This window comes from Colletotrichum fioriniae, assembly GCF_027942845.1.
Source record: "Colletotrichum fioriniae strain IMI 355084 chromosome Unknown scaffold_10, whole genome shotgun sequence".
Taxonomy (NCBI): Eukaryota; Fungi; Ascomycota; class Sordariomycetes; order Glomerellales; family Glomerellaceae; genus Colletotrichum; species Colletotrichum fioriniae.
The window spans coordinates 1,901,740-2,175,900 of record NW_027076846.1 but is presented as its reverse complement, the minus strand read 5'-3'; the positions used below and the strand labels follow the sequence as shown (position 1 = coordinate 2,175,900).

Below are 274,161 nucleotides of genomic sequence, written 5' to 3'. Positions count from 1 at the left end.
AACCTTTAGAGCGAAATAGCATTCGTTCATGCGGTAAGTTACAGAGCGAGAAGACATTACGTTCTCGTCCCAAAAAGGGCATCAACAGAATTACCTACCTACCTTAGCCGCCAGCCGTGGATTGATCCACAGCTCCACCACTTGACGCTATTGCGCTAAAACACCTCCCTTCAGGCTACCTTACCCAACCGCGTAGCTTCGCTGATGACGGCAGCGGCAGCAGCTTCCGAGGCCACCTCATCTCCAGGGCCAAGATACCGACCTGAATCTTCGAAGGTAGGCCCGCGGTTTCCTCACTTCGTCAAGAAATAATTGAATGGTTTCTGCGAAAGCCAATATTGTTTGGTGACCAAAGTCGCCAAAAGTTCATTGCGTTGCCAAGGTACCGAGTTTCTTCAATCGCTCTCAGGTACGCTTGGCAGCAAAACTGCAAAGTGAACGTCAATTGGCTGACGCATGGGTAGTCCTACCCCAAGCTTATGTACCTGCCCTGTGCTTTCCTCCTTCATCGACTCGAAATAACCTCGGATCCATCATCAGTCCACCCCACTATCACCATCAACGACCTGAACTTCATCCCTCTTCCCCATCCCGGTCCAAAGCTCCCGCCTTTCATCTCAATACCGCAACGCCGACATCGAACCCACCTTATTTGCCGCCGGCCTCGACTTCAAAATTCGGAAGGATAGGCCAGACCAAAATCACGCCCTGAAACGGGGATCCTCTCACAATGCTCTTCATCGGTCTTACAGGCTCCATTGCAACGGGCAAGTCAACCGTTTCCTCCATCCTCTCCAACCCCCCCTACTCCATTCCCCTCATCGACGCCGATGTTCTCGCGAGGAAAGTCGTCGAGCCCGGATCAAAGGGATATGCCGCCATCGTGAAGCACTTCCTCCCCACAACCCCGGACCTCCTCGTCCCAGTCTCAGAGACCATGCCCGAGGCCGGGCCCGACGGCAAAGGACGACCACTCAATCGACCAGCCCTCGGCAAGCGCGTCTTCGGCGATACGGAAGAGCTCAAAAAGGACCGTGCCGTACTCAACGGCATCGTTCACCCGGCCGTTCGCTCTGAGATGTACAAGGCCATCCTCCGCGCCTACGTCACCGGTCACTGGGCTGTTCTCCTCGATGTTCCCCTGTTATTCGAAAGCAGCCTCGACCGCCTCTGCGGCACCGTTTTTGTCGTTGCCGTCAAGGATCCCGAGGTGCAGATGCAGCGTCTGATGGCCCGCGATCCTCATCTCAGCCGCGAGGACGCCGAGAATCGCGTGCTCAGTCAGACGGATGTGAGGCTCAAGGCGCGGAGATGCGAGGCCAGAGGTGAGGGCAAGGGCGTCGTGCTATGGAATGATGGCTCCAAGGAAGACTTGAAGAGAGACATCGGCGAGGCCATCCGCCACGTTCAGGCCTCCAGCCCAGTATGGTGGAGTTGGCTGCTCCTGGCATGTCCACCAGCAGCGGCAGCCCTTGGGGCCTGGCGGTTTTGGCAAAATGTTCATATCAATAAGGCATGGGCAGAGCAGGAGAGAATTGAGAAGGCAAAGTTGTAGGCCGACTCTCGACAGCATAGTACGATCCTGATGACCTCATCACCAGGTTCACTGATGATCTTTTTGAATGAAGGCAAGTGTCTCATGGGGGGGGGTTTTTTTTTTTTTGGCTACAAGTGCGAGCTTCTTTGCCCCGATTCGTTGCTGCGATATCTCATGACCGGGTATCAGAAAGCGAGGCATCGGTCTGCCTCTTTCTGACGAACGTCATTTCTGCCAGAAGCAGTATTTGGACGATGGCTTCACGCAACGCTGCAAAAAGGGATCCTCAGAATGAGGGCCAGTACAAAGGTAATTAACAATTGCCATCCGGTTCGATGACCGCATTGCAAACTTCCGTCTTTTTGAGAGAGAGAAAGAGAGAGATATCCCGCAGATACATCCAATACATAATGAATACCCGATGAAGCGCATACTTGGTAACTGCTTCCTGGCCATCCTCGGATTTCCGCAGCTCAAGAATTTTGGCCAGAGACAGTACTAGGTGACAGCCCAGGCACCCAGTGACAGAATCCTCGGCGACGACGACATAATTCATATCGTCATCTTCGCCATGCAGGCATGCAGGAGGACTCCTACGCCGTGGTGTGATAATCAAACTCGATCTCACTTGTCCCCAAAGCACACAACTTCTTTGCTGATTAAGACGGGGGGAGATGGCACTCAGAGGCGTCCAATGGCAATGCTTTCAGGCGTTGGCAACGATACGTACTTTCCAAGAACTCTCCCCGTCAGCCGGCCTGCAGAACCGACGATGACGGGGGTAGAGACAAAAGTAGGTGCCACTAAACATTGACCCTTTAGTAGTAGAATAGAGCCGCGTTTATCATGGGGAACAGTTCCAATAGCGGAAAGTACGGACGGTTACTTGTTTTAACGTCAGCTTCATTCAACAACAGATGCCTCGTCTGTCTGGTCTTGCAGTCTTCTCTTCTGTAAGTTGTTTTCGCTTTCCATCAATTCAAGGTGGTTTCCCAAAAAAGAACTACCTGCACCTCCCACACACGTGCATAAATCCCCCCCCATCAACCAACCACATGTCGTCTCCACTTGCTCGCTCCTTGATCATCCAAGCCACACACACACACACCCTTCTTCTCTTAGGTTCGTCAAAATCTGGTGTCTGGTCGTAGGTATCTAATGGTGGCTCAAGTATCCGGGAGACCACCACGCGCGAGGAGAAAACTTGTGCCCAACATATTGTAGAAGAAAATAGATAAATAAAAAGTCATAAACTCATCATCCAACAGATTCGTCATGCTGAAGAGGTATCCATGATAGAACAAAGCAGCAAACTTTTTTTTTTGGCAACGAAACAGCATATCAAAAGTCTGCCCTCTGCCCTCCGACAGGTTGAGAGAGAGAGAGAGAGAGAGAGAGAAATGACTGCACAAGGAAAAGTTCGTGACTTGTGGGAATCACTAGGCCGTAGAAGATATGAAGAAGACTGAGAAAACGTCCCGGAAAATGCACACGATGTCCCCTTCGCATCCCCAGTGCTCACACAAGAGAAACCAACATATGCCCTTATCGCAGATGGTAGGAGAGATTGAGATAGAGAGAGACGCTTTGGCAAGAAATGATTTTTGGAAAACATGGGAGATGCGTTGGTCATGCCATTTTGCCATCAAAAAAAACAACATTGGGAAAGAAAGACACCACAAAAGCAACCCCTAAAACCTTGCAACGTTGTGGGCGCGACCGTTATCGATGCGCTCTGTTCGAGCAGAATGCAACGCTGCGCATTCCAGCTCACCAGCTGGGGCTACGTCGTGAACTGCATTTAGCCCTGGTACCCGGCGAAGCCGTTGTTGAAGTTCTGTCCCTGGGGTCCCTGAGGCCACTGTTGGTTGGGTGGCTGTTGCCCGCGACCATAGCCTCCGGCACTCTGCGGTCCGCCGTATCCCATGGGCTGCGCTCCGTAACCGGCCGGGGACTGAGCGGCTGGGCCACCGTAGTTGCCGTGCTGACCTTGGTATTGACCTAGAGAAAACCATGTAAGTTTGGGTCTCTTCCGCATCTCTAATCTGTGGCTGAATACTTACCGCCGTATTGAGGGAAATAGGCAGTCGGGGTGCCGGGGTAGCCTCCGGGCCCGGAAGCGGCGCTTTGCGGGCTGTACGCCTGCTGCGAGGGGTCGAAGCCGGCGGCGGCGCCGCCCTGAGGGTTCGGGGTCTTGTCCTTGCCCCACTTCGCACAGGAAAAGTCAGTGCGTATTCTCCAGCAATTGGCTTTGGGGTAAACTCACGCTACACTTCAAAGGGCGTCCATTAACATTATAGCCATTCATCTGGCAGATTGCCATGGCTGCGCTCTCGTGGCTGTCCATTTTGATGAATGCAAATCCTCGGTCCGCCTGGAATCGAGACTCAACCACAAAGCCAAAGTTCTGAAAAAGGGGGACCACGTCGTTTGGCGTGGTGTAAGGAGTCAGATTGCCAACGTAACACGTCGTTTGCCACGACGGCGTCTGGGCAAGGACAACCTCGTAGCTGGCAACGCCATGAGCTGGGAACTGGTGGTGGCCAAAAGGCGTCGTCGGCGTCAGGCCCATAGCCTGCATCGCCTGCTGCTGCGCACTAGACGGCTGACCCTTTTGGTTTGCCCAGTTGCAGCGGATGGCGCGCGAGCCAAGCCACTCTCCATCCATAGAGCTGAGTGCCTTCTCGGCGTCCGGGCGGTCTCTGAAAGCGACGAACCCGTATCCACGAGATCGGCCAGTCTTCATGTCCCACATGACGCGAGCTTCGGATACGGAGCCAAAGGCAGAGAAAGCCTGGGTCAGGACCTCGTCGTTGACTTCGTTGCTAAGGTCGCCAACAAAGATGTGGAAGTGGTTGGAGGTGTCCTCCTTGCTCGAGGTGTTGGACTGGTAAGCCCAGTTGACGCGGATTTCCTAACAATCTTGTCAATTTCGATTCGCAATATCAGGGTAAGGTTCTCGTACGGATTGGTGCACACGTCTTCCGTTCAAGGTCTGCATAGCGCGCTCGGCCGCACCGGGATCATCGTACTCAACGAATCCATAGTTGTAGCCCTTAGCCTGTCGATACACGGTCAGCTATATCGTGGATCACATAGACATGTAGATACCAATAGCATCCTCATGGAAAGTTTTACATGGCAACGGTATACGCACATTCTTGTCGGGGATGATCTTGACGTTCTGAACGTGACCAGTAGTCTCGAAGATCTGACGCAAGACATCCTCGGTAACACGTTGATCCAAGCCTCCCACGTACAGCGCCCGCTTGTTAGGCTCGGGGGCAGCACGGCGGCCGAATCCCCCAGCGCTACCGGGCGACATAACCTTATCGACCCCAGACATGGGCGAGGTAATGGCAGTCGGAATCGGGTTGTTGTTCTGCGGGATATGGAGGGGAGGCGGGGGCATGTGCGCCGGGTTCGACTGGCCATTCTGGCCGTTCTCGTAGCCTGGAGCTCCAGCGTTCGGCTGGGGAGGGGGGGGCAGCTGCGCCGCGTTCGAAGCAGGTCCGTTGTCCGCCATTGCGTCGGTTATTGGTACTAGAAGTCGATTGTGTGACGAGTAGATTTCGGAGCTTGAGAGTTCGTCGACTGCTAACGACGATATAAGAGACGGTATTGCAGATAGCTAGACCAATATAGCTCTAGACTTTGCTGGCAAGATGCGACGTTCGACTGAGAATGGCTTGGAACAGTAGCAAGCTTCGAGAAACAACCGACTGCTTGGAAATTGTTGGTTGTGGCGTAAGTAGAAGTGTGGGAGAGGAGGTGTATTGAAAAGTTGTCCCGAGACTGACGTGACCCTAGAAGCTCACAGCAAGCAAGCGAGCGAGCAACGAGGCTAAAAGAGCGGGAAGCGGGGAGAGTGCGCGCGCGAGAGAGAATAAGTATGAGAGAGGGAAAAAAGTGGCGGGCACAATTAGGATGTCTTAGCCGAGGGCGGCTAGGACGATGTCGAGTCTTTTTTTTCTTTTTCCTTGGATCTGTTCTTTGCGATCTATCGGTAGAGGCAGTCGAAGTCGAGAATGGAACGATGTGACTTGGCCTTGGAAGAGGAAGACAACGAACCGAAAGTCGACAGGAAAAATTGTGGACGTGGGGACGGTACTGGCAGGCAAAAAGGACGTCGACCCAACGTGACAAGAGAGACGCTTGAGCGGATAGAGAGACAAGGGGAAGGGCGAATGATAAGAGAGATGCCGAGAGAAGCTCCAAAGTAGTGTACTGTGCAGTGCTGTAGATGAGATGACAGGAGACTCGAAATGATAAGCGGAGGCGAGCACCAAGGAAACAGGCGTGAAAAGAGGACTGGAACCCCCTGAAAGGAATCACAACAAAACCCGGTCCGAGAGGAGAGAGAGAGAGAGAGAGAGAGGAGACGACAGGAGAGAGGAGAGAGAAACGTTTCCTGAAGACGTGGAGAGGAGAATCTGCGATGGAGAGGGGAGAGGGGAGCAGATGGAAGGAGGGAGAAGAAGGAGGGCGGATGAGGGGGACATTTGATCATGGCGAGACCAGAAATGAAATTCGCACAGCCTGTGGCACCCTGGCACTGTACATAAGGTAAGGTACCTAGTGCTGGGTAAGGTGGTAAGGTAGGGGAGGTGCGGGTTGTCGTCCAGTGAAGGGTGGTCTCGTCCTGTTCAGTGCAGCCCAGCAAAGGCAGACAGTGGCCGGTGCAGTACAGGTTCAGTTGGAGCTTTGCCCGCATTTACCTCTGCGCTGGGTGACAGTTTGGTACCTAGGTACCGTTCTATTTCGTACAGGGTATCAGGGTAGGAGGGCAATCCACATCCAAGGCATCTCCACTTGCCTTTTTTCTTTTTTACATTGTCCATGTACAACTTGGGATGCGAATTGCTGCGCGTTACTGCAAAGCTTCTACAGAAATGTACATGCGTCTTTCCCTGTTGCCTCACCAGGCTTACCTCGCCAGCAAAGCAACAAGGGCAGCCCATTCGGCGCCCACCGCTGGTACCAGACCCTGGGATTGGCCTGTTGAAGGTCTCCGTCGAACCCTGTGCCAGGCTGTTGCTTGTCCAGCTGTGCCTTTCTACTGGGTACGGTGTACGGAGTACAGTTGCGTACTATCCCCAGTCGGCCAAGGTTGGTGCTACTAAGATACGGGTGGCTGTAGCTGGTCCCCGGCGCGAGAGGGGCGGGCTACCTATTTGACGGATACCCTTCGTCTTTTTTTTTATTCTTTTAATTCGAGCACGTCCACGTTTTTCCGCTACCTACCTTACTTTCAGTTACGTGCTGTCGTCTGGTGTCGAGTACCTACGAGTCTCAGCTTAGCTGCACCCGACTCACACTCGGTAACCGCTCAACCTTCTTTACCTTAAACCAACGGGTGAGTCTTCCGCTTGGTCAGGGCTTGCAGCGTGAGGGGAATTGGGAGAGATGGGATGGCAGCAAGAAACAAAAAAGGGGTGTTGCTGCAACAGGTAGATGCTTAAGCGACTTGCGCTAAACTTGCTTGGGCAAGGAGCGAAGCCTGGGACGGCCGCTGACAACGTGGAAGTTTGAGCATTGCACCATCACAGACGCTGGATGGGCAATTCAACTTTCTGCGCCAGACGGGAGTCGCGGAAACGAGGCAGGCCCTGTCAGGGTTACGGAGTAGACAGAACAGGCAATTGGTTCTGGCATTTCGTGAACCAATGGATCGCTCATTGAACCTGAAAGTCGGTCATAGATAGATGCACATATAGGCTGCATTGATCACACTCTCGATTGGGCGTGGATAAACGTGGTTACAAATGCGTCGCAGTGAAATGAGAATTGCGGCTGCCAACAGGCCATGTAAGATGAGCTCTCATCAAGGTTAAAAGCCAGTGCAAACAAACAGAACTCGATTCAATGGAGGTCCTGGCCTCGGAATTCGATAAGGGCAGCAGACGCATCGCTATAGGAAGGGGTTCCAAGCCGTGAGTCTCAATGCAGAAATCGTGACTGATCACTGTGCCATATGATGTGCCTGGAGGAAAGGATATCCCAGCTATGCCTCGGCTCACTCCCTGTTTAAGCGTCTTTCGGACTCACCTGCCGTGTGCATTGTGAGTAAATTGCTGACCATTCTGGCACTTTTTCTTCAATTGACTACACTACTGAGCCTCCCAGAATTTCATCTTATGCCTCACGCCAAGTTGCGATTGGGGGCGGTACTAACAGCCTCAACCATGAGATATAAGCATTTAGCGTTGCCAGGCCACAACATCACTGCTCAACCTGTTGCAATTGAATAATCAAAAGCAGACGGCTGGGGGCTCACCCCGGTATATGAGGAAAAATAAGAGTGAATCCCGCTTTCAAAAGACCGACTGACCGACAACCAACTCCATGTCATCAGGCTCATCATCGCTGATTGTTTGGTGGCTCGGGATGTCTCACAGCTAGACATTCTCTGACCTACATTATGTAAAGTCACAGCAAGCTCCAGCATGCATAAAGACCCCCAAGACGCTAGAGTTCCGAGCATCAATGACCGGGCATGTGGGTTACGAAACTTGTTGTTGCAGGACGCAACCAATTTCCCGGGAGGAAGGCTCCCGGCACGATGGGACGAACGATGTCCTGGGTTAGCTCACCGGCGGCAGCAATAGGGTTACCCATACCTCCGACGGTGGGCTTGGCCCTTGTCTCCCGTATCCGCAACAACGTCCTCCGAGAGATCGAGGAACCTCTTCCGCATATGGCCTGGTTGCTGTTGAACGTGAAAGGGCATCCAAGTCACCGTCTGGAGACCCAATATCAGCAAGATGAGTGTTGACAGACTAAGATAGCTTGTGCCTGTTCAAACACGAAAAGGTATGCATTCGTAAGGTAGGCAGACCAGACTCTCGACGATTAGAGCTCGAGCTCCTAGCAGGAGCTCACGGCCCTCAACAAGTCTTCCGTCCGACGCAATCGGGTTTCAGCTGAAGAACACCCTTTTCAGTCGACTTCGTCCCAAGATTCCACGTTGGTCGTGATCTGATGCATGGAAGGAAAGGTGGAACCAGAGACAGAGACAGAGTGGAAAAAGAAGAGGAGAAAGTGCCTTACCGCCTGCTTGTCCTGCGCCCACCCCGTGCCGTATCACAGGTGCGGGGTCACTTCCCGGGCTCACAGTGCATTCAATGTTCCTTCCTCAGGTCGTTGGCGCTAGGAGCTGTGATTGCTGCGGACGTGGCGCGACTGCATGGCCACAGCAGCCCGCATCTGCGCTTCGGCTGTTCATTGGTTGAGCCTCACGATATGTTTGATTGGTCAAAATTGCGCGCTCGGGCTTCATGCTCGCCTTTCAGTCGACGACAGCGGGAAACTCTACACAGTACACTCACCGTAGGTACGTACCGACTCATCGGGAAGGAAGGCTGGGGGCCTGGCTGATTCAGACGTCAAACATTAGTGTTTTGTTGGTTGTCAAAGAATCGACTGCAACTTGAGCAACGATCCAACGATTCACATTCGCCAAATCAACTTCGATTATTCCACCGAATCGTTTTCATAAGGGGGTATTGACGGTTCTGGTCCCTCTCGCTCTTCCGACTGCCGAGGAATTCACATAACCTAGGATACGGATATACCTGGCCTCTCTCAGTCTCTTCGACCTCATAATACCAGTTTTAACACACACCCTTGAACGGCCGACTGGCATCATCATCATATCGCACCTATCAAACTTGGCATATCGATCTTAGGCATTTGAAAGCACGAGTGTCTCGAAGAAAATTTGGCCACTAAACGCACAGCCAGCGGCGTCACGTCGCTGCCATGACAAACTCGAAGGGGGCAATTTCTGATTCTGCGGAAGCCCTGCATGGACTTATAAACGATGTGGTTCGTAAATATTTCTTCATTTGATATATCCGAATGCAATTGCTAATCATATCCGCAGCTGATCCAAACAGGCAAGGCACTAAAGTCTCTTAGCAAAGATGGCAGGCATCAATTTCAGGCCCAAGCCTCTCTGCAAACAAAGATGCCAGAGATCATCGAGAGCTTCCACTGGAAACTGGATGATTTGGAGAGCGAGATAGTAAGTCGCTCAAGTAAGGCCCCTCTCTTACGTTTAGTAGTAACACCGACGGCAGATACGAGCCAAGGCTGCCCTACAGAGAGATCTGGATCGTTTTCAGCAGGCAAGACAGCCGGTGGAACAGCCTGCGCCAGTCGAGGCGCAGACCAAATCACCCATGGCCATCGATCTCGACTCGTCATCTCGGGAGCCAACGCCTCCTGAGAACGAACCCAAGCTCACGGAGGCTACAGGTCCGCATAGGGTTCCCGCAGAACCGAGCACAGCACCATCGATGGCTCCGTTCCCCGACATGGGCGTCAGCTTCCAGCCAGCGCCAGAACCCAGTCCCCAAGTGAAGCAGGAAATGACACCCGCGCCACCCGCTGCACCGCCGGCTATAATGGCCCCCATGGGCGAGATCAAGCAGGAGTTAAAGGCCGAGCCACCAATTTCACAGCCTCAGTCATCAGGTGCCCCGGAGGCGCCCATGGATGACTTGTTTGGTCTCGGTGGCGACTCTGGAGGCGGTACTGAGGGCAACAATCCAGAGTTCCATTTCACGGATATGACCTTCAGTTTGGCGCCACCCAGCAACGAGGCACCAGACCAAACCCAGGTACAGGAGGCGGCCATGGACATGTCATTCGGCTCTGGCGACATGGGCAGCGACCTCTTGTCACTCGATAACCTCCTTCCTCCAGACAACGCCACAAAACAAGAGACTGGCGCAGCCCCGCCAGCTTCGGCGGCAGCAGCAGCAGCAGCAGCAGCAGCGTCGGCAGCTAACCAAGAAAAGCCGATGGAAGCCAAGATGGAGAAGCAGGAGTCCACGAACCTCGACGATCTGTTCAACCTCGATGGAAACACAAGCATGGAGAACATGGACCTCGATATGAACATGGGCGGCGACGGGGGCGACGGCAACAGCTTCGATGACATGTTCTTTGGAGACATGACAGAGATGGAGCACGGCAAGTTTGACGATGCCTTTTTTGGGATTCAGTAAACTCAAGGTAATCTCGAATTGGGCTGGGCCAACTTGGTTTGGATTCGTTATTATTGCTATTTAAGAGGCGTCATGGATGCTTGAAGTCATCATGTTCGAAACTGAAGCATGGAAAAATGGGGTGCCCATCTTAGAAGATTGATTTGATCACACCAACGTACCACGAGTATTGCATGCCACCAGAAAGGCCCTTTGAGCTAGCCGCTGCTTAGAGAGACTTCCTAAACAAAAAATGTCCTCGCAAAACGGCGAGTCAGGCATTCTGCAAGTGGGTTTGAATGATGAATCTTACATTTCTAGTGCTCAGTGTGGTTTCTTGCATCCTCGGAACCATCTTGTTGACGGACTGTTTGTTCTTTCGATGAATGGCGGGGATATCTCAATAAACATAAGCTTATCAAGGGAGCTTGATCATGGTGACATGAACATTTCAGATACCTCGATTCAAACGCCCGAACCGTGAATAGATTAGTGGGTTGTGGACATAATCACTTTGGTCGCACTTGTCGGTTTCTATTGATGTAATCCACAAAGGCAATGGAACGTAACAAGGCGACACAGCAGCATTCAGACAGGGAACATAAGCCACAGCAGAGTACGAGAGCAAAACTGAATCTGAATGCTTGTTCTACGACACTGCTTCCTGGCTGAATTATCTATAATTGCAGTCTCGGACCATTTCGCCACTAACTAAGACACAAAAGCTGTCGTTGACGTCCGGTCTACGCTTTCCTCCTCCTGGCTGACTCTATCTCTGTACCCTTAAGTGCAGCTGCTAGGATGCCAATTTGCTCGTGTCCTGACTCTGTTGTTAAATCGCTCATCGTCGAATGTATGGTTGAAGCGGTGGGACACGTTGTTCCGAGGTGATAGTGATAGGTGGTAAACGACGGCGGGAAATCAGTTGCTTGGTCGATGACAACCTAAGTCGTGTTGTGGCAAAGGAGGATGGATGTGTGAAGACGGCAGTCTTCTCGAGTTGAGGAGCCTGGAGATCTGTTGGTTTTGCTATCTAAAATCATGTGGCCTGAAGTGACCGATGTCCAGACATCTCGAGGAAGCCAAGAGCGTAGGTCTATCTAGTACGAACCAGGGTAGAAGGTTCTTTGTGCCTCATCCAGCTTAGGGATGCCAGTGTCCGTCTAAAGCAGGTCTCTCTCGTGATGGAAGTCGCTGTCTCATTGTTTCACACGCATCTTGAAACTATATGGGGCAGGAGGCATATCTACGCATTCTTTATCGTGTTGGTGTCTAACGATGCGCGAGAATCGCCATCGTAGTTGTGATTTTCGAGGCTTACGTGGAACTGGGTAGCACTTAATTACCAATCCAATCTGAATCTAATGTCAGAATCTTGGCTTCATTCCGCGAATTTGCATTCTTCAACTTCTGTTTGACATGTTTCTCTAGTATACCTACATAGGCCAATTTGGTATCTGTATTGCGTCGTGATGTAATGCCGTGAAGGATTCCTAGTACATGCCCAATGCTGCCATGCAAATGCTAGAATTTATGACAATTGCCACCCCGACGTCCCAACATCCCAGCAAAGAGGGACTCTTATAGTCGTTAGGCCAGCCCTCGTGGATCAAAACCTCAATCGCCAACTTCAAATCATGTCTCTTGGGCGAGGCCTTCGGTGCCCGTAGCTGAGCTAGTCCCCAGCATCAGAAGATTCTGCAGTCTGAGAGGGACCTGAGCGGCCGTCAATAAGGGCCCTCCTGAGAGTTTCTGCACCTTAGCCCGTCTGTTTAATTGTCTAATAACAAGCAAACGGGGGCAACGATAACATCCGCACTGAATTTCTACAAAGGAATTCGCACAGAGCAACATCTGAACGGGTGCAAGAGAAAAATTCGAGTAAAAGGACGAAAAAGAAGGGAAATATCGGACAGGGATTACTCACCACCTGCTTGACTCCCATTCCAAGATCCAGCCACAGCAGATCTTGAGTCTCTCTCTGACGCTCCGTGTTTCCAAGAGTTTGTACTTCTCGTATTCCTTGGCGGGCAAGATGCTGGCAAACCACCAAGGAAAAAGTGCCGGGTCGTTGGGGCATTCCCCATAAATAGCCAGCATTCTTTGTGCCAGCCACGGCACGCTTTGTTGCCTCATTCTCTGCACAAAAGACACGCCCAGGGATAGAAGGTCGCTGGTTGGCATTGTTGAAAGATCCTCGGGAGTGGTCGTGATGGGTCTCGGCAAACTCGAGTCTTCGCTCTGATGTGTAGCTGCGCTTTCGTATCTTTCTAGGGCTTGTTGTGTCTCGGTTGCCTCTAGATCTTCTTCCTCTGCGATCGATATGTCGTCGATTCGTTCAATCTTTCCCACCAAATATCCATCCAGAATGCCATGTCTGGTAATTCTAAAGCGTGATATGCCAGATGTCTCGATCAGACTCCTGCCGTCTGCAAAATACTCGGCGTTCACAATCCGTAGCAGAGTTCCATATTGCACAAAATGTGTGTCGTTGGCTGTCCGGGGCCGTTGGGGTAGCACCATGCCGAAAGTCCGGTCACCCTCCAAAGCTCGTCGTATCATCAGACGATAACGGGGCTCAAAGACATGGAGAAAGGTAGGCATCATTGGAAATGACAATGTGCAGACAAAAATGGGAATGTCGAACTCCCGATGTCTATTCATTGCTTCCGCCGCCAAGGCATCTCCTCTCGTGAGAACCGCATCGGCCCAAAAAGTCTGAATGATGGTTTTCAGACTCTCGTTTGATGGACATGATTCCCGATATAACAGAGGACTGACCGACAACCCTCGTCGACAAATCGGACAGTAAGAGGAGTGATCCAAGACGCGGTGTAAGCACGATCGACAGAAAGTGTGACCGCAAACTGTCGTGAGGGGGTCGTAGAACAAGGCGTAGCAAACCTGGCAGTCCATTTCGGTGCGTACAGATTCCTTGACCTTGGAAAATGTCCTTGAGTCGATAGACGTAGCCTCATCTCCGAGTGATGAGACTTCTGCAAAGGTGACAGTAGAGTTGTAATCCAACTCGCCTGTATCCGCCAATGTGTAGACAGCGACCAGTGGACCTCCTTTCACAACTCTCGACACTTCCTCATTGTCATCGTCCGTATCTAGCTGTCCAGCACCAGGACCTTTGATAATGACATGCGTGGATATCTCAGCCTTAGTATTCGTCTCTTTCGCCTTCTCCATCTCGGCCTTGAAATTGTTGACTGCCTTGGTAAGAATGACATCGACGCCACAGTCGCCCACGGCATGATTCTTCCCACATTCCCCGTAAGGACATTCGAAGCCTTGTAATCTGTTTGGCGTGGCGGGATATGATATGTTTTCTCGAGTGTGTGTTTCTGGAACACACCGTCTACATAGGCTTCGACCGCAAGGAAGTGTAATTGGCTCCTGGAGAGGGTGGGAGCATTTTCGGCATTGTATGAGGCGAATGACTTCTCGGATTTGGTCGCCTTCTAGTGGCCGTTCGACAGTGCCATGATCCTTTTCGTCCTCGGCCTCGTGTACTGGGTTGGACGTCAGGGCCGATGGTCTGCTCTCGACGACCCGGGGTTGGTCGGAGGACATGAAGCCGTCTCCACCAGCTCGGTGCTGGCACAGCTTAGATAGATGTCTGTGTGGATTCGCGGCCGATTCGTTTTCGTAAACCACCTTTTCTTCCCAAGCACAATCCTGCTCTCGTGGTATATAATGGACGTGTCGTCGATGAGTCGAGATAGTCAGGTGAAGGAGGTACCGCGGAGGGCGAGTGGTAGAGGATGGCTATGTATTTCGTGTAGCCACCTGAACGTATGTAAGATCCAGCAAAAAAGGGACGGGGGGACAGTGACCAGGGGTCATATATGCGGGATCACCAGGGCTGCAGAGGTTCCAGAAACGAGCGGATCTCATGATGCGCCTGAACGAGATCAAAAGCGGACAGGTGAAGAGAGACCGGCAAAGCTAGTAGACCGAGGGCCGGAGCTAGAAGCTGGAGAACTGGCGGGATGCATGTACCGGGCCAGTGTCTGTCGCATAGAAAGAGTACGTTTGGGGGCGCGAAGGTAACGATGGTGGATAACGACTGGCAGGCGTCATACATTTAACGTCGAGTTACCAATTCGCTGGGCGGCTGGACGGTTTAGGAGGGGTGCGTTCGGGGATTGGTGTGGCCGTGCAATGAGGTCAATGAGATTAAAGAGAAAGGCAGAGGTGGGCTGCGATTGGGGAGCCATGGGAGCGATGGGAGCGACATCTCAGCAACAAACAGGAAGAACAATGAGAGGAAGCAGCAAGAGAGCCGCCCCCGGACAGCGCCAGACCCGGGCGGTCCATGTCGAGATTCCAAGGTCATGTCAAGTACCGGTACAAGTTGCGAAGTTCGCGGCAGGCGACGACGCATGGGCGGGCTGTTGTGGCTCTTTCCCAGATGCCCTAGAAGGGGCCCCTTGCGCCTAGACGGAAAAGGGTTTAGCGGGCTGTTGTCAGTAGCCAAATTTCTAGGCTAGTTGTGACGACACTTGGAGTCTTGGACACCACGGGGTCCAACAGACACGGACGAGGGAACCTGAAGCGTGAGTGCGAGAACGGGAGACCGATTGGGACAACATGGCTCAATCAGTTTTGTCCTCCGTGCCTAGTGCATTTTCTTTCTAGATTTTCCCTTCTCAACGGCTGCGCGGCGGGCTGATCGACTGCGGGCTTACCTTACCTTGGAGCCACAAGCTGCCTTAGGTTTTTACCGGCACTAACTGTTCTTCTGATCTGCAATTCCCAGTAGCTGGAAACTCTGCGGTATTTGTGGAGCACTTTTTACGCACATCTAAACTCGGTAGATGTCCTAGATCTTCAGCTCATCTCATGTGCTCAAAGACGCTTAATCGGGGGTTTTGCCTCTTGCCTCGAATTGATGGAGAGCTCAACTTTCTGATTTGTCTTGAGGAAGCCTTAGAACTTAGACGACCTGCCCTGTGTTATGTGACTTTTGCCTGCCCGACACTGTCAGTTGGTACTTGCAAGTTTACAGAGATACGGGCCAGTGGTATGACGCAATCCAGCATCTTGTTGCCCCTCTTTTGGGTTTCTGACTGCGAGCTTCCTGGAAGGTGCACACGCGCTGTCGGGACTGCTTACCTCAGCAAGACGTGAGACAAAGCATGCCACGTGATGTTCGGAGGATGGCCCGCCTCCACGAGTCCCTCTGCTCTTGTCTGTTCTGGTCCGAATCCCGGCCGGGACGTATTGCAGCGCAGGCGATCTATCGACTTTACGGCAAGACACAAGCAATATCTTGCATGTCGTGGGAAAAGATTCAGTAACTGTAAATCTGCAAGGGGCTCTCCATCTACCAGACCGTCCACCACCGAAAGGCCAAAATCCGAAATACCACAGTGGCCGACAACCTACAAGGACGACTACTTACTACACCGCAGAATACCACGTACGGTGTACCTAAGTATTCGTGGCGGCCGCAGCCAGATCTCGATGCGAACGAGACCCAGGACCCTGACATCAGCAAGCATGGCCATTCACCACGCTTCATCCATGCCGACAAGTACCTCGACTTTGCGAGTACCGCTGGGCGGACGCCTCTGTCTCTCACCAGGGAAACTGGAGGCAACAATGTGCCCGTGGCCCGTATTCCCACACAAAACTGCGTTTTTCCCTCCCACCTCGATGCTTGAGTCGGACGAAGATGAGCCTTCTGGAAAGTGATCGCAACTGCTTTTAACGATCCCGCTCGATTCTACTGTGGCCGGCAATCGGCGCTAGCGCCTGCACGTACCCAAGACAGCGCAAACATGCCCGGGCAAGCCAGGGTCCAGCGTTTTTTCCAGCGCCTTGTTCGCTGCCGCGCCCACTCAGATGCAGCTCAGCTTCTCAGATCCAGTGCGTCATGACACTTTGCTACTTTTCGCCCCTGCCATTCACGCCCGCTGCTTTCTGTACCTCTCGCTCAACATCGAAAGCTCTGGACTTGTTGTCTAATTTCTTCTCGGCAATCTAGGCAATAAGTCTGTCGCCCTTTTAGGTCTGAGAAGCGCAGAACTGACTTATCCTTCGGGCGACCGTGTCTCGGATATCTCCCTCTCAGTCTCATGAGCATCTGCAACATGACTTTTTGCCCAACTCGGTTTCAGCTCTGTCAAGTCCCCATTGGCCCTAGACCTAGTCCTCGACTCCCATAACTCCTAGCCCTGGTCCTGGGTACTAGTAGTCAGCCTCGGGTCTTGACTCTTGACTGATCACGGTCCTAACACTACTAGACAACGGGGCTGCTCGTCGCACACGAAGCCTAACACTGACCTCCCCGAGCAACTAGCCTCTTTGGTCGAAAAACGCGGACAACAGGATCTCGATTCAGCCTTGCTCAAGCAATGTAGTGGCGCAAAGTCATGAGGCTACTCGCATACCGCTCGCTTCCTGCGCACTAGCCAGCTGTTGAGCTTTTCTGTGGTTGCCACTCAGCCAGCCGGTTGTGCGCCTGTCCCTGGCCACAGACGCCTTGCGTGGCCATTGCCGCCGTCAGTCATCTTCACCTCACAGATGGTCAGAGTTGCCGGGACCGCGGAGCCTGCCTTGCCGGTACTAAGTGGTTGTTAGACGCGCTACTACCTTGCGAGGCAACAAGAGTCGTTTGATAGCTCAAGTCCGACTCTAGGGTAGCGCAATTCGCACTGCACCTATGCCCGGAACAGAAGTGCGAGGCGAGAATCTACCGAACATCAAAGCCTTCAACTGTTCCGCAGCCTTAGCTTCTTATTGGGAGTTGTCGACTAAATCCTCAGCCACAGGTGATAATATGTGATAAGTATTCACTGCGGGCGTAAGTTGCTGTAAGACTGTTGTTACACCACAACTTTCATCTCCATGGTGGGAAAATCTGCATAGCTCGGCCAGAAGAGAACAATGTCTCGGTACCACGAGAGAAAAGGAGATGAATCAAAGCATGCACGAACTAAGCTTCGAAGTTCTCTAAGAAATCGGGGACCAGTCGGCTTTGTGGCTAATATCCTGCTGCATACAGTAGATTGTATGATTTTAGTCTGTGTAACCATCCAACCTCCCTCTCTGTCTGTTACGAGATCGTCATATGGACTCTGCAACTGAGCTTCCAGTTTCAGAGCAGATCTTCGGTTCTGGACCAGCCATTTGACCCCATGTTTGCCCATCAACCCCTCGAACCCCTCCATTCTACCCATCTTAAGGGTAGATGCCGCCATTTGAACCCCACTCGCCCTTTTCCCCTCATCAGCTAAAAAAACGCAACCTAATTCAAGTTGAAGCTGTGGCTTTCTTCTGCCTTTGGTTGCCCAGCCGAGTCTGTGCGATTGGAAAACATGCCACAATAACGCGGCAACGCGTTCCAAACCCTTGCTTACCCTCACCGACAACTCACAGAAGAGGAAACTTTCCATGTGACAGTTTATTGACATTGAGGAAGCTTTCGGAGGGTTTCTTTCTTTTACTTTTTCACATTTTCTCTTTCTCTTTCTCTACCAATTGACCGACATTTGCGGACTCTGATATCTTTGCTATAGCTTTTTATCGAAAGCCAAGTCTGGAACTTCCTATCCAACAGCTTTACTTATCCTACACCGCAGCTCTCATCCTCCTCTTGCTTCACTCTCTCTATCAACGTTGAAACACACTTCCGCCCCCCCGTCTTTCCTATCCTTCAAAAAGATACTTCATACCGCAAATAACCACCATGTCTTCCCCTCAGCCTCCCCTCCCCCGAACACCGCGCCAAAATCATTGACAAGTTCACGGAGCTCATCGACGCTATCGAGGCCCACCCGGCTTGGAGCCCGCCGAACCCCCACAAGGGTCTCTTCCACGTCTGGGACTACGTCAACCGCTCCCGGTACATCATGACGGAGCTCGACCACATCCGCGACGGCGAGCCCGTGCGGTATCCGGAGCAGATCCCTCAGCAAGATATCGGTTAGGATCTTTTTTTTTGCTTTGTTTCTCGTTGAATAACCAAAAAAACCCCCACACACACTTGTCTGGGCTCCAAGGCACTACATTGTGTCGTCCTCTTTGAAGTTGGAAAGGCATGTACATAGTATCGGAGCCCGTACCCGAGTTCCCCCCCTCCCCGAGCCGCGCAAGTGCGCGCGCGGGCCAAGCCGGCGGCACGGAGAAGTTGGAGGGGGGAGGGGAATTCATACGGAGTACGGATACGGATAAGGAGGAGAGAGGAGGATCTAAAAAAAAAAAAAAAAAAAAAAAGAGGAGCCCACATTGCTGACATGGAGACTAACTCCCAGGCGTACCAGGTCGCAGCGGCCCCGACGCAGCCGCCGAGTCCTTTGTCGACGTCTGCGGCCGATCGGCGACGGTCAACGAGATGATTGCCAACCCGAAGCTGCTCACCATGATTGGTCTCCCGCAGGTGGATTACGGCAACGATATCGTTTCGAGATCGCAGGCGGTTGTGGACGTCTTGAAGCAGGCCATCTGAAAGGAAAACAAGTGGAGTGGACTTAGAAGGGGGTGGTCATTAGAAGGAAGGGGGTTACATCGTCGACACACACACTGGAAGGCAAAAAGAAAGCGAAATGGATTGATTTGAACATTGGCCAGATATGCCGTCAGGAGCTTGAAAGATTGGGGAAAATTGAATTTACCACGGATAGAGGCAAAGACGGGAAAAGTAGAAGGATACACCAAATAGTGAGAAGAAGAGCCCACTCTGGAGAAGTACTGCAACCAGACCTGACTGGTATGGCTTAGCTTCAAAAATTGATACCGAGGTTAGGAGGCTTAGGCACTCTTTTTCTCGAGCAATCGACAGACAATAGGATGGATAATGGCAGCTTCAGTATGATGATAATTGTTGGAATCATAGTGTCGCGGTCCCGAACACGAAAAGATACACCTGGGCAACGTATGGTTTGTTGCCAGCAACGGCTGCCGAGCAATGCAGCATGTCTCGACGCTGGGAATATCATTACGCTATTCAGACCAAATACAGTTCAGAATACACCCCTGGAATGGATATTCGTATCCATACGGATATGCCCGTTTTTAACCGATTCCAACCTTTCCAAGAATACAAAGCTTAGGGGACACCCATGACCCGAAATGATACAGTTCTCACCTTGACAGACGGTCTTGTCATCTGGTACCAGCCCATCGGCCACGCGCAGACGCCGACTTGTTCAACGCCAATCGTCTGCCAATGTTGCCAAAGCAGACGCAGCTGCAGAACAAAACACTGAGCATCCAGATGCCCGTCTCAATGGTTTCCTGGCTGGCGAGCCCACCAAGAGTGATGGGCTCCGAGTAGGCCCGCTCCGACTCGTTCCGGTAGGTCAAAGATGATGGTGTAGGCATCACATCGGGGTTGATGCCGAGGAGTACAGCCGACCCCGCCAAGCCCACGGCGGCCGAAAGCAGAAACCCAGGTTTCGAGCGGTCAATCAAGTACCACAGAAATGGGTTAACCAGTGCTAATGTGAGAGACACCTGGAGGGTAGATGCCCAGGGAAGTTTCCGCTGCCCATTGTTAGTTTTTTAGTCCGATATTCACTTGTACACGAATCCACTTACAATGGCGAATACAATGCCAACAAAAGCGCCTATACTGCGGACAACCACAGCCCAGTCCTTTACAGGACTGACATCTTCTGGTGATGGGCTGCCGTTCGTCTCCTCCAAAACTACCTCCTCCTTTCCAAACGTATCCTCCCATACGCCGTCAAACCAAGGGAGGAGGCCGCCTAGGCCAACACCAGACAAGCCCCATAATGTAAGATACTGCCAGTCATAGCCGGGCTTCATCATACTGTCGACTTGGAACGATGAGAATCTGTGCTCATTTTGCAGCCTCGTGACCATTAGTCCGTATCCCATGCCGATTACGAAGAGAAGTGCAATGCGGGACAGGTTGAACAGGGCCGTGGTTGCTGTTGAGGGCGGCGGAGTCTTCGCTCCGCTTCGGTACGAAGACCGGCGACGCAACAGATTGGAGCGATCCTTCATGAGCTCGAACGTGGTGTCGTCGACATTGGCCCTCTTGATAGGTGTTTGCGCCCCGGTACCCCAGGGAGTATCTGGCTCATCTCGTGAGTCTCTGCCGTATGTGGTTGGCGAGTAGATTCCAAATAGCGTCGATGCGGTCATGTTGAGTACCGACTGGGCGCGAGGTATGGAGCCGGACTCTGAGGACGTTGTCTGGGCATTGTGCAGCCTTGACAAATCGAATTCAGGGTTCGGACTGGGGGAGGACGAGTCGTCTTCTGGAGGAGTCGGAGCAATGTGGTTTAGTTCGAAGGGACGGCGAGGGATAGGCCTTATAAGACGGGGGCCGTCGTCGGACATGTTTGTAGTTCGTGGAGTAGCGGGGAAGAGAGGGAAGCGTTGGAGACTATAGGACACAATCAGTCAGAGAGCTAGTCGGCGAGAGGGTGTAGGGCTCAGTTATGTGCTCACAGTAGAAGCGAGGGTGCAGGCTCGGGCTCCGGATGGCAGCGAGGTTCAATGTCTACGTCTAAGAGTGCCCAGAGGGTCCCCGCATTCGACTGTGCGAAAGGTCTTGTTGTCGTCACAGGTTAAGTTCAGACGAGGAGTGAAGCGTCTCGCCTCACGTGGGTTATGGAGTTTGCCTTGAGCTAAGATGGTGAGAAATTCGGACGAACAGAGGCAGGTCGAGGAGGATTGGAAGAGTCGTGGTTGTGTAGTACTATAAACAGCCAGGGTCGTATATTTTGTTGGGAAATGCGACGGCTGAGCGTGGAGCGTGAGAGGTCGAGGTTGAGTTGGTTCGGAGGAGCTGATGCAAGACAACCCTGCCACAGGATGTCGTGGGAGTTGGTGGTGGGTGGAGTGGAAGGATGGCGAAGAGAGGAAAGAACCAATATGCGTGTACTGGGGAAAGAAAACAGTCGAGACGACCAGCTATAAACAGACGGGAGTGACGAAAATGGGCACAAGGCGTTGGGTTAGGGTGACGGGAGTGAAGGAGGCGGCGACGGCGGCATCATCTCTTAGAGGTCAGTTCGCTGTGGCTTGCTGGCGTCCGTGGCAGACGAGTAAGCAAGGCGTGAGGGTCTGTTCTCAGTGGCCGTGAGTCTCCTGCAGGCAGGAAACCAATACTGGCGTGTATCTTTATGCGCGTCTCTGGTCCGGAACGACGACGGCTACGACCAAAGGACGAGACACGAACGGTAAAACAGATGCGGGCAACAGACGAGAAGAGGGGAATCACAGCGTGATGGTGGTGTGGTCTCTGCGTTGTGTGGCTTGGGGAATAAACAGCAACGGGCGAGCAGGTTGGAAGAGGTTGCATGGGAGTTACGAGCAGGAGAGAAAAGTGAGAAGAGGGGAGTGGAGGTGACTGGGGAAATAGGAATATTCACATGTCTGAACTTTTGCACATTTGGCATTGAGTCGCCGTTTCGCAGGGACGAAGTACATTTTGTTTTGAGTGCGGATACTTGTTCTGGAGGTCTTCTATGTATATTCGTACCTTGCCTCCCACCTGGGGTACATTCAGACGGAGTAGCTATGGAGACCTACCCATGTTCTCGCGGCTTGCCTGCACCGCAACATACCTCTCTGTTCTGCATCCATACCTACCTACAGTATCTTAGTCGCCTCCAACGTGTGAGGCTTGCATTGCTTTCTCCTCTCCGGAATCTGTAGGTATGCATATGCACCGCATCTGCCGTTGACTGGACCGCCGTTGCATTCGTTGATATTGGTGCTGATGCTGATATGCTGCGTGACCACGGTGACCAAACGGGCTGTGGACCGGAAGGTAGCTTACCAAAATTTCTGCACCTTTCGCACACACTTTTTCGTACCTGCACACAATTAAACAGTCTTTTCCCCCGCTGTTGAGCATTGGCATCCCTCGGATTGGTGAGGAGCGAAAAGAAGCACGCCCGGGCATATGAGCCGGGAAGCTAGGGGACTCCAGGTCCGCCAAGCCCCAACTGCATGCAAAAGCTGTGTGTCCCAGTGGAGCCACATGACTGGGTGCAAGGAGCGTGGTGCAGCAGGCGTGGAAGGTCCCCTCGACACCAGAATTGGCTCCTGAAATGACATTCTTGACCTGCTGATTCGCCGCTACCCCACACTCTACTAGCCCGTCACCCCGTTTCGCAGGAGCACCAAGCTGCACCACCTCGCTGATCGCTCCCGGCCAGCCAGACCATAACACAAAGTGGAAGCGGCTGACCGCGTTTCTTTCCCCTCCAGTGCCTCCAAAACCCACCGGTGCGATCCCGTGACTGTACCAGCTACCTAGCTCTCCGCTCTTTCCTTCACCTGAGAACTGGGCCTCCTCTCCACGCTCTCCTGGCGTATTCTAAGAGCCGTGAAGATACCTTAGGTACCCTTGCCTCCCTGCCAGCTTAGCTAATGCTTGATACTCGGCGCAAAGAGGGGCTGGCCCATGATGTTGAACCGTTTCCGAGCAGTCCGCGTATTCAGACATGTTCCCTGATCAAATCCCAGGAGAACGAAGGAGGGATTGTGATGGAGATGAAAAGTCGCAAGTTTGAGTCATGACTAAGACGTAATTGCTAGACTTAAGACAATGCCGCCCAGGAGGACTCTCAATCAGGGTAAGATAGATACCGAAGGTCCCAAAGGGGGCCGGGGGGAAAGCGGGAAGACGGCGATAGCCTTGCTTCCCGTGGACCGTCGGGTTCTAATGTCTTGCCGGCTATTACCTCTCGTTCCCTTTCGAGGCACTATTTTCAAAGACAGAAACGAGAAATCCGAGTTATATCACCCATTACTCAGACATTGCACGCTTGAAGATACGCCCGCGAGGGAAAATTTCAACATAATCCTTGACACGTGAGATATTCCTTACTTTCTCGTGTCTCTAGGTTCGGCACACGTCTCGTCAATTCCTTCCATTCCCCATGTTACACTAATTAAAGTAGTCAGCCCGTTCTGCAAATATCTCGGACTTCTTGGCCTACTCCGCGTCCATCACCACCAAACTATGATCCGAAGCCGCAGCCAAGATCAAAACCTCGGACCTTCGACGCACCTCCACAGTGGTTGTGAACGCCCGTGCCAAAGAACAGAACTGGGGATTGGCATGCAATCTGCAGACTAATACGAGACGCGCCTGATGCCGATCAGCGGATTGCCGCACGGGCCAGTTTGAGAAATCAACGACCCGACGCCGGTAGCGGGAAGTCGGAGCCGTCTCTCCGACCGCCCGTTTGAAATCCACACTTCCATTCGGGCGGAATGGAATTCTACAATGCCCGACGAATATGAATTAACGCGATAATTGCCGTTACACGGATATCTTGGATTATTATTGCAATTGCACTGTCGTTGTAGTCTACTCTTCATCATCGTCATCCTCAGACTCATCAGAGTCATCATCCACCTCGTCCTCGCTCTCCTCCACTCCCTCTGGCCGAGGAATCATCGTGAATGCCGCTACGCACGTGATGCGGTTGTTTGTGCCGTAAGTTCCCAACAGTTTGCCAGCCTTCTCGCCCTTGCCGGCGGTGAGCTCCTTTGCGCCAATCTTCCATACCCGCAACTTGCCATCACTGCTGCCAGCAACCACCAGCAGTGCCGTGGATTCGTCCTCCTGGATTTGCAGAATAGCTGTGTCTTTGATGCGGCCAACAACACCGTCGTCCTTGCCCCCGATCTGAGCGACCAACTTGGCGCTCGAAAGGGTCTTGTCTTCCGATTCAGGCTTCTTCAAGTCGTCTGTCTTCGTAGAGAAGAACAAGACCCGCCCATCCTCGGTGCACACGGTCAACAGGCTCGACTCGGATTCACCGTCGATGGTGACGTAGGAGAGGTCGTGAATCTTTGTCCGCGTGTCGGGCATGACACGGCATTTGGGGACACTGTCCATGCCAAAGACGATAACGTCTCGGTCGAAACCAACTGCGAATTCGTCCTCATCTTCTGTCTTCCCCCAAACTACTCTCCGTCCCTCTCCCGTCGAGTGTCTTCCTTCTCCAACCTCCTGCAACATGCTGCGATTGAAGTTCAGGACACCGGCCTTCTTGCCAGTGACAAGATTCCACAGTCGCATACACCGCTCGCCCTTGCTGACGCTGATCATTAACTTCATGCTGGGGTGAATAGCGAAGTCGTTGACACCGGATGGCGCGCCGCCAAAGGGCGCAGTGTCTCCGCTGGGTCTGCCCGAGGCCTGGGCTATCGGTGCCTTGATGGTCGATAAGACGGACCAATCCCTCGTTCTCGCGACGGCAATTGTGGAATCCTCGCTCGAGGAAAGCAGCTTCGATCGGGTGGGGAATGATAGCTTGGTGATGCTCGACGAGTGGTGTAGTAACGTTCCCAGCTCTCGGTTCTTGGGGTTCTCGAGAATAGGGCGAGCGGAGACGGCGGAGAGGGCGTCTTGATTCTTGCGATTCGGGGGGATGCGCCGAAAGGTTGTAAAGGTTGATGCGCTCGTCGGTGCTGCCGGACGCCAGCAGGACCTTCTGGCCTTGGCCGGGGATGGGTGCTGAGAGAGGAGACAGGGCGATGCAGCGGATGGCCGAGGTATGCGCAGAGAACAGGAAAGTGTCGGCGAACTCGACCTTGCCCTCTGGCTTGATCGTCGCAGTGATGCCATGGAGAACTCGGTCGTAGGAGCCGGTGACAATCTGTATCGTCACCTCTTCGGCGGGGCCCGTCAGAGTTGTTGTTTCCTTCGCCTTCGCCGCCTTTGACGGCTTAGAGGCAGAGCCATTGGTATTTGCTTTGGTCTTCTTCGAGGGTGCTGCCTTGGACGCGGGAGTCGCATCCACGATCTCGACTCTCTTTCTCTTGGCTACCATTTTGATTGTCTTCGTCGTCGTTTCTTTAGGCCTGTGTAGGTTTTCTAGCGTGCGAGATCAGATCAAAAAAGTTGCAGCTCTGCAGCGCAAAGCGGCTCGAGACCCAGGCATAGACAAAAAAAATTATCGAATCGATAAATTCTTATCGTTATCTAATATCGATAAGGCGACGTGGGTAGGTACCTACCTTACCTACCTACCCCACCAACGAATCTGGATCTCTGCCTGACCGTCTACGGAATCAGACGAGCCTTACACTTGGTACCGTCTGGCAAGCCTCTCTGCCACAGCTGCCCAACCAATGACAGTATGTATGGCGCATTTACCCGACACTTCCCCGACTGCATTGCGAAACATGGAACGGGATATGCCAGGGTCTTGGTTACTTCCCAAGGCCTTTATGCCACCGCTCCACCACTAACAGCGGCCGAGGGACACTCCATACCTGCGAACTACGCACTACGCATGTCCAAGTTCAGGTCCAGCTGGATGGCAACCTAGAACCATCTCCTCCAAGACGCGAATATACACCATCAACACCATCGGCACCCAAGAATGGCTTGATTGTTCCTTGCTCGGGTCGCAAACGCTCGTCAATGTCACTTTCGCTCTCCTGTTACTCCCGTGCTTTCTCACCGTCTAGCATAACACCGGCCTCGACCTCAACCTCCTCCCGCTGACCCACGACATCCTCGGTCTGACTGAATCCTCCGGACGGCCACAATTACTACCGGCGACACTTTTTCGAAGCCATCTAGCCGACATGGCATCCTACGGCCATCATATGCCCGCTGCGGCTCCTCGAGCTGCTCACCCTGCCACCTATGGCGCCCCAATGCCTGCCCCTGTGGCCACGGCGCCTGCCGGCACATTCACGCCCGGAACGAAGATACAGGTCGGAGGTCACAGGGTAGTAATCCAGAAATACCTATCTGAGGGTGGCTTCGCACACGTCTACCTAGTAAAGCTTCCGAAAGCCGTCGATGGCACAGACATGGCTGTCTTGAAAAGAGTCGCTGTCCCCGATAAGGAGGCTCTACGCAGCATGCGAATCGAGGTCGAGACAATGAAGAGGCTCAAGGGCCATCGCCCTATCGTCACATACATCGATTCTCATGCATCGGAAATGCGAGGAGGAGGCTACGAGGTGTTTCTACTGATGGAATTCTGCAACGGAGGCGGACTCATCGACTTCATGAATACGCGTTTACAACACCGCTTGACCGAACCCGAGATCCTACACATTTTTACCGACATAACGGAAGGTGTCGCCTGTATGCACTACCTCAAGCCACCGCTGCTTCACCGCGATCTGAAAGTCGAAAACGTCTTGATCCTTAGCAATGGATCACAGAAGCGTTTCAAGCTTTGCGATTTTGGATCTGCTGCTCCGCCCAAACCTGCGCCCCAGACCGTCGTCGAATGCAGACTTCTAGATGAGGATGTCCAGAAGCATACCACCATGCAGTACAGAAGTCCAGAGATGGTTGACGTCTACCGAAAACAGCCCATCGACGAGAAGTCGGATATTTGGGCTTTGGGCGTTCTCTTGTACAAGTTGTGCTACTATACAACACCTTTCGAAGACCAGGGACAGCTGGCCATTCTCAACGCGAGCTTCAAGTACCCCAGCTACCCCGTATTCTCAGACCGGCTGAAGAAACTTATTGGTGAGTTACCAAAGATACTGGCCACGTCACGATAACTAACAGAAGTAGCATCCATGCTGCGCGAGAGTCCTCAGGCAAGACCAAACATCTACCAGGTCCTCCGCGAGGGATGTGCGATGCAAGGACGTGATGTTCCTATCCATGATGTAGGTCCCTCATTCCATAGGCATCATGACTGGCCATGTGACTGACACTTGCACAGATCTATGCCGGAAAGCAGCCCTCAACTCAACAGAGCAGACCTTCTGCTACGGAGAAGCCCCAACAAAAAGTCGGCGCCGTCTTCTCTCCGCCTGCTCAGCAGAAGGAGGCCATTCCCGATATTGTTCCTATGAGAAGAGGAAGGCTGCCGGCCGCTAGCCAGCAAACTCAGCCTGCCCAAGCAGCTAAACCAAGTCCGTCTCCCATGAGAGTGACAAACGGAGACCCTTTCGCCGCTCTAGATGCGCCGGCTACCGCCGCTGCGGCTGCGGCACCATCCACAGCTATGGCTGGAGATGTGGATGAATTTGCGTCTAGATTTCCGCCTGTCGATCAATTCTCTATCCTCCATGAGCATGGTACAAAGTTCAATTTCGACTCTCATACACCACCACCAACGCAACAGCAGAGAGTCCCGGTCCCAAGGTCCGCCGACAGGTCGGCGGATCAGTTCCCGACATCCCAATCCCCACCGAAGCACCAAGAACAGGCCAGACCGAGAACTGTCGCACCGGCAGTCACTGCTTCCTACCCGCCGCCAACGGTCAAGTCGCCTCCCCCAGGTACGGTGGGACTCACCAAGACAGCATCTGCTCCTCCAAAGCCAACGGAGATGAGCAGAGCGCACGCCATCATTAATAAGAACCCAGAGCTGCAGGCGATCTCTTCACAGACCAAGCCGCAGTATCAGCCTCAGCCACAGCCGTCGAGATATGTGTCGACTGGGACAATGACAGCTTCCCCCCTCCACCTGAACACAAGCCTCCGCAAGCGATGCCCGTGTGGAAGGTGCCTACGACAGATCATCACCGGTCTACAAGCCTCCCCCGTCAGCAAGACCAGGCTCTACCGTTGCGCCCAGAGAATGAAGAGGGGTCGCTTCCTCGCGCTCCCTCATATCAGCTGCGCCCAACGCACGTGCGACATCCATCATCTTCTCGACCGTCGCTTGAAGGAGGTCGGCCAAGTTTGGAGCTGCTCGATGCGAGTGCCCAGTCGAGAAGATCCATCGATGGACGCCCGCGCCCCGTAAGCACTCATTTGGAATCAAATCTAGATTTCCTGCGAGAGAAAGAAGGCTCCTCGAAGCCTCTCCCTTCTCCCGGTCTCATGTCCCCCAAGTTCCCCGAGAGGGTGCCATCTCCTGCAGTAGCAGAACCGGAAGAGGAAGCACCTATCGAGTCCAATGTGGACTTCTTGCGCAGTATGGAAGAGTCAGACTCGAAGAAGCGAGACTGGCACTCCAAGCATGGCAAACGCGGAAGTCTAAGCTCTTTGTCCGGGACGAAGAGTATGTTTGCTGGCAAATTTGGAGATGCGTTCAAACGTTTCGAGGGAAATCAAGCACCTCCCCCTGCTCGGACTCCGTCGCCGCTCAAGCAGCTCGAACGGGGTAGTGTATTGGACCCTATTGAGGGATCGGAAGCTACCGATGGCCGAACCGATGATGGTAAAGGCCTGGAGGAGACCGAGGATATGACCCCGGCAATGAGACGCGAGGTGGAGCGTTTGCGCCTTGAGGAGGAAGAACGTCGTGTTGAAGCGGCGGCAGCAGAGTATCGCCAAAGATTTACCAACCAAGGACCAGGTTCCGGCGGCCCCGGGTCGCTGCCAAAGAGCATTGGAGGCGTTTCTCGGGCTGTCAGTATCCAGAATAGGGTTCAAAATCTGCTGAGTGAGGGCCAGAAGTCTTCAGTCCAAGTTCCGCGCACTGCTCAGGGGTACGGCATCTACACAGACACATCCTCGCCCACCAGCAGGGACAAGCAGCTTCCTGATATCCCTAGAAAGCCAGTGGGCGGTGCCAAACCTCGCCCCATGACACCGTCAAACTCATCAGATGTGATGGTCAACAAAGTACGGCCCTCCGCAAATGAGCCTGTTCCAACAACGGGACGGTCTACACTGGGGCCGAGACCAGTCGCACCTCGGAAGCCAATGCATCTGAACAGTTTGCCGACCGGTGGCAGACCGGGCTCGCCGCCAAAGCAGCCCCACCCGTCGCATTCTATGTCTTCTGAGCATCTCGTAGGCGTGGGACTTCCCGGGCGACCGGTGTTGGAGATGTCAGTCAAGGAGAAGGACGACTACGTTCAGGATTTCTCGAAGCGTTTCCCTAGTCTGGGCTCGATCGAGATGGTGGAAAGAGATCTCGCAGCGGAGGCGGGCGAGCAGCGAACTAGCAGATAGAGAGGCTTGGTTTAGCTGGCTACAACATTTGCCAGGCCTTTATAGAGACGGAGATGGTTTGGCTTTCTAGAATTGAATGTACACACTGGACAAGCGAGCGCATGGATCGTCACGATTACTGCATTTTTCTTTCATTGTGCGAACAGCGCTATGCTGAGTCGAGGGCCCCTTCCCTTTCAATAGAACACTTTCTTGTACATATGATTGCTGGAGACGTCTCATAGTTGAAAAACAGTTGCATCGTGACCCTTGGTCCTAATCTTTGCTCGGTTATGCAACCGTTCCCTTCCGTGTGAACTCCACGGCAGCGTGTTGATTGTCAATATAATAAAATAACCCTTTGACATTTGTTGCATCTAAAGGATTGATGTTCAGCTTCACACTGTTTTTGTTCGAGTACTTTCGAAGTCACATAGGTAGGCCAACTGTACGCAGTGGTAACGAAAACGTTCTTTGGAAAGTGTGAAAATTCAACATTGGTATCTTTTAGGTATAATGACATCTCCCATCCCCGAGGCAGTACTTTTCTAGTGATTTGTACGCTCTATGCAAGTTTCGCCTCCTTTTCAAATGTTCCACAACCATGCTTTGTCTACAAGTCACCTCTCCAACAAAGAGAGGAGCAACCTGTCCCATCTCTTGGATGTACACCCATCTAGAACAAGGCACGAGCCACCCGCTTGGGGAGGTTGGCCCAAGTCTTGACTTCCGCGGGCTCGTCGGAGGGGTCGGCGAGGACGACGCCAGACTTGAGGTCGACCTCGCGGAGGGGCACGTAGAGGCGCCAGTCGCGGGAGATGAGCTTCCAGAGGAGGTAGAGGAAGAGGACGATCGGGGCGGCGAGGTAGGCCTGGAAGAAGGCCGTGGCATCGGGCTGCGCGTTGGGAGAGGGCTGCGATAGGAAAAGACGTTAGCAGTGTGACTTGACATTTTAAATTCCGAGGGGGAAAGAGAAGAAAAACTTACGTAGAGAGCGTTGTAGAAGGTGGCGATCAGGCAAATGATGTTGAGGAACAGGCCGACGGCGCTGCCCCAGATTCCCCAGGGGTTCTTGTAGGGGATCTGGTCGAGGGTGAAGCCCTGTACCTTCCAGGCCATGCGCATGCGGACGTGAGCCAGGCAGATGGAGCCCCAGACGAAGAAGTAGGAGAGACCGGAGAGGGCGAGGAGCCAGCCGAAGACAGTGCTGCTGTCGGCAGACTCTCCGATGAAGGCGAGGAGACCAAAGGCGATCTGGATCAGGACACACCAGATGGGACGGCCCTGCTTGTCTACGTAGGCGAGGAAGCGAGGAGCCATACCGCGCTCGGCCATGGCCTGCATCGTGCGGGTGGAACCGAAGGTGCAACTGTTGGCGACGGAGATGACGGCAATGGTGATGACGGCGTTGAAAATGGAGGGAAGAACCTTGATGCCGGCATCCTGGATGGCAAGGACGAAGGGGGAGGCCTTGGTGTTGGCGCCGGAGGAACCCAAGAGGCGGGGGTCGTTGGCCGGGACAATGAGGCCGAGAATGAAGAGGTTGACAATGTAGAAGAAAGCAATACGCCAGAAGACCTGCTTGCTAGCCATTGGGATGGCCTTGCGCGGGTTGTCGGACTCAGCGGCAGCAAGACCGACGAGCTCAGTACCACCAAAGGCGAAAGCGGCGACGACGAAGACACCAGCGAAACCGTTGAAGCCGTTCTGGAACGCACCCGGGTCGTGCCAGTACTTGGCGCCGAGGTAGCCCTTGTCGCCAACGCCACCGCAGTTGATTACGATACCGAGGATGATGAAGCCGATGCAGGCAGCAATCTTGATGAGACTGAGAACAAACTCAACCTCTCCGTATCCGCGGACGCCAAAGACTTGGATGATGGCGAGGACGACGAGGAAGACAGCAACCCAGATACCCATGTTGAGGTCATCGCGCCAGAACTTGATGGTGATACTGGCGGCAACGAGTTCGAAGGGCAAAACGGTCAACCAGGCGATGGCATAGTCCCAGCCCATGGCGAAACCCCTGGTGTCCGTGTTAGAGAAAGGGGCTTTCGGGTCGGATAACGAAGCTATGTGTGCATACTCACCAGGAAGGATCGACGAATCGGCAAACGTAGGTGTAGAAGGCACCGTTAACGGGGTACAAGACAGCCATCTCCGCGAGGGCCTGGGTGGTAAGCATCAACATGAATCCGACAATCATGTAGCCGATAATCTGTTGTTCCTGTCGTCAGTCTTGAAACTTCCAGTGCGTTGTCCTGGACTTCTTACCAAGGCGGCAGGGCCACCACTTCGAAGAGCACCACCAGAACCGACGAAAAGACCAGCACCAATGGCACCGCCTGAAGTACAAAGTCAGTAAACTGCGGCGGCCTGGCAAAAAACAATGGGTTATAGTGAAGCTTACCAATGGCGATCATCTGCATGTGTCTGTTCTTCAGGTTTCGCTGAAGGGGCTCGCCCTTTGTGACAACTCCAACCTCCTCATCGTGAGATCCCCCGTAGCTGCCATTGCTGTTCACAACAGGGTCCTTGGTGTAATGCTTGTCGTCATCGACAACGGTAGGTTGGTGCGACATATTGACGACTGATGCCAAGTGAATCTGGCTCCTCGAACTCGTTGTTGGGTTTGGAGAGGAAACGAGGTAACGAGGAATGCAACCTGTATCATGAGGGTTGGCGCCAAGAGGCCCCGGTATATATACACACAGAACAGCAAGACAAGGCAGGTAGGTATTCTTCAGTTTGATGGACAGGTAATCGGGTATCAGCGTTTGATGCCGCGCACTCTGTCTCCCCCCTTGGGGCCCAGCTATGGTGCAACAGAAGTGTACCAGTGCCATGGGGTCAGGACTCTGGCCTACCAGTCCCCGGCAACGCCGTCCTCCTAGTCCCGTTCTTCCGCATGGATGGCAGGCCGTATGTGAGGCCTAGACCCTAGACATCTCGGAGGAGGTGCACAGGACAAGCTTTCACCGATGATAAGACAGTTGCCCCCAACGGTACTAGAGCCAAAGTAGATTGGTTCAAGACCCTCAAGATGGGAGCGAGCCTGGGGGTGGTCCCATTGTCACCCGGCACGGCATGCGTATTGCTCGACAAGGGTAAGCCCATTCGTGTTAGCCTGGTTTTCGGGCGAAGCTTACACCAATTGGTAAGTGAGGTCGAATGGACAGAGGTCGTCGTGATTGGCTCAAGTGAGTTTGATATCTTGGCTTTCTCGGCGATACTCTAGGGTCAATCATTCCCCCGGCGGGCCTCCCCAGCTTCCTGAGACCAGCCATCCCTTGTCCCATACCCCTGCACCAATGATAAGCTGGGTGCGAGTTGTAGTGGTACAGATAAGGAAGGTAAGCAGAAGGTTGTCCTCGAGGTATATGAGAGCTTCAGGCCCAAGGCCTTAGGCCCAAGGGTCGCATGCTTCAGCAAGCTTTGCTTCTGTGTGTTTGGGTTTTCGTTCCTGGATCTTTTGTCGTGCCTAGCTGTCATCTCGTTGGCGCTCCTCTGGCGTTCCAAATAGTCGACGGCATTATTCAATTGACTTCGAGTACAGTGACTGCCGCCGTCGTGGCTTCAAAACGGCAGTGCTATTGGCTTCGGCCTCTAGGCAACAAGCAGTTAGACACTCCGAGTAAGCGCGAAGAGCATCTCTGTTAGACAGTGGTAAAGTCCTACGCACGCGATCTTCGTACGCCAACGGACGAACGACCGAGTAAAAGGTTGCATGGCGCCGCCACTATCTGGCAAATAATTGCCGCATTCCTTTCGTCAAGCTCATTTTGTTCTAGAAGACTGTCCCAATTAGACCCGGGCCAGATGACTGACCAAAAGCCCCGGTTCATTGGACAGCAGGTGAGGTGTAGTGTCCCCCCCGATGCGAACGGGTATGGCGCCATGATCTGACTCGGGACCAACGCGACTAGCAATCGTAATGCTCGTAACCCGTCGCAATCTCAAATAACAATTGACAGCATGCAATATGTGTTATCGCGATGGGATAGCACGGATAGGCAGCCCTCTCGGTGTCGAGAGGTGGCAACAAGTGATCCGACAGGACGGAAATCGAGGTGATCGTCGCCTGAGGTTCTTGGTCCCTTGGACGCCGAGACAAATCAAGCTTTGGCGGCAACTGAACTTGGAGATATCATTGGCCGGCTTAAGGCCAAGCATTTGAGGGCATCTCTTGGAGTCTTGGTAATTAATTAGTCCTAGCTTCTTGACCACCCGCACTTCCTCTCCATCGCCCCGCCCCCATTCTGCTGCAGCACTTTTGTTCGAAATCGCGTCCAGACGAGCCGGCGAAGCGTGCGGTTTCAAGCGTTGGTGCAGGTGACCGATACTGCATCTGGTAGGACCGTTTCTGCGAAGGATGATGCCTTCTTCCTGAAGAGGAATGTGTCATTTTGTCAGCCAACTGTCCATTGTCTTTCGGTTACTCTGCCCGTACTGCGTAGTGTAAATCGAGTGTCCGTGGGGATCTGGGGTAGTCGCCCTCATTTCGCTCTCTGCAGACACCTCCAGGCATCCCCCCAGAAGTTTGTGTTCACGTGCCTCCCTCCCTCGTCCCAAATTGAAACAAGGGCGGTGGAACACTTGATCTTTGCGCAAATTTGAAAGCTTTGGTGCGAAAGTGTCTAGGTATCGTAAAGGTGTGTTGTTTCGCTCGTCAATCGCGGTTGGCGGCACCTTAGTACTGTAATCATCAAGCAAAGCGCTCGTATCTTGCTTATCCGTTTCTACCACCTATCATGACGGATGACGGATGACGGATGACGGATCCATTCAGAGTGCTATCAGCTCTGCCCCCTGTTGTCGCAGTGGCCGGACTCGCCGAGAAGATGGAAATGGTGCGCAACCCCGCGTCAGACGACAATCTACTACGCGTTCTCTATGCAGCTATCGGGCGTCCTCGTCCTGAGGCGCCAAGGTCGCCAAGGTCGCCCGAACATGCTTCCCGTGGTGCCATGCAGCTCAGAGCTGTCACATCTTCAGCTCCAGCCCCGACTTGTGATCTTTCTCATGCAATAGAAGCGATCCCGGTGCCAATCTGGACTTTCTGGAGACCAAAATGATTCTAGCGCTCTTCTAGCTTCCACCAACCTGGCGGTTGTGTTCCTATTGGCGGTGATTGGATAATAGTTGCTACCATGTGATCTTGCAGCTCCCGTCAAACGATCCGCACACATGGAGGCTGGAGCTCTCTGCTCATCCGTAGCTACCCGTCGTGAGGGCTGAGATGCATACGAGGCGAGCATCAGTTCAGCGTCGTCAAGGGTGCAAAAGTCACACCACTTAGTTTCGGTAGGCTCGGGGCCTTGACCTGTCCCTGCTGGTACATGGCTAGCCAGACTGCATCACCATTGACAGCTTCCAAAGCACGACGTGCTTCAACTTTCTGGCTAAGTGCTTCGCTCAAAAGATCCAGCACTTCGTCGAATATCTCAGCGTCAAGACGGACATGTGAAACGATAGCTGTCAACATGCGAATCACTGAATCCCAGATCTGCGCAGATTGAGCGAATTTGCCCAAGCCGCCTGATACCGAGCTTTTTGTTATCTCTGCGGATTGATAGCTTAGCCGATCGCTTCCTGTCATGACGGGAATGACGATTCCCTGACTCGTAGTCGCGGCGGTCTGGCCTGGCCTAGTACTCTCTCGGTGCGTACTTCCCTTGCCTCGAGACTGGATAGCCTCTAGCTTTTTCTTTCGGCACCACTTTCCCAGCCCGTCCCACCACTCTGTCTTGATTCTCGAGGCTAGAAAGTCTCCAGCGGTGGCGGAGAGTGCACAGAGGGCATCGCAGGCTGAGATGGTCACAAACGCCTCCTCATCGTAGAGCCGGGTGATCACCACTGGCCATACAGCATTGATCAGCGGCAAAAAGGAGTCTTCATCGCCTGAAAGAGCTGGAGATACGGTGGCCAGTAGGTCGAGCAACGACTTTCGCAGCGTGGGACTGGGTGAAGTAAGATAGTGTTGTGTCAAGCCGGCGATTTTCTCCAGTAGGGTATACGTTGGTGTCTTGGGTGGTTTCTCCTTTTCGACTTCGTTGTTCACAGCGTCCTCGTCAGTTTCTTCTGCCCCGCCGTCTTCGGGTTTTTGGTCCTTCGCACCCCAAGGCTTTTGAGGATGATGATTGGTCGTGTCGTTTACATCGTCGATCGAGGCTTCCGTCTCTCTTTCCCGACGTCTCTTCAATAAATTGACAATGTCGTCAATTGTGACGTGACTACCAGCGGCCTTTTTGTGACTCTCTGGTCCATTTTGTCGGCCTTCCAGAAGAAGCTTATCAGATTTCACACCTTGCTCTACAACTTCCTTAAGCACTGCAAATAAACTTTCAACAAATGCTGGGTAACCATGGTAGTTGTCCAAGGCTGCGAAAATGGAGGCCACGACGTCGTCGAGGTACGGCAACAGTCGCGACCCGGTTAGGCGAGTGATCATCACCAACACCTTCGTGGATGCTGGGGATATATCGAACGTGTTGAGCCGCAGCGAAACAGAGTTGATCATATAGTCGACGTTCTCGATGATTAATTCGGAGACGCTCGTGTACCCGCACGATACAGCAAGAACGTTCAGGGTCGTGATTGCATGCTCTCTTAGTTGTGAGCTCGCAGAGCCAAGGAAGGCTGTTGTAGGATACAGCACGTCAATGAGTTCTGGCCTGAAGGCTTCACCTGATCGAGATGCTGCGAAGGCGGTTACTTCCAGTGCTGTGGCCTCGAGCCTCCAATCGATCTCAGAAAGTTCAGAGTGTGAATCGAGCAAAACAACGGCGAACGCATACAATTCCTGGAAGGTGGTTTCGGAATCCTCGCCCCCGGAGCCCAGTGAAGAGAAGTCTAGGAGATCATCGAGCTCGTTAGAACGGGAAAATGCGGCCTTGAGGAGTTCGAAGCTCAGCCAGAAAGAGGCTATCTGAGCATCGCCTGACAAGTCCCTGGCGTGATCTAGCATTTCGGCAGCAAGCCTGGTCTGCTGCGAGGCGGGTCCAACGTTGGAGAGCAAGTCAATCATGGCTGACCTCGTTTCAACCTGACTCTCCTCACCCAACAACACGTTTGAATATTGCTTTGGAGTATCTCCTACTCTCACGATATCTTGGTTGTACCATGAAGCATCCGGCGTTGTTTCATCCAGGATCTTGCTAGGCTTCGCTCCAGTTATGAGAGACGTGACACTGTCCTTTAGAGCCGCCGCTATTGACTCGTCCAATAGTGAAGAATCCAACTGAAGACTACTGACAAGAGCCATGCCCTTCATCAAGTTTCGGACGGCGGCCTGTTTCTTGCTTTCGTCGGCAGACTGCATGATCCTGGGCAAGCTGGTGATCCAATTGTAACAAGTGACCTTCACTGTCTCGCCGAGTTCAGGATAGATGATGGCTAAATCTTGAAGACTTGTACCGGTCAAAGACGTCGTTGAATGTGTTGGCGAGAGGACTATGGCTGTCTCCACCAATACGGAGGAGGAATTTTCTAGGGAGGTATGACATTCGTCGAGAAGTACAAGGCAGAATGCTAGCAGCGCCTCGCGTACGTCTGGATTATCGCTTGTTCGGAGTTTCAAGACTGTTGCCAAAGCCAGCTTGATTTGTGATTTTGTCGCGTTGAGCCATGATGGGCTCAGTACACCCCCTTGTTCGGCCTCTGTTGGAGTATCTGAGTTCAGTTTTGCGGTGATGCTCCGGGTTCTGACATCGCCAAGAACTTTGACTAGCACTAGTCCCAACGATTGGATAGAACCGACCAAGACTCGCGTCTTCTCTCTCTGGGGCTTGGCAAGAAGTTTTGTCAGGCTAGAGACGAGGCCAGGAAGAAACGATGCAAGGGCGGCATGGTCCTTGATGCTCGTGTAGAAGCAGCTAAGGGTACGCAGAGCCTCAAGCTGAATAGATGACGTTCTTCCATCCGCTGCGCACCCCAGGAGTACCGTGATGGTATGGCCCAGAGTTGGCACCAATTTCTCCTCGGTCAGAGCCGTTGCTGCTGTGCTGGACGTCCCAGCCACGGTAACAAGAGCAGTCAATGCTCTCAGCGATTCAAGCTCGGTTTCCTCGGGCACGTCGTGCTCTCTCTCTTGGCCAGGCACTCCTCCAACGATGAACGTGAGAAGTATGAGGAGCTGCTGCAAGATCTGGGGCGAGATGTTGGACTTCCAGCCATGAATAATGATAACGGTAAGACACTTGATGGCAAGCTCGATTAAGCGCTTGGGGTACTGATCGTGACTGCGGAAGATAGAAGAGAGCGGGAAAAAGACGTAATCAGCAAGCTTTGAATCCAGAACGGTGACATCTCTATTGACTTGATCGTTGAGAATGCGGTACAACTCGTCAGTCGACTCAGAGAGTCGTTTGAAGGTAGACGAATCTCCTTGTTGTCGAATTGCTAGCTGACTAATCGAGACACAGCATGGTTTGAGCTGGTTGAACAGGTCAGCATATGAGCCATACGTTCCAAGGTATACGGACCTGCTGGAAGAACTCATTCCGGGCCGGATTCGCATTCGCGGGATTGGTCGCCATTGCGAGGCAGAAGGCAGGTGTATCCACCAGCCTCCAGCGGCGCGTGACTTCACGGTGAAGATGTATCTGGTCTCGAACAGTCTATGGTCGCGGCTTGCGAAGATCTGTCTTGCGTAAGGTAAAGAGAAAGTAGTGAAGATTCGCGTATTTACTGGTAGTTGAAGAGGGAAGCTCTGTCGTTCACTTTTGCAACCCAACTGTGACTATGGAAACGCCTGCCTGAGATGACCATCCGAAGAAAGATTGACAGGACATACCTTCCTAAAGTAGGTCCAATCGGGTGGCTTCCTTTCAACGTCCCTCGGCGATAAGCCCCACTGACGGTCGACTGTCCAGGGCCTTTGGTGATTTTGGCTCGCTAAAAGGGAAGCTGGCAGCCCCGCAACAGCGCAACAGAGCTGCCCGCACCAGAGCGCTTCCCCTCCACCAGGTTACGTCAATTTTAATTCTTGTGAGGAAGCAACCTAAGTGCATCTCAAGACTCACATAATCTCTGATAAGCAGTCGTGAAAGTAGCTTTTCGCTAGAAAGTACGATCGAATTTCACGAACAGCCATTATCCTGTCAGGAAGGTCTTCAGTAATTCACCATGGCCCCAGCTCCTTTCTCTTGCACGGTGCATCCTTTCGATTCCCGAACTTCTCATTCTAGCGCTTATGAGATCGGCCCATCTGGAGCATCAAACGCCCTTCTCTTCATAGGAGGTCTCGCAGATGGGCCTCATACTGTTGGCTACACCAAAGCTATAGCCAATCATCTCGAGACGGCGGCACAAGATTGGTCTATATTTGAGATTCGGATGAGGAGCTCCTTTTCTGGCTATGGCTTTTCGAGCTTAAAAAACGATGTCGAGGATATCTCGGCTCTGGTGAGGTATCTCCGAGGTATCGGAAAGAAGAAGATTGTCATGATGGGCCACTCAACTGGATGCCAGGTATGCCGTTGTAATAGTCTTGAATGTTCACAGGACCCAACTAACCATGGTAGGACTGTATGGAGTATACCAAACACAAGGAGGACCCTGTGGATGGCTTCATCATGCAAGGCCCGGCATCTGACCGGGAGTCTATCGAGGACTTTGTCAAACCTGCCTGGTTGAAGGAGAGTTTGGAGCACGCAGAGAAGCTAATTTCCGCTGGGAAAGAGACCGAAGCGATGCCCAAAGATCTAGTGCCAAGCTTCTTCTCGACACCCATGACGGCCTACCGTTGGCATTCTCTGGCGGCTAAGGGGTAAGTGGCCATAAATGCTAGATCTACGGGATGAGGTGAACGGAATGCTGATCTTAATCGTAGAGGTGATGATGATTACTTTTCATCCGACCTCGAGGAATCGTTCGTCTCCGAGGTCTGGAATCGTTTCCAGCAGCCCGTCATGGTCCTACACTCTGCAGAAGACGAGTTCGTGCCAGCCAAGATCGACAAGCAAGCTCTGATAGATCTGTGGAAGAAGACAAACTCCAAGGTCAACGAGCTGTCTGGCTTGATTCCCGGAGCAAGCCACACTGTAAAGAACCCGGAGTCACAGCGGTGGCTGGCAGAGCGTGTGGCTCAGTTCATCCAGCAAGTATGAAGTCAGACTCGGGACGGACCGCATGAACCTCAGCATAGCTTATCTTAGTTAAGAGGGATAGTTGTCTTCACTCATGGCCAAATGCATTTTACAAGCGGCATTCCCGAGATGGCGATTGAATTGTGTTTCACGAGATTACTAAAGCAATACTGGTCTCAGCTTGGTCAGAAACTTCCAAAGTGTGTGAACAAGCCCGAGCTCCTTCCATAGCACCCCACTTCCCCGGAATAGGGAGCGAGGTCGGCGATACCCCTCCGAGACCCACTTCATCGGGGTCACTGCGCCCGTGACGATACTCAATGCAGGTCGCCGACCCCAAGTGGGTGGATTATGCTATCACGGACACCGCGAATACTTAATCCCAGGTGAGCTCGTAGCTAGACCAGCCCTTATCACATTGGTCAACGTCTAAAAAGACTATCTCAAACATAATCTTGACTTCAAGTTTCGTACCAACTCATACATAACACGCTGCCGACTCTTTGAACTCGATACCCGCACCGACATCCCCCTTTCACCAACACCTTTACTTTCATCCACAATGTGCTTCGGAGTCACCTGCTCTACTTGCTGTAAGACAACAAACCAAATCTCGTAACATACCTTGTAGAATCATGAAAACTAAAAGCATCCAATAGCAAAGGCAACCTGGCGCGGCTGCGGCCAACACATCCCGTCGGCGCTGAGCAGCGTCCCCGAGGACCAGTGGTGCACCTGCACGCCCAAGGTCACCGTCAACGGCAAGGAGTATCCCCCGGCAGGCACTTTGTCGATTCCTGGTATGTCTTGGTTGACCGGCTTGTTCGGGGGCAATTCGAATGACAAGTCGAAGCAGGGCACTAAGGGACGGGATGAGCTGTGAAAGATGAGGGGATAACCTGCACTTTTTTGAGTCTTGTTTTGAGGTTTGCTTGGTGGGCGGGTTTGAGCTGGGTGTATTAGTACGAGGTGACAATTGGCGAGGCGTTGAGGGTGGTGCGTCTCACGAGATGATGTTGGGCGGCGGCGGTGATGGCGTAGGAAAACATGAGTTGAAATCAAATATCTGATATCGTACCAAATTCCGGCTTCGCGAGAACAAGAAGTCTTCTCCAACCCATCCATATCGAGCCCTTCATCACCGGCCGTATACCTTAGTTATGGAGGGGCAATCTGTGTTGACGCCCTGCCCCTCACGGTCTCATTTGGGGGCTTTCAGTGGGCTATCCTTACCAGAGCGCCCCGTTCTCGGGCTAAAGCACCCTATCGGCGCCTGCGCTTGGCTGGTGATTTACGAATCGAAACCCTCTGATTGACCAACGCTATCGGGGCCCGGAACGGAGCTGATAAGACGAACGGACGTCGCTCATGATTCGAGAGACCTGCGTCCCGACGTTTACCTCACCCCGTCACTTTCTCAGAGCAACTGTCTTACGTGTTGTGGTGTAAAAGTGACGGGCCTACAAAATGTTACTTCTTTCTCCCGTCTTCTTGGGAGCAGTATTCTCTGTCCTCGCTTTAACGTATCTCACTCGCTGCGTCCTGTCTCCGTTGTGGAAAGTTCCCGGCCCGAGGATATCTGCCTTCACTTCCCTCCTTTTGAAATGGCATGAGCTACACGCAACCAGGACGAAGTACATTCATGCGCTCCACCAGCACTATGGCCCAGTTGTCCGGATCGCACCAAACGAGGTCTCGTTTACATCGTACGAAGCCGTCAAGGAGATTTATTGCTCTGGAGGAAGCGGCTATGACAAGACGGAGTTTTATGACTTGTTTAAAGTCTATGGACGAAGGTGTGAAAAGGGACCTTGGTTTTGAATAGGGACAACAAAAAGCTTACACTACTAGGACCATGTTCACAACGCTGAATAAGGAAGACGTAAGGGCCCCCCGGATGAGACTCAAGTTTGGGGTAGAATAGCAACTTACGATATATGTTCTAGCACGCGAAGCTCAAGAGAATCATTGCAGATCGTTACGCAAACAGCAATGTCCTGCGACCTGTACCCCTAGGCGGAATCCAGGAGAGGTCGCAAAAGTTTATCAACTTGTGCGAGAAGTCCGTGGGCAAGAGCCACGACATATTCGTACGTAGGCCATGTTCCAACTCTCCAGACGGTTGCCTGACTGCGTTTGCAGATGAGTCTTCACTCCTACGCCTGTGATTGCGTTACACATCACTTGTTCCATCCGTACGGCAGTAACTGCCTCGAGAACGAGGCGGACGAGGAAATGATGCACCAGGTTGCCGCTGATGACAGCCTGCAAAGTGAGTACACGGGTCAATATGCCTGCTGCATGCACCTCAAGTGGGCTCACCGTCGACGATGATACAGATCGCCTTGTTCAGCACTATAGTCCTGGGCTGCACAAGCTCCTCTCTCGATTCCTATACTTCTTCGCCAAGCCCCGCGAAACGCCCCTCGCCGACACCTTTGTCATCGAGTCCAGCAAAAAGTCCGACCCGGCCGCCTTCACGCTCCTCAGCCGGCTGCACGACAAGGCCGGCCAGGGACTGGACCAGCTCGACATGGCGGGCGAGTGCCTCGACCACATGGCGGCGGGGATCGACACGACGGGCGACGGGCTGTGCTTCCTCATGTGGGAGCTCTCGCAGCCGCGGTCCCTGCGTTTCCAGGAGACGCTGCGCCGCGAGCTGAGGGAGAACCCGGGAGTCGCGTTCGACAAGTTGCCGTTTCTCGATGCCATTGTGCAGGAAGGGTTGCGGTGCTTTCCAGCTATCCCAATGTCCCTGCCACGTTATGTGCCCCAGGGCGGGCGGGTTATTGACGGGTATGCCATCCCGGAGAAGACGACGGTCAGCTGCCAGGCGTATTCCATCCATCGCATCAACGAGGAAGTGTTCCCGGAGCCCGACTTGTTCAACCCTAATCGGTGGATGAAGCCAACGGGTGACGCCGAGAGGAAGCGGCTAATGTTTGCGTTTGCCAATGGAGGCCGAGGATGTGTTGGCAAGCAGTGAGTACCTCTCCCATGATCCCGAGTTGAGACCTCGCATGTTAACAAGGCACTGCCAGTCTGGCGCTCGCCGAGATGAAGACTTTATTGACGGACATTTACACCCGTTACACGACGCTTCCTGAGACGTCAATGTCGGAGGAGTCGATGGCCATGTCGGACCAGCTCATCTCCTCGCGACCCCTGGGACAGAAGTGCTTGCTGCAGTTTGTTCCCGTTGGCGAGAAGCAGGAATGATGAGGTTTTCGATGGGAGCAATAACGGTGAGATTTCAAAGTTGCATAATGTGTTGCATTTGGCGCAAAGTGTATGGAAGGCATATCGCGCCTGGGCGTTTCTGCAAGTGTTTGATCATTCCGGTACTGGAGCACGGGTAGGTAGCGTTTGTGGCATCTGGGCTCTGGGGCAGGAATGCTGAATCAGTAAAAAAAAGAAAAGAAAAGAAAAAAAAAACCAACGTGCCTCGACAAACGAGACAGCTTGGCAAATGTGGTTGAAATGGGCATGGTAGAGGCCTGAGGGCCAATACCAAGTCACATCGTGCCAGAAAGATTTCGTGGTGATTCATGAATGTACGTAGTTGTGCGGCGTCCCTGTGTGGGTAGGAGTTCCATGGGACCACACATGTTTACGTAGACAAGCCAGGCTTTCCGTTGCCAACTGCCCTGCTTTTTGAATACATCCATAACTTGGCCAACTTAAGGCAATCTGCAAGTCGAGTGACGACTTGCATGGCAATGACTGGCTCGGCTTTGTGAGCCGGCGTTAGGCGAGGCGAGCGAGCAAAAGGAATGGTGGACAGCATGCTGCATGCTGCAAAGACTGGATCCACCTGATGGCGAAACGGGAATTCCTATTCCCCATGTTAGGTGTCGCTAGGTATTCTTTTTTGTCGCTTATTTTTAGTATTACCTATGTTGCCCGTCCTCTGCTGCGTGGCTGCCCCGGATCCTTTGGAAAGCTTCCTTGACCTTTCCCGCACAATTGCGGTGCGAATTGCGCTTTCTCGAAGGCGGGAAAGGCCGTTGATTGGCCCGTGCCCGGCGCGGAGCTGTCGCGGGTTCCCCCCTTTCAAATGCCAATGGTACCAGGAAACGGCGCCAGGCTTTTAGGCCTCCCCCCCCCCCTTGCTGTCTCAAGTATTGCCTGATGAAGGCTGGAGGTGTTGGAATAATCATTCGAGAAACAAACGAGTGCGAAACACCCATGAGGGTTGCAAGAGCACACGGATAGAAAGAGAGAGGACAAAATGTTTGGGGTCGCTGTCGTCCCGATGCCTTGTGAAATCCAAACGTCTACTTCGGGTGTCATGATGGTGTGGGGGAAACGACACAAAGCACAGCAACAATGAAAATTGAGGCCAAAGAAACCTCGGGATACGTGCAAGGCAGCAAGTGGAACTGGCTGCCCAGCAGCTGCGTGTTGCTTCCTGGACACTGGACTGGTCCGGTGGCGCCGCGGGGGCAGGCGAACGAACAAACGAACAACGACCTCAAACTCGGATTTAAGGCTCGCTCCTGGTTGTTCTGACTGTCTGACAGAACGGCTCCAGGGTTTTTTTTGACTGGTGGCGGAACGCTGACAGGCACAAGGCAAGGGCCAGCCAGCGTGCCATGCTGCCAGCCCGCCAGACTTCCCGCCCCCAGCGCCCAAACCTTGAGTGCCTTTTTGGGGGGGCGTACCTTAAGGTAGTGAATGAGGTGCTGAGGCGGCAGTGAATTCGTAGGCAAGCGTTCCTTATTAGATGGGGGAGTTTTATTTTTATTTCTAGGCATTTCTTTCTGGGACTTTTCATGTGTTTCCGAACTTCCTGTCCTGCTGCCGCCGCCACCACTACTCCGTACTACCTACCACCACCACCACCACCCTCTGACTCCACCTCAGCCTTTTCCAAAACTCTGCGCTCACTGCCCAGTCATCTCCGTTTTCTCCTCTTCCCACCCACAAGAAAAAAAAACGCACAAAACCCTCCGCTCGGAGATCCATCGAGCACATCTCGCAATTATCTTAAACCCACCTTTTCGCAATCGCAGTTCACCGCCCTGCTTAGGCATCTCTGCATCCTCGCGTCCTCCGCGGTAAAATCTTCCAAGCGTACAAAACCTCTTCCCTCCTCCACCCCTCTCTCTCCTGAGAACGTTGCCACTTTCCACACCACCCAACACCCCGCCATAAACAACCACAGTATCGTCAACTATCGCCAGTAGCATCCTCTCTCGCCGCGTTTCCGACCACCGAGTCTTCTTCCGCGAGAGTTGAACATACAACACCACCCTCACGCGGTACAAGCCACATAGCAGTTTATGTATCAGCACGACAATACCACCGTCTTCAGACACTTCGTCCCCAAGCTGCAATCATTTCGCATAGCGAAACCTTGTAGCCCCAACATCAGTTCCGTTGGCTGAAATCCCCGAACCCAGAGGAGTTCATGAATTCTCGACAGCAAAGACGATCTAGTCTCGCTTTACCCTATGTTCATCAAAAGAACCCTTGAGCATTGAGTCCGCCTTCTTGCTCCCCTACCAGCTTCCTCGCCAATCCGTCGATCCTATACTATCACGACCTCCGGCTTCTTCATGCTACCCGCCCGTCCAAACGACAGCACTACCAGCTTCGCATCCCGAGCTTTTACCTTACAGATCCAAATAACCTCCTAAACCAAAAGATCCTCTTCCAAGACTCTTCTTCAGTCCACCTATAACCAACACCGCAATCATGGCTTCCCTCATCAACGTTCGTCGCGACGTCAAGGACGCTTTCTATCGCTACAAGATGGAAAAGATCGTCACCAAGATTGAGGGCAAGGGCAACGGTATTAAGACCGTTGTCGTCAACTTGAGCAGTGTCGCTCAGTCTCTCGCCCGTCCCGGTGCCTATGTCATCAAGTACTTCGGCTTCGAGCTCGGTGCCCAGACCAACGTTGACCCCGCCGACGACCGCTGGATTATCAACGGTTCCCACAACGCCGCTAAGCTGCAAGACCACCTCGATGGTTTCATCAACCGTTTCGTTCTCTGCAAGAAGTGCAAGAACCCCGAGACCGACGTCAACATCAAGGACGGTCGCATTCTCCTCGACTGCAAGGCCTGTGGCCAGCGTTCTGAGGTCGACCTCCGTCTGAAGCTTAGCGGTTACATTCTGAAGAACCAGCCGAAGAAGGGCAAGAAGGACAAGGCCGAGCGCAAGGCTGCCCGCCGCGCGAAGGCCAACGGTACCAAGGAGAACGGACAGGGAAGCGGAAGCGGCGGAGAAGGATCCGACAACGGTTCCAACGACGCCGACGACCAGGATGTTGGTAGTGATGACGAGTTGGAGAAGATGAAGAAGGAGGCTCCCGAGATTGACCAGTTTGAGACCCAGGAGCACGAGTGGGCCGTCGACATGAGCGAGGAGGCCGTCAAGGCCCGTCAGGCTCAGCTCCCTGGTGAATTCAAGCAGAAGCTCAACATGGGCGATGACGAGGACGAGGATGGCGAGGCCTCCGGCAGCACCGTCTACGACGAGTTTGGCACCTGGATCCAGGATGAGGCCACTGCTAAGGGCAGTGTGGACAAGGTCGACTCGATTGACATCTTTGTCAAGGCCAAGGAGCTTGGCATCGAGACCAAGCACCGTTCCGTCCTGGTTCTGGTGCAGACCATCTTCGACGAGAACATTCTCGCCCAGATCCCCAAGCGCGCCGGCATGATGAAGCAGGTATGTTTACATTGTTTGGACCAATGACTCATGTGACCCATTGACTAATTTCATCCTCTAGTTCGTCATCTCTGAGCGCCACGAGAAGGCCCTCCTCGGTGGTACCGAGCGCCTTATCGGCCAGCTCGCCAAGGAGCACTCCGACATCTTTGACAAGGTTGTCAAGATCCTCCAGTTGTACTACAACCACGATCTCCTCAGCGAGGAGGTCGCCGTCAAGTGGGGCACCAAGGCCAGCAAGAAGTACACCGACCTGTCTACCTCCAAGAAGGTCCGCAAGGCCGCTGAGCCCTTCATCAAGTGGCTTGAGGAGGCCTCGGAGGAGGAGTCGAGCGAGGAGGACGAGTAAATGCGTATCTGACGGAGAAATGGGGAGACGTTATCGGCATCTCGGTGTCAGTAACTTTCGTGCCCAGTGTTCACTTTGATTCGCCTACCTTTCTTGTCTGGGCAGCATTGCCAGAACAGTCCACTCGTTTTCTTTCCCCTCGATTCCCATCTCCGTGCGGCGAGTGAGCGTTTCCCTTAACCTGGAACATCTCTCGTCGGTGGATGGGATGCCAGAACTTAGGTAGCACATATCTTGTAGATTGCAGCCATTGGCAAATTATCCACTCTCACTCTTTGACCGGCACCTGTGTTTCAGTGTCTTTTTTCTGATCTATCTATGTCAAATTCCGGTGCCAAGTAGTTTGTCCTCCAGCTGATGTAGACCTCAGGTGAAAGCTGCAATGTCCCGTGCGCCTGCCGTGCGGGTAAAACAATCTGGGCTTGTAAAACTCAATGACTCTTCGACCTGCAACTCCCCCTCCCAAGCCATTCCAGATAATGCATTCGTCAAAGTCCGTAACCTCGTTACTTGGGAAAACGCACCAAAAGATGCAGAACGCCGAGATCCCTCGGGCCCAAAAAAATATACCGGCTGCTGTCAAATACTCCCGCCAGCCGACTGCCTTTTTTGCTTCTCTTGCTGCAGTATCATTCAAGAGCTCCCCCCGAACTCGGCTTCGCCAAAACCGCCTCTACCATTGGTCTGCCGCGCCGCCTGTCGATTGCGCCAATGTCGGGTCTCCCCAAGGAGGGATATTGGTATCCCAAGCGCCCGGCATACTCTTGCTGCTGCTCGAAGTCTTGCTCATCTCGGTCGCCGTCGGGCCAAAGTTGACCTCGCCGCTTGTGGTCTCGGGGCCCCATCCGGCGCCGCTGCCAGCCGAAACCCATTGATCAGTCTTTTCCCTCTTGCTTCCTGAGCTCTTCTTCGATGATTGGGAATTGTGGGGGCTATTTTTGGTCGTTGGGCCAGCATTGTTGTCTGTTGTCCAGGCCGAATTGCTAGTAGTCGCCCACGTATCGCCCTTGGACGTATTCTTTGAGTTCTTGTTTCCGTTGCTCTTGTTGGATGAGTTACCGACGGGACTGTTGGTCGAAGGTTCAGCGTTGTTGTCCCAGCCAGCATTCGTTGAGGGTGGCGGCGGTGAAGTCTTTTTCGACTTGCTAGACTTGTTCGAGCTGTTTGACACCTTACGTTCCGATCCTGAGTAGCCAACGTTGTTTCCCTGGCCATCCCAGTTCGTAGCAACCTTGGCTTGACCGCTGACACTTCGGTTGCTCCCATTACCATTTTGGCTATTATTCGACCTCTTCGAGTTAGAATGATTCGATCCAGTCCCCCAGTTGTTGCTGTAGTCGCCTCCAGAGTTGGGCCAGGGATCGGCTGCTTGGGTATTGGAGGTTCCCCATCCATCCTTGTTCATGTTGTCGGTATTGTCCCAAGCGGTACCATTTGTCGCTGTCCAACCGTCACCGCCCGAAGTTGTCTGAGCGTCGTTGCTCTGAGTGATGCCGGATGTCCCCCAAGGATCATTGGCCTGTCCAGTGTTCGTGGTGTTCCACCCACTGTTGCTTCCACTGCCCCCAGTCGCTCCCCAAGAATCATTGTTCGCATCTCCGATTTTCGTCCAGCCCGAATTGCTTCCCTTGTTACTCCCCTTGTTACTCCAATTGTTGCTTCCCTGGCTCTTTGTGGGAGTGTTGCCCCAAGCAAGATCAGGATGCTGGCCACTGCCCAAGGGCTGCCAGTCTGCGGTCTTCTTCGATCCCCAAGAGTTTTTGCTTCCGTTAGACCCACCACCGTTGATCTTGCTTCCATTCTGCGATCCATTCTTGTTCGGAGTAGACTTTTTGCTGAGGTCGCTAGCAAAGGCAGCCCACGGCGTATTTGGATTCACCGTCAAATTGATATTGATAGGAGAAGCAGGAGCCACGTTATTGGGACTCGCTACCTTTGTCAAAGGTGAAGCGGCCTTGGTCTGTTGAGGACCGACGTTGGTATCCCATCCTTGTTCCTTATTCTTGGCACCTGTTGTTGATGCCGCGTCTACTGGAATGGCCCCCGACATGACAGGCTTTGGAGACCCCTTTGGCGAAAGACCTTTAGGAGACATGGGAACCCACCACGGAGGCATCTGCATTCCCATCTGCATCGGGTCGACTGCTGCCATGACTGGCGGCCCTCCAGGCATACAAGTGACGGGCATAGAGCCCCATGGAGACTGGCCCTTGAAGTGGTTATCTCCGGGGTTTGAGGGATTGGCGAAGCCGTAGAAATAGGGGTTTTGCAGGGGATGGGGAACGCCCATCGGCAAAGGAGCCTTGTTTGGGTCGCGAGCAGGATAGAGCAAGCCGTACGGATTACCGTAGGCTGGTCCATGATAGACCCGGACAACCCCGTGTTGAGGGTCGTGGAAAGCGTTGGGTCGAGGATCTTCGACGCCCTCAATGGTATGCTCAACTTGGACGACCTCCGCGCGAATGGGCATAATGAGATTGGGTCGGCGTAGGTGAGGAGACAACGCCGCCTCGGGCATTACTTTCTGAGGCTTGTCGATATTTTTGGTCTCGTTCGTCTTTACTCCTGCATTCTTGTTTCGGACTTTCTTGACGGTAGGGCCGACATTGTTGGGCTCGGTATCGGCTGGAGTAGTAGCGCTGTCCTTGGTCTTGGATAACTTTTTGACACTGTCCTTCTTCGTCTTTTCTTGTGTCTTCTTCTTGAGAGGTGCCGGCGTCTCCTCCTCAGCCTCGTCTGTCTCACTTTCAGACGAAGAATCTACTACCTTCTTCTTGGCGGCCTTGACACCTCTCTTCTTCTTCGACTTAGCCTCCGACTCGGATTCGGATGTGTCATCTGTCTTCTCCGATTTCTTCTTGTCTGTTCCTTGGTTAGTTGGATCTTCTTCGTATAGAATGCCGGCACTCGTGGCCGTTCTGGAATCACCTTTGGACTCAGCTTCTGAGTCTACAGCCTTCAGCGCAGGCTTCGGCGAGGCCTTCTCAAAACGGACCTTCTTGGAGCTGGAGCCCAAAGATTCCTTGTTGCGATTGGCGCGCGGGTACGTGATCTTGACAGTATCCTCCTCGGATTCGTCGTCAGTGGAAATCTCGACGCAAATACGCTGTCTGCTGCTGGACTTCTTGCGTCTGCGCCGCTCAATAGAGTTGCAGTATTCCTCGACGCTAACGCCAAGTGCCCACTCGCAGAGGGTAGAGCTGCGTGTGTTACGCGTCATGGTGGAGGTTGACTACCGAGATGCTGTCGGCGAGAGATTCTGTACTGTGGATGCGGCTCGGTCGTAAACGAATATATTGCGGGATTCTCTTGATTGAATCCAGTAAGGAGCTTCCAGGAAGAGAAAGCACAGAGCTTGAATGAAGTTCCGGCACTGATGGACCAATTGGATGCCAGAGGGCGTGGAGGCTAAAAAGGTAGGTGAAGACAGGTTAAAGTGACTACCTTGCTCAGGTTGGGAAGGAACCGCCCGACTTTGTACCTGCCTAAGGTAAAGTAGCCAGTGCTAATCGACTCCGGAAATAAATCAAATTTCCAATCATTCAATAGGATTACCCCCAATAGTGGGCAAAGAAGAAAGGATCCAACTCTCTTGTGGCATCATGGCCTTGAATTCAGGGGGGAAGTGATTCCCTGGCGCCCTCGACCATACCTCATAGGCTGCAATAGCGCGCTCAGTCACATCGCTTTACTTTTGTCACGCATTCAAAATAATTAGGCAAACTCAGTGTCTCGGAAACATTCTTATGGGGTTCGCAATCTACCTAGGCTCGGAACGAGGCATCTGGCCACTTTCGAGCCATCGTTAAGTGACCCCAGGGATAGACATATTGGCCTACATCCAAACCGCGTATCGAAAGCTGCCTCCAATCCTGACCTTGACCGCAGCCTTGGCGGCCTGGACAAGAGCATTCTCTGGCCTGTTGACATAGGAAATCATTGACTTCATCCTCCTCTCCCATTCACTCGATTCACCCCTGTCTGGTATACATATCATCCTTGGGCGACAAATAACGTCTCAAAGCAGAGAGATAATTCGTTCTAATGAGCGGTCTAATATCTTGTTAGTGGTCATAGATTTTCTATAGATTGCGTGCCTTACCTGTCGACCTGTGGACCAATGACGGGCTAGAGGGGTGTGGAGGGCAAGTTGCCGGAAAGTTGAAATCATCTACTATGATCAGACATGGGGTTCTCCTCATTCCTTTCCGCGTACTCACGAGAACATCTCCTTCGTTTCACCATTTACCCCGAGGTCTTCCAAGCTATCTCACTGCTGGGTTGACTTTGCTTAGAACGTTAGCGATCCATCTCATCTCCTTCTGATGAGGTGAAATACCGATGATGAAGGAATACTTCAGTTGGGCAAACGGACGGCGTAGAAGTAGCCCTCATTGGTAACATACCAACGGCAATCGCCAAGGTTGTCAATAGTGAAACGATTGCGCTGAGTCCAGTTACCGTCAACCTCTCGAACGGGATAGTAGCGGGATGGGTCATCGTCCGCAGGCTTGAAGTCCTGGGGCTCGAAGAGGCCATTGGAATAGGCAAACTGGGCCTGCTCCATGGCGACCTCTCCAGCAGTCTTGCCATATCCAGTGACGTCCGGAGGAAGATTGGTATTACCTGGGAAGACGGGCATTCCACCTCCGCACATGTTGGGAGGCATGTTCATACCCATGTGGCCACTCTGGAACATGGGAGGGCCGCTGAAACCGGCGGGAGGAGCCTGAAGCATGATCGGAGGGTGCATGCTCATGCCAGCGTGCATAGCAGGATGCTGGGCCATGATGATGGGAGGCTGAGGGGGGCCTTGGCCAATATAGGTGACGTTGTTGGCGGGGGGCTGCTACAATCTCAAGTCAGCAAACTATTACTCGGAACTTCGGGTGAGCTCGGTGAGATGAAAGTGAGACAGCCAGGTGAAGCAAACAAACGAAGGTGCCCGATGAATCACATAAGCCGCTCGGCTCAGGAAGCAATCGCAGCGTGTGTGTGCTGGGGACTTGCATAATAATGAACAAAAATAAGAGGCGCGCCAAGCAGAACTGGAGCAGGCTTCGGGGCAACAAGAGAAGCCACTGGCAGAACTTGAGCATGAGGGAGACCGACTTGATAGACCGGAGGCATTCCGTTATCGAAGCGAGGCACGTAAACGTGCTGCATGGGGCCGTAGGTGGTGTCGGGAACCGGGGGCTGGAAGTGAAGACCACCAGCGGGAGGAGCGACATTCTGGTAATCGGTCATGTTGACGTAGGGAGGCGCGGAAAGTCCGTACGGATTGAATTTGCCGAAAGGCGCGAACGAGTTGGTCTCTGTGATGTAGGCGGGGTGCGACGTGAAGGGTATGAAAGGGTTGGAGTGTGGGTGAGCAGCCTGACCGAAGGGTGTGGGAGGAAAGTGAGGGCCAAGATTGACTGAGGCAGAGGGATTGGTCGAGGTGTGGACGAAAACACCGCTGTCTGCACCCGCGTCGCTTTCGTGGGTATTGAAGGCAGGAGCGGTTGAGGTGTCGGTTCCCTGGGTAACGGGGAAGGAGGCACCTGGGTTGCTGCCGTCCTCCGTGAAGCGCACCTGCTGCGGGCCGGTGGTGTTGGCAGCCGACTTGCTCTTGGGAGACTTCATGGCGGATTTGCTGGACTCGATTGAATATTAAACCCGAGGCCGAATCCTTGTTTCTCGAGTGTCGAGGTCGTTTTGTTTCGATTGGTGTATCAAACTCGAAAATCCAGGGGCAGGGACCAAATGCCAGGAGACCAGACTCCTTTGTCGATGGAGGGCTTTGATGAGCTGGGACTGCTCACCTCATCACAGTCTTGGGTGGATTGGGAAGAGATGAAGTTGATCAAAGAGATAAGAAGAATGATGTGAAGGAGAAGAGATATGAAGAGTGGCCCAAGGCGAGAACTCATTCTGATCTCTTCACTCAGCCGCATTGAGATCCGATGCGGCTTGAGATATCACTGCGGCTTGAAGCTTTGGAGATACCAATGACCCGCTCCAGTGAGGCCTTCGCCGGCTTTCTGTCTCTGAGACCGAGGAACAAGAAAAGGGGGCAGGCCATTGCAAGACCTTTCGTGTGCTTACTAGGCAAATGAAGGGAAACAACGGCCCTTGTTGGGATGCCAAGAAAGGGAACAGAAAGCAAGAAGCATCTAAGAGACAGTTTACTTACAACATCTACAGCGTATCTCTGGCCATCCCAGCCGAAGCGATAGACAAGGGGCGGGTCTTCGTTGTCGTAGTGTGCCTTCGAGAAAGGCCAACATCCGCACATTTTGGCGACACCTGGAAGAAAGTTGGGAGACGGAATGGAAATTCGAATGGATTGCAATGGTGTTGCTTGGAGATTCGGGTCCGAGTACGGTGGTGGTAAGAGTGAAAGATGAAGTCAGTCGGGAGTGGGGTCTGAGGCAATGTTTGATCATGGCAGGACCGCTCCAGAGGCCTTTTCTAGGCCCTTGGACTCCAGTGACGCTTGGGATGGGGAATTCTGGTTATGACTCGGGGCCTTTGCGTTCCTTGATACAGGAAGAAGATCGCATCATCTTTGGAATTGGTGCCGGGTACATAGGAGACGCGATGCGGCAGCGCAATTCGTTATCATTAACGCGGGCGTCGTAGCAATATTTAAAACGACCGGGAAGCAGATGCCAAACTGGCCAAGGCATGGGAACATCCAACTCCGAAGCACAATCGATACTCGTGATAATACGTAGCTAAGCTACCTCAGACGAGCGAACAAGACTAATGGGCAGATATCCATCAGCGGAAATCCTCAGACCAATCATCGTCCTCGAGATCTCTGTCAAAAGAAGCTTCCAAGAGTCTGTCAATGTCATGGGGAAAGAAGCTGTATGCAGTGAACGTTGTCACCAGAGGTGTAAGCAAACGTTGGCCGACCAGCTGCAGGAGTTCAGGTAGCTGTTTGAATACTTTGCGCTGCCACAGCTACTGAGGTGTTAATGCCAGGTCCTCAACCCACGCGATGTGCTTGACTTACCTTGGCCAAGCCAGCAGTCTTTTCCTTCTGCTTTTCTAACTTTTTTCATAGCAGCAAAGGCATAGGCATCTTTGCCACCAAGATCATGCGAGGCCTTCTAGTTCGCTGCAATGTCAACACTTGGCTGGCCGCCGACCGTCACGTAACCCCACGCATCATTCACCGCGTCAAGATTGTTGAACCAGGTCTGGTACGTCCTGACGATGACAATTTTGGGGGGTCGGGCTTAAATTGAACGAAGCCGTCGCTTTTCTGTGGGAAACTTTGCTTAATGTTCTCCACGCTACCCCTAACGGTCGTGACCTCGTAATGGTATACAGCCATTGTTTTGACGAAAGCTTCGAATTCGGTCCACCCCGGCTAGGACGACTTCTGGGAAATCGAGTCGCCATTCTTGTCAAGATATATCATAACCACGTGAAAGGACTTGCTGACGATCAGAGAGGATGTACTCAAGCGAGACATTTTCGCTCGGGAAACCTCGTGGATCTAACAAATGGAAGTCAGCGGGTTTGTTCACACCGAAAGTTCCGGATGTTTTTGGCTTTTTTACCTTAGGAAGAGATGAGATGCTCGCTTGTCGTTCCCAAGGGTATCAAGCTCGCTTAAAGGACTTAGACCTTCGGCACTATCTTCGCTGCGAGCTTGATTGTCGGTCTCGTTTGTCTTGTCTGCCTCGTCGGCCTCGTCGATCTCCTGCGACAGACCTTCGTACAACGCCACCAGCCCATCATGCGACAACGACCGAACCTTCCGTTGGAGATCGCGGTCTCGAGCGCTGAGAGATTCGGAAAAGTAGCTTGCTTCTCTGTGTAGTGGCGACGAGGTATCGTAGGGGAGAAAGTGTTGTCCACCGACGTCGTTGTATACGTGAACTCTTATTGAACCTGTGTCGCATATAGAGCAATCGAGATACTTCGCTCTAGCTCGTACATTGTCCAGCTCAAGATCGACCAAGTTCGCCGCGAGTTGCCGAATCGCTGTAGATGTCTCCATCCGCATCGGTCTTGGCCGAACTGATAGGGAAGATTAATTCCACGTCGAGGCTGTTACGCGAGTTAAAGTCAAGCGGACAAAATAGAAATGCTACGTAGCCTGCTGCCTCTCCACGCCCATGTTCTCCTACGGCATTGGGGTTGCGATGAAAGGCAATCGGCAACTTGATGAGCGCCCATCCTAGTCAGATGCTGCTCAGGACGTCCCATCCATTGCCATCATGCCGGCAGGCCAGTCCAAAATGGCAACAACCGTCTGGGATAATTGGACGTAGAAGAAACGTGTAATGTTGTTCTTTTTTTGACAGGTACCGAACGCCCACTTCCACCCAGTGATGCGGTCTTCTAATGCTCCTTCCTAAATACTGTACACGGGTCCACTTGAGGAGAGATCGTCCGTCACAATGCCCAAGACTCCTCTAAGGCGCTCTAAATTTCCTACTCAAACAACAGATAGAAGAAGCTCGCAATGGCGAGCATCATCGTCCACAGATCCAATGTGATCTATGGGCATAATGAATAATCATTATCGGCGGGGTTCAACGGAGACAATTCGTCAGGTTATGTCGTAAATTACAAGGTGGCATGCTCGGAAGTAATAGGCTCGGGGGCAGAGAAGAAAGTACTGCGGACAACCTGCGGAAATGATTAGATATGCGACGCCAATACACTTTTGAAGACGGTAACTTACAGCCCAAGCACCGGCCACGGAGGCCACAACACCACCAGAGATCAACATGGGCCGCACACCCCTTGTGCTCTTGAAAACCATTCCACTAAAAGCGCCAGCCAAAATTGTGTTGGCAGAGTCGTGCTTGCCCCTGAAGTAGCCGATACCCGCGTTGAAGAAGTTGTAGGTAATGGCAACGACACCGGCGGAGTTGCCCAGGAAGGGGCCACGGCGGGTGACAGCGTTGAGCACCGAGTTAAGTCGCAGCTTCGGCGGCTGGTTGGCGGATCTCCTCAGACCCTCTTGCAGTCCCCAGGCTCCTCCTATCGACAAGGCTGCCAAGTATGTGACTCCAGTTCCGTAGCAAAGGTCATCGGTGAAGCCTCGGGAGGGGAGGGCTGACTGGCCAGGGACATCCGCCAGAGCCGCATCTTCGAGGGAAAGGTATTCGAGTGTGTCCTTGTTCAGTCCAGAGAGGGGGTGTAGTTGCGCGGGGTCGGCAAAAGATGAGCTCTGAAGGAAAGACTCGACGCCAGATCCTGCTGAAGGGTCGAACTGTGCTGGGGTATTCTGGAAGGTGGTTGTAGGTTCGGGGGCCGGTGAAGACTGAGAAGTACCGACGTCCTTCTGAGAGGACTTACGACCAGAAAGAGTATCCCAAAGCGACGACATGGCGAAGGTTGTGGACGTGGCGGATGGATGAAGCCGGGGATCGGGGTTGGACAGTGGACAGGAGATGTGGGCTTGCAGGCCGATGATGGAAGCTGTCGAAAAAATTTGGGCAGACCAATCGCGACTTGGCCCGTGCGTCTACAATGTAGTGGAAAGTAACGGATGCAGTTGCAATGGCACTTTCAGATGGACCCCACTTATCCGGCCATCCTTCGGAAAGCTCAAGTTCAGATTCTCCGGCTTACCTCATCGCAGCAGTTCCTTTAAGCTTCGTCCGATGAGTCAGCACTCGCCAGAAACTCGACGACTGGAGCTGGCACCTTAGGTAATATATTAATATCCTTCATTTTCCTTGAAGCGGGAGCAGGCAGGAAAGCCGGTGCTCATACTGGCGTGAGGAGGGCCCACTCACGGTGAGGTAACGACTTGGGCAGGCGCCCGAGACAGTGTTTCCGGAATTAGACGGGCAAACAACGACATGTCATCCCAGCAAAGGCGAGATAGTATCTGCTGGTTCTTGAGAAGCTGTGGAACATCCCCTTGGCTACTTCTTCCCAACTCAACTCTTGCGAAACTACCTCCGTATAGTGGAATCTGGTTTGATGCTTTCGAGGGCAAGACTCTGCAAGATCAGTCTCGGAACCGACTCACTGCCCCTTCGGCTTTTTGCCCGCTGTGGCCTGTGAGGCCTAAGTCTGGGCCATACTGTAGGCCTCAAGATGAGAGGGAGGAATTCCTGTGGTACGGTGATTGGACAGTAGCACCGGGCAGAAGCTGGCAAAGCAGCCTGCCTGATATGCAAGCAGCCGACGAGGAGCTTTTTGTGACTCGTGCAGCGGCGCAAATACGCAGGAACTTCATCTATGTGTCACTTGTAAACGGGAGCAGAATAAGTAACGCCTTGCTGCGCCCTCTTGGGGTCGACTGAAGATCAGTGTTGGTCGTTGATTGTCTGCTACTTCGAGTGACACAGGTGCTCAAGGGCTGTCCTCGTCTTTGAATGAGCAAACTATATAAGCGAGCTATCTATCGCTTTCTACTTGGTTGTACTTCTTCGTTGCTGGTTTTCGTCGTCTGCCTCGCATTATTATCATACTTATATATATAAAAAAAGATTATCATTCGCACAGAAGCACGGCACTTACACCCTAGACGAAGTAGACTCTTAAGCTCCGAAGATGCTTAACCTAATCAGCATGGGCGTTTGGTCCCTTCAGGTTTGTGATAAGACACTCGTCTCCTTCAGTGAACTCTAGGTAATTAGGTTGAGCTAACACTGCGCGTTCCACAGGGCATTATGGCTATCGTTGTCCTCGGGCTCTCTGTCGACCTCGTCAAGGGACAGAAGATTGGCGACGCTCCCACGACTACCAAATACAGCACATTTACTGGCGGCTTTGGACTAGCCGTCGCCGTGCTGGGCCTGGTATCTGTTTTCATAGACACCATTCCGACTCTTGTAGTGATGGCCGCGGATACCCTTAGTGGGGTCTTACTCCTCGGTGGTGGTATCGTAAGTCTATCAATGATCGTACCACGTACTTGCTACTCACAGGATGGCAGGCTTTCGCAATTGGGTTACGCGGTGTTGCGTGTGACGAAAATCACTGGAAAGCCATTGGGGACAACGATATCATCAACGGTGGAAAATTCAAGCAAGATGGAAAGTGGTACTTCGCACCTGGCATAACCGATGATTTCTTGTTAGAGAGGTGCAAGAAGGCAACCGCAGACCAGGCTATGCAGTTTGTGACGTTCGGGTTTGCGCTGACGACTATTGCTCTCGTATTCCTGGTCTGGAAGAATGGTCGCGGAGGTCGAGGCACCAACTACGTTTGACAACTTGAGGGCGTGACCATAGGCAGTAGATGGAGCGTTTTGTCGAGGCTGCCATCAAGACAGACCCGCTCGCTCCCATGTCAAAATTTGCGGAGGAAGAATGTTCGTGTTGAGCAGGCTCCAAAGCCTCAATTGATACATGTTGAGAGGTAGCAACCTAGCGTCGCCTTTAGTCACACAGCAAACCTACGACAACATGATAGTGTCGTGAATGCAAATCTTCACACTTCGGGGTGAATCAATCCGCATGTCGGGCTCGCACCTCGCTATTGGGGTACCCGGCCGGCTTTTTAAACGTCGGATTTCATGACCCAAGCCACCCATACATAGCATATTGTGCTTTAATTGAGGGTTTGCTCGACTTTGGCAAGTGAACAACAGGCGGCTCTTTTGAACCATGTGGCTCATCTGCGCGCACAGATTCAGTTCGGTCGGAACACAGAAACGAGTCGTTTCGCGCCGGGAGGTCCCTTCTTAATAATTCAGGTTCCTTTACAAAAGGATGTTGAGACCACCCCACAGTCAAATACCAGGAAGAGTCGTCATACTCGGCTGATAAGGAAAGGTGTTCACATAGGATTTACTTTAGGAGGCCGGGAACGGAAGAAAGTCCAAGGAGAACAGGACAACCCTCAGCAAGCCGCATAGCGGAGCCGCCATACAGACCAAAAACATATGTCGATGTAAATTTGATCCGGATTGTAGTAAAGAGGAAAAGAGAAGACAAGAGAGGCCGCATCGTAAGAAGAGATTTTTATGGTTGGTGAGGTGTGGGGCTGGTCGCAGTCCTGCCCGCGCTAGCCCTGCCGCCGTTTCTGTTTCTCCGGCTCACGCTGGTCTGTGCTTGACATGCAGCTGCTGGAGCTCCACTTCCCGCCAGAGGGCCTGGGCCCCTGTCTACCTGGCAGCTTGGTACCGCTACCATGACGACACAGCACATCTTGCCCGAATGGAGGTAGTTGTACACCTCATACCGATGCTGTGATTGACGACGGTAGGCAGAGGCTGTCGAGTGAGCTTCCAAGGAACGCGCCCAAGTGTGTGCTATGATGACGCGCGCTGCACCTGCATCGTTTGACCCTTGAGGTCGACATCACTCACCTCGGGTTCAAGGTGGCTGATTATCCTGTAACAACACCACAATCAGCATCAGCCCTCTAGTCATTTCACCGAAACAAACATGGCGCCGGTGCCCTTGGAACCGGAAGTGAAGTGTGTTTGATCATCAAAATGAAAGCCAACAATTCTAACGTGATATTCAGGTACCTGCCTTTGAGCTTGGTGGCTGGCCATGCGCTTGCAGTGGCAATTCTCGGCACCACTGTCGCTCGAAGTCTTTACAGGTCATATCAGCACTTGCCGCCATCTCAAGGAACAAGAGCAAGACTTGTTCGCCGTTCGGCTCTTGCACCGTTGTTCGCAAGTTTGGCACTCATTAGCTTGTCTCTCGCAAGTTACTGGGCCTCAAGCTATGCAAAACTTTCATATCGCGTTTGGGCAGACCAGCGTGGAGTTGAAGCACCAGTTCGGTTTGTTTCGTCTTCTGCACTTTCTTTGTCTGGCTTACTCATGGAACCTTAGCTTCTATGGCGATCATGGAGTCATCCCCAACGAAACTGCGACCAAAGTCTTTATTGGCCGCTGGCTAAGTGACACCCCAATTCACTTGGACGCCCTCGAGATCATCGCCGAGAAAGCTCGTCGGTTCTGGTGGGGCCAGCAAATCGAACTCGCAACGGTCTCGTGGAGCTTGCTGTTGGCTGTCGAAGGCACACGAAGAAGAATCCCTTCTGTCTGGGCCTACCTCGGATTAGCACACCTCGTCAGCCTCTCGTTCGCCCAGAACCTCTTCTATCTCGCACTGCTTCTCACTCCTGCGCCGACCACTACAGCAGACGACAGACATTCCCCCTCTACACTAGGACGCCTGCGCGAGAAGTTGCTGCCCGCGAAGCCTATCAATTGGACGCCGCACCCGGCCTTGCTCTTGGCATCGTTCTGCTTTACTTACGTTCTGATATACTGGGCTCCGTCGACAACAGGCACGGCGACATTTGCCCGGATCGCAATCCTTGGGCGACTTCTGACCTTTGGCCCCATTGTCATTCCCGCCGTCGTTCCAGCTAGTTGGGGCACAGTGTACTCTGACCCTCACGGAGCATACGGCATATTCACTGAACTCTTTCGCTTTGTGTCCACAGCAAGTTTCGCCTTCCACGTTAAAGGCACCGCACTTGCTTTGCTTTACAATGCGCCAAATGCCCACTACCATCGTCATAGCCGGTTCCTGCCTTTTGACACAGAGAAACGCTCGACGTGGGAGCGTACAACAACGGCGCTGGGGAAAGTCTTGGGATCGGCATCCGACCATCCTGTTGTAGCGGCTGTGGCATGGGACGTTTTGCTCAGCGGAGTCAGCCAAGGTTTATGGGCGGCCACACGTGTGCTGAATGTAAATGACATTCTAGCTGCCTCTACTCCGTTCGCTCCGAACGATTTATCGAAGGCAAAGCCACCACCCAGACTACTGGGAGGAAGTGACAAAACAAAGCCGGAATCGGAATCGTCCAGCCACACCAACACAGTCTCCACGCGACGCAGGGGCAATCAACCTGCAGAAAAGAATAAGTTTGCAGAGATGACAATTTCAGAGACACCTTCGTCCAGAAGCACCCGTCAAGGCCGTACCCTGAAGCGTACGGTAAACCCCGAAGAGGCACCAGAAGACGCGTACGAGCCGAGCCCTGCGGAAAGCCGCACTGCTGTCGAAGGCGACGAACTGCCAGATGAGGATATGGACTGGGAATCTGCAGCGTTGGCATGGGGTCTCACAGCTCTGGGAGGCCTTGGATCTAGCAGCGCTGGTGTTTTTGGAGCCGAGTGCACATCTCGATGAGCCTCGTTGGATCAGCAGGGGTACTCGAATTACCGCGCACTCTTGGTAGCGCGCACACAAGGTTCTTCTTTGTCTAAGCTTGTATCCCCATCTGCACATCTAAATTGGCTCGATTAGGCACTGAACAGAATCGAAGACGGCTAGCATGGGTTCTGGCAGCAGCCCGGCGGTTGTCACTGTGTTGGCAGCGGCGTTCCGGAAATGGCTAGGTCTTTGGAGATAGAGCGCACCAATTGATGTCCTTTCAACACACACGCGCGGGCAGTTATTCGATCCTTGAGCCCGAGAGTTGCTGCTTACGATTCTATTGAGTTTAAAGTGCCTGGCACTAAGTGAGACATGGCGGGAATCCAGGCCTGCAGCGCTAACCGGCCTGGCCGGTACCATCGGGGACGGTTCAAATTTTCTCAAAGAACACATTTTGGGACGGCCAGAATGCAGAACAATGAGTTTAGAGACCGGGTCGAGACCGTCGAAGACCTTAACCCCGCCACGTTGAAGATCATCTGGATCAGAGTAGAGCAGGAAACATCGGGACCCGGTGGCATTACTATCGGCCACAAGCGAGGGAGCTTGTCTAAGAGCAATGGCCAGGCCACCAGACCAGGTGTTTTTGGAATGACGTCGCCCCGCATTCGAAGAAGACCCCCGCATACAGCCGGAGGCGGACGCTGCGCCATTCAAGAAGCCTTCCACCTTGAGCACACACGCACGTAAGGTAGCATCGGCCTGGAGAGTTGTTAGGTAGTCCACTTGGGAGCTGCCCTGCATATGGCCTCTCGGGTAGTGAAAGCAGCGGCTAGCGAGCAACCCCAACGATGCAGGGTCCTGGAAAGGTCCTTTGAGCGACACGGATCCCACCATCTTGGGTCTTTCCAACGGTGCTATTCTTTGGGATCGCCACATCCGTTCCCCTCCCATACTGCCAAGTCTTTTGGCTTTTGTCATACCTGGATAAATACCATTGGGCTCCCCTACCATCATTCTCCTCTTTTAATTCACTCAGACAAACCAAAAGCCTACAACGTCAACACAGATCTATACCACAAATCCTCAGTATCAGTCTTCATCTATCCAAACATATCAGACATCCTGTCAAGCAGTCTCTCAGAGCATCAGCCACCGATCTCATCTTCTGCTTTTCCATCAACACAATCTTTCAACAGCTCTTCATCTCATCAACGATTTCACAATGGCCATCCGCGATCACTTCCGCCGCCGCAAGTCCATCTCCGAGCCTAGCCAGGGAGAGCGCACCAGCTCAGACCCAAAGTCCCCAGCTCTCCGCCTCGCAAAGACATTTGGATGGCGCTCAGCAAAGGAAGAGAAGCCAAAGAAGAAGACCGCCATCAAGGAGAAGGAGGCCGACCCGCGCGAGAGGCCCTTCAATGAGACCAACCTCAGACACCAGGAGATCCTCAACGGCTTCACCATGACATTCGGGAAGGGTCAGCGTCAGATGAGCCGCGATGCGCGGTCAAGTTACTACAGCATCAACGTCAGCCCCGGCACATCACGCCACAACAGCGTAGATGTGGACGACAGCCCACTGCGGATGAACCCCCTGCCTCGCGAGAGCCAGTTCCGGTCCGTACCGGAGGAGGATGAGAGATCTTGAGGTTCTCGGCCCGAGGGGTTCTCATCCGTTCTCGTCTGAGACATTTTTACTCCCCATCCCGGGGATCGAGAGACATCCGATTTCGGCGTCTCGAAGCGTTCTTTTCCGGCATCGCTTTGGAGTTTTGGGTTGGGATTTGGGGGGAAAAGGTCTTCAAGACCATTATGTTTGAGCCTTAGTTTTGGATTTTTACTATCATATTGGAGAGCTTGAATGGGCAATGGCATTTGTAGTACTGTATGAATATGGCAATACTGCTTGACTTGAATATAGTAAGATGGCACTTAGGCAGGAACTACTCCACCTCGAAGTCGACGATACACACGAGAAATTCTACTCTGTTGACTACACCTTGTTTCAAGTGGCAATTCCCCTCACCTGTGACCCGAGAGATTTGAACAAAGGATGTCAAACATGAGGTCTGTACCATTTGGAATAAAAGCTTCGCATGTTGCCCACAAGTCAACAAAGAATTGCCCAATCTAGGCCATTCTCGGAATCGCTTTGTTTGCCAATCATTTTGCCATTGCTTTTGTTGTCAATTGACTGAATCTTCAAAAAAAAGTTGCCACTCAAATGGGTATCCTTAGAAAGCTGAGAATGAGATCATGGGTCTAGCCCTGAACCGCTGTAGTAAATGTTGCTACAGTCCTACCTTTGCTATATTTCGAAACTTGAGTACGAGGTCTCCATACTTTTGTAAACAGTGAGACGGATCCTAGCGATTTTAGCCTCTTGCTTGTTTCCAAAGTAATACACAAGATTTGTTGACTTTCCGAGCAAAGCTGTTGGCTTGGGAAAAGAAACACATGGCACTTCCACCCCTTGGGCTCCCCACATACGACACTGAGGATCACTCTTCATATAAAACCATAAGTACAGGCATCTTATAAAAGGCGAGCTTGTTCCACTTCGGTAGGCACATTGATTTGGTCTCATTATTTTCATCATACTGCCGAATTTCTCGATACATGTAACAGCTATCCAGCAACACTGTCAAGTTGAAACTTCGCAACGGAATTCAAGAACACCGCATCACACTCAGTGATGGAGCATTCTTCATCTCTTGAACTCAACCTAAACCTGAGGATATAAATCAAGCTGCTTACAACATATGTCAGGCATGAACCTAAACTCGCCACGACCTTAAATTTGCATCCTGATCTTGCATATACACTACTAGATGTCCAGCATCCTTGATAGTATGTCACTAGGCCCGTTATCATTGAAGCACTCCTCTCAATTATCATTTATCCATCCAAATGAACCTTTTGTTACATTCATACTGATTTCCTTGCCCCCGGGCGGCCTGTTGCCTTCCCTCAATCTGGCACCTCAAGCAACGTTGAGTAGTGTAGTCCGCTTAAGCCTCGCCTGAGAATGTAATAACCCTACGTAGCTGCCAGTCTACATAGCCTTCCCTTGTGCTTTAAAAAATAATAGAATATCTCACACAGCTAAGCTGCCCTCAATCGTCTGCACCTTCCTAGATCGATCCCACTTTAAGGTACCTGCCTTCCTGAAAGAGCGACCCCATCGTGCCTACCAAAAAAGCATCACATCCCATCTCAACCGGAAGACTACATCTTCATCCACTCACAGGCATTCCTCACTCCCATTTCTACACCTCAATCACAAAAGCACAAAAATAAGAATCGGCTTATCCTTCTTCTTCCACAACAAGGAAAAAGCATAAGTCCATCTACCTTCTACACCCCAGATCGAGCACTCCGCTTCCCACTTGTCCCATGTGCACATACGCATCGCACCTCACATTCACATCACATATACTCACCCAGGACCTCTGAGAAGTTACTTGCCCTTTGTATCTCACGGACTCCTGAGCGTTCAGCGCTACACTTGCTATTCTCTGCCCTCTGCTTGACCACCCTCATTCGCACCTGCCAGACCTACAGCAGGCACACCTCACTTCACGGTCACATTCATATATCCCTCGGGCCCTCTGAGGAGTCCATTGATTCTTCATACTCGAACAACAGCTGAGCACCCACGATACCCGAACCTCCACTTCCTCTCCACGGTCTCGTTCGTACTTTTCACATACACACATCTCACTCACGGGCTTGTAAAAATCAACTACACCTGGGATTTCAGAGAAATTTCTTCCCAATTCATACCTCGCCAATACCCGATTGCACAGGCTACACCTCTAATAGCCTCGTTCGTACCTTCCTCAGCCCTCCCCTGAACGACCTCGTTCGACCCTTCCGCTCACGCACCTCACATTACCTGACTCACGGGGCTTATATCCACCGCACCCGGGGGCTTTCAGCAATCCTTCCCCTTTTTATACCTCACAGACGTAGGCATCGACAACGGCCTTTTTCCACGTTATTTCCTTACCATACCGGGGCTCGCACCGCATTACAACATTTACCCCCGGGATCCTTGAGGAATTCTTTTCTTCTTCATACCTCACCCACCTCGGTCTCGGTTGTGCCCTCTTCTACTTCACACCTCACCTCACTGAGGTTCACACTACATCACATCTTCTCGTCCCTTGACCTTTGATATATCCTTCCTTTCTTCATATACATTCCACCGATCCGGCTATCAACACAAAATTATCGTCTTCCTCAACACCTTGGGCAGTCACAAGAGGTAAGTTTAGATCGAGTATTGGCGTTTACTTTCCCTTGGCTTTCAATTTTCTTCTACGTTCAACCGCACTTACTATATTATGACATCCTGATACCAAAGCCTTGCAGTTCATCTCTACCATACCCTAAAGACCCTCTGCTCTTTTACTGATAATGAAGTTGTAGGTCGATTTGATAAGCACCGCAAGTTGTGCGTCGTCTTTACGCAGGAGCGATCATCAATACAGCCTCCATTGACAACCAACCAAGTTCACGAGAGTCACAAAGTACGATTCATCAGTTCTGGACTATACTCGATCTGCGACATCTCCCGGAACTCTTCCAATCAAAGACACCTCTTCTAACCCTTTCAGAATCGTATATCGACCCCTCTACGATTCTCTTTCCCTTACAATTCAACCGGCCATTCGCCATAAGTTTAACGCAATTCACTCGGAAGCTCAACCACTTCATTTCAGAAGCAACAACAGCCAGCACCCCAATCAAACCCAAGACTCCTTCTTTCCGGCTATACCAGCGTCTCCACGCCCGGCTTACTGCACCGAGCGTATATTGTCAAAGTGTTCAGCAAGGGCATTTTGACTGTCAAATATCGTACACAAGGAAAGGAAGAGAATTACAAACATACCGACAAGATGGCCTTGGGCATGGACTCGTGGTTCGTCTTGAAGTGTCGCAACATCCACAAGCGCTTCGACCTGTGCCACAACACTCAGGTGATGCTGCAAGCTCTGGAAGACACCAAGACAGGCACCATTGACATGGCTGAGCTCGGCCGGATGCTTCGTCTGAGCTCCAAGAGACGTCAGGCCATGATCGACACTATCCGAAAGTGTACAGAGAGAATGACAAAGCAGAATAAGAACAAGCAAGACGAGACAAGAGAATGCGCCTTGCTCATTCACATGTGCACCGAAGTCTTGGAGATTGCCAGTAAGTGCTCCATGAACTCAACGACCTTTACGTTCTTTCCGAGATTGTTTCCTAGGACATCAGCATGGAAAAGTCAATAATATAGCTAACTCCTGTGTTGCAGATCGCCCTTCTCCCACCGTCTTCCCGTTCATGAAGTTGCCCCGTGAGATTCGAGCACGGGTCCTTCACATGGTCGTTGAAACCAGCTCCAAGGCCTGCAGATTGCCTGCCCTCAAGCGCATCCAAGACAAGTACCGCTGCAACTGTGCCAACCCTGAGGCAAAGTGGTGGGGTCACATGGCGAAGCAGCAGTTCAACATGTACAAGACTCTAGGAGCAGCCCTGAGAGACGAGTTCTATCAGGTTTACTACGGCGAACAGACTCAGTACTTTGCCTGCTGCTGCGAGCTTCTTGGCCAGCTGAACGCCAACAGCAACCTGTTTGACCACTTGCGCAAGGTTGAGATTCACTGGTGCGGTCCTCAATCTGACTGGGCGTTCCTCAAGCTGGCCAAGTGCCCCAACCTCAAGGAGGTGACAATCAAAATCTCCAAGTCCACGACTGCCATCTTCAACAAGCGTGAGGAGATGATGAGTAACCACTTCCTCTTGAACTACAAGACCAAGCGCATCACGGACAGTCTTGGCGCTGACGAGCTCCTTGCCATCCGAGGCATGTCGAATGTTGACGTTCAGCATATCCATACTGCGCAGAAGCTTCAGCTGACCGAGTTCGACCGTCAGGGTCTGTTGTCGGCTCTGGAGGCGAATGTCAAACAGCCGAAGCAGCCCACTCCCCGCCCTCTTGGCACCTGGGCATCGTACATTCAGTGAGGATTATGGATTGGTCTCACTTGTTTCAGGGTTTTACGGGATGTGAGCAGAGAGTCAAAACTCAAGCGAAGCGGCCTGCCATCAGGCTAGCAGCTTTCTTGAGACTAGGGAACAGGAACGAACGAAATCGAATGTTTTGCTTTTGAAATTGCTTTTACAAAAGTTTTCTTTTTGCCTCTTAGGTAGAGAGGTAGATACGCGCAAATAATGGAAACAGATATCTACAGGAAACGGAGTGCCGAGACTGAGAGGTGTGACAACAGGTAAATTACGCAAGCCTTCACATAGAATCAGAAGGTTACGTACTCAAAGAACATTGCCTGGGGTTCAATCTTGTCTCATACTACCGCGCGCGAGGCGTGGTGTATCCGGCTCAAGATCAGAAGACGAGGAGGCTGAACTGATCGAGCTATGGCAAAAGACGGCATCAAGTTTGCATGTATGCGAGGAAGCTTCCTTACGCTAACCTACCTCTGTTCTTGCAGCAGCCTGATATGCTCCGAGTGAAGTATACACATCATGGAGTGCTGGCAGTGTTCGAGCAGTCAACTTCCTCGAGCATCGAGAGTAAGAGTTGTGCCGCCGTTTGCAACGGCGTCTGTTTGGCAGACTGTAAACGATGTCCGACGGGAAGATGGACGAATGAAGAGAAGAAAAATTTCGAGCCGAAAGGAAAAAAAAATAGGCGGTGCGCCTTCTTGGCCGTCAGCGTGGCTGCACTGGCCAATACAAGTGGACCACACTGTGTTCCCTGGCCCACAAGACTCACAGACTGCCAAAAGCCCAGCAGGTTGGCCTGGTTGGGTGATTGATTTGATGTTGGCCATTGGCGGCAATAACGGGATTATGGGCATCCCACACGGTGCCAATGACGCGGGCAGAATGACGGTGCTCGGGTTCGTGCTTCTCTCTTGGAGTCTCCCCCACAATGTCGCGTGTTGGCTTGCCAAAAGAAGGTGCGTCGTCAACATCCAGCAGGGATCACGGAAGGGGGGTGCCTGGCCTGTTATCTCGCGGCTGCCCGTCCATCCCATCTTAGCAGTCACCAACAGCTCGCTTGCTGACGGTGATTCCCACCAAGTGCGACCCCCCATCCATCCTTTATCGATTTCCCCAGGGCCTAATGTGCCAATGCAGTGTGCTTTGCCGCTCTGGAGTCTGCGTAGATGCGGCGTACGTGTGACTGCCTTCCCCTTTCCGCGGTCTCCCTCCACTCCCTTCCTCCAGGCTGACAGGTCACAGGCTGAGGAATGACATCCCAAGACCATGAACGGGTCTCTTTCCGTAGCGGCACCTTGGCAGCGCCAGCCCTGTCATCCGTCCAGTTCTTGGCCTCGACCGTTGCTGGCATTATAAGGGAAATGGCAGCTGCGCTCGCATGCGCGTCTGACGGGGTTGACAATCAATCCGATTCCTTTCTTGGATCCTTCGCCGCTTGACTGTTGCTCTCCGAACCTCCCCTTCTACCTCAACTCGCGTCTCTACTCCTGTGGCTGTTCTCTCTCGGTTTTGTGACATCACGAGTCTTCTTCTGTAACGTTCTTCAACACGTCCCCGAACGGTCCGGAGAGCATCCCACTAGGCGGAAGAGAAATGCGGTTTCCCGCCAGCTGCAACCGCCACCACCAGTCGGAGCATTGAGATCGCGCGCCGTACCTTATCGAGTGTTCCTCTTCGTCCCTTTTAGCCCCCAATGATTCGCAGCATTCAAAGGCTAGCTGCCTCTGCCGGGAGCTCGCCCTTCTTTCTCCGGACCATACCGCGGGTTTCTCTCTTAATACTGCTTCTCTCAGTCGTCTACCAGTATTTCGTATTCGGTACGACTTAAGCAGTTCCATTCTCCAGCTGCCCCACCAATTTAGGGTCCTGGACAAGCTTAAGCTGAGTCAAGAAGCTGACAAGAGATGCAGGCCAACATGATCCCTACAAGTGCAACGCATTGCTCTCCAACGGCACCTGGCGCTCGCGCCCCGGCTCAAACTTGCCGAGAGATGTCTTTTCAAAATGGGAGCCCAACAATTGCAGAATGCGCGAGATGTCCCGCGAGGATGTCTCGGGCTGCTTCTCAGGTCGTCACCTGGTTATCATTGGAGACTCGACTATGCGCCAGCTCTACTTCGCTGCCATGACACGACTTGACCATCATGTCGCCGAGAAAGCCATTCTTGACTTCGCCGTGTCCGAAGACAAGCATCAAAACCTCACAATGGATGTCGAAGGCGTCAGACTGGAGTTTCTTTGGGACCCTTGGCTCAACTCCACGAGTCTCCACACCCAATTGGCTCGATTCCGGGACCGTCCCGGATCCGCCGACTATGAGAAACTTGTTCTACAAGAAGGAAGAGAGTCGCCTGCGCTCATCATTCTTGGCACTCCAGGTCTATGGGCGGCCCGTCAGGGCGGTGATCGGTACTTGGAGCTCTTCAGAGAAGGCATCAACGTCCTTATGCCGTACCTGCACAAGAGTATTGACGACTTAATGGTGTACCCCAAGAGCAACTCACAGTCGGCCTTTGCAGAGCTTTCCAATCACGTCCTTATGGCACCCGTGCCTGTCCCAGCCTACGATATGCTTACCACGTCTCGCGCGCGTGCCATCACTCCTAAGAGGATTGACGCCATGAACTGGAACCTGGAGCACCTGGAGCTGAATGAGCAATCGCATATCGCATGGGCCTACAATAGCATGACCGAGGGACACGACGACGCTATGCTTGAGGATGGTATCCACTCGGTTGACATTGTGGCAGAGAGAAAACTGGATGTCGTTCTCAATGCCCACTGCAATGCCGGTCTGGTTGGACGAGGATACGCCAACCAGGTCACCTGCTGTGTCCCATATCCTCCTCTTCGTCGGGTTCAGCTTTTGCTGCTTGGCCTTAATGTATTGACGATGCCATTTTTGTTTTTGAGTCGGCAGCAGGATGCTTTCCCGTCGGCCCGAACGTCCCGCTTCTTGGATACTCTTTGGGCGTTGGCCACCGTACTGGTCGTTGCGGTATATTGCCTTATCGCCGACCGGACTCACATCTTCGCGAAGCAGGACAAGCATTTTGACATACCCGACTTTATGTCACCTTTGGTTGGCCTAGCTATTTTCGCAGCTCTGTCAATTCGTTTCAAAGCACCTGTTTTGTCGTCAGCGAAAGGGCTCACTACGACGTCCTTTCTGTCACGGGATCAAACAGACGAGTGGAGAGGCTGGATGCTGGTCTTCGTTCTACTATACAAGTACCACATGGCATCCGAGTCCTTGGCGATGTATAAGGTACACAAGTTCCTCATGGCGACGTTCGTCTTTTTGTTCAGCTACGGTCACACGATGTACTTCCTCCGCACCGAAGACTTTTCGTTACGCAGGGTCGCGTATGTGTTAGGCCGGCTGAACCTGCTGACCTGCCTGATTGCATTCATGGTATCAAGCGAATGGATCATTTACACTGCGCCACTATTGACGTTTTGGTTTGCAGTCATCTATGCAACGCTGGCTTGCTTTAAGAAGTCCAACAGCAATCCTTTTGCACTCTTTGTAAAGGTTGTTGTATTTGCTGCCTGGACTTCGTACTTGGTACAAAGCACCCGTACACCTGAGCGTTTCCTGTTAATTCTCAAACGAGCTTGTGGTATTTACTGGGACGTAAATCTTCTGCGCGCCCACTTCGCCATGGACCGCTTCATCCCTTGCTTTGGAATACTTGCGGCGGCTGCAACGCATCGAGTCTCGGTCCTCAGGCGTCGTCAGCATGGCATCAACGCCGAGGCTTCCTTCAAAAGGATCAACAACGCACTCGACCGCGGGTTGCTGGAGATCACATATCCAGAGCAAGACGCAATTCCGGTGAAGCCGATAATGATCATTTTCGCCATTGCGTATCTCATAATTTTCATCATCCTTGCATTCATCGCCGAGGTATACCACAATAACCAGTCTTACGACACCTACCACCCGTACACGAGTCCCTGGTTTGTGCTGTCGGCCATCATTACGAGAAACTCTTTCCGAAAGTTGCGAGATCTTCAAATCCCACCTGCGGCAGCTCTTGGAAGAATGTCACTCGAAGTCTACATTTTGCACCATCACATATGGCTTGCGAGCGACGGAGCTGGGGTTTTGAGGATCGGAAGCGGAGGCCGCCTACCAAGAGCAGCTGAGGTAACCATAATTGCTACTGTCTTCCTTTGGGCCTGCAGCAGATGCCAGAGTGCCACTCTCCGTGTTGTCAAGGGTTTGACGGGAGTAGAGGAGAGAGAGCAGGCCGAAGAAGCCTCATTGGGTCGCACCCTACCGGTAAAGGACGGTAAGACAAGTCCTGTGCCATGGCGTTCAGCGGCAGCAATGGAGAAGGCGACAGAAAGAGGAAGAACGAAAGGCTCTTCTGTGTCAAACAGCGCCTTGCGACTGAAGTTTGTGGGCTTCCTGGCCCTGCTGTGGCTTGGTAATATGACTTATGGTGTATGATGGGCATTGTACGACAATCCCGGGTTGGAGCTGAAAGCCCCTTCTCTCCGGAGTGACGCAAGGCAGACTTTCTGTATTAATGACTACACGAGGCAACGCTACATAGTTGCAGATGATACACTTACTTGTTGTCTATCAGTGAGTCGCATTGAAGTGGTATGCTTTACTAAACAGCGACAGGGATGAGGGGCTTGAGTTGTGTGTTTCGAGTCTGCTCCATCTACCCACGCATGGATCAAACTCCAATGTGGTCTTTTGAAAACAAGCTTCGGCTCCCCGTTAGCCAAGCTGTCATCGGCCCAAAGGGAAAGCATTTATGCTTTGGCCTAGGACTTGGCATCTGCATCGGCTCGAGCCTAACTCAAAAAATCACTTAATTCTCCGATTTGGTGTTGCCGAATGAAATCTCCAAGAGCCGCGGACATTTTGGATGTTTTTCCAGTGCTCTCTCAACGCCCCTTCAAATCCTCTAGTTTTCGAACTTGTGGCTCGCTCCCTACCTGGATGCGATCTTTACTTGGCGGTTGATCATGGCGAGAAGGCTACAGAGATTTACAGATGGCCACCGGCATCACTCGCGACGAGTTGCCAAACTCTACGCATTGACATGACACTAATTCCCTGCTGACTCGTATATGGCAAGAGAAAATTCGCAATGAAGCACAACCCCTCCTCTCTTCCCGGTCTCCCCCCTGTCTCATGAGGCTCTTCTGTGATACCGTTTCGCGTGGGGTCGCAAAGCCGCCCAGGGTCGTAGAAGGCGGTGATGTGATTGGTGGCTGAAGGACCGAGCCCCGTCCCTTTCTTCGATGGGATGATGGCTGCTTTGACAGGTGCGGCATGGGACGGTTGAGACGGCAAACGGCCAGCGTACGGGTACGTCAAGTTGTTGTCAAGGTTGGATGGCAGGTGAGGCTCGTTTCCCTAGCATTATTCTGCTAGAGTCGTCCTGACTTTGGGTTCCATTACCCCCCTCTTTGGGACCAGGATACCCTTCTTCCCTTGCCTCGAGATCATTAAATGCCCCTGACTCTGAAGCCACCATCGTGCGTTCTTCCTTTCCAGACTGCGGCTTTACCTACTTGTAGAACCGGGGTCTAGGGTTCGGGAGTTTTACGACGAGACGAATGTCTACCAGATCTGTCATCCCGTCCATCTACGACTCGGAGACCCCTCTCTCTTCTTCGGTTCCGCCTTCAGGGCATCCCATACCATTCACGGGAAACGCAGCTCCCGGCACCAGGAGAGATTCATCGACGGAGTGCGGGTATGACCATGAAGCTGTTTCCGGATAGTCAGAATACAGGCAGGAATAAGGTTAATATACATATGCAGTCCGCCAGCATCCTGTTTCTACTGTCCTTTTTCTGCGTTGCAACCGATCAGAAGAGATCAACAGATTATGCTCCGTTAGAGTAGATCTCTTGGCCTCCTTCGCGTTTACTTTCCCTCGATCTGCCTTTCTTTTCTCTTCTCCGTGAGCCCCAGCGGCCACTCTTAATTCTCCTCTTATTTCGATTCTTTACAATCCTTTCACTATCCATAATTCTTACCTTTCGAGTCGGCTGTGCCTTTAACACTCGCTGCTACCCCCTTCATTTCGTTTGTAAATCCTAATAGTTTGCGTGGACTTTGGAACAAGCTATGCATCTCAAGCACGTTATTGCTGCCCTGGCGGCATTCAGTTCGTTGGCTGTGGCGGGTAGGTCTCAACTTCATCACGCCTGCCTTATATGAGGTAGTCATGCTGACTGTCATGTCTTCTCAGCGCCTGCTCAGGATGCAAAAGCCGCGGACAAGGGGCAAGGTCAAAATCAGAACCAGAATCAAAATCAGGACAAGAACAATGCCAAGGGCAACAACAATAACAACGGTAAGAACAACAACAACAATAATAATAACAATAAGAACAATGGCGACGTGAATATTATCCAAAACATCATCAAGCCCAACATCATCGTCGTCCAGGAGAACCTCGACAAGATCAACCAGCTGCAAAGGCAGAACGAGAGAGAGCTCGCTGCCTTGGTGCAGTCTCAGCTCGCACTTGCGACACAGCTGCAGACCGTCAAGGATAACATCCGGATTAACCATTTTAAGGCGCAATTCCCTCAGGCGGTGAGTCTATTCCTGTCCTTCACGCATACCGCCTGGGCATACCCGGCAACGGGTATACAACAAACTATGAGCGCAAGACTGACTTTGACCGAAGAACACCATCATCGTTACTGTTACCGGCTTAGTCGACAACAGAAATCAGGGGCAACAGAACAAGCGATACCTCGTTAACCAGCTCCTCGCAGACAACGGACAGGCAGGGAAACAGACGCTCGTCATGGTAACGGACCCGACCAACCTGGAAATCTCGACACCACAGGCGGCATCAGCCCAAGCAAATGCCTTTGGCGCCGCCCGCGTGCAACTTGAGGCCTCCTCTTCGTCCGCTGGATCCAACACATCCGACTTCAGCGCCGAAGCCGTCGGTTCCACCCCCGCCGACAACACCCTCAGCCTCGCAGCCTTCAACCAGGCAGCCCCCTTTGGCCAGGTAGGCCAAAGCATCATCCTCCCCGCAGGCACGCAGGCGCCGCAGCTGCTCTCGGTCCCGGACCCAGCCGCCATCATCCTGCCGCAGCAACAAGGCCTCTTTGTCCAGAATGCGGGGACCTTTTTGACGGATTGCGCGACGTCCGCCGCCAACGCCGCCAACGGGAACCCAGCGCTGACCGCGGCCGCGGCGCAGATCTTTTCGAGCTTTGAGCAGATTGCCGCCGCGCAGCTGGCGGGTTTGTCCGGGCTGGGCATCTTCAATGGAAATAGGGGCAACAACACGGCGCAAGCACCGCCACCTGCTCAAGGTCAGGCACAGGGCCAGAATCTGGGAAGCATTGCCGTCGGAGCGAACCAGGGAGGAATACAGCCACCCCCGGCAGCCGCAGCTCAACCTCCAGCGCAGGTCGCGACGCCGCCGCCGCCTCCGGCCCAGGCTCAAGGTCAGCAAGGCGGACAGAACTTGGGAAGTATAGCGGTCGGCGCGAATCAGGGACAACCTGCTCCTGCTGCCGCTCCAGCTGCTGCTCCAGCAGCACAGCCTCCCGCTCAAGTAGCAGCCCCACCGCCGGCATCGCAGAATGCTCCGGCAGCACAGCCGGGAGCAGCCATCGTCAACGGAGCCAACCAGGCCATCGCACCGGTGCAATTTGGAAAGAACGCCGGCACGCCCCCACAAGCGGCGCCGGCGGCAGCCCCGCCTGCTCAGGGAAACACTGGGTCCGGAGTGGTGATTGTGGGATCGAGTCCCGGGGGCCAGAGCGTTACACAGCCGGCCCCGGCTCCACCTGCGGCGGTTGCTGCTGGTGCGAACTAGGCGCAACCTGCTGCCTCGCCTGCGGCTCCAGTAGCGGCGGCGCCTGCGGCGTGATAGTGTGAGTGGACGGATGGATGGGACTTGGGAATGGGGTGTGTATTGGAGTTGAGGGCAGGGCTTTAGCAGGTTGGGTGGCTGGCCGGGTCTATCTGAATCATGACAGGTGTTGATGATAATGAAAGATTCATGAATCGAAAATATCTCGCTATTTAACCATACTGGAAGAGGCTCCATGACAGGATGTACTGTGTGCAATTCCGAGTAATCTCAAGCTTTGAATTGGAAAATAACTTCATCGAGAGCTCTTAATCACATACCTACTAGTCAAGAGTGCTCGAGAGACGAGGTCACGACATCTCTCAACTCAACTTGTTGGGTGCCAGAAGACCAGCAGCAAGACCAAAAACACCACATAATTATCTAGGTATCTTTATAAGGTGGTTGAACGCCAGCGACTTTCGTGTAAGGTGGAGGGTTTGATGGACGGTAGTGAAAGGAGCAACATTCGGGAGGGGCACGGCACGATGGGATACTTGTGTCGATTGCCAATTGCACTGGAATTGGTACACCATCACAAGCTCTAAAAGAGGCCCAGGGCACAGCATCTTCAGGCACAATTTTACCACTACCAATGAATGTCGTCGGTTGAGCCCGTCCAAACTTGTGGGCTCACAAAGTCGAGCGTTGGAGACATTGGATTTCTCCATAGAGACCCCGACCAATCGAAAACGACCCCTGCATGCTTTCTCGCATCAAATGGATGCTAGCGTCTCGAGAGCGAGGGGTCGCTGCCGGGTCTCAGCCAACCGCTGCCCACGAAAGTGGCTTAGTCACCGGTCTCCGCCAAAAATCTCCCAGCCGTGAGGCGAAGAGCGTGCGCTCCGAGTCCACGTGACCATAGGGTAAGCGAAGCCCACCGCCAAACTCGCAAATTTCCTTTCACCCACTCTCGAGAGTCTATCACACCTGACCGAATCTGTTCGTCAGCCATCAACCATCGACATCTAGGAGCAGCCTTCGTACGACAGTTGCCCAGCATGTCGCTCGTCTCCGGGGAGAAGTGTTCGTCTACCCCAGCCCCCCTCTTGCCTTTCGAGAAATAATTCGAATTGTTTCTCGAGAGAAACAGCAAGTTTACGGAATGTCGATGCTAACTGTTTTGGTGCAGCGAACTTCCAGTTCATTCTCCGTCTTCTGAGTATGTATACTCCCTCCGCGCCGACGACAGAAAGCCCTCCTACATACACCACACCGATCACCCCGATATGAAATTCGCGAGAAACCGGCACGATTTGGAAAGCGGAATTTAGGAGATGGCTAACGGATGCTCGCAGACACCAACGTTCGTGGTCAGGAAAAGGTCATGTACGCGCTCACCAAGATTGGTGGTGTCGGTCGTCGTTACTCCAACATTGTGTGCAAGAAGGCCGATGGTACGTCTACGAGAAAGCCCTGCTCTTTCCCCTGTTTCCTTCGCCAGCAGAATCCGCACACGAGGACTGCAATCTTGGCGCTTGGGATATAGAGGAAGTTCGAAACATCCAAGGAGGACACGAGAAGACTAACGAATCTCCAACCACAGTCGACCTGAATAAGCGCGCCGGTGAGCTCACCTCCGAAGAGCTCGAGCGTATCGTCACCATCATCCAGAACCCCACCCAGTACAAGATCCCCTCGTGGTTCCTCAACAGACAGCGTGACATCGTCGACGGCAAGGACAGCCAGATCCTCGCCAACGGCGTCGCCTCCAAGCTCCGCGACGATCTCGAGCGCCTCAAGAAGATCCGCGCCCACCGCGGTCTCCGTCACTACTGGGGTCTCCGCGTCCGCGGTCAGCACACCAAGACCACCGGCCGCCGCGGCCGTACGGTCGGTGTGTCCAAGAAGAAGGGTGGTTAAGCGTGTGGCTTCTGATGATGAAAATTTGGGTCGTGCGGTGGCAAGGAACAATAGGCGGCGTGATACGGCTGGTTTTCTCTCCATCTCATCACTCGTGATGATACTCTACTGCTGCATTACAACAAGGGGATTGCTATTCTGCGCAGGATGGTGGCGTCTCTAGATAACGAATCGGAAAGAGTTCCATCATACCAAAACAACAAAAAGCTAAAAAAGTACACGGCGTTTCTGGGTGATGACGTGACGTGATCTTTTACACACGATACACAAAATGACAATGCTTAAATTCATCAAAGAGTGACCGAAGCCGTAAATCCCAATGGTGAATTGCTTAGAGAGAGCCAGAACGTTGTAAACCATAGTGACATGCCATGCCAAATGCCACTTCAGGGCCATCATTTCAAAATCTGTGCGACTTCCAAGCGAAGCGGATCCCGCGTCCTGCTCCGTGTGGAGGCAGAATCATCGAGCCTCAACTCCACACGGCAGCCCGAACCCAAGCCGATTCGGCCCGGGTCTGACCTCATCTTCAAGATGGCTTCTTAGCCATTCAAGGCAGGTGTGCATTCGAAACGTCCACACATCCCCACTAAGGCGAAACAGATGTCACGATGTGCAGCTCAGTAGGAAATGGGGTGGCGAGAATGAACCGATGGGAATACCAGCCAGCCGTCTTTGCAAGAGAGCATACGGCCCAATTTAATCCAGCGCAGTAAAGTCAGTCGAGATCATCAATACCTGGGTGAGACCGGATGCTGGTGTACTGTGTATCCGTAGGCCCAAGCATGCCTAGGGGAGCAACAAGGAACAAGCAGCATGCAAAGAATGTTACAGGACGTGATGAAGTGCAAGCGGAAGGAAGGAAGGAACGAGGGAAGGAAAGGGGCGACGTTGAGACCCTCATAGGGGACCGAAAGTGCTCCCAGTCTCCAAGGAAGCATCGTCCGTTGTCGACGACGGCCGAACGGTATGATTGTGCCTTTACCACTCTATCCTTAGAGTGCCTAGATGGGCAGCCTTGAGTGGCGAGCAGGACCAACAGTGACGCCATAGCGGGCAGCTTCCCTTTTTTGTGTGCATTTTCGTTGCTAGTAGTTTTGGTGACGGGGCGATGCAGCTCCCAGGATGGATCCTGATGTCGTGCCTCCCTCGATGTACCTCCCGCCTAAGGTACCTGCCTGACTGCCTGCGTGGGTTTTGAGATCGAGAGGTCGCGGGTTCGAGCCGGCCTTCTTTTCGACCTTTTTTTCTGTTACCTTCATGCATGGACAGAGGGAATCCCAGTCAACCCAGCAAAGATGTTAGTGAATAACCTCACCTTACTATCAGGTACGCTCACGCAGGGCATGGCCGAAGATATCCAATCATGTCGTGAAATCTACTTTTCATCATGAATATACGAAAGAAAAACCCTTCCTCGGTCTAAAAAGGGGGTATATCGACAAGAACACCACATCAGCCCGTCCAGCCATTTTTTTAATCCTCGTGAATAACAGCCATATCCAAAACCTCAACCCTGCCCATCCCCTTCGTCTCGCCCGCAATGAAATCCCCCAACCCCTTGAACGCGCCAGGCTCCACGAACCCGACGACCTCCCACTCACTTCCCAGCACGTCCTGGCTCTCAACCTGCTCCACGAACCCCAGGATCCGATCCTTAACCGTGCCGGGCTTCTGCTTCGGCTCGTCTCCGTCGTCGTCGCCTCCCTTCTTGCCACCAGCAGCGGGCTTCTCCTTGACAGCCTGCTTCAGCACGCTCGTCGCGCACGTCACGCGCAGCCTCATCCGCGCCCTCTGCACGGGGATAGGCTGCGCCGCAATCAGCGCCTTCATCGCCTCGAGCGCCTGCGACTTGGCCGACTTGGTCGTCGTCACGCCCGTCCAGTGGAACCCCTTCTCGCGGGGCTTCGCCTCGCCCTCCTCCCCGCCCGCCGGCGTCCCCGTGCCGCTTGCCGTCTTCGATCCGCCAGCACCGGCACCGCCCTTCTTACCAGGCGCGTCATCTCCATCCCCGTGCGCCGCAGAGCTCAGCATATCGAGCGCCTTTTCAATCATGCCCGTCGTATACACCCTCTTCGTCCTCGGATCCACGAGTCGGCTCGCCACGATCCCAATCACCTCGTTATGCACCCGTTCCGTCTGTTCCGCCCTCTCCTTCCCGCCCACCTGCATCTCCCCCTTTTTCAATATCTCCAGCACGATGTCGTCCGTGCTCTTGCCCTTTCCAAACGCCTTTTCCAGGTCCTCCTTGGGCGCCGTCTGGCCCTTGGAGACGTTGAGGAACACATTGGGGATCTGCAGCACGTTGTCCAGGTCCGTCTCGATCCCGGACCGCCACTCCATGACCTTGTTCTTGTAGCACGCAATTTCGAAGCGCTTCTTGCCCTTCTTCAGGCGGACCATGGACACGTTGGTCAGCTTGATCTGGTTCGAGGGTTGGTTGATCATTCGCGACATTGTGGCGGTTGTGGGGTTGTCGCTTCTCGATTATTGTTTGAGGTACGTAGGTTCGTGTGTAGAATGGTGCTTCGCGACCGTGTGTGGTTGTTTGCGACGACACGAGAGAGATAGAGAGTCACTTGGGTTCGTCGTTGTTCGGTGACGTTGGAGGCAGTCGTCGACCAGAAAAGTTTTGGCGGGGTAAAGTACTGATGCGGTGCAGCTGCGAGGAGGGGCAGCAGGTGGTGAAATATGTTTATGGCAGGTGCTGGGCTGGTCTGACGTTGCTTTAGCGGATACCAAGCCAGGAATTCTGCAGCTAAGGCACTTCAGAAGGCACCGGTGACTAATCCTGTCATTTCGACTCATCTCCGTTACAGCGGCATGCCAGCAGGGTTGGTCCAGACGGACCCAGTCATACAGCACCATCGGAACAGAACCCTTGAGAGTTTACGGAAAAAAAGAGTCATATTCTAACAGCATAACCAGATTCTACTGCGCCGGGCTTAAACTGGCGCTATCGGTAAACCGGACGACTGGGTCCTCCCGTATTGACAAACTCCAATATGCCCAGTCTTGTACTACGAACCAATCCGAGCGTTCACTGTTACAACAGCATTCCATACGCTATCCAATCTTCGTTTCGTACATTGCTCATCATTGTGAGTGCATTTAAGCAACCCACTCACCGCCAAGCCAGCGGTTGAAGAAGTCAGATGAGGCCTCGGGTTGATCCATGGGGACCATGTGTCCGGCGCCGTACAACTGCATGAAGGTGAAGTTGCCGCTGGACTTGACCTTTCCGTACTCCTCACCCTTGCCAACAGTAAGACCCTTGACCTCGGCCTTGTTGAAGCTCTTCTGTCCAGGCCACTCCAGAGCCTCAGTCCAGGCACGGTTGCCGAGCCAGTTGCAGATGTAATCAGCATCACCGGCGTAGATGAGAACGGGGATCTTCTCAAGAAGGCCGGGAACGATGCGGTGGAAGGGCTGGAACCAGTCACCGGCGAAGAGGAAGTTGCGGTTGATGTCAAAGTTGCAGCTGTCGTAGCTGTCGACCTCAGCACCGAGGGCCTCCTTGACCTCATCCTGGTTGAGGTACTCGCTGATCCAGCCAAGGGCAGAGTAGCAGAGGTTGCTGCTGTCCTCGCACTTGCCACGGATGTCGTAGACGTTCTGGCCGGTGCGCTGGTAAGGGCCGATGAGGGCGTTGTTGCAGTAGATGCTGGCGGGAACGCAAGACCAGACGCTGCCAGAGTCGTAGCAGTTCTTGATCAGGCTCTGGCAACGGGGAAGAGCGTTGTCCATGGCCTGGCACTCGCCCTCATCGAGAACAGCCTTGTAGCCACCCTCACCGCAAGCCATGGGGCGGTAGTATCCGTACTGGGTCCAGCCGTCGGTAAGACCGTTGCCGATCAGGACACTCTTCAGGTTGATGTTGCGGTCCTCATGGGAGAGGATTTCAGATGCGAAGACGGGGATATAGTGGCCGGCGTACGACTCGCCAGCAATGTGGAAGTCCTGCTTGGCGTACTCGGGGAACTGGTGGAAGAAGAGGGACATAAGAGCGTAGACGTCCTTGCCGGCAGCGACCGTGTTGGAGACGGAGGAACCAGAGTAGGAGTAGCCGACGTTGACGGGCTGGTCAAGGAAGATGACGGAGGCGTTGTTGTTCCACGACCACTCGTTGTTGACAATCTTAAGCTTCTTGTCGATGGAAGCGGGGCCGAGCTCCATGAAGAGACCGGTCAGGGAAGAGCAGCCAGGGCCACCGTTGAGCCAAAGGACGACGGGGTCGTTCTTGGGGTCGTTGCGGGACTCGAAGAACCCTGAGATAAGGTTAGAGACGGCTTAAAATGGACAGAAAGAATGGTGGGATCAATCGGTGGCTTACAGTAGAAGAGATGCTTGTCGTTCTCCTCATCATCGAGGTATCCGCTGTACTGCTTGACCTTGTCGACGCCGAGAGCGGAGGGGTCGACCTTCTTGGCGCGGAGGTTGAAGTTCTTGAGGTCACCGCCAATCTTGCGGTGCTGCTCGCCATTCTTCTCAACCCACATGCCCTGGACATCGGCGCCCTTGACGACGTGGTCCCACTTCTTATCGGACTTGCGGTGGTGAGGTTTGGGCTTGGTGGCCTGGGTGGTCTTCTTGAAAGACTCGACGGCCTCGGGGGCGAGGAGAGTGATCTCGTCCCAGACGGCCTTGGCCTCGGAAGTCATCTTGCCGAACTTGTCCTCGAAAGCCGAGAGCCAGTTCTCGCCAGTGGTCTTGATGGTGTCAAAGGGGCTGTCCTGGCCGCCGAGGACTTGCTGGTCCAAGGCGAGGGCGGTGGAGGCCGCGCCGAGGACGAGGGCGGAGGTTGAGAACCTCATGATGGGCAATCAGCTCGTTTGATGGAGCACTGAAGATGAGATCGAAAAAAGATAAGATAAAGAGAGATGATTATGGGGAGGGGAAGAAAGTAAAGATGGCGGAGGGAGAGGAGGTTGTAGATGGGAGGATGAAGGAGACTGGGAGGAAGAGGGAGCTCGGAGGAAGTGTGACAGGCGACAGGCAGGAAGCTCGCGGACGTAATAAATGAAACATGACGGAGGCAGGCGGGTTGGCTGGGTGCTCTACACACATACTCTGGGTGCTAGGGGGGTGGGTGGGGGAGACCCATAGAGCAGAGATGCACAGCTTGTCACTGCTGCTGCCATCGGGGCTGGGGTGCGTTGGCCGAGCTGGGTCGCGCTACCGCTGTCGCAGGCTCCCATCGCAACAGCAATGGCAACGACACAACTCAAGCAACAGCTCTACGGATACGGATACCTACACAAACCGCGTGGACCACCCTCAATGCACAAGTTGCTGTGGGGAGCTCCAGCTCACAATGCAGAGAAACGATTGGCTCGTGAGCTCCCCAAGGGTTGGCCAAACGATAGTCGGGAAACACTGTCCACCTGATCCCCGCGCCTCGGACGCTAAAGAAGGGAACCTACCTGTTGCAGATCTGCTAACAGACGCTCGCTCATCGGCGCACAGCAATCTGATAAGTCGGTACGTCCCCTCACCGTTCCTCGCTCTTCGCCCGCCCTGCTTCGTCTGCGTCATGTCAGGTACCGCCGTACCGCTTGGCAATCACCTCAGGCACAACCTCACAATCCCACGGCCAGGAACCTGTGCCGCGCCGTGCCTGGACCTGGGACCTTGTGCTGCGGAGGTTCCATAATTCTTCCTTGCTGATAAGCTGATGCCGCCATCCCATTCGCCCGGCTTAGCCATTCCAAACCAAACGGGAGGGATCTCACGTCCAGCCGAACCCAACATCGATGCTCCAAACACATAATGCAAGGCCAGACGCCCCAGCAACAAGTTCATCTTCGTCCTGCCGGTGTATTATCGACCAACTTGTAGAGAGGGAGGGTGATGCTCATTATAGACCTTACGCAAGATTTGCCTCACACAGCCGCCGCTACCCACACGTGCCACGCTCCATTACTTTTCAGTCCATTGGAACTGTTCTCAACGACGCCGGCGGCGCGACTTCAATCAACCGCCAGCGAGCCGCAACTGGGATTGCGTTTGCCGAATGTCTTGTGTGCTACTCACGGGTGCTATACGCGCCCACTTTCGAATACTCACCTTTAGGTCATTCACCTTTCTCACTCAGAATACGTGCCTTCCTACGTTTGTAGTTAGTGTCAGTCCAGAGAGCCATCGTCCTTTGCGGCTAAGACATGAATTCATGGGGTGGGTCCTTCCCCGATTTGTGCGAGAACCTCTTCGGCCGTCCAGATAATATCCACCCATCCACCCATTCCATGCCGCTTCGCCCGATCGACCAAAATGGCATCAACGCAGATCTACTGCGTATCTTACCATCAGGATTCGACCTCACTGAGTTAGTTTGCCATTAATCTTCATACCCACCAGACTCTGTCTGGGAAACAACCCATAGCGGTCGCGGCGCCAGCAACGTTCCCTTTCCTGATATCATGACATGCACCACTAGAATCAATTCGCCATCACAGTGAACTTGTTAGGATTTGCTATCATCTACTACGGGCTGTCGGCCATGTCTGACCGTACGCCTTCACATACCTCCCCCCTATCATCCCATGGTCGATAGCACGCCCACTAGCCAGACCAAAATATGGAATCGCCGCCATTGTTGCCCAATATCAGACCGTCTGTTGACTGTCCCAAAGCTGAAATCGTCACAACCTGCCGACTTGCCCAGAACGCCGCCTCCCACCTAGCCTGCTCTTGAGCAGGCGGCCGAGGCCCCGGAAGAGCACTGTCGTAGGCCTTGCCATCCAGCTCATGACTTGCCCGGCCGTATTCCCCTCGTTATCATCGCCAATGTAGGCGAAGCACTCAAACACCCAATACGCATTAACTCCATCCCCAATACTATACATAAATCGCGAGTTCCGTATACTGTGCTTTACAATTCTTTTGTGCGACTGTGGCGCTGCTCCCATCATCTCGGATCGCGATTAGATTAACAACTCTGTGGTGGCTCGGGTATATCGATCGCTGGGGAATCTGCGTGAGCCACCAAAGTCGTGGCTTTCCTGTGCCTGTGCCGCACCATTCGAATGTAGATGCCAGAATCGGCTCGTCTCGCTCAAAGTCTCTGATTCATCAGGTAGCTGTGTCGGCCGCTGACATGGACGGGCTCGACGCTCTGTTCCGCCGAAAGAACTGGAAGGCATTCATGCGGAATCTACTAGATTTCTTCTTCACAACTTTGCCGCCTTCTGCTTTGCCCAAAGACCCGTTCGACAAGTGAGAGCCGTTGGCGTCGTAGTGAGGTCCATTGGCGTCGTGGTCCAGGAATGCGGATTCGGGCTTGACTTCGGCGAATGGCTTTGGCTCCGAAATCGTGGGCACGCCTGGAAGCTGCTCCGTCGACTCTCTGCTGACAATGCTAGTGCCTTGAGTGCTCGGCGACAGAGGCATCTTGCCGGTGGTGGCACTTGTTGCCTGTGAGGCCCAGTCCCCAGTGTACGGACCCGTAGTGCTGCCGTCCGTCGTTTCGCTACACCGCTGCTTACCGTTATGGCCGTGATGATTGTCCGGCGAGCTACTAGCCCTGTCCCTACAGTGGAAAGGATCGCTTGCCGCAAAGTCGGCCACGGAATCAAAAGACGTTACGATGCCGTTTACCTCCTTAGGGTCCTCCGGCTCCGGCATGCCAGTGATGAGCGCTGTTGTGTGCTCCGAGCCCGCTGGTTCGTGTGACAGCCTATCATCTTCCTGCTTCGATTCGTCAAGCAACGGAGGCGGCATGGTAAGCTCGGCCAGAGGCGTCGTCACCCGCGGGGTCATGGAGTCTCTGCTTCCTTCGGGCCCGCCAGCCAAACTCATAGTCCGTGGGGAGAAGGCGCCGTCGTTGCGCAGAAGTCTTTTGCGGATGGGATCCTCCTTCGCCTGCTCTTCCCTGATCCGCTGCTCGAAAAGACCTTTATTGATTTCGAGCTCGTCAACAGTGTATTTCATTGCTGGCAATATGTCTGCCACACCCTGGAAAAGAGGGATGGCGAACAGATTCATGAAGCTCAGCTGGGCCTTAGACAGTGAGATCAAGTCCTTCTTCGGAGGCGACAGGAGGGACGACGTGATTTCTAGTTCGCTCTCCATGGAAGCCTGTCGAGAAAACTCATCCGAAAGAATGTACATCCACTTCAGTGCGGTTTCGTGCTTCCTTGCCTATAAGCCGTTGGGTTAGTAGTCGAACTTGAACATAAGAAACTGTGAACTACTAACCACATTACTGATATCTGCACATTTGATGAGAAGGGAGCATACGAGAGCCTTTTGCTCCTCTTGCATGCGACCGTTCCAACCATCAGTTGTGTTGTCAACGTCCAGTTTGTCCTGGGTATCTCCGAGCCTCTTCATGTAATCAAAGTGTAGGCCCATGTCCGTGGCAAGGATGGAGCTGATCATGAGGTGCCGCATCTTGGTATCTTCGAAAGCGCTTGGCCAATACCGCCGAAGGATCTGTGAGTAGGCGGCGCAATGGAATGACTCGAGCACTGATCGGTCATTGTATAACTGTGCCAGCGGGGCATTGAGAGTGACCAAAAATCCGTTGTTGACACCGGGGTGGCCGACATCATGTCCTATTGCCGTAATCAAAAGTGTCAAGCCGTCAAACGGATGGAGCAGCTTTGCCATTGGGGAGCTCTGCGGTGGATCTTGATCCGCCGAGGGATCGGCGGGATATGGCGCAAGAATACCAACACGAACCAGGAAGTGGAAAGTAGCCTGTAGAACATCGACGACATGGCGAAAGTTGTGATAAGGGACGAAGTTGTTGTATGCAGCCCGACAAGCAACCAAGAAGCTTATGAGCTGGTCTAGTCAAATCGTCAGCAGCCGTCCGCACATGGCTTATGGAGGCGCAATGTACTCACCTGTCGGTATCCGCCAGCGATCCAACTCGGGCATTGTCAAGGCATGCTTGAACATCACCATGGCCGCAACAAGGAGCTCGTCATCTGTGAAACTGTGCGCGCAAAAGTGCCACTGGCCAACGGCGGCAGCGACAGCAGCTTGCCGATCGGTGGAAACGGCAATGCTAACGTTGGAGATCCGATCATCGTCAGAATCTGCGCCTGAACGACAAATGCCCCTCATAAGACCGGATACCATGGCTTCCCTAAGGTAGGAAAAGGGCTTCTCCTCGTTCACCCCAACCCATGACCGTTTTCTGCCGCGACGTACTTCGAGCATTTCCTGCTGTTCACGGGCCGCATCCTTATGTGCCCGATAAGCATGGATCTCTAGACTTGTGATGCATTTGAGGTGCAGAGGACTAATGATGACATCCACGGCTCCTAGGTCTAGGCACCGAATGATCAAGCGTCGGTCCACTGACGCCGAAGACTTGGGTTTCGCATCGTCGCTAGCCGGAATCGTTGCGCTACCATCCTCTGTAGGCGAGAAGCTCACGATAGGTATCGGCACGATCAGCTTTGATAAGCTACGCAGATGCGACTCGGTCATGATCCTTTGCAGTAATTTGAGGCCGTAGACATCCTCCTCAGGAGTGTGAATGTTGATGTCGGCAGTAGTCGGGCGAGAGTGCGGCGATGGTGATCTAGACCGGGATCGGATTCTAGGTAGCCGTTCATCGTGGGGCACATCAATGAGAACCAGAGTTGGCGTAAGGTCCATCATGGACTCGTCCGAAAGCCGGAAGAGGGTGGATATGCAGGCTGAGCCTGTGGAACAAAGATAAACTGGACATATAATTAGTACGATGCCAGAGTTTAAGATATTCAGTCCGAGCCTACCTTCTCCAAAGGTGTCGAGTAACAAGTCTGCATCCTTCTGAATATCGTCATCCTCCCGCACGACGGAGTCGGTAGCGTCTAGTGGCTGATCATTTTGCGTATTAGGTCGAATAAGCCTGTCCTGGCGAACCTGGCGGTTCACGTAGACGACGTGGCAAGTGGCATTGTCCATCATGGCTTTAGGGAGCAACCAGTCTCGCGACCGGAGCGCTCTGGCCACAAGGGCAAAGAAAATCTACGAGCGTAACGATGCGATTGATCAAAGTTGCAATTCTTGAGCTTTGGCAGCGGGACAAGTCGAGGACGGCGACCCAGTCCTGTCGAGAAGCAGCAAGGTGGCGCAGCGCCTTCAATATCCAGAGAGATGGGCAATGCGCAACGAAGGATTCAATGAAGCAGGCTTCGTGATAAAATCGTCGGAATTGAAAGGCAAGTAGTGGTCGGGTTGTCGACCAGGAGTCTCATGAATGGTATTTCACCAAGTGCGGGCGACGAAGCAGCGGTAGCGCGGTGGTTCCGTCGGTCACCAGGATTGGCATCGATGGTAGTCGCACGAAATCGGATTGGCCGAGATCATGGACGTGATGTTTGTTCCTAACTTCGAGGCGTGTACGGATTCTTTTGGATTTTTGTGTGAGTAGAGGGCGATCGGGAGGGGGGGGATTTGTCGTTTCGCAGTTGCGGGTACCGTCGCGCGGAAAGTTCGCATGTACTCGAGTCGAAGGGTGGAGGCTTCGGTACCTTATTCTGGCGCTGTTGATAGCGAACGAAGTCTTTTTGGTCAGTCTGGCATAGGAGGGGGATGAGAGGAGGAAAGAATTGCAGAATTGGGCGACAGAGAAGCGGAGCACAAGAGGGAAGCGACGACAAGTGGACGTGATATCATGAAGGGTAGGCTACGTACAACAAGGGCTGGGACGAACGGGCGTGAAGTGGGAAGAAAGGAAAGAGGGCGACTGAGCGGCCAGCTGGGACGGGGAGGATTGGAGTTTGGGTTCTTGGAGGACTGGGACGGGGACTGGGACTGGGAGGAGTACGAAAGTACAATAGACCGGGTCGAGTACATACGAAATTGTTAGGCAACGCAAGGGGGGGTGGGTGGATATACCGGGTGCGAAAGAAGGCCTCGAGTGAGTGGGAGGAGAGACAACGGGAGAGACGAGAGAGACAGCCCAGGCTCTGCGCTGAGTGGTGGTTGCAGTTGCAGTTGCGGGTGCGGGTGTGGTGCAGGTTGCAGCAAGCAGCCCCGGGCAAGGTAAGTACCTAGTAGTAGTACCTAGCAGCAGCAGGAGCACACAGCAGCAGGCTCCTAGGAGCAGGCACTGGGAATGTGTGGTGTGCATGTGAGGTGTGGAGGGTGTGTGGGCTGGGTGGGTAGGTGGGCAGAAAAGGACACCATACCCAGGCGTACGCAGTACCTAGGTAGGTACTACGTAATCCCAATGGAGGAGAGCGTGCCCCCAAATGGGCCCCAAATGCTGGTTGCAAAAGGGAAGGGGAAAAATGGACGGGAAAAGGAAGGCAGGCGAGCGAGCGAGCGAGCAAGAAATTGCCAAGTAAGATCAAGCAGTCCAGGTAAGGCAAGGTAGCGAATACAAGGCACCTTTTCCTTTGCCTTTCCCCTTCCACCTCACCTCAGGGGCACCTCACAGTTACCATTGCAATAACTGCCATCCCTTAGCAATGGCATGGTACCTGAGAGACCGACTCACGAGATCTGAGTTTGCCATGAGTTGGAAGGTCATTGTACCGACTACAGAGTGGTATAGGCTTTCAGTTCCCCCCAATGGGCCGTGCCTGCCCTCCCGTCACCCTACCTAAGATACCTTAGGTACCTAGGCTTTGGTGACAGAACATGATTGTAAGTATCACATACTTTGCCCAACAAAGCAAGGCGGGACAGAACAAGAAACAGAACTCGAAGCTCTCCAAACTGTTGAAAAGCTAGAGGAGTGTAACTTGACTCCGGGCTAGCATGGTAACATCCACCTACCACAGAGTCCTTTCTTCTTGTGCCCTGAAGTGGCGACGTAAAGTTCGAGCGAATGAGTAAGTGAGGTGGGGGAGGCGACTGAGTCCTCGGCACTAAGATTGTTTATGGTGTTGGCGCCTTTTTTATTTCTCTAGTCCAGTTTCTGGAGAATGGGGGCTTCTTCTTCGTCATCTTCCCTTTGCCGGCAGACTATCTACCAGGCCACGCAGGCGTACCTAGGAACATGAAGGATCAAGTTATGAGAAATGAAGCGCCCCGGTCCGGTGTCAGTACGGTTTTTTGGCAGAAGCAAATGGACTGGCCAAAAGAAAAGAGGCGAGAAACAGGCGAGGAAATTGCGAATGCGGTTCAGATTGACAGAGGAGCAGAAAGAGTACCTAGGTAGATTGTGGCGGTGGTGGTCAGCAATCCAGTGACAGACAGTCGGGACTCGGAGGTGTGTGATAGGTGTGAATCCGGTGAGGTGTATGGTGTCAAGATGTAAGGCACCTCAAGTTCGTCTGGATTGTGTGTGGAGTGCACCGTATGTATACCTGAAGTCATGAGGGAAAATATGCAAGCCATGGTGTCAGTCCCTTCCTTCCCACAAGGCACGAATAAGGTATCTTACACTGTATCCTACACTCACCTCAGAGAACGAGGTCACTTCGAATCAGGTCTGGCGTGGTCTTGTCTGCTTTGTTAGCGCAAGTTGCGCCTGTCTGCCAAAGCAAGGGTTGACCGGCGCTGCAAACTTGAGAGGAATGGATGGAAGCAAAGACAAGAGCCAAAAGGCGTACCGGGAACCCATATAACAATCCAGCCATGGCAAGGCGGAAATGTAAGTCATATCTTCTTCTTGCTCTTTCTCCCAGAATAGGTACAGAAAGAATGGAAAGAGAAAGGAAATATGTCCAGTCGAAACCCCATCAGGTGATTGACCCAGTAACGCTGGAGTGGGAGAGGTGAAGACTTGACTCTCTCCAGCCCAAATAGCTCAGCTCGGACCAGATATTCCACAACTCCGTGCTGTTTTTCAATTCCGATCCTAGTTTCGCGAGTGAGAAAAAAAGGAAAAAGCCTAGGTTCACTGCGGCCTCGAGACAGGAGTGTTGAATGTGACTGCAACGCCAGGTGAGCCAGAGCACGGCTGTGCTTCCAAGCGACATGCTTCAGACCACCAGTACCTTGGGTAGCTAGGAGTCAAGAACGGGGCGCTTTTTGGGAAGTCTCTCTGGTGACAGTTCTGTCTCTACCCTTTCCTTCTCGCTTGGGGATCTGGCGCAGATGCAACAGAAGCATTCCCTCCGGCCCAAGATTCGTCACAGACAACGGCATGCCAAGACGGGCAGCCCTAGATCCGACCCTTGTTCTTGTTGACTTGACTGTACGGGGTATTCTGCAAAGCATGTATCGCCGTGCCGAGCATGGAATTGTCTTGCGCAAGTGGTGGACACCAACGCAGTTCGACTCGGGCCAAAAAGTGACAAAAAAAAAACAGATCGAAAGCACGGAGCGCGAGTGAAAATACGATGAATGCGGGCCAAGAACAAAGCGGACAATTCAAGGCCTATTCGACCGAGTTATCTGATAGGCATCCCGTACTGAGACGCACAGAGCAAAGGTGACGGACGGCTGGCGCTCGTGCTGAACAGCCTGGTGGGCAGCTGGCCGGCCGGAAATCAAGTATGCTAGTAGTGTCCGTAGGCTGCAGAAGCGCAGGTAGGCTCAGGTCAGGGCCTGGGGTGCGAAGCAAGGCGGAAGGAATACTTTTGTCGGACTCAGAATGTCAGTGCCCGTCGGAATCAGAATGTCAGATCTGGATTCAGACAAGCCCAAGCCCCTGGCAGGCATGGGACGATGACGGAGGGGGAAAGGAAAGATGCCTGCAAAAGGGTACCTTGTCCTGCAGTGGCTGACCAACCTGTGCATCCATTCCTGTGGGTAGGTGCCGATGGTCGTCAAACTCTCGCCCTACCTTATACTCGCTGTAGGAAACTGTGAGCGCGTCAGCTTTTAAACATCGAAGGAGCGACTGGTGGTGATGGACTCATTTGTTTCATTGATGGAGGAATAACATAATATGGATGGGCGAATGAATTGGTCGTTGTAAGGTAAATGTCCCAGTTAGTGAGATTGTAGCGCGAGGCAATGCATCACTGATCGGCCGCTGCAGTTTTCGGGCTGGTGGTGCTTATCTCGTGTGTGTGAGGGGGGCAGCAGGGCAGCAGCGAGCAGGCAAGGGGCCAGCGGCGGGGGAAAGGGACAGGGTCCTGCATCCAGTCTTCTGGCCGCCTTCTCGAACATCGATCGAAAGTGTGGAAGCCCACGAAGCCTTCTTCGGAGCCACTTTGCCATGCAGTCGAGGGGCGCACCGGGGATGGCGACTGGAACCACTGGGAACAGGGTTTGCAGGGGAGAAGCACGTCAAAGGCAAGGGCAAGGGGAGGGGGGTCGGCGTCCGTGGAAGGTGGAAGGTGGAAGGTGGAAGGTAGTGCATCCGTACCCCAGTACCTTGACCAATCCCGTCGACCAAGTCTCTGCTCGTAGTTGTGCCTCAGGCAGGACATCTACCCATCCCCATTGAGGTATCCCGGTACCTTCTCCAGGTCGCAAGTGCCAGGCAAGCCAGGCAAGCCAGGCTCCCCCATTCCTCCCCCTAAAGTCAGGTAAGAAGCACTGGGCACCAGGCAAGAAGGGCACGAGGGGTAGAAAGAAGCACCTGGGCGTCTGCGCCGTGGCACACCGGCACCCACCTTCCCGCCCGCCGCCGTCTGTGACTGGCGCAACTATCTGCTGGATGACGCCTTGGTGGCTGCTTCCATTTTGAACCCGCCTGCGAGCTGCAAGGCGTGCCTGCCGTTCTGAGACGCGTTCCTCGACTCTCGAGACCCGACCTCAACAGCCACGACAGCATAGCAATTTTCATTTTGACGCACCTCGGGCAGGTGCACAGTCACGGAAGCCACCTACCTCGGTGACTAAGGTCGCTCATCGAAGGGTTCCCAAGGTGACGAACCCACAAGTCTCGCAGTCGGGTAGTGCTTTCCATTCCCACCTTGTACAACAGACCCGGTAGACGGGAAGAAAGATACTTACTGCACAGTAGATATCACTACCCTTAACCTCAACCCTCAACCCTCAACTCAGCAACCAGGCAGACGGGCGGGATGGCCCAGGTACGCACACACGTATACACGCACGCAGCCTGACTACCTTACTGGGAATGCACGGGAATGAGCAAGCATTGAGATGTCCTCCTTAGGTATTCCACCCCCGTGCGGTTGCCGTGCGGGCGTCACTATCAAACTTGAAAGCAATCAAGCACCAAACACGCAGATGAAATTTCTCAGAGGGAACCGAAAGATGTGGTCCAGAACTCCAGTCTCCAGATGCACGTCGGCTATTCGTAAGCGCTGTCTATTCTTTTAGATAACTTAAGGTAGCTAGCTGCGGATACGGAAATCAGTACTGCATGCGATATCCCACGACATCCGACCTCCAACACCCCCTGGTGGGACCCTGTATGAGTCTGCCACTGTGCCAAAGGCCCCAAAGAACCATCTTGAATATTCTTGGGGCTTTTCCGATGCGTCCCCCCAATCAACATGAATACACTAGAACACGGAACCTCTGGCCCAGAGGAGCGAAAGCAGGATTCGACTCCATACCACACTTCAGCTCGCCCACCAGCTCGGTAACTTGGGCTTGGATGCTCCACGCACATGGCATTTTGTGGTGCAAACTGAGAACTCAAACTGCCTGCTATACAGCACAGTAGGTACCTTGTCTTCCATAGCATTTCGTTCCTCACCACCGCATCCAACCACACTTTCTAACACAATTTGCACTCTACGCTAGCTGGCTTGCCCAGCTCCCCCGTCTTTTGGTCGATTGTCGCACTCTCTCATCCGTCGTACCCCTCCCAGGTACCTACCTACACATGCCTTCAAGGTAGACGCCCTCGTCTCACGTCGCCGTCATCACTTGCTCTGCATGCGCTGCGTTCTGTCCGCCACAACTACTTCGGTTCGCGCTTCAATTTTGCAACCATAGATCGCCATGACACCAGTACACACTCAAACACTCTCTATGTGCAGTTGCTCGGTGCGCATCGCTCAACCAGCTGTTCACTATCCTCATCACCGTTGTTGTGCCCCGGTCAACTCTCCTCACGAGATCTCACATTTGGTACCGGTGTGTATCAGTAGGAAGATACACATCCATCTCCCTGGCCAAAAGGGTCATCTTTGAAAAGCTCGCGACTCGCACTGCCGATCCTCTCCTCGTGCGAGCTGGGTCCAGCTGCCACGCAAGGAATCCACATGTTGCCCACTCCTCTCAGCACATACTTGTAGCTATCAAGGGCCAAGGCAAACAAGGCCCATAGCCCTGTGCCTGTTCTTGCCCTGATCGCAGATTATTACCCACATGTCGCAATATCGCCGATGATCCATGATCCATTCCTTCTTCGTGTCTTCCAGAAGTAATGGAGAGACTGAGAAAGAACAAAAAGAAGCCTCACTCTGTATCCGTATCCATAAGACTACCCATCGTTTCTGTTTCCCTGTTGACTCCGCATACCTGGCCAGTAGCCGTACGTCCCTGGCCTGTCATACGCCTGAGTTTACCCTGTCCTGCCCTGCCAGACTTCCTCGTGGCTGGCTGAGCGTTCGACCCATCCCACTTCCACACACACACCTCATACAATACACTTGCAAGATTCGACGAAGCCTACGCGCATTCTTAGATTCTTTCTTCGTGGTATGCGCCTTTGCCTGGCTCAACATCAGCAACATGTTGATTCAAGAAGAACGTTCAACATGATGCGAAATGGCTCGACGCGGTAATCAGACGGCAGGGAATATTCCGCTTATCTCGCACGTCCGCGGACGAGCACCAGGACCGCAAGGACATTCCGTGCAACTGCGGCTGCAAACCCGCAGCTATTTGCAGTAGTCAGTCGAGGCCCTCTTCCTCAGAGCCTGCACCGCCGAGATTTGATGTTCCCACAACTGGGGTATATGCCGTAGAGCGATGTTCTCTCGCTTTCCTTTCATGGTTGGGCCAGAAACACTTGGTCACATTTATCCCAACTTCCAATCAAGAGTGAAGGATTCTATCACCACTCGACCTCGCAATATGCTACTGCAATCATTCCCACAGAGATGGCCGTGATGGGGCTGCCGTCTCGCTGATACTTTCCGGGGGATGACCGAAGCTCCCCTTCTTACCTGCACGTCGGCGAAACACCGGTATCGAGGTCTGCTTTGCAGAGAGGGTTGATGAGAGACACTATACCTCGTTCGAAGCCAACGTGTCACATTTCGCTTCTGGGCCCGCCACCCACGACGCACAAAGCCAGATCGGCCCATTTGGCCTTACCCAACCCTTCTGATGATAGTAGAGTGCGAAAGTACTGTACCGTTTGCGACAAAACAGAGGTATCGAAAACGATATCGAATATGAAAACGATGGGCCGATGCATTTTGAGTTCTTCCCATCTTTGAGGGCAGAATCTTGACCGACACATCCGCTGCGCTCGGTAAGTCTTGGTCCTTGGCTTGCGCACGATGCCTGTGCATTTCGTCGACCTTCCTATAGAGTTATAGCCTCTCTCTCTTATCCGTCTCCCTGGCCTTGAGGTCAAGCCAGTGATATTTACGGATACTATGTAGCGGTTCCGTTGTCTATCTACACAGTATTTAAGGTCATTTTACCTACATTCTGCACCCATGACAAACATACTACTGGCTGCTTGAGTGTGCAACCAGCCAGTCGCCAAGTATTCCGGGGATTTATTCATTGTGTAGGATGGCATCAGCTCCTCGGTCAAAGCTCTTCGGCTCCTATGAGGGTTCGCCGTGAGAGGAACCTCGCTGTCTAGGGTGATTAGCCTCCTGATCGTCCGCGGGCAAGGCGGGCGGGTTCTTTTCACCTTTTTCCAGCCACCAGGTGCAACTTCATTCGTATCACCCCTGCAACCATGGTTCATCTCAGCTCTTGCCCACTTACCAATAGAAACTCAAACCGCCCCCAAAGATGGGATCTTCCAACCCCTCCGACTCATCGCTCGCCGATGTGGTTGGTACATGTATGTATGGAGGACAGAGCAGTCTACATACACCGTATACTCTAAAGAGAGAGGAGTCTGTTGCATTTATCCCCTTGTGACCCCCTCACTCTCTCTACCTGAGTAGGGATACAACGGTGTCAATCCGACCACCCCAACATGTTATCCCTTGACTACTTTACTTCGGCTTTGGGGGCACAAAGTAACCCATCACTGTTCCAACTCTGAATGCTTCTCAATAGTTTTCTTTTTGATTGTATCGTAGACACTGGGGGCATATGCTATACAGCACGCCGGTCCTATGGTTGTGCAGAGTCATGAGACCCCTAAATTAATGACTTACATGAGTTGCCAACAAGTTGACATGACACCAGTTCCCCCTCTGCTCAGATGCCCGGACGTAGATTTCACTTCCGCGACTGGGTCGGCCTCAATACCGCGCCCGCAGCTCTGCGCCTGCGCCCGCGCCCTCCGAAAGACATCTTCTGCCGGCCGAAATGCTGCCGTCCATCTCCCGCACCTCTCACGATCACCGTTCATGATATTGAGGGGAAAGAGGGCGTAACGAGCCAAGCATCCTAACTACCTTAGTCTTTTGCGATGGTGGCAAAAGACCTAAATAAGAGCCTCACTTGGACGACTCGTGATCACCATCCACGCCCGTCTTGCACTGGTCTTCCATGAATGGTCGCCTCTCCCGATGCTTGACAGTACCGTCCAATTTGACCAGATGAGTATTCATTACTATGAGCTTCGGGATTAGCTTCTCACCCAGCAAACACCGAATCCCTTCTACCCCCCTTACTGGACAGGACTCCGGCGCATCGCACCATCCTGAGAACGCGCGCGCCTTACCCTGCACGCTGATCACCGTTCGCTGCATACCACTGATAGGGCAGGCAGATATTGCCATCGCCCATGCTAATTTTGATAAAAATCGCCCATTCAGAATGCTTACCTTCTCCCAGACGAGCCGGTCTAATTGCCCGTTATCCCACCCTCGCGCACCTCGGTATTCACACTTGGTCGCGTGGCCCCTCAAAGGAAACTTCCTCGAATGGACAGGTACGAAAAGGTATGATTGACAACATACTTAAGGTAGTGTCAGGTCGTACGGTTGCGCTTATGCTTTTCAAACCTGACAAAGCGACATGAGCCTTGCAGGCTCAGCGAACAGATGCCGAGGTCAACTAAAGGATCCCCCAAAATGATTAGTATTCGAGGAAAATATCCCGTACTGACGGTTCATCACCCATAGTGTAGTCTCGTTTCAGCCCTGCCTTGTCCACACTTCCCGCAGGGATACACTTACAGCACCTGGGGCCACCCAGGATCCCTGGCACCCAAGCTTACATCTTAGCCACAAACATCCCGTGGTTTTGCACCCGGAGTCTTGTCCGAAGCCACTGCCGGCGACGCACCCAGCCCTGTCGCGTAAGAGAATTCTGTCGCACTTTATTGAGATGCATGTCTCCTCCGAGTCCTTTTACTCGAAAGAGCGGACTTTAAAGAAGGCCTGTTCGGTTGATTATGCTTGTAAAGTGGTCTATCGTCCGTGCTTCGGTCCAAGCAGAGAAAAATACTGCACAGTTGAACGAAGTCCCGTCCCTCAATTAGAAACCCGCCTCAATAAGATCGCCCTAACTATGGATGGCACATCCGATCAAACGTCTCATGCTCGCATGCTCCCTTTTCTTCCCTCTCCTTCACTTTTCTGCCCTCTGTTGCACTTACCTCTTGTCTTTACATTAGCTTGTTCGTCAAAGTTGTTGGGAAAAGGTCAAATGATGTCGAAACCCGGGTTCCTCGGATTCGGGTGGCCTAAAACTAGGTATACCAGTAGTACCCTAGCGCGTTGCACACAAGATGCGATGTACAGCCCAGCCTCACTGTGGCTCATCGCCGCCCGCCCAAGGACTCTACATCACGACGCGACGGATTACTTTTCCCCCCCAGGATTATAGGTAGATCTATACAAGATAAGACTCAAAAGGGTTTCCACGGCCCCTCCGAAAGAAGTTTCGAGACCTGTTCGTTTGAGAAGAAGTGGGGTTCACGGCGCGAATTCCGAGAAAAAAGAGAGGAAGGGGGCCTTGCTCTCAAACCCCTGATCTCTCTCCATCACTCTTTTCCCCCCATCTCACCCCACGCCCCTCCTTCTTAAGTTCTCCCGTCCTTCGGGGGATCGGTTAGTAGTTCAGATAAATCTGCTTTAGGCGAGAACGCGGTCTTGGATAGATCGACTGTGCTAGGATCCTTTTTTTTTCCCTTTTTCACATACGGACGGGAGGCCCGGGGGTTTTGGAAAGATGTCGTCGGTGCCGCGGGGTGGTTCGTGTTCGTCGCCCCAAGTTTGCTTGTTGGTTTGTTGGGTTGTTTTTTTCGGTGCAGTTTTCAACTTAGTCAACATGGTGTAAGCATGAACGGGTGTGATCAGTGCTCGAGATCTAGAAGCACTCGTGAGACGCTGGACCATGAGGAACCCAACGGGATAGATTTTCTTCCCTTTTCGCTTTGCAAGGGACTTTTTTTTTTTCTTCACCACCTCGCGTGTGTGATACTTCCCCCGCTACGTTGGTGGCCTAGTTTGCGTGGTATCACTCTCCCCTATATCCCGCAAAAATGTTGTCCGAGACGAGTGGCTCACCAGAGTATTCACACCGGAAAAGCGCATGAAGTGAGAGCTTTGCTTAACAGTGGGCTAGATCCGCTCGATGATCTGAGTGTCTTTCTTTTTTTTCTCTTTCTGTTTGAGTGCTCTCGTTACATCTTATCGTCTATCGTGCCGGTAGCCGGTAGACTGCGAGGGTTGAGGTTTGGTTAATAGTCGAAAAAGCCGGGCCGACTTTTGCGGTGGTTTGGGCTCTGTCGTACGAAAGTGTTGATGTAACGGCGAAGCCGTGTTTCGTCTTTTGACATTTTGTGGACGAATGATGAGTTGTCGAGGCGATTCAGGGGGAAATGTTCGGTATGGATGGATATGGATGGGTGATTGTGGCCGGTGACTTTTCGGATCAGTTGCAATGTGACTGAGATGAGGCTCTCGATGCTAGACAAGGTTACATCTGCCAGCATATGCTCCTTCGGAGACTACCGTGGACGCCGTACTTGAAGCTGCTTTCCGTTGGCAACAAGGATGAATGCGTGATCGGCTCATGGCCGGCCAGAGCCCTGCTAAGGTATACAGATATCGACCATCGGTCTTTGGGCAAGGTTTCATGAGGAGAGTGAATACTCGAAATCGAACCCAGACCATGACAGGAAGTTCCCACTGATTATGATGAGCAACACCGTTGTAGATTGGATGCAGAAAAAATGGATTATCCTTCTTCCCTCATTCGCCCTGTCGTTAGAGATTCCACGGAGAAGGCGGGCATACTCAGGAGGAAAGAACGTGGATTCTGAGTAGATTGCGATTGCACACGTGGCAACGGATCAGATCACGTATAAAAGGAATATTACTGTGGGATAAATGAACTTTTGCTCAAATCGTGATGTCTATTGTCTGTCACAAATGCAATGGCTGGCATTATCTTCGGACAAGCTCCACGGGTTCGTCTCAGATTCTCGAGTTTGCCATATTATATATAGGACAAATGATAGATACGCGGTACTATGGAAACCAAGGCATGAGGTTAAGCTCATGATTGGTCCTTGCTCACCGTATAAAATGGCTTGAATACGCTAAAGTTAACGGAGACAGTCTGGAAAGATAGTTCTAGGTAGCAAGATGTAGGAGGCTGGTCCTCTGAAAGTTGAACATCTAGGTCTAGAAGTCCCCTGGCTTCAGCAGATGGTAAGCGTGTCTGATGGCTTACAGTTGGGGATAATCTTCTATGCCCCCAGTCCATGTACGCAATAAAGAGACCGACGGGCTCAAGGCAATAAAGTGGCGGAAGTAGACTTGATTAATTTGATGTTAATGATCATGCTAGAACCGAGCGTGAATAGATAACATGCTGAAAGAACGAAAGCTCCTCCGTCCATAAATACTTTTCAACCAGTGGTAAAACTCTCAAGTTCAATTCACACAACAGAAAAACTAAAAGTATCACTACTTTGGGGACGGTCCGTAGCTTGTCTGGCAGGTGGGTTCGAAGAGGAAAGGTGCGATCGCGGCCTCGCCGGCCCCTGGACTGATATCTGTTAACACAACGAGCATTATGATAGCTCGACCGTCACCATTATCCCCGCATTCTAGCATACACCGTATTATTTCAGTAGTTGAATATGGGTTTCAAATAGTTTTCGCAACGCCCTAAGCCTCTAGAACAAATTAGGAGAAATCCTATTAGGCCTAGGATAGCTGTGGATGTCTGTAATAGCTCAAAGCATCATACTAGTAGTAATTTCTCAATGTATTTACCATTTCTCTTCCTTATTCTGTTAGCTGATGACTATGTCGGCATTCTCGAGGCAGATTCAGGTGTTGGCCCGCTCGATGCTAAACTATGGATAGTTTATAGCTGCTCGTTACCTCGACTACAAAGGACGGCTGTAGCATCAGAAGAAAGCCACGAGCTGATCTGCCCGCATTTTCAGTCAACAGAGTGACCTCAGGGCCTGAATAGAGACCCCGAAAGCCCTGGGGGGGCATACGCTCTATATTTTCTTTCTTGATTCCCCCCTGAGGACCAGAGATGGACACATCTTAAGTACCTTAACGCCGCATGACGACCATATTCAGAGGTAAAATCTAGTATCTCAGATTGCAGTCAGTCTCTGTGACGGAAGCATGGGTTCCCGCTGTGTCATAAAGTCGGAGAACCTGCGTGGTCATCCTGTAGCGTGAGAAGTGTACCTGGCAATCAATACCCCTCTACCGACACCTGCCTCGTATCTTCCCGCGTGTACGCTCCTCCTTCCGCGAGGCGATTGTCCAGGTGACGTGCCTACCTACTTGAGGGGTCTAATCACCATTCCTGCTACCAGCACAGCAGCGCCCGTCTAGGTTGGCGAGGTCAGGTCAAGCTGTGTGCGAGGTGATCGAGTGGTTAAGTAAACAAATACTCCAATGAAGTCAGAGTCTGGGTTGACTGAGGGGCGCGCCGTTCGAATCTGGGCAGGGGCATGAATTATAAGGTCAGTTATCACCATCCCTTCCCTTTTTTCCTTTTTGTCGGTCTGCAACGTGTTGCTTGGGTGTTGGTGTACTCTTAAGCATTGCTGTGTGACGATGTCGATGAACTTTTGCATACACCTTGAGGCGACTTTGACCGTTGAAAAAAATAGGCATCGTATAACTTGAGGTTCGTCTTGTTCTTCTCCCCGTGTAGTCCCCAACGATCGGCCGCAGGTTCGCGACTGGAAAACTGACGTTCAATCTTTGTTTATGGCAGCTATGTTTACAGGGAGCTTTCCACACCCATAGTTTCATCAATTCAGAACATCGCGCCTCAGGTACTGAGAACGCGCTTTGAGAAGATGACTGCCTTCGACCTTTCGCAAGTTGAGCTCTTTGAGAAATTAACACGAATGGCCATACTAGGCAAAAGGAAACAAGAGGGGATGTCCATAGTTGACCGATCTGACAGGGAATTATGTATACGATTGGGTTGAAGTACTGCAGGTGAAGTACCCCAGGACAGCCCAAGTAGAACAAGATGAGTTTAAGTTCATATTCTAAATAAATAAATAAATAGGAAATCCACCTTCTGTCTTTGATGATTTAAGTGGACACAGTAGGTAGTCTGGATTCGAGGCAGATCCAATGGGATGAGTGTGATAGCTTCCAACACTGGGGTCCAAAGGGGGAAAATCACGAGCATTAGTTGGGTAGTCATTCCGTGCTTCGAGTCTCCATATTACCGCCCGCGGCTGCCCGTGACAAGCTGTCGTACAAGCGCTGGCCCCGGAGGAAACGAGCTACATCGACTTTGATACCTTATGCGCAACGAGCTGGCCAGTCATTTCAGAAATGGGTGTGATTGATGAGTTGACTGCTGTGGAGAAGATCAAAGGCTTCAAATGTGCTAGAGTCTATCTCTAATATTCGATCACTCCATATACATTCGCGATTACAAGTATCAAAGTGCAGAAGTCAACATTCATCAAGACAACTAGGGGTACCAGTGTCTAGAGTATACCTGAGCCCGGGCAGTGACGCGAACTCAGACTTCCGGCACAATAGCAGCTGACTTCACTTTCCGGTCGACGGAATCGCGAGCAATCGAATCGGCTGCGTCCCTATCACCCGCCTCGGCGGCCTCAATTATAGTAGCTCTAAACTGCTCTCTCTTGGGCCTACATGAGTCGTTAGAAGCTGTCTTGGGTATCGAATAGGTGGGTGAACCTACTCGAGATGCTTTGCATCAATGTAACGAAGCACACACGTCATAATAATGACGAGGACTCCGATGGCAATAGCTGACTGCCATGCGTACTTGTCTGTTTATGGTCAGAGCTATACTCGTCGTGCATTTGGGCCTATAGACTTACAATACGGTGCCTGAGTGGCCGGCCATACTAGAACCTGCGACCAAGCGGAGATGGCATAGTATCCCGCAATAGCAACTCCGACGATGAGAGTCCGCGCCTCGGGGTCATGGGGTAGAATGTCGGCCAGCCATGCGAAAATGAGAGGCGCTGTTCCCATTGCCGTGAAGAGGATGAAGTTGGACGCGTAGGCTGTGGCGAGCGGTGTCGTAGTTGGGTGCGAGGACCAGACGCTCATCGCGATGCAGCATGCAATGCCAATTACAGCTGTGTAAGTCGTCAGATTAGGTGTGTCTTAGTAGGTGTTTGTGAGGTGATGCTTACCCTGAACAACAATGAGAGTCCATCGTGTCATGAACAAGTCTGACAAAATTGCCCAGATCCAGACTATAACTGATGTTAGTCTCGGGCCTTCCCACGAATCCCAAAGAATTTCACACATACCGAAAACCACATTAATGGCACTTCCACCAATGGGAATGGCATTTACCTCGGACGTCGACCATCTGGGGGTTCCATCCGGATTCTTCAAGGCCTTCAGGAACAGGCCGAAGTAGTTGTTGCCATACGATAAGAGGACAGTCGCAATGTACAGGACGGGTACGAAGTAGATTACCCAACTCTTGAATGCCCGCCTGGTCCCGGTTAGCTGTCTGTCACTGGGAGAAAATGAGCATCAGGGGATCATCGAACCTGGCAGCGGCCCATGTCATCTTCTTGGGCTCTGCTTTGCCATGGCGCTCCAACCGCTCCATTGCAAGCTCGGCGTGTCCCTTTTTGAACCAAAACGCGCGCGGGTTAGGGTTATTAGGTGTATCGGGAAGAAGAAAGAAGCCCGCAGCGCCGACACATACGGTCATGATGGCATTCACGACGAAAAGCCAGCGCCACCCGGCCATGCCGTGTAGGCCATGCATGGAGCTCCTAATGGCAACTTGCAGCGCGCCCGACATCATGGAGCCCACCGCCTGACACGAGTGATAGAATCCCATGCGCTTGGCTAACTCGGACGGGGTGTACCAGTGCATCAGCAGCGTCATCATGCCGGGCCAGGCGCTACTCTCGCAGAGACCGAGCAGGACGCGGAGCGCGTAGACTTGTTGCGCGTTCTTGGTGAGGGCGATCATGCCTGTGATTATGCCCCATAGGACCTCGAGGCCAGAGAGCCAGTAGCTCGGTCGCACATATGTCAGGATGACTTGGGAGGGAATAAGCATGATGCAGTAGGCGACATTGAAGTACGTTGTGAAGCTGAGATGAGAGGCTGGTTGGCGTTGGGAGTCCTGAAAAGGTTACGATCGGGAGTAGGACGTACTAGTTGAGCTCATTGCCGTAGAGGTTGAGGTCCTCTTTCATGCCAGAGACGTACGCGTTGCTGATGTTCGTCTGGTCGAGGTCTTGATACCAACATTAACCAGACCGCCCACTACTCTTGAACTCGGGTTGCTCTGTCACTTACATTTGATGACTAGAGAAATGGATTAGCTTGAGTCGCATACACGAAGGATCTTCATGACTATTCACCCTGGGAAATGCAACCGAAAGTCATCAAGAATATGTCCAATCTCCTAACGAGCTTCCTCTCCTCGGGCGTTCGCTCATGGCGTGCCGCGAAGGCAAGGCTGCCAAAAATCATGTTGTCGATTGGCTGTTCAAAGATTTCCAATGTCTTTGAATGGAGGGAATCACAAGGGAGAAAACCAGTGCATGATGGCAGGCGCAATTTTCTCCCGCCAGGTCTATATAAGGCGTGGATCGTCACATCTCTCTCTGCTCAGCCCAACGGAATGCGTTTTCCAGATAAAACAGGGAAGGTTTCCCGGTACGATATTACCCCATGTTTTTTGAAAGCCGTCTATCTCGCGGTCAAAACCCCGACCCCGGCTCAAATTGCAGAAGTTCCGTTATCACCTGATAGGCAGACGTTGCAGCGTTGCTGGGACCTGGAGATAGGTTCGGGAAAGAGGGGGAGGGATGCCGGTGCACAAACGCGGGCCGAAGTCTTATTGGAGCGGTCTTGGCCGCCCGATGAGCGGCGGGTCCTCCGACGACCGCAGATACTCCAGGGCTGGTAAGCTGATAAGCAGTCACCCAGTTTTGCCTCTTGTTACCTAAATTGCTTCTCTCAACTTCCTCCCTATTGGACTTTGCCAACTTGGGGCAGGCAAATGCTTTTGAGAGAGACAAATACCTAACGCAACGACTTATGTACTCATCATGTAATACGTCCTGTGATCGGTCTTCAAGGTTTCCAAGCTCTCGTCATAAGGTAGATCGGAATACCGTGATTGTATCACAGAAAACAAAACAAAACATGGTAACTGTGCGCATCTAGTTGCAGTAGCTGATGCATCCAGTTGCCGTATCCGGTTCGAGACATGAAGTGGGTTGAGAGGTTGTGGTCCCATCAGTGCGGGAGCGGAGCGATGTTCGCCGCCAGAGGATTGGAAGGGCCTCCGACTTCGTCCCCACCTGCATGTACCCGACAGATTACCATAGACAACACCTCTCAAGTTTGAGCAAAGATTGAATCATAGCTATCGCCAGGCTTATCTCGCCCAAGGTGGTCAACTCGCCGACATCTTTCACCGGTTTTACAAAGCCGAGGAGAGGTGTCTAACTACCAGCGGAGGCTGTCCGCTCATGATGAATTTATCTTGATAAGGAGAGCTGTTGCGTACGCGGGTATCGATATATGCTCGGCAAAGTCAACCAAGCTTGCTTGCTCTCGTGAGTCAACTCAGGATGACTGGTCTTCCTGTTACCGATCCCTGTATCTCGTTCTGGCAACAGACGACCAGATCATATCCCTACCTTAATCACAACGATGAAGCTCTCGTACCAAAAACCGCGAAATATGTCATTATCGGCTCAGGAATATCTGGCGCACTAGCAGCCTTTAAGTTGGTTGAGGGTGGTGTAGCAGGATCAGACATCGTCATACTCGAAGCAAGGGAAGCAGCCAGTGGTGCCAGCTCTCGCAATGCAGGACATATTCGACCAGACGCCTTTCGCGGTTTCACGGTCTACAAATCATTCCACGGCGAGGAGCAGGCCCTGAAAATCATCGCCAACGAGAGGACCGTGTTCCTCGCAGTCGACGACTTCGTGAGGAAGCACAACGTCCAGTTCGATTTTGTCCCGACAACCACCTTTGACGTTTGCCTAACTCAGGAATTTGCAGATCACAATGCAAAGAGCTTTAAGGCATACCAGAGCGCTGGCGGCGATGTCTCTCATATCAAGTTCTACCCTGCCGAGGAAGCTCGAGAAAGAACCGGCGTCCCGCAAGCCCTATGCGCCTACGAGTGGCCGGCGGGTTCTGGCCATCCTGCCAAACTGGCCCAATGGCTCCTGGCCGAATGTGTTTGCAAAGGCGTGCATTTCTTGACCCATTGTCCAGCAACTTCGGTGACACAATCATCATCCGGTGCAGAGCATATTCTCTGGGATGTCAAGACACCACGAGGTACCGTAACAACGCCAGTGGTCATTCACTGCACCAACGCCTTCGCACCGCACTTGCTGCCGCAGCTATCATCCCTCGTCACACCAGAGCGTGCGCAGGCACATGCTTTCGTACCACCTGCGGCTCTCACCGGCAGCAAGGTGCTGCAGAGTACCATCTCCCTGCGTAGGGGCCTGCGTTGGTTCTACTCGGTCAATCAGCGTCGTTCAGACGGCGTCATTATCCTTGGATCCGCTTCGGCAAGCCCCAAAGTCAGTCAAACGGCGTATGTAGAAAGACAGACGGCCGACGACAGCGATTTTAGCGCGGAGATCCGCGACGATGCCGTTGCTAACTTCCAAGACTGTCTACCAGAGTGTAGACCAGAGAATTTGCGCCATGGTGAGGGGCTGCAGCACACATGGACGGGTATCATTGGCATGACGCCCGACTTGGTACCCTTTATCGGGAGGGTTGATGGCTCACAGGGACAATGGGTGTGTGCCGGCTTCAATGGACATGGTGAGTGATCGATCGTTCCTGATAACCATCCCTAATCTGACTTAATGGTTCCATAGGGATGGCGAGAATCTTTACGTGTGCGGCGGGCCTTGCAAAGATGGTTCTAGGTGGAACATGGCAGGATACCGAATTACCAGAGTGTTTTGAGATGACCTCGGAGAGACTCGAAAGATTGAAAGAACAACAACGGAACCAAGCGTCGAAGATATGAGAATGGGAAGCTAAATAGAGAAGAACGAAGGTTACTAATGAGAATCAGAGCCTTGACGTCAAGGCAGCGTACAGTCTTCGAGGAAAATTAGTAGAATCTCAACTACCGTCGGTTTATGTGGTCGTACTTGGGGAAGTTCAAGCGGGCACGGCGGGGTCCCATTCAGAGATGTGCACGGACCAGACTAGTGATGTGGGCGGTGTGACCGCGCATTTGCATGTACCACGGCAAAATACCAGAATTTTGGCTCTTTCCAACTTTTGCGCACCACAGCCCAACCTGACTTCACCATACTTCTCTTGACTCCCGGCACAGCCCGAAAGCACGTTACTTGGACTCTAACATTCGTTCTACAGTTAGAATTGCCATACTGTGTCCATTTGTATTCCAACTAATCGTAGTAAACCTCGTCTCAGATTGCAACAGTCGCGATGCCGCCAAGCACCAACATGGTCCCCGAAACACCTCCGGGTAGAGGTATCTCCTCTCGTCTGTTGACGATGAAGTTCATGCAGAGAGCTGCTGCCTCGGACGCTGCGCCGGAACCTTCTCCCGAAGAGCCCTCATCTAAGCGGCGCAAGTTCCAAAACTCGCCCCTCTCCGGCGACTTTCATTCCTTCGATCAAACAGCCGTTCAGGCGGCTCTGAAGCAACAAGAAGCTAAGCGCTTGTCGGCCTTGGAGGCGTCTAGAGCAGAGCTTGCAGACACGCACTGGGTTCTTGATGGTGCTTGGGGCAAGTCTACCGAGACAGAAAATGCGCCGCCAAACATCGTCTATGTAGGATACGCGGATATCGATGTTGCCGACGGGGAGGAGGAAGCCACAGCTACCGCACAGGTTGGGAGGATGAAAATTGAAAGCAACAAAAAGAAGGCTACCAAGGTAATGCCGAAACCATGGATCTTGCTATAACCTAGCTAACTCATGCCAGAATGCCAAGAAGGAGACACCCAAAAAGACGAAGCCCGAGTCGAGCGACTCCGATGGCTTGAGCGACTCCGACGACTCCAGTTATGGATCTAGTGACGACGATGAAGCCTCCTCCTCAAGCGACGAAGAGCCTTCGATTGAAACACCCCCGAAAGCTGTCAAAGGCCTAGCGTCTGGCGGCCAAGGGCGCACAAGGGTCAATCTCCAAGCGAAGAAGTCAAGCGAGTCTATGAAGGCCAAGGAATTCCGAGAGAAGAGAATGAAGAAGGAAGTTAAGCTGAATAAGCTGGCATCTATCTCCGGGGGTGCTACAGGCGGCTTCTCCGGAGCAGGAAAACCGAACGCCCCCTTCAACTGCCACAACTGCAACAAGCCGGGGCACAGGGCCGCCGACTGCCCACAGCGACGAGGAGGCAAGCGGAAGTCGTTTGATAGATCACGATGAACACCTGTCTTATCAAGCGTCCCTTTTTATTTTCAAGATACCCCTCATGCCCGGATTTGGCTTGCTTACCGGTTCTTCTATTCCCGCTTTGCGAAATGGTAGCGAGACTCTTGTCGACCTTAAGACAGACTCTCGCCTCGCGAGAGATCACGGAAGGAATGGGTTGTGGGATTGAGAGAAGAATCCTGCCGAGCGAATATTCGATCAGATGCACCACGTAGATACGCACTGCCTACCGCGCCTGGCTACAAAAGCCCGACATGGACCGGCAACCTGAATGGAAAAGAAATGACCAACAACCCCATCTCCTGTCTTGCCGCGCATGCGATATGGCCGAACAACGGCCTGGATACCAACGAACTGACTTGGTCTGGTTAAGCCATGCGTTCAAAGCTCCAGAAGCAGATCAACTTGAAAGATTCACTGTGTGAGCTGTCTCCTGAGCCAGGTACCAGGCTACACACTGCTGCCTTACTGTCTGCACATGTACTGACAAGAAGTCAAGGTTCGCGGAACAAGCGCGTTTGCCCGGCTTGGGATATAATCTGTTCCCTTCCTCTATCATCTTTTGGGGATGGCAGCCGGGCGAAACATCCACAACTGCCGATGCGCAGACTAATAGAAACCCTGTCGACACGTTTTCCCTACATCTCGATGGGAATCTAATGCATCGGCCGACCTTTCGTTTCTTAGTCTTCTCGGACACGGGAAAGAGGCCCGCATGTGAAATGTCGATCTCCTGCGTAGGACAAGGCGGCTCGCTCAAGACGGCACCACGGAAACTCTGGGGGTTACGAGCCGGCGCCCCGGGAAACTCAAACTTTGGATGGTGGGGTGACATGCTTTCTCCTGCAAAACCTCTCCATCTTTTCTTCACCGAATCTCATGTACTGAGGGATCGTGGAATCATGTTGTTCTCGCATAAGCTAGCTTACCTCTGTTGTATAGAATACCGCAAGGATAGGCCGCTGGCGACCCAGTCATAGCTGCGACTCTCTTATTGTTCTTCGTCATTACCACGCTACGGACACGACGTTTGTCGCAAAAGTCAACGCTCGAGTCTCCGGGAGCCACTTGTGTAACATTGGTGTCGACTAGTAGTCCCCGTCGCAAAGTATGAAAAGCACCGTCGCAGCATATGGACGATCGCAGCTTGAAAACACACATCTACTTCATTTTAAGCCGACGCAAAAGATCTTGATCGGTAAATTGGCTCGATGGGCGAGTGCCACTGAACGGCGGGACGCCTTAGTACAGGTTGCAATCCAAGTTGCAGCTAACGACCGTTATCATAGCTAGGGCTAGAAACTCGGCCTCGATAGGGGTGCCACTTTGAGGGGGACCATGGCGAGAGGAGGGAGGTTCTTTCTGGCCCGACGTCGTTCAATTTTGACTTGATGCAGACTGCCTGGACGCAGTAGCTTGTCAACCAACCACTTTGCCTACAGCACCGGCCGCAGCTCTCCGTATTTTGAACTGTGATCCTAGAATCGGCTCTGCTCGAGGTTCCTCAAATTCGTTCATCAATTGTTGACCTTTGCGAAAGCAAACTCGGGGCGTGATCGTCATGACAGGCCGGGCTTAGAGGGCGAGGAGAGGATGGTCGTGTTAGTCCATCATCCCCGCAAGGTGACTACCTAGGTCCGAACGTGTGAGATATCGTCAGACCTGACAAGGGACGGCCATATCTTCCTATTGTGGATAGCGCAGCCGCATACTTGCTTGGGACCTAGGCGAGCGGGCCTCGTTCTTTTCGCAGTGAAGAGGGGTTGAGAAGAGGGACTCAACGTCAGACGTGAGGAGAGGAGTAAAAGGCAACATGGTTCAGCAGCGGTCAGTTATCGACGGGCGGCGGTCTGGGAGATGGATAAGCCACGTCGTGCTTGTTGCGGGTTCAACAAATACTCAAAGTGGGCGACCGGGAAGACGGAATGACTCGCCGATCCAGAACGATGGACCAGAAGATCTTCTCGCGCATTTGAGTATCTGTGCTCCGTACAAGTAAACCATACACGGCGGTCGAATCGACTGCCCTCGGAGTTTCGTCCGACGCCCGCCAGTTCGCTCAGCTCGCCTTTTCCTGTCACCCGGAAATATGCAATGAATCGGTTATGGAATCGGGGGATTTCGAAGTCATTGGCGCCTTTAAGGTTTGATGGTCAGCACAGCTGCGGAAGACTCACTCGTGGAAGCGAGGGCGGGGCCATGGTTACATGGTCTGTTTCTGTTAGCGGACACTGATCATGGATGGTATGCAGTTTCGACTTCTGTGGATATCTGAAGAGGCTTGCACCACTTGTTTGGATTTTGGCCACACGCGGGCGTCGCCATGCCACCCGCGGATCGCTTGCTCGAGGCACCAGCAAGATTATTGAATCTACACAGTACGGATTCTTACGACTTCTATTTGACGATCTCATTTATAAGCGCCGTTATGGACGCGGAATGTGGGTTAAGCGATCAGGATACCCGTAAGGTTCAGATCCCCTACAAAGATGCAGACGGGGAGGCTGTGGGATCGATATGAGATCAATAACCAAAGCCATGTCTGCTGTCTGTCAAAACCAACTAGAACGACTGTAGGAATGCCGAGAAATCCAGTCGGCCATGCATGAGAGCGGCATGGCATCCCGCCAGGCGGATCGAATCCGAATCGCCGCCCACAGTTTGGGGCTGCATGGCTAATGCTCACTAATCTGTCTAGGCTTACATGGCACACGTGTGCTGGTGTCTGTTGCTCCAGTCGAGATGTGAGTCACTGTGGGTTGACATGCCAATAGATCCAGGCGATCGCCTCTTATTCATTGTATGAAGCATGTGAGCAAGATAGTGTGCCAGGCTAGGTTCGTCCAATGCGAACAGCAGCACACCACCACCACGATGCACCACGATGGCCCCATCCATGCACCAAGTCCCACGGCGGGCCCTTGCTTGAAGTGGTCAATTGAAGTTGACGAGGGATATCCCGTTGGCCTAGACGGCGCTGACAACATTAATACACGATATTGGCTTGTGTGTCCCAGCAAACAGTCCTGGCGATCCAAGTTTGGAGCTTCATGGGTACGGGACATGGGATCTTGAACCATGATTGTAAGTAACTTGCCAACGACCCCTCATTCACTTGGGTTTTGTATCCGAGTTGCACCCCTGATGGAAGGACAAATCGACTAGCCGGACTGACCACTTTGCAAGTTGCCTACAGCCCGCACAATTTTGCTTACCTTAACGTTATTCAGGCCTCTGTTACTCCGTATTTTCAGATTGACATCACCGCGAGCCAACCAAGTCCGAGCTTTTCAAGAGGTTTAGCATTACTCCGTATCCGTACGGTGATGACGGCCCTGGGAACCCAAAAAACGCAACCAGATTGCCGGGAAAGACGCAAGACAAGGGGGGTTGTATGTTTTCTCCCCGAACGGCGAAACATTTGCATGTCTACCCCCCCTGTCCGCCTGTCTCGCCAGTTTTTCTTCTTCGGCGATTGGCACCCGAAAACTACAACATCCGACTACGGGCTCAAGGGCTCTGTCTCTCTCCCTTGTCACCGCCTTGCCCTTGATCTTTGCTCATCAGCCAACAAAGTCAACTGGGGCTGACGGGATCTGACAGGGGGGGGGATGGAGAACCTTAGAAACATGCGCCATGGTCCCTTTTGCGAGGCTTTCGAGGAGTAGCCCGGCCGGACAACCTGTACCCCCAACATCGCCACGTATTCTTGCATTCCAGCATCAACTTTCCCATCCCGCGCGACGGTCGACGTCCGAATGGCACCTTGGCTGAGGAGGGTGGGATCGAGAACAAGAAAGAACAAAATCGACCGCAGGGCGAGAACAGATTGTCAGGGGAAATTACCAGAGACAGCGGGCCAGCCCGAGTTTACCGTCCGCGCCCATTGCTTCTTCTGCAGACGAAGCCTTCGATGAACCATGGTAGAGCGAGAGCAAGATCAGCAAGTGACCCCCAACAAAAGACAACTTCAACGAGGCGGACAGCGGTACGCCCCGCCGGGATTCTGAATGTTAGTTCGGTGAAATGCCCCAAAAGTCCATATTTATCCATGAAATAGGTAGCTTCCTTACTAATTTTGCAAAGGAGTACTACCCAGAGATCCTGAGATTAACAAAGTACATCCAACGTCGAACATCGGCTCGATGTTCAAGTACTTAGATTTAGGTAGAAAATAGGAGAGAAATGTGTGCTAATTCATACCTCATAGGTACGTGGGGCTTGTCACGAACTAACATTTAGAATCCCGGCGGGGTGTATTCATAACAGCAACCTGTCAGTACCGAGAGCCATGCGTGGCATGTTGGAAAGAATAGCCCGAAAACAACCCCTGTGTCCGTACAGCATTGCTCAATAGTTACACCGGTGACCGCGGTGCCGCGGCAGCTCTAAGGCCCCCCTTGTTGTTGCCCGTCTCTTTTTTCCCCAGGCCGGTCCGCTCCCGCCGCTCCGCGTCCACAGGCCCAAGAAATACCCTCAAAGGAATGTCGATATCATTCGTTTTCGATATCAAATCATCCCACCACCGCCAAAGACTCACGGCCAAATTAGGATTGCCACGCTTGCCCTGCCATACTCGGGGTAGGTGAACGAGGGATAGGACGCGAAACCATTGGAAGCAAGCCACACGATGACCGACGCAAGACTTTCCCTCCCTGCACCCCAAAGAAGGCGGCGTTGCTTTTGCAGCCTGGGGGAACTAGGGGACTAGGGGACTACTGGGCCTTTGCGCAGTAGCTGCACTGGGCCTAGTATCCGTAGTTGCATCCTACATTCCGATTTACGGATATAGAGACCGATGTTTGCTTTCCGAACCCGCGAACCACGATTAATCATCGTCGTCACGGCATGGCCCCCAAGTTTGCATCTTTCACTATCCAACCTCTAACATTAAGATGCGGCTCATATAGCACCGGGTTGATGGCTCCTTGTGTACCATCAATAAGCTGCGCTGGCTTCTCTCGCCAAACCACCGTGTGTGCCTCGTTTCAAAGGGACCCGACAACCGCCTCTTTTCCCACGTGGAGCCATAGGCGGCTGGGGTAACCCAGCGACGAAGCCTTAGGACCCCCAAGAGGGAGGGTGTGATGGGATTGAGGCTTTCACGGCTTCCTACTCAGGAACAGTTCCAACTGGACACGTCCATGTTGATCTCTTGTCTGAAATGACTCTCGTATTTTCGCCTTTTTCCTGCCAAGAGGGCAGATGACGGGGATGTAAGTCAAAGGGCCGACAAGAGGTCTGACACATATATCAGATGTCATGCTTCACAACCAGCTGCTGGTACAGCTGAAGCTGAGCACATCCAGCGCCTGACTCCAGGAGGAATGCGATTAGTCCATGGGATCAAGCAGGGGCTTTGCGTCAGCTTTGCGAGCGGCAATGATTACGGATATGTTCCTACGGCAATGGGCTCAGAACATTCCAGCTTTCCAAAGATCCCGCCTTGCCCGCCCATCTTTGCACCTTGGATACCTTGACAGTGGTAGACGGAACGGGAACGGCAGCAGGCGGATGTTTCAGAGACGGCAGCCCACACCTTCGGGTCTTCCGCAGTCTCCATGAACAAGCCGTCATCAACATCATGTCATCAAGTCGTTCAGCTGTTGCAAAAACCGGGCCCAGCACGCTTGTTGCAACAACGCCAACCCATTAGCATCAGCAGCGGCAGTCCGGTTGTCGCACCTTGTGGCCCATGATCCCGCTGGAGCCGTCTCCTCCGGTTCTTCCATGATCTTCTCCAGCTAGAACCATGGTTCCGTCACGGTGAACCGAAGATCAGATCAAAGGCAAGGTGGAGGCGGATGCGGAGACGATGCTGAGTGAGTGTACAGTAACCACTGCCGCTGCCGCTGCCACTGCCGCCATGATACCTTACGCAAGCCTACCTGCCTGGCGAGGTAGGTCTGACTGACGAGTGCGACCTTCCCAGCAGAGCAGCGTAGTATAACCGTAGGCTGGTTTGCCGGGTTTGCCCAGACTTAAAGATCAGCAAGCAGAGTGACCGCTTCCGTTCATGGCTTCTAGAGTCCGTCTGGCCGGTACCTTGGGTCGTACAGCGGTAGCTTCGCGGCGTCGCCCTGCGTCCCCACAGGCAGGTGGGCACGGTCCCTTTCTTTGGTTCTGAATCTGAGATTGCCGGTGGCGGCGTTGATGGTGGTGTTGGTGGTGGTAGTGGTGGTGGTGGTGTGCTTGATGGTGAGCCTTGAGGTTGTAAGTTGCAACTGCTGTCGCTTGCTGCTGTGACCTGTCCAATTGAGCTGTCACCGCTGGCTGCCCAGTCAGCATAAGTCGTCGCTTCATTCGCGTCAGATGAGTGAGATGTGAGGTGTCGTCTGTAGCAGCAGGAGCAGTGGCAGCAGCTCGTCGAAAGAGAGAGATCTCTCCCCATCTCGCCTCGCTTTCCTCTCCATCCGGTGGTCCCTTCCCCTCCTTCCACCCCAGCTACCAGAGCGTGCTGAGGTACCTTAGACTGGACCCTCGAAAGTACTGGAACTCTTGCTGAGTGGTCACTGCCTCAGTGCCTGCACACCGGTCAGCGCTGTTCCATAGGTTGCAAGTTGCGGCAAGTGCTAACAGTGGATGCTCTGTGTCATTGGAAGGCGCAACTTGCGCCAAACGTTTCTAGGTTCCGCTCTTTCCTTCCGATTCCCTGCACCTTAGCTGCACATCCACTGCACCTGCTTCTCGCTGCTCCCCCCGCCTGCATCTGCGCTGCACGCACTGCACGCACAGCAAGCCAACCCGCCAGCATCTTCCCGGCCGCCCCCAGTCGTAACTCCCCTCCATCCTCTCCCATCTTCTGTCCTCTGCGATTGCGACTTGACTGCGATTGACTGCTACCTACTCCGTCCCCCGTCCCCAGTCCCACGCCTGAAGTACCTTACTGTGTTCCCTACCTGCGTACCTTAGGTAGTTACCCAAAGTAAGGTATTCTTACTTGTACCTCCAGGTTTGAGTCTTGACACTTTTCACTCACTCGCACTCGCACCAACAAACCAACCGACTTGTATCCATCCGTACCTTACCTTACCTTACCTTACCTACATACTGTGCATACCGCCTCCTATTCGCAGCTCCTTTTTTTCCTCCTTCTTTATTCTTTCTTCCCGGCTTGTTTGCATCTTTTACCCCTCTGCCCTAACTTACCTTACCTTGCTCCCTCTATTTCTCCAGTTCTCCCATCCTGGCTGCATCTGCTGCATGTTGCGTCCCGTAGCCTCCGACCTGAGCCCGCGCCAGAGCCTGCGACGAATCCACAACCGCCCGACATCATCCACGTTCACGTCCACGTCCGCGTTCAAGTCCCTGTCCCTCTTTCTCTTACTTCAAAAGTGGCGTTCCTCCCCCACTAAGCATACTCGCCCTGAGCTTTTGTCTCTTACAACGTGCCAGGCCATCAGCAGTCGTCTCCCGAACCGTCTTGCTGCAGCCCCGTGCCGTACTTACTGCTCTGAAAAGTCGCCTACCTACACCACCATCTCGTTCCCTTCTTATACTACATCCCGCTCCATCAGCAGCAAAGTCACCTTCTCATCTCACACAGACCACGGTAAACAGATCGCTGCCATGCCCAACACCGATACCGCTGCCGCCGGGCTTCCGGCCGGCTCATCTATACCTCACCGCGAGCAGAGGCCCCAATCCGTCGAACGGGTGACGGATCATCTCGAGACACCCTCCCTCGACGATCGTACCTACCGTGTTGTGAGGCTGTCCAACAAGCTCGAGGCCCTGCTGGTACACGACCCGGAGACGGACAAGGCCAGCGCCGCCCTAGATTGCAATGTTGGAAACTTCAGCGACGAGGAGGAGATGCCAGGAATGGCCCACGCCGTCGAACATGTACGGCCCCCCTCACCGAGACTATGCCTAGACTCAGAATCTCCCTGTCCCAACGCTCAGCCTCTTTCCCGCTCTCCGTCACGCTGACAATTGCATGCGCAGTTACTGTTCATGGGTACCAAGAAGTTTCCCATAGAAAACGAATACTCACAGTACCTCTCCAACAACTCGGGCAGCTCCAACGCTTACACCGGCGCAACCTCGACTAACTATTTTTTCGACGTCTCTGCAAAGCCTGCCAACGACCAGGAGCCAACAGCCGAGAACCCCTCGCCCTTCAAGGGAGCACTCGATCGCTTTGCGCAATTCTTCATTGAGCCCCTGTTCCTCGAGTCGACCCTCGATCGTGAGCTGCGCGCGGTGGATTCGGAAAACAAGAAGAACCTGCAGAATGACCAATGGCGACTCCACCAGCTGGAGAAGTCTCTTTCCAACCCGAAGCACCCGTTCTGCCACTTCTCGACCGGCAATCTCGAGGTTCTCAAGGAAGACCCAGAGTCCAAGGGTGTCAATGTCCGCGCAAAGTTTATGGAATTCCACGACAAGCACTACTCGGCAAACCGCATGAAGTTGGTGGTTCTAGGAAGAGAGCCTCTGGATGTTCTTGAGACATGGGTTGCCGAGTTTTTCTCCGGAGTTCCCAACAAGGATCTGGCGCCCAATAGGTGGGAGGCTGAGGTGCCCTTCCGCGAGAGTGAGCTGGGTATGCAAGTCTTTGCTAAGCCCGTCATGGATTCTCGCGAGCTGAACCTCTTCTTCCCATTCCTCGATGAGGAAAAAATGTACGAGTCGCAACCTAGTCGTTATGTAAGCCACCTGATCGGTCACGAGGGCCCTGGTAGCATCATGGCCTACGTCAAGGAAAAGGGCTGGGCCAATGGCTTGAGTGCCGGTGCTTATCCCGTTTGCCCGGGCTCTCCTGGTATTTTCGACTGTCAGATTCGCCTGACAGAGGAGGTAAGTCCTGCACTGAGATGACCATCGCTTTGACACTCCCCCACCTCGAATGCTGACGTACACCACAGGGTCTCAAAAACTACAAGGAGATTGTCAAGGTCTTTTTTCAATATGTCGCGCTTCTCCAGGAGGCGCCACCCCAGGAATGGATTTTTGACGAACAGAAGGGCATGGCCGACGTCGACTTCAAATTCAAGCAAAAGACCCCAGCAAGCCGATTCACGAGCAAGATCAGCTCTGTGATGCAGAAGCCTCTCCCGCGGGAATGGCTACTCAGCGGATACAGTCGGTTGAGGAAGTTCGATTCCGGGTTGATTGAAAAGGGCTTGGCGTGCTTGAGACCAGACAACTTCCGTATGACTATTGTGTCACAAAAGTTTCCCGGTGACTGGAATCAGAAGGAGAAGTGGTATGGTACCGAGTACCGCCACGAAAAGATCCCCGAGGACTTCATGGCTGAGATCAAGAAGGCCGTCTCAAGCCCTGCGTCGGAGAGACTTTCCGAGCTTCACCTTCCTCACAAGAACAATTTCATCCCCACCAAGCTTGAGGTCGAGAAGAAGGAGGTCAAGGAGCCGGCTCTGTCGCCGCGTGTCGTCCGAAGTGATGGCCTCGCTCGGACGTGGTTCAAGAAGGATGACACCTTTTGGGTGCCCAAGGCCAATTTGGTCATCAGCTGCCGGAACCCCAATATCTACTCCACCGCGGAGAACGCTGTCAAGGCAAGGTTCTTCACCGATCTGGTCCGCGATGCGTTGGAGGCGTACTCGTACGATGCCGAGCTTGCAGGCCTGCAGTACAGCGTCTCGCTCGACGCCAGAGGTCTGTTCCTTGACCTTAGCGGGTACAATGACAAGCTGGCGGTACTCCTGGAGCAGGTTTTGATCACGATCAGGGATCTGAAGATCAGAGACGAGAGATTCGACATTATCAAGGAGCGCCTGAATCGTGGCTACAACAATTGGGAACTACAACAGCCGTTCAGCCAGGTCTCTGATTATACGACGTGGTTGAACTCTGAGCGCGACTACGTTGTGGAGGAATACCTGGCCGAGCTGCCTAACATTACTGCTGAAGACGTCCGGCAGTTCAAGAAGCAGATGCTTTCGCAGGTCCACATTGAGTCTTATGTTCACGGAAACTTGTACAAGGAGGATGCTCTCAAGCTCACCGACATGATTGAAACCGTCTTGAAGCCCCGCGTTCTTCCGCGACCCCAGTGGCCAGTGATTCGGTCTTTGGTCATCCCCCCCGGATCAAACTACGTATACAAGAAGACGCTCAAGGATCCGGCCAATGTAAACCACTGCATCGAAGTTTGGCTCTATGTCGGCGACAAGGGGGATAGAATGGTACGAGCCAAGACGATGTTGCTAGACCAAATGGCACACGAGCCAGCCTTTGACCAGCTGCGAACCAAGGAGCAGCTTGGTTATGTCGTCTTTAGTGGAGTTAGAAGCTTCTCCACTACGTATGGCTTCAGGTTCATCATTCAGAGTGAACGGACACCCGAGTACCTTGAATCGAGAATTGAGGCTTTCCTCAACCTGTTCTCCAACACGTTGGACAACATGTCCGAGGCAGACTTTGAGGGTCACAAGCGCAGTCTGATTGTCCGGAGGCTTGAGAAGTTGAAGAACCTAGACCAGGAGAGCAGCAGACACTGGGCCCAGATCGCCAGTGAATATTACGACTTTGAGCTCCGTAAGTTGCCAAACATGAAGTTCGGAATAAATAAAGTGCTGACAACGTTATTTACAACAGCTCAAGAAGACGCCGCCCACATCAAGACGCTCACCAAGGCCGACATGTTGGAGTTCTTCCAGACGTACATTAAGCCCGGATCGGCAACACGGGCGAAGCTCTCGGTGCACTTACGTGCACAGGCTACAGCACCGGCCAAGGAGGGTACCGAGGCCAAGGTCAACGGCGTCAGCAAAGAAGAAGAGTCATTGCCATCAAGAAATTCTCCACCGGTGGTTATCGAAGACGTTCGCAGTTTCCGAGCCAGCCTTGTTGCGACTAGTGGCGCGCGACCTGCCAAGGATTTGACTGAGTACGAAGACACTGATGCCAAGCTATGAGGAGAGAAAGGCGGATGAGGGTTGTTCAAGATGTTCACGCATACATGGTCAGACATACAGACACACACACACACACACAGAGGCGGCGTTGAGACTTTTCGGTAGTGTTTTTTAAGACGCATTTGCTAGAGAGACAACGGACTCAGGTCACACTACCTATGTTGTCTTCAGTCAAACAAGAGCTTGGAGAGACATAGCCGTCGGATTCGGTCCCGGGGTGTACAGGCATTGATGGATGGAATATAGGGAGCATGATGGTATGAGGCTTCACGACATAGGATAGAACCCTAGTAACTCTTAAAGCCCCCGGTTCCGTCTGTCCACATAGACAGACGGAAAGGAAGACTGCCTCCTCCCATTGCTACCTGAGGTAGCTTTGGGGAAAGAGAAGTCGAATAGAAGAATTACAGCTTTGTATGCTATACCTATGGAAGTTCGACGAGATGTCCGAGTAACAACTACCGAATGACCCCTGCAGGAGCAGACTGCACGAGTCAGCCATGGATAGAAAGTGGCGAATGTTGGGTTTATCTCTGGCCGAGTCAATTGAAAGTGAGAATGTACATGCAGTAAAATATGGTGAACAATTTAAGATTTCAAGCATGGTAGAACCTGTTTACACAGCCCGAGGTATGGGTAACAATTTACTGTCAGTGAGGAACGCCATTTCCGAGACGATGAGAGTGCTGGCTGAGCTGACGTCAGGTGGGATGGAGAGATGCATAGTGGGGGCGTGAGGGCGCTTGGACTTGAGATTTGTTTGCAGTACTCCTCCGTAGGTATGGAACTGATTTTTCTCAAAACAGGTGCAGTCAATGGTCGTCAATTCCTTCCTTCATACGGGAAGTTGAGTGAAGTGTGGGGATGGATGGTGGGCTGAACTGCAGGAAGGAACACAAGATCGGGGGGATCTGAGAAAAAGACTTGGTTTTTTTTTTTGTTTTTTTTTTCCCTCCTCTTTCTGCCCCCCTCACCGTACCCGGTCCCCTCTTTCTCCAATGCTGAATACGTGCCTTCCCTGTAAATTTCTTGACCGTCTCTTTCCTTTTTTCCAAGTGTTGAAAGTCTCAGTGGGGGAGGGTCGAAAATTCTGTGAGGTTTCTTCGGTCCCATTTTGGACGAATTGGAGTTGGTGTGAGGGAGTCTGCTCCTTTGCCCTTTACCGAATATTCCCTACAAGTAGTTATACGGATAGACAGGACATCTCATTTGGCCTTGGTCAGGGCAAGCAGACCCAATATTGGGCTAGGTGCGGGGAAGAATCTATAGGGATGGTGCCTTTGATGCTAATCGTGATTGTGCCAACAGAGAGCATTTATTTAGACGAAGGGAAGGAACTGAAATATGTTTAATGACATCCATCACTTGCTCCTAGGACGAGCCTCCAAGCCGCAGTCGTACTCTGGATGCCTTGACAAGTCATTCATCCAATCGTCAGGTCAGCACGGGTCAGGCAAGGCCACCCCCCGATCCTAGACCAATATAGAAAGTAGAAAGAGAGAGGGGGGACTGAGATGTTTTGGGGGTGGGTGGTGGAAATGGTCTAAACTCGTGCGTCAAGTCTCTATCCCGCACTGACTAAAATCCAAAAGTCCGCATCCAGAATTTGCTGCCTTTGACGCCTTTGTAGCATTGAATTGGTAGGCTCCCCCAACAGCCCAGAGCAATGGATGATGCATTACTCAGGAAGTACCTTGCGAAATAACAGCAGCACCGTTGCTTGCTTTGAATTTATGTGTACGCAGTATGGCAGTAGGTAAAAGGTGCTGTGCAAAGTTGTGACAAGCAGATAGAATGTGACCTGACAGAGTGAGACCTTGGACCTTTCAACCCACACGCCTCTCCCTCTCGTTTCAATCCGTTTAGTCTCTCTCTCTTTCACCACTCTTCCTCGCTCTTTCCCATCCCTCTTGCCTAGGTCACAAATTAGAGACAGAAGGCACTGGACTGGGGCATCTCTAATCTGCCCCAACTCAAACACACCCACATCCGTTCACCCTCCCGTCACCAGCTCACGTCCCTCTTACACACCTCTCACCGGGACACCGACCTAGACTGGACGAGCACAGCGCATTTACAGTACGCCACAGCACAGCAAAACACAGCACAGCTCTTGCTGTCCAGTTGCAATTAGATCCAATTGCTACCCGCTGCCCTCACGAGTCACCTTACCCTCTTCCACTGTCTGCATCTTATTCCATCGGACCCTCCCACTTTCTTCTCTCCACCCCACAGCCCACCCCCAAAAGTACAGTCGTCTGTCTGTGTCTGGACGTCCTCAGCTGTAATTAATTCTCTTTCTCCCCGACAGCACCTGCCACTGCACTTGCACTTGCACCTGCACCTGCACACCCCCATCGGCTTTGCGGCTTGCCCTACCTTACCTCACAGCATTATAGTGCCCGAGGTACCGTCGATTCTTCCCCACGAGGTCCAGTACTGCTGGACAGACCTCGAATCGAACCGGATCCTCTTGTGAAACCGAATCTGGTCCTGGATCTGGCTGCACCACACATGCAATACGCCCTCTCCCGCCCTCTGTCACCGCACCCAATTTTCCCCCGCTGCCACTCCGGAGCTGCACAGGCAGCTCGCCTTCACCACGTCTTCCTCAAAGAAGAGAAAGATCTCTCGCAATCAGACGCGCACCGACGACACATCTAATCCATCTTCTCCCGACACCGTCCTGCCGTCGTGCGAGCCAAACGACGATCCAGCCTTCTCCTTCTCTGCCGCCCACTCCACCGACGGCCTGTCGACCCCTACATACCTTCGAGGCGACTCGTACCCAGCATCAAGCCTGCCTGCGCGCCTGCAGACTGGCTCCCTCGTCTCTGCCGAGTACGCATCAAGCACAGCTGCCTCATCACCTTGTGGTGTTGCCGACCTGTCCATTGACAGCGACCGAGGAGGCGATATTTCTGGCACAGAGACTGGCACTGCGCTGACGTCCCATTCAGCCAGAAGCCGGTCTCCCTTCAACGTTTCCCGCCGCGCCATCATGACCAGTGATGCCAACCCTCACCAGCGTTCCTCCTCTCCCTTGAAACGAAGAGCCTCCAGCATGGATCCCGACGCCGATGTCAGTATGAAGGAGGAGGATGTCGAGATGGCCTCAACCAACCACCAGCAGCAGCAGCAGCAGCAGCAAAAGTCTGCCGAGGATGCCGAGTCAGCCCCGACTTCCTCCAATACACACTTGCCTAGGGCCATGAGTGTCGACCTGCCCGATAATGTTGCGAAGGGAGCATCCAACAAATCCAATGACAAGGGTACGAGTATCTACGGTTGTGAGACTATATAGATGGCTATTCGCTGACCAAGGGTTTTCCGATAGATCTCCCCCCTCTCGAAGATCAAATCAAGACCATCCAGACCCTCCTGAAGGCCTTCAATGACGAACCCCCGAAAGTTGGCGATGTCGCATACGTTGTGTCAAGATCATGGGTGGAAAAGGCTTTGGCGCTTGGCGGAGACCCCAAGTTCGCCAAGAAAGAGACGACAAACGAGCCGTTAGGTCCTGTGGACAATTCCGATCTCATTCTCGAGGTCCTGTCCCAGCCCAGCGGTGACGACTTTGTCCGGATGAAGCCTGGTACTGGCATGGAGGAGTGCGAGCTCTTCCCAGAAGACGCCTGGACGCTCGTCTCAGAGTGGTATGGCGTCGGCGAGGGACAGAAGCCTATCGTGCGCAGTGCTATCAACGCGGCGCCGGACTCGACGACCGAAAAGAACGTCATGTTTGAACTGAATCCGCCCGTCTTCACAGTCCACAGACTCTGGTCCATCGCGAGTCCTTTCAAGATTAAAGACGAGCTTAAGAGCAAGGAGCCCCTCGTCCTGGCTCGGAGTGCCACCACACCCTACAACCCATTCTTTAAAGAGCTGAAGGAGCTCACCGGGGTCCCTCTGGATCGTAAGATGCGGGTATGGCAGCTTACTCAACAGCCCGAGGCGCAAGAGTCATCACCTCGGTCTGCCCTTACACCGCCCGATTCCCCAAACCCGGACAAGGACGGCGAGAGCTCGTCAGGCCCTTGGCAGCGCATGCTCGTGGAGGTGCCTAGCTTCACAAAGGTCAACGGCGGAGACCGACAGGTAGTGCCTGCCGTGGACAACACTGCCAACCCCAACTACAACGGCAACTCTCCGCTCTCGGTCTATGGACTTATGCAAGACATGACTCTGGTGATTGACGAAGAAATCGCGAAGAACGCTTGGGTCTCAACTTACTTCAAGAATGGCAAGAACGACAAGGTTCTGGCATCTAGAGGCTCTGCCGCGAGCCTGAAGGCCAACAGCAGTGGAAGAAGCAGCCCTGCTCCTCAAGGACCCGTTACTCGAGGCCGAACCCAGCAGAAGAAGAAACCTGGCCGGGGCTTAGGCGCCGTAGGTCTTCAGAACCTTGGAAACACCTGTTATATGAACTCGGCCCTACAGTGCGTCCGCAGCGTAGAGGAATTGACAAAGTACTTCTTGACGGACAAGTATAAAGAGGAGCTCAACAAGGGTAACCCTCTTGGTTACAAAGGACAGGTGGCGATGGCTTACGGTGGACTTCTCAAGGAGATTTACAACGAGTCGAGAGGTGCAGTCAGTCCTCGCGACTTCAAGAACACAGTCGGTCGTGCTCGCGCCACTTTCCAGGGCTGGGGTCAACAAGATACCCAAGAGTTCCTCGGTTTCCTCCTCGACGCGTTGCAAGAGGACCTCAGTCGTATTCATAAGAAACCTTACATTGAGAAGCCGGACTCAACAGACGACATGATAGGTGACGAGGAGGCCATTCGCAAGATGGCTGAGGAGGTCTGGGATATCACTCGGAAGCGCGACGACTCCGTGATTGCAGACCTCTTCACTGGTTTGTACAAGTCCACTCTCAAGTGCCCGACGTGCGACAAGATCAGCATTACTTTCGACCCTTTCAACAACCTAACTTTGCCGCTGCCCATGGAGGACATGTGGAGTCGGCCTGTCAAGTTCTATCCGCTCAACGACGTGCCTGTGAAGTTTGAGGTTGAGCTGCCGAAGCACAGCGCCATCGAGTTGTTGAAGAAGGCGCTCTCAGACAAGACGGGTGTGCCTGTGGAGTTGTTGATGGGAGCAGAGGAGTTCAAGGGCAAGTTTTTCAAGGTCTACTCCGACGCCACCTCGGTTTCAGAGGAGATCCAGTCCAACGATATTCCTGCTTTCCATGAGCTGGAATCGTCGCCGACCAACTACCCTCCCAAGCAGAAGAAGATGGGTACGCCCAGCTCGATGCTAGAGATTAGTGATGAGCCATGGATTGACCCACGCACTGAGCGTTTGCTGGTTCCTGTTCTTCACCGCAAGAAGACGGGCAATACTTACAGATTGAGGGGAGATGATATTGCAGCGCCCCCTCACTTCATCGTTGTCACGCCTGAGGAGGTAAGCTGAATACTAGTTCTTGTGACACTTTTGGGAAACTAACAGCATTGTAGTCCCGGAATGAGGATGCCATTCGTCGCAAGGTTTTGGAAAAGGTGGCAACGTTCTCTACCTGGTCAGAATTTGAGGAAACCGATGAGAGCACCGATGCGGATATGGTCATCACATCCCAGTCAGATGCTGACTCGTCAGGAGACAGTAAGGTTGTCTCTAACTCGGTCGAAGGCGAGGATGACTTGGTGAACGTTTCTGTCGGCGCAGGCGAGCAACAGCAGACCCGGCGACCTACCCTGAAGCAGTTCAACGTTCGCCGCCCGAAGTGGGCGAACTCCAAGGAATACCTCCCGCCTCACCTCCAGAACCTGTTCGAGCTCAGCTTCTTTGGCGAGAGTAACGACTATGGGTTGCCCGTGGGCTGGAATACGGTGGACGACAACAAGAGCTTTCGTCTCCTATCTTCTCGTGCCCCGGAACTCCCCAACGAGGACTCGAACAGCCCTGGCTCTACCAACGGTGCAGATAGTGAGCACGAGAGTGTCAGCGAAGAGACTACTCCGCAGTCTGTTGAGGAGCAGACCCGCATGGCGGAGGAGTCAGAAGAAGACGAGCCCGTTCGCGTCATCAAGGTATGTATGCACCGGGCGAGCGACAGCAAGAGAAGCGGCACAAGCTAACGTTACACAGCCGATGAACCGAGGAAGGGGCAACCACAAGGTCGGTGGAGCTCGCCGAAAGAATAACAAGGGCAACAAGACCTACGGAAAGAGGGGCGGCAAGCGCCGCAACAGAGACTCGCGGAACAGCAAAGAGCAGCCCTTCCATGTGGTCGACGTTGAGCCTCAGCCATCGCCTGAGGACGATATTCGCGGTGGCCCGCTTGTCCGTCTGGATGAGGGCATTGTTGTCGATTGGTCTGAGGAAACTTGGGACTTGGTCTTTGGCAAGGAGTCACTGCGCGACAGCGACGATAACCGCGGCTCAAAGACATTCACCGAGCCGGAGGAGCTCAAGGACCCCATCTTGGAACAGAAGCGTAAGTCGCGGATGGCTCGCAAGAAACAGGGCATTACCCTTGAGGAGTGCTTGGACGAGTTCGAGAAGGCCGAAGTCTTGTCTGAGCAGGACATGTGGTATTGTCCACGCTGCAAGGAGCATCGACGTGCTAGCAAAAAGTTCGATCTCTGGAAGACGCCAGACATCCTCGTGGTTCACCTGAAGCGGTTTAGCAGTGCTGGCTGGCGCCGCGACAAGCTTGACGTTTTGGTTGACTTTCCCATCGAGGGTCTCGACCTTCACAAGCGCGTCCTTTGCCAGGAGACGGGCAAGGAAGAGATCTACGACCTAATTGCTGTTGACGATCACTTTGGTGGTCTTGGCGGTGGCCACTACACTGCTTACGGGCGAAACTTTGTTGACGGCCAGTGGTACAACTACAATGGTAGGTAGACCCTTGCAGAGCATGACTTCTCGTACTCACCATTTTCCAGATACATCAGCCAGCAAGACTTCGCCCGAGAGCGTCGTTACTAGAGCGGCCTACCTGCTCTTCTACCGGCGTCGGTCCGAGGGCCCATTGGGCGGCCCTCGCTTCAAGGAGATCTTCGACAAGTTCGACAAGGATGGAGAAGACGATGATGAAGAGGACACCGATTCGGGGGAAGATCAACGTCTCGTCGGGGGCTCCTCCCTAACTGGATCGTCGAGACTTGGGATCGGAGCCGAAGCAACTCACCCGCGCGGAAATCGTGGTTTGGCTAGTAACACAATGTCTACGGCCAACCCGGGTGCAGAGGATGAATTGCCACCTTATGAGGGTAGCTCCAGCACCAATGTTGGTAGCGACAACATCCAAAATAGCATTGAGGATGAGGGCATCGGCATGACGGACTACAACGGAGACTTGACTGCTTTCTCAGCTACGCAGGGCTGGAACTGGAATTCCTTGGACTCCGCTGATGGAACCAATAACTCCCTTGGTCTGGATGGCTACGGTAGCGACGACGCACAACCAGACTCATCAGACGAGCGCGAAGTCGGCAACGACACTGATATGCAGTTTGATGAGACCATGGGAGATTACGAGACCGCCCATGATGAGGCGCCTCCGCCGCCCGACTTTGGCGCTCAGGTTGGTCTGTCAGAGATCCAGACCGCCGCATGGGCCCGTCAGAACAATGCAGAGGTCATCTCTGTGCCGGCTGCAGATGACGATGCCGCTTCCACCGAGGCAGCTGAGATCCACCTCGACGATGACGCGGAGACGCACGGACAGACTACTCGGTCACACTAGTTCTTGCCGATGGATCTACTAGACGATTGCAACGTATTGTGATTTTGAGAAAAAATCTGTTGTCCGCTTCGGCGTCCCACAGAGAAATGAAGAGACGCCTGGACGTATACCAAGACACGAGCACAGCAAATGTGTTCATGGGGCTGAGAACAAGTACCGGGGGGTTGGTTCATGGGAGGAGGGATGCATTACACAAAACAAAAGCAGAAAGGATACAATGAGGCGTAAATAGAGATAGAGTCCCCCTCATGCCCTGGCATATACGAGGCTAGTCTTCCATGGCCTCGCTGGTTTTTATTGGAGTATCGGTTGCATGACGGCACGTGTGTATGACTTTTGATTATCACCTTATGCTATAAGAGGATATGACAAATCCTTAAAAAAAAACTGGCTGTGTATCCTGCCTGTGAAATATGTGTTTTTGGAATGCCGTTTTGTAGTGGTTGTTGACTGACAGACTTGGTGAACCACCTCAGATTAAAGCTCCGTATTCTAGGGTACCTGGTGCGAGTGAAGTTCAAAAACCTGCCTTGACTGCACAGAGGCACACTCCCACTGTCTGTCGGGTCCGTGCTCAATGGGTGGGTCGGCAACTCGGTCGACGGGGCATTAGTTCTTCCCGACGAATGACAGCAGGTGTAATCAATTGCTTCAGCGAACACCAAGCTATCCCCAGAAACCCGAGCGTAGGTTGAAAGCCAGGACCGGAATCGAATTGACGACCGCCCCCCCCTCGAATCCGAAGCCAATCCCCACCACTCAATTGAGCCAGCACAGCATGTTGTCGGCATCCAGACGAGCAGCGACGAGCGCCCTGTCGCGGCAGCTCCGCGTCGCCTCGAGACCCTTTACCGTGTCGACGACGGTCCGCACGACCGAGAGACCCGCCGTCGTCGAGAAGAACGAGGCCGCGACGCCCCAGGTCGCCGACAACACCGTCCCCGAGACGGTTGGGCAGGCGCCCAACCGGTCGCTCGTGTGGTCGCGCAGCCAGAAGCCCCGCGCCGAGGCCATGACTGGTCCGCGGTTCGAGCAGACTGATTTCTCCCTCCAGGTGAGCGAAGCGACGCCGACGACCCCCCCGGAATTGAGTAGAGAGAGAGGGATGCGAGAATCGATGGGAGAAGAGGAGTCAATTGTTTGGAGATTCAATTGTTTGGAGATGCAATTGCTGCAGAGGGTTAGAAAGTCTATGGGAATCGGAGACTGACGTGTGTCGACGATATTATAGCCACAACCTCACTCCGCGATGGAGCTCGTCCGCAAGGAGCCCGTCCGGTGGACTCACGCCCGCGTCGTGGCGTGCGATGGCGGCGGCGGACCATCTGGTCACCCTATAATCTTTATCAACACTGACAAGCCGGAAATTTCGAGCTGCAACTACTGCGGTCTTCCTTTTGTAAGTTGTATCCCACATGTCCTGTTATCTGTACATCGCAATGAGTCGAGCAATGGGGGAGCTAATTGGTGAAATGACTAGGCCAACGAGCACCACCGCAAGCACCTCGAATCCCTCCCCGAAACCTCGTACCCCCTCGCATAGAGACGGTCAGTTCCAGCTGTGGGACGGTAGAACGGGAGTGTTTAGCTACGGCAACGGCAAGAGCAATAGCGGCAAGGGGTCGCCAGCTTTGGGACGAAAAGAGAGAGCGTTTAGACACCGTGTGCTGTGCGACGGGCTAGGCCGTGGGCTGTGTAGATATAGCAGGATCAGAGTTGCTTCGGGTTAAACCAATTTCACAATTTCTATTCAAAATGGGCAGACGTGTGAGTTTTCGAGATTTGAGACTTCAGTGGCGCGCAGCATTGCTGCTATCTTCTGCAAATAGCTTGACTTTGTCGAGATTCGCTATTTGGTATGTCGGCATTGTGAGAAGGACGTTGATGGGATGGCAAATGTGGGTTGAAATGAAGACTCATGACCGCCAAACCGCCCTATAGATTAGTTTCGTTTTTCGAGAGATGCATGGGAAAGGTTGCCGGACAGTCGTTGCACAAATTTGACATTCGTCATGGTGCACTGCAGAATGTGACTTGGATTCCACCATGAAATACACCACCAGCTTCAATGGGTATTGAATCACTACGATAAGGAGACATGACACAGGATCCAATACAAAAGACAGAAGGCATTGTCAATGATTTTCAAATATGCTACTTTACTCAATCCACGGGGTCCGAGGTCATATTAGTACTACTACTGCCTGCGTCTTTTGCGTGCAGTACCGTACCTCTCTCACTAGAATCGTCCAATCTGCTGCTTCCCCAAGGTAATCTGACCTCACTTTATCCATCAAACCTGCCCCACCAGATTGGAGACCAGCGCGCGCCCGCATCATTTTCCACACTCCAAGCACGAACGCAATGTCTCCGACGACACCACAAAACAACCGTAACCAGACCTCACAGACGACGACCTTACTCATCCTCTGCTTCATCATCATCTGCCTCTTTCCCAACTTATTTCACTTTCTCTGGAACCTGCCTCTCACAGCCCTGGGCTACGCACTGTCGATAGGTAGCAGCAGCTCAAAGTCATCTACCACAACCCCACGTCATACCCCACCACCACCCTCATCCGCAACAATCATGACGGGCTCCTGGTTCCAAAAGCAGTTCTCCCTGCCCGCCCGCTCGCGCGGCTCCTACCTCATCACGGACGAGATCGTCGGCGCCCTCCCGGAGCTCAAGAATTATAAAGTCGGCATCCTTCACCTGTTTGTCCAGCACACGAGCTGCGCCCTCAGCCTCAACGAGAACTGGGACGACGACGTCCGCGCCGACATGAGCGATGCGCTGGACCGCATCGCGCCCGAGGCCGGGCCCAAGGGCCAGGAGCTGTACCGCCACAGTGCTGAGGGTCCCGACGACATGCCGGCGAGTTTTTCTTTTCTGTCTCTCTCTCGAGATGTCGAGATGCTACCTACAGCATAGTGTTCTAATATCATGTGTCACAGGCTCACATCAAGAGCGCTCTCGTTGGCGCGAGTGTTACTATCCCGATCAAGGATGGCAAGTTGGTGAGTCCCATTGCAAAAAAGGTCGAAATGCTGGATTTTCGGCTCACTTACATCGTCTAGGCCACCGGAACTTGGCAAGGAATCTGGTACCTGGAGTTCAGGGCTAGCAAGCACCAGCGCCGCCTCGTGGCCACCATCCAGGGAGAGCCCAAGGCGTGAGTTTCTGGGGTGTTATGCAGATAGACTGAGAACATGGAATGAGAACAAAATCACCAATCCCACTTTCAAACGACGAATACCATTCTATGTGGTGTCGATCGATGCAAATATCGCGTCAAACCTATTGTACAGTCCCACCGGTCTACCTATGGCACTTTTGTGACCTACGCCAAAACGCCTCGCCCCTGATCCCTTTTCGTGAGAAGCCCTTCCCCCTTTCTGCGTCCGCGCTTCACGCGACTCGCAACTCTTACTGCTGCTGCTGTTGCTGCTCGCCGTTCTCCTCTTCGTCCCCCTTGGCCTCCTGCATGTCCGTATCGTCGCCGCTCGCCAGCACCTTTGTTCTAGGGACGTATCCTTCCGGTGCGCTCGCGCCGGGCGTAGCAGCGACGATGTTGCCGTTCTCATCGACGAACTCAAAGTTGTATCTGCTGAGGAGGTGAGGAATCGCGGAGAGCTGGGGACCGTATCTCGCCGTGTTGTCGTAGAGCTCGAACAGGGGGACTGCGAGGAGTTTCATGTTCTTGGGGACGCTGAGCACCTCTGTAGGGGGACACGGGTTAGCAAAAAAGTTTTGATGTTATCGTCGTTAAGGGTCTCCGTAAACGTACTGCTCTTGGGCAACTGGATAAAGTAAAGCTTCTTGCATTCCTTTGGCCGAGTCACATGCGCCGGGACAAAGGGGTACATGAAGGTCTCAAAGTTGGGCCGCCACCACTGGGCCAGGCAATCGCCGACCTGCCAGTCGGCGGGCTCCTCGCCCTCGCCGATGCGGCCGACGGGGGCGAGGCGCTCGTCGAGGCGGGCCTTGAACCCTTCGACCTCGTCGTCCTCGGGGCGGAGGTAGTCTCCGGGGAGCTTGAAGAAGGCGTTTGCGATTTGCAGCATGAGGATGTGCGGGTGGTTGTGCTCGTGGCAGACGAGGATGCCCTCGCAGGTGCGGCGCATGCCGTGCTGGGTGTAGTGCTCCTCGAGGCGCTTGAGGCGGGCGATGACGGAGGGGTCCTCCTCGGGCTGGGTCTCCTTGACGCCGAAGGTGTAGTTGGAGAGCGGGTAGAGCCGGATCGTGTCTGGTTGGTTTGAGTTGAAGGAGAGGGGGATGATGGGCGCGTGGCCCGATTGCAGGGCCGTGGTTGTGATTGTCGACATTGTGGCTGTCGTCCCTATTTGTGTCTTCTCGGGTGTTTCTCGTGGGATGCGCGCGGTGGGCGGGAAATGCTTATAGGAAAGTTTGCAGCTGATGACCAGGTTCGGCTTTGGAAAGAAGGCGCGTTGGACAGGGCTGGGGAAGCTGAGCTAAAGCACGGAGGTGTTGGAGCTTCCACGATTCGACTAGGAGACACGGGTTGGCGAATGGGGAAGGCGGTGGGGGCTGAACCCCTGATACCCCGGCCCCACCATCCGGACCTGCTTCCCCGAGGTGAGCGGCCCAAGTCCAACGACACACCTTGCCGTACCTTACATCGCGAAGCATGATTGCTGCGTACACTGATCCCACCACTATTGCTTCTTTGAATTTACATCTCATAGATTTATTTTGTTCAACTAGCGTATCTTGCTCTCTTGTGCTAAACAAAATCTAGAAAACTTCCCTGCGAAAATGAAAAGCAAAGCCGCTGCACATACTTAGAACACATTGTGTTGTCTTGCCATCGCCATCGCCATTGCCAAAACTGGTGCTGAGCTTGTTGAACCTTGAAAGCTAATTAGGAAGCCGTGTATTCCTTTCAGGGTGCGCAGGTTTATAGCCGTGGCTGTTGTTCTCCTCGTGGATCGGGACGGCCATACGAAGTCCCCATGACAACATAACAACTGCAGTCCACTGGGATAGCCAATGTGGTAGACATTTTACTGTACCACTAAGGTGTTTCATACTGTTTGTTATCCGATTACCAGCATTTAACAATTCATTGTTCATACTCGAGTCTTGGTGAGAGAGATCACATTGCCTATCAGATCTGTGTGCAACTCGTTGAAACGTCTACCGGTAGCATTGTGATCACTATCATATCTTGTAATAGAACTACAAATTCGGAATCGGTACAGTATCAAGACTTAATCATATCGTTTCTATCAATTGCTCCTCGCTCGCAAGATCGCTAGCACTCACCAGCATGCTACATGTACTCGACCCACGTATACCAGCCGGACAAAAGGCACCTAACTCAGGATAGGTTCCCTCTCTCACAGGCGGAGGCAGAAGCACCCGCTCTTTGCTCCCAAAATTTAAAGGAAGGCACCTACTTTAGAACAGAGCACCTTCACTTATTTTCTCGTCTGCCTATGCTCTCTTTCCTCCATCCTTTTTGTTGTTAACTTCGCCCACTCACCGACTTACCCGCCCCAAAACTTGCATCTTCCACACCTCCCACACCCTACTCTGCATCGCACAACAGGCTTGAGAAAATCGATTCTCCGCGTTTTGAGGGCCAGGTTGGTCTCCAGGCTTCATCACTGTACCTCTTCTTGCTCATACGAAAGCGGCTTCGCTATTCTCGGGAATTCTGACATCTCCCAATCGCGTGAGGAAGGCGATTCTGCTCACTTGTTCCCAGCTTGGTAAGTCATCAAATAATTTCTTCAAGCCATGGCGATCGAAAAGAAGAGCTTTCGTCCCTTATTTTCTCGAGAATTTTCTCGAAATTACTGATTTTCCTCGCTTTTGCCCCTACACTACCCTCGCCTCTCTCTCATACAAATCATCTGCCCTCAAATCCTTGCCAGTCACCCTTCTGTCGCTTATTTTCATTTGAACTAGCTCCTGTTTTTTTATTTAAAATCTAAGCCAAGAAGCACTCGCTGACATACCACACACCTCAGATACTCACTGCTGTCAAACCGGGGAGCAGCAATGGACGAAAACGATGGCCATGGCGGCTTGTCACTGAGCGATGTGGCTCATTCGAAGCTGGACCGTGCTAAGACGGGTACAGTGCCTCTCAAGCTCAGAGAGACGACTACCAAGACCACCGAGCTACTTGGTAACCTCAAGACATCCTTGGGCGGCATGTCCGATTTCAAGAGGACCAAATGGTGGTGTGAGATGATTGACCAACTCCAAAAGAAATCGGGCATGCCGCGCATCGTCATTGGCGTTCTGGGTGACACTGGATCCGGAAAGAGCTCTGCAATCAGTGCTGTTCTGGACGAGGAAAGAGTTGTCCCTACCAACTGTATGCGGGCCTGTACGGCTGTCATCACCGAAATCTCGTGGAACAACTCCGATGATCCGACACAGAAGTACCGTGCAGAGATCGACTTCATCACCCAAGGGGAATGGACGGAGGAGCTTTTCCAGCTCTACAGAGACCTCTTCGACGCTGAGGGCAGACTACTCTCGACAGACATTCGCAACCCTGATAGTGAGGCTGGTTCTGCATACGCCACTTTGCGCGCTGTTTATCCTCAACTTAATGATGAGGAGTTCGAACAGAGCCATCCCACTGCGCTTGCCAGCTACCCGAGTATCAAAGAAGTGATTGGTGCAAAGATGGTTGTTGTAGACAGCGATCCCGATAATTTCTACACGAAGATCCAATCATTTGTGGATTCGGAGGAGAACAGCGGCGGCTCCAATGGCAGGCCTCAGGAACGCAAGATGGCGTTCTGGCCTCTGATCAGGGTTGTTCGTGTTTTCTTGAAGTCAGAGATTCTATCCACCGGTGTTGTTCTAGTGGATTTGGTATGTTCTTGCAATTCATTCTGCTCCTGGCTACGCTGACATATAGAAGCCCGGAGGACGGGATTCGAACAGTACCCGAGCCGCCGTGGCGGCCAAGTACATCAAAGAGTGTACTAGACTGTGGGTAGTCGCGCCGATCAATCGTGCTGTTGACGACAAGACGGCAAAGACTCTCATGGGCACCAACTTCAAGCAGCAGCTCAAGTACGATGGTGCATACTCTAGTATCACCTTCATCTGCACGAAGGCGGACGATATCGCCCTTGATGAAGCGGCCGACACTCTTGGCATAAAGGATATCATTCGAAACCAGCAAGAGCGATATGAGACTATGCAGCCTGAGATCAACTCAAAGAAGAAGCAGTTGAAGATATTGGAGTCTCAGAAGACAGGCCACCATGCCCACTACAAGGCGATCGGCACTGATCTCGATACCTGGCAGGTAGTTCACCTACAGGCCAAGAATGGCCAGAGAGCTTTCACGCCCTACGAGTCACCTCGCAAGCGCAAACGCCGGACCAGAAACTCGTCGGCTGAGGCTACACAGCTCAAGGAGAACGTGGAGGCAAGCGACACAGAAGAAAGTGATGACGAAGATGAACTTGCGAAGGACCTGCATGATTCCTGCAATCAGCGTGAAGCTGTATCAGCCGAAGATGCACTTGCAAAAGTCAACGAGCTCAAGGAGATCAAGAAGGCTATGCGCGAACAGAAGCATCGGTTTATTGAGCAGATCAAACAGCTCAAAGAGACCATCGACGATCTGGTGGCCTCGCGAACTCAGCTCAAAGTCAACATGTATCGTGTGTGTATCCAGGGCCGGAATCTCTACTCTCGCGAAGAGATTCAGAAAGACTTCGGCATTGGCCTTCGCGAGTGAGTAACTTCAGTCATCCCAATGGCTAGAGGATAATTTCACTAATGGTGATCTTCAGACTGGATGATGAACTTATCGCGGAGCAGCAGAGTGGTGAGGCATCACCAAATATCCAGGAGTCTACCAACTACGAACAGATCGGCAGAGAGTTAGCCGTCTTCTGCATCAGTAGCCGTGGATATCAGCAGTTGAGGGGCCGGATGAAGAAGGACGCTCGTGTCTTGGGATTTAACTCCTTGGATGACACTGGGGTCCCGGGTCTTCGAAATCACACCCTTTCCCTGACTGCCGACATCCAAGCTTGCTACTTCAAGAGCCATCTGAACGACATCGGCCGTGTGCTTCAAGGACTAGATCTCTTTCTCGCCGGTGACGAGGCCAGTCTCAAGCTCTCAGAAGCAGAGAGAAAGGAGGAATGTCAATTTTTGAAGACGACCTTGAAGAACTTGCACAAGGTAAGTTGATATTTGGAGCATGTGACATTATGCCGAAATCTAACGTCTCTCTCAAAGGACCTGAAGAAGGACATGGCTGAATGCATGAGCGCTTGTCAGAAGGCTGTTCAAGGCACATTGGTGCGCGCGCCGCAAGGCGCCAGCAACGCGTCCGCAAAGGCGATTGCTACTGTCCACAGCTGGGGCGCGGATCCCAAGGCTGGAGGCCTTCGCTTCCACACCTATCGAGCCACTTGCCGTCGCCGGTAAGTCGCCCACAGCAGACGTCCTGTCAGTGCTCAAGTAACTAACACCGTAAAAGTGGCATATTCAAGGGTGCTGCCGGCCCTCGCGATTTCAATGAAGGTGAAATAGATCAGTGATGTATCATGCTAAGGCATCGGCTAATCATGGGCGTAGAACTTTTGAAGCCTCTCAAGAATCGCGTGGCTCACAGTTGGCACACAAGCTTTAACGTCAAGCTGCCTGCGATTCTGGATGATTTCGCTGTGGCTTTCAAGGCGCAGGTTGACGAGTTCCATAGAACGATGAAGAGTCGCCGTTTTCTTCTTGAGAACAGTGGCCTGGTCCAAGGCATTTTCGCCAAGCAGGTGACCAGGTTGGCCGATAAGCTTGACGGCGCGACGAAAAAGAAGAAGCTGTTCGTCGCCGACAGCCAGAAGGATGCCAATCGCTGCTTCGTTCCTGTGGTGCTTGATGCCATGCTCCACGCCTACGACTACTGCGCCCAGCAGAGAGATGAGAATTTTTCCGCATCACGATCGCGGAGAGTCAAAGCATAAAGCTAATGAGACTTATAGGCGCCGGCTGCTTCTTTGTCATCAAGGACTACATGGAGAATCACATTAAGACCCAGCGAGTGACCATGTTCAAGAAGGCTGCCGACAAGACTTCTGACGCGGCGCAGCTGATCGTGAAGCGTCTGGACACGATGATCCGCGACGAAGCCAAAGGTCTTCTGGCTATCGTCGAGCAGGACTACACCACCCTCATCGGAACGGTGGCGACCGAGTCAGACAAGCGCGTTCAGAAGATGCTGAAGCCCGTTCTCAACAAGTTCTACCGGGAGCTCATCGATGCCCTGACTCTTATTGAGGAGGAGATCGTCATTCCCACTGCTGAAGTCGAGACTGAGCCGGGCGGTGACGGAAGTGATGATGAGTATCAACCCGATGAGGACATTGGTTATTGATGACTGGATTATGGGTCTTGCGAGAATTGTGATATTGGAATCTGTCTTTGGCCCCTGTGGAATTTGGGATATGGATACTCGGACTTGTTGCTTGATGAAACTTACTCTTCCATCATAGCACGCTAGGTCTGGGTATGAAGATTTCCAATGGCTATGGGGTAACCGCCTGGTTAGGCACTGAGATAGGATTCTGATAGGAAATGAATGTACGAACAAGGAAACACTGCGCTGAGTTGAGGAGGCACATTGATTAAGCGGCAGTGACAACCTCTCTGAAGGTTGGCAGTTGCCTCTGAACGGCTACACTGTGATGATGAGTAGCGGTCACTTACACGCAAGCTACTCTGAACCTGGTCTCAATTTCGTTTTCCAGTGAATAAATGGCTGTCATCAACAACGGTAGTGATCGAGGTATCATCAAGATATAATCTCCTGTCCGAACGTACCTAGTTGCAGCTGGCGAAGTGTGCGTAGCTAGTCACCTTGCTGTCTTCAAATAACTGCAAGGTGGCCATATACCACCAGCCTCGGCAGCCGGAGCAAACCTCATGGGGAAGGCTTTCGATTCATTCAACCGCTTCATGCCTCCTCACTTTTTGAGTACACCATTAACAAAAGCAAATAAATGGAAACAAATCATTATGACAGAGCACCAAAGATACCCAACTCGGTCGGCTCCGAGCGCCCGGCGGCCGAAGAGGCCGTGTCCCCGGATAACCCTTGCAGGCAAGCCGTTTAGACACACGGCGGCGGCTGCGGGTACGTAACACGGCAGCTCGCGGAAAGGCTCGTAAAGGTCCAAGTCAGGTCAGGTATGACCGCACCGTGCAGCGGTTGACAGCGGGAGAGCGGCGTGCCCGCCTAGGAAACTCTCCGTTCTAGAACACCCCTCCCCGACGGGACCTTTTTATTCTGCAGTACCAAGGCGGGTAGGGAGGCGGCATACAGACGTTGATAAGGTGACGTGCGAGCAGAGCAGAGCAGAACGGGCCTGGCCAAGGGAGGAAACATGACTGCTCACACCCGGCAATTGGAGGGTTTTGTCTCGTTGTGTGGCGCGGGCTCTCTCCCATTGGTGTTTCAACTCTTTCTCTCTTATAGATACACCGCCATAAGCACCCGCCACTGAGACGTTGCACTCGCATATCAACTGGGCATTTCTCGGTGTGATCAAGGCCATGGTCTTTTCCCCCCATCCCCTGCGCCCCCTACCTTGAGGTACTGCGTAAATGCGCAATGCGAGCAGCGAAAGCGCATACAATGATACAACGCCGTGTAAGCGAGAAAGCATTGCATCACCACCTGCGTAAAATAAATTGGGAACGAGGTCCAGGCAGGGGTGGGAATGAAGTGGGACCGCTGTTGAGAAATGCGAGTCATCAATAAGTCCGAAAAGCAAGGCAAGGGAAAAAACCTCAAAGTCTGTTTTTTCAGCTTTGGGGATCCCGTGACAGTCGTGGAGCCCGATGTCCCCGTGGAGGACGAGTCACGGGGTTCCGGGACCGGTGAGAGGGGCGGCCAGTCATGCGCCGCGGGGGTGACGGCCGCGTGACACCCCAAGAGCCGGACTCGGTCAGGGAAAGAAGGCCAACGTCCGGCGGGGTGGGGAGGAAGGGAGGGGGGCCACGGGGAGTATTCGAGTCTCGACGTGGGAGGTTCCCTTGCCCGAGGCAACCACTTGGCACCACTTGCTCGCCAACGAACCTGAGCAGGGCGGCACGACGCAACACCCCGTCGCCCAAGAATGCCACCTTATCTACCGGCGGAGGCGTCTAGGAAAGTATGTCGGAAAGTCAAATTCTATGCTTTCCAGTTTCCCACCCCCATCCATGCTGGCGACCTTGTCCCGTCGTGGGGCCCTTTCTTTGTCAATGACCTTTGACGTCGAGGTGCCCACTCGCTTTTCGAGTTGTACAACGGTAAAGCCTGCCAATGGACGTTGCTCGTCTTTGTGTTGGAGGGGTGTTGCGCGGCTTCTCGTCTGAAGAATAGGCAAGATAAGTCAAACATAACTTCATCCAAAACAGACCCCGCGTTATCAGCGAAAGCTAGAGCCAAATCAATGTCGTTCTCGGAGGTGCTGCATGATAGGTGGGCTGGAGCAGTTTGGTAAGTTGCGATTTGTGTTTGTGAGCGGCCGTCTCGAGAGGGTGACCTGTAAGCGCGTGTAAGTGTCATGGAACGACCCGCAGTTCGTAACCGCCCATCATGCCCACCCATGGCCTCAAACCAGGAAAGGCTTTGATTGATTGCGGATTCGTGAGTGTATAGTGGAATGGGCGTTGCCGGGTGCCGAGATCGTTTGTTAGCTCGAGGGTTGCAGCAATCGTTGCAACAGTGGCTGCCAGGCTGGGGGTTGAGTTGAGTTTTTGGCCCTCTTGATGGATTGTCGGGTCAGGGTGCCAATGTCATTCTCAGCGCAGTACCATTGTGGAGCAGGGAGCAGGGAGCAGTCCAAGTCTGATGTTGAATGGGGATCGGCGTTTTTTGGGAGGCTTGAACCACTAGGAACCTAATGCGATTTTCTCGTAGCCAGAACACAAGTCTGTCGGGTTAGTGAGGAGTGATAGTGAACGACGCGGTTCATGGCATGACTGAGCGATGGAAAAGCACATGCAGAGATTTCGATATGCAATATGCATGTGAGTGCTAGGGTCGAATGTAGCGAGAAGGGACGGGGTGGCCGACGATGGATGTAATTTGATGGAGTCGGTCCAGGCCAGACATTCGGCCGTTCAGATTTTCAGACTCTCAGGTCAGGTCAGGTCAGGTCAGTTACGGGCTACCACTTAAGTAAGCACGGTAAGGTACCTACCTACAAAGCGCCTGCAGCTGCCGGGTTCCGATTCCCAAGTTGTATGGTTCGAGAAGAGAAAAGAGAAAAAGCAATGAGCAAATTAGACATGTTCTGGGGGAGAGTGGCCACGTGCCTGTCTTCAAGAAGCAATTCGATGTGTGGTTCGGTGAGGAGAGCGCCGTTGATACCCGAATGACATGGGGCGTCCAACGTCCAACGTCCAACGTCGAGGGTCAAACGATGCGTGGGATAGTTAGTATTGCATAATATGGGAGCAGGCGCAGACCATCGGCACCTTGATTACCGGGCGTATGCCATGACTGAGGCGTGGTGGGCAAGGCGGTGGTATGTAAGGTAGTAGTAGTAGTAGTTGTTGCTGATGCTGATGCTTTTGTTCTCAATGTTGATGACGGCTGTCAGTGCTGTACATATGTACGGAGTACATAGATGGAGGATGCCCAAGTACCCTTGCCGGTGACCCCCATGCGACTCGTGAGATGGCATGTCGAAAAATGTGAGCCTGGCAATCACACCCTGTAATTGGAAGGCGGAATGGTCTAGGATTCGCGCCCACCTCACCGAAAGCACCGCGAAAGAAGCAACCCCCGGCGGACAGCCAGCCCTCTGAGGGGGTTTCTTCTGTTCTGTTTTAAGCCCTGGACTCCCAGAGTCTCAAGAGACAGAGACAAGAGCAACTGCAAGGCTTGACTCTTTCCAATTTAGACGGGAGTGACTTAGGTTGGAAGGGACGTGGTAGGCGTGGAAGGGCAAGGGGAAGGGGAAGGGGAAGGGGGCTACCTGCCTTAATCACCCCTGTCTGCTTGGCAATGCCGGTACGTACCTGCCGCCTACCCCCGAGATTCCAAGAATCGGAAGCCCGCGCGCTCCCACTCAAAAAAGATTCCATTTGGCTTTCCATTGCAGAGAGACGGGGGGACAGAGGGGCGGAACCTCCCAAAGGGCCAGTCCCACGTCTGTTTTTTCGATGGTGAACCACGCATCCGACCCGACCCAAAATCCAGACAGCGGGGATCGGGGACACCATCTTTAAGGGTGTTCTAGGCCTCTCAAGTACATATTCCCGCCACAACCACAGCAGAGATACTTGCAGATTGGCACTCCCGGGTCCTGCTCCTGCACCGCCCAAAAGAATTAACCCACATCCATCGCACATTGGATTTGCACATTTGCACATCGGCCACTTGGGACTCGACCACACACACACACACACACACACATACACAACGCACCCGCACCCACCACGCGCTTGACTCCCCACGCACAATTCATCTCTCGTGTCTTTCTGCACAAACTCCCGCAGACAAGGCACCTGTTTCTCCAGTCTGGTCTTACCTTGGGGTCTCGCTTGGATTGACCTGTCCAACTTGCCCAGTCCAGATTGTTGTCTCATCCGCTCCTGGCAGCTTTTTATCTAATCTTTTCTATTTACCTCAGATTCTGGCCTGATTCGAGACCACAATCCAATCCACACACCCCTCCCCGGGCCCCGACTTTCCCATTGATCATCTCTCTCCGCGGGGAAGAGAGACACACGCACACACACACACACACACACACACACACACACACACATTCGCACACACACACATTCGCACACAGAGAAACATTCCCCAAACGCGTTCATCTGCAACCTGAACCTCTTTCTCTCCTCCCGCCGCCGCCCACCCCAGTCTGTCTCTGTCAACACCCTTTGCGCCTGTGCGCCTGTGCCTCTATGCCTGTGGTCTGGACGCAACCGTAAATCGCCCATCCCGAACAAACATTGGACGCCGCCGACCATTTCGCCGCAACCTCGACCCAGACGCCTTGCGTCATGCCCACGCCCAGGAACCCATTGGCCCACCTCCACGCCCCGATTCCTGACCCTCGTCCGTCTAGGTATCGGTCTATCCCCTAGTTACCGCTACCGCTACCGCTGTCACTGGCACTCTCCGCCTTGCAGTCGCTGCCTCTGCCTCTGCCTCTGCCGGCCTTGAGCGACATGGTCGACATGGACGATGCGACGAGGCTCATCGGAGACCTGCATCAGAAGCTAGCCGACCTCGACCACAAGGTTGCAGCCTACCGCCAAGACATGGCCCTCGAGTTCCATAGATACTCCCACCAACTGCTCCAAAACATCCCACAACACACCAAAGCCGAGGTTTCTCGTCAAGTTGCCGCTTCCTTTGACAACTACTCAGTTCTGCGCCCTGCCCTCGGCCAGAGTCTCACAACTCCCCTGCAAGATACTGACCTGCCTGACTCACCGCCGCCGCCACCGTCTACCAAAGACACCGAAAGCCTCACCGAAGGCCACAGCAACCCCGGCAACCCCCGCGAACCTCCGCCGTCGTCCACCTCTACATCCACGTCCACGTCCAAGGCCACGCCCCCATCCGTCCTTCCCCATGCCGGCACTGCTGCTTTAACCTCTCCCGACAGCGTTTATGACCGGGAAAGGGATAGGGGTTTCCACGGTCTCTTCACCCCAAGCTATCTGCCCCTGCTGGATAGCTCACACGAGACTCCAGCTCCAGCAGTAAATCAGTCACCAACCCTCCCGCCAGCTTCAAACTCTGCTGCTACGACGCAAGACGACATGGGTCGTCGCAAGTCCAGTCAGACTCGGGAGCAGCCTGCGATCCAGGTGTCGGTTGCCGCGACCCAGACGCCCGAGAGGCCGAACCACGAACGCCGGGCGACTGATGACACGACGTCTTCTGGAGCTTCGGAGCAGAGCGAGTCCAAGGTGCGCCGTAGCGCCTTGCGAAGAAGCTCGAGTGGAATCAAGCCACCCGCCAGCCCTAGGCGAGTCCGCTTCGAGTTTGAAGGAGGAGAGGTGCTGCCTACAGCCTCGCCCCAGTCATCGGAGCCGTCCCTCGTACAGTCGCACACCCTTGCCAATGCGAGATCACCCCCTCCATCAGAAGATGAGTCAATGAGTGTCGAATCCTTGCTGGGCCCAGACGAGGACGACAGCGGCCCGCCGCCAAAGAAAGTCTCTTCTTCACAAGCACTTCGCGCTCTTTCTCGAGCTCCTTTGGATGCTAACACAGTTTGGACTGTTGTAAATGCCGAAGCCCAGGATAAGGAAAATGGTAGTATGGCAACATCGGATTCAGAAACGTCATTGCAACCGAGCGACAATATTGGAACTCTCCCGAAACCTCAATCACCACCAAAAACCACATTGGTGGAGCGCAAACGAGCCCCAGAACCATTGCGTCCTGCTTCACCAGAGAGAGTCAGCCGGAGGGACGATAATGATGACGAGGACAGTGACGGCAGCTCTTCGGATGACGGCTTCCTCGCCATGGCAAAGCCAAAATCCTTCGCCAACAAGAAAGCAATTCTTTCACCGTTATCACGCTCACCAACAAGAACGGCGACTGCGCCTTACAGCCCTACTCGAGACAATTCAGGGTCGCACAACGAGGATAAGTTGGTGACACAAAATAATGGGCCAGACGACGACGAGGACGATGATCTGTTCCATTTCGAAGGACTCAGTGCGCCGCCAAAGCCCCGAGCTCGACCAGCTCCGATACAGGAGGAGGAGGAGGAGGAGGAAGAAGAAGAGGAAGAGGAAGAAGCTGCATCGAATGGGCCAGTCACCCAGACCCTATATTCAACCTCGCCTGCTGTGTCTATCCCGAAGCCAGTCGAGCCAGCGATTCCGGCACATCTCATTTCAGGTTCGGTTGGATCTTTCAGAGGCCGCCCTGTTATCATGCCTGTCGTGAAAAACCCCGACGTATACCAACAGGCAGCCTCGCTCGGCGATGTCAGCAGCTTTATCGGAGGACTGGACGGACGCAGCGGTGTTGACGACGGGGATCTCAGCAGTTACCGTGCCAGTGTCGGGCAGGCATTGTTCTCAGGAACTCCTCGAAGCCTGACGGAACGAATGATGATGGAGGAAGCACAGAGCCAGAGACGGGCGGCAGCGCAGCGACCTCAATGAGCGTAACTCGTCACAGTGCCCTACCCCCCCTTTTCCTCTGTTTTATGTATATGTTACGGGTATGGGCCAATTGTAGAGTTCCGGAAGTCTGTACATAGACTATGCTTCGGCGTTCAGATGCATTATGGCTGGGCAACTAGGAGGATGTGGCATGCCGAGGCCTTTGACAGGATGGTTTGGAAGGTCTAGGCCGGTGGCACAGGCATCATTCGTACATGGCATACCCGCATCATGGTAGTTTATAAACAACAAAACCAATGCCCACGAGCTGTTGAAAAGAGACAGGAGAAATTATTCGCACTGCTTGGTTTGATGGATTGGTGAAGGTTGGATGTCGTCTCGACCCTCGTTCAGGTCACGGCGTTGATGTTCCTCTCGGGCTCTGTCAGATCGGCCTGTTTGGGACCCACACCAAAGCCCGGACGGGACCTGAGTATGTGGAAAAACCTGCGCCGAGCCTCCGGCTCTCCCGCCCAATCCCCGGGCGCGTCCAATCCCGCTGCAGATGATTCTCAGGTGTGCTGCAGCTGGGGCCAAATGGAAGAGCTCCCAACCATTGTCCCGCGAATCAACTTTGCCATCGTCATCGACTCCCAATTGCACAACCACCACAACCACGACCACCACGCAAAACAAATACAATGGGCGGCCTCAATCTCGAAGTTTTCAAGGTAAAATTTATTGAATTCTTAACCCCCATGAATTCTGTCCTGCACAACTCCTTTAGAGACCTCTTGACTGACAATGGCGCCACCACGACAGTTTGGCATGTATGTCATGTTTCCGATCGGCGTCATGTACTACTTTGGCACGAACCTCGACAACCGATTCGCGGTGCCCGAGTTCTGGCCCAAGGCCGAGCACTCCCACAAGATCCCCTTTGACCGCGACGAGATCAAGAGCGAGTACATTCGTCTGGCCAAGAGGCAGCGGGCGTTTGACGAGATCAAGAGGGAGAGGGAGGCTGCGCAGGCTGCGCAGAACCCCGCGCCTTCGAATGCGGAGCAGGCGTGAGGGCCTGGAGCCAGTAATTGGATGGAGGAGAAGCACATTCTGATTTCGATTCACGCCGGGACTCCTCAACATGTGAGAAGAGATCGAGAGGATCAAGAATTTGCGCTGTATCAATATGGGCGTTTTGGGCGGTTAAAAGAAGAACGTTCTTGGGCTTTGGGAAATTTGCCATGCGATTGACGCGGAGTTTTGGGCGGAACGGATATCATTCCTGGGGGTTGATTCGGATTCTCGGGTTACACCCCCGACAACGCCCCTCTGAGGATTCTATCACTGCTTGTATTATGTGTTTCTTCTACATGTTGTACACAACAAATATGGTATCCTACAACAAATGTACATCAACACCCAAGGGTCGGGTGTATCCAGTCTCAACATCTACGAATCGAGATTCTCTTCGATGCCGGACCACTGCTCCTCGGGGATGTCGCCCCGCGTGGGGTTGCCGTACACGGCCTGCACCTCGGGGAACTCCTGTAGGGCGGCCAAAAGCTCGCCCAGCGTCGTGGCCTCGAGCCCCTCGTCAATCTTTACCTTTGTATCCTCATTCGCGTTCCAAATAATCTCGGAGCTGAGCAGCTCGAGCTCAAACTTGGGGCCCACGCCGTTGACGACGGCGTTGGTCATGTTGGGCTGCGTCCAGACGACGAGGTTGCCCTCCTCATCGGCCTCGAGGTCCTCGGCGCCGCACTCGATGGCGTCGTCCATGATGTCGTCGATGCTTACGGGGGCACCGCCTTCCTTTGCGGCGAAGACGACGCGGCCCAGGCGGGTGAAGAAGAAAGTGGTGGCGTTGGCGGCGCCCCTGTGTTTCTTGACGAGGACTTTGAGGTCTTGGAGGGAGCGGGCCTTGCTCTCGGTCTCGACTTCGATGATGAGGGCGACGCCGGGCGGGAGTATGGCTTCGAGGGTGAGGGATTCGAGGGAAGCGCCTGAGGCGGAGCGGCCTTGGCCTCGTGCGATGGCGGAGTCGATTACGGCTTTGGGGACGCCGTCTTGGATACAGGTTAGCTATTTGTATGTTCCGTGGACGAATGCGGGTTGTTTTTTTGTGAAAGGAGTTACCTTTCTTCGCATTTGCGACTGCTGTGACGAGCTGGGGGTTGTTGTCGGTTCCGTGTACTACGTGGGAATCGTAAGCTTTTGCGATGCAAGGGCCGGTAGTGCGGCGTGGGACGCACGCCTAGAGTAGAGGGCAATCGTCTTGGAGTGCTGGCTGCGCATGTTATTCTTTTGCGCGTCGGCGGCGCCCTTCTTGTGCTTGATCTTGGACCACTTGTTGTGCCCGCTCAATACGGCGGGCGTCGTTGAGAGCGGACGCAGGCATTGGCAGCAGAAAGTTGTGGTGGGCGGAGCTAGAGGTCTTGGGATGGCGGTTTGAGAGACGGCGGCGACGATGCGCGATGCGATGGTCCGGACGGGGCCGGAGGCGAACGGGCGCATGGTTGATAACGGAAGGAGGTATTAATATGGCGATCTTGCCGGTGGGTTATCAGGTCTCCGGAGCCGATTCGAGGTCAAAGTCTGGAGCTTTAATGTCTCGTCTGGTTCATGTCATGTTTCTGGCCAGGACACACTTTCTGCCACACAGACGGGCGGGAGCGAGTGGGAGCTCGGAGCTTCCTCGAAATTTATATGGGCCCATCCGGTCCGTCTGATGTGTGGCTGCTTATTCGTCAGACCCTTGACTTCCATTCACAATTGACACTTTGGGGTGGTACGGCTGAGCCACAGCTGGCGCCTCAAAGTGATATGTCATGGCTCACGTTCCCCCCTATGGAGAGCTTGGGACAGACCCGCCGGGGGGTAGCCGCCCCTAATTCCATGGGGCTCACCTTAGACCATCTTGTACCTGACCGCATGCCTGTCCTGTCCCTCAACCTGTCCCCAATATCCCATCCCACCCTCCGACAACACATCCGACGAAAAGAGAATAACAGCATCCATTGAACAAAACACCAGAACCCCCCCAAAGTGTGTGCGCTCGACGGCGTAACCTCACACACAACCTCCCCGTCGTTCCCAATGTCGTCGACAGGAGCCCCCAATGGCTCCAACGGGGACCACGCGCAAGCAGCTGCCTCGCCCAGGCCATCGACAGCTGCATCGGGACCACCACCACCACAACCGCCCCCGGCCGCAACGACAGCTACTGCGGCCGACTCGTCAGCGACATCGACCCCCGAGCTCGACGTTCCGAAGCTGCAGTCCCTCCCCGCCGAACAACAGGAGCTCTTTCTCTTGACCTTTGTCTCGACCCTCTCCAAGCACGTCCTCAGCCTCCCCGCCGATGACTGCACGGCCCAGCAGTTCTACCTCAAGAAGGAGATCTTCCAGATCATCAACCTCCCCTCGCCGCAGCCGAGCCGAGTCGTCAGAAACAATCTGGGAAAGTGCCTCGCCCACATCTTTGGCCATGGCGACAGGAAGCTTCTCTTTGAGACAATTAACGATCTAATTGGTATCATCTCGGGCGCCAAGTCCAAGGCCGATGCCGGCCCGCGCACAAAGCACGCTGCTGTCGCGTGCCTGGGAGACGTCTATGTATCCGCCGGCGACAGCGCCATCGGCCTTCACCAGTTGGCCTGCGCCACGCTCATCAAGCTGCTCAAGTCATCGTCCAACAATGCTGGCCTCCGTGCTGCGGTCTTTGTGTCCCTGGCTAAGATTGTGAAAATGGTGGAGGGAAGCGTGGATGAGAATGTCGCCAGGGATATCTTTAAGCAGTCGCGCAGCTACGGCACTAGCGACAAGGGCTCGCTCGTCATCGTTTCGGCGTGCCGCTGCCTAAGAGCCCTGGTTCGGCATACTCCGTACTTTGAGAACTCTAGCGACTTTGAGAAACTGCAGGCTGCCATCTGGAAGGTCACTGATTCCTCGTCGTCGCAAGTGAGGCACGCCGCCGCGGAAGCGCTGGCCGAGGCCATGGTGCGCGGGTACTCAGAGACCGGAGTGGCGGAAGGCGCTCCCATGACATCAAAAGCCTCAAAGAGGTTTTCCAAGAAGCCTCTCAAGCGCACGGGTACGGCAGCCAGCATCGTTGCGGACGAGGACGATCTGCCGACGTCACGGCCTGGTAGTCCTGCCCCCGGTGGAAAGAGGACGCAGGACCTTGCGCTATCCCTGGCGGAGATGTCCAAGATATTGTCGACCCAGTATGCCAAGATGCCGACGTCCAACAGGACGAGAGCCGCGATTGGCGTCTGCTACGGCAAGGTGCTCAGAAAACTTGGTGAGAAGACAGTGGAGGCGAACTATCTCAGGATCCTCGAGAGCTTGACGATTGATATCTTGGGAGCGCCCAATATTCTCAACAACCGCTACCGTCTTCTCATTTCGAGGCGCATTGTGGATACAATCCTCCAGGACATCATTGGAAAGAAGATCCTGGGCGAGTCTGGTCAGACTGCGGCGGCCAAGTCGATTATCAATGACATTCTGAAGAACTACCCCCAAGCCCTGACGGAGCGGCCCGAGCCGTCAAAGCATACTCTCATCGCAGCCCTTGGCGCTGTGGCGGCGCTCATCAACAACTTGGGATCTGCTGCCAACAACTTTGCCGAGTCTTGCCGCGACGGTCTCTTACAGGTTCTCCAGCACCCCAGCTACTCAGTGCAGGTGCATGCTTCGGCGTGTATGAAGGCTTTTGTCCTGGCTTGCCCACAGCAGCTCCTGCCCTGCTTGTCGGTTTGCATGAATAGCTTGAGCAGAGAGCTAGCTCTGTTGACGAGTGGCCGAAACTCTCCTCGACGATGTGTAGGATTTGCCCACGGTTTGGCGGCAACACTGAGTGCCAGCCCCGCGCGACCTCTGCATGGTTCCGTTGACATCAACAGCCGTGTCCTGACCATGGCCACCAACTTGCTGAAGTCGAGCGGGCAGTCTGAGTTGAGGGTCTCGAGTACTCAAATCCAGGTCGCCTGGATTCTCATCGGTGGCTTGATGTCGCTCGGACCGAACTTTGTCAAGATTCACCTTTCTCAGTTACTTCTTCTGTGGAAGAATGCGCTTCCGAAACCCTTGTCAAAAGACAACACTGCGCACCGGAGTTTCTTAGAGGCCTCCTTCTTGACCCACGTCAGAGAGTGCGCTCTGGGATCTATCCTTTCGTTCCTGCAGTTCAACAATCGCTTGTTGACAGTCGATGTCTCCAAGCGCATAGCAACGATGCTCCAAAACACTTCCGCATTCTTGCGAACGCTGCCTGCGAGAAAGACCACCGACGACGTAGCGCAGAGGCTGACACCGGCATTGCAGCTTCACGACCTCGATATGATGGTGCAACGTCGAGTTCTGCAATGCTACATCAAGTTGGTCAACCTCAGCCCGGCCGGTGGCAGCGAGGCCCTCCTGCAATCCAACCTCCTCACAATCGCGATATCGCTCTTTGCGGACCCGGAAAACTACTCGGTCAACTCTCTTAGTGCATCAATTGCCAATGCCGCCGCCACGTTCGAGACTGTTTGGGACGTCGGCGACAACACTGGGTTCGGTATCACAGGTCTCATTTCCGGGTTTAAAATCAAGGGCCTGCCTGGCCAGCAGGACAACTCAATAGAGGGGACGCCCCTGGAACAGGATACTCCAGAAGAGGCCATCGACAGATTATTGTTGTCGCCAGTTTGCGGCACTTTAGAACATGACGCATCTCTTCTATACGTCGGCGACACCGCCTCGGAGGCGACAAATCCAGACCCACCAGCCACGGAGGTCATCAACATGGCTATTCAGCTATTCGCGTTCGTATTCCCGCTCACGCCCCCCAAAGTACAAGAGAGTGTTCTTGAGCAGGTTAGAACCTTCATGTCGGCCGGTCCCCTTCTGAGAGACCCCGGGAGGAAGGCGGCTATGAATGTCAATGTCTCTGTTGCCATCTTGTCGACGTTGCGTGTGGCTGTGAAGGAGACTCAATCGTCGCCTGGAAACGTCACCAATCTGGCCGTGGAGAGACTCCTCCAGGATATGCTGCGGGATTTTGTTATTGACGGAGACCAGTATGTCCGGAGCGTTGGGTATGCTGCGGTTGCTAGGCTTTGCAATGCCTGTGGTAATGCCTTCACCAACCACGAAATCAAGTACCTTGTCGACACCATCGTCAGTAACCGAGAGCCCAGTGCTCGAGCTGGCTGTGCCATGGCACTCGGATCCATTCAAACCAAGGTGGGTGGCATGGCGGCGGGCTACCATTTGAAGACTATTCTCGGTATTCTCATGTCTCTCTGCAACGATCCTCATCCCACCGTTCATTTCTGGGCTTTGGAGGCGCTCGCACTGGCATCAGATGCGGCTGGATTGAGCTTTGCTGGATACGTGCCTAGCACGCTCGGAATGCTGGCGCAACTCTACGTCTCTGATACGCACCACCCGGAAATTTCGTCTGCTATTACGATGAACCTCGAGATGGAACTCTCCACCCCTGCCGCCATCACACGATGCGTAGACTCTCTCATCAACGTCCTGGGTCCTGATCTGCAAGACTCGACCAAATCGAGAGAGCTCATTCTTAACCTGGTCAACCAACTTCAGGAGGAGGATGACTTGCTAGTGCAGCGTGCCACTCTGAGTTGTTTCGAGCATCTCTCACTATACGCGCCAGGCTACATGCACTTTGAGGACTATGTCAAGTTACTTCAGAAGTATCTCAGATCAGAGTACCCGATCTTGCGCGACGTTGCCGTCGATGGCCTGTACAACATCATGAAGAGAAACCCCAATGATGTGATTAACGCTGCCGAGAAAGGCTTTGAAGATCATCTATGGCTAGTTCTCGATACCGCACCGACACATGATGGTATCAGGAACATCCTGAGAAACTGGATGCGACAGACCTGTCTGACTGATACCGGCCTCTGGCTTCAAAGATTCCAGACGGTGCTCAAGATGACTAGGTCCAAGGCCAAGGAAGAGTCTGACGTCGGGACCAAGAAGACGGGCGGATTACCCGATCTACAAGACGAAGAAGTGGCTGGCTTTGCAGGCACCGCCAAGGATGACCAAGACAATAAGGCTGGTGCTGAAGTCGAACCTCTCCGATGGCAAGTTACGACGTTCGCCATCAGCTGCATCAACGACATGTTTGTCCTCATTGCGAAGGACGTGATGACGAACGGCGAGTCCGCTGCGCAGGTGGCGCTACAGAACAGGATTGGTGATGTCGTCCGCATGGCCTTCTCCGCGTCCACGTCTAGTGTCCTGGAGCTACGCGTATGGGGTCTCAAGATCATCGGAGCAGTCCTCAAGATGTTTGGAAGGACACCTGACCCTGACTTTGATGAGGCCATGCTTCTCGAGCAGTACCAGGCCCAAATCAGTTCCGCGCTCACGCCCGCCTTCGCCGTGGACTCGTCTCCTGAGCTAGCGTCTGAAGCCGTCAATGTTTGTGCCGGCTTCATCGCCACAGGTATCGTTACGGATGTTGACAGAATGGGTCGTATCCTCAAGACTCTAGTTTCTGCTTTGGAGAATTTCTCCAAGGAGAACGAGAATGCTGGTATTGGCGAGCTGAAGGGTCTCAGCTCCAATGCGCAGGTCATGGTCAAGATGTCCGTCTTCTCGGCCTGGGCAGAGCTACAGGTAGCCAGCTCGGAGCAGAAGTACTTGCTGGACGTGCTGAAGCCTCATATTGGAACATTGACGCCGCTGTGGCTGGAGTCGCTGCGAGAGTTTGCCCGTTTGCGCTTCGAGCCTGACATTTCAATGACGCTGGGGCCCCCTTCATTGTCGGGCAGTCTCGATACTATCTATGCGGCCCTGAACAGAGAGACGCTGCTCAAATTCTACCAAGAATCCTGGCTCAAGCTTGTCGACGCTATTGCGAGCTTGATCGAACAAGATAGCGAGTTTGTGTTTGATGCTCTCGATGGAAAAGAGTCTGAGGGGCTTAGCACGAATGGTCACACCAAGGGACCTGACATCAACTACCGCGACGAGCCTGTCGCGTTCTTCTTCGTCCTATTCGGAATCGCATTCGAGGCTCTAGCTACGCGCCCTGGTCAGAGTGACTCGTTGGCCACCCAAGAGCAGAACCTGGCTATTCTGCAGGCCCTCAAGAAGATCCTCCACCCGAGTGTATCCGGTCATGCGATTTACAGAGAGGCAATCTTCTCGGAGACTATGGATCTGCTTGATAGACTGGTCTTGACAGAAGGACTTGACGTGCAAGGCGTTATTGTAGAGATCGCGAGGGCACTCTGTGTCTCTCATCCTTCGGCACGCAAGAAGGACTCTGGCGATGACGGTGATCTATCAGACGATATTGACCAGCTTTTCGAGCTCACACGCATTATCGTTCTGGTCCTCGCCGGGTTGCTTCCCAACCTCACAGAGGCAAACCAGCCAGGCCGCCACCAGATGACTGAGGAAGCCGTGCTTCTCATTCGCTCATCCCTCAATGCGCTCGTTGACGCTGCCGAGGTCTTCCCCTCTATCATCAAGACCGATCTTCACGCCTGCATCATTCACATCCTGGCCACCATCCTTGCGACCCCCGGATGTCAGGAAGTCATCGTTCCGCAGTCCCTACCCACCCTCAAGCGCTTCGTTGCGAGCATGACGAAATCCCGCAGGGCGAGCAGCGGCGAAGATGGCAGCGGCCCATCACCTACGGATGTACAGCTGCAGGGTTGCCTACGCCGATTCCTTTCGATTTACCTTAACGCGCAGAAGCGAGAGGTGCCTACATCCCTCACCTGTGTCAAGAACTGTTTGCTCGCGAGCACCATCCTGTTTACGGGCGGCACGAACCACCTGGCGGCGAACGATGCTCTTGTGGCAAGATACCTCGATGAGGTGGTTGATTGCCTGACGGATCGCATGGTATGTAGTCACCTGGAGATCCCTTCGCTGCATCGAGATATGTGACTAACACGTAGATTAAAATACAGACGGCTAAGATCGCTGCCAACTGCATCAGGTCGCTGCTTTTGCAGGGCAACCCTACACCGGCAGACCATACCATTGCACGCTACCTCCTCCCGCGTCTCGTCGCATTCGTGACCAACACGGCGCCAGAGGACCCGGAGAACGCCCGCTCCATGATTGCGCACTCGCTGAGCCAGTATGTCGGCGTGGTACCCCGGGACCGCGTCCCCGTCGCCATGGCGCTTGTCCTGCCGACTTGTCTCGCGCGTGCCTCCTCGGAAGGCGAAGACTGCTACAGGGACACGTCGGCACGGCTGCTGGAGCTGGCAGCCATTGACCAGAACGCGTTCCGCACCGTGGTGGCGAGCATGAGCGATGGGCAAAAGGCCTTCCTGGAGGAGGTCATCCGGTGGGGACGGCAGCAGGGGCCTACGGAACAGGCCGCGAGCGGGGCGACGGGCCAGCCGAGCATCGCGTTGAAGATGGACTTTGGAGGGTGATGTGTGATCAAGTTTGTATGGTTGCTATTTCCCTTTTACCCCCATCCATGGGTTCGAGACGAAGAAAAGTGGAAGAGGTATACGTAGTAAGAGGAGGAACACTGGATGTAATGCGGCGTTGGAGGGGTGGTAGCATTGGGGTGGAAGATGGCATTAGACAGATGCGACTTGCTGCCGGGTACATTTCCCTGCAGGAAGCCCACAGGGTAAAAAAGAAGAAGCGAGTTTTCAAAAGTAGATGTTACAAAAGAGCAAGAATCCATGCCGGCAAAGCCCATGAGCTGAACTTTGTGTTTTCCGTCCCCTTCCCCTAAGGGATTGCTGATTTCTCATTCGTTGCGATGTGTCAGAACTACGGAGTATTGGATGGAAAGTGTCGCTTGCCGGAGAGGGCAGGGGGGCTAGGGATAAAAAAAATGTATTCCGTTAACTCGGATCTCGCATGGCCCATGGGTTTGGAAAAGAAAGTATGCTGTCGGTTGCCGTCCTTTTCGTCCGGCGTGGAAAGATGCCAAGGGGACTTGATAATTCTTATCCGGCCTGGGGTTTTCTCCAACGAGCTGGTTGGTATTGCGTTTTGCCTTTGAAGAAGAGGGTGGTGGTGGTGGTGGTGGTGGTGGTTTACGTGCAGGAAGGACAGACATCACGTCACATTACACGGCGTCTCCTATCTTACGGAGTGTGAAACCAGAGAAGGGGTCCAGAATCAAGGATCAAGAAAGTGTGGCTTTCTTGTTAAAAAAGCACCATGCTTCGGCCGAAACCTGCATTCTCTCTGGTAGCTGGCTTATGACAGAGCTGGCGGCTCATTCGCATATCTAATTCCTCGTCTTCGTTTTCTGGGAACCCCAAAGGAAAACCCGTTAATCATTGCTCTCCTTTTAGAGACAGGTCCCGTGAAAGCCACCGTTTTCGTGCAGAGTACCCTCACATGAGATACCTAGATAGACAGGAAGCAGGAGGTAGGCAGAAGGGGCAAGGTAATCCGTGTTACCGCACAGTAAAGGTGGGCTTTTGCACCAGTGTATATGCAGGTAGGTAACCGCGTTCCGCTCACCCACCCCCCTCCAAGCCGTTCCATGCCACCGATTCCATCGGTATGAGACCGGGAACTCATGAATTCTTTGCTACGTCTCCAAATGGGTGGGTGAGCGGTGAGGGAGAAGCAGGTGGACAGGAAGTTAGCAGCAGTGACTGAGAATCTGGAATTGAGGAACTTGTTTCGAAGGGTATGTTCGACGTAAATGATTCTGCTCCTCTGTATTCGCGCGCCTGAATCTGGGCCACCCCTCATCTGCCTGCCCATGGACTTCCCCAGTCTCCTGGAGTAAACGAAATGGGTATATGCTCTGGATGTTTGCTACAGCATCCCCAGGATTAGGCTTGGTTGAAACGAGGCCGGCGCCGAGGCCAACGAGCTGGCCAACTTACATAGGTAATTGCATGAACCCTCCCCCAAGCTTGATGTGTTGCTGTGGTGAGACCAATGCTGCCATCGTGGGGTTCTCATCCTATGGTCTGGCCAGCGGCCAGAAGCACCGGCTAGGCTTGTATCCGTACCGATGAAGCGGTATGGAGGAATACGCAGTATGTAGCCATGCGCAAGCGCGTGGCGGGTATTGGCGACGTGGCTGTCTTCCAGGGCCATCCAAGAGACAAGAGAGAAACCGGGGTAAAAGGAAAGCGAGGAGTGTCGGATCCTATGAGGCTTATCACATCTCATCGAATCAGCTACACCATTACCAGGACCAGGTTTTCATACGCCAACAAAAGACCACAGACGGTGTGCTGGGATCCCCTTCTTGCATTATTGTCGAGATGAACAGGTGGTCCGTAGCGCAGAAAAGCAAGTGCATGTTTGCTTGCTTGGACCAAGGATATCATCTTCCTGAGCTACTGGTGGCTCTGTTCTGCATCCCCCACCACCACCGCTTCTTTCCGGGAGCTGCCGTGAATCAAATGCGGGTTTGTGGAAAGTGGGCGGCTGCGGCACGGCCTCGGTCGGTATGGTGTTCGCTGGTGTGCCAAGGTGAGGAGAAGGAGGTGACGGATCCTAAGTCTCGTTGAATCAGATTTTGGCAGTTCGTCATTCTCTCATTGCTTTCCCAAATGTATCTCTTTTGTTACCCGAGGGGCCGAGGACTCGACGTCGTCGGGGAGGCGGGCTTTCTCGCCGGGTTCAAGCGTCCACAACTCCGTGACTGCGATCGCATATTACGGGCGTATGTACGTAGAGTCGGGCGGCATATGCGAAGCAATTCGCTCCCTCCACTTCCTGTCGCTTTACCTCCACAATAATCTTGCTCTCTTTTCTTTCTTTTTTCGCCCTCCCATTTGAGATCGCCTCACAGGACGAGCCAGGAGTAGTTATAGATCGTGCAGGTGAGACAAAAGTTTTCATCGGCCTAACGGCTGTAGAATACGTTAGCCCGCTTTTAAACCGGCCCCTCCACACTCTGACAGCGTACCCGATGGATGCGGACTTGACATGGCGGATAGCTGCATAAGACTTCTGTCCCGTGTTACTACCACTAGGCTGATGTCGGCTCAAATCCGAGGGGTTCTGTAGTCCGTTCACAGGCGAGGGGCGTATGAGTATGTCATCGAGCATTTCAGCCGCCTTGGGATGCATTGCCTGCCGCAACCCGGGCTTCGCAGCAATCAAAAAGCCGATAACGCATCATCTCTGCCCTCTCGTGTATCTTGACACAATGTCGAACAAGTTGACACTCGTGGCAGGTAGTTGATCCAGTGAACAAGATTAGTCGGTGGGAGACTTGACTGTTGGCAGTGAGCCCTCTTCCGCATCTGGACGCGTGCTTGTCACTCACTGCTCTGGGTCTCCAATCTCGGTATCCAACCAACCAGAGCCCCCAAACTTCACAAGTCGCTATGTCTAGCGCAGGATGCAGGATGCAACGACTGCGTTGGCTCCATTGATGTTGCTTGGCCCGAGGCTGCGTCTGAGCCGTACACGTTGTCCGTTCGTTCGAGATTCGTTTCGGTCATCACGGGATTTAATCAATATGCATCGAGTCGCCCGTGTTTGCCTTGTAGGTCCAACCGGAAGACTTGGAGTGGTCAAATCGACCAAATCGCCAAAATTGTCCGATTCCAGTCCAATTACATTATTGGTGATGGTGTCTAAGCTCCATCGGGCAATGAGCGGATGGTGATGAAATCCACAATGCCTGCTTCGTTAAACATCGTAACCCAAAGAAATTCCGGGGGTCCTAGCTAGCACCAGAAACTCTTGCAAGTTCAAGAGTAGAACAGGAAACTTCCATCTCAACAGAGGCGCCACGCATCAAGCGTCTGGGGATATGTCGTTTGATGAGCGTTTGCTCTGGAATCACCGGTAGAGTGCTTTCCTTTCATCAATCTTTCTCCTTGGATTTCGGCTTAGGACGGTTTGTGCTACCGTTGGCAATCACCGGGTTTGTCTTTGATGCTTGCGATTGATGAGAAGATGACGGATCGCCTGATGGCCGACTACTACTCGAGCTGGGCGTTGCCGAAGTTTTGGACTTCTCGGTCGATCTCTTCTTTTTTGCCGGGTCGCCGCTCTTCTTTGGACGAGACACTGGCTTTTGTGGTTGTCCCCCGATGATTCCTTCGCTGATAAAACATGAGTCGCTCTTGTAGTTATTCCAGTCCTTTACGCCGAGTGCTTCGGGAGCGCTTCGTGCAGTATCTGGGGCCTGGAAGGTAGTGTCGGTTTTGCCAGAGGAAGTAGAGTATGTGCCTGTACCAAAACCGTCGTCTGCATAACACATGGCTGGCTGTTGAGTGTTGTAGTCTCGACGAAAACCACAAATGTTCTGATCCCACTAAAGAATACCCAATGTCAGTACACTTTTCTTCAAGGGACACTGTCTTGCCGATGGTCTTACCTGAGAATACGATGCTTCTGGATAGGAATTATACGAATACGGGCCAGCCTGCTGATAGTTTGGGTCTACGTATTCAGGCCTCTGCGATCTCGTGCGCGTAGATGCTGAGTTCTCGTTCACCTCGACATCCTTGATCATGATGGGGTTTGACATGTTACGATCGTCAAACATGATCCGCCTGCCGTGGAACACGCCCTCCTTCAGGCGATCTCGAATGTGTGTTAGCGAATGGCTTGACGTCGCCAGCCGACCGGGTACACCTACCACAGGCACCGTAGAAATTGTGTTGGCCCAACACCCTAATCCAGCCAGACGTACTAGGTCCAAAGATTTGAACATGATCAACCACACAACCTTCGCGGAGCCAATCCTTGAATTGCCTCCAGTTTGTGTCGAAAGGCAGCTGTCTCGTCCGTCAGGGTAGGTTCATTTGCGGTGTAGTCGGTGTCACGAACATTTGCTATGGGTATGTAAAAGACTCCGGTTTCTAGACCGGGTCGAGCCAAGTACGGTTGCATGTTGACGCAGGATGACGGAAACCAACTCCTGGCATGGGCTCTGTCCAACGTTAGACGCCAACGTCTTGACTTTGACTGGTGGCTGTGTGACGGTGCGAAGAATCAACCAGTGCCAGGATCTCATGGGACGCAAGATCCAGTGATGAACCACAAAGCCTTGGCTGTCCTCGAATCGATTCAAGCAAACAAAGGAAGGAGATGATGGTCTGAGGTGGTGAGGAGAGAACAATGGAATTCTTCTTTTATATTGGGCTAGTTCTCTCCATCCTCCATGTTTCCTCTCAGAAACCACGGAGAACAACATGGCCAATGGAGAGATATACTTGTCTTTAGTTCGAGGAAAGGGAGATTTCTGCTAGTGCTGCCCCCGGGTTATCCCAGTCTGAACCGGTACTTGGCAGACAGACATTCCATCTTCGTTGGAAGCAGTCATCCTGGCCTGGGTACCCGAACCCTGTGCTGCGCTTTGGGGTTTCTTGTCTGTGCCAACCAACACATCCGCTGGTGAGTCGGCCGAATGGTCGACCGGACATGGTATGGGGTCAGCAACGATCTGGTACCGAATACCCGCAGTACATGCGGCGCCAAAGAACGTCGCAACGCAAGAGGTGTGATGCAGCTCATTTACTATTAGATCGTGCCATTGAGCTCTTCCCCCTTGTAGCATCGTAAAAATGACAGCCACCATGTGGGGTCCGGCTTGATGCAAGTTTGTTTTGGGCACAGTCACCTATCGCGCGCATAAGCTCTTTGGCTAATGTTGGGTCGATCAAGACAGCTGCTATCATTATCGAGTCATCCGAAAATATGTGCCGTGAACCTGGTCATTGGAGGCTGAGATGTAAGCTGCGGCCCGGTAACAGACAGGTTTCCTCCCTTAAGTTGCTTCGAAGCCAAAAGAATGAGCGAACAGGGCTCCAATTTTTTTTCGATGATAGCCAGAAAGGCTTCCCTTTTCGACTGGCTCGTCCCGATCCGGAGAGGGAGCTAGGGACACCATTGAGAACAACGACCAGGGACCAGTGGTTTCTCAGATGGTCCATGAACAGCTGAAAGTGCTGATCAAAATCCGAATGCATTCTGAGCCTTTGCCCTTGATCATTTACAGCCAATGGCAGGTTGAAGTGATAGAATCGAGGGGAGCAGGCTCGGACTGAGAAAGTTCCATAATAGACCCCTGCAGTAAGTTGGTACGATGCTGTGCCGCTGTACGCAGCATGCACCTCCAACACATTGTGAAGCCTGGGATTGCGGGTGGTCGATACAAATTGGCGTCAGTTGAGAGAAGCCGCGGAAGACAACATCCACTAAGCGCGGTGCTGGTAAGCCACGTCAACCTGTCAGAATGACAGAAAATTCCCCAGAGAAGCGCCAGTAAATACCACAGTTCGAGCGACGAGCAGATGAACAGTCGAATTTGGCCCAGTCTCGTTTCAAGCCCTGTCCTTGTAGATATGTTGCGGCTGTCCGTAATAGATGCGAACGCTTACCACTGGCAGTCCCTCCTCGTGAAGATAGTTTGCGCAATGTGGCTGCGGCAGTAGCATACTTAGAGCTTGGAAAGGACCACACCTTCCTGCATCAGGGCGGTGCGGATGCTATATCCATCATCGCGCTCGGCTGCAGCAGCGCGCAGCCGCGGGTAGTTAGGAAACCAATGAGACCCGCGTGACATCCGCAGGTTTGGGGCCTGTCTTCGGATGGTTGGTCGGGGAAGCTTCTGGTGCAGCCGTCTAGTACCAAAGTTGGTGGCGCTGCAATCGATCAAGTCCTTTTGAAAGAGAAGGTGTCGTCTACTTCGGACATGTCTAGACCGGACAGGTCATCGTCGAAATCGTCCAGTGCAGGTGCCTCCATCTGCGTCTCATCCTTGCCAGTGGTCATTGTCAAATCATTGCGGTGCGCGTCTTGCCATGGGGCTACGGACTCCTCTGCTTCCGCAAGTGATGCCATGAGATGATGCTTGCTATCTCCCAGCAGGAGAACGGCAGAATCGCCAGTCCAGTCGAGCCACGATGCTTGAGGCTTTCCCAACACCTTGGCATCGGGTAGCTGCCCTCTAAAGTGAACCGTCTTCGGGCCGTCGGACAAGGGGTCCCAGACGAACACCAAACCTGCGTAATTGTCTCCCTCGCATGTAACCATGAGCACTTCGCGCTGTTTTGGGTGCCAGGAGAAAGCCAAAATTTGACTGTGGAAGATGAGAACGGCGCGCAATTCAGATGACGCCAAATCCCAGACCCAAACAGTGCTTGGCCAGTCCTCCAAGGTAGTAGCCAAGAGACTGGATGATGCATCAAAGACGGATAAAGTGCGGGCTGGCTTGGTATCGACAGTGCCGTTGCTCGCTCGGCCCGGGGCAGATACAGACTGGGTCGCGCGCGAAAAGGAGTGCTGTGAACCTGATTGGGTCGTGGCGATCTCCTCTTGCCAGATCTGTCATCCTCGTGTTAGTCTACGCCAAAATTATTGCTCAAATATAGGTTGTGTTACCCACCTGTACGGTATCCCTTGGAGCGATGGTTGCAGGATGTTCGAGTCTCATCGACTCGGCAGCGGACTTGGTTTCTAGAACGCATACACTGCGAGTGTGGTCGCACACTGCAATACGAGCGCCGTCCGGGCTGACTTGACAGTGCTTTACCCCCGCGCCGAGTTCGTAATGCTTCTCCTCGATGGCCCAGGGTGAGGGTCCAGACCACGTCTTGAAGAGGTGGCCGTCGGGCGTGCAAAACAGGATTTTGTGTCCTTGAGCCGCAGACTCCCACATGAGGAGCCAGCGGCCGTCTGGGGTCCAGGCCAGTCCTTGAGCATCAACAGTATCGGGCTGCCAAGAGCGAAGGACTTGTCGCGTCTTGGGATGGTGAACACTGGCGATATCTTTACCGGCGACACGTGTGAGGATGGCAAAATGCCCTGAGCCGGGGCGAAGTGCAAAGCCACGAGAAGCTACACTAGCTTGGTGGAATTTTGGGTTACTGATCTCAATGGTTCTCGAAGTGGCCAGGTCGAAGATGGAGAACTTAAGGCCGTAGGATGAGCACATGAAGATCTCGGTATCGGAAGCGCCAAACTGAACAAAGGTGGGCTTCAGATTAGGGGTTGCGGGGTTTCGTATGACGCCCCGATAGCCTGGACCCGAAGCCGAGTAGATCAGAATCTGGTCAGAGAAGCAGGCGAGAATGCGCCTTGACGAAGGTGACCATCGCAAAGCGTATGCAGGACCGACATTGGACGGTAGTTTGACGCTATGAATCGTCTCGAGGGTTTCGACAGACCGTACACTGATGCTGGTGGGCGACAGGGTTGCAATCAGGTTACCATCAGGACTTGACGCGCAATGCGGCGATGCTGTCGATGGTAAGCCTCGGGGAAGAGAATGGATGAGAAAACGTTAAGAGCCTTACATTTGAAGATCCTTGAAAAGTGCATGATGCATGGAGTTGGGAAGTTGTGTGTTGGGAGACGTGAGTGTGATATGAAGCCCAGGTACGGTACTTTACTTTGGTCAGGTATGATGCGTATCCGTACGATACCTATCCAAAGGCGAGCCTGGCTTGTTTAGGAAAGTGAGACAAGGTAAGTGAGGTCTACCGAGTGTTATTTAGGGAAGTATCAAGGGACGGGTGGTTTTGCCGAAACGAAACGAAGCAGGGTTTCTTTTTGGTCTTTGGGTGAGGATGAATTGGGCAAGCGTTCCTGAGTCTCGGCAGCGGTGGAGTCTTGAAGAAAAGCCGTTGTTACAATGAAGGAAACAAGGTGCTCGTCTGCATCGTTGTTGTTTACATTGATTCCTGTTTGAGACTAGCGCGGGGCTCTCGCCTGTGTAGCACGAGGTAGGTAAGGTAGGTAGGTACCTTGCCTTGAAGGCTTAGTCAGGTGGTGCTTTCTCCAGTGTCCAGTGTCCGGGCTCTCTCCGGCTCCATAGAAGTTGCCGGCCGGACGATGATGGGAAAGAACGCCGGGAACCAATCACCACTGCCCTATTTCGCCAGCACCTCAAACGCCGCCGAACCCCGCCAGAGTCCAGACATCCTTCGCCCAACTCCGTCGGCCCCGGTGACCTGTGCTTGTGCTCGTGCATACGCCCTTCAGCGGCACTGAGCGGCTCTTTCCCCCCCTCACTTAGTCTCACTTTAGCTGTAGAGTAGTCGCTTTAGTGCTGTCCGATGTCTATCAACGGGCTTACCTCACTCACAAATAGGTAATCGCCACGCTTCTGCTGACTCACAGTGTCACATATCGCATCGTCGTGATAGCAATTTCACTCCTCACTCTTGATCGAATCTAAGTTTCATCCATCTCATAGCCTCCATTTTCATCTTCTCAACATTCATCATCACATGTCAGTGTTTGTGTCAACCATGGGAATGAACAGCGTGTGATTATTCCTCTTTTCTCTTTTCTCGGAGCGCGTCTCACTCATCGCCTCTCACATTTCCTCATACTGAAATAGAGCGTCATGAGACACAGCATATCATGGCCTCGCACTGCCTTGCGCAGCAGCGGCCAACTATCACAGCGATGCAGACCATCACAGTCGGCGTGCATCCCTCACACGCAGAAGCAGACGCAGAGGAGGTGTCTGAATGCGGCTGCCGCTGCAGCCCAAGTCACACCGAGCTCCCAGCACCAACCACTCACCACCCGCCACCGTCTCATCAAGGATGCGAAGCCTTTCTCCGACTTCCTCACCGATACCTTCCACCGCCAGCACGACTACCTCCGCATATCCGTCACAGAACGCTGTAATCTTCGCTGCCTCTACTGCATGCCCGAAGAAGGCGTGCCGCTCTCCCCGACAAAGGAACTCCTCACCACCCCGGAAATCGTCCTGCTCTCCTCCGTCTTCGTCTCCCAAGGGGTCACCAAGATCCGCCTGACGGGCGGCGAGCCCACGGTGCGCCGCGATATTGTCCCGCTCATGCACCAGATTGGCGCTCTCCGGCCCCACGGCCTCCGCGAGCTGTGCCTGACCACAAACGGCCTCTCCCTCCACCGCAAGCTCGACAGCATGGTCGAGGCAGGGCTCACCGGCATCAACCTAAGCCTCGACACCCTAGACCCGCACATGTTCCAGATCATGACCCGGCGCAACGGCTTCGACGCCGTCAAGAAGAGCATCGACCGCATCTTTGCCCTCAACAAGGCAGGCGCGGGCATCAAGTTCAAAATCAACTGCGTCGTCATGCGTGGCCGCAACGACGCCGAGATCGGTCCCTTTGTCGAGATGACGCGCGATAAGGACGTCGAGGTCCGCTTCATCGAGTACATGCCCTTTGACGGCAACAAGTGGAACAAGGGCAAGATGCTGGGCTACGCCGAGATGCTCGACGTCATCCGCGAGACGTACCCGACGCTTGCCAAGGTTGAGGACCACAAGAACGACACGAGCAAGACGTGGCACGTCCCTGGGTTCGCGGGCAGGATCGGCTTCATCACGAGCATGACGCACAACTTCTGCGGGACGTGCAACCGGCTGCGCATCACGAGCGACGGGAACCTCAAGGTGTGCTTGTTTGGCAACACCGAGGTCTCGTTGCGGGATATCCTGCGAAAGTCCAACGGCGGCGAGCCCATTGACGAGGCGGCGCTCGAGGCGATGAAGCAGATTGAGATGGACCGCCGGCAGGGGCTGGCGGACGCCGGGAAACCGCTGGGCGCGGCGCTCAACGAGGCGGAGCTCCTGGACGTCATTGGTATGGCTGTCAAGCGGAAGAAGGAGAAGCATGCGGGTATCGGGGAACTGGAGCACATGAAGAACAGGCCGATGATCTTGATAGGTGGGTAACCGCGGCCCCTTTTCTCTCCTACACTCTTGGTCCACTAGTTCTGAGGGAAGGATTTGCCTGTTTGGTTTATTTGCATTGGGACGGCGTTGGATACCAAGGGGATGATCGCGTGGCATGAACGCTCATAAGGAGGATTCTATACGGAACGTATATATAAGTATGTATGTGCACATGAATGGAAGGCTGAATCAATAGTTTATCTAGATTCTCAGTCGCCTCAAACTTCTCGTCTACCATCTCCCACCAGGATCTCCAAGCCAATGTCCATGAGTACGCCTCTCAGCCAGACACCTCCACGTCGTCCTCTAGGCGTGCCAGGGGTACCCATCCACCTCCTTTCCCCAACACCACATCATCACGCTCAACTCAGACCCTTCTCCTCAACCACCACCTGCCGCCGCAACGACAACTCCGACAAGAAGAGCAAGGCCAACACCGACAAAGAAAACAACACACAAACCCCCAAACCATCCCTGACGCACATCTCCCCCACAGGCTCAGCCCACATGGTCTCCATCGCCTCCAAAACCCCCACCGCCCGCATCGCAAAAGCAGCCTGCACAATAACCTTCTCCTCCCCGTCCCCCATCAACCTCATCCGCGCCTCCCAGATGAAGAAAGGCGACGTCCTTGGCACGGCGCGGATCGCAGGCATCATGGCCGCCAAGCGCACGCCCGACATCATCCCGCTGTGCCACCCGATCCTGCTCTCCCACATCGGTGTCGAGGTCGAGCCTGCCAGCGACTCGGAAGACGAGACGGTGATTTGCGTCGAGGCGACGGTCGAGTGTGAGGGGAAAACGGGAGTCGAGATGGAGGCTTTGACGGCTGCCGGGGCGGCGGCGATGACGGTGTATGATATGTGTAAGGCTGTGGATAAGGGGATGGTTATTGGGGGGTTAAGGGTCGTGTTGAAGGATGGGGGGAAGAGTGGGCGGTGGGAGATGCCTTAATGTTTGTTTTTTTCGTGAAAGATCTTCCTATAGTTCGTTATGGCTACTGGAAGGTGACAGGTTGGGAAGTCAATAACTCATCTGATGGACATGGGAGACGGTGCTTGGTGTGGCTAGCTTCATACTGGAGTAGACCAGATCCCAATCTGAATAAAACTCCAGTACCTTTAGATAGGAAAAGTAAAATATCAAGGCGCAGTCTCAAGTCGATTGCGAACAAATACCACAGATGGCATTCAGAAAGTAAGTTGAAGAAGAAAGAGAAAACCCTCCCTTTAATAATTTGATAACGCATCCCGAACCTAACTGTGTCACCCAACATCTCAAGCACCACGATAGAAAACAGACCTTACGCACCCAGACTAATTTGCATCTAAACACCTCAAACATTTCCCCCTCATTGAAAAGAATAAGACCGTGCGCAGTAACAGCAAGACCACACTCCCAAGGACTCATGGCGATCACGGTGGGACGACTCGCAAGGCAGAAGTGACGAACAAGTCAAGTCAACGGCGCATTGCCCCCCCTTTCTCCCTACATCAAAGGACACCCCGTTCAAGAAGCGACAAGATCTAAGACCCAGATTTCATGATAGACCATTCACTACCAAGCACCTCGCTCTCAAAATGCATTCGTTGTGCAATACGGCCAGGATCAGCACGACCTCTACGAGGTGGCTGAGAATAGGCAATCACCTTACAAGGTCTTTGCGTGCTGGATTTCATTCTATCGCTTTGTCTAGTCCGAGTGAGCGAATGGCTTCACCGGATTTTGTCGTGCTCTTGCTAAGGAGCAGTGTAGACCAACTTCAGTAAGTGTTTGTGACTCAGATATGAGTGATATACCTTTCAGTAAACACTAGAGCTAGGATTTTGCACTTAGAATCAGCACACCCTGTTATTTTGGATGTCTTTTGCTAGCTATGTTTGTATCTACATAGGCAAGTGGTAACATCTCAGCCGAGAATGGGTGCAGATGAACCGGCCAACGTCCATTGCTTTCTTGATTGAGTAAATGTGTACCAACGTTCAGTCGGGAGATGATAGGACAGCAAGCTTAAATCGTTATGAAGCCAAGGTCTTTCTCAACGACCTTACTTAGATCTTTTTCCTTTTGACCAATCATTCTGTAGGGCAGCGGATTTTAATGCTTGGATGCTGGAATGCTGGAATGCTGTAAACCATGACACCAAAATGTGACAATTTGCTATGGGAGTTGGGTATAGCTACAATAAAATGTACTCCACCAATCTCTCTCTCTCTCTCTCTTCTCTCTTCCATCTTTTATACAACCTTACTCCAGCCTTCCTCTCTCTCCCTCCCTCTCTCGTCATACATCCTTTCCATCCACAGTACTTCCCCCACGTCTACGAAAACTCAGCCTTAATCTCCTTACCAATGTTCATCGCAATCCAATCCGCAATCGCCATATTCGTAATCATGGGGTTCACCCCACTCGCGCTGGGGAACACACTCGCGTCCGCGACAAACAGGTTCTCCGTACCCCAGACATGGCCCTTGGGTCCCACCACGCCCTCGTCCTCGTTGGGCGCCATGCGGCACGTACCCATCTGGTGCGCAGACGAAAAGATGGCCACGGGCGGCGCGTTGCCTATCCGGCGCAACTTATCCAGCCACGCGACGAACTTGGGGTCGTTGACGCCGTCGAGGATTGCCTCGTCGCCGCTATCTGAGGCCGAAGATGACGCGGCCGCAGTCTCCTTCTCCTTTGAGGGAGGCTCGGCGTGGTCTTCCTTGACAAAAGGTTCGAGGCCGGGCAGACCGGCGTGGATCTCCGTTGCGCCCTCAACGTAGCATATCTTGCAGAGGGCGACGACGCCCTCAAGGGTGTTTGCGCGATCAAAGTCGGAGACGACGTAGTCAATGCGGGGGCGGCCGGAGATGGGGTCCGGGTACACGCGGCCCGGGTCGCGGTCGCGGGTGAGAGAGATGAAGGCGCCAAAGTGGCGGAAGCGGAGCTCGCTAAGCTTGGCCTGGAGACCAGAGTGCCATGGCATGCTGGACAGAATTGCATAAGGCTGTGAATGTGTTAGTGAACAAATTGGCTTGCAAAAGTTAGAGTAAGGACGTACAATCATGCAAGTAGGTTCCAGCTTCACACCGTGGCCAGCATTGTCGAGGTCCTCAAATGAGGAACAGTAACTCGTGATGATACCGCCTGTTCTCACTTCACGTCAGCAACCAGAACATGTGGATTCGCGATGTGGTTTGAGTAACTCACCCTCCCATGGCTTGCAGTCCTCCTTCCAGTAGCCTCCTACAAAGTTGCAGGGATGGACGTAGAGATTGCGGCCGAGGTGTCGATTCTAGACGTGACGTTAGCAGAGCGGACAAGTAAGCGCGCAATAGAGAGACGACATCGTCTACTCACCGTCAGGCCACTCCTCAACAGCACCAAGGGGCTCGAAACTGATCCAGCCGACATAATGACCTTCTTGGCCTTGATAACAACCTGCCGTGTGGTCCGCTGCTCCAAAGGCGCGCTGGTACTACCGTTGGCTCCCCTCGATACCCATTTTCCAACTACGCCTGTCGCTCGCTTGGACCCGCTGGACTCGTCAAAGGTGACCTTCTCAACCTCGAAGCCCTCGATAAACTTGGCTCCAGATCCCGCCGCCGCCGGCAACCAGCTCACGGTAGGGCCCTGCTTTTCGGTCGACCCACAGCCGAGATGACACTGCCCGCAGTAGTGCTCCATTCCGCCCGTGTTTTGCGGGGCCGTGGCGGCGTGCCATCCGAGCTTCCGAGACCCGTCCAGCAGTACTTGGTTACGGTGGTTGTGGCGGACCTTGTCGGCACTGACACCCATGAAATCGCAAACCTTGTCGAGGCAGTTTTGGAACTGGGGCGAGGTGAAGAAGGGCAGGCCGCGCTGCTCAGACCACTCCTTGCGGACAAAGCCTTGCGTTTGGAGACTGACACTCCAGTTGACGGTGCCGCCGCCGCCCCAGCAGCTGCCGGCGACCATGTTGAGCGAGTTGTCATCACTGGTGATGAAGCCTCCGTTCTCGTACAGGAACGAGCAGCCGGCATCCTGGGACATCGGAAGCTGACTCGGTGTGTAGTAGTACGACTTGTCGACAACGAGGACCTTGTGACCTGCTTCGGCTAGGACCTTGGCAGCGACTGCTCCTCCGCAGCCCGACCCGACGATGACAACGTCGGTCTCCACGACGGCTGGCTCACCAGCAGACTCGAACTGCATAAAGTTGAAGTCGAAGCCCTCGCCGTGCGTCTGGAAGTCCGGCATGTCGGTATAGTCCGTCAACTCTATGAACAAAGGATTGGTCTGCACGGCGGCCTTTTGCGCCAGGAGACATATTGACTTTGATAGGACCCTGATTGTGGGGAGCCTGGACGTCTGCCAAGCCTTCAAAATCTGCTCACGAACTTCTATGGGTTGAAGGTGAACTGGGGTCCAGTAGCCGGTGAGAAACAACGTGCCAGCACGAGTGCTGTCAATGTGGTCAGTTATGGTTCGTTCACGACGAACATTTAAGTGAAGCATCGTAGTGGCGTTCATGATCCATCACTCACCCAAGAGCGCCCATTGCGCCACCGAGTTGACGTTGTGCGCCGGACGGCAGGGCCGCAAGTGTCCTGGTGATGCTCTCGATGAATTTAGGTTCCTTTGCGGGGTTATGCGCCATGTACTCCTGGAACTTCTCCTCGGAAGGCGGCTTTTTCATTGTGTTCTGGGCGAGTTGGAGCGCGGCCGCATATTCGGCATCAGACACTTTGATCTGGCTTGTCGTGTCCGTGAGAGTCGCTGGTCGTGAGATGGGCGGGAGGACCGCCTCGAGCAAGGACATCAGAACGGTCCATTGAGTCTCGTTCCAAAAGTCGGTGGTCGGCAACGCCGGAAGCTGAAGCTCGACGGCGGTGCCGGGAATGGTCTTTGGCAAAGTAGCCATGATGAAGCGGATTGAAGCTTGATGGTAAGTAAATACAGAGAGATGAGAATAGTAATCAAAGAATCCAGGTCGGTGGTACAACGCGATACAACGTAGAAATAGCTCGGAGAAGGGGTAGAAGAATAGTGACAACAACAAGGTTACGCAAGGTCGGATGAGGGGCAGCTTTGAAGTTAGCTATAGTCCCAATTGACACATGAGCGATGAAAAGGCACCTCGGAAGCTCATGCCTCGACTGATGTCAGGATGTGTGGGAAGGCAACGGGAAAACGAGTCGTCGTTGGCAGCCCCCTGCTGCTCGCATGGTGGTGCTGCAGGGGTTCGTGTTTGCCATGGATGCGGGGTCTGTGCGACGAAGCATCTCAATGGATCTCTCCATAGTCATCTCCTCTCTCTCTCTCTCTCTCTCTCTCTCTCTCTCTCTCTCTCTCTCTCTCTCTCTCTCTCTCTCTCTCACACACACACTCTCTCTTTCTCTTTCGCTCTGGCTGTCTCCTCAGGCAGATGGGACCCTATTCCCGATCCGGTGTGCTATTGGGGTGGTCAAACATTCAGTCAACCGCCAGCTTCGCGGCTAAAGATTGGACGCTACGATTAGTTCTGAACCGTCTCTTTGTTTGTGGTTGCAGAATCCCTCAAAGAGGAGTCTCGGACCTATGATTCCCCCAACCGGACCTGGCCAGCAGAGCTGTCAATACCATAGATGTGCAGCTTACTCTTTGCATTGGCGGGGCACGGCGCTACTGAGCGGCACTTGGGCGCATGTAACCCTCTCAACCCGGGCGCGAGTGGCGTAGTGCGGGAACGGGGAATCGAGAGAAGCTGCTTGATGCGGGGAACGGGGACTTTGGCTCGATAATCACGGGGCCTCGTCGGAACCCGATAGTTTCTTCATCAGTCGTGACCAAACAAAAGGTCCTTCCGACACCATATTCACGGTATCCCACTGCATGAAGCAACACCAGAATGGGAGCAAAGAGACGCCCGATGCGGCATCCAATAGTCGAATGAAGAGAGACGCGGCTGCTGCACGTGTTGCCTCATGTCCAGACTTCCCAAGCGTCTGGGTCTTGAAACGACACAGCCGCGAGCTTATGTTTGTCGATATTTCAGCCACCATGGCCCCAGATGATGGTCAGATCATCGGATCCGCCCGTTCACCTTGAAAGTGCACAGCGACGCCAACAGGAATGATGCTGGGTTGACTGCTGCAGATCGTACGTTACCGTGGCTTGGGGTGAGATTCTTAGATTGTGGGGCAGATCGATGATGCGTCTCATCGATTCGGCCGGGAAGCATTGAGCCTCGGCTCGCATGGACTGAATGAAACGGGCAAGAAAACACACATGTCTCTCAGCTGGCCTTATTATGAACTTGTTTAGCGGGAGGCCATCGGATGATTCGTTGGCATGGCCACGATCTTGATTCAGAGAATCACAACTGGCATTGCCAGAATCAAGCGTCTGCAAAAGTTGTATGCCTCATAGGCGCCAGACTGATCGTCACGGACCCGATGTTGGGTGACCCGCCGGCTCTTCCGTCTCAAGCATATCCGCTCCAATCCATGGCTGGCAACTTGCAGACACCCGGCGCCGTGTGCTGTGCCGAAACATGAGCCAAGGCACCGGTTTCCGGTCCGGCGCTAGAGAGAACGGCGCAGCCCGGCCCCAAGGCATCCGGATCCGACTGCCGGTGGCGCATCGGACCTACCTCTTGGCAGCATCAACTGCTCCGGGGGTCTGCGAGCCCGGGCGAGCGGACATGTAAGCGGCGAATCGACCTGACACTGACAGCAGGCGGACGTGGCCCGGTGGGTATGGTGGCCAAAATGCAAGATTGGCTCCCCCTCAAACCTGCAGCCACAGGCCGCGGCTAGACCAGACGTGGACACTTTTCAGGGTCCAGCGGCGGGTCTATCCATCCGTGCAAGGGGGCCTGGGTGTCATCTGGCGATGGGCGGTCTGGCGGCCAAGAGGGTTCAAAGGGGAAGCTGGGGCCGGGGTTTGCCTTTGAAGCCGAATTTGTTGGGGAAAGGAAACGAGAACGACTTGAAAAATGCATGTGAGAGTCGATCTGCGAAGAATTGTTGACTGAGGGCGAACAAGGCGCGTAAGCCAGCAAGCTCTTCCTGGTCGGCTGATTTCCGTATTGTAACTGTGGTAGGCTACTGTGAGTACGAAGATGGATTACTGGAGTGCTTTGTAGTAAGTGCTAGTGTTGACTGTACTGTAAAGAGGCACGAGAGATACACAACAGACTGTCGTGCGAGTGTTACCACCAACGCATTATGTCATATTTGTGTAGGTTGAGACTCCAAGCTGAGGCTTCAACGTGTACCAGTGATTAGTGCAAGGAAGCCTTATTGTTGTAAAGCAACGCACTCTTGTCCATTCCGGCCGAGTAAGCTGTCTGCTCCGAGCTCGTGTGACAATCTCATCATCGACAGATGACGGAATCTTGGTCGCGTACCGCTTTGAGAAGCACGGGGGAACCGTGAACATCAAGGCCCTTGTCACTCACATGCCAAATGATGGTCATTCAGCGGCTTCGTGATGATTAGATAACCGGAGAAAGAGGGTCCTTACCAACAAGACCATCCGTAGTCGAGAAGTGGAAATCAGAAAGAGAGGGAAGGAAAAAAAAACTTCGATACGATGAAGAGAAGATTGACAGAATTGGGCTTAGCGTTCCCCCAACAAAAAGGACGAAGGTCGGGTAGCCATGCTCCACGGCGGATGGACACTCGATGATTCGTGACGTGGACTACTTCATGCGCGTTAGTGTCCAGCACCAAAAGCCCATTGTGGCGTTATCAGAAAGCGTGTCTAACAACGGAGAGTACCTGTCGCATCCCCCACTAACCACCTACAGCGGACCAGGGGTAACTTGCAAGGAGGGTCAGCCTGGGCTTCCAGAAGGACGGCGATGGCCACGGGCCCCTGACAACCTGGCTGCAAGTTTCTAGGATGAGGATTGCGCTGCGCAGACTTGACCAGACTTGTGATTATCAAGTTCAACCCGTCAGGATTTCAGGAGTCCGGAGCCCCCGATGGGAGTTCGTCAGAGTCGGTTGTCCTTGCGGGCCCTGCCTAACATTGATCTCATGGTGATCTCTCTTGTAGCCATCGCATAACGTCCAACGTAGCGTGACCCAAGGGCACTGACTGAGCGCAAGACGGCGGAGTGCCATTGCGAGCTCTGATAATGCCAACAGAAGTGTCGAGATTGGGCCGGCGAGAGGAAGCCGTGGCCATGTCCCGAAAATAGAGTTGGGAGCTGGTGTCCAAAGCTCCCAATGCGCCATTGCCGTTGTCGGAAAGACAAATGTCTGGGACTCTGGGCTGGGCAATGGGTTCCGGCAACGTGCTCAAGCAAGATCCATGTCGCAGCTTTTCAACCGTTTCAAAGCGCCTGACGAACTGCGCGAATCGGTGGGTGAGAGGCTGCGAAGTATCGTACAGACCAGACGTACGGATACAGGGCGGCGCGGCGCAAAGACTTTTTTCCTTCGATCAACCTGCGATGCTCAATCGGTTGAACCCTTCTGGGACATTTGCTCCGGGCGTGGGAACCCGTTCGCAGACGCATTTCGGCGTTGCCATATCACCGTCTAGTCAGTCGCAAATTTGCAAGAATGGTTGTCGACTCATCGTTTTCTTCAAGGCTCAAGCTGTTGGTTTTCCCCCACCCTTGTTCTTGGTAGCTTGTATCTTTGGCGTTGCTCGGGCCCATCCTGCAAATCCCCCCATGCCTGGGGGGGACCAGGATGGGCTTTAAGGGCGGAACAAGGATGATGTCGAAAGAGCGAAAGAAGCCGAGGCAAAGAGTGAGGATTTTGGTTATTTTGGAGCAAGTTGAGCTTGGATGAGAGGATGGAACCGAACTGAACCCACCCCCATCCATCCATCCATCCATCCAGTAGTGCCAATGTGGTCGAAGCCGTTTGCCTTAACATGAACCGGTGATGGTTTTGCGGTGCCTTTCGTCCGTTGTCAAGCTTGGAGCTTTATTCATGTGTCTCTCAACAATGTTCAAGGTTGGTGTACCCAGCAAGTATCCACAGTACTAGGAGTGGAGGTACAGACGGGATACTCACGTACGAATGGATACGTACTCTGTATGCCCCGGTCTTTTGTCTCCAGACAGCTGGTCACTGGTGAGGAAGAACGGAAAGAAGATGTGCCTCTTGGAGCTTGGCAGGACCTGCTGTGTCGAATCGATGGCTGCGGATGTCAGTGGTGGAATCCACATTGAGTAGTACCTCCCGCGGCCACCCGACAAGCCGGGCAAGCGCGCACGAGAGACTTGCGACTTCAGGAAGGCGGCGAGGGCCAGGTGCGCTTGCATTTTCACGGCATTTTTGGGTTTTGCTCCGTCCGTTGTTGTCAGGTACTCCAGTACCTTACCTCAGGTACCTTACATGATGTATTCCTACGCAGGAAGGAGGACGAAGGAAGACACCTTGGATCTCGAGCTTTCGAAATGCAACGGTACCTAGGTTTACCCAAGACTTGACCTTGATTCTTCTTCTGCGTTGCTTGGGAAGTCGTGAGAGTGCATAGCTATGTGTGTGAGGTACATGAGCAGTACCTACGTGCTTCAATGTCGCATAGCATTGAGAAGCTAGTGTGAGCATGACGAGACATGACAAGGAAAGCCGCAAGACAAGACACGACGACATCAGATTCCTCATCTTCCACCAAACTCACCAGACTCTGTAGTCTGGAGGCAGAGATAGCCGCCTTGCCGTTGCCGTTGGCCGTGCCGCACCTGACACCTCTCGTTGTGCTTTTCAACTATCCGTAAGCAGAAACTTGACGTGCGTGCGCTTTTTGTATGGTCTTGACTTGCATCACCTCGTCTCGCCTCGCATCTGATCCGTTTCCTTGCCGTTGCGCCTTGGCCCCAGCAGCATTGCTTATGACTAAAGCCCGAGCAAAAGAGACAAACTTCTTTCCCGCTTTCTCCCTGACTGCTGAGTGACTCCTGATCAAGACACTCCCCGCCAGGTCCATCACTTCACCCGAAGCTACGTATCCGTACATACATACAAATATATACTTGGTACTTGGTATACCAGGGTGGAGGGGTGTTGACGAAGGGGAAGGCAAGGCACGGTATCCGTAAGGTAAGGCAAGGGAAAAAGGTGGGAGGGGAGGAGCCGCTGGTCTTAGTCTCAGCACATTATCCACTCCTCTCTCTCTCTGGGTCACTGGCACTCTCTCTCATCCAGAATTTCAACCTTCCCCTTCCCCATATTAAGACCTCGAGGATCCCTTCGCATTGACCTTGTCGTTTCTGCTGTTCTTTCTTCTCTCCCTATTCTCTTCCTCTCTCCCAAGCTCCCCCGGTACTCTTGTCTCCTTCGACAACCCCTCGTTGGAAAGGAACGTTGTCTTGGACTCTGTCTCAAGCCTCCTCTTTCGCCAGACCTCTCTGTCCAATTCCATCCAGAGAAAAAAGAGCTCCTGTCTCTCTCTCTCTCTCTCATCCTTTCTTCTCTCCCACGTTCGTCCACCACCTCTTCCGGACTGAACCGCATACCAGTCGCTCGACGATCGATCCGACTACCGTCTTTTCCACCACCGAGCCAATACCTGAGTGTGTTAGCACTACAGCTGTCAGTCTTCGTGCCGAGACATTACTGTCAAGAACGACTTTCGAACGTGCGTGCATTGTGTGTCTAGCTTGCTTTTAGCTTGTCACTCCAATTGCCGCGACTCAGCAAATTCCCCAACGCCCGAGCAATTAGCATTGGCGGGACCGCAACTTTTTCCAAAAAACCAAGCCACGACTCAATTGGTCAATTAAACTCCCCCACCATGGCCGGCGTCACCGTGCTCGGCGAGCTCCCGTCCGCCTCCCTCTTCACCTTCCCGCCCAACGGCGCGCATATGGCCATTCCCCCACCTTTCCCCGGGTCCATCGCCGCAGCGCCCCCCGTCGAAATTCCCGACAACATCTTCACCGCCGCTCTTGACCCCAGAGTGCCCATCACTATTGCCACTCTCTACGCCGTTACCGTCAAGCTCCTGAACAAGTACAATAACTCGACCAACCGCAAGCCTTGGGGAATCAGCAAGACCAAGCCCTTCTTCGCCTTTGTCGTCTTGCACAATGTTTTCCTCGCCGTCTACTCGGCTTGGACCTTTTGGGGTATGCTCGGTGGCATGCGTAGGAGCGTTGTGAGCCCCTTTGGCCCCAATGGTCTGGCTGCCACTGCAGACAGCTTCTGCCAGCTCAACGGCAACGGAGGTTTCGGTGCCGCCACCGTCTACAATGAGACTGTCGGTTACTGGTCCAGTTTGACCGGCAACAACGCTCTTGGCTTTGATGGACGCCCCAGCCGTGAGGCCACTGGCAGAATCTGGAACGAGGGACTCGCCTTCTACGGCTGGATCTTCTACCTGAGCAAGTTCTACGAGGTTCTCGACACCTTCATCATTCTCGCCAAGGGCAAGCTCAGCTCCACCCTCCAGACCTACCACCACGCCGGTGCCATGATGTGCATGTGGGCTGGTATGCGCTACATGTCCGCCCCCATCTGGATGTTCGTCCTGGTTAACTCCTTCATCCACGCCATGATGGTAAGTTTTGCGCCTATCTTGCTCAGCTGAAGTGTTGCTAATAGTCGTCTAGTACACCTACTACACCATCACCGCCTTCAACATCCGCGTCCCCATGGCCATCAAGCGAACCCTCACCACTCTCCAGATCACCCAGTTCCTTGTCGGAGCTACCTACGCAATGGCCCACTCCTTTGTTTCTTACACCGTCCCCGTGACTGTCTATACTGCCAAGAAGGGTGCCGATGCCATCACTCAGTCTTCCACCAGCACTGCCGCCGAGACCGTTGCCACTGCCGCAACAGGCGCCTTTGAGGCTCTTAAGGATATGGTCTTTGGCGCTTCTGCCAAGGTCGCCGAGGAGGCTGCCGCTGTCTCCGCCGCCGCCGCCGCTGCTGCCCCCCCTCAGCCCGGTTTCGTTGCTGAGACCATCTTCGTCACCCAGCCCTGCGTCACCACCAGCGGCGAGACCTTTGCCATCTGGCTCAACGTCCTGTACCTGGCGCCGCTCACCTACCTGTTCGTCATGTTCTTCATCCGCAGCTACATCCGCCGCAGCACCGCCGCACCCAAGGGCAAGGGCAAGGCCCGCCGTGAGAGCAACGTTACTCTTGCGGAGAAGGCTGGTTGGGACGCTGCCCGCGAGGTCAACCGCGAAATCTACAATGGTTCTGCCTCGTACAATGTCGAGGGCAGCCCCAAGCGCGCTGGTAACGGCAAGGCCAAGCACTAGAGAAAGCTGTCACGCATGGATCGGTCCTGAGTATAGGACGTAATGGGGGGGAAAAGGGACAAGGGGAATACGGCTGGAAGAGAAGCCTGAAAGAGGTCTTCTCGTGGAGGCGGCATGGGGTTTGATTCAACGGCGTTTTGAGCTGGGAAAACATGATTGGGGTAAAGCATTTGCATCACCCGGAGCGCTCTTTATCTAGTCTCGACGGTCTAGTGTCTTGCATTTCGCGCGCAGGGTAAATAGGGCGAGCCGGGTATCATCCATCCGGTGCAAGTATGTATGGTCATCATCAATATGAAATTTTACATGTTAAAGATTTTCGCGCATATCGATTTTTGTTCGAAGGGGTGTGTCAAGGTTGAATCATCGGCTGAGGAAATGTACTTGTCAGTCTTTCCGCATCCACGTCTGGGGTGTAAAGGCAACAGCATCCCCAAAATGAGGAAAAGGGGAAAAAGCCACCTCGTGTGACGACGCGGCGGCGGCGAATTATGGGGTACAGACCCGAGCTCTCGGGTCCGATCGGCCGGACCATCTTCTCCGCATTTTCGTCGTCTTCCGGATGCGGGTGGGGTTTAAACCGGAGCTCACTCCGACGCGGTCAGTAGAGGGGGTGGATATACGGATATTGAATTAGCCATGCCGTTTTCAGCTCTCCCTCTCTCTCTCTCTCTCTCTCTCCCACTAATTCAGTTGCATATCCACCTTGTTGATCTCTTGGCTATTTGTCTCTGTTTTTTCTGGGGAAAATTGTCTCTGGATGGGTGGGTGACTCACTTGTAATGTTTTCGAGTGAAACCGTACGCCGGCGTCACGCGACCTAGGAGCTGCTTGAGTCGCCGAGTCAATATGTTTGATAGATCCTCGACAGTATTTATGAATGCATGAGAACTGGAATAGTCACTGTCTGTTATCAATTAGACTAGTGCCACACACAATCTTCCTCTTTGGGGCGTGTACGCAAGGTAGTCGTCGTCGATTTTCGAGAATCGGTTTCGGCCACGATACGAGAGAGCCCTTTACGCCACTGGATATTGAAGCGAGATTCTCGCTGGATAGATCACCGGGGCATTGAGGTAATACGAAACTCCTTTCTCTTACACGCCATGTATTTCTTGTCTACTCTCTCCTTGAGTCGCCCCGAATGGTGGTACAGATTTTGAGAAGGAAAAGTCTCCCGATACGATGAGGCTCAGGAAGTTCAAAAAGCATGTGGCTGGATGTATCGAACGCCCTGCATTTCTACGGAGAGTTTGTCCATAGGGTACGCCGTTTCGTTTTCCAACTCGCGCATAACGCCCGTCCGGAATAGGCTGCTTTGGATGAATCAGGCAGAGGAACTGGGAGGAGAAGAACCAAGCGAGTCTATCTTGTGTAACCCATGGGATTGTGGATTCGCGGGGGGTGGGGGTTTCGTTAGCCCTTTGCTGATCTTTGCACGACGTCCGCTGCTTTCGTCCAACCTTGTGTGATTTCACCTACCTCATGTTCTGTATCCCATTGTGTACGCATCCACTTTCTTAGTTTAGGTAGTGCTGATCAAGGTAGATAGTAATGTTCCTTGACTCATATCCGCGTCCTACACACACGGAAATACAGCTGCCTACCTGGACCGACTCACGGCTTTCACTTAACCTCGTCATATTCGCCTGTAGGGAGCAGTCACATGGACAGTGGCCGTCTTGAAATGACCGTGGCGCGGGAGGCTCTCAAGGTACCAGCAAAACCAAAATTCCCACACCCTACTTGAAATCATTTCCTTGCCGCCACAGGCCAGACTAACAACGCTCTTGCAGAGTCATCTAGTACAGAAAGAAAAGGCGGCGAGAACCCAAGTAGGTAGACGAATCACAGTGACGCTTACGGCGATGATTCATACAAACAGGCACATACCTATATGAACTAGGCACACGTACTACCCATGCATACACCCCCCTTCATCTCGTCGTTGTCCAAGCTCCTACGTAGGAGCTAGTCTCTTAGTTCTTGTGTCCGCAAGCTCTTCGCGAGCTAAATCGAGCCGTAACAGGCGCGGGGACTACCTTACTATGGGTGTGTTTGGCCTCACCTCCTGCCCTCTCGCTCACCGTGACCGTCTCGAACTACTTCGGCTTGCTCACCTACTATCGAGGCTCCTTGGGAGTATTAGGCTCTTTTGACGCGACACCTCTTCACTCCAAGGTTAGATCGTTATAGCGCCTTCTCTCTCTTACTCCAATCCCGTGCGAAAAGTAAACAAAAAAAAAACCCCAAATCCAGGTTCCCTTGAGGGAGAGAAACGCCAAGAAAACAGCACACTACAAGTAATTATGAAAAAACAACAGATGAAGAAGTGTATGAAATGTGACCAGTCATACGGGCGGCAAGAAAAGAGACAACAAGATCATCATAGGAAACGAAAAGCGCATGCCCGTCGAGGTCCGACGTTCGATTCGATGTAGAACGCTAGGCTACCTTCGGCTCAAGAATGATGACCACCACCACCACCACCAGCATCAACCGACTGCTCACTGCTCACTACCACCACCAACGACCGACGACCTGCCTTACACCGCACACGACCTATGCTGACCGATTCTACTCCGCACAGGCCAACGACATCTGACCGTTGAGCGGTGAGTTAAAATAACGAGAGAGGTATCAAGAATGTTCCCGACGCCCAAAGAGAAAGAGATCATGACCGCCCGATGTGGGCGTGCAGGCAACAGCTGCTATAAGTTGAAAACTCCGTCGCTGAGGCCAGGTGCCTCCCCTCTACAACCTTCATTTCGGCACTTTCGTGGTACAGTGAAGCGCGCTGTTAGCTGGAAGATGTTAGTCTATCGAAGGAAGTCCTTGAACTCAACCTATACCTACCTATCTTACTTTTGGGTAGCAGAGCAAGATTGTCCAAAGCCACCAGTCGACATTGGTGGTGGTGTATTTATTCAGCAGAGTATCCTCAGAAGACCATGCATACTTCTGACGGCGAGGTGGGGACACTATGTATGAAAAATAATATCCATCAACACACGAAGATCGGTAGAAATCAACGTTCGCGATTATCGGCATATAGCGATTGCCTTAACCAAGAGATTCACTAGTCTGGAGTCCACATGTAACACTCTAACCGACGAGGTCATATTAGCCACTTACAAGGAGGACGCAGTATAGCAACGACACATATGAGGAAAGCGTCGAAGGCAAGTAAGATACGTTCCGATAATTGGTCTTTCCCCGGTAGACACGGCAAACACGCGGAATGATCGAGTGCGAACCTGTAAGCCACCAAGACAACATGGACAAGCATATCACGCCCTCAGATATACATCACAAACCATCACTCAAATCACAAGTCACCGATAAGCCAAGGTTTGCAGTCAATGAGAGTTTGCTTGCAATTGTTTGTATTGTTTCTTTCGAGACCTCAAAAGGGGTGAGAGAGGCAGAGACCGGCTGGACTCGGCCGCGCAAGCAAGGTTGGCTGCGCGCCCGCACCGTCCGGGTTGTTTTCCCCCTTCTCTCTTGCCCCCCCTCTCTCTGGATCTCCAACCCGTCAACCAATACGGTGACGGCAACTCTAAATACACGCAACGCCGATCCATGAAGGCGTTCGGCTGACTTGCTCCGCCCTCTCGTCTCTTTTCCCCTCATCTCAAGTGTAAGATAGTCATACCCCCGGATAGAGATCCGAGTACGCGGGGCGAAGAGTATGTAGCCGTCACATCAGGGTATCGGCCTTCAGAGGGGTATGCCGCTAAACTCCGTAGAAACCGGAGTGATGAAAAAATTCAGAGCCCGGTTGTATCGCTTTCCCATGAAATAACCCTTTTCCATATGCGATTGATATGGGAGGAGTTTGGCAAAGCCAAATCCGAGTCTGTGAGTATCCGTCCAACGCCACGCTGTAAATGCAAAACAGAGTCCAAGCCAATTCGGCTGGGCTCGAAAACCGAGTAGGCGTTCTATTGCGGATGAAAAGTGATAATGGGTGACGCGCAGTGCAGTCCATTAGTGGGTATTGATGTGTGTCGAAGGTGTGTTGGAGTGTTTGGTGATTTTCCATGTCTGGTGTCGTCGGGGCGGTTGGTGAGAATCGCCACCGTCGTGTGAGTAAGTCTATGATTCTATTGTTTCGCTCTTCATTAAAGGCCGTGAGTCGTAATCCGCTGGGTGTGAGGATACCCTTGTACTTTCTTTGTCGTCTCCGATGTACAGTGTACATTTAGAATGTGCTCCAGTTCCAGTCGCGAGGGACACTGGCGGCTACCTCAGGGCCCTTGGTAGGGGGAAGCATGCCGGGCATCATCGGGGCGATAGGGCTCGCGACAATGGGGCTCGACGGGGTGCCAGAAGAGTCGGAGCTCTGGTCGCTACCGCTGCGGCTGCCGTTACGGCTCTTCCATACCTTAAATTCGGTAAAGCAGTGGAAGCAGGCGCGAGCAAGGGCTCCTCGGGGGTTGTAGTTGCAGTCCTCGTCGAGAGGGATGACTTCGCCAGAGTGGGCGCCGCAGAAGATGTTGCCACAGCGGCGGCAGTGATGGCGGCGGTTGAGGGCATTGAACTTGCGCTTGCAAGTCGGGTCGTCGCACATGATGGACTCGGAGTCGGGCTATTGGGTTTTTGTTAGTTTATTATCTCAAGATGGATGGGCAAGGTGGCTAAAAGAGTGAACATACCTTCCAGTGCTTGCGGGTGGGCTCGCCAGCAACGTCGGGGAAGAGCTCAGGGTCCAGCTCGAGGTCAATAACCTTGCCACTGTCGCCAGTAGAGCGGCGCGACAGCTTGGCTCCGAGAACGCTGAAGCCGGGGAGGCTAATGAAGCTGCTGTTAGCGCGGCGCAAGCAGAGAAGATCCTCGCCGTCGAGGTCCTCGACCTTGGGCGCGCGCGGCTTCTTGGAGTGGTGCTGGTTCGGGCGGAGGACGGCGGGCACGTAGACAGGGCGAACCGACTCGGTGAGGCACGACTTGGGCGAGGTGGGAGAGCCCTCGTGAGGGGTGCTCAAGGGTGATGTGCGGTTGCGGAAGGGCTGCGGTTGCGGTACGGTTTGGAAAGACTGGGATCGAGTATGTGTGAAGTGAGGGCGGTCCTGGGGGTAGAAGGAGGGGCCGCGCTGCTCGGCGAGGGTAGGCATTATGAGGTCGGTTGCCATTGTGTCGAATTCAAGGTGAAATCAATCTGTAGGTATTGTTGGTGTGTAAGTGAAGCTTGGCGGTGAAGGATGCAGGGCGTCCTAGGTGTCCAAGGCGCTCGATTGCTGGAATTCGAAAGGGCGTGCGTGGTTGATTTCTCGTGAGAATCGATGATAGGAAGCAACGAGTTATTTGTTGCGACGGAGTGTTTGGTGAATAAAAGAAATAAACGAGACGTTGTTGTGGCGTCGCGTTTATTCGGGAACGCGTCGTATTAAACTTGGTGTAAACCGTGGATGGAAGCGGTGCCCAAGAGGATCGTAGAGGTATTGGGTATAGTTGTGGTTGTATTGGTCGGTGGTTGTCGGTGTAGAGATAAGGATGCGCTGTGCCACCAAACGAGGTCGTACTTTTTGGATTTGCTTGTGAATGTGAGGTGTAAGTGAGGTGAAGATGACCTGATCGGGAGTGGTGAGTGAGTAGGCAATCGCAGCAAGATAAAGATGCGTGCGTTGCGATGGAGGGGAGCGGATTGGTGAAGTAGTTTGGGCGGGATGCTTGGGGTCTAAATGGATGGGACGAGACTCGGTGGTGCGGTATGGGGGCGTGAGGATGAGGGCCAGCAGCCTTGAGGGCGATTCAGTCGGATGGAGGGGTGCGCTGTAGAGGGAGTACGTACACTACCTACCTACCTTATGGGCGGTGGGTGGAAAGGGAAGGGGGGCAGGATGCGGGAGCGGGTTCCCTATTAGATTTATTCCTGCGGCAATTGGCGGAGGGAGTTGCCCGCCCTCTTCCTCACTTCCATTGCCAGATCATAGGTACGGTACGCAGTAGGTAGGAGACGACGGTATCCGTACCGACAGGAAAGAGAGTGAGGAATGGGAGGGGGGCGTGTCTCTCATTCACCCTCTCTCTCTATCTTCTTTCGCTCTCTCTCTCTCTCATTCTCGTCGTCTCTCTCGCCTCTATCCGTACCCATCTGCTCCAAGAGCCGTATGGTGGGTGTGAGACTTGAAAGCCGTACCTAGTAAACAAGACACACACCCTCTGCCTCTCTCTCTCTCTGTCTTCTCTCGGCATGGCCTTCCTTTCCTCTGTGCATACCGCGGGTACCATACTCCGTACTCTCTCCTCCAAAGGTGGTCCATCGTCACTTTCTTCTGCCCACAACGCTTTGCCTCGCCGTTTCTCTGGTTTCGCTAGGTACCAACTTACACCCACCCGTTGCCAAGTTTAAAGTTTTCTTCAACTCCTACACATACATACAACCTTCAAGCCAAAACAATATCGCGACCAAAACAGCATACTGTAAACCTGTATGCTCACTGTCCTCCTCGTAGGAAACTTCAAAAAAGCTACGGCCAGAGCAGCTCAGGCCACACACCACCACTTGATTAGTAGTCAGTCAAGGGAGCGCGGTACGGTAACCCTGGGACCGCGGAAACGTGAGGCGCAAAGGCGGCGGCCACGATCATCGCAGCGGCGGCGGCGACGGCGGCGACCGCCCTTTCGCGCTGCAAGGAATCCCCGTCCTCACTTCACCCTCTCTCTTTCACTCTTCAGACTCTCCCCCTCCCATTTCCGCGCCGTGGTCCACCTCCCCCGGAAGGCCCTTCCCAAGAAAAGACCGCTACGAGAGCCAGAGCCACAGCCAAAAAGAGGCCCAGAGCCAAAGTAGGCCAAGCGTCTCCTAGCCTAGAAGCGGCTTAGCCACCGTCCTGGTCCTGTCGCCGGGTGGGCAGCGGTCTTCTACCCGGGTCGTGGTTGGCTGTAGAGAGGTCCGAACCCTTGTCTAACTCAGGACGATACCCCGGGGACCACCAAGTCCTTGTCTCGTCCCAACTGCCACCACAGAACGGATAACCTCCCTTGCCTCTGGCTCTCTGGGCTCTGGCTCTGGCTCTGGCTCTGGTCCTGGAAGAATGTGTTTCCACAGTGGCCCGAAACTCCCTCCTCCGAAAGTGCCCTCCAAGCCTCCCGCGGGTTCCTCTCCTTTCCTCCCCTAGCCTCCTCCAATCCTCCTCCTCCTCCTCGAGGCTCGCCCTCTTTCTTCGCCCCATTCTCAGCACGGCCCCCGGCAGTGTCTCTGCTGCTCGCTTCAGCTTCCGTGCGCTGCTCCGGCTCATTGTTTCCTTCGTCTCGTCTCGTCCGTGACCATCAACACCCCATGCCCAGTCGAGAAGCAAGGTCCGACGCTGCTTCAGCTTTGCTTACAATCTTCCAGAAGCCAAAAGGACCCTGAAATTGAAGCGGCTATTCTGTACGTAAGGCGAATGCCCTGGCCCACGCCGCTAGCCCGCGCTGCCCACGTCGTTGAATGAAGATCGCTGGGAACCTCCTTGACCTACGGGGCTGCTCGCGTGTCTTCAGCTCAGTCTCCTTCTTCTTGCCGCAGTCAAGCCGCCGCTAACACCCCCAGGACACCGAACCTATCCTTACAAACGGCCTCTGTACCTTCCTCTAAGGTTTAGTTCATGGGAACTCGTGGCTCTTTTGCAGAGCTTCTAGACGGCCAAGCTCGTGTCATTCAAGATCACGGGCTTTCAAGTGCCCCAGCAACAAAAGTAAGTGACTAGGTTACCTAGTCCCAAGGGTCTCGAAGACGAGCAGGCGAGCAGAAAAAAACAAAAGAAAAAATACGGAATATTGAAAAAAGCAATAATGCTTCTGTAGCGCCTGTAGCCCGTAAATTAGCGGTGGGCGAGAAAGCTGTCGGGGTGAACCTTTGAGACACGATGGCCCTCCAAAAACCCACTTGACGTCGCGCTCCCGCCTCGTCACTTTATTGCCTGGCTGGTACGAACTTACAAACTGCTCCAGTTCTCCAGCCATTTTTGACACTCCGGAGAAAGACCGCAATATCGCCTTGGCTCTGTCTCTTTTTCTCGCTGGACGATGGCCGTTTTTGGCGTCCGCTTGTAAGTGCCGACGGCTAGAGCTTAGGTGACGACCGCGACAACCTATACGAAGGGTGGGCAAGTTAAATTTTCTCAACGTAATAGCTGCTCTTGGGTTGGTCCAAGAAGGTTCATGTTTTATTGCCGCTTCACGATGCGGCTCCTCTTCCACACTGCGGTTGCTGCATCGTCACCACCTTGACCCGAAATACACATTGCCAGGGGTCGTCGGACAGAGACCGATCTGGACTCACTGATGAGTGCCTTTGTTTTTTTTTTTTGCCGGCTGCCGCTCGTATCGCTCCAGGCTCGTCAACGCATATCGGGATTCGGGGATCCTTCATCCACTTCTTCCATGTATGGAGCCGCTCGCCGCTCGCCCAGCGTGAAGCAGGGGGGGGATGAACCGAGAATTCACAAGGACATGGAACTCACGATCTTGTGATTGCTAGTACGTACACAAAATATCGAACCGCCATTTCTGTTTCTGAGCATAGTGCTGTTCGGAGATGTCCTTGCGGGTGCGTTCATTTAGCAATTTGCTTGTGTCTGGTAGCTTTGGTGTGATATACAGGTTGATGCTGGTTGTGTTGTTGAGCATATTTTTATCCTGTGATGCTGTGTTCCCAACAGGAGTCCTTCTTTGGCGGCGATCCGTCTCCTCCCCTCCCCTCCCCTCCCCTCTCCTCTCGATGCGTGGATGCGTGCGCGCATCCATCCATCCGTCCAGGACTCCAGACGTACATCCTGCAGGATACCTTATGCGTGTGCACCGCGATAGGCGGGACCCAATCGTCCTGTGCGACGTCGGAACGCCTGGTCTGAGTGCCCCTCTTGGTGATGACAGACAGGTCAGATTTGCTGCATGTTAGTCGGCCGTGACCCAGAAACCAAACCCAGGCCCAGCAACAGGAGTTGCATTTCGACTACTCTCGACTCTTGGGATTGTCTCGAACCCGAACCTGATGCGGCATGCAAACGCTATCCCTGCTGCTTGAGTTGCTTGGTTGTCCAATGAATCAGCTCACGAGGCGTAAACTCGGCCTGGGCCACAGGTGCGAGTATTGCTAGACCGCTGCGAAGCGTACCGCCTGGAGTTGCTCTTGTTCTTCTTCTAGCAGATGTCGGGGGGAAACTCTGAAGTCTGAACCACAGGAAGAGGCGCCAAAAACCCACCGCTCATCTGCTCAATTGCTGCATTCGGCCATCTGGCCGGGGTCTCTCTGTTTCTCTCGCCCTCTCCATATTGTGGAGATTCATCCTCCACTGGCACTGGCCAACTGGACCAGACGAACGCTGTTCATTTCCAATCGCCGTGACTCGCTGCCCCTTCTCCGATCTCCAGCCTCCCCAGTCGATGCTTGTTGCTTGTTGTTCGCCTGGTTGGCACGGTCGACAGTGTCCATCATCCATACAGTGGGTTATAGCTTGTGGGTGAGGGTGGCTTCGCTCCAGCCTCCAACACCATTTTCGAAATTACCATGCTTCAGCCTCCGTGGTGATTGATGCACCGTCCACATTGCCGGGGCTGAAGACGACGTGTCGTCTGGCTGTCTTGGAGCTGCAGCAACCACAGCAAGCGTCCTGTCAGTTGCCAACGGGCTTGCTGCGGGGTGTGTGGCACAACGTCGGTGTGCTATTTGCGGAGGTGATCAACCACATGGGAGAGTCTGACAGTCAGTCGCGTTTGCGGTGTCGCTGCAATCCGCCACCAGCTTTGTGGCTCCCGACCGCCGTCCAACGCTTGCAAGGTGACAGGACAGGATGCCATTGAGACTTGAGTGGCATGCCAAACTTGTCCGTCAGTCGCAAAGTCGCAAGCGGCTGCATCCTGATGACGAACCCTGGAATTCCCTGCTCTAGCCTCTGCTCAGTTGATGATCTCGACAGGCTCTGCCATCGAGCGCTGCTTCTTCCGGAGCTACAAATCAATCAATCTCCAACCCAATACGTCAGGTTCGCTATGGTTCGGATTTCCAGTGGCCCATCAGGCCGATCTGGTGTGTCGGCCGAGTGAGAGAGGGACGGGAGTTTGTCTCATTGGCCCCCCGTTGTTTCGTGGCCTGAACTCCCTCCTCCAACGTTCGCAAAGACTCCGAGATGTACTTCGTACTCCGTACTCTATAATAACTCGCAGTGCTGTAAGGGTCCGTGGAGAAGTTGTCTCCAAATCCGAGTCATTTCAACCACTGAATATGACGCAGGCAGTGCAACCTCCGATTCTCGTTGATTTCGGCCAATGTCCATCAATTCCTGGATGAGTAAAACCCAATCCAGCCACAGATGAAAGATCTGCTCCGAAAACTTGACAACTGAGAGAAATCGACAGAGGTCGACGTCGACACCCCACCGCGCCTCATGTCTGCGAGGAAGCCCCGGAGCTTCAGCAGCGAGATGCCACACTCCAATGGAGATTGAGGGGTCAATGGGCCCAGTATCTGTATCTGGACCCGTGCAGCGTACGGATACCCAAAGCAACGCGAAGCGAAGCTTTCTTTGAAGCAGAGGCCAGATGGGCAACTGGGCCGAATTGAGAACATTGTGCAGGAAGAGGACCCAGAAACTTCAGCAAGAGAACTGGTCAAGTGGAGCTCTTCCACTCTCAATCCCACGATGCTCTGCTCCAGAACACATCCAGAAGCCTGAGGACTGTGGCCGTTACGGAACCGCTCTGGCTTGGCATTTGCAAATAGGTTGCTCAAAGGGCCCGCCCAAGACGGCGCTTCAACGTTTGCGGTCGAGTTTCTGTGGTGCTGAGAGATATTACCATCAAGACGACAGGCTGAAGGGCCTGCCGCCTCGCCCGAGCTGTGGATAGGGCCGCAGTATTCTGTGCAAGTGTGGCGGGGATCCCAGCAGGCAAAACCGCTACGCAGCATTGACAATGGGGGAAGCCAATGCAGCTCCAGCTCCAGCCCCAGCTCCCGCTGGCCACGCCTCTTCCCCCTTCTTCTTTGCCACAGCCTCGCGACGCCAGTCTGTTCGTTCGCTGTCGCCGAGCGCTAGGACGTAGGAGACGTGAAGAGTCCCCGGAATCTGGCCGACTCCACAGCCTCTGCCTCTCCCGTCCGTCCACTGCACTTCGGCGGTTTTTTGGCTATTGGCTTCGGGCGTGTTCCTCTTCTGACAGCAACGTCCGGCCGAGGCTCAATGCCGGCACCGACAAACCGACCATGCCTTTGACGGAGAGGCGAAACGCTCCAAGACGAGACCGCGGTTGCATTGCTGACGGAGCGGAGGATATGAGACGCGAGCGACAAAGACCAGAATGCGCTCTCTGTCAAACCTGCGCCACTTGTTTCCGTGGCACCACAAGGGCGACGACGACGATGGCCTTGACGACGACGACGCCGCCGCCGCCGCCCAACAGCAGAAAAGAGAGACACCGACATTTCAGTTGCTGAGTACTTGTTCATCCCTGTAAGATGATAGGGTGACTGAGTCGGTTTACTGCCAACTCTGTCCTGTTCGCGGCCGGCAACCTCAAGATTCGATAGGCTTTTTGCAGGTAATGGTGGATACCCCAGCTGCAAAGCAAGCGATAGGCTTGGAATGTTGGGGTACCTATTCGTGTGTAGATACCGATTCAAGAAGGGATTCTCTATGAGACTTGTCGTTACCCGGTGGCTGTCCGTCACCCCTTTGCCCAATGGCACGGTCGGTGGCCGGGACGAGATAGTCCAGGATCCCAGGGCAGCCGTTTCGCCGCCATCAGAGATGATCCCTACAGGTTAATGGCTCGCGTGTGAGCGACGTGGTCTTCCCCGGATTGAGGTTCAAATGAGACATGTCGTCGTTAAACGAGCCTCATCTCTCTCCAGAGGGTCCTTTTGAAAAAGCAGGGGGCTTGATCAACCGGAGATATGTCAAGCAGGAAGCTCCAAGGGCATCGTTGGTTTCATCGATAACAGAATCAGGTGAGGCTATCCGAGGGGACGGGACCGGTTATGGGCGTTGTGGATTGTCGGTGAGTTTTGGATTGGGGTCACATCGGCAGTGATCCTCACGCCCAGGAGGGCGGGCGGCCAAGCAGTCGACAGCAATCGTAAGATGTGAAATGTGAGGCCTTTTCTCCCGTCTAGGGGGACCGTTTCGTAGAGGCAGAGCGAAAGAAAGGCCATGCAAATCTACGAGAGGTCGTTCGAGTCGGGCCACAAAGAGACAAAGTGACAAAAGTTGACACGCAGAGAGAGTTGAACCGTACCGTTTCGCTGGGAGGCTGACTGAGCCTGTGATGGTTAGACTGCAGTACGTACCGGGTCTTGCAAGGAGGAGGGCAGGAGCGAATCGAGATAACGGACCACTTTTCTTGCAAGAGAGAGCACAGACGCGCTTTCCCCAAAGTGGTACCCTTGCTGCATGCCATGCTTCAATATCCCTGCCCTTAATCAATCGATGCAGGGTCCTCATTGCTCATTGGCTGTTGTGTTTGCGCCGTTATCGCCAGTCTCTGATTGGCCGCTTACGCAATTCATGGTGACGCACTCTTGCCTCAGGCTTCCAGCGCAGGGCGTGCAAGGCCACCAAAAGACCTCGGGGCGTGCAGGGAACAAGCTCCGATTCCGGGTCCATCACCTCCTTCACGTCCTTTACGTTCGCTGTCGAAGCGCGTTCGCGGGCTGGCAAACGCCTGGCGAGCGAATGGGCAGCTGGCGCATGCAGGGCGTTCGACATGTGACGTCGACTCTGCCGGCATCCCTCGTCGGCGCAGTCGGTGATGGCTCGCTCACCGCCTAGTGACATTCCAGCACTTTACAGCGAATCGCACAGAGAGACGCAGCAACAGCTGGCGCATTTCGCTGCTATCACCGTACTGCTTTGCTTTTTTTCATGCCACCTTATCCCAGCCGGGGGTTCGATGCCGCCCAAAAGAGCGTTTGAGCGTTGCTATCTATTGCTTTCCGGCATGGCGGAGGTTCATCCGTCAATTATCTGAACCTCCAACCCGGTTCCCCGAATAGGGCAATTGAGAGACAGGAGAGAGCGAGATTGCTGACCTACGAACGGGACGACAGTAACCTGAAGTTCTGATCCGGATAACGCCCCCCTCTCAATCCCACACCTCAATCCGACGCCGATGCCATCGACCACCAACACCACCATGGCCAAGAGCAAGTCAACAACCGTTCCATGTCAAGATGCGTCGTGATGGTGTTGCCGCCGCCCGCCGGCGTCGATCCGTGCAACAACCCTTTCCTTCGCGTAAACTGCGCCGCCCGGGCGATCTGCTGCCCCAACCATTCTTCCCCCAGACTCTGATGTAAGGGCGAGAGGTCTTGCGTTCCCAAACGCTTCCCAACTTTCCGCGACGTTCAAGGGGGATTTTCATGATCGTCCGCGCGGGAAGGGAAGGAATGTGCGTGAGACGGAGGCGCCAGCTCCATGCTAGGCTAGCAGACTGTTTCCCCGCGGAGACACACCCAGGGGCCAGTCACCACCCCCCGAATTCCCAATGTGAACTGAGACTCAACCCTCCAAAAAGCTGTCCAACATGAACCCTGCCACCGGCATGATGCCCGGCTGGCCCGCGTTATCGTACCCGACGCCGGTCGCACCGGCCGAGAAGTTAGAGAGAGCCTCGCCCCCTTTTCCATCTTGAACATCTCTTCTGCTTCCATCAGACCCTACCTTCCTTTCTTCCGGGCCCCGGGCCCCGGGAGAGGGAGGGTGCGCAAATCCTCGAGAAGAAAACGCCAAATGACGTACCGGAGGGTTGCTCTTCTTCCGCTCTAGGAAGGCTGACACGGGATCGCTTTGGGGTAAATCGAGATTCCGACACAATGGCCCAGTGTGGTTCCCACGCCCTCCCCATCATTTCTTTGACTCCAAAGACACTCCAACTCTTTCCAGGCTTTTCGGCCTGTCTCACTGACTCAACATGCTGGACAATTGACGACAAGAAAGAAATAAGGGGAACAAGGAAGCAAAATCCCGCCGATTGTCGGTTCCTGTGGTGGTGTTTGGCCCTCGCAAACATGACGTCGGTGCTAAACACCAAACCCCAGGCGCGGTCCTCGACGATCAGGATAACCCTCGTACGGAAAACATTGCCAAGGATCTCTCAACCTTTGATATCGATTGCCCCCGAGGGAAAATCGTATCTACGTATGCCAGAAATCTTGGAAATAACTGACGCACAGAAGGTGTTTTGGCCCTTTTTGATCGTCACTCTCAAGCTTTGTCCAGGCCGTTATCAGAAAGTGTGAGAGTAGAGAGCCCTGACACATTGTTTTTGTTCTGCATCCTCAAAGCATTGTTTCCCGATTGCCTGAGCGCGAAAAAGTGACAGGTAGGATTCTCTCATGGGAATTGCCCAAACCTTGATAACGGAAGTTCCGTCCGGTGCTGTGCTGCATAGGATTAAGGTTCATCTAATGGCCTCGTGTTTCTCCATGTGTGGTGTGCACGGCCGGAATTAGTCTAGAATGTCTGACCCTGAAATGAGCAAGTCCGCCCAAAATGCTAATTGACTTGACTGCCATGTAAAATCATACCCATGGAAACTGCGAGTTTATCTTGTTGCACCCACAGGTTTGATTTCCTGCACCAAGGTGGCAAATCAGCTCAAGTGAAATCCCCTTGAACTCTAGACGTTGCGAGTAATCCTGCTTGTTGATCAAGACAAACCTTCGTCTGCCAGGGCCCTGAACGGCGTACGGTTAGCCCCCCAAAATTGCCAGGGCTGACCTCACAAAAGTAAGTAGAGCCGCATACTGCCTTCTGGGAATCTCGGGCATGTCATACACGAAGTCGTACGGGTCGGCTTGTGCAATAGTGCGAGGGGGGTTGACATGTCTCATGACAATAAGCTCGGGATTGGGCTCCGCGGTAAGCATTTCAAGTGCACGCCTTACAATATTAGAAACTACTTTCCAATATAGGCCCATTGTCTCTAGACGGTGGTTACTACTTACTTATTCTGTTGTGATTACTCGTGAGAAGGAGACCGATGAGGTCTTGTGATTGAACACGGCGATGTTGATATACGAGTCCGCAATGAATCTCGAAAAGACAATGTTCAGAGTGAGGCTGTTCTGATTGATGCTTGCAATCAGATCAAACGCAGATGCTGTTGCATTACTGCTGGTTAGGAGGTACCGATGCCGTGCCGCCGAGCACGATATCTTTATATACCTCCATTGAAGTCTCGGCACGCGAGCGCGCAATGCCTCTGCTTGTCCACTTTGCGAAGACGACTGTTTCGTTTGCTTCCTAGATTATCGGAGGTCTTCAGCCAGCTTCGAGGAGCGTTGGGAGATAGGGAAGTCGGCATCGTTAGCATAGAGGCGGAGAAACGAGTGGATATATTGATAAATAAAGAGATTAGATCGATCATATCTTGTCCGGCATTGTGAAGACTTGGTACTCCTGAGGGATGTGTTGATGGGAGGGGAGTCATCGTCATTGCACCATCTATAAGGGAATCGTATCATGCAATGCTGTGTGTCGAAAGCTCAGCTGTCGTGACACAACGCTTCGGTCTGCTGAAGCGTTGAAATACATTGGCCAAGGGAGAGTGAGGTCGGTATCAACTTCAGTCGGTTTCTCTAGGCATGGAAGAAGGAAAGCAAAGAGCCATCCCAGTCTTAGTAGAATTTGTCTTGAGGATCGGCGAACGTTTTGCTAACTTACACTGATACGAAAGTCTGTTACTTGCCTTAAGGGAAAGGGCATAAGTTTCGGTTGAATGAATTCGTCAAGTTACTCTTGAATGATGTATTGGTAAGGAGTTGATCAAGTCTAAGGTGGACTGCTACTGTCAGATACTGCTGTTCGGCATTTTTCCAGGACATCGATTGTCACTGCAAGAAACTTGATCAATCTGAATTTGTCTTGATTTCTCCTCATCAACCCCTCATCATCACCCTTCTCTGCATCAAGCTGAATATTTTAACTAAGAAAAGCTACTACTCCTCCGTTGTCCTGCTACTATTCCACAACTCCCTAAACATACCCCCTTTCTGATCCTTCAACACCCGCGGTGTCCCTTTCTCAACAACACTGCCTTTGTCCATGACCACAACCGTATGACAGTCCAATACCATGTCCAGGCGATGAGACACCATGATAATCGTGTACCCCTCAAATTCCCTTCGAATAATATCCTGCATAACAAGATCCGTAGCCCGATCAACACTCGAAGAAACCTCATCAAGTAAGAGAATTCCCCCATTGGTACCACCACGGCTCTTCACCCGCTTCCTCAAGACCGCCCGAGCCAGACAAAATAGCTGCTTCTGTCCCTGGCTGAAAGACTCGGCGGCGAGCCCGGCACCCATACCGCCTCGCTCTTGTATTCCCGCGAGTAATCCCACTTGCTCCAAGACCTCGAGACACTCCCCCTCAGTCGCCGCGTCAAACGGGTCGAGGTTGTCTCTCACTGTCGAGCCGTCGGGGAGAAAGATTGCGTCCTGTGATACGGCTATGATGCGGCGCCGCAGAGTATCTCGATCGACCTTGTCGAGAGGCACGGAGTCCACTACGCTACCGCTCGCACTCCCGGGCAAGGCCTCGATGAGACGAAGCAGCAAGAGGATGAGCGATGATTTGCCGCTGCCTGTTCTTCCGCATATAGCTACCCTTTCGCCGGGTCTGATTGAGAGATGCAGATCTCGAATGGCTAGATCCGCAGGCGGCTTCTCCTCGCTAGCTGAACTCGACTGATCTCTCGAGACTCCATAAGACGCTGAGACTGCTTTGATCTCGATTGCGCCCTTCTCAGGCCAGCTTTCCTTGGGAATGACATCTTCGTCAGGCCCAGTCTCTGGTGTGACCGTGTCACTAAACGTCTTCAGGCGCGCCACTGCTCCTATACTTGTTTCTAGCATGGTATACGACTGAACGATTGTAGTCAGGGTATCACCAAAAGACATGAGAGTTACTAGCGATGCTCCGGTAAATCCAGAGCTAGCCCGCAGTTGCGTTGCCAGCGTCACTACGATGGTCGCAAGGGCAGCCACGAGTAACTTGAGTGCCAGCTGTAACCAACGCTGAATGATTGCGAGCTGGTATGCTGGCCTCTGGCTGGTGTCGAGGAGGTTATTGCTGACTGTGATATCCGCAGAGATGAAACCCAGAGCTCTCAGTGTCGCTAAACCTTTGAGAGTATCTATGAAATGGGAACTGAGAAAGACGTCAGTCATCTTAGCCCTAAGGTTGAAGATCTCGGAAAGACTCACTAGAGAGGACTCTTTGCTTCAAGCTCCAGAATACGTAACTGCCTCGAAGTCCGAAGGTAAAACATTTGCACAAAGTATAGAATCGCCACGAGAAAGGGGTAACTAATCGCCAACCACGGTGAAGAGACGGCAATAACGACAGCCATACCCACAGCAGCAAACAGCAACACGGAGAAGTTGATCAGTGCCATCGGCAGCTCGCTATCAATCAGAGCGAGATCCTGAGCAAACAGATTCGTCACTGTCCCCGTGTCAGTCGTCGCGAAGAACCTCAACGGCGCGCCAACGAGCGTCCGCAGAGCCCGCTGGTGTAAACTCGATCCAGACTGCGAAATCATGGTCTGCGTGTTAATAAAGACGACCACCATCAGGGCCCCGAGACACATTATTTGAAGAAGGGCGTAGATGCCCATATAGAACGCGCCGGAACGCTTTGGGTTCTCGGCGGTGATGTCCTCGGACCAGAATTTCAGCCAGACGGTGGGAAAGTTCATGCAAAAGGCGTAGGCGCAACACCAGAAGATGAAGACGGCAATGACCCATTTCGCCATGCTGCCAAAGTAGTGCCTATACACTGCCACATCGCCCAGCTGGCGTGCCTTATCCGGTTCGTCAGCCACGTCGGAGACTTCAGTGACTGTTTGCGCCAGGGGTATCTTCCCAGGCTGGCTTGATGCCTCCTTCTTTTCTTGTGGTGTACTATCGGCCTCTTGGATCTTCAGGCTTTGGACATATTTCCCGTTGGTTTGCAAGTCTACGAAGGATCCCTGTTCAACGACGGTACAGTCGGCACCGAGTGCGATGATATGGTCTGCCAGTGGTAAATGACGCACAGAGTGCGTGCATAATACGGTCGTGATGCGCCTCTGACGAACAATGCCTTGGTTGCCAAAGACCCGGTTGAAGACGTGCTCTTCGGTGGTCGCGTCGAGGCCGCTCATGATGTCGTCCAGAATAAGCAGGTCACATTCGAGGTACAGGGCGCGAGCTAGAGCGACTCGTTGTCTCTGCCCACCACTCAGGGTAAGCCCGTTGCTGCCGATCTTGGTGCGATCGCCTTTGGGTAGGGTTGCAAAATCGGCAGACAACATTGTGGCATCGATGACCTGACGATACCGTTCAGGATCCAGTCCAGAGTGCCCAATGATATTGGCCTTGATTGTGCTATTGTAAAGGAATGGAGATTGGTCGCAGTAGCCTACCCTGCGATGGTTGACGCTGAAAACCACTTCCCCCAAATGATGTGGGATCTCGCCGAGAAGGCCTTTCAGAAGTGTCGACTTGCCGGAAGCCACAGGCCCCACGATGATAGTCAAGGAGTTGGCAGGGACGAATATGTCAACGTTGTCCAAGACGTACTTTCCCTCAGCCCATCCGAAAGAAGCTTGCTTTACTGCGATTGATAAAGCATGCAGTTGTTTCGCATCACTTTCCAAACTTGACGAACGTGGGGCTTCGGGTGTTTTGCGGTAGTCTACACGACTGTCTTTATCTAGGTACGCCTGGATACGACCCAAGCAGGCAAACGCTGAAACCAGTTGCGGAATGGTCTGGAACAGGCTGCCTAACGGGCCAGCCAAAAGCATTAGGTACGCCATGGAGGTGAAGATACGCGTGACGTTGAGAGTCTGAGAAGTCACAGCAAAAGCCATGACGGGGCCGAGCTGAGAGGGCGTATATGCAATCGTCACGGCCGCGAGGAGCATCAGTCGCCATTTCCCACCTACGCTGAGTTCTTCCAGGCGTAAGCTGTGTATCAGGCTTTCAATCGGTCCCGACATGGCTGAAATCTTGAGTGCCTTCATGCTCGAGATAGCTTTGGCGGTGACACCGACTCGCTGCTGGATAGACTCCATCCACAACGTCTGGCGTTTTCCTGTGAATTTGGCGGTTACCGTAGAGGCTGCCGTACAAACGATGACCACAACGACGGGTGCGACAAAGGCGGCGCTGATTTGCCGTTGCAGCAACCAACACGCCAACGCAACCTCGATTGTGTTGGCCCAGTACTCGTGGATCGGCTGGAAACCATTCTTGACGCGCTCCACGTCGGCGTTCATGAGCGTCAGAGCTGCGGAATCGTCTGTAGCGGACAGACTGATGACGGTCGTTTTACGGTAGACGGCCGAGGCCAAGATACCTCTTGCCATATGAACGAAGCGCTCTTGAAAATACCAGTAGATAGAACTAGATGTAGCCATGCCAATGTAGGTGAGAAAGGCAGCACCAATGTACCCGTACCCCTTGTTCGGCGACGAAGCGCCCACGGGCTCCTGGAGGTAGTTCAACAAGCTCTCAATCATGAGAGGCTGGCAGAATTTGAAGCCCATCTGACAAAGCCTTGGGATGATGGGCAGTATGAATGGTCCTACGAGCGTCTGTGCAATGCCCCAGAATAGAGCATGCTCGTGACTCTGCGTTCTGTTGTTCTGTAGAAGAGGTCCAAACTTGGTGTACAAGACCTCGGCTGACATTGCGTCGTCGAGCGCATACAAATCGTCGAGGACGAGAAGCTTGCGGAATCCCCTGAGGAAGAGGTCATTTACCCAAAAGTAAGTCGAAAGACTAATGATACCGCTCGTTGCCTCCGGACTTTGCTGCTTGTCGGAAGCTGATGCTCGCGTCTTCGTCCAAGATTCGATGGCGAGTACAACGACTTTCAGAATGACACTCGCGATCGACAAGCGAGCTTGGTGGAATTCGTTCGTAGAGGCTGCCGATAGCCATTGGGTTCTCGTACGAGAAATGTCAAACAAGGCGGTGATCAGGAGGTATAGACCGAGCAGCATCGACGGTCGCGGTGAGCGAGCATGCTCCAAAAATGAGAGAGGAATCATGAATAAGGATGCAACAAAATTAATCGCATCGGATGCGAGCCCCAGCTGGGACGACCAGTACGTGCCACGACTTGTCAGAATGAGATGGCCAAGTTGCAGGCCACTGTAGGCCACGAGGGCTGACTATCAGAGTGTTAGATGTCGTAAGATTACCGGTTAGTCATTGCTTACGATCTTGAGGCATAATAAAATAGCTTCATCAATTATCTTTTGTTTTTGAGGTAATTGGAACAGTCGTGGCAATGAACACAGGACCAATAAGGATGCCGGAGCAATTGCCAAGACGGCTTGCTCGAATCCGACAGTGAAGTCAAAGTCATCACGGCATCCGTGGACGACTGGACCCAGGGACCTGTCGTTGACACATGATGAACTCATCGAGAGGCTGAAATTGCTGGTATTGGGAAAAGATCGCCGGAAGCGCAATGGCGCACAGTTGAGACGCGTCATATGAATCGAAAAGAAGCGACTAAATTTTTAAAGAAATGTACCTTAGTTTTTAACAAAGTCCCTTTATCAACAAGTTGCCCCTTGTGCGGCGTAGCATCACCCCGAGCAAGTAAGCATCATCTGTTTGGCTGAATTTCCGACTCTATCGCTCGACATTTCGGTTCTCCACATGGAACTGTGCCCCTTGGGCCAAAGTGAAAAGGGAAAAAAAAGCCGAACTTCTTATAACAGCAAAACACGAGCAAGAAAATTGTTTCACTCCTCGCCTTAGCAAGGGCAAGGGAAAATACAGAAATTGCAAGGAATAGGGCAAGGAATGATAAAGCAGAAGCGTCCGGGACAAGGCCCACGGCCATCATCACCGCCGCGAAGGCCCATCTCCATCTGCTCTGTCTGGGGCTGTGGGCGCTGAGGATCTTTTGCGCGGCGAGGGTGATTAGTGAGAGGTTCGAATGTTTATGGCTATAAGATGGAGGATTCTGTGCTCACCCATGGGTTGGTAAGGGGCTGGCTGTTGGGCGTCGCTCAATGTGGAAGGAGAATCTGCACGCCCAGATGGGGCAACTTGGCTAGATTGGTCCATTGTGTTGTTGGAGGTTGGTGGAGCTTTTGTTGGCAATTGCACAAGATGGATACAGTCTTTTGGTTGCGAAAGAGAGAGATGTCAATGTCTCCCGAGGATTGGAAATATGGTCTGGAGTCGAAAAAGTTGCTGGGATGAGAAAGGTAAATGGCCATGACGCAGCCGCCTCTGGAAGAGATGGGATGACAGCAATCCAATGGGTGGCTGTGCAGGCGTCACGTGCAGAACTGATCAGGTGATCCTTACCAAACTACGAAGGCAGTCAAAAGCTCTAATCACGCGCCTGCTCTCAAGAAACTTGATCATAAGCGAGCTATCTCGTTCTACAAACGTGAGGGAACAGACAATGTTCATGATGGTTGCGTTCTCATGCCGCTTGGTGGCGCACATTGCTTCTGGAGTAAATTCCACATCGGACGAATGAGGCACCAGCCGCCTCGGAGGTCCGACCCGCCGGTCGGATCCCAGTTCCGGAGCCGAGACCCACTATCTTGCTCCGTGCCCGGTCCGGCTATCTGCTTGTCACCGCATTATCTGCGCTCAATCGGTTTGTTTTTCCTCATCCTCAGGTACCTTACCTTGACGGAAATGTTTCGGAAAATCAAAAAGACATCAGTACAACTTGATGTGTTTGCTTCAACTCATTGCGAACAACGTAGCGTGCATCGTAGTATCCACGGCTCAGTAAGGTATCTATAGTAAGTGAAGATAGGCCACCCCAACTCTACGTCGACATAGTTAGATCGCACATGTAAACGTCGGGTGAGAGATGATACATCAAGAACGAAGTGGAGGCGGGATCGACAGATATACTGTACGTAGGTGCTCATTTGCGCATACGGTACTCAACCCCGGACCCGTTTCATTCCAATCCCGTCGGACAGTTTCAGAAACAAGCCTCTGGTTGCATTGGCTCTCGGGGCGATCACTGACTCGCCAGGCAACTGTACAGAAATACCTACAACTGCGGAGCGACCGACACAACAACCAGGCAAGGATACAACCCCCTTTTTACTATTTTGACAACTCCCAAGAGTTGCTGAACCATTCAATCCATTCGCATGTGGGGGCCACCCGCGCGAACAACTCACCATCGTCAAACCACTAACCATCGTGGGGGGGTTGGCGACTTTATTTTAGTAAGGCGCTTTCGTCCTTCTAAATAAAGGCAATGTATGAGACGCGGACAGCATCCCGCACCACGGTCGAGAGAGAGCCAAGAGAAGGACAAGAAAAAATTGAAACGTTCATCGCCAAGACCAGCGCGAGACGGCAGCCACAAGCTTTTCTTGCCTTCTTACTCTTTTACCGCTCATAGCAGATTCCCATCGCCTGCTAACTAAGCCTGCCTCACTGCGATTGTCGCTGGCATCCTTTCTGCCGCCCTTGGAAACCGATAATACTCCAAACCTGCCAAGGTGCAGCCAAGGTTTTCGGGCCACCAGCCGATTGCATCGCCAGACGTCTGTGGCCGAGCCTCAATTAGTAGACCTCCAAAATAGACATGATACTCCTGGCTATTGTCAAAAGTGTAAAGAATAGGACGTAAAAAGAGGAGACGAAGGCAAACGGGCTCGTTGTGAATGAAGTATATAATCGAGACGAACGAACGCGTAGTCTCAGTCTCATCTCTTCACTAGCTCATCATCATCACACAACAGTCTCCAGCTTCGACTTCATCCGATTCAAACGCCTCGAACTCATCTAATCTCCCCCGCAATTGCCAAACGCCAGACTACCAAATCCCCATTTAAATCAGCAACCATGCGTGGCATCTTCTTCACCGTTTTCACCCTCGTGGCCGCCGTCGCCGCGCAGGCACCATACACCGGACCTTGCTCTGATACCGCCTGTGGCGTGGAGAGCGAGAACTGCGATGCCCAAGGCCGCCAGTGCTTCCCATTCCCCAACATCGCTCCAGCGCTCCGTGAGGGCTGCGTCTGCGGCTCTGGTTAAATCGGCATACGTAAGAATTGGAATTTCATAGGCGTGAGTACGGACCACTCCCCCATGATGTGCCTACCACCATCTCATACTTACTCGATGCAGGTTTGGGGATCAGACTCGGCAAAGATCAAAGGGGCAAGGCGCGCATAAAAGGGCTACCGGAACCTTGGTTAGAGAGGTTCTGTAGAACATGGCATAGTGATATGGCACACAAGCGACTACTTTGGCGCCAAGGACATCGAGTACACCAGCATTGTTACATCCATAGCTAGATTTTGGCTCTTGATTACAGCGAATTCATTGCATTTGAAATTCCAGATGCTCACTAAGCGTGAAAGACTACTGTGCTTCGCCCAGGTTTGAGACTTGATCCAATTCTGCAGACAGTATCTTTTCGAACCCAGTCCTAATCTTCCGAGGAGAAGAGTTTGCAGCCGTCATCAATCTCATAGCGTATGACTGCCTCAGGTGCAGGACTATTGTGAACAGAGACGAAAGACGAGAAAGATGCGATTCGTTCGCTGGCTGATTCCGTTAGCTGTTTGAGTCAGTTTATGCCCGAGAGAAGAGCTTGGCGTTGCTTGACGGACATTGTACCGAGCGAAACCGCCCAGCCCGGGGCCGCGCGAAGCCATACTCTTAAGAAGCTTGTGTCGCGGGGTTCTCAGAAGGATGAACCTGGCTGAAGTCTTGACTTCAAATGCGGAGAAGACCGTTAGAGAATTCAGGAGACGACGACACAGCCAAGTTAACTTTGCCATTTCCATGGCTCATACTTTGGTGGATATTTAAGTACGCCGTCGTCCAAGGATTACTTATTCTTTACAGTCTTTATTGGAGATTTCTACTTACTAGGTCGTAAGGCATTATTCTACGCATCCGACTGACAGCAGTATCCGTCATTTCCGAGCGTTTGGATACGGCTGGCTCCATATTCAAGATGGATGGACTAAACGAAATGAACATATACGTTGGGAAGCCAAGGCCCTAAGGTCTTGTTCGTCCTGTCCCTGTCTCTTCAAAGACGGGACCTTTCAAGTCTCAACGTCTGACCGAGATTTCGTGACCTTGCTCGAGTCTGTCTGAGCGGTATCCCACTCTCTTCGGACTACGTGCTTCACACATGGTCCCCGAGGCTTAGAGCCGAACTTGAAATCAGTGGGTTCCGTCATGAAGCCGGTTGTGTCCATGGCCATATTGTCGACCTCCTCCAACGGTACTCTCTTAAAGGTCCCTGATAGGCCATCGAATATCATAAAGGTTTTGTCAAAGGACACTCGCTTGCCTAGACAGCTCCGTCTACCTTGGCCAAAGACAGGTAGGGGCACGTCAGCACGTAAGCTACCGTCCAAGTCCAGCCATTTCTCGGCGATCAAAGATCCCATATCTCCAACCTCTTCACCAAATACATCTTTATCCATCCCAATAGCCCAAGAAATCGCAAACAGTGACGCTACCTTAAAAATTCGCTTGCCACAGATCTCATCATCCTCCCTCTCGGCTCTCGCGGGATACTTTCCGGTGAGACCGGTCACCTGCGCAGGACTTCCGACACCACAGCGTTGATGTGAGCCAACTTTGCCAGGTCCGCAAAGCACGGCAGCCGCTTTCTGCCAACGAATTCACCCAGTACGGCCTGCAATTGTGCCACGAAATACAGGTTTGCGTGCGCAGCGACCAAAAGCCAGGGCAACTGCCGCGGGCCAGTCTCCGTACCGCCTTGGACACTCGTGGCAAGAGTGAAGACCAGACCTATTTCCGACAACGGGGCCGATCTCGGCGACCTTGGCGGCCACTGCTCGTGCTTGCACTCGCACCCGATATAGAACAATTTCCACCTAGGAGTGAGTACATACGACCACACCCATCGGAGAATTCGGGATCCCGTCCGCTCTCCCATAGACAAGCCGATGAGGGCCAGATTAGTAGTTGAGTCGGTGACGATCAGCGAATACCTGGTGTTGTATGTTTTTTGACGTTCTTTTTGTTTAGTGGTGGGTCACGATGTTGCTTGGATAACAACCTCCTAAGTAGTAAAGCAGGTTGGTCAACTGGCTCAAATTTTGGCGCAGTATCGCATCCAAGACTCGGGGTTAGAATTCGATAACGGAGTTTCGGATGGGCATCATGCTCGTGCATCAGAGTGAATCGTGAACTTTCGCTGCTATGCTTCGGTGATCATGTCCATGCTCACAAAGCTTGGCCTGTGGCTGTAGTACGCGCTGCGTTTCTCAAAGAGCTTATTTTCTGCTTTGGCGGTATTGAGGACCACCGTGGGAACGATCCCAAAGAGTCTCGTCATCGTGACTGGTCCATTGCGCTAAACCATTCATCCCAGTTCAGGGGCGGTCTCTCTTGAGGTGAGCGATGAAGGTCACCAATGATGGGGAGCTTGGGGGGGTTTGAGGCCGCCTCATTATTTATGGCTTTTCTTGATACCAGAAAGAAGACCGTCACCAGTTCGACTGGCCCCAGCATGGCTGATTGAGTTGCTAGCCATGTCGTCGTCCAGACGAATCACGGGAAAGAGTTGAGCCTGGGCATGTAGAGATAGCGACAGGACGAAACGCGGATGGTGCAGACAACTTGGTTATTAATAGTGATCGCACCATTCCCTACCCAGAAAATGCAATTGAGTGGGGTCGTCAAGAGAATTGTCCCGGGGCATCTTCGACCATCGGATCAAGGAAAAATGACCTTTGAAATCTCACCTGTCGTGCCCAGTCACTTCCATACGGCATGGTGACGCACGAACAATCTATATGTATCCGTACCTTACTGACCAAAAGACAGCCGACCGGAAGGATTCACACTAGCCGGGTCCGCTGCGTCACAGATTGTATGACTAGCTAGTTGATTCGGATGAACTGCCAGGATCTACCATAAGCTCCGCTCCGGAAGCAACACCAGGCGGGCCCGAATCGTCTGGACTAGCGGCCCGTTTTGACCGGCGGGTAGCGGAAGCGGGGCCTCTAAGAGCTAGCATGATAACCTCATAGGGCAAGATAGTGCCGACAGAGACTACGACGTCACCGGCAAGGCGAGAAGCCTGAAGCCAAATGGCGTATATGCATTTCTAGACAAAGTCTGAACAATCCCGTTGTCCAGCTAGGCCAGCCATAGGGCTCAACGTCTGAAATTCCATCAAACACCGTCTTGAGCAAGGATATTCATGCCTCCGCCTCCGGTTTCTGCGCATAGACAACGAAGCTGTTATCAGTGTTGTTAGCCAGATGTCTCGTGGCTCTTCAAGCTCAAGGGAAGTATAGAGTAAATGGCAGACTCACTACTCCATGTAGGGATGGAAGGTTCTAGACTTCAGCTCACGACGGACGTCTGCGAGAAGTACTATAACCTCCTCCTTGGTCCATCCAAGTACACTGGTAAAAAGTCTCAAAGTGAAGGCTTCCAGCCCGTCCAAGATCTGCATCAGGTTGATCATGCCTAGTTCCTTGTAGTAGGGGTCTTTCGGCCAGTCCCCAACGGGAATCTTGAACTTCTGGTGGGTGATATTGACGTAGTCGCCAGTCTCTCTGACCCAGTCCTCCAACTTAGGTCCCGGGTTAGCTTCGCGGTTGATGCGTTTGCACGCATCAAAGAACAACTCCGACCACTTGCTAGTCTGGTGCTGTTCAGTGTAACTACCGTCATCTGAAGTGTATCGCAAGTTGAAGTCCTGGAATTCAACCCAGCCGCCGGGGTTCACGTTTCTAGGTTGAGACCGTCAGTGAGAAGGGTAATAAGTGAGCCCCTTGGCCTTAAACACTCACTCATATATCCTCTTCATCAACTTCGGCCAGTCTGCAAGTGACGCAGCCATATCTCTGCAAAATATGAAGTCATACTTCTTAGAGTTGACCCAGGGACTCTCAACATCATCGATCTCGAACTTCACATTCGGCGGAACCCTACGTGACCCTGGTGAGCACTAACAATATTGTAACAATATTGCACAGATCTATCAGGGTGACACTTACCAAGTTGGCTGAATAGCGCTCAGATCATTTCCCACCACCTGTTGCGTTGCTTTAGTTTTAGATAATTTCCAAAAGGCAACTCGTGTCGAGGTCTGGTTATTCGATGCTTACTTCGGCGTTTGGAAACTCCTCGCCCATGAGCATTGCCCCTAGAAGCTGTTAATTACTGTCGGTTTAAACGACTAAGTCTCAACTTACAGATTCCAGTTCCGGTGCCAATGTCAAGAATCCTGTGGATCTTGTCTTCCTCAATCGGGGTTAGAAAAAGCTTCTCTCCGGTAGCTTTGACCATCATCATATGCAAGAAGTCCAGACGGTCGGCCTCACTCTTTAGGTTGGACGTATTAGCTAATGAATTTCTCGTTGACTGAGATTTTGATCCCATCATACCTCATCATTGGGACCCCAGTACGCTAGTTCTTATTAGTCAATTGTCTAGTATAGACAACACGCCAGTGATACTCACATCCAGATCTGAAAGCATGGTAGCGACGACCGTGCTCTGTAGGGTAATCAACCACGCTTGAAGTTATTGATGCCGTATACGAGGACCTGGTTCCCTAATTAATCTCAAGTTGAATGATCTCGAGCTCAGCTACTTACCAACGGTCATCAATAGTAGACGCGCCGTCAGATCCCTGGCGATTCGGTTAGGACGAATTTAATGCAGGCTTGGCGTTTGGAAAACATACAATGCCCTCATCGTCAGCCTCAATTTGACCTGTTGCATCCTCGTCTTCACTTTGTGGTGAGCCAGGTCCTGTAGGAGAAGCAGTCTTGGACCTCAAAGGCGACGCAGTCTTTGACCTGGCGGGAGAGCCATTTTTCGTGCGACCAGGGGAGCCGGATGCCGGTGGGCTGTTTGGTGCTCCAGTCATGTCGAACGGCGGCCAGGGTTTCTGGGGTTCTGTTCCAAAACTTGCGCCAAGAGGTTCAACCTTTGAATAAATAGAGAAGTTCAGGGAACATTAATGTAGGAGAGGGAGTGGTCAATGGGAAAGATGCGTCAGACAGCCAGTATGGAGAATTTGTACTCAGTTGGCTGCTCCTCTTTACGGGCTCCCACAGCTTGTGAACCCCGTTGTTGGTGCAGCGCACTCAGATGTGCATACAGAATGCATACAAACGTTCCATTTCGTCAAGTCAACGTAGCAAACTTCTATTCTCCCGGGGTGATAGACTAATCAGCAGCTTGCTAGCAATACGGTAGCGGGGCATGTCAAGTTGTCGCATCTCATATTCGCGGAATCGAGTCCAATAAGGAGTATTCGCTCCAGTCTCCCCGGTCGTGGTGTGGATATTACAAGGGAAAAGCGAACAAGCCACATCATGCACGAATCAGCTGAGAGAACATTTCTTTCGTCCCCTCGTTGCTAAGAACCCCAAATGGAAGGTGAAGAGACAACAATCCCGAGCCTCCGGGCAGGAACAGACATAATATACATGTTTCAATTTCTGGCGGGTTACTCGGACGGACAATTTATCCAGGATGGAAGCCTTTCCCATCACACCACCATGCTTTCTTTCTGGTCACTGCGGCTAAACTAAGCTTCCTCCTCTGGTTTCTGAGCATAAACAACGTGACTGTGAGGTTTCACTATTAGCTGAATCAAGAACGAGAAATGAGAGAAAGAAACTCACAATTCCATGCGAGCATGGAAGACGCCTGTCTTCAGCTCATTTCGACAAGCTGCTAGCATCACCATGACCTCTTCCTTCGTCCAGCCAAGTACGCCAGTAAGTAGTCTCAAATTGAAAGCCTCCAAACCATCCAGGATCTGGATGAGGTTGCAGAGACCGAGATCCTTATAATGGGGATCCTTGGGCCAAGTACCAATTGGCAGTTTATACGTCTCATGGGTAATGTTGGTAAAGCCGGTCTCCCTGACCCAGTCCTTGAACAGGGGACCCGGACAGGGCTCACGTCCAATTTGCCTGCAGGTGCTGATGAATGTCTTGTTCATCTTTAGACTTTCGTGCTCGTCGGTGATGGAGCCATCATCAGAGCGGTATAGGAGATCCCAGTCTTGAAATTCGACCCAGCCTCCGGCGTTAGTATTGCTATAGTGACTTGTTAGTAGTGCAATCTGATGATGCTATGTTCGAGCACTTACTCGTAAATATTCTTGACCAACTTGGGCCAGTCAGCGATAGCACCGGCCATAGACCGGCAGAAAATGTAGTCAAATTTGGTTGTATGCAGCCAAGGGCTTTCGACATCGTCGACCTCGAATTTGACGTTTGATGGTACCCTGATTCCCGTTAGAAATCATCACATAAGGTAGAATCAGTGTTTGGCTCGTACCAAGTTGGTTGATTTGCGCTCAGGTCGTTTCCGATTATCTTTCCAACCACTCAGTCAGCTCTCGGCCTGCCGTTAAAGTACAACTCATTTCTGGGAACGAATATGCACCTCGGCGTTGGGGAACAAGTCTCCCATCTCCATAGCCCCTGTGTGTTTGTCAGTTGGTTGGAGTGGTACGGATAGAAAGAACTTGATCTACTCACAGATTCCAGTCCCAGTGCCAATGTCCAAGATGCGATGAGTTTTCTTCTGCTCAATTGGAGCTAAGTACAACTTGCCAATGGCCTTGAAGATCAAGGTCGAGAGGAAGTCAAGACGGTCCATCTCATTCTATTCAAATGTGGTTGTCAATAGGTGTTCTGTTACTCAGGATGAATATGGCAGCACCTCATCGTTTGGAGCATAGTAAGCTGTTGCTTGTTAGCTCATGAGAGCGACACAAATTGGCGACAGTATACTGACCTCCACCTCGGAAAGCGTGATAACGCCGGCCATGCTCTACAGGATAGTCAATGACACTAGAGCCTAAGGAAGCTGTGTAGGATGATCTGGCTCAGGGTGTGAGTTTCACGCCTGGAAACATCGGATAAGGTGGAACTGTACATCTGATCATCAATAGTTGAGGCTCCATCGCTGACCTGAGCCCTATGTTAACGAGGTCGGTCTTCATTCAAGTATAAGAAAATAGACTACGAACACTGAGTCCTTCGTCAACCTCAATATCATCTGCAACTTCGTCTGCAATTTGGCCTGCGGATGAGTTCTGCGCTACTGGTGAAGCAGTTTTTGATCGCGATGGGCTCCTATTTTTCGGTGACGCGGTCTTTGACTTGGCGGGAGATGCAGCCGTTGCCGCCGAGGGAGAGGCGGGCACCGGCGATTGAGCGCTTGGTGATCCGGCCATCATGGATTTCGATGGCGTATTCGTTCCGAGAGTCCGGTTCAAGTAATGCAATTCTATGAAACTCGGGGTTGATGAAGAATGACTGAAACAGTGAACACCAGTTGGAAAGACTCAGTGAAAGGTAGATTAAGCCAGATAATCAGCCACCTTTGTACTTGTTGTTGGTTTCCCTGCATCCTGCGGGCTCTCGGCTATTTGGCACCTCGATGTTGGTGCGCGAAATGTGTTCAGCCATGCAGAATACGCAAATAAACGTGCCGTTCATCAGCTTTGCCTGCATACCTCTGGGATGTTTAGCAAATGAGAGCGTTGCCAACGGTTCCAGCAGCGGGGTGTTGGCCGTTGGTTGCAGTCGGGCTTTGTTCAGTCAAGACCAATTAAGACGGTTGATTCCGGTCTCCCCGGTCTTGCAGTGGATACTAAGTCCGTCTAATCCGGAGCGATGCATAAAACAACAAGCGTACCCCTCTCTATGAGTTATCGTTACTGGATTGAACCGGAAAGCTGATAGAGGGCTGCGCCAACCGAGGCAGGCCAAGCAAATCATGGCTCTGCCTCTCAATAATGCCTTGTGGCCGTGTGGCATCTCGATGTTGATTCCATGAAGATAAGTAAGTAGCCTAAGCCTTGATTCAGAACTAAGATATAGCCAGACTTCATAACAGAGCTGTTGGATTCATTGCCATACATCGGTGTTATTGGTCAAGTTCCCTTCTCTGCCACACATAGCATGAATTTATTATTCAAGACGGTATAATCGTGAACCTCACACGGGCAGAATATTTCTACATACAAAAATTCTTACTCTGGCTTCTGTCCATAGACTACATGACTATTAGTCTTGTCAGCTACATTTCATCGTACCTTATTCTTCCTAGAGCAGTACACACAATTCGCCAAAGGCGTGGAAGACTTGCGATCTCAGCTCTTGGCGAACTTCGGACAACAGTATCGAGACCTCTTCCTCTGTTTTGCCAAGAACTCCACAAAATAGCCTCAATGTGAACGCCTCGAGCCCGTCTAGAAGCTGTATCAAGTTGCCCAGGCCAATTTCTTGTTGGAACTCGTCTTTGGCCCACGGCCCGATAGGCACCCTGATTGTCTTGTGCCCGATGTTGATGAATCCTGCAGCCTGCACCCAGCCCTTCAGCTTAGATCCAGGGCATGGCTCAATACCACAGAGCCTGGCTGCTTCTAGGAAAGTATGATCCCACTGATGTGTCTTGTGGTCGGGCCTTAGGCTTCCGTTAAGTGACGAGAATTCAAAGTCGTAGTCCTGAAACTCAACCCATCCACCTGGCCGAAGATTCCTGTGCGAAAAGAAGGTCATCAGACATCCAGTATTTTGTCGTTCCCATCCAGTGTCACATACTCGTATGCTCTACTCACAAATTTTGGCCAGTCGGAGAGAGATCCAGCCATGTAGCGGCTGAAGATAAGGTCGAATTGTTCTTCATAAACCCAATCACTTTCAACATCATCAATCTCAAACCTGACATTGGATGGGACTCTTTTAATGATTAGCTATACATCAGAGACTAGAGAGGCAGTCGGGTTGCATGTCCTACAGTCTTGGTTGAACGGGACTCAAGTCGTTACCGATGATCTGCTGACTCTCAGCTTCCGACTGTATCATCAGATCCTAGTAGTACATACCAGCGCATTCGGGAAAGCGTCGCCCATCTCGATCGCCCCTAATAGTCATAAGCTTAAACACTCTGGCACGCATTGATTGGAGACTCACAGATACCTGTACCAGTGCCGATATCAAGTACTCGTTGCATCTTCTTCACGTCGATTGGGGCTAGAAAGAGGTTGTACTGGAGGAACTTCAGAACTAGCTCGTGATTGTAATCCAAACGACCTAGTTCATCCTTGCAGCAACACAACCACCTCGTCAGAACAAGTAGCTCTCTTCTAGTATTTTGATTGCTTACCTCGTCATTCGGAGCAAAGTACGCCGTATCAAGGTCAGCATGTTGCCGCAGTAGAAGACTCGATACACTCACCTCCCGCTCTAAACGCGTGGTATCGCCGCCCATGTTCTGTAGGGTAATCCACAACACTAGAGGTAACCGACTTGGTGTACGAAGACCTACGTCATTAGCTCTAACCTCGTGTGGTAACTCAAGGTCTTCATACATCCGGTCGTCAAGGGTCGAATCATTGTCCTTTTAAACATAAGCCAACTGTCTTACGTCTATAATAGGGCGAGTTATAGACAACTCACACTGTCGCCGACCTCGAGTTCAATACCTTCATCACTAGTGTCCGACGCAATGCTCATAGGGGAGGCGGCATCGGATCTATCCGAGGAACCTCCTCCGCGGGCGCTCATCTGCACTGCCGTCCCGATGTATTTATCAGCTGTTCCGAGCGACTGGATCGAGGCCAAAAAATTGGTCTACACAGTAGAAAAACTCCCGAGATAGTGGAGAGAAACACTTGCGAAGTGGCCGCGACCCGGCTTCCATGGTTTTGTATCCGACGATCAAGTCTATCTCTTACACACCGCAACCCAGGCAACATTAACTGAGCCTGTTGGTGATAGAATCATACAGCATGCAGACGGCCCAAGCTAGAATCCCTAAAACCCTACACCGGTCGTAAACCTGCAGAGTCCCGAATTTGGGAGCTAATCGGTGGCCTGCGATTTGGCGCTTCGCTTCCAACGGCTGGGCACTGTTGTCCTTGGCTGCGGTGAGACCAATCACGTCTCTGTGCGTTGATCGCCCCTGTCTCTGATCTGTACCGTGTTGGGCGCATGACACGGCCCAACATGCTTCGTGGACTGTTGGAAGAAGGAAAAGAAACTACGTGCATACTTCGGGGCTGACAGGAGGGGAAGCGAGTAGGCAGAAAAGGACCCGATGTCTTCCATCTGTGTGGACCATAGAAGTCCGCAATAGTCCTACCATATGAATGACTAGAAGATGTAAGTATTACGATCGATTGAGGGGGGAAACCGTCAGATACCTGTATCTTCTTCTTGCATCTCATATTTCGAGATGGCCAACGAATACCCCAAGATTTGAGGTACCTTCGGCGGGAACTCCGTCTCCGAAGGCGTGGAGACAAGGAACGACTTCAAACCCCGCTCCTTCTCAGCCGACTCAAGAATTGATGGGACTGCAGCTCGAGCATGTGTATGCCGAACAGTGCTGCATATACCGGAGCGAGGTCGTGTGGTCCGCAAGGCCTAGCGTCTCCGCTGGCCCTACGCTTATCCAAGAATCCATTCATGATTGTCTCGATAGCCTCTTCCACAGTCAGCCCGTCTACCCTGGCCCTGAGATCACTTTCCTCATTTTCGCGGACTTCGTGGTTGTCTCGGGTGGGTGCAGAGATATTGATCGGAAGTTCTACGTCCACAATGGCTTCCCTGACTTGCTTGGCTTGTTCTTGATTGAAGTAAGGGCCACTAATGTAGTTGGCCTCGGTCGTTGAGTCGATTCTTTGCTGCGCGTCAGGGTCTTTTGCTTCTTCCAGGAAATCGTGTATGAGAACCCTGATGTTGTGTCCGAGAATTGGGTCGGTGTTGATAAATGAGGTCGTCAGCTTGGGAGATGTCGAGAGTGACACTTGCGCCGTGGCCAGCTTCTTACTGTTTGCTTTAGGCATTTTGGACTTTGATGTCGGAAGTATCTTCATGTAGCGCAGAGCTAAGAGTCGATTTCCGGCATCTACTCACTACTTTATATAAGGTATGGCCAGAAGACGACAACAAGGTAGTTGTGGCAACGGAGATGTTGCGGAACTCTGTGTTTTTAAGCACCTCGAGTTCACCTCTATGTCTCGTTCAAAGTCTATTTGAGGGTTTGAACTGCGTTTTTACCCAAATATAGCAGGATTTGCCATATGTAGCACAATATCAGTCAATCGGTTATGATACAAGTCTGCCCATTTAATTTGCTTCATTATGGCGTCTGGATCTAAGCTTAACCAAAAGTCAAGACACTACCTACTTTGATCAATTACGTGAGCGCTCCTGACCACGGTTCTACAACGAGGGAGGTCTCATGTCAAAAGCCTGTGCGGCCCAAGCCCAAGCAACCTTGCCCTCCTCGTATCCGTACAAAGCATGCTCATAGACAGTAACCTTCCCATCCGGGCCGTTCTTCTGCAGATTCTTGTTCTGAGGCACGCCCGAGATGGACAGCCTGACGGCGATCTGCTGCTTCTTCTCATCAACCACAAACTTGTCAACCTCATACTTGAGTCCGGCAATGACAGGCAGCAGGATCTTGCCCAGGAACCCCACGGCCCCGACCGCCGGCACCAGATTCCCATGCATCGAGATCGTCTCCGCCCACAACGCCGGCAGCACCGTGGGCATGGTGCCGTCGTTGTAGCTGTAGATATACTTGCGGTACAGCGTCTCGATCTCGGCGGCCGAGATTGGATTCTGGGAGGCCTTGGCGGCGTACTCGGGCACGAACGGCGGGGCGGGCACGGGGCCTACTCCTCGGCTTTGTTGGTTCGCGACCTGGTAGAGACGGGCAATCTTGCCGTTTTCGAAGAAGACGAGGACGAGGTCCCAGACCTTGGATGGGGTCCCCTCGGAGGCATCGCTTGTGGTCGTGATGAAGCGGGCGCCGAGGGATTGAGCGGCCTCGTTGACGGTCAACTGGTCTGCGCTGAGGTGGCTGCCTTTCTCGGCGGTTGCGGTGAGGCGTTTGATGAATTGGTCTCTGCTTTCTGTGCTTTCGTTGTAGGTTGCTCTCACTACCGGCTGAAGGTGAGTGTGAACTTCATCCCACTTCTTGTTATTCACTGCGTCCACGAAGGCCTGGAAGATAAAAATGATATCTTGAGTTGCCATTTTGGAGTCGACGTGATGGTCGTATTTCTTGAGTCTCCGATGTTCTCCTTTCTCAAGATATGAGTGTGGAGGTCTGATATGATATGGTTGTCTGAGTAGCAGCTGAGATGACACTCGCCATTGTTATATATCCGTAGATGCATCAACTTCTCGTACCTCTGGCTCGTCATCGTTGCCAAGGGTAGCCAAGAGACTTCGGTCTCGCAAAGCTGACACTGAACGGGCGTTGTAGATGTGTAGGTCGGGCCGTCAGCAAGGACCGACGGGCCGCTTTTCTTTGGCCGCCATCTTAATTGGGCCAAACTTGCTCCTTGGACGGTAACAGAGCCTCATTGCAGTGTTTCTTGATTAGGAAAATGGGAGTAGTCTGTACCGGCGGGGGCGGAGGCGGGTCTCGGGATGACGCTGTCCTTTTCAGTAACTCTTTGCCGAATTTACGGGGAGGTGTTCTTCCTAAAGAAAATCTACTGCCACCTGTGATTGATTGAACTTTATTATACTTTCCCGAGATCCTAAAGTTAGCTTCAATACGCTCACTCGTAATTTCCTTTCGCCTTTATGCGTAATGTCATCCCTTTCTACTCGTAATGTAAGGTACTGGGTTTACCACTGCTTGCAGTAGACCTCGACTCGCATCCGAACTGCAGTTTGACATGAGCTGGTATCATCATCTGACAATCTTCAACACGCATCAGTTGTCATTTCACCAGGTCTTCCAAGCAGTCCCGGAGGGTATTCAGATGGAAATGTCGGCCGGCCGCCTGTATTATTCGGGAGGTGGGTCGCCCGAGAGCGGCCCGTCAGTGGTGGATACCGGCTTCGCACCGGCACCGCCTCCACGTCCTCCTCCAGCCAGTATCCCCGACGTATTTACGATGATCTCAGCCATTGCCATTTCAAGTTGATCGGTTTCTTTGGATCTCGCTGATACCATGAAAGAAAGCAAAAAGGAAGCTTGCCTAAGTTTTAAGCTCTTGAGTATTCCGTCCGACGGCTTCCTAGATGGCTGCCTGGATTGTGCATGAAGCATCTCAGAAGATCGCCCTACGACAACGCTTATCGATTTTCTAGCTGTTCAACTGGCACAATTGCGGGCTGGTAACAGAAAACGAAGTCTTTAATCACATTTGATGAACTGTAGCAGGAAAAAGGGCGGGAATACTGTTCCCTACACGGCTATAAGGGCTGTTGCCTCAAGAAACTCTCGCCATACTCGCCGTAGACGCCTAGTAGTTGAGAACATCGTGTTTGACGTTGCCCGGTTTACCAATAGTCTGGACCAATTTTGAACAGAATTTCGTTAGAATTGGTTATGAGGTTGTGATAAGTCTGTGACACGACCAATGAGAAACACAAAACCATTTCTGATCCCGGCAGGTCTCTCTCACCGTGCGGCAATTCATCAATGCTGTTGCCTAATTCAGGCACTGCTTCCCTTGGTGCCATCGCTTGGTTTCAATTCCTTGCACAGAATGTCGTTTTCAGTCTTTGAAGTGAAGACCGATGTTTCCTCGGTGCCTGTTCATGTAGATGGTTGATGCAATACGCGATTGCCTGGAACCAAAGAATAGTGCGTTCACGTGTCCAGCATAAAACCCCACGTTGCCTCTGCGGTTTGAGAAAGAAAAAAAAACCGTCTGTGTCCTCATCAGCAGTCGATCCATCTCAATCAACTGAAAATAATCCGTCGGAAGTTAAGATCCATACCGAATTTCATACCTGCAAACAATAGCTATGGCCGCCGCCGTCGAGTCTGCCCCCTATACGGGCCCCTCTCCTCGCGAGATGATCGAAAGCCATACTCTGGCACAGGAGATCATCAACCGCAACAATGACGCCTGCCCCATCCTCGACTCTGATGAGCTGTCTCTCCTCTTCGATTTCGTCAAAGACCCATCACAGGCCCGGGCCATCCTCGAGACTCGTGGACTGGCCGACGATCCGACCAAGTCTGGTAGTCTTGTGGCCTACGTCATCTCACTACACGGCACCGACAAGGCCGCTCTCACTGACGAGGAGATTCAGATTCTCAAGAGATGGTTTGAGAATGGCCAGAAGCTTTAAGTACATGGAAAATCACCCAGGGCGGGCCTGGCCTGTCCGCGTTTTCATGTGGTACCAGTGGCGAAAGGGCTTCATCTCGACAATGCAGCCGTCACTCTGTTGGCAGAAGAAGCGAGCTCGACTGAATACTTGCACGGTGGTTGATCTAGCTTGACATGTATTCATGAAGACTTATCCCCATAGATAGCAACAGAGCTTGGGCTCAAAGCTTAAACTTTAAAGCGCTTTTTGACTACAGTGCCAGCTACAGCTTTTCTAACGAGATTATGGGCTACGTGGTGCCAACTTCTAGACGCTCTTTTCATACCAAAATCCGTGAACCTGTTCATCATTTCAGACCTTGTCTAGCGGAAACGGCACCTAGAAGTGGCAATAGAGACTGATTCGATTTGCATTAGTAACTTGCAACCCTCTGACGACTGACGAGAATGGTTCACGAATGAGAACTTGTTCTTCCGTCCTTGTTCCCTCTACTACTTCAAGATGGCAATGCAGCAAGGGCTGTTACTTCCGACTTCAACAATACACCACGATGCAGCACCGCAGTGCGAAAGAGCTTCCTACGACGGGAATGGCCCTTTCTTGCCGTACCTCAGGTGCACCTCCTCCTTTCTACTCTCCTTTATCGCTTCAAAGAAGAAAGTACAACTGCGGTAAGTATACAAGTGCCACGGGCTATGGAGAGAGAGGGGGTGGATCGACAAAGAGTAATTTCAACAGAGCAAGTACGGTCAGCCCATGACCGTCATAATCTACCGAAATTTTCGGGATCTTCTTCTCTGACACCCAATTTCCATCTACACAATTCACACACATATCGATGGCTAAACCATCAAGCCGACTTAGGTATTTTACGACGCGTGTATTGTTTGCCCTCGGATGGTACCTTATCCGCTCTATGTTCTCCCTACCCACCAGTTTTTATCATTGGCCCTCAGATACCAAGCAAGTCGGAGGTTGGCGAGGCGTTTGGAAGAAGACCCGAGCAAAGGTAGACTGCAATACCCCCTCGATGAAAGCCGGATGACAATCATTATTTCAAGGAACTCGTTCGGTCTTTCAATCGTGGCCATATCTGCGATCTCGTCGCAACCCACCCGCGCATCGACGATAGGCAATCAACACAGTTAGCTTGGGGTAGCTGTCGTATCGTCGATCACTTAGCAATAGCGCCCGGCTTGGAAATCTGCAGCTTGACGAGTAGTTATGCTGCCGAAAACCACTCAGCGTCGATGATCATGGCGAGCAGAGATCTCAGTGCCAAATACACTTATGTCTTCGACAGGCGTCAAGGACGCCTCGATCCTACATGTGGGCGATCCCAGGATGGTCCTAGACCTGTCGATCCTCGCAAAAGAACGATATCTAATTTGTTGAAATGCGATATAGGATTCATCTAGATCCTACAAGTAAGATCAAGTCGATGTTAAGTGGCTGACCTCGAATGATAGCCTCGCGGGCGCACTTGTCCGCTCCTGAATGGTGTTCAACGTCTGACTGTGCCAGGCTCGAGCTTCAGAATTCGCAATGGCATTTACGCTCTTCCTATCGCGCGCAAGTTACGGGATCAACTTCGCCTACGATGTAGATGCTACGAGCAGCTGGCAAGACGAATCTCTCGACACGGATTGCACCTTGCAGAACGGCTGGTCCAAGTACCCTTCAAACCGTCGTTCCACGCCAGGGCATGGCTGCCAAAGCAACATATCTCAGATGGACCCCAAACTCGGCATCGCGGATCCCTTCCAACGGTATCCAATGCCTTTTCCCACACTCGTCCTTGACCAGACTACGCCAGATCGTGTCTCGTTGCCGCGGCCCAATAAGATGTCGCAAGGCATCTAGGCGGAATTGAGTCTCGGTCGCATCCGTTCGCCGCCCCCCTTTTTGGTCGATGGCGGAAGTGGCAAATATGCCAGACAAGGGCATGCTCTCCCCCGGAACCCCTCCGGAGCCCATTCCGTCCATGACCCCGGTTTCGTACGCCGACCAATGTGGGAGCGAGACGGTTGTCCGTACGAATACCTACAGGCTCCTCGCGTGTCCCCCACAGAATGTTTCGTTTCAAAGTGAGATGGGACTTGGAGCACTGCGGATCTGCACAGCCACCAACACACCAACACCACCACACCACCGCGGCCACCACGTTTGACTGTTCATCGAGAGGGAAAGTCTTGTCGGGAGGGCACGTATCTTTGCACGGACAGCAAGTAAGATGGCATGCTCGCCATAACACCCCACCATCCTCTTTGGGCGACTCAGCCGCAACTCAGGCTCGCATCCCTGCGAGCTGTAAGTGGCAAGCCACATCCTCCCTGTCTGTCTATGGCTCGTTGGTCTTCTGGGTTGATCCCATCAAGTCACTTCAGCATCACCTTGGCTTTCCTTCCCGTCCCCTCTCTTCCTTCCGTCTCCGAATGCCGACCAAGGGGTGTGACATGGAACGTTGCCATTGCGAAGAGACTAGACTTGGCCCGCCAAACTCAGCTTTCCAGAATTGCACTTCCGGACCAGTGTAAGTTCTCGTTGTCGGCATAGACATTCCGTACAAGACGAAAAGCAAAACGGCGAATCAACGAAAAATAAGAGCGATCTTGCTTCGTATCAAGCGCGGAGCAAAACGTCCCCTCTTTATGCGTTGGAGTTATCAGCCCCATGCAATGCTTCATGCACCGCGAGCCTAGAGTCGCCAAGTGCAACAGTCTTTTGTCGACATTTAGTTGACGAGCAAAGTCAAATGCCCAACTTCCACGATCTCTCAAGTAGGAGACTTTCAGCCTGAAATCCGCCCCCCCTAAACAACCTACCGACTGCGACCCTTTGTATCCAATATGCAACCTCTTTCGCTTTTCTCGCTCAGCGCAGTAGCCTAGCAGGGACGCGTAACTCTTCCTTCCGTGAAGCCTCAAACAACTCAGCAGCGGCGGATGGCACCATCCCTAGCACCCGTCAGCACCACCTGCGTCCCAAAACATGATAGATGCCAACCCGAATCTTATATATCAAATAGCTAGACAGAAACCCGATTTCAAACGCCCACCTTATTTCAGCTGAGTAGCCGAGCTTGCGACACTGCGAGATAAGCCTCTCCCCCTTTACCCCTTTTCCTTCTCTCGCGTGCTCGCTTCTAACGCCGTCTCAATAGCGAAACTCGTGCGTGTCGTAACCAGAGAGCCGAATGCCATGGTTGAAACCGTGCCAAAGTTCCCTTGCTTCTATTTCCCCGTTCCCCGGGACCGGCTGAACCCATCTGGCCGCCCGTTACACCTGTCTCGCCTGTCGACATCCGACAGAACAAGAATTCCCCCGACGTTCAGACGTTCCCCCGTCCGTGCGAGCGCCTACCTGCCAGCGCCTGCCTGCCAGCAAAGGGCCGACTTTGGAGCTGGACCGTGTTCCGAGAGGCATGGTGGTGGTGTGGTCCAGGTAGGGGGTGGACATGTGTAAGCTGGGCGTGCGACGACTGACCGACAGCGGCCAGACCAGGATGGTTGATCACTTTGTGCCCGCCGGCAAGCGCTCAGACGCAGTGATCAGTGATACCCGCTGATCGTCCCTAGAAACCCCCGTCTTCTAGAACTTCCCGCTCAGTGCTGTCCACACTTTTAGACAGGCTCGCTTTCTCGCAAGATTCTTGCTCTCGCCCTTGTCTCGAAAGAGTTGGCTGATCTCGGACGGGTGTGGGAGATATAGAAGTTGATTTTTATCGCGAGTCAAATCATGACGATTACATTACCTCGATGGGGTTGGTTATCATCTTACCTTGCCACAGGTTCTGCCCCCGAGACCGAAGAGGACGGACAGCACTCTGAGCAGGTCACTTACACCAAACGTCTCCAAGGATGGCTTTTTTTGTTGCTGCCTCTCGAACAATGCTTAAATCCGATACAGTTAGCTGTCAACTCTGAAGACGCTTTCAGCTGGGGGACCAGTCGCTTTCGCGAGCAACGATCTTGGAGACCATGAGAAACAGCTTTCCCCTTAAAGTGACGAACTCTCGACGGTATAAGTGTCTGCCGAGTCATGCGTTGGATGCACAGCGCTGACTTTGAGAAGAAGGAAAAAGGAAAAAAAAAACCTCAAAGACCATCACCAACCCGTCCGAACCTGGACCTGGACCCTTCAAAAACCTTTTGTATCTTTTTATTTTATTTTATGTTGGCTTTGGTTTTCGAGGCTGGCCAAACTGGCACTTTATCTGCCCGACTTCATGCGCCTTGAGTTACCTATCCATCCCTCCCCCTCGACTCCCTGCCGCAGCCGAGCTGTGCTTGTCAGATTTCACGGGTCTGGATAGTATTGCTTCCCCAAGACCGGGATGGATGGTCCTGTCGAAACTTGATGCCCAAAATAGAGAAACATGCAGAAACGTAGAAACGCGGGGGGCCTTTTTTTTTTTTTTTTTCCTTTTTTCCTTTTCAAAGGGGATAAGCACACCACCACTTGACACCACCCTTTCCCCCTCTCCTCACCTCTCTCCCCTTACTGAGGTGAAGCTGAAAAAAACAAAACTTTTGCAAGATGGAGGGGCAGATCTTTTTCCTGTTTCTTTCCCAAAAGTGCGTGAACATGCGAGCGTCCCAACTCTGTTCCCCCCATCGCGCCCATCAACCCAGCATCTCAGATCCCCCTCAACCCTCAACCCCAGGGTCTCGCCGGCTTTTGTACTTACTCCTAACGCTTACTGTAAAAATCCTCTCTCCCAACATCCCAGCTGACACAACCCACGTGCCTGCTCGTTGACCTTCCTCCGCACTTGGGGCAAAGAGTGAGGGACAAAATTGTGGAAAAAAAACAACGAAAAAAAGAGTCACTTATGCATGAGGGGCAAGACACGAGACACATATTGGTGAACAGAATTTTGTTCGAATTAACTAATAGCGTAAAATGCAAAATAACCAGTTGAGCTGCGTGTAAGCCAGACCCAGACCAGAAACCTCCAGGGTTTGTCAAAGGTCGCTCATGATATTCTCCCCCTTGCTAAAAAAAAAAAAAGGGTTTCCTGCACCCTCTGCCGCTTGAGAAACAGCCAAGTCAAGGTTATCTGTCCTGCACAGCAGATCCAGAAACCCGGCTCGTGTTCCCAGGCGACTTTTGGTCCCCCGCCCAAGCAATCCAATGCTTCTCCGAGTCTTCTTCGTCGACAGCGGGGTCTCTCATGCAGGAGGGCGAGCTACACGTCGCCTCTTGCTCCTTGCTCCTTGCTCACGCTTCCCCCTAACTCGAAGCTACCACGGGCGCGACCCCCCTTCCCCAGATTCCACGCAATGACCCCCAGCCCGGTAACAACGTTCCGTTCACATCCAGTCCCGACTCGCAGGTTTCCGTAGTGTCGTACTTGTGTCCAGGTGGGGTAATCAGCATGGCCTGATTTGGGTTCGTTCGCGTCCGCGTAAGTCAAGCGGGGATTATCGCGAGTGTGAGCAAAGAGTCCGAGGCTATGGCCAGAGGTCTCTGCATCGTATCTTGCCCAGCAAGATGTTTCTTTATGCGATGCCCAGCTTCTTTTGTTCTCTTGATTCGAGTCCCATCTCTCCTCCATTTCCATGTTAGCCGTCTCCTCTTGCACCGCGGATGGGCTTCGAGGGGACGGCCGAAGCCAAAGATCTTGTCGAGATGCCAGTATCTGCCTTGACCGTTGTATCCCTGATACAACCATGTCTCAGCTACGCGATGATTGTTGTTTGTGTTTCGACCTTTTGCAAAAAAGCATTGCTATTATTGGATCCGGTCCGGTTTGCAAGCCTTTTGCTTTAACTGAAATTCGATGGCCTGTGCGAAGCGAAGAAAACCAAGAAAATCGTAGTCGTGGCGTCAAGCCTGGAGCAACGTCGTCTTGATTCGTATCGTTGAGCGCGCAGTCGTGAATATTCGTCATTGGTCGTGAAATAGTCGTCATGAATCATCCGTAAGACAAGAATCCAAGCCCAAGGAAATGAAAAGAAAGCAAAATGCGCAGCGGTTGGTATCTTCCGATCCAGTGTAATGCCGATGGGGGTATCTCTAAGAAAGCCTCTTGAACCAAACGAGAAAATAGACAGAAAAAGAGTAGAAATCCAAAACGGGGGAATCGAGAATCAAAGGTTGTCGGTTTCTTCTGTCTCGGGCTCCAGGCCTGGAGCCGAGCGGGGGGGTTTTGCATTGCTGCGTGTTCCTCTTGTGTAGATGAGAGAAGACCCAAAGGAAATAGTAGAGAAAGGGGAAAAGAGAACAGGCCGCCTGTATGTTCGAAAAAACCCCCCTAACCCAAATGTAAATGCACTCAAATGCCCGCCCCGGGCCCAGCCATGATGAGATGATTCGAATGAAAGGTGACCGAGCTTGCGGCGGAGTGAGTGGTGGTGGTTGTTGTTCCCCGGATATCGAAAAGACTGTGAAAAATCATACGCTCGCTTGCTGCCGACAAAAGAAAAAACCCCCAATTATGTCTTTTTTGTTTGGTTGATCTCGCGAGTCCCGTAACACCGTTCGCTCCCCTGCTGATGCAAAACGCCGATATGCCTGTGGATGATTCTATGCCGAGCAGACCGAGAGGAATTCAACTTTTCTCCGGGAAACATGGGACCATCGTGCCTGGCAATGCTATGAGGTCGTTACGACAGGGTAAGTCTCAGATGTGACGGATTCTGGTTGTCACATCGTTGTCGTGTACTCCTGGTAGCGATCCCAGCCGAAGCCACCGTAGCCGACACTCACGCCGCACTGAGGCGTGAACATACTGGGGAGAGGCAACGCTGGGATGGGCGCCGTGATTGCTGGTGCACTGTAGTAGAACCCGGCCGTGGAGAAAGGTTGGCTGTATGCAGGCGTAGGGGAGGGGATCTGAACCTCGCTCATGCCAATGTTGGCCCAAATTGGCGTTGACTCCTGAGATGTTGATGCAATGCTCGGACTTGATGGCAGGACTCTCCACGCATCGACGGCGACTAGGCTGGCCGGCGTAGGGGGTTGCGACCAGATGCTGGCGTTGGCGGGTGAGCTGGGTAGCAGGGGTGGCTGTCTGATAACATCGACAACACGGGGAGGAGGAGGCAGGAGGGGCTTCATGAGGCCCATGATGTTGTTCTTCACCTCCTCGCTCTTACCAGAGAGCAGCTCACCAGCGCCTTCTTCCTCGAGCCCTTCCAAGGCAGTAACATGTGTGCGGTAGACAAACTTGTTGATGGCTTGGACGAAATCCTCATGCAGCTTCTTGCACTGTTGGTCCTTCTCAGACCAGTCATAGGTGTTGGCCTTGCTGTCGACGCAGTGAATTTCCTTGTGGTACTCAACCAAAGCGTCTATTGAGTCGGTGGTTAGCTTGAAAGCGACCTCGTTGCGCAGAACCATATCGACGTGGACGATGTAGGCCTCAATGTGGAGAAGCTGGTAGTTGAACAGTGCCTCGACGAGGGGGTTCTCATCTTGGCGCAAGTCGGATTCTGGGGCCTTGGGAAGCATGATGGAAGTGAGAGTCCAGATGGCGTTGGGTGATGAAAGTGTCTCGGTCAGACATCTTTGATGTTGAGGGACGCTGTTGAGTGGACGCTTGATCCGGTTGATGCGCTTCAGTGTCTGTGTCAACCACGGCTCGACCTTGGATCCCAGCACGACGTTGACGGATGAGGCTCTCGGGGCGAAAGCAGCCGCAGAGGCTGGCAGCAGTTGAACAGGCATGTTGTTGGCGGGGATATCTGGAATGGAGGATGGAGAAGAGTCTGTGACCGGAGGAGGGACGGCGTGATTTATGACAAAAAAAGAGGCGGGTTGATCGTTTATCGTTGTCGTCGTAGTGTTCGTCAAGGATAAGTCTCGGGTAGAGGTCTTTTGGGTGGTTGATATCTTGGACGATATTCTTGTTGATCTTGAACCTTGGTAGACACCTCGAGAACAGCGGGGGGAGAGGGGTGTGATAGACGGGGGAGGGAAAATGAAGTAATAAAGGAAACAAGTGATGACGGAGCTGGGCGGTCCCAAGGATTCCGGGAGGATAACAAGGGATATTTGGCTTGCACGCCTGCTACCGCGAATAAGAAGAAGAAGAAGGTAGACGAAGAGCTCGTGAAGAGGAAGAGGGAGGGTGAGAAAAGACAGGATATGGTGCGAGGGTGGTGGGGTGTTATAATCGCCCGAGAAAGAGACAGCCCTGGCGCCTGGGGCTTGGGGAGAGAGAGAGAGAGAGAGCGAGACAGAGAAAGAGAGCCTGCGGTCAACCTTCTTTGCCCACTCATGTGCACTGCTGTTCAGCGCAGTCGAGGCCTGTCATGGGGGTACGAGTTGGGTGGTAAACTCGCTCCCATCCGGTGTGGTGCTTGCTGCGGCTGCGGTACGGTGAGGGGAGGTGGTGACGAGTACCCGAGGACTTGGGCTTATGCGTGGGACAGGGGTGTGTCTGGCGGTAGGAACAAGTACCGGGGTACACGATAGTGAGTTTTCCCATCAGAGCTTTTCCTGCTACGGAGTATTCGTACTGCTTTCTCTTTTTGCACCTTGCGCACCTCAATCCCGCCCACCAAAAAAGTAGGTGCTGAGTGACTACGAAGTACCCTAGGGCTCTTTCCCATTCGCCTCAACCAGCCCGGTGGGCTTTCGGCAGGCGGTCCCCATGGTCCATGGTCCATGGTCCATGGTCCAGGAGGCGGGAAGAGGGCGCAAGCAGAAAGGGAGGGGGGGAAGGGGAGGAAGGGAGGGTGTGGCAGGTTACCTCCACTATGAACTTGTCACTGGCTACTCCTTGCTCCTCGCTCTTTGCACCCCGTACGAGTTGAGGAGCAAGTGGAGAGAGAGAGAGGAAGAAACATAGAGTCAGAACCAGATCTCTCAGGTTCCGGAGCTTAGAACCCAGAGCTTCGAGTCTAGAGTACCTTACCTACCACAGTACGTGAGTACTTAGCTGGAAGACACAGGAAGGCAGAAGATCCATCATCCATGGATGATGCACGCCGGCGGGGGCAGCGCAGCGCGCTGTGCAGTAGCATCGGATCTCCCTATGGCGCCGGGGACTACTTGCTATAGGTAGCTACCTCCCAGAGGTACATGTTTGGCCATGGACCGGTACTTGCGTCTGATCCAAGGACAGGCCCTAGGCATACTCTGAATGACTGGCTCTTTCTGTATCCGTACCGATTTAGGTAGGTACGCAAGTAGGCCTCAGGTTAAGGTAGCTTCGGTGCGCGGTGCATGCATTTTGGGCCGGCTTCCAGGTCTCCTCCTCGCGCTCGTCCGGATCTCCATACATTTTCTTCCCTCTCCTCTCTCCAACTGGGCCTTGTTACCTCCATGACGGGACATACTATGGAGCTGAGGGCCAGCGGCGGCGGCCGGGGAGAGCTGGAAGCTGGAGCCCAAGGCTTGCTGGCCTGCTTGCTGGCGTTGGTGTTGGGGCCGTTGATGCTCGTCTTCCTCATGCCAACCTGCCTGCGTATCCATACAGTAGAGCATCCTAGCCCGGTGGCGGATCTAGTAACAATATCCAGTAATAGGACACGTCAAAGTCGGTCGATGGGAGGACTCCAACGAACATGGACCTGCGTTGGTCGTTGGCCTCTTGAGCCCAGTCCGTTCGCTATTGACATACCGATCATGCGCTCTTCGTCTTCTTCTTTTGCCAATATCGCGACCAAATTCGTTTGGCCTCACTACGCAGTAGTGAGTTTCCAGCCCACCTCGGCTCAGTGACTTGCTCTTGGGTAGGCCCTCGTTCACTTACATGGACCAAGTAGGCAGCTAGACACCACACCTCCCTCCCGCCATTTGGCGTTTGCACGGATGTTGTGAGTCTGGTCATGTCAAGTTGCAGAGTGCCCGGGTACATAAACTAAGCAGCCACACAGCTGAGTGAGTCGAAGCAAGGTTTGGCAGGTTGGCAAGCTTAGGCTAGGTGGCCTAGGGCAACCCAGGAATTCCCTGAATGCTTCGGATGCCGTCGCCTGCGTACGCCGCAAGCTTGGACCAGCACCTTTCCCCCCTTCAGTCTTTGTTTTTCACTCTGCCGCCTGTGGGAATACCCTTCTGTGAGGATAGTGAGAGCGATGTAACCAAACGTTGTCATGTTGGCTGGTGGTGGTGAAGTGCCGCTGAGCGCTGACTGAGGCGAGGTGGCTGGCAGGTTGCCCGTTGAGCCGGAACGTTACGAGCGACTTAATGACTTTGGGTATCTTTTGCCTTTTCCCGCTATTCCTTTTGGGTCAGGATTTGACAGACACATGTTTCCTGTCTTGGTTTAGACTATCCAAACTTGAGAGAGCGTGGCTCCTGAAAAGCGTTGTCTGAGGCGTGCGTCGTCTTTTGCATCTGCGCCACATTTCGCTATAGGCCCAACGCTGTGGAATACAACCTCCAACAACGACCTAGAGAAAATATAGGATAAGTCTTGAAGATCGTTCCAACAATCTCGAGGTTGCGCCAACACGATGCAAAGAGGTGACAAAGCGCACCAAATGAACCAAGTTCGGCAATCCATTCGACCCCCGGATAAGGCTTGCTTAGGTCGGGCGTGGTAAGGCGAAAAACAGACAAACGAGCGATTCCTATGGGCTCAGGTACGGGGCACCGGAGACGGCGCAAAGCGCTCTGGTAGATCTGTCTTTGGGTCAGAACAGACTTCGGCATCGATTCGGGGCCATGTACGGATACAGTATGTCCCAGGCAAAGTATCCGCAGACCAAAGTGTAGGGAAAAGAATTGGGCACAGGTTGTTGCTTCTGATTTGCCGTCCACCCTCCTTCGGCCCCGATCCCGGTTCAGAAGATTCGCGGCAGATTCGGTTGACGGCAATGAGCATCAAAGTAGAGTGTAAATCTTTCCCCTTTTTCTGGACCCAAAGCGATGTAGACTCTAAAAAAAGCTTCAAAGAGGGGATAAGAAAAAAAATAAAAAATAGAGGAGAATCCGATCTCTGTAGTCTGTACAAAGTACGTGCCGAGCTGCGCAGCGCATGCGCTTCTTCTGCATGAAGCGAGCGAGCGAAAGCGACGGCGGCGCGGCGGCGGCGAAAAACTTGCGAAGAGACGGACGGGGAGAAAAAAAAAAGGTCCCCAGAAATCATAGTAGGGACCGCCGTACAAGATCAGGGCTGTGCTGCGACCTGCATATGCTCAATGACAGAATCCGAGAGGCCAGGCGAATGGGAACCGTCGGATCCCGCAAAAGAGCCCAAAATCCCTAGCAGCGAGCTGAGAATGACCGATGTCAGTGCAGATGCAAGCGTAGGCCTGGCCTTGCTGCCATGCTATGCCCGACTAGTGTCACTTGTATCTCTCGCCGCCCTTCCAACTTCCCTTCGCCTTCTGTGAGAACTCGTGGAAGCCATCCCAATCCGAATTTTCGATCCGTTCTTTTCAGACAAGTGTCTGTGTGTACCTCTCCGCAGGTCTGCGTAAGGCGCCTGTGGCTTGTCGGTGTCGTCCGTGGCCCGTTCAGAGGCTTCTCGTGTCCTCGGATACGCCACAGAGGTCTTTCGCAAGGCGAGGGAAGGCGAGAAATCGCGTGCCTCGGGTAATCAAAGAGACTCGGACATCATGCTCCAGTGAAATATAGTGATGCGGTCGCCAGGTGGCCTCTCGAGCTGGCATTTCAGGCGGAGCTCATGCTTGAACACCTGTCCGCCTGGGTTGCGTTCTGTCTAGTAGGCAAGCCCGCTGTGCCGATATTCGTGAGGCAAACCGGACTGCTGTCCTAGTCCTTAGGCTCCGTGGCCTGTGCGAACAACAAGAAAGTATGGATGGGACAGCAAACGCCGCTTAAACTCAACGCTTGTTACCAACCCTTATACACCGTCCGTCCACATTCCAGACAAGGCAGGTAAGTCGTCGTGGTAGCCGCAAATTGCCTCCTCTATATCTCGCTCCTTACGAATACGTTGCGGTGCATCTATTGCCTGAGATGCCTTGTCTCCCGATCGAGGACACACAGGGAATCCGGGCTCCTGGGCCTGTTGTTCTAGTCTTGCAATGGCAAGTTGCCGCCACCTTCGGGCCAAGTACCCTTGTTCTGAAAAGTGTCGTTCAAGTACTGTACCAGGGGTTCCACCGGTATCTCTTCACCAGGTCGATACTTTCCCCCTCTCTGTACTCTGTTGCATTCGCAAAAGTCCACGGCCAATTATCCTGATTTGATAAATCCCACGAGAAACCCGTCCGCGTAAAGTCTGAATTCTGAATCTGAATCCGTGTCTCTCCGGCTAGAGACAGGCCCGATGAGAGACACCTCCGACTTGTCGTTGCCGTCGCACAAGCTGCAAACCCAACTGCCAAAGTCCCCGGACAGCCGATTGACAGAAAAGAAACAATCGGGACTTGTCATTGCTTGTCAGGAATGTTTCTGTCTCAAAGAATGCCTACCCCTGCTTGCCGGCACCCACCAACACCAAGCGCCTCCTTTCACATGTATCTTGTGAAAAGCATACCCCTGACTGAGGGGATGCAGGGTGCGTCCTGGTTGAAGAGCTGCCAGTCCTTCTCCAAACCAATGCTCAGTGAAGTGGGGTGAAAAAAGAATGAGCCGTAGCCTCGACGTCCACGGTCCATGTAGTGCTTCGTCTGACAAGTGTCCATGATCGGGTCAACCCTTTGCTGGGTATGCACCGGGGCCGTCTAGATCGCTTCCGCGGTCATTTCAAACCATCCGAGCCGGGCCTTCTCACTAGAAGCAGTTTTCGATATATCATATTGCAAATATTACTCATCGCGCTGCTTCAACTACTCGTATGTTCCTTGATCATGCACCTTGCTCTTTTTGCGAGGTATCAGATCGGCTTGTGTAGAGCCTTCGGCGTACAATCGTCGCGAGGGCTGCCATGATTGGAATGTATTTGTGATATCATGCTCAAGGGCAGACCAGCCCGCGCAGGTCCAGACCTTTTTGCAACCTAGGATGGGTAGTACTGTAACATGCAGGCTCGAGAAAATCAAGCTGCCCATGTCGACTCGTCTGCCGCTAGGAAACTATCCTGAGGTTCCGTCAGGAGGTTGCGCTTATGCACTTGACTGTATCTATCCACCTTCGACGATCCGGAGACCGTGGCTTACATCTTGTTAGCTAGACCAGGGACAAGGCATGACTACACTCGACAAGCCCCTCGAACCAGCGTCATGGCCAAGACAGCCATGACAATAGAGCATGTTAGTGATGGTCAATCTTGCATTGGCTTTGCTGAGACCTCATCGGAGATGAATGAGTTGTCTTCTGATAATCGTCATAACATGGCCTGTCTGTCTTGACCAGTCGTGTGGTCCGGACGCTGCTTCTCACTTTCTATCGATTATTAGTACCATTATGACTTGCAGGTGCCTGAGGACACTTCTGCGTCTCGCCCTGCATCATGTAGGTTCTAGCAGCAGATCGCCTTTGAAACGACGCAGGCGCGGCCGCGACGGCGGGTACGCCCAATAGCCCGCATGGCATCGCATGTGACCACGACTGGGCATCTCCATATGCAACTTAGACCTCCCTGGAGAATAGGGTCGCAGTTACTGGGCCGGCTCGACTTTCACGAGACTCAGGGCACTACCATGATTGGAGCGGCCTAAGAAGCCAAAGGAAGAACCGCTAGAGGAATCAACACTAAATTCAATCGCCTATACTCCCGGTCGGGCTCCGCCTTGGACAGCGATATCAGACCAGATGGCGCGGCGTACCGCAATGGCAGCGTTGCTCTTCCGTCTGAGAACTGGCGTGTAGAGCGTTTCCGGAAGCGTGGGATTGCCCTCCTCCCTTCTGAACTTTGCATCGCCGCCGAGCCGAAGGGGGTCGGTCCATCCTAATGGAACGGGATCCAACATCGTTGTGGAGATATAGAAAGGGTGGTCGAGGACTCGAGGGTGTAAACGTCGAGCAATGACAGCCTGTAGATAGCTTTTTGCAAGGTTGCGGTCCTTGCTAGCGGCCGAGGTGAGCTGAGGTGTGGTTGGGAAAAAGCTGGCTTCTGGTGCCTCATTGGCTGTTGAGCTGACGGCCAGATTCGGGCTATGTGGGCCTGGACGGGAAAAGGCCGAGCGACTTCATCGTGATTGGCAAAAATACTGAAATTCTGGCTCGATATTAGACCAATCATGAGCTAAATGCCCAAGAGGTCCATCATGAGGAGAGACGGTTGGAGTCAAAACGCTCCCAGGACTTTCCCCTTGACTCCTGAAGGACGCAGCGGAAGCTCGCTGAGCAATAATGGCCGCGTTAATGGCGCAACGACTTTGGCGCCAATTTAGGGGACAGGCGGATGGGTGAGCAAGGTCATGGTCATCAGGAGACGTTACATACCAAGATTACCAGATTGGGAAACGGCCTGCCCCGTTCGTGAGTGCCCGGTTGCAGAAATAACCGTTCTCGAACCTCTCCAGAAGCGGATTGAGATCTGTCACAATTAATCTGCCGTCCAATCGAGTTGCCAAAATGCCAAACCAGTTGCTGTTGACTCAAACAAGGGGGTATTGCCCAGAGACATGTCCAGAAAGCAAGCGGAAATCCTGGGTACCATGTCGTTGTGAACGAAATGTTGAACCATGACATATTGGTATTGTGGCAAAACGGACTTGTTTGCAAATAGATCCGAATACGTGGTTCCCTGCCAAATTCCACATTCCCATACAGGCGGAAGCTGGCTGTTCTGCGACTCGGTGTCGACATCGCAGGGAGAGACAGTGTGGGTTCGCAATGACACCCTAGACGGATGTGAATGCTCGCTTGGGAGTCTGAGAGCAGTAAGAGAGCGGCGGCTGTCCGGCCATAGACGCGGCTAAAGGCAACAAAACGGGCCATCGTGGAGTCGAACAAGCGGACGCAGTGGAGTCTCTCTCGCAGCAAACTCGGCAGAAGTTGGCTCCTATGCCGTCGCGGCAAGTTGTAGGTACGGGTACGTCTGCTGACTACCTATTTTTGGCCCCCGCGGCCTTCGCCTGTCGTCGATGCAGGCGGCTCCACCGTTGTTTGCCGCACCTCGGGTGGCTGGCTTGACACTAGCCAGTGCCCGTTGGCTGCCAGAGCTCGTGACCTCTACTGTCGTCACTTGACCTGAGTCACATGGAGTTTCCCATCAGTGAATGTAAGGCTTGTCTATGTCAAGGTTATCGCAAGCCATACAGGTCACATCAGTATCCTGTCTTCCAAGGGAAAGGGGTTTCGGACCCGGGATTTTCATACAAGGTAGCACCAAGCCAAGATTCACAGGCTGTGTCGTTTCTGGTGTCGCCACACTCAACGGCAGATCCCTACCCCAGTGGCTGGGTCCGCGACCCATAAATCTTGCTTTGCCGCACGGTTGTGCGGGAGGAGATCCTATGGCTTTGGCGGAGCACGGGAAAATAAGTTGAATATCAAGACTGTATCAACCTCCTGCAAAGGGGCATATTTGGTCTGTTATTCGTTACCATTGCAGATTGTTATGCATGTTATGGCCCTTATTCAGGGTGATACCTAATGTGTCATTTGTCGTCGGACGCCAGTAGAACGACATTCGCTTGAGCGGAAATCTTGCAAAGACCCATGGATCTGTCTAGTGATTCAGGCTGGTTCGAAAATAGCATGACAAGCTTGAGTCTTGAGCCCAGTACCTTAGGTGAGCGGGACGGTTCGTTTGGGACAGGTTTCCTGCGCAAGGCATGCCTAGTCTTGAGCCCAACGGGGATTATACCAATAGTCGCCACCAGCTATCGTACCCGTGCCCAAGTAGAAGATGGGTATCGACAGCTGCCGTATTTTGCTCAAGTACCACCGACAGCTGATGTACTGGTGAGCAAGACATGAATACGTATTCGTACACGTCAACGAGAAATCATTTCAATTGCGTAGCTGCCTCGTGGGGTGACGTGAAAATTTGACAACCCTGAAAATCGACGATCGTCCTCCATGGGATTTCCCCAGATCTCGAGGTTCCGAAAGAGCGTGTATCCAAAAAAAGAACAGGGACTGCCGGTCTGGGGAGAAACGGTGTGGCGAGTGCTCCCCACCCTGGGAGATCCGCGTGTGGCGCAGGCACCGGGAGGCTGGTGAAGGAGGGAGGTTGAGTTGACGAAGCCGTTGAAAATGCCACTGCAACGTGAGGAATGCGAGGTCCCCGGTGAAGCCGGCAGAAGGAGCATGTAAGTTACTGGAAGGCAGTCTGTTAGTAGACGCAGAACTCAGGGGACCTATTACACAGTACCTGGATGAGAGACCGAATACGGGGGGCCCCGTGGTTGAGTACGTTGCACCCCTTGAGCAGCTGAAATGTGCTGCTACCAATGCAGAAGACCCGCTGATCGCTTCAAGCCGATTGCTTGTCAGTGGGCGGCGAGCAAAAGTGGTGCATGAAAAATGCCACACGGGAGGGGCTGAGGGGCTGTGCTGCCCGCGGGAGGGCAAAAAAACGGCGACGTTGACTCGCTCATGACCGAGATTTTAGCATTGATCTGACCCTCCACCTCCACAAAGGGCACAGGACACCAACAGTCCAGTCCGTAGTCGACAGCCACGCGGCTCCGAAATGGACCAGTGTGCCAGTGTAGGCGACGGGACAATCCATTCCGTTTGTGGCCAACATGATGCCATTATGGTTGTTTCCTCCCACCCGTTGATGATGGAAGAATGTTTCACCACAAAGTCCACTCAGTTGAGCCCGTTGCAGAAACGAACCAGCGTCTGGGGTGCCAGGATAGGATAGGATGGGGATTAGGCTAGGGATTGGAATCTTGTCGTGGATGCGTGTCGTAGTAACGACGACGTCCCGGCCAGTCGTGATAGCCCCGTGTTTCGAACAGAGAAGCTCGAGTAAGTTTGACGGGGCAGATGCGTGTGCAGTTTGCACGGCAAGCTATGGTGAGGCCCGGTTAAGTTCGTTGAGCTTTGCGAGGCAGCTGTCTCCTTGTCAGATATGTGACGACAGCTATTGACATGTCGCGTCCTTGCGTCCATGACTCGATCTCGACGGCAAATGGATAAGCTGCACTCTAGATGGCTCAAGCTCGCGGCAGATAATCCGGGGATTGGTGTGGTTGCAAGCGCAGTGGGCGGCAGACGTCGAGCGGGTGCAAGAAACCGGCAACACATTACACAAGCATGAGCCTGTGGTTGAGAGAAAACTTGTCCACTTGACGATTCGAGCATGAGCCAGACCTGAGTCGTTCGTCTGCCAGGCTGTGATGGATGCGGGCGAGCGTATGAAGACTGCTTCAGCTTCTGTATGCCAAGTGACCTTTAAGGAATGAAATGAACAATAAGTTCGTTAGGTGCCAGGCATGATGTTTGATATTTGATGTTTGATGTTGCCATTGCTGATGCCGACTTCCGCAAAGAGTGTTCCTGTTCTTTGGCCAATGCGAGACGCATCGCATTGAGACTTTGGAGGGCGCAAACCATGTTTGAAGCTTATTTATTCGTATGACGAGAGAGAAGAATTTGCAGGAGGGTGGAGGAAACCTGGAGAAATGGAAGCCAAAGGTTGAGTTGTGGTCTCCAAATTCCCCATGGAAGAGGGATTCGCAGTATCCGTAGAAGAGAACCTACCTTAGGAAGGAAGTGGTCCCGTCAATGGCATGGAACAATGAGGGAAGGAGCACTTTGTGCCTAGGGGAGCTTGGGCCACGTCTTTTCCCTAAAAGGAAAGTTGGGCTGAGCTTAAGTGCCTTCCCGTTCCTTCAATGGAAGTACGGAGTACCTTAACTTGTAATGCCCCGTGAGCCCCCGCCTCAGGTACCTAATCTCATCAGCGGGTGGCTTCAGTGAGTGGCGGGGTGCTCTCGGCCGAATCTACAGTGGAGTGCTCAGTATACGCGGACGCTAAAGCGCGAAGCGAGAATGGTTTCATTGGCTCCCCCACCGCCGGCCTTCAGCCTATTCTCCAGACGACGAGGCGAGGCTTGACATTGACAGCACACCTCCCAAAAGTTGTACCCGTGGCACTCCCCAAATACGGCATTCGCCGACGTCATTACAACTTCCATTCGCGACACAGCATTCTTCCGTTCCGATACACAAGAGATCCTACCGTCCAGACCTGTAGAGCATGCATAGCGCCCATCATAGGCACAGATGATATACCTTTGACCGACCGATCGAATCAACGACTCCCTAGTCGTCCCGACGACGTCGACGACCATCGTCGATCCTTACACACACGATGGCCGAGCCCGCGGCGTCTGTCGCTTTGGCTGCTGCTGCTGCTGCTGCTGCTGCAACAACGGCGCAAAAGCAAACAAGCCCTGCGATTCCCGTCGGCCTGAACGAGGCATCTCTCGACTCTCCTACCTTTCGATCCACTGCGCAACACTTTGGAGAGCACATCGACAATGTCGAGAAATGGCTTGACGACTACGTTAGGTCGACGTCTCGCGTCACCCGTGACATCTTAGCCCTCGAAGAAAGCGTCAACACATACCTGTCCAAGATCTTCCCACCCGCTGCGACCGCCGATGCTATCGTCGATCACGACTACACTCTTCTCGCTCTGCGCCGGATAAGCGATGGCTCAAAGGAATGGTGGACTCAGATAATGTCAACAGTGCGGAAAATGGACACCATATCTGTTGACCCCATCCGATCCTTCGTCGCCGCCGACCTGCGCTCTTTCAAGGAAGTCAGGAGAGTCCTGGACCACACCCAGAGGAACTTTGATCAGGCCATGGCTCGATACATGAGCCAGTCCAAGACAAAGGAGCCGTCTGCTATCAGAGAGGAAGCGTTCGCTGTGTACGAGACTCGCAAGGCATATCTCAAGGTCTCCATGGACTTCTGCCAGCTTGCGCCTCAGATCCGCTTTAGCCTGGACAAGTTGCTTGTGCGTGTCAGCTCCGACTTTTGGAAGGAAATGAAGCGGTCGCGCGACGCCGCCGCCGTATCGACAAAGTGGGGTTCCGAGATGGATCGCATCCGTGGCTGGTCTCGTGAGATGGAAACCACGGAGTTTGTATTCAAGAGGGAGCTGCAGATTGCACGTCGCGATATCGGCGAAAGCACACTGCAAGCATTCAAGCCATCTCGAGAGCTGGAGGATTATAGTGCGTCCACGGTTCAGTACCTGGGGTCCAGAGGTCCGGTCAGCGTCCAGCCGCAAGAAAGTTCCGCCGTCGTCTCGGAGAAGCAGGGCTGGCTCTTCCTCAAGACCCTTTACGGCAAGCCAGCTAGGTCGAATTGGGTCCGTCGTTGGTACTACTGTCGAGAGGGTATTTTTGGCTGGCTGATCAATGGGCCTCAAGGTGTTCTGCAAGGTGACGAGATTGGTGTCCTTTTGTGCAATGCCAAGCCTGCCGTTGCCGAGGATCGCAGATTCTGCTTCGAAGTCAAGACAAAGAGCCAGACCTTGGTTCTTCAGGCAGAGACTCAAAATCAGCTGACTGAGTGGCTGGAGGTCTTTGAGGTGGCCAAGAAGAGAGCATTTGAGGCCAGCATGGACAGAGACAGCGCCTCCTCACCCGCCGGTGCCGATCCCGCGTTCTCTATCACCCCGCCACCGCTTCCCGAGTTCTCAGCAAGGTCCATGGACGCCATCGTGGCTGGCGAGGAGCCTTCCGGTAGCTTCGACCGGGCCGGAACTCTTCCGGTTCCTGGCTCGGACGGCAGCATGGCCGGCCGTGCCAGCTTCGACGTAAACGCTGGCGCACCGCGTCGGTCCATTACTGCTCTTGGGCGTGACCTGGGCCGAGAGATGGTGCGCGAGGAGGGAGAAAGCAATCGCGATCATGCAGCGAGGATCATCCAGAAGCTAGATCTTCACCGAAAAGCGACCTTTGGTGCAGGGGCCGAAGCTGCGGGGGCTGCTGGCGGAGCGCCCGGCGCTGGTGGCATCGCGGGCTTGATAGCAAGCCACGGCCATCTTCCCGGATACCCTTCTCCCCCGCAAGCGGGGTCGAAGAACTCGTCCACTTCAAGATTACCTGCCCTGGACCCAGTTCAAGGAACCTTGGCTCCTTTGACGCTGGCAAGACCACCCGCAGCAACAAACCTCAGCCGAACGGCTGTGATGCTTTCAGTCGACAGAAGTATAGGGTCGGACACTACGAGCCACATGCCTACTTCTGTTCTCGCCAACTACTGGGGAAGTAGCCCTTGGAGCACTGTCTACGGATCAGGTCCAGGCCGTCCTCGCACCCCTGGCCTGCTGGAAGAAAATCCCTTTGGAATAGTAGTGCGAGAGGTGGGCAAGCCTGGCGAAGAGAAGCCTCCAACCCCTACCACCGGGCATAGGAAGACTGTCAGTGTCGACGCTAAACCCAGCCAAGCTCACACGCCATTCAGGCAACCCGTGGAGACCTTTGTCCCGGGATACCCTCCAGAGCTAAGGATCCAGCATCTGCAATTCCGAATTCTGTTCCCAAATGCTCCTCTTGACGAGAAGCTTGTCCTCGTTTTCCGTGCCGCTTGGTCGAGCTCGACAGGCAAGGACTCGCCTTCTCATGGCCAAGGGCTGGCGGGCAATGGCCGTATTTATATCACTCCGGACAACATGTACTTTTATGGACAACAAATGGGCCTTGTTGTTGCATATGCCATCAGTCTCGACATAATAGCCGAGGTCACAGCTGCGCCTGGTAAGGAATGCGACTTCATCTTCCTTCACCTCGGCGAGGATGGCAATGAGACGGGCTACACTAGAATCACCATCAAGATCTTCTTGGACAACCTTCAGCTCCTTCATGCGAGAATGAATCTTCTCATCGACGACCTACAATCTGAGGAGCCAATGGAGTTGCCAGAGCTTATCCGGGCACTGATTAATCTGGAGTACGAGGACTACAGCAAGCGCAGCCCCAGTATTGAAAGCTGGGAAGAGGTCTCATCGAATACGCCGTTCGATGACGGCACGCACTCTGGGCGCCCAGCGAGGCGTCAGAGCCAGTTTGGACCTAGACTCCGCTTAGCAGGGCCTGGCTCGAGGCAGACCCCCAAAGTGCAGGTGCCCGCTCATCCTGTTATTTTCGAACCCGAAGACATGCAGAGAATGGTTGCAGAGCGGCACTTTGAAATTAGCGCCAAGGCCTGTTTCCATGTGCTCTTTGGCGACAAGAGCTTTGTCTTTCCCAAGCTTTACTTTGAGCGGAGAGCTCAACAGATTGCCCAAGGGCCCTGGGCGCTGGCAGATCATGGCCGAATGAGGCGTGAGTTCCAGTTCAAGTTCGACTACAAAGATATGATCGGTCGACCCAAGACCGTGGACGTTATCGACTACCAGACTATGGATGTCTTCCAAGAACACGTAACGTATGTTGTGACACACACCAAGACGGCATGGCATCTTCCCCATTCTCAAGACTTCAAATTGGTGACAAAGGTTGTCATCACCCACGTGGCCAAGTCAAAGTGCAAATTAGCAATCTACACAAAGGTAGAATGGTCCAAGATACCCACGTTTTCAAAAAACTTGGTCGAGCGGCAGGCCCTGAACGACGCCGAGGGCGATGCGGAAGAGCTTGCAGACGTCGCGACGGACCAGGTACGCAAGCTTGGCCCACACAGCCGGACAAAGAGGGCAATCCAGGTGTACGGAAACATTGGGCAACAGACGCAAGTTGTTGTCTTTTCCCCAGCCGACGCGGCCGCGTCAAAGAAGCAGCTCATCAAGCCGCGAACACTGACGGCCATGCTCTTGGAAACGCTGCGTTCCTTTGGTGAGAGTGCGGTGACGTCGCTCATCATGTGGGCCATCGCCGTGGTGAAGACGTTCTTTAGCGTGGTCACAGCTCACAGACTCATCCTTCTTGTCCTGGCAGTCAGCGCGCTCACGAACATTGCCTTGACCTCCAAGGAAAGCTCGACCTGGTGGACGGAGAGGCGAGCAGCCAAGTTTATGACCCGGGTCGGTGTCGGCCCGAACGTAATGATGAGCAAGGCTATCTACATGGCGGATCTAGGCGAGGCAACCGGTGCAGTTGGCCACAACAACAGTTGGCCTACCGATAGTGCTTGGTAAGTATACCTTGACTGACAGTTTGGGTTTCAAAGACGCGATTGCTAACATGATATCACAGCTTCACTACGTTCCAATTTGTTGCCAACGCCACCGATCTGGACAGTCCCTATGAAGACGCCGGGTCGACGCTATCATCAGCGACGAGCCGAGCGACCGCGCGCCGGCTGCGCCGGACCCGACAGCGTCTCGGATCGTACCGGCACGATCTCCTTGTCGCGATGCGCATCGTCAACAGCATCGAGCGGGAGATGGTGCAGTCAGAGTGGGAGAACTGGCTCTCTGACGAGACGATGCGTTGCGAGAAGCTCAAGACTGTGTTGGAGGAGGACGGCGGTTCTGCTAAGAGCAAGCGCGGCGGCGGTGGCAGTGGCCAGAAGGTCCTGACGTCGAATATTGACGAGGGGAAGAAAGAGGCGCTGCGGGAGTGGTACGATACATATTGCGGGAGCTGTAAGTTGGATCACCAAGCGTTGATGAGCGAGCGAAGCTCTCTGGCGGGGTTGTAGAGGAGTCGTTGGGTCCCCTTTGTGTTGCATTGCGTAATATCACATCGCCGTGGTTTTGGAGAGCGTATGGAAGCTTTCAGAGCCTTACAGTTTACTGTTTTTTTCTTACTCTGAAATGGAGGATAATATTTGATTACGTTGAATGATGATTTCGTGTTTCGACTTGTCCCCGCTTGATGGCTCAATGACTTCACTATTGGTTGGGGGCTAATGAGATGAACATGCGCATCTCTGATGATGACCTTTTTGCTGAAGACGCATCCAAATGTAGATAAAGGGCAAAGGAGGGAGGGATTTAACTCTATTGCAAAAGTATTGATGGAGACAAACAGAGGTCTGTTGTAGATTAAGTACCTACCTACCTGATGTACCGATACAGAGCGGGGAGGCCAAACACGATTCACAACGTCGAACCTGTTCAAGCTGTAAAGTTGCCTATGATGGCGGTCCCGGTCTCATTAGGTACAGTTCAACGAAGGTTGCTAGTTTACTGCCAGAGTATTGGCATTGGTGATCTGAAGACATGGCCTGATTTCTTTGAGCACTTTATCGTGATGCAAGGCCGCAATCGTAGATCGATGTTAACCGGAAAGCTCGGCCATCTCTTTGGCGGGCTAGTATTAGTTTTCGATGGAGAGAGTCGGCCGATGGGAAAGCCGGGTCCGGACTTTTGAGGTCATGTCTCGGGAATCTCGGCGTGGTGTTTTCCTGGGTGTAGGAGATTGTGTACAACTACCTTAGTATGATGATTCCTTGGACATTTAGGCTGTACGCCCCTACCTTAGCACCTTGGGGTAAGGTAGATCATGACGATGTAAACTTATATGGTTGACGTCGATGCACACAGGGAGTAAACAGGGCTTGGTATCACATCTTACCCCAAATCACATTTTTTTTTTTTTGCTCTCCGGCAAGGTGTTCCGGCAAGGGAGAGAGACCTCACGTGTCCAGTCGCCATCAGAATCCCTGTAAACCGTTGGAAAACCATCCTGGCCGCGTTGCCTTACGGGTAGGGCGACGGGAGAAAGCAAGGAAAACCTGATGTGCCACATTCCGTCGAGGAAGCCCGCATTCAACAGTGTGGCTTGTGGCGAGCGGCCTTGGACGACGTAGGCCGGTGGTCAGAAGTTCCAGAACGAGGTCTCTGATCCGCTCCTCTCCTCCCTGAACCCCACCTTCCCCTCGATTATCTGTCCCTAATCTAAGAATAAAAAAGAGAATTAGAAAAAAGAAGAAAAAAGACTGGAGTAAGAAAAGGGGGAAGGGAGCCGCATTTTCCCCTCGTTGCAATGGGTGAATTGTCGCTCCTTCGTCACGGCTATGCGAGGTCGAATGAGAGGAATCCGAGGGCACGGAGGTCGAGCCCAGAATACGCGGATTCTAGACGATCTCTAGCGCGGTGGGATCCACTTGATCCCCTTTCTGGGAGACTGACCACCAATTGTGACGTCGAGATGGACGGGGGAGGCAACGGGGGCCTCCCCTCCCCACCTTCTCATTGAGGCCCTGAGGGGACCGCACCTTCTCGTACTCCGTACTGTTCGTATGTGTACCTGGACCAGGGGTGACGTCAGCGCCAGGGTCGAGCCAATGCGAGAAGCGCGGTGAAGGGAAAGCAAACACAGCAGGAGCAAGGTGCCAGGTGGAAGAATTGGCTGGCCCTTTCCATTTACATAGGAACCTGCCTTGCCTTGTGTCTTAGGTACTTCGTCATTGGAGCAGAATCCGAGGCAAGATGAGATACGTATCTAGTGTAGATGCCTCTTCCCAAGGAACCGGAAGGAGTGTTGCACCGGACGTAAAGGACAAGGGCGCACTGAACATGATGGAACATGGTCAACACCTGACAAAATAGCAGGTACACTGTAGAGAGAGGACGGGAGCATTAGGTCCGCTCGGGTCGGCCAGAGACGTCAAAGCCCCTCCAAGACTCCAAACCAACTGAGTCCTGACACCCCGGCAAGGCGGCCCATGATCGGTGATCCCATTCCCGTTGACGCTATCCATACTCCATACTCCGTACTTCGTGCATGCACCTTTATTCCAGCAATTACCAAGTACTGTGGCTTGCGCAGCACCTTATTCTCTCCCAAACCTGCCTTCTTCCTCCTTGACTCTTTACTCTTAAGCCACACGTGGGGCACTCTTTGCAGGTCATCCAAAGCTTTATTTCGTCTCCATTTCTGCACAGTATATCGACCACTAACTACCAACTTCATCCACAAACCACCAAACAGCATCTACCTTGCTTCCCCACGAACACTCATCTTTCCCCCCAACGCCTCGGTCGCGTCCGGACCCCGACGATAATTGTATACTATACAAACCTCGATACCTTTTGACATTTCAGAATCTCCGTCCGTGTCTCCCTTTCACCGATACCACCGGCTAGTCTCTACATTATTCGCTTTCGTCGGACGACCTGGGCTATGACATCTTCTTAAACACGACACATTTCCGTTTCGCCCTCGACGCCTACCGCCACCCTCAGACACAATGGCACCTCATCACGAGCCCTTCAAAGGCCTTGCGCCTATCAAGTGGGAATCTGTCGCCGAGGAGGATCCAAAAGAGTTCATGACCGACGTATTTGCCAACGCTCAAACAGTCATTGATTCTATCCCCGTCCCCGCCGCGGTCAAGCAGGCCACTGCTTCCCACGGCCGGTCCCGCTCCCACACCGATCCCCCGATACCTGTCGCCGACATCAACCGTTCGCTCTCCCAACGACAAACCGGTGCTGCGCTCAAGTTGTCGCAGGATCTTTCCAAAGAGTGGAAAGAGGTCAAGGTCAATGCCAAGGACAACCCGCTAGCAATCAACGTATATAAACTCGCCGCCAAGGACGGCAAGGGTAGCTGGTTCGCCCGGCGCAGCGTTCACGATGGTTTGACTTTTGAGAAGTGGAAGCTGGGCCTCGAGAGAGAGTTTGCCGAGTCCATGAAGGTGCAGAGCGGGCCTGGCGCCGGCGCCATCCGCGGCATTGGAGCAGAGAAGCGGGCGGCACATGAGGTTGTGGAAGGCTCTGGAAAAATGGAAGGTGAGCATGAAAAACATCACTTGAGGCGTCAGCGCCTAATGCTAACAATATCTGCCCAGTATTCCAGTTATCGGCGCAATTCCCAGGCCCGACGGCTCCGAGAGACTTTGTGACTTTACTGCTGAGTTCCGACTTTTCCGGCGGCGCCCCGCAAGAAGGTGCGAAGCGGCCGCTCCGGACCTACATGATTGTGTCGAAACCATGCATTCATCCCGAGTGCCCCGAGCGTCCAGGCTATATTCGAGGTCAATACGAGTCGGTCGAAATCATTCGCGAGATCCCGTCCGATAAGCCGGCTGCGATCACGCGAGCACGATCCTCCATTGATCTCAGCCAGGAAGGCGCCAAAGAAAGACAGGCTGTGGCTGAGTCTATGGGCAAGGAGGCTGTTCTACGGGCAGCGAAGAAGGCGGCAGATCCAGACTGCCGTCATCGAGGTGCATCTGTCGACAGTGCACCTGCCAGAGACGACGCTGGGCACACCGGCGAAGGCATCGAGGAGGAGGCGACGACGTCCGTTGAGTGGCTCATGGTGACTCGTAGTGATCCCGGCGGCAATGTGCCCCGATTCTTGATTGATCGGGGTACACCAGCAGGCATCATTGGAGACGCCGGCAAGTTTCTCAAGTGGATGACTGCGAAATCCGCCGATGACTTCTCAACTTCAGATCAAGAACAGGAAGAGACGAAAGAAGGCGCTAAGCAGGCCGAGAGCGAAAAGGTCGCTTCTCCCATGGAGGTGGCCAAGCAACCAACATCGAACTTGCTACCTGAAGAGTCGGCACAGGTGCAGGATAATTCCGTCCCGAGTAGTAACGGCCTATACGGTATCATATCCGGTGCTTTCGGAATGGCCAGCTCCGTCGTGGCTAGTCGCCTACCGGAGGGCTACGCTTTACCCGGAATATTCACAGCACCAAGCACCAACGGGTCGATAGCGGAGGAAGAAGAGGATGAGTCGATTGAAAGCGACACATCGTCCATCCGAAGCTTCGCTTCAGCGGTTGAAAAGACGGACGAGGGCGAGCCCGTCACACCACCAGAGGTTACGCAGCCCGACAGCATGTCGCTTCACTCGTCCGGATCCGGCGGCGGCGCGTCTCTCCAAGGGTCCAAGACATCGTCGCATCACGAGAGAGAGCTCAAGAAACTCCAGGAGCGGCGCCAAAAGATGCAAGATAAGATCAACAAGATGCATGAGCGCATGTCTAGCAAGCGTGACCAAGACTCCCAAAAGGAGGCTGCCAATCTGGCGAAGCTCCGCGAGAAGCACGAAAAGGAGATGGCCAAGCAGGAGGACAAGTACAAGCGCGACATGCAGCGCCTCGAGCAGCGCCGCGAGCAGGAGCAGCGCAAGGCGGAGGAGAAGCGACGGAAGCAGGCGGAAAAGGAGGAGAAGGGAAACTTGGCCTTGGAGCTCGAGCGTGTCAAGGCGGAGCGGGATGTGGCGCTCAAGGAGATTGACGTTCTCAAGGAGCAGGTGGGTCAGCTGCAGAGCCAGAATACCATGCTGGTTGTTAAGATGGGCAAGATGGGTGGGATGGGCGGTATGAAGAGACAGGACTCGTCGTTGAGTGTGCCGGGGGAAAAGGTGGTTCAGACCGTGTCCAATTAAGGAGGCGAGGGGATGTGTAAATCGTACGACGACGAGAGAGACAGAGGGAGGAGAGAGACGTCAGCTGCAGGACAGGATACCCAGCTTGATGCAGACAGAGAGATCTCTGTAGACGGGACGAGATGACGCATGAGCATCCAATGGCGTTCGGGGCGTCTTAGCCTTCCTTTTATAGCCTTTTTTTTTTATTTACTTCATCTGTTTTCCTGTCTATTTCCATGTCTATCTCTCCATGTACTTTTTCCAAAGCATTGTACACGAAACATCTCAACGAACTAAACTTTTTTTCATCTTGAGCATGCTTTCATCCTTTGCATCATCTGACCGTCCATGATTTATGACATCTTACTGTTGTCGAATTCATGCACTCGTCATCTCCAACAACAACCCATGAAATCTCCCCCGCTGACCTACAGCCCTCAACTTTTCCAATTTCTCCCTGAGCGCCTCGGATCCATTGACGCCGCCGACATTGACCTTGGTAAGTGCCGTCGCGGCGAGGAGGACGCGCGCGCAGACTGCGTAAACGTCTGGGTCGGAAGTCCAGCCTAGCGGTCCATCGTCTGCGTAGGATGGTTGGGATGTGAGGGCCAGGAGGGCGTCTAGGCCGGCGGAGGTCCAGGTCGTTAGTGCCGTGCGCGCCGCTGACGCAGAGGCAGAATCCGAAGTAGAGGAGAAGATGTCTTGGAAGACGGCGGCCCAGCGCTTTGACTCGCGGACCTCGTCGATGAAGAGGTTCTGTTCTTCGATTGCGAAGAGGGAGTCGTCGAAGCGGAGGGCGGCGGAAAGTTGTGATTCTGCGGTGGACCATTGTGAGGCGGCGGTGGTAGTCTCTATGTTGGTGTTGTTGGTTGAGTCTGAGGAGACCTGGCCCGTGAGGCGGGATGCGAGGAGGGAGTGAAGGGTGGGGCTGTCGCGGTAGGTGGCTGCGATGTAGGACAGCAGCGAGGAGGCGGCGTCGAGGGGCGCGAGGGGTTGGGAGAGGATGTGTTTTGCGGAGAGGGAGGCGAGGTCGCGGACTTCGTCGTCGTCGTCGTTGAGGGCGTCGTAGAGGGCTATGAGGGCGGGGAGGAGGGGGGCCTCTGCTGCTTGCGCTTGGTCTGCGGTGGTTGAAGAGGTTGAGGTTGTTGCGGAGAAGAAGGAGGCGAGGGAGGCTGCTGCGGCGATGCGGGTGTCAAAGGGGCGGGAGTCGTGGAGGGCCGAGGACATTAGGTTTCCCCAGCCGCGGAGGGATTGCGCGGTGGATTGGGAGACGGGGAATTGAGAGACGAGGGATGCCATTATGGGGCCGCTGGCGCGGGTGATTGCGTTGGAGAGGTTTGGGTTGATTGTTCGAGCGAGGAGGTCTTGCCAGAGCTGTGTCAGGGTCTCGGGGGTGGGGAGGAGGTTTGAGAGTTGTTGAGAGCTGGCATCGGCATTGCGGGCGGCTGTTTCTGCCAGGACGAGGTCGAGGACCTCTGCGAGGTTGACGAGGGCGGCGGCGCAGGAGTCTGGGTGCGTTGCGGAGCGGGCTACGTCGGTGTACAGCGTGGCGTAGGATGCTGCTTCCGCTAGGGACAGGCGCGGGTGGTGGACTGAGGCGAGGGTTTCGAGGGTTGTGATTGTCGTCTCTACGCTTGTTGTGCTCGTCGAGAGGAGGGTTTCGCGAAGGGAGGCGGAGGGGGAGGAGGATGTTTGGGTGGCGTGGACTGCCGCAATGGCGAGTTGGGTGCGGAGGAGGGCGCTTTGTGAGGATTGTGAGATGGTGTAGGATGCAGCGTTCTGCGATGTCGATGTTGATGGCAACGGGTAAGATAGGGTGAAGAGGGAGATGAGGTTTTGGACTTCCAGGTAAGCGGCGCGGATGTCTGGGCAGGAGGCGAAGGAGTCGGACGCGCTGGCTTGGAGACCACTGAGGATCGAAACCACGCGCGGGAGGCCAGACGACAGTCTCTGAGGCGAGACATCGGAGAGCCGCTCAAAGACCGCCTTAACGGTCAGCAGGCCGCCATGGAGGTGGTTGTTCCTGCTCGCGGGTGCCGCGGCGAGGGAGTCGTTGATGATGGCCTCGGCAAGGCTAACCCAATCGTCGTCCTTGAGGAGGAAAGAACACAGCGCGCGGGCGGCCATCTCCCGCACGTGCCAGACGGGGCTGGCCAGGTAGCCCGCGACTAGGCCGTACAGCTCGTCGCGGGAGGCGTCGGGTGGTCCGGCGCGGCGGATGATGTCGAGGGCCGGGAAGACGGACTCGGCGGCGATGGTGCTGCCGAGCGTCGTGGGTTTCATGACCTCGCGACCGGAGCGGAGGAGGTTCAAGAGCACGGAGGGCAAGATCGGGAACTTGTGGTACTGCAGGCGGGTTGTGCGGCCATCCCAGCCGGCCTCGAGGGTGGCTTTGCTCTCGTTTGTGCCAAAGAGGTTGTCGAGGAGGGAGCGGAGGAAGAGGAGGCCGCAGTTGCGGATACCCCAGACCTCGGACTTAAGGCTGCCGGCGGCGAGGTCGAGGCACTGCGGGATGTGTGGCGCTGACTTGCCGAGCTGGGTGATGAAAGAACTCTTGAACATGTCCTTGAGGCAGTTGAGGGCGTGGACCTGGGGCAGCTTGGAGCCGTCCGACTCGGAGTTGAAGGCGGGTTTGCGGGCGATGGCGACGAGCTCCTCAATGACGACGTCAAAGGAGGGTTGCGGCGCGTTGGCGGAGATAATGCCGGTGATCATGGCGGGGATGCCGGCGGAGCGGCGGGTTGTGGATGCTTGGGAAAAGATGCATTCCTTGGTTCCTCTGTACCAGACATCGAGCAGGGTCTCGCCGTTCTCGTGGCCTGCTTGGGGGTCGTCGAGGTGCTTGACCAGCTGGCAGCAGGTTGCGAACGACAGCGAAACAGTGTTGAAGGCACCGCGGTGTCTGAGGCTCGACAGCTGGTCAAAGGTCAAGGATCCGACGGTTGTGAAGAGGTCGGTCGAGGGGCGCAGAATTCCGTCTTTGGCCTTGGACTTGAGAGGCAGAACCATGACGCGCATCAGAGCACTGGCCAATATGTTAGACGAGATACATAGCGTTGCGAAGACTCTCGATAGCTTACCTAGACTCGTGGATGGCGCGGAAGCTGTAGCTCAGCAGGTCCTTGGTGTCGAGACCCTCGAGATCTTCCAGCTCCTGGGGCAAGTGGCCCTCGGGTGAGTCGTCGCACAGAATGTCCCTGACCGCAGCCCAGATGCGTTGGCAGCACTTAACTATGCGGTTCTGAAGGGTAGCCATGGCTTCCATCTCGGACGCCGAAAAGCTCATGTCAGCCGCAGCTTGCCAGATATACCTAGTTCTCAGTCAGTCCACAGCCCCTTTCAAGGTTGTCGCAGTATTTGTGGCACTCACCGGAGGGAAGCAAAGTAACCGTGAACCGGCGCCTCAAGAACGGCATTGCCCAGATCGGCCTCTGCAAAGGCAAGCTTGCCTTCGAGAAGATCCATCAATTTTGAAATATGCGCGATCTGCGCCTCCCTACCGTCGTAGAATCTGAAGAGAAGCTCGTTTGTCCGAGCGACGCCATCGGCATGATCGGCTCGCGCCGTCCTCCGCGCAATATCCTCGGCTCTCGACAGGAACTCTTCCAGTGTCGGCGAGACACCTTGTGTACCAACGAGACGCTTGAAGCGCTTGTCGGCGAACAAGCTCTTGAGGACAGACGTACCGTTCTCCCGAACATCGTCAAAGGGGTCCATGATGAGATCGAGGAGCGCGCGCGTCCACTTCCCGTCAAACAGGTTGAAGAAGAGGGTCTCGTCCTCCTCCGTCTCCCATGTCTTGCCGGCATCGGCTTCGAGCTTGAGGATGAAGGCAACAGCCCTGAGCGCGGTGAAGTGACGCTGGAAAGAGGCTGTCGGGATCAGCTCAGACCGCAAAAAGGCAATGTACCACGCCAAGAAGTCTTCGTGCTGCTTCAAGCTCGCCCGCAGCTTGTCCTCTGGCCAGAGCAAGATGTTGGTGCGGTGGTTCGCCTGCTTCGGCGGCGCTTTGGGGGCCTTTGGCGCACCGTTGGCAGCGCCGTCAAAGGCCTTAAGACGGGCCAGACTCTTATGCAGGATGAAGATTGCGCCTCTGCTGCGCTTGAACATATCTTTGAGCTTGCTCAGCAGTTCCATGCGGAACTTCGCGTCCGACTCTGAAAAGTACGTCGGGAGATGAGCTTGCAACAGGCGGAGGGCTACAGGTGAGTAAGGCCTCGTCGTCGAAGGGGAAGCGACGATGAGGGACAGCGCTAGCGAGCGGAGCTCGTGGGAAGGATGTGACAGGACTCTCTCAAGCACGGCCTCTTCCAAGACTACTGCTGAGGAGGATTCCTCTCTGTAAATGGCGCCGGGCTCCTCAACCATGCCCACCTTTTTACCGACTTCCAGCACGGCGAGGTTCAACTGGGCCAGAGTGTCTAGCTCAGCCACGGCGGAGCCAGAGGTAGACCACATGCTGTTGATCTGTTCCAGGATCTGGACCGAGTCTTTGCGGTCATCCTTGAACAACGGAAGGAAAACATACGTCTTGATGCCCTCAAGCAAGGACGGCGTCTTGGCAATGGCAGCCTGGACCCAACGAAGCCACATCTCGACGCTAAAATGCTCGGCGCCTGCAGCTTGCGGTGTCTTTAAAGACTGCTGTCTCAGTGCCCTGAAGATGGTCACGATGAACTTGCCCGTAGTCGGACACACGTAGTGCATGGTCATCCAGTCGAGCATCTGGCCGAAGAAGTCCTCCCACAGTGCAATATCGGACGCCCAGGTGCATTCCGGCTGCGTCCGCCTATAGCTCGCCGCGATGTCGTCGACGCTGAAGACGGACTTGCCGGCAAAGTAGTCCATGGCTTTGAGCGACGACTTGACCAGAGGCTTGGTGGACTGCGGCCCGATGATCGAGATGAGGGTGTCCAAGATGGTCGTCTTGACTAGGTCAGAGACGGCTTGGTCGGGGTTACGACGAATGAGCGAGGGGAGCAGGTCCAAGACCAGCTTCATGGACCGGTGCTGCTCCGTCTCATTCCACTTGATGAAGAAGTTGAAGAGGCCCAGACTGGGCTCTTTGGAGAAAGCCCATTGCCGGAGGGCCGGTTTGTCGGACTTTGAGCTTTGCTCGACAAATCCGCAGAGCTTCACGCATGAGTTGCCCGAAACTCCCTTTGGCTGAGCGGCCAGGGAGAGGAGGTGATCAAAGATATTTTGCGCGATGCTATGGGCAAAAATGATATTAACACAGGTACTGCTACACTTGGAAATCTTATTTTAGAGGGGTGTTGACTTGGGGGGAAAGTCTTACGAAATCCACGATTCCTCCGGCTGTTCCTCAACCCATTTGAGCAGGTCACTCGGGTTGACGAAGCTCTCGTATTGGGGGACGGTATCCTGCTTCATCGCTATCTCATAATTGGTGAACCCGGCGAGTGACTCCTGGGAGTAGAATGAGGGGCACCGAGGGGCAACGGCGAAGCGAATGAGTGCTGGCCGAGTGAGTAACAGGGGGGTGTTTTTGTTTCTTTCGTCTGTCGTCTACAACTCGGCGTGTAAGTATCAGAAATGAGTGCACTCAATTTCTGGTATGCTCCAGATCTTACATAAGGCTCTCTGGTTTGGGAATGCCTCGTCGGTCAAGGTACTTTGTATCGGACACGGGAAAATTGTAGGTACTACGAGTTTTCACAGCATTAAGTCGGCGCGCCGGCGAAGACTCATCGCGGGGCACCAAAACGCCAGGGTCCCGACTCTGCTGCGCTCCCGCCTCCCAGTGACATTCAGCCAATCGCCTACATCTTCTGGAACGTCGCGCGCACGGGCCACTTCACCCACACTCGGTGGTGTGGCCAAACTTTTTCCCTGCCCTAATTGAAAAAGAATAAGGCGCCCCGCCGAAATTTGTCCTGGCTTCTCTTCTTTCCCCTTCAACCCCATCATCACCCAACATCTACCGTAAGCACCAGATTACTGGGAGATATCGCCAAGATGTCGAAAATTACGGTTGCCAACGTCCGCACTCAGGTCTCTGAGCTGCTCGAGTACTCTCTCGAGACCAAGAAGCGCAACTTCCTTGTCAGTCTACCCCCCTCCGTCGTTCAATTGAGCGCAAAGTCCGCGACCGAAGCGAAGCAAGTAGCAAATGCTAATACCCCTCACAGGAGTCTGTCGAGCTTCAGATCGGCCTCAAGAACTATGACCCTCAGCGTGACAAGCGTTTCTCCGGCACCGTCCGCCTGCCGGTCGTCCCCCGCCCCAACATGAGCATCTGCATTCTCGGTGACCAGCACGATATCGATCGTGCCAAGCACGGTGGTGTTGACGCCATGTCCGCCGACGACTTGAAGAAGCTCAACAAGAACAAGAAGCTCATCAAGAAGCTCGCTCGCAAGTACGACGCCTTCGTCGCTTCCGAGACCTTGATCAAGCAGATCCCCCGTCTCTTGGGTCCCGGTCTGTCCAAGGGTATGTTCACACCACTTCCCCCCCCCTCTCTCTCTCTCGCTATTTTGGACTTGAACTCGTATCTAACAACTCTGCAGCCGGCAAGTTCCCCACCCCCGTCTCCCACGCCGACGATCTCTCTGGCAAGATCACCGAGGTCAAGTCCACCATCAAGTTCCAGCTGAAGAAGGTTCTTTGCATGGGTGTCGCCGTCGGCAACGTCGGCATGACCCAGGAGCAGCTGATTGCCAACATCATGTTGGCCATCAACTACCTCGTCTCTCTGCTGAAGAAGGGCTGGCAGAACGTTGGAAGCTTGACCATCAAGGCTTCCATGTCTCCCCCCAAGCGCCTCTACTAAGCGTACCCTCTTCACGTCGTGTTGGTGTTTCTTGCGAGGGGCCTGTACTAGTAGAGTACCACCCGGGCTAGTTATGTCGATGGCTTAAGTGCTTATTCGCATAACAATTCACTCAAGGGTGGGAATACACCGGTCACGGGTATTTCATAGGAAGCTCTGCACATGGATCAGGAGCCTGTCAATACCAAACCATCCTTTTCCAGACCATTTTACAAGTTTCAACACGCATCAGTGACCCGCAACGTTTTTAAAATAAGTGCTTGATGACACAGGGTTGCCAAGCCCCAGTCTAGGCCTGATTGCTAAATGCGGTGCCGAGCCCGTGATTCCATATACACAGTTGGGGGCTCCTTGCCAAACAGCTGACTGATAAATCCCAAAAATCCTCCCTTACACACAACGCTCAGAGTATAAGGGTAGGGAAACGCTCGAAAGGAACCGTTTTTCTGATGGTGACGGTTAAGGGAAGAGTGCTTGAAAACACAGGGTTGCCAAGCCCCATTTTCGGCCTGGTTGCTCGCAGCGGCAAAAGCAACAGCGAAGATTACGCGTGACGTTGCAAAAGATCCGACACGCAGAGCTAACCGTTCAAAGTGGTTGAGGACACAGAGAAAAGTTGATAAAACGGGGGCGCAACGCCGTGGGTGTTCCCAAAATCAAACACAAACCCCAACCAAGTCGCTAAACCCGATCTTTGGCGCGAGGATGTACGCCGCGCCCTTGGCGGCCCTGTCAGCTTCGTGGATGAACTTGCGCGGGATCCACCAGAAGCGGACACTGACGCCGCGGTCGTAGAGCCTCTCGACGTTGAGCAAGAGAGCCTCCCACAGGTCCCTGTTCTTGACGTTCTCGCTGGTGCTCAGCCGCCAGCCCTTCTTGACCCACGCGCGCGCCCAGTCCGTGGCACCGTTGACGACGTACGTCGAACCCGTGGCGATGACGATGCTGCGGAACCCTTTGCCGGCCCAGGCCCTGTACCGGAGCGCCGCGACGGCCGCGCGCAGCTCGGCGCGGTTGCTCGTGTGGCGGTACGTCTTGCCATCGGACCCTTGGTCCTCGAGCTTGAAGGCCACGCGGCCGCTCTGGTCGTTTGCGTACACCGGCTTGAAGATGAAGACGGAGCCTCCGCGCGCCGCGGCGTTGCCGTTACCGAAGCAGGCGCCGTCGGTGTAGATGATGGCCTCGGAGGTGTCGTAGCGGTTGATGAAGTGGAGGACCGGAGGCGTGAGCTTCATGCAGCGACCGGGCGGGAAGAGCTCCTCGGGCGACAGGGGCGTCTTCTTCTTACGCTGGCCGAACTTTGTGGGGAACAGGGTGCCGGAGAACTGCATTCTCTCGCAAAGAGGGTGGGATGCCGTCGGCTTGAGAACGCTCGGGGCGGCCTGCTTCGGAGCCTCGGGGTCGGCAGACTTGATCGTAAAGGCATTCGAGGGCCAAGAAGCGCCGATGAAGAGATGCTTGGACTCCCTGTGCGGCGTACCGTCCACTAGGGGCGGCAAATCATCGTAGTCCTCGTCTTCATCCTCATCTTCGTCCAGGTCTTCGACCCAAGTAGGCCGCAAGCGGATGGGGGCTGAAGGTCCCCGAGATCCGCTCGCAGCAGCTTTCCCAAGACGGCCGTATCGGCTGTACGCAACCTGGTTGACGCTGACACCCCTAGGGACGTGAGAGTTGAAGTCGAAGCCAAAGAGTTCGTCGTCATCGTCCTCCTCATCTCGTCCAAGTAATTTTCGTCGTCCTTCTCCGCTTCAAGACTAAAGTCGAGACAGCATTTTCCGTAGGTAACCATCTGGTGAGGGAGGCAAACGGTGATGATTCGCCCGTTGGGCATGATCACGCGATCAATCCCCGGCCAGGCCATTGTTGCAATGCAATCAACCCCTTGGGCTGAAAATGGAGGAAGGGGGTGATTGTCGGCAAGCTGGGAGGGTTGAATTCCGAGCTCTCGTTTTATCTCGGGAGAACTGGGCTGGGCGGGGGCACGTTTAATGAAACCCTACGGATCTTCCCTGTCTAGTCACCAACTAGGTGGTAGCTTTCTGAAGCTTAACATCTTGACCAGCTTGACCTTAGTTGCCTCAATGAACTCATCGGATATGTTCCGGATAGACTCGTGGTATCCCTTCGGAAGTCTCGAGAGCATTACGTTAGCCAACATTTACCTCGGCTTCAATAGGACTGACTTTCATTTATTGAGGGGACACGGCGACATGGCCAGACAACCAAAAAAAAAAAAAGAGAAGAAAAAGAAAAGAAAGCTACTAAACCTGTCAAGTTGTGCCAACCTCCGGCACTGAATGAGCTAGGCTTCCTTGCCTTGAGAATGTGTGAGAAGCTCCCATACAGCTCCTCGACATCCTACACGCAAATTGGAGCTACCTTAGTGCAGCTACTTTGCGTACCTTAACTTTCTGTGCCTTGCATCTAGGTTCCAGGGATCCCCCATTCTCCGCAGGGTCCTGTGGAGATAGCGTCAAGCGCTTCAGCTATTATCACAAGACAGCCTCCGACTACTTCAAATCAGTGGGAGCCACTCCAATTTCCCCAGCACATGATAGCACATTGGTTGAATTATTTCAGCAGCATGGGTATATTGACAGTTTCAACAGAAAGCATGGAAACGAAAGTACATTGCAGTTGCAAATGATGGATTCAGCTGCATTCGCAGGCGGCACACTCAAAACACCCAACCACCGCAGGGGATATCCATCCCCCATAAGCCAATATATAGCCATGCCTAAAGCCAATTGAAAAGCACTGCAACAATGAAGATGAAACTTTTTGTACACTCCCGCCCTCGATCAGTCGCTCTCGTCAACATCCATCGACTCCGGGGCGGCCCTCCCACGCGTGCTCCGCGCCGACGTCCTCGTCGCTCTCGGAGCGGGCTTCTCTTTGGCTGCAGGTCGGGCTGGCAGTTTAGTCTTGGCTGCCGCTTTTGATGCTGCTGCCGACCGGCCCTTTCGCCCGTTAGACTTGGGCGGTGGGGTAGCTTCTTCCGGCTCTTCCTCGTCATCTGCTTCCACTTCCTCCTTCCCTGGTTCCTCTGTTGCAACGTCCTCAACCTCGGATAAAGGCGAGTCATCGCCGCTGTCGTCCGCAGCAGCTGTTGGCTTCTTGGCTCCCTCGCCGTTTTCTTCCTCTGGGGCTTCCGAGAGAACCGAGGAGTCATCATCGTCATCTGACACCTCCGTCTGTTCTCCATCTTCATTCTCGTACGTCCACTTGCTGACACCATCCCACATCTCACGGTCGTCGTCGGATGAGTCGCGTTCGGTGTACTTGGATACAGCAGTGGTAGCAGCACGGCCGCTGCGTCTCCGGTTTTCCAGGGGAATGTCGGATTCGCGGCGCGGGGCCTTGACCTTCGCGGGCTTCTTGACCTTCTGCTTTTTCGGCTTAGGTTCCTTTGGTGCCTTAGGCTCCCTGACCCTCGGGGCTGACCTTGCCTTCTTAGCAGCATGGTGGTCTCCACGATCATCTGTAGACTTTCTCTTCTGTAATTTTGTAAGCTTAGAGATCGGACAACATGGGAGACAGTGCCAGCTTACCTTCTTTCGGTCGATTGATTTGAACAGACCGTCCAATTTCTCATCAATCTCTGACGGCAGGTACTGCTTCTCGGCAATCTCCTGGGCAACCTGATGCGAAGGCAAGGCAGTGTAGAGACCGATCGGCAAGCCGACCTTACCCGGGTACGCTTGAAAACTCCAATTCTTCCTCTCTTGCCATTTTCTTACAACGGCCTGGGCCAAATCGCTGACAATGTAAAGATTCTCGCTCGCCTCCGGGCTGATCGCATCACGAGTCTGCTTCACCCTCTCGGCGTACTTATAGACAAGTCCCAGGTTCTCTTCCGTTGCCACATTCGTTAGATAGTACAGAATGTAGCGGCCATGGTCCGCAAGATCACTGGCGTATGAGCTCAGCTCCTCTTCACCGGCATCATCGATATTCTCCGGCTTGTTGAAGTCGGGATGGTGAGACAGCAAAGATATGAGTCGTCCCATGATCGCCTCCATAGGGTGCTGTTCATTCGCCCCCAATGCGCGAGCCCGGGATCGGATCCAGGTCTCAACGCGCTGCTTCAGATCGTTGTTCGGCTCGAATGCCGTCAAGAAGATGATGGTATAGAAGCGTGCCCGAAGCTTGTTCTGCACCAGGTACTTTTGGAGCTTCTCGATGAAACCTCGGCGAACAGTCAATTCAGTGTCCTGCGCCGTGAATGCGAGACGGTTGAAATCGGCTGGTGTCAGGAAGTCGTCGAAATGCTTAATGGTGCATAGCTTCAGCAACAGCTGAGCTGCCAGCAGGCGAAGCCGTGACTTGTGGTGGTTGGGCGTATCCTTCGTCTTGCAGAGCTCTCCTCTCTTCGCGACCAATGTCTTGAGCAGCTTGAAGACAGGTACGGCCTTCTCTTTAGCCTCTTCGACATCGTCCATACTGCGCAGTCGGTTGACGAGAATATGCAATGACAGGCACTTTGCTTGCAATTCTTCATCCACGCTGGCATCATCCACCCACTCGGGGTCTTTGTCTGTTGCGTCTGTTCGAACCTTGAGCAAAATTTGCTGCACCGTCATGTTGAGGATGTCATCATCAGAATCGAGGGTAATCTTGGGCACCTGCAATTCCAGCTGTGCGACAGACTGGAGCTTGTTGAGGAAGTGCGCTGAGCCGTAGGTCCAGTCTTCCATAATCTTCTCCAACAAGCTAGTTGCACTGACCAGACCCTTGTCGTCGCCCTTGGCTAGGAGAATCTTGATGGCATACTTGGCAGACTTCACAGGCCGTCCATACAGAGCGTAGCTAACAAGAGCCTGTGAAAACTTTCGGTCTTGAGGAATCTCTTCTGGGTACTTCTTCGAGTATGAAGCACAAGCTTTCAGGGTATCGACAACGTTGGAATCGTTCTCGTTGGTCTCTGTGGGAGCTTGCTCGACGAGACCCTTGCATAGCCCTCCCACGTGAGTCTTGAAAAGCTCGGGGTTGCGCTGTGAGATTTCGTTGAGAATTTCGTGGGATACGGAGCCCAGGCCGTCCTTATCGTTCCTCGAGTAATCGAGGATCGTTGCAAGGTGACTTCGGTTGAATAGCAAGCAAGCCGACCTGTAGAGAAGCGGCAAGAGCGTATCCAGGATAGTTGCGTTCTGGCTTGCATTGGTGCGCTTGACCAGTTCCTTGATGGCTTGTCGGACCGTCTTGTAGTCGCTCTCGGCACTGACGGAGAATTTGACGAGCTGGTAGGCGCGTCGGTCATTCGCATTGGCGAACTTCTGAAGATCGGTCTTCACTTTGAAGGAGTCTGGGAAGAACTGTGTGATGTACTGTACTGTCCTCTCCAGGTTCGCCGTAATCTTTGGACGGTTATCGTCTATCACGCCTCCGTTGTAGCTCTCGCACTGCTTGACAAAGGCTTCGAGGACCTGCGCGAATTGAGGTTGCCGACCTTGCATAGCCATAAAGGCTCTCTTGGCCGCTTGGTCTAGAGATTGAGTAAGGAGAAGAATTCTTTCCGCACGAATGCGATCTTGGTCAGCAACGCCCGCATTCTGGGAGCTTTGAGACGCCCCTCTAGTACTCTTTGGTGCCTTAATGGGAGGATAGGACAGAGGTACCAGGCACTCGAAGAGTACACGATCGAGAAGGATGTTGAGCTCAGAGTCGTTCGCATAGAAGGCGTTGAAAATGCGCGAAGGAATACCAGACAAGGCGGCAACGACGCTCTCCTGCCCAGCAGCCAACTCCCCTGATCCAACCGCCCAGAGTTTCGCGAGCAACGTCATTGCATCGACTCGGACAGCAGTGCGCTTGTCTCGACACCGGTCGGCAAGACTGCTAAGAACAGAGCCGTCCTTATCCACGCCGCCTGGGGCAGCCAGCTTAGAGATGAAGTCGCGGAAGCTGAAGAGCTCCATCACTTTCACGGCAGCCAACCGGACCTTTTCGTCTCCATCGTTGAGCTTCTCCCCGAGATGCTTCACTAATTCGGACTGTTCTTCGCGACTGAGACCAATCCCGCCTGCTGAGGTGGCCAGGATATATCCGACAGCGTTGGTCCAGGCTGCTCGAATGGTCGCCGTCTTGTCATTTCTCCTGCCCAAGAAATGATTGTACGCGGAAGAATGGGTTTGCGCAAAAGATTGGGGCGAGAGAGGTGTGGTGAGGACGCTATCGGAGATCTGACTGGGAGCCTCGTCGGCCAAGCGTAAAGGGGGATACTGAGCGGGATCCAACACGGGCGGCGGGGGCGGTCCAGCAGCACCAAGTCCGGAGATCATATCTCCAAGTGTTTCGGTGGCCAGCTGTCGAAGATCCACATTATCGGCCGACAACTCTGCCTCGACCTGTGGTATGACATTTTGCAGAACAGATGGCGATGCGCGCCAGAGTTCTCGGATGAGATAGTGGGCCTTTCTGAGTTCCTTTAATTCTGCGTCCGTGGGACCCCTGGGGGCATCCTCGTCCTCTTCATCTTCGTGAGATTTGCCAACCGTCTTCGCCGCGAATCGAGATGCGTCCAGAATGACGTCGCTGAAGTACTGGCTTACGTAGTGTACCATCTTCTCAGTACACACATTGCAGATCTCCTTCGCCATGATGTACGCAGGCGGCTCGTCCTTGGGCAGCAAGGTCGACTGATTGCCGTTCTGCTCGCTACGTTCTGTGCGGCTCTGGAAGCCGCCCGGGGGCGCTGCTCTAAGGAATTGAGCCATGATTACTTCAATGACCTTGGGGTTCATGCCGGAAGCCTCGTCAACCAAGGCAATCAGCATTTCCGTCATGGTGTTGCCGACCTCCTTTGAGACACCTTCTTCAGGCCCCGAGTTCGAGCTTCCAGATACCCCATCGAAAAAGACTGAGAAAAGTTTCAAAAGCATGTCGTCGGCACCGTCGATATCATTGATTAGGAGGATACTTTTGACGTCGGTCAGAGCTGTCAACACGTATTTGTGCTGGCTATGATAAGGATGGATTTGGTCGCTCAGCGAAGGGAATACGTGCGTAACGACCAGATTGAAGAACATCTGTTTAACTCATCAGTGAGAGCTCTAGGTAGCTCGAGATCAATGGCTTACCTTGGTCTGATCCGCGGTGAACGGCGCGTCAGGCGCACACAGGCGCAGAATGTCTGCGATACACACAGCCGCGTACGCTCTGACGCCCTTATCCTTGTGGGCTAGCAGGTTGCGTTGGCCCAAAGCATGAGCAACATCATTGAGAGATTCAACCTCTGTAGTATCCTGATCCAGACCCCCGAGTTCCTCTGACAGAGCCTGCAGACGGTTGAGAAGCTCGGTTGTAGGGATAGGTTTTCCGGGCTTCCAAGTCAATTCTTCGTCAAATTGAAGGCTGACAAGCTCCTCTCCTTGTTCCTCCTCAACCTCGACCTCCTCTTGAGGTTCATCGCGAGCGCGACGACGCGCCATCTTGGAAGGTGTTCGGTGGGCGCTCGGCAGGTGACGTGTGGTGAAGCGGGGAAGATAATGTGTCGATGCTGTCGTCGATCGACTGGAACGTGTCAGGAGTCGATGATGCGCGCGTGGCCTAAGTCATGGATAGAATGTCGCGCGTCGCGTGCACGATGGAAGTGTGCGGCAGGTGTTGTGAGCACGCAGAATTAGAGACCAATTGCGGTGGTGGCGACGAGAAGGGGGATGAAGCTGGTGCTCTCAGTGTTGCGACGAAATTGGATGGATGGGAATAGTCGAGGCGTGTTACGCGCCCGCGCCTGCAGTTCATCGGGGTTTCGCGTGCTTACCTGAGCTGAGGGAGGTAGAACGAGGTACCTGCTCAAGCTCCAGCTGTACCTTACCTTCCCTGCCCGGTCGTGGCTTCTGTGTGGCCCCGGCGCAAGCAGGAGTGGATCTGTGGCTGTGATGCCTCGGGTGGCTGGTGACGGATGTCACCGTTCGGCGCTCAACGACCTGTCTCCACTTGGCCGCCGGTGGTGAACTTCATGAGCCTCGGTCTCCTTACAGTAAGGTATACTGGGTCGCGGTGGGTTAATTGATGACTTTCTTTGGGTTCAAGGTAATGAGGAACGTCTTCAAGTGTTTCGATCATGCGTCTTCTCTGGAGGTCACAAGTGCCATGCCATCTTACAATCTCTGGTCTCCGGCGGAATCCTAGATACTGGGACTTGGGCAGGACGAAGGGCTACGACAATTGCGGCCTTGTAAATTTAGGCTCGATTCTGTTTCTTTTGACTTTCTTCCAAAAAATTCTGTTCAATCGAACAGGATCATAACAACAATCGCCCAGTTCTTTTCTCGGTTGATTACTTCTTGGAAAGGGGGTAGAAAGCTCGGGGATCAAATTTCGTGTCCCTTGAGCCTAGATGCTCTGCCCACATGCTAAGAAACCACATCGAGTGCTTAGATTGTCATGGTGATATCCATTTCCGGTCATTTTAATTGTTCATTACACCTGTATATCTACTCATACTTCGGCAGTCAACGAGCAGCTTAGATGCCAGCCTATGTGCGTCTTCCATCAAACGATGTCGTTCAGTGAGGTTCTGCTGCAAGGAGCTTTTTCATTGTAGGGTTACGAAGAAACCCGAATGTTTCTCGTGGTAATTTTTGGTTTTTCGCCGCGTGACTGAGTCTTTACCTAGGTCACAGATGCCACAGATCGTGGGAATCTAAAGGGACAAATGACAAATATATTTGGGGTCTTTCTCGTCTTTCGTCACTGGGATACATCTAAACCCAATTCAAGTTTCTAGCCTATCATTCAGTATCTCCTTATGTCCTCCAAATTGGCAATGTCGTATGGCGACAATTCATACCTTGGGTGGTCAATTCCCCAGAATGGGGCGGACGTCTAGTGATCCAAGAAGTACTTTAAGTGATTCGTTCCATATAAACCTCCTACTGCAGTCAAATATGATCATTTATGTGATGAAAACTACTCGTCCCCAAAGCCTCAGGCGCACTGAGCCACCCGGTCAGCTGCAGGGCGACCAGATCTCCTGACTAAATATCCCACCACCTCGATCGGTTGTAAGTGGAATACACATCCCGAGAGTATTCACTCCCTCACCGACGCATCCGCTTCCTGCCACCCGATTCGGGAAACACGCTAGTCTGCCCGTCTGCCTTTCTCAATTTCCACCCATCTCGACTTCAAGATCCCCTTCTTCTTTTTTCCTTCTCTCTCTCTCACCCACCCACACCACAACAACGCGAATCGCGCAGCAACTTTCGTTCGCCCGCAGGCAAATCCAAGGTACGTCGGCTTCTTCATCACGAAGATTTATTTTGTCTTCTTCTTCTTCTTCTTCTTCTTCTTCTTCTTCTTCTTCTTCTTCTTCTCTTCTTTTTACTGTAATCATCATCTCTGACGCGATACAGCACGCTTCGCAGCACCTCTCGTTCGTCCGATCGACACTCTTTCGACCATCCCATACTTCAGCGTAAGTCGAGATCGCCAGCACCACGATCGTCATCTCTACCGTCTACGAGACGATTGAGAAATACCTCCTGTCTCGTTTTCTGCCTCCAATTGCTCTTATTCTTTCCTTGCTCATTGGTCAAGTTGAAAGAGGGGGTTGAGCGATCCTATTTTCCTCAATCTTGCGGTCTTGCGATCTCGAGGGGCACCCCGGGCACAAAAACACTCATCTTCATTTTCCTCTCCTTCGATTTTCTGGCAGATCGATTTTTCAGGAAATTCACACTACCCCTCGCTCCTTCCTCTGGCCAGTATTCTTCACCCTCGGTGAAAATTTCTGTTCCCCCATTCGCCTTTGTTGACGCGCTGGTTTTCCCACCCTCCTATTCTCGCGTTCCTTCTCTCACTGAGCCACTCACTCCCACTTCCACTTCTTCACCCCTTCAACCTCTCTTTTCCACCCACTTCATTCACTTGTCTTCATCACCAACTGACGGCAAATATTCTTTTGCAGACAACACTCACTTATCATCATCTCCTTTCTTCAAAGAAGAGTAAGTTCCATCTTATTTTCATTCCTTTCATTCGTCTTCATGCTGGTTCTGCTCTTTGCGCTTGGCTATATCCAAAATTTTGGTTTTGCCGTCCTCAAATTTCAGACTTTGCTCATTTGATTGTCGCTTTCTTTTCCCATTCCAGAGTCTAACAAAGTCACAGATACAGTCATTGTTCGAGAACAAGCTCAACGGACACTCGCTAGCCATCATGATGCGTAAGTTTCTCTTCCTTTGAATTTGGAGATGTCAAAAGAAAATCCATCTTACTGACAAAATACAGCCAAGCGCCCCAATAATGATTATCGCGATCACTGCGGTTACTACCGTGAGGATGACGACCTCACCGTGACTGAGGGCGCCATCCAGCGCGAGCAGAAGGACTGGAGCACCTACCGCAAGACTGATCCCTTCATTCTCATCACTCTTGCCGTGGCCCTCGCTACTCTCATGGGCGGTGGTATCGCCATCGGCATTCACTGTAAGCATTCCATCTTGCACATCTTCTCATTTTCTTTTGACAATCAGCTAATAATGGGTATCATCAGTTGCCACTCGTGGCTCCCCCAACTCTCAGGTCCCGACCTCTGACTCCCATGTCGTCCCTCGTTTCGCCGGCATGAACTACAACGTCCTCGGCTTCAATGGCACTCAGACCCACGGCATCAACTCCACCCTCTCTGGCTTGGGTACCACTGGCACTCCCACTCTCTGCGAGGATGACGCCGATGAGACCATCACCGTTACCCAGTTCCTTGGAAACAACAAGACCGCCTCTGTTGACACCACGATCACGACCCACGTCCAGAAGACTCTCACCCAGACCCTCCACAAGTCTCCTATGGGTACCACTGTCTCGTCTGCCGACCCTATCAACACCACTCTTCCCGGCTCTTCTGTTGTCACCCAGTGAGTTCTTCTTCCTTTCTTTCTAATTCCAAAGTCCAAAATGCTCATTCTCTTTTCAGGTCCATTCCAGTCGTCACCAAGGTTCTTACCACCTCTGTCACTGAGACTGCGTACCACACGGCCACTGCCCACCAGAGCAGCGTCGCGTCCGAGTCCTCCGAGTCCTCCGAGTCTGTCATCGCGTCCACATCTTCTGTTGAAGACGCGCCTCCCATTCTCGTGACCACCGTCGGTCCGCTCCCATCTGAGAGCTCTCACCCTGACGTCACCTCGGTCTTCCTGACCAAGACCCTGACCCAGACGCGCAAGACCACGATCCAGGGCGGTCCCTTGGTCTCTACTGAAGAGTTCTCCTCAACCACCACGGTCACTCCCACGACGATCATCAAGTCTACCATCTACGTCACCGCAGCCCCCCTGAGCTCTACTTCTCAGGCCCAGTGCTCCCACGAGATGGAAGACCACACCGTCTTCGTCACCGTCACCGAGACTTTCATTCCCGGCGCTACCAGCTCTTCTTCGAGCGTTCAGTCCAAGACCTCCAAGGCCTCCTCCTCCAAGATGTCTTCTTCTACTGCCTCGGTTTCCCCTTCCACGGCTACCGACACCATCTTGGTCACCTACACCGTCACGATTGACAGCCTGTACCCCGCTACCACGAGCCCCATCATGAGCAGCTCTTTCTCCAGCGAGAAGACCTCCTCCACGCTCACCCCCGCCTCCAAGTCGACCATTGTCGTCACCCAAGTGGCCACCCAGACCGTCATCGTCTCCATTGGACACGGAACAACTGTCTCTTCCCAGCTCGGCCACGCTGGCACTCCAATCTTTACCTCTCTTCCCTCTTCCGGAAGCGCCCAGGCCTCTACCGCTACAGACGTCGTCGTCTTGACAAAGACAATTACCTCCAACGTGTTCAAGACCATCAGTGCATCCTCCAGCGCCTCGTCGTCTACTTCGCACTCGGCCGAGGTCCAGACAGATACCCAGACCTCCATCGTCACCGTCACTGCTTCCCCTTCCAGCAGCGCCTCTCACTCCTCCAAGTCATTCTCTTCCCAGTCTGTCGAGTCCATTCTCACCACGATCTACCTCACCGATCGCGCCACTCAGACTGTCACGATTGGAGGCATGGCCACAGTGACTGTCCGCCCCGAGCACTCGTCTAGCACCTCCTCCCCGTTCTCTGGTCCCTCCAACTCCACCAGAACCGAGACCAAGATCATCACCGCCTCCGCGTCCAGAGTCGTCCGCACCTACACCACGACGGTCAGCGGCCAGGTCTTCACCTCGCTCATCACCGTCTGGAAGAACGTCACCGCGACCGCCACCGCCACCCTCAGCGGCAGCGGCAGTGCCTCCTCGTCTCTGACTTCCATCTCCCACGTGGTCCAGAACACGACCGTCACCGCGACCGCCACGTCCGTGGTTGAGGTCCCCGTCACGCTGAACACCACCATCACCATCACGGGTACTCCGATGATGCACCCTACCGCTCCCAGCACCCTTCCCCCCTTCGTCAACGGCACCGCCATGACTTCGTCTACCCGCAATGTCCCCACAACCTACCACTACCCCACTCTGTCCTCTTCGACTGCCACTGAGCAGCCCAAGAGTACGAGCACTGTGGTCGTCGTCTCCGGCGCCGCGGACAACAAGCATGCCGAGGGTATCGTGGGCGGCTGCAAGGGCTGCACCACCTGGCTTGCCATCTTCGTGCTGGGCCTGATGGTTCTGTTCTAAGAAGCAAACTCTTACTTCTTCATTCTTTTGTGTGTTTTTCATTCTTTGGTTTTCCTCTTTGTGCACTTTCTGTTCTCCTTTCAGACTTTTTGATTGGAGAACGGGCAAAGATGGAACAACTCCCCTGTTTTCTGATGCTTTTCTTTTTTACTTCTCAAGGATGGATGATACCCCTTTTCATCACGAACGGATAACGAAACGAACGATAACGAACTCGATTCTCATGCGGATCATGGATTTGGTACTTTCGGCAAGGGGAGGAAACTGCACAGAGTCTTTCTTTTTCTTTTTCTTCATTTCAATGTTTGGAACCCGCTAGGCTAGGACGAACTTTCTGGGGTAAAAGGAATAGTTTGGAGAGTTTGGAGAGGGATCCGAAGTTGGGAGGGAGGCAGGAAGAGGGTTTGGCTTGCATGGACCAGTGCCTAAATAATACCAGGACGAACGCATTATTCTACACTTGATGACTTGACCTCTGTGAACGTTCTGTGATGTGATGTTATATGAATGGCGACTTGATGCTTAATATCGGCCAAGTCATGTCAGGCTTCTCGCAGCAAGTTTTCCATCGCCCCTGACTTGTAACCCAGTGTAAAGAACACACCACCGCAGGATACCAGTAGTGAAATCGCATTCATTCATTCTCATAATCTATCAATCTAAAACCCTCCCCATCATCCATCCCACCAACTCACACCATACCCAAGATGGACAATGCTTAGTTATGAGCAACCTTCAAAATCATCTTCTCCATCTCCTCAAAAGCCCCAACAACAGGCTGATACCCCTCAAACACACCCTCTTTATACCCTCCATCAACCTTTTGAATCGCCCCCTCCTCCTTCCACCGCTTCCCAATCAACTCGTCAAACGTCTCCCCCTCGCCCCTCTCAAGCGCCCAAACAGCCTTATACGCACCGCCCAGAGCGCACGCGTTCCCGCCCACGTCAAGCTTATACACGCCCTCCGCCCCGCCCAACACGTCGCCCATGACCCGCGCGATGGCCGGGTTCAGAGACCCGCCGCCGACGAGGTAGATCCGTCGCGGCTGCGCGGGGACCTTGGAGTCGGACTCGGGGCTGTGGACGAGGTTCTGGCTGCGCAGACGCATCGAGAGGGCCTGCGACTCGACAATGATGCGCGCGTCCGTCTCCTTGGACCACGGCTCCGAGGCCTCCGTCAAGGCGCTTCCGTCCTGCTTGGCGGTGTACCGCCACGTGCCGGCCTTGATATTCGGCACGATCTCGGGGAGGTCAAAGTACAACCCCAGCTTCGCGTCATCTTTCTCAGACCGCACATCCAGCGGCGGCGTATCGAGCACGGCCTTGTTGAAGTTGGCCCAGGGGTCACCGCCCTCAGGCTTCGGCAACGCATCTCGCACGCTCTCGCGCGCCAGCCCGCCGTTCTTGTAGCAGAGCATAAACATGTACTGCCCGGGAGTGCACGGGTGATTGAAAAAATGGTACGCCGCGTCGGGCTTATACACGGGCGTGACCATCAAGAACGTAGACGACGTGCCCAGCGAGACAATGGCATCCATCGGTCTTAGCGGCAGCGCAAGAATCGTGGCCGGGTTATCGCCCGTGAAAGGCGCGACCTGGCACTCCGCGCTGAAGCCGTAGCGCCGGACAAAGTACCCCGAGATGGCGCCCATGGACCCGCCGCCGTCGTGGCGCGGCTCGCCGAGCTTGGCGCGGAGGTCGCTCACGCCGGACTTTGAGCCGGCGGTGAGTTCCAGCAGGGGCTCGCTCCAGTTCCCCGCGGAAATGTCCCAGAGGTTCATGCCGCAGACGTCGCTGATGTCGATGGGGGCGACGGACCCGAGGAGGACGGAGGCGAGGAAGGAGGAGACGAGGGAGATGCGGGATGTAGCGGCGTACATTTCGGGGCGTTTCTGGCGGAGACGCATGATTTGCGTGCCGGTGAAGCGCTACCATGATTTTTTTTTCGTCTCAGCATAAATCACTCACACGATTGTTTACCTAGTTGAAGTGAAAACGAGGGGAGGGGGGCAAACATACGTGGTGTGCAGCGCTGCCAGTAACCTCCGCCAACCGCTGCGCCGTCTCAAAATTGGCATCAAACTCGTCGCACTGCGCCTGCGTGCTGTGATCCTGCCAATTCGGCGCGTAGGGGAACGAAAACGCCTCCTTCAACTGCTCGACGAGCGGCTTATCGGACTGCGGCAAGCCGCCCAGCAACGTCTCGGCCTCTTGGGCCCAGTAGGTGCTGCCGTGCTGCTGGCACGAGCCGCTGATGCCCTTGATGCGGTCCATGGGCGTCTTTGCCGAGAGGCGGCTCAAGACGAGGTCGATGGCCTCGAGGAACATGGCGACGGGCGCGTAGACCTCGCCCTCGGCCTCGTTGGTCAGAACGCCCTTGCGCAGGCCATACTGCTTGCCAAAGTCGGCGTCAAAGTCGACCTTGGCCTCGGAGACGACGGTCAGGTCGGACTGTACGACAATTGCTGTGTGACGGTGTTAAGAATTGAGGGAGGCTCGGATGTAAATGAGATTTTGGTAAGAGTGGCTAACCTTTGAGCTGTTGGGTCGATAGGTCGAACCCGAGATACAAGGGACCGGAACTCATGATGGGAGGAGGAAAGTGAGATGAGAGATATTGCACAACACTCGCGGGAGGGGGGTGCAAGTCAATTAAGTATCGGCTTCTATCTCAAATTTGTCCAAACAAGCAAGAATTGGTTCAATCGTCATATGAAAAAGAGAAAAAAACGAAACACACAGAATATCCGGTTGTCTAGGACCAAAAGTTGACCGCTGCCCACTACTTTGTACATCACGTTGACGTGGGGTGGGTGGGCATGGAGGGGCACACTTGTCACTTTGGGGCACTTGGAACAGGTTGCATGGTTCCCTCAGCCTTGTGGCAATTCAGGCTAAAAGCGGGCGGACCAATCGTACAATTCGAGACAGATGCGACGAATAGGCGCGCCAATAATCGTGTGACGTCTTGGCGGAAGCCAATGCAGCCTTGTCCCCTCGACTCGGGGGTCGGGAATAGCTCGTCCCGTGCTCTATGCGCCCTGCCGCCCTGCATACTGCCGCGTCTAAGGGTCCCGCTGCGTAGAACGCACTTGCGAGATTGGTCAGGATAGACGGGCACTTTTAACGACGAGCAATCCCATAGAACACCTTGATACGATAATAGACGTGGTTCAAGAAAAAGCAAATCTGTTGTTATTCAGCAGGCGAGAGATATATAAAACAAGTCTCTCGGTACGACCGGCCTGTGGCTGGCCTTTTGTGATCCCTCCCTAAACGCCGCCCTGATGCAAATGGATGCCTTGGAGGACTCTCTCCAAGAATGTTCTCTATACGTAGCAGCACGCCCCCTGTAGACCGGCACAAAAAAAAAAGACAAAAGACGGTGGCTTTGCCACGCATCCAGAAATGGTAAGGAAAACCAAGGGTATCTCGTCGTGAATGGCAAGCTCCTCCTCCAACTGTACATAGGACTCGGCTGCCTTAGTCGTGCTTGTGGCCATTGCCATTGGTGTGGCTGTGGTCGTCGGCCTCCTCGCTAGCCTCTCGGTTGGCTTCTCCAGGGATGAACTCGTCGAACGGGCGCGCAACCTCGGCCTCCTTCGGGACGAAGCGCACCTTGATCCTCCGCACACCGCGGACCTTGGCACCGACCAGAGTACGGACCTGATCCTCCACTTCTCGGACGGCCTCAACAGACCAAGCTCCGGGGACAGCCAAGTCGATATCCACCAGGTAGTTCTGACCGGACTTGACACCCGAGACGTTGCGAACATCAACTTCGTGGCCATCGGTGACATCAGAGAGGCTTCGGAGGGCGTATTTTTGGACATCTCCCTTGACCTCGTCATCAATAGCGCGGTCGGCCAATTCGTACACGGAAGACAGAGTGTTCTCGGCACCAGCCTTGATGACGAGGAGAGAAATCATCAGGCCACCAACGGGATCCAGCCAGGTCGCATCCTTGAAAAAGTTTGCACCCAGGATAGCAAGCAGTGTGACAATGCCGGTCCAGCTGTCGACACGGTGGTGAACGGCATTGGAGGCGAGGACGGAAGACTTTCGTTCGACGGCGACTTTCATGGCTGTTTTTTTTTCTCCCTGTTAGCTTTGTTTCTTGTAGCCACTCGTGCCTGAAAGAATTAGGGGGGGAACTGTGCTTACTAGCTCTGTACAGCCATTCCTTGATTGCGATCGTTCCCAGAGCCAACCAAGCAGCGTGCAAACTCGGTGTAGCATGACCATGACCATGGCTGTGACCGTGATGAGCGTGGGCAATGGCCTCTGCTGCAGCAGCAGGGTCGAGGAAGAGGTGAGCGTGGAGGGTGATCAAGCTGCTCCAGCACATGAACAGGCCGCCGCCCAGAAGCATGCTGGAGACACCCAGAGATCCCAGACTTTCAATCTTGCCGAAACCAGTGGGGAAGGCTTCGGTCGGGGGTTTCAAGCTCCACGAAACAGTGGCCAGCGTCAGGACGTCAGATGCCAGGTCCGTCAGACTGTGCCAGGCATCAGCAATCATGGCTTGAGAGCCGAATGCGTAGCCACCGGCGCCCTTTGCAAAGGCCATGCCGAGGTTGGAGTAGAGACCGATGCGAGTGATGCGCACGCCGGCGTCGTTCTTGTTGGCCGAGGTCAGGTAGACATTGTCGTGGCCGTGGTGGTGATGGTGGTGATGGCCGTGGCTCTTGCGAGACTGAGGCGGGTTGGCGGTCATGGTGGCAGTGGTGGTGGCAGACATGATGACAGTTGCTGGTAATGAAGGAGATGAGTTCTTCGCAGCCGTCAAGGTATTGTTGAGGTGAGGAAGGGAAGAAGTAGAAGAGGCAAGGTGGAGGCGGGCGGCGCTGGGGGTTAAGTAGGGATCGCAGGGAGAGGCGGCCGGGCTGGATGTTTGATAGACGCGGAGGGAGACGCGGCGCAGAGCTGGATGTGGTTGAGGTGGCCTAAAGGGGTAGGCAGAATTGAGGCAGCGGAGGAGGGTGTGCGTTCCCGTTCCCGTTCTTGGAGACGTCACCCACGCACTCCCACTCACAGCGGAAAGGCGGCGGAGCAGTGCCGTGGGACGCTTGGACGGGGTCGACATGCCTGGGGCCGGGTTGAGGGAGTAAGGTAAGATCCAATGCCAATATGTCCTCGGCTGTGTTTGTGTGTATGCGTGCGTGTGCGTATGTGTACGGATAGTGTGTACTCCGTAGGCGTAGTTAGGTGTCTCGCGCGCCTTCTCTTTCGCTATGGTCTCTTACTCTCTAAGCAGCAGGGTCAAGGTAAATTGTAGCGGAAGGGGTGAGGGGACGAATAACGGGTTGGCTAATTGCAAGCAGGCCAGGGACGCGTACATGACAAGCCCAGCCCGAAAAGCCGTGACACACCAAACTGAACCAGAATCGTACCGTGCGGTAGGTAAGGTACGAATAGGTAGATCGGCAGACGGAAGGTGGACGGAGGAGAGGAGGGGTGGTTGTGTGGTCCAGGTGGAAAGGGCCCCAAGGGAGGGATGGGAGGAAGGGAAAGGGTTACGGGAACGAATTGGGGGGCTGGCTTGGGGTGCAGCAGGCGTAAGAAACGGGGGTGAGAGTTAATTCGAATTGGAGACTGGCTGGATTGTACGTAGTCTGTACCCAAAACGCAATGGAAAGCAAAGCAAGCACAAAGTGCCAAAAAGGTGCGCGCGCGCGTGTGTTGTGAGTGTGTGCGTGTGTATGTACGGAGTATTGTGCGAGACTGTGTCAAGTGTGTGTCTCCAGCAAAAAGAAAAGAAAGGCAACGCGGCAATTCGGTGCAAGGAAGACAAAGCTTTCCCAACTGACAAGGCGAGGGTTCCGGCAGCGGCGGTAGCGGTAGCGTAGCGGCAGGGCGGGTTGGTTGATCTGATCTGCTGCAACTTGCGGCTAAGACCTTCAAAGCAGGTAGGTAGCATACGCAGTACACTACAGAGTGCGAGTACGGATACTTACTCAGACACAACTACCTGCAAGATGTCAAGTATTCTCACTGCAATTCTTGCAGAGGTAGTACTCTATGCAGTTGCTGCGGCTCAGTTGGTTTGCTGATGTAAAGGGTACCCCTACAACTTGCCTGTCTATCCCCCACCGAGCAACCGACCCGAGCTAAAAGGCGGTGCCTGACGAGCATGGGATGGGATGGGCAACGGGATGGATAGGATGGGATGGCGGGCATGTCATGGGAGAGACTGAGCAGTGAAGTGGGATGGAAAATCACCACCAATGATGAAACCCCACAAGGCGAGAGTAGAGTGAATTGGCTCCATCTGATTGACGGATGCAACTTGAACGCCAAGAAAAGGAAACCCATGATACCCATCCATGAACTCAATGGGCTCCGAAGCTACGTACCCCCAGTCCTCTCGTGGGCTGGCAGCAAATTTCTTCGAAACTGACTTGTTCAGTCTCGTCGCACCTGTGGACAACGTAGTACGTACGGCGCCGCCGGGAATTGCTATGGGGAAGAAGCTTGAATTCTCTTCTTCTCTTTTTTTAAACCTTGCGCTACGGCAACTCTACTTTTTTGATACAGTGCCAAAATGCTTAGGATTTTTCTACCATGTCAATATGCGTACACCGAGGACTCGTACACATTATGCTTCTCCATGCATTACCCGCTTTGGAGCAAGGTACTTGAAGAAAGCCACGACATGCGTCAGCCACGTCTACCCACAACTAAAAACCCTTCTAGACTAAGTTATGGAACCCGAAACTGCAAAATAGCCTCTCTCACTACGGGTGATTTTCCCTCTTCTGAATCGTAACGGATCCAGTATATCCCATCGGCTTGTGTCCGTATCCATAACGTAGTTGGTTCATTCAAAGTGTTGACGCATGTCCATCTGTCCCGCCTACCAAAGAACAACGGACATGGTCCGCTGCAACCACCACGGTAGAGACCCAAATATGACCGTCGGACTGTCTCTCTCCAGAAGGTAACTTCGTCCTCGAGCTGCAAGCCCGGAGGTGTGGTTGAGCAGACATGTCATTGGGCGAAAAGGCCACGCAAGATGCCCCTGAGAATCTTATTCCAATAACAACGCAAAAGACCGCCGATCAAGCCAACATATCAAGCGTAAATTCTCTTTACAGATAGTCTGTACAGATACTCCATACGGCTCCGAATCCATCTCTCCTAATATGACGCAGGGCCGTCACTTGTCGCAGACATCTTATGTGGCCCGTGTCAAGGCAAAACCTCTAAAAGACCCATGTTACCTAAGCGGATGCCTTTACCAAGTCAAGCCACACTGGGCTTGGTCATCTTGTGGGGTTCAGTGGATTCGCAGTCCCGGGCTGGCATGCTGGGCCCCCCCGAATCATGACGAATTGACCACTGATAATCAGATCGCCCCCTTCAACTCAACCATGCGGCTTGATTTTGAGCCTGTCGCAACGTTTCCATTAACACGCGCTTGTCAGAAATCTCCTTCCGTCCCTTGGATCACTTCTATTCTTAAATTCAACGCCAGGGTGAACATGTCCACATAACCATTTCCTCCCACCCCCTTTTCCGAACACTCTCCTACCTCTTTCTACTGAGCCTCCGCCGAGTCCACGTACATCCCCCCGGAGCTACCTTCCCCCTTGACTCTTAAGCGGCTCCGGAATTCCCTCCCACATCCCGAATAGGCCTTACGCAACCTCAACCACAACAACGCAACATCATCGCCCCAATGCGCAAACCTCTTATGCGCATTCCCTACACGGAACTCTTGGCCCCTCCCACAGTCCGTCCAAGCACCGCAAACACCATCCCCGGTGCTGTCGCGGCCCTCCAGAACTTCTTCACGGCCCCGCCTCCAAAGGGCCTGCCGAGGTCGACCGTCGTACTGACTGGGGCGGGCCTATCCGTCTCCAGCGGTCTCGCCGACTACCGAGGCGTCAATGGCACGTATCGCGTGAACAAGACTTACCGCCCAATCTACTACCACGAGTTCCTCGCAAATCACGAGGCGAGGAAACGGTACTGGGCAAGGAGCTTCTTGGGTTGGACGTCGCTCCACAAGGCGTCGCCAAATCATGGTCACTATGCTATCCGAGATATGGGCCAGATGGGCCTGATTCGGAGCGTCATCACGCAAAACGTTGATTCATTTCACTCAACAGCTCATCCTGACATTCCAACATTAGAGCTGCACGGCTATCTACGATCCACAGTCTGTGTAACTTGCAGGAACGAGTACCCCAGAGATGCCTTCCAGGATGAGCTTGCGAGGCTCAACCCGGCCTGGGCAGCCTTCCTCGTCGAAGCGTTAGCTTCCGGGGCGCTCGACACGGAAAACCCTGCCGAGCGCAAGGCCAAGGGCATCAAGTCCAACCCCGACGGCGACGTGGATCTGCCAGGCGCGCCGTACACCACCTTTAGATATCCGGCCTGCCCGCACTGCCTCGCGAAGCCGCCGTCCACGCCCGAAGGGACTAAGCACATTATCGAGGTCGACCACGATGGTGCGTGGAAATCCACCAGTTCCGGGGGCATCTTGAAGCCCGCCGTGGTCATGTTTGGTGAGAGCATCCCGAGCGACGTCAAGACGGCGGCCGAAGAGGCCATTAACGGGGCTGGAAAGCTGCTCATCTTGGGGACTTCGCTTGCCACGTACTCTGCCTGGCGGCTGGCCAAGATGGCGCTGGACCGTGGCATGCCCATTGCGGTGGTGAACACCGGAGGCGTACGGGGCGAAGATCAGATCTCCGCCGTGGAAGACCCGGAGCCCATGGGTATTAGAGGCGTGCGGACAGAAGTGTCCACCGATGTCGTGCTTCCCGCGCTGGTAGAGCAGCTACACAAGCTGCCAAAGACCGCCTCGGGTCCGATTGGGACCGTAGGAGCGCCCAGAGGAAACCATGACGTGTTCAAAGATATGTTGTCATAGACCACCACGATTTGTACCAATCCAAAGCGTTGCCATTTGCATAACTAGAAAAAGCTCGACATGCCCCGCGCCGGCGGTCTCGCGGCTTCGGGCACTGCAGCTGTCGATTGTGCTTCGGCCTTGCTACTCGCCGTCGCCGCCGTTGCCGCCTCCGCCAGCCGTGCCTTTTCCTGCTTCTTTTGTCGCGAGACGTCTTCTCGCTCAATCTCTTTCAGCACTAAGTAATAATCGTGGTCAGCATTGTCGAAGCGATTTGAGCACTTGTGATTTGTAAAACGCACTCTCCTCCCAGTCCAACTCCTTCTGAGAGTCGCCCGTACCCAACGCCTTCTCGACGTCAACAGTCTCGCCCCTTTGTAGCTTCTCAACCACCTCCCGCAAGACGCCAATGCGAACGTCTGCCTGTCGAGAGAACGCTTCGAACGCCTGCTTCGTCGACAGCATGTTGATGGACATGGAACCGATCAGGAGGAAGATGACAATGTAGAACGTGGCCGGGTTCCATTCCTTCTTTCTCTTCGGCTTGACTCGCTTGATCATGGGATCGTCGGTAAGTTTCTCTTCGGACCTGAAAGGCTTAGGAATGAGGCCCTTCCAGAAATCGAGTTGTGCTACCGTAGGAAGGGAGCTCGAGTGTCGCGACTGGAAGTAGAAGGAGCGATTCGCAGCTTGCGCAAAGGCCACGGCGCGGAGGCCTGAAGAAGGTGCTACGAACAGCTTGGGTGTCGCAACTCGAGACATTTTGGGCGGGAGGAAAGAGTCGACCTCTATAAGAGCGCACACACGTCGTCTTCGCTATGCTGCCGTGTTCGAAATGGATGTCTTCTGGAAGGAGTCAAAAAAGCTTCCGGAGCGCTCCTTTCGCGGTTCTCAAATTCCGGATGGCCCGTGCATCGATGGTCCCTGCTGCACGGACCGAGCCGGGATTACGGTTGCTCCGGGCAACGACCCGGGGCATTGTTTAGCGAGACCTGACAACTGCCAACTGCAGGCCTTTGTGGACTAGCATGAAGTCACACATCAAACTACCTTTACCTACAAACGGCCAATTGCCCATGTTTGCATCAGGAAACAATTCCTATTTCCTCTTCACGAAAGAAAGACTTCATGACGAAACGCCTCTTATGACCCGTATACATACAACCTAATGACTTCGTTACAAAGCAAAGTCGACGCCGTCAAGGCGGCGGCTGGGTCGACTGCAACATGCACATCAACAACTACGGTGCTTCTCAAAGAACTTCTCGCGACGGATGCCGAGGCGCAATCGACAGCGCAAAAGAAGAAAACAACGACAACGACAACGCGAGGCAAGGCAACAGGTACAGGGCGAGGGGCTACGACCACGAGCAAAAAGGAGGAGTTGTCACCAAAGGAGAAGGCCGCGCTGGCAGCGCACATAATCAACGTCGCTCTCAAATCACTCACCGAGGCATCCAAGCCTGCACCTCCCGCCCAACCTTCAACCCCGTGCCGACGACAGAATTCAGGCGACGACCTACGAAAGCCCCAGAATAAACGGCCCCTGAGGCGGTCCAACTCCATGCCCATGACCCCGATGCAGCCACGTTCACTCAACAGAACCTCGACCTCGCCCACAACAACACCGAAGCCCACGAAAAGCGCGACAACGACGATTCCCACAGTCACTTGTCTTGCGACGGTAGAGTGCCTACGAGCTGCGTTTGCGTGTTTGAGATCGCTTCATACCTCTGGCGCAGTGCAACTGCCTGACCTGCAACTTGAGAGTGGGATATCTTCTTTCGTTGGCAAGCTCGTCGGGCTAGACCTTCAGGAGCATGCGCTGCGGGAGCTGACCCTTTTGAGGCAAAGAATCGACGCAATGGCCCCTTCAGCGAAATCAAAGACGAAAGCAGCTAAAACAACAGCGACAAGCACCAAAGTCAAAGGTCTCGCAGAAATCCTAGACTTTGGGGATGCCAAGTTCTCCGGCTCGACCCTTGGCCTGGTCATCACGACTCAGATGCAGATCCTGCGGTTAATGTCTGCAACTAAGAAACCGGCAACGATCGAGGCAGCTTTGCCATACTTGGTCCCTTCCCATCCGACTTCACCGATTAACCTCCTCCTGGAATCCGCAAAGGAGTCCGCTTCAGCGAAGACGAAGGCTGCGCGACAGCTCGATCTCCTTTCACAACTTCTCCTTTCTCTAGCCCCGAGCTTGGCAAGCAAAGACGATGACGTTGCCGTGGACCGCCGTCTGAGTTGCGCCCCAGCTACTGCACTGGAATTACAAACCCTGGGATTGGAGGCGCGTCTGCATTGGTGGCACATGGCTGGCCACAAGGCAGATGTGGACAAGGACATCATTTCACCACTCTCTCGATGCATCACCTCGTACATTCGCAGAGTCAAGTCTGACTCGGCCGGGGCATACCGCAAGTCTCTCAACGCTTTCGATCGCATCAACACCATGGTCAAGAGTCAGCGCCTGGAGCCGATGGTCGCTTCGAAATCGCCACTCGTTGTGATTTACCAGGCTTTGGGAACGGTGGCTCAGACTGCTCGCCATTTTAAGGAAGCAGCCGAATGGATCTCGAAAATCAAGGCGACTTTGGACTTGGCCAACGATTCCCCGGCGAAGCGCTGCGCGGTTGCCGCACAGCTTGTAGCGGTATACGGAAAACAGACACCGTTACCTCTGGAGCCGCTGTCTGCGTACCTGAAGGAAGTTTACGACGCCCTCCAAGGGACATTGAAGGGTGACGTCACGGAACTCGAGGAGCTCATGGTCAATTTATCAGCTGCTCGTAGGTCGGCAGTAGGAATTTTGGCTGGCAAACTTACGGATAAGTCTCAAAGCTTAGACGAACTTCTCAACGACCTCGTCCTCCAATTTCCCCGATTTGCCCTTCGATGGCTGGGGAAGCAGCCGACGAAAGACGCTTCCCCGAAAGATCACGTACGCTACGAGTCGAGGAAACAATTATTACTTACTTCGATAACACAAATCCTGGACTCAGCCCTGATGGTCGCCAAATCTCAGCTTGACGACAACAAAATGACCTGGACAGTGCTCGACGGCCTACTTCAAGAGTGCCTCATTCTCTTGGACCTTGCAGGCGACGCGAGTATCGCTCTCTCGAAAGCAGACGCCTCAAACCTCTACCACGTCAAACTTTCGCATCTCTACTTCATGTTCTTCAACTGGTATCGCCGCAACGCCGAGTCTAAACCCGGAGACAAGACTCCTCTCCGAGCTCTGAGACGATCTGTAGACTGTGTCAAGGACCGGTCTTCCGAGGAAAAGGAGAAGGCGCAGACAACAGCGAAACTCGAGTACTTTGCGGACCTGTGTAAGCAGGCTGGTCGATTCAATGATGCTCGCGACGCACTGAAGCTCATTTGCACGAACATGGTTGAAGACGGAGTTTTGTCTACGGTGGCTGCATCTTTGGCCGAGAGTTCACCTGCAGTGGCTTGGAGCACTAGTGTCAAAGCCGAGACATTGTCAAGGACAATAGGTACAATGGTCAAGCTTGATCAATCCTGGAATGATTGGACTTTCTTCCTTGCGGACGTTGAGCGGGCTGCGGTCTTGGAGCGCATCATTCAACTCATCCTCTTTAACTCGTCTAGCGAACCCAAGCCCAACGACATTAAGGATCCGGTTACCGAGGCTCTTTTGAGAATCTATGCGCCCGATCGCTTTCCCGTCCGCCGCCTTCGGACTTTGCTGCAACTACTCACGATGTCAATTGGCGACAAGGACGAGTTTCAGAGCCTTCGAGAGCAGGCAGAGGCTGCTTTGCAGCTCTGTCGTGACCAAAACTTTGGCGACGACGCTGGCCTAGCTGAGTACGTCTCCGACCTAGAGGCAAGTCTCTCGTCTATACTGGCTCTCGTCGCAACAGAGACAGAGTGGCGCCCAGCCGACTTCGAAGAGTCAACGAGTATCTGGCGTTCGATTATCAACCAGTGCCAGACCAAGAATGATCTCCTCTCCAAGGTCAGCGACACTGAGGGGCTTGTCAGGCAGCTTAATTCCATTGCCGAGTACGCAAGGCTCAGGGGCGAGGACGAATTCTTGTTGTCGGTCTTGACATTATGTGCCGACATCGCGTCCAAGCTATCCGATTCCTCCACGGACTTGCTTCTCCAGGCGCAAAGCAACCTCGCGGACCAATACACACATCTCGGTTATTCCGAGAAGGCCGAAGAGATTCTTAATAAAGCCAAGAAACTCGCAGAGGCCACAGCTACCAATCCCGACTTTGGTGCGGTAAACCTTCAGATCTCCCTCACTGAGTATCAGCTGGCAAACCAGAACTCTGACGCGGCGTAAGTCATATCTCCTAAAAAAGAATTAGGATATTCAGCTAACAACAGGTAGTCACAAGATGCTGCTGCAGGGCGAGGTTACCTTCGAAAACTCTTCCAGTGCGAGGAAGGCTCCTAGGCTCCAAAAAAAGTTGCTTCTGGCGAGAGCTGCCAGTCTTTCTTCCCGAATCAAATGGGACAAGGGCGAATATCAGCATGCTTTGTTCCACGCCAAGACGAGCGTGCGAATCTTGTTCCAGGACTGGACGAAACTAGAGGCTCGCTGGAAAGATGCGCCCAAGGCAGAGTCTAAGCAAACCTCTAGAGAAGGTTCTCCTGATGCTGAGGAAAGCCTTGTGTCGACTGGCGCTTTGACAAATCTGATCGAGCTATCCGACGGTCCTGACAGCTGGGCACTTGCTTGTGGTCTTCTGAGAGCCATGTTGCACCTTTCTTCAGTATACGCTCACCTTGGAATGTTTCAAGAGACTGTCTATTACGCGGAGAAGGCGCACCAGGTTGCCAACGCCACAAATGCCTCCATCTACAGAGCTCAGGCTGCTTCTTGGATCGGTTCAGTGTGGCTGAAGGCCTGCAAACTCGACAAGAGCCTTGGCTACTTGAACGAAGCAAGGCAGCTCATGGCCACGGCTGTCAAGCCGACACGTCAAGCGTTCCAGCTGGCTTGTGAGCTGAGTGCTTCATTTGGAGAAATGAAAGACCACGAGAACGAGACTCTACTCCTTGAGCTCGCCGAGGTCACGCTTGGGACTCTAAACAACAGCAATCGAGGCGCAATCACGGGCGTCAACGATGAGCAGGTGGTCAGTAAGATGGCAAAGCTCACGCTCAAGGCACCGGCTGCGCGCAGAACGCGAGTGACCAAGCCAACGGTCCCAGCGGCGACGAGGGCAACCAGAGTCACGAAAAGAGTGGCAGCGCCCAAGACAAAAGCTGCTGCTGCTCCTCCCAAGGCCGCTGTTGTTGCAGCAAACGATAGCGCATCCGACCTCAAAGCCTCCATGCTATTGTATAAAGCACTTGTCCACCTTAGTAAGGGCGGCTGGGCTGCAGCAGCAGAACTTCTCGAGGAGGCGAAGCAGATGTCTAGTAGCTTGCGAGAGTCTTTGCGAGTCCAGATTGGCGAGGCTACTTGTTTGATTGAACAAGGTATCAAGCAGATGGAGGGCGATTCAGTCTTCTCGGTTGTGAAGGAATCAACCATCTCGTACCCGTCCATCCACGCTGCTGCCGACAAAAATAATACGGAAAAGACGCAGCCGACGGGATCTTCTCCGCGAAAGGCTCAAGGCCGCGCCACCTCTGCCGAGCGTAAGGTCATGAGAGAAAACGCAACCTTTGTTGAAACTTTGGAACAAGCGCAAGCTCAGCTCATGGAAGCTCAAGCTGCCGCTGCTATTTCAGGAAATGGACACCTGGTTCATCGCATCTCCGCGTTGCTTCAGAGCACAGGCATTTTCCTATCGGCAGCCTCTCATCGGACGCCCAGAAACATGGGAGGCTTTGGATATGCCGCCTGCTCTGTCGAGTTTGCACGCAATCTGACTTGGAAACGGGAGCGAAACACCGTGGCTACGGATCACCTCAATGCCAGCTTCAGCGAGGCGGGCTGGCCACTTGCTCTTACGCTAAAGGACGATAGACGGGCAAGCATTGTCACTGTTGACGACATGGCGAGATTCCAGCGTGACTACATCGACATCATTCCTGATGCGTGGAGTGTCTTGTCGATCGCGCTAAGCGACAACCGTAAAGATTTGTGCATTACCAAGTTACAATCAGGCCAGAGCCCTTTCGTCTTGCGACTACCACTAGAGCGTGTGGCTTCTCGCGACGGCGAGGACGAGCTGTTCGACTTCCAGCATGGACACGACGAGCTTATGGATATTATCCAGGCGACCAACGCGAGTTGCCACAACACTGGTGACTACACTGCAAAGGGGGCCAAATCAGCGTGGTGGGCTCAGCGCGAGAATCTGGACAATAGGTTCAAGGATCTGCTCGACAACGTCGAGCAGGTCTGGCTCGGCGGGTTCAAGGGCATCTTCTCGCAACATCGTCATCGCGCTGATCTTATTGCCAAGTTCCAAAAGGCCTTTTCCAAGATTCTCGACAAGCATCTGCCCTCACGTAGGCAGGTCCGAGGAAAAAAGACTAGCAAGTCCCCCAAGATTACCTTGGAGCCGCGTATCCTGGACCTTTTTGTCGGTCTTGGAGACCCGTCTATGCCGAACAGCGATCTTGAGGAGCCTCTGAACGATCTTCTCTACTTTGTTGTGGATATTCTTCAGTTCCACGGCGAAAGAAACGCCTACGATGAGATTGACTTTGACTCCATGGTCTTGGATACGTTTGATGCTCTTCAGGCGTACCATAACGCTGCCAAGACCTCGGAGCCCGAGGAAGGCGCTCACAGCATTCTCATCCTCGACAAGGCTCTCCATGCCTTCCCTTGGGAATCACTTCCGTGCACGGAGGGTCTGGCGTATTCTCGCGTTCCCTCATTGTCCTGTCTGCGTCGACTGCTCCTGGAGCAGCGCGAGGCCCGAGATTCTGATGATGAAGAGGTTCATTACCGACACACTGTATCACCTGTCGGTGGCACGTACATTTTGAACCCCGGCTCTGACCTCAAGAACACTCTCGCCACATTTGAGAAGCCCCTCAAGGAGAAGCTGGGCGAGTCCTGGACGGGCATCGTCTCGCGTGCACCAACCGAGGACGAGTTCGAGGGAGCGCTCAAGAAGTCCGACATACTCCTCTACTTTGGCCACGGCAGCGGCGCGCAGTACATTCGAGGCAAGACGATCCGCAGACTGGAGAAGTGCAAGGCGGCGGCCCTCCTGATGGGGTGTAGCTCGGCGTCGCTGCAGAACGTCGGCGAGTACGAGTGCCATGGTCCAGTGTGGAACTACATGCTCGCCGGGTGTCCCGCCGTCGTGGGCACGTTGTGGGACGTAACAGATAGGGATATTGACCGGTACGCGGGCCGGCTGTTTGAGGAATGGGGACTGATGGAAAGGGGCACGTTTGTTGAGGATAGCTCGAAGAAGAAGGGCAAGGGCAAGGGACTTTTTGCTATGGAGAAGAAGAGCAAGGCGAAGAAGGAGACGACAAAGGCTACCGGGCGTGGGAACGCGTCGCTCGTGGAGGCTGTCGCGAGGGCTAGGGACGCCTGTCGATTTAGGTACATCACGGCTGGCGCGGTATGTGTATACGGCATTCCGGTATATGTTGGCAAGGCCAAGGCCGGGGGTGCTTGAGGGAGGGATTTGTTTGTTGATTGATTGCGTCGCTTTGGGGAAATACTTCGGGAAAAGAGAAAGTCTGGTGTCCGGCGTTTGTCGTATTCTAGGTTGGGGGAGAAGAACCGGAGCATTAGATTAGCATTGCATTGGAACGTGGGAGTTTTGGAAATTTCCAACGTTGCTGTCATTGTCTACTTGGACGGGTTTTCCGGGAGGCAGGCATCCAGGGGTCAGGGAGATATTGTGACTTGTCCCTCCCGCCGTAACTATAGTGTCTTCTTGATAATGAAATGAGGAAGGTTGTGGATGTGAGCAGAGTTTTTTTTCTCCGACCCCTTCTTGCGTGTGATGTTGCATGCGGGAGTAGATACGGGTACGGGAAGGGGTTCAATGACTTTGGTGGGTCTATTCTTTCCACGCTCCCCGCGTCTATCTGTCTGTCTGTCTAGAGTATCGGGCAGGGTATCGGGAGGAAGGTATAAGGGGGAGGTATGTTGGTGAAGCTTCATCCTCGGAGACGAAGGGGCGTGGTTATGGGTAGGATGTCATGGGAAGTGATCTATGTGGATGGTTAGGGAAGACTTGGGGAGGGAAACGGTGAGGCTTTGGGCGAGGAGGAAAGGGGGTGTGGTGGCTGTTGTTTTAGGAGTCTTCATCTATATTGGACCTCGCGATATTGGACCTCGTCTGGTTATTCTCACCGTTGTCATCATGTATCTTGTATCTTGAAGATGGTGAAATGAAATGTTCCTTTGGGTGAAGTAAAGAGGGTGAAGTAGGGGGGTTCGGTGTGGCAGTGGGAGGAGAGTGAATGTAGAAGTGAGAGGAAGAAGGAAGATGGATGATGGAAAGAGAAAGAGGGGGGGGAGATTGGTCCTGAGCTTGGCCGTGGTATACGACGGGTATCCTGGGGAGACGGAGTGTTTGTTGGGATAGGTGCTAATGTTGATGTTAATTTTGACGTTCGATTGCTTGGATGGACACGGGTGGGGAGACGAGAATAGGTCCGAATCGGATCGCCACGGTGCTAATTACCTGAACATGACTGATGAAATGCTTCAGTATGTCTCACTCCCTCTTTCTCTCCCGTATCTCTCCGTCGTTGGCTATTTGTTCCCCGAAATGTCTCCGAGGGAGGGCACATTGAGATAATCTCATGAAACCTCCATGACGAGGGAAAAGGGGGAATGGCATTGATGGTGTTCTGCCCGTGTTCAGTGGTGATGTTGAACGTCTAATGTCTTGATCCCATTCACGGTCCAGGATGAACAAGCTTCTCACAGCCTCTTGGTTACATTCGTTCCCGGGGAAAAAAAAAGGGGGAGAGTGTGAGATGGAGCAAGTTCTTGTTTACTATTCTCGTCCACCTTGTGGATGGACTAGCGAACCAGATCCCAAAAAAACTGCTCAACGATTTGACGGGTTTAAATACTGACAAGCATGAAGGAGACATAGATGTAGCCATCCCGAGAGAGTACCGAAGGAGACTCCATATCCCGCACTCGGGCTGAACACATCTCACACCTTGGAGGTAAACGAGGTTTCGATAGGAAGTAGGGGATAATCAGTGTCGAGTAGACTATAACATTGTAAATTACAAACTACCACACGCAAAAAGACAGGATCGTGAAGGGTGGGAGGCGCTCGCGTGTGTCAAGCGTTCACCTCTCACTACAGAGTACGCTCAACGATTGGATGTCTTGCTTTCCCCTCTTTT

The 274,161-nt window shown here is 53.3% G+C and overlaps 62 protein-coding genes across 62 annotated transcripts; 32 read left to right on the top strand and 30 right to left on the bottom strand.

Annotated features, from left to right (window-relative positions):
- Window positions 1-730: 730 nt before the first annotated feature.
- Window positions 731-1,555, top strand: CAB5 (Dephospho-CoA kinase cab5; the record flags this gene model as incomplete). Its single annotated transcript, XM_053197891.2, has 1 exon — window positions 731-1,555. The coding sequence occupies one exon, from the start codon at window positions 731-733 to the stop codon at window positions 1,553-1,555; it is 825 nt and encodes a 274-aa protein (XP_053044679.2).
- Window positions 1,556-3,338: 1,783 nt separating this feature from the next.
- PUB1 (E3 ubiquitin-protein ligase pub1) lies at window positions 3,339-5,063 on the bottom strand (the record flags this gene model as incomplete). Its single annotated transcript, XM_053197890.2, has 5 exons — window positions 3,339-3,538; window positions 3,601-3,745; window positions 3,804-4,451; window positions 4,503-4,598; window positions 4,695-5,063. The coding sequence occupies 5 exons, from the start codon at window positions 5,061-5,063 to the stop codon at window positions 3,339-3,341; spliced, it is 1,458 nt and encodes a 485-aa protein (XP_053044678.2).
- A 4,443-nt stretch (window positions 5,064-9,506) lies between these two features.
- On the top strand, window positions 9,507-10,551 carry N0V96_008603 (uncharacterized protein; the record flags this gene model as incomplete). Its single annotated transcript, XM_053197889.2, has 2 exons — window positions 9,507-9,563; window positions 9,619-10,551. The coding sequence occupies 2 exons, from the start codon at window positions 9,507-9,509 to the stop codon at window positions 10,549-10,551; spliced, it is 990 nt and encodes a 329-aa protein (XP_053044677.2).
- A 6,879-nt stretch (window positions 10,552-17,430) lies between these two features.
- Window positions 17,431-18,473, top strand: N0V96_008602 (uncharacterized protein; the record flags this gene model as incomplete). Its single annotated transcript, XM_053197888.2, has 2 exons — window positions 17,431-17,438; window positions 18,248-18,473. The coding sequence occupies 2 exons, from the start codon at window positions 17,431-17,433 to the stop codon at window positions 18,471-18,473; spliced, it is 234 nt and encodes a 77-aa protein (XP_053044676.2).
- Window positions 18,474-19,647: 1,174 nt separating this feature from the next.
- Window positions 19,648-20,853, bottom strand: N0V96_008601 (uncharacterized protein; the record flags this gene model as incomplete). The annotated part of the gene is made up of 2 exons (XM_053197887.1): window positions 19,648-20,028; window positions 20,083-20,853. The coding sequence occupies 2 exons, from the start codon at window positions 20,851-20,853 to the stop codon at window positions 19,648-19,650; spliced, it is 1,152 nt and encodes a 383-aa protein (XP_053044675.1).
- A 2,989-nt stretch (window positions 20,854-23,842) lies between these two features.
- MAK11 lies at window positions 23,843-24,598 on the bottom strand (the record flags this gene model as incomplete). Its single annotated transcript, XM_065758393.1, is given in 2 exon segments — window positions 23,843-24,581; window positions 24,594-24,598. 2 exon segments carry the CDS (start codon window positions 24,596-24,598, stop codon window positions 23,843-23,845), a joined length of 744 nt encoding a protein of 247 aa, XP_065613148.1.
- Window positions 24,599-26,076: 1,478 nt separating this feature from the next.
- Window positions 26,077-29,374, top strand: AKL1 (Ark- serine/threonine protein kinase; the record flags this gene model as incomplete). The annotated part of the gene is made up of 4 exons (XM_065758392.1): window positions 26,077-26,983; window positions 27,032-27,129; window positions 27,186-27,496; window positions 27,835-29,374. 4 exons carry the CDS (start codon window positions 26,077-26,079, stop codon window positions 29,372-29,374), a joined length of 2,856 nt encoding a protein of 951 aa, XP_065613147.1.
- A 655-nt stretch (window positions 29,375-30,029) lies between these two features.
- Window positions 30,030-31,935, bottom strand: N0V96_008598 (uncharacterized protein; the record flags this gene model as incomplete). The annotated part of the gene is made up of 5 exons (XM_053197884.2): window positions 30,030-30,266; window positions 30,341-31,379; window positions 31,444-31,571; window positions 31,628-31,698; window positions 31,764-31,935. The coding sequence occupies 5 exons, from the start codon at window positions 31,933-31,935 to the stop codon at window positions 30,030-30,032; spliced, it is 1,647 nt and encodes a 548-aa protein (XP_053044672.1).
- A 2,675-nt stretch (window positions 31,936-34,610) lies between these two features.
- Window positions 34,611-37,779, bottom strand: N0V96_008597 (uncharacterized protein; the record flags this gene model as incomplete). Its single annotated transcript, XM_065758391.1, has 2 exons — window positions 34,611-37,593; window positions 37,775-37,779. The coding sequence occupies 2 exons, from the start codon at window positions 37,777-37,779 to the stop codon at window positions 34,611-34,613; spliced, it is 2,988 nt and encodes a 995-aa protein (XP_065613146.1).
- Window positions 37,780-39,152: 1,373 nt separating this feature from the next.
- N0V96_008596 (uncharacterized protein) lies at window positions 39,153-39,462 on the top strand (the record flags this gene model as incomplete). Its single annotated transcript, XM_065758390.1, has 2 exons — window positions 39,153-39,157; window positions 39,186-39,462. The coding sequence occupies 2 exons, from the start codon at window positions 39,153-39,155 to the stop codon at window positions 39,460-39,462; spliced, it is 282 nt and encodes a 93-aa protein (XP_065613145.1).
- Window positions 39,463-41,296: 1,834 nt separating this feature from the next.
- N0V96_008595 (uncharacterized protein) lies at window positions 41,297-42,660 on the top strand (the record flags this gene model as incomplete). The annotated part of the gene is made up of 5 exons (XM_065758389.1): window positions 41,297-41,323; window positions 41,388-41,531; window positions 41,584-41,713; window positions 41,781-42,423; window positions 42,483-42,660. The coding sequence occupies 5 exons, from the start codon at window positions 41,297-41,299 to the stop codon at window positions 42,658-42,660; spliced, it is 1,122 nt and encodes a 373-aa protein (XP_065613144.1).
- Window positions 42,661-45,141: 2,481 nt separating this feature from the next.
- TIF5 (eukaryotic translation initiation factor 5) lies at window positions 45,142-46,471 on the top strand (the record flags this gene model as incomplete). Its single annotated transcript, XM_053197879.1, has 2 exons — window positions 45,142-46,122; window positions 46,184-46,471. The coding sequence occupies 2 exons, from the start codon at window positions 45,142-45,144 to the stop codon at window positions 46,469-46,471; spliced, it is 1,269 nt and encodes a 422-aa protein (XP_053044667.1).
- A 673-nt stretch (window positions 46,472-47,144) lies between these two features.
- N0V96_008593 (uncharacterized protein) lies at window positions 47,145-49,691 on the bottom strand (the record flags this gene model as incomplete). The annotated part of the gene is given in 3 exon segments (XM_065758388.1): window positions 47,145-49,562; window positions 49,577-49,584; window positions 49,685-49,691. 3 exon segments carry the CDS (start codon window positions 49,689-49,691, stop codon window positions 47,145-47,147), a joined length of 2,433 nt encoding a protein of 810 aa, XP_065613143.1.
- A 1,137-nt stretch (window positions 49,692-50,828) lies between these two features.
- Window positions 50,829-51,152, bottom strand: N0V96_008592 (uncharacterized protein; the record flags this gene model as incomplete). Its single annotated transcript, XM_065758387.1, has 2 exons — window positions 50,829-51,097; window positions 51,149-51,152. 2 exons carry the CDS (start codon window positions 51,150-51,152, stop codon window positions 50,829-50,831), a joined length of 273 nt encoding a protein of 90 aa, XP_065613142.1.
- Window positions 51,153-51,442: 290 nt separating this feature from the next.
- N0V96_008591 (uncharacterized protein) lies at window positions 51,443-52,280 on the bottom strand (the record flags this gene model as incomplete). Its single annotated transcript, XM_053197877.2, has 2 exons — window positions 51,443-52,106; window positions 52,276-52,280. 2 exons carry the CDS (start codon window positions 52,278-52,280, stop codon window positions 51,443-51,445), a joined length of 669 nt encoding a protein of 222 aa, XP_053044665.2.
- A 2,762-nt stretch (window positions 52,281-55,042) lies between these two features.
- Window positions 55,043-55,811, bottom strand: TIM23 (Mitochondrial import inner membrane translocase subunit tim23; the record flags this gene model as incomplete). Its single annotated transcript, XM_053197876.1, has 2 exons — window positions 55,043-55,105; window positions 55,161-55,811. The coding sequence occupies 2 exons, from the start codon at window positions 55,809-55,811 to the stop codon at window positions 55,043-55,045; spliced, it is 714 nt and encodes a 237-aa protein (XP_053044664.1).
- A 5,553-nt stretch (window positions 55,812-61,364) lies between these two features.
- On the top strand, window positions 61,365-62,164 carry N0V96_008589 (uncharacterized protein; the record flags this gene model as incomplete). The annotated part of the gene is made up of 2 exons (XM_065758386.1): window positions 61,365-61,371; window positions 61,713-62,164. 2 exons carry the CDS (start codon window positions 61,365-61,367, stop codon window positions 62,162-62,164), a joined length of 459 nt encoding a protein of 152 aa, XP_065613141.1.
- A 3,618-nt stretch (window positions 62,165-65,782) lies between these two features.
- On the top strand, window positions 65,783-66,534 carry N0V96_008588 (uncharacterized protein; the record flags this gene model as incomplete). Its single annotated transcript, XM_065758385.1, has 2 exons — window positions 65,783-65,790; window positions 65,922-66,534. The coding sequence occupies 2 exons, from the start codon at window positions 65,783-65,785 to the stop codon at window positions 66,532-66,534; spliced, it is 621 nt and encodes a 206-aa protein (XP_065613140.1).
- Window positions 66,535-68,560: 2,026 nt separating this feature from the next.
- Window positions 68,561-70,993, top strand: N0V96_008587 (uncharacterized protein; the record flags this gene model as incomplete). The annotated part of the gene is made up of 1 exon (XM_065758384.1): window positions 68,561-70,993. One exon carries the CDS (start codon window positions 68,561-68,563, stop codon window positions 70,991-70,993), a length of 2,433 nt encoding a protein of 810 aa, XP_065613139.1.
- A 1,912-nt stretch (window positions 70,994-72,905) lies between these two features.
- N0V96_008586 (uncharacterized protein) lies at window positions 72,906-74,360 on the top strand (the record flags this gene model as incomplete). The annotated part of the gene is made up of 2 exons (XM_065758383.1): window positions 72,906-72,913; window positions 73,247-74,360. 2 exons carry the CDS (start codon window positions 72,906-72,908, stop codon window positions 74,358-74,360), a joined length of 1,122 nt encoding a protein of 373 aa, XP_065613138.1.
- Window positions 74,361-75,397: 1,037 nt separating this feature from the next.
- RPS18 (ribosomal 40S subunit protein S18B) lies at window positions 75,398-76,259 on the top strand (the record flags this gene model as incomplete). The annotated part of the gene is made up of 4 exons (XM_065758382.1): window positions 75,398-75,422; window positions 75,529-75,558; window positions 75,695-75,793; window positions 75,943-76,259. The coding sequence occupies 4 exons, from the start codon at window positions 75,398-75,400 to the stop codon at window positions 76,257-76,259; spliced, it is 471 nt and encodes a 156-aa protein (XP_065613137.1).
- A 1,476-nt stretch (window positions 76,260-77,735) lies between these two features.
- Window positions 77,736-78,716, bottom strand: N0V96_008584 (uncharacterized protein; the record flags this gene model as incomplete). The annotated part of the gene is made up of 1 exon (XM_053197869.1): window positions 77,736-78,716. The coding sequence occupies one exon, from the start codon at window positions 78,714-78,716 to the stop codon at window positions 77,736-77,738; it is 981 nt and encodes a 326-aa protein (XP_053044657.1).
- Window positions 78,717-79,370: 654 nt separating this feature from the next.
- N0V96_008583 (uncharacterized protein) lies at window positions 79,371-81,073 on the bottom strand (the record flags this gene model as incomplete). Its single annotated transcript, XM_053197868.2, has 2 exons — window positions 79,371-80,527; window positions 80,593-81,073. 2 exons carry the CDS (start codon window positions 81,071-81,073, stop codon window positions 79,371-79,373), a joined length of 1,638 nt encoding a protein of 545 aa, XP_053044656.1.
- A 2,257-nt stretch (window positions 81,074-83,330) lies between these two features.
- PDE2_2 (3',5'-cyclic-nucleotide phosphodiesterase) lies at window positions 83,331-84,460 on the bottom strand (the record flags this gene model as incomplete). Its single annotated transcript, XM_065758381.1, has 2 exons — window positions 83,331-84,398; window positions 84,452-84,460. 2 exons carry the CDS (start codon window positions 84,458-84,460, stop codon window positions 83,331-83,333), a joined length of 1,077 nt encoding a protein of 358 aa, XP_065613136.1.
- A 625-nt stretch (window positions 84,461-85,085) lies between these two features.
- Window positions 85,086-85,944, bottom strand: PDE2_1 (3',5'-cyclic-nucleotide phosphodiesterase; the record flags this gene model as incomplete). Its single annotated transcript, XM_065758380.1, is given in 2 exon segments — window positions 85,086-85,918; window positions 85,938-85,944. The coding sequence occupies 2 exon segments, from the start codon at window positions 85,942-85,944 to the stop codon at window positions 85,086-85,088; spliced, it is 840 nt and encodes a 279-aa protein (XP_065613135.1).
- A 14,201-nt stretch (window positions 85,945-100,145) lies between these two features.
- On the bottom strand, window positions 100,146-102,106 carry N0V96_008580 (uncharacterized protein; the record flags this gene model as incomplete). The annotated part of the gene is made up of 9 exons (XM_065758379.1): window positions 100,146-100,278; window positions 100,332-100,422; window positions 100,474-100,737; window positions 100,795-100,857; window positions 100,915-101,105; window positions 101,164-101,721; window positions 101,786-101,867; window positions 101,930-101,938; window positions 101,995-102,106. The coding sequence occupies 9 exons, from the start codon at window positions 102,104-102,106 to the stop codon at window positions 100,146-100,148; spliced, it is 1,503 nt and encodes a 500-aa protein (XP_065613134.1).
- A 1,109-nt stretch (window positions 102,107-103,215) lies between these two features.
- Window positions 103,216-104,448, top strand: N0V96_008579 (uncharacterized protein; the record flags this gene model as incomplete). Its single annotated transcript, XM_053197865.1, has 1 exon — window positions 103,216-104,448. The coding sequence occupies one exon, from the start codon at window positions 103,216-103,218 to the stop codon at window positions 104,446-104,448; it is 1,233 nt and encodes a 410-aa protein (XP_053044653.1).
- A 634-nt stretch (window positions 104,449-105,082) lies between these two features.
- N0V96_008578 (uncharacterized protein) lies at window positions 105,083-106,028 on the top strand (the record flags this gene model as incomplete). The annotated part of the gene is made up of 2 exons (XM_053197864.1): window positions 105,083-105,535; window positions 105,585-106,028. The coding sequence occupies 2 exons, from the start codon at window positions 105,083-105,085 to the stop codon at window positions 106,026-106,028; spliced, it is 897 nt and encodes a 298-aa protein (XP_053044652.1).
- A 7,575-nt stretch (window positions 106,029-113,603) lies between these two features.
- On the top strand, window positions 113,604-116,920 carry N0V96_008577 (uncharacterized protein; the record flags this gene model as incomplete). Its single annotated transcript, XM_065758378.1, has 3 exons — window positions 113,604-113,879; window positions 113,982-114,836; window positions 114,905-116,920. The coding sequence occupies 3 exons, from the start codon at window positions 113,604-113,606 to the stop codon at window positions 116,918-116,920; spliced, it is 3,147 nt and encodes a 1,048-aa protein (XP_065613133.1).
- Window positions 116,921-119,434: 2,514 nt separating this feature from the next.
- N0V96_008576 (uncharacterized protein) lies at window positions 119,435-124,622 on the top strand (the record flags this gene model as incomplete). The annotated part of the gene is made up of 6 exons (XM_053197861.2): window positions 119,435-119,460; window positions 119,507-120,192; window positions 120,258-122,332; window positions 122,386-122,958; window positions 123,017-123,770; window positions 123,820-124,622. 6 exons carry the CDS (start codon window positions 119,435-119,437, stop codon window positions 124,620-124,622), a joined length of 4,917 nt encoding a protein of 1,638 aa, XP_053044649.2.
- Window positions 124,623-125,400: 778 nt separating this feature from the next.
- On the top strand, window positions 125,401-126,165 carry N0V96_008575 (uncharacterized protein; the record flags this gene model as incomplete). Its single annotated transcript, XM_053197860.2, has 3 exons — window positions 125,401-125,676; window positions 125,854-126,021; window positions 126,103-126,165. The coding sequence occupies 3 exons, from the start codon at window positions 125,401-125,403 to the stop codon at window positions 126,163-126,165; spliced, it is 507 nt and encodes a 168-aa protein (XP_053044648.2).
- A 1,046-nt stretch (window positions 126,166-127,211) lies between these two features.
- N0V96_008574 (uncharacterized protein) lies at window positions 127,212-127,801 on the top strand (the record flags this gene model as incomplete). The annotated part of the gene is made up of 3 exons (XM_065758377.1): window positions 127,212-127,499; window positions 127,580-127,642; window positions 127,703-127,801. 3 exons carry the CDS (start codon window positions 127,212-127,214, stop codon window positions 127,799-127,801), a joined length of 450 nt encoding a protein of 149 aa, XP_065613132.1.
- Window positions 127,802-128,051: 250 nt separating this feature from the next.
- On the bottom strand, window positions 128,052-128,950 carry N0V96_008573 (uncharacterized protein; the record flags this gene model as incomplete). The annotated part of the gene is made up of 2 exons (XM_053197858.1): window positions 128,052-128,344; window positions 128,413-128,950. The coding sequence occupies 2 exons, from the start codon at window positions 128,948-128,950 to the stop codon at window positions 128,052-128,054; spliced, it is 831 nt and encodes a 276-aa protein (XP_053044646.1).
- A 1,702-nt stretch (window positions 128,951-130,652) lies between these two features.
- On the top strand, window positions 130,653-134,007 carry N0V96_008572 (uncharacterized protein; the record flags this gene model as incomplete). Its single annotated transcript, XM_065758376.1, has 6 exons — window positions 130,653-131,483; window positions 131,530-132,359; window positions 132,419-132,815; window positions 132,873-133,060; window positions 133,264-133,585; window positions 133,642-134,007. 6 exons carry the CDS (start codon window positions 130,653-130,655, stop codon window positions 134,005-134,007), a joined length of 2,934 nt encoding a protein of 977 aa, XP_065613131.1.
- A 4,799-nt stretch (window positions 134,008-138,806) lies between these two features.
- N0V96_008571 (uncharacterized protein) lies at window positions 138,807-140,771 on the top strand (the record flags this gene model as incomplete). The annotated part of the gene is made up of 1 exon (XM_053197856.2): window positions 138,807-140,771. One exon carries the CDS (start codon window positions 138,807-138,809, stop codon window positions 140,769-140,771), a length of 1,965 nt encoding a protein of 654 aa, XP_053044644.2.
- A 641-nt stretch (window positions 140,772-141,412) lies between these two features.
- N0V96_008570 (uncharacterized protein) lies at window positions 141,413-141,785 on the top strand (the record flags this gene model as incomplete). Its single annotated transcript, XM_053197855.1, has 2 exons — window positions 141,413-141,442; window positions 141,534-141,785. The coding sequence occupies 2 exons, from the start codon at window positions 141,413-141,415 to the stop codon at window positions 141,783-141,785; spliced, it is 282 nt and encodes a 93-aa protein (XP_053044643.1).
- A 378-nt stretch (window positions 141,786-142,163) lies between these two features.
- On the bottom strand, window positions 142,164-143,228 carry N0V96_008569 (uncharacterized protein; the record flags this gene model as incomplete). Its single annotated transcript, XM_065758375.1, has 3 exons — window positions 142,164-142,780; window positions 142,851-142,907; window positions 142,967-143,228. The coding sequence occupies 3 exons, from the start codon at window positions 143,226-143,228 to the stop codon at window positions 142,164-142,166; spliced, it is 936 nt and encodes a 311-aa protein (XP_065613130.1).
- Window positions 143,229-143,810: 582 nt separating this feature from the next.
- On the top strand, window positions 143,811-150,145 carry N0V96_008568 (uncharacterized protein; the record flags this gene model as incomplete). The annotated part of the gene is made up of 2 exons (XM_053197853.2): window positions 143,811-149,600; window positions 149,669-150,145. The coding sequence occupies 2 exons, from the start codon at window positions 143,811-143,813 to the stop codon at window positions 150,143-150,145; spliced, it is 6,267 nt and encodes a 2,088-aa protein (XP_053044641.1).
- Window positions 150,146-156,320: 6,175 nt separating this feature from the next.
- On the bottom strand, window positions 156,321-157,787 carry N0V96_008567 (uncharacterized protein; the record flags this gene model as incomplete). Its single annotated transcript, XM_065758374.1, has 3 exons — window positions 156,321-156,992; window positions 157,054-157,688; window positions 157,760-157,787. 3 exons carry the CDS (start codon window positions 157,785-157,787, stop codon window positions 156,321-156,323), a joined length of 1,335 nt encoding a protein of 444 aa, XP_065613129.1.
- A 1,231-nt stretch (window positions 157,788-159,018) lies between these two features.
- Window positions 159,019-160,347, top strand: N0V96_008566 (uncharacterized protein; the record flags this gene model as incomplete). Its single annotated transcript, XM_053197851.2, has 1 exon — window positions 159,019-160,347. One exon carries the CDS (start codon window positions 159,019-159,021, stop codon window positions 160,345-160,347), a length of 1,329 nt encoding a protein of 442 aa, XP_053044639.2.
- Window positions 160,348-160,614: 267 nt separating this feature from the next.
- On the top strand, window positions 160,615-161,301 carry N0V96_008565 (uncharacterized protein; the record flags this gene model as incomplete). Its single annotated transcript, XM_065758373.1, has 2 exons — window positions 160,615-160,618; window positions 160,658-161,301. The coding sequence occupies 2 exons, from the start codon at window positions 160,615-160,617 to the stop codon at window positions 161,299-161,301; spliced, it is 648 nt and encodes a 215-aa protein (XP_065613128.1).
- A 1,366-nt stretch (window positions 161,302-162,667) lies between these two features.
- Window positions 162,668-165,235, bottom strand: N0V96_008564 (uncharacterized protein; the record flags this gene model as incomplete). The annotated part of the gene is made up of 5 exons (XM_053197850.2): window positions 162,668-163,339; window positions 163,394-163,479; window positions 163,543-163,627; window positions 163,693-164,776; window positions 164,859-165,235. 5 exons carry the CDS (start codon window positions 165,233-165,235, stop codon window positions 162,668-162,670), a joined length of 2,304 nt encoding a protein of 767 aa, XP_053044638.1.
- A 5,822-nt stretch (window positions 165,236-171,057) lies between these two features.
- On the top strand, window positions 171,058-172,534 carry N0V96_008563 (uncharacterized protein; the record flags this gene model as incomplete). Its single annotated transcript, XM_053197849.2, has 2 exons — window positions 171,058-171,822; window positions 171,875-172,534. 2 exons carry the CDS (start codon window positions 171,058-171,060, stop codon window positions 172,532-172,534), a joined length of 1,425 nt encoding a protein of 474 aa, XP_053044637.2.
- A 4,204-nt stretch (window positions 172,535-176,738) lies between these two features.
- Window positions 176,739-177,666, bottom strand: PIB2 (Zn finger protein; the record flags this gene model as incomplete). The annotated part of the gene is made up of 2 exons (XM_053197848.1): window positions 176,739-177,125; window positions 177,193-177,666. 2 exons carry the CDS (start codon window positions 177,664-177,666, stop codon window positions 176,739-176,741), a joined length of 861 nt encoding a protein of 286 aa, XP_053044636.1.
- A 10,787-nt stretch (window positions 177,667-188,453) lies between these two features.
- On the bottom strand, window positions 188,454-192,514 carry N0V96_008561 (uncharacterized protein; the record flags this gene model as incomplete). The annotated part of the gene is made up of 3 exons (XM_065758372.1): window positions 188,454-189,669; window positions 189,726-191,118; window positions 191,173-192,514. The coding sequence occupies 3 exons, from the start codon at window positions 192,512-192,514 to the stop codon at window positions 188,454-188,456; spliced, it is 3,951 nt and encodes a 1,316-aa protein (XP_065613127.1).
- Window positions 192,515-198,828: 6,314 nt separating this feature from the next.
- N0V96_008560 (uncharacterized protein) lies at window positions 198,829-199,193 on the bottom strand (the record flags this gene model as incomplete). Its single annotated transcript, XM_065758371.1, has 2 exons — window positions 198,829-199,164; window positions 199,188-199,193. The coding sequence occupies 2 exons, from the start codon at window positions 199,191-199,193 to the stop codon at window positions 198,829-198,831; spliced, it is 342 nt and encodes a 113-aa protein (XP_065613126.1).
- A 6,622-nt stretch (window positions 199,194-205,815) lies between these two features.
- On the bottom strand, window positions 205,816-206,349 carry N0V96_008559 (uncharacterized protein; the record flags this gene model as incomplete). Its single annotated transcript, XM_053190179.1, has 1 exon — window positions 205,816-206,349. The coding sequence occupies one exon, from the start codon at window positions 206,347-206,349 to the stop codon at window positions 205,816-205,818; it is 534 nt and encodes a 177-aa protein (XP_053052601.1).
- A 379-nt stretch (window positions 206,350-206,728) lies between these two features.
- Window positions 206,729-207,550, bottom strand: N0V96_008558 (uncharacterized protein; the record flags this gene model as incomplete). Its single annotated transcript, XM_053190178.2, has 1 exon — window positions 206,729-207,550. One exon carries the CDS (start codon window positions 207,548-207,550, stop codon window positions 206,729-206,731), a length of 822 nt encoding a protein of 273 aa, XP_053052600.2.
- A 1,734-nt stretch (window positions 207,551-209,284) lies between these two features.
- Window positions 209,285-209,614, top strand: N0V96_008557 (uncharacterized protein; the record flags this gene model as incomplete). The annotated part of the gene is made up of 1 exon (XM_053190177.1): window positions 209,285-209,614. One exon carries the CDS (start codon window positions 209,285-209,287, stop codon window positions 209,612-209,614), a length of 330 nt encoding a protein of 109 aa, XP_053052599.1.
- Window positions 209,615-216,247: 6,633 nt separating this feature from the next.
- N0V96_008556 (uncharacterized protein) lies at window positions 216,248-217,270 on the bottom strand (the record flags this gene model as incomplete). Its single annotated transcript, XM_065758370.1, has 1 exon — window positions 216,248-217,270. The coding sequence occupies one exon, from the start codon at window positions 217,268-217,270 to the stop codon at window positions 216,248-216,250; it is 1,023 nt and encodes a 340-aa protein (XP_065613125.1).
- Window positions 217,271-227,681: 10,411 nt separating this feature from the next.
- On the top strand, window positions 227,682-231,973 carry SIP3 (SNF1-interacting protein; the record flags this gene model as incomplete). The annotated part of the gene is made up of 2 exons (XM_065758369.1): window positions 227,682-231,463; window positions 231,526-231,973. 2 exons carry the CDS (start codon window positions 227,682-227,684, stop codon window positions 231,971-231,973), a joined length of 4,230 nt encoding a protein of 1,409 aa, XP_065613124.1.
- A 2,496-nt stretch (window positions 231,974-234,469) lies between these two features.
- Window positions 234,470-236,628, top strand: N0V96_008554 (uncharacterized protein; the record flags this gene model as incomplete). Its single annotated transcript, XM_053190174.2, has 2 exons — window positions 234,470-235,013; window positions 235,073-236,628. 2 exons carry the CDS (start codon window positions 234,470-234,472, stop codon window positions 236,626-236,628), a joined length of 2,100 nt encoding a protein of 699 aa, XP_053052596.1.
- Window positions 236,629-236,973: 345 nt separating this feature from the next.
- N0V96_008553 (uncharacterized protein) lies at window positions 236,974-242,004 on the bottom strand (the record flags this gene model as incomplete). The annotated part of the gene is made up of 5 exons (XM_053190172.2): window positions 236,974-236,976; window positions 237,043-239,635; window positions 239,691-239,921; window positions 239,981-241,822; window positions 241,910-242,004. The coding sequence occupies 5 exons, from the start codon at window positions 242,002-242,004 to the stop codon at window positions 236,974-236,976; spliced, it is 4,764 nt and encodes a 1,587-aa protein (XP_053052594.2).
- A 585-nt stretch (window positions 242,005-242,589) lies between these two features.
- Window positions 242,590-243,406, top strand: RPL10A (60S ribosomal protein uL1; the record flags this gene model as incomplete). The annotated part of the gene is made up of 3 exons (XM_053190171.1): window positions 242,590-242,676; window positions 242,763-243,066; window positions 243,144-243,406. 3 exons carry the CDS (start codon window positions 242,590-242,592, stop codon window positions 243,404-243,406), a joined length of 654 nt encoding a protein of 217 aa, XP_053052593.1.
- A 656-nt stretch (window positions 243,407-244,062) lies between these two features.
- N0V96_008551 (uncharacterized protein) lies at window positions 244,063-245,549 on the bottom strand (the record flags this gene model as incomplete). Its single annotated transcript, XM_065758368.1, has 2 exons — window positions 244,063-245,152; window positions 245,458-245,549. 2 exons carry the CDS (start codon window positions 245,547-245,549, stop codon window positions 244,063-244,065), a joined length of 1,182 nt encoding a protein of 393 aa, XP_065613123.1.
- A 658-nt stretch (window positions 245,550-246,207) lies between these two features.
- On the bottom strand, window positions 246,208-250,836 carry PDS5 (Sister chromatid cohesion protein pds5; the record flags this gene model as incomplete). Its single annotated transcript, XM_053190169.2, has 3 exons — window positions 246,208-246,903; window positions 246,958-250,434; window positions 250,486-250,836. The coding sequence occupies 3 exons, from the start codon at window positions 250,834-250,836 to the stop codon at window positions 246,208-246,210; spliced, it is 4,524 nt and encodes a 1,507-aa protein (XP_053052591.2).
- A 2,734-nt stretch (window positions 250,837-253,570) lies between these two features.
- N0V96_008549 (uncharacterized protein) lies at window positions 253,571-256,011 on the top strand (the record flags this gene model as incomplete). The annotated part of the gene is made up of 4 exons (XM_053190168.2): window positions 253,571-253,577; window positions 253,643-253,840; window positions 253,908-254,268; window positions 254,328-256,011. The coding sequence occupies 4 exons, from the start codon at window positions 253,571-253,573 to the stop codon at window positions 256,009-256,011; spliced, it is 2,250 nt and encodes a 749-aa protein (XP_053052590.2).
- Window positions 256,012-256,729: 718 nt separating this feature from the next.
- On the bottom strand, window positions 256,730-258,600 carry N0V96_008548 (uncharacterized protein; the record flags this gene model as incomplete). The annotated part of the gene is made up of 3 exons (XM_053190167.1): window positions 256,730-257,941; window positions 258,033-258,478; window positions 258,546-258,600. 3 exons carry the CDS (start codon window positions 258,598-258,600, stop codon window positions 256,730-256,732), a joined length of 1,713 nt encoding a protein of 570 aa, XP_053052589.1.
- An 896-nt stretch (window positions 258,601-259,496) lies between these two features.
- Window positions 259,497-260,754, bottom strand: MMT2 (mitochondrial metal transporter; the record flags this gene model as incomplete). The annotated part of the gene is made up of 2 exons (XM_053190166.2): window positions 259,497-260,098; window positions 260,178-260,754. 2 exons carry the CDS (start codon window positions 260,752-260,754, stop codon window positions 259,497-259,499), a joined length of 1,179 nt encoding a protein of 392 aa, XP_053052588.2.
- A 2,940-nt stretch (window positions 260,755-263,694) lies between these two features.
- N0V96_008546 (uncharacterized protein) lies at window positions 263,695-264,894 on the top strand (the record flags this gene model as incomplete). Its single annotated transcript, XM_053190165.1, has 1 exon — window positions 263,695-264,894. The coding sequence occupies one exon, from the start codon at window positions 263,695-263,697 to the stop codon at window positions 264,892-264,894; it is 1,200 nt and encodes a 399-aa protein (XP_053052587.1).
- Window positions 264,895-264,938: 44 nt separating this feature from the next.
- On the bottom strand, window positions 264,939-265,635 carry N0V96_008545 (uncharacterized protein; the record flags this gene model as incomplete). Its single annotated transcript, XM_065758367.1, has 2 exons — window positions 264,939-265,111; window positions 265,176-265,635. 2 exons carry the CDS (start codon window positions 265,633-265,635, stop codon window positions 264,939-264,941), a joined length of 633 nt encoding a protein of 210 aa, XP_065613122.1.
- Window positions 265,636-266,041: 406 nt separating this feature from the next.
- Window positions 266,042-272,459, top strand: ESP1 (separin protein; the record flags this gene model as incomplete). The annotated part of the gene is made up of 2 exons (XM_053190164.2): window positions 266,042-269,196; window positions 269,249-272,459. The coding sequence occupies 2 exons, from the start codon at window positions 266,042-266,044 to the stop codon at window positions 272,457-272,459; spliced, it is 6,366 nt and encodes a 2,121-aa protein (XP_053052586.2).
- Between the last annotated feature and the right edge of the window lie 1,702 nt (window positions 272,460-274,161).